Source organism: Rhinolophus hipposideros (assembly GCF_964194185.1).
Source record: "Rhinolophus hipposideros genome assembly, chromosome: 5".
Classification (NCBI taxonomy): Eukaryota; Metazoa; Chordata; class Mammalia; order Chiroptera; family Rhinolophidae; genus Rhinolophus; species Rhinolophus hipposideros.
The window spans coordinates 74,511,833-74,714,880 of NC_138051.1; the positions used below are offsets into that span (position 1 = coordinate 74,511,833).

The 203,048-nt window shown below is 41.5% G+C and overlaps 2 protein-coding genes and 1 pseudogene across 8 annotated transcripts; 2 read left to right on the forward strand and 1 right to left on the reverse strand.

Annotated features, from left to right (window-relative positions):
* Positions 1–46,424: 46,424 nt before the first annotated feature.
* On the reverse strand, positions 46,425–134,064 carry DCAF5 (DDB1 and CUL4 associated factor 5). Of its 2 annotated transcripts, none has more exons than XM_081047495.1 (9): positions 133,671–134,064; positions 107,874–108,017; positions 105,220–105,256; positions 104,053–104,192; positions 102,171–102,300; positions 81,393–81,606; positions 67,694–67,760; positions 55,893–56,020; positions 46,425–50,130 (listed from the first exon to the last, which is right to left on the reverse strand). In XM_081047495.1, the coding sequence occupies exons 1-9, from the start codon at positions 133,882–133,884 to the stop codon at positions 48,364–48,366; spliced, it is 2,841 nt and encodes a 946-aa protein (XP_080903621.1). In that variant the 5' UTR covers positions 133,885–134,064; the 3' UTR covers positions 46,425–48,363. The 2 variants fall into 2 exon arrangements, with proteins under 2 accessions (XP_080903621.1, XP_080903622.1); XM_081047496.1 differs by having other exon boundaries at positions 133,850–133,949.
* Positions 109,985–113,197, forward strand: LOC308497163 (developmental pluripotency-associated protein 2-like; annotated as a pseudogene). The gene has a single exon. The product of its transcript is annotated as a developmental pluripotency-associated protein 2-like (transcript).
* Positions 134,065–134,512: 448 nt separating the features above from the next.
* EXD2 (exonuclease 3'-5' domain containing 2) lies at positions 134,513–189,442 on the forward strand. Of its 5 annotated transcripts, none has more exons than XM_081050173.1 (10): positions 154,167–154,261; positions 163,126–163,505; positions 175,084–175,340; positions 179,549–179,675; positions 182,535–182,866; positions 183,847–183,953; positions 184,211–184,346; positions 185,351–185,707; positions 187,996–188,230; positions 188,515–189,442. In XM_081050173.1, exons 2-9 carry the CDS (start codon positions 163,167–163,169, stop codon positions 188,210–188,212), a joined length of 1,872 nt encoding a protein of 623 aa, XP_080906299.1. In that variant the 5' UTR covers positions 154,167–154,261; positions 163,126–163,166; the 3' UTR covers positions 188,213–188,230; positions 188,515–189,442. The 5 variants fall into 5 exon arrangements, with proteins under 5 accessions (XP_080906298.1, XP_080906299.1, XP_080906296.1 ...); XM_081050171.1 differs by adding an exon at positions 161,904–161,991 and having other exon boundaries at positions 154,172–154,261; positions 187,996–189,442; XM_081050172.1 differs by lacking the exon at positions 154,167–154,261 and adding an exon at positions 134,513–134,601 and having other exon boundaries at positions 187,996–189,442.
* Positions 189,443–203,048: the final 13,606 nt, after the last annotated feature.

The following is a 203,048-nucleotide window of genomic DNA, read 5'->3' on the forward strand; positions in this document are numbered from 1 at the left end:
CTTTCTCAGGGTTCGGAGAGGTCCGCACCCAAGGAAAAAGGCGGGGAATGCGGGAATGGAAAGGAATTTCCTGGGAATTTCCTGACTATGCCGCGCCCCCGCCCCCCCCCAAACCCTCCTGGTTGGATCCCGCCGACCCCTGCCCTCCCCGGGCCAGGTTTCTTGCCAGCCTACAGCGCTCTGAAGCCACAGGTTTCGCGCCCGCCTTCAGGCTCTGGGGACCTCTCAGCGGCCGGGCTTCCCAGGTGGCTGCTTGGCCGTCCAGCTTCCTGGGATCCTCTGCGGGCCTCCGCCGAGTGGCGGGGTCGGAGCTACCCTCACACACACCCAGGCAGCATCCTGAAAACTGGGAGGGAGCCCCTGAGTGAGCTACCTACTACTCCACGTCTTCCCCCTGCACCCGACACACACACCTGACAGATGGGGAGACTGAGGCTCAAAGAGCTGAGCTTGAAAAGGGATTTGGTAGGTTCTCAGGGCTCCACCTGGCGGGTTCCCCTGGGGGGTCCCTGGACTACAGAACAGCAGCCAGCACACAGCCCTCCAATACTGACGCACAGTAGTGCTTACTTTATATTTGGGGCCCCGGGGGATGGCTGAGCCAATTGCAAAAACGCAAGTGTGTGAGTCCAGAGGTGAGTGAAGGAGTTAGAAGAAAAAGTTCACTGACAGGAAGGGCCACGAATTAGGACACTTGAAAGGCCACAGATAGACAAGGTGAAGAAAGTGCCTTTGACTCTCAGAAGAGCCAGCTGATGCTGTGGGAAGCAGATATCCGTGGTGTCGCTCCCTGCATCATCCGTGGACCTCACACGCTTATGCAAGTGTCACCAGTCAGCTCTGCGCCTGCCACAAGTCCCTGGCTGAGGAAGCCCTGCTTCTGAGCCACAGAGACAGCAGATTTATGGACTATTGTATAACCATTTCTAAACTATGGCTCTAAACCTAACCTAGAGGGTAATAGTGGTGCTATATTCATTCGTTCACTCAATAAATATCTGCTGAGCACTGTCTGTGTGCCAGGGGATGTGCTAGATAGATGATACGTACGTAGAGATGAACAAGACACTATCCCTGCCCCCAGGCACCCCAGCAGAGACAGACACGTAGATGACAGGAGGTATACTACAATGAGACAGAGCAAGGAGATAGATATGTCCAAGGAACTCTGGAGGCGCCGTGGAGGAGCACTGATCCCAGCATAAGAAAGGAGGATCCAAGTATAATTTTTTGAAGGACGTGAAATTCGAGTGAGCCTTTAAGAGCAAGAATCAGCCAGGTGAAGAGGAGTGTGGGAAGTTATTCCAGGGAGAAGGAACAGTGTGAGCTGATACAGAGGGTGCCAAACAAAATGTATACACTAGGGTTTCCAGGTGGGAATTCCTGCCCGTTCTCAGGAATTTTTTTCACTTTCCCATTCCCGAATCCCGAGATATAAACTGTTTTCTGTTCTCCAGGATGATTCATTTCCACAAAGTGACGGCCGATACTACCAACCACCTGGGTTCAAGGAGACTATTTTCCCGATTTCCCAACCAACTTTTCTTGGGATTTGGGAATGAAAAAGCGAAAAAAATTCCCAAGAACGGGTGGGAATTCCTGACTGGAAACCCTAGTATGTACATTTTAAGAAAGAAAAACTATCAAAATTACGCTGATGGTAACCACTTTGAGTACCTCTTGTAATTGCAGAAATCAAATATGATTTGTATTCATCTTTTGTTATCGGTATATATTGAGTATTACAATTTTAATGCAGTTTTTTTCCTTGCTTAAAATATGTATGGGGGCCCGCCCTGTGGCTCAGGTGGTTGGAGCACCCTGCTCCTAACAGGTCTCCGGTTCGATTCCCACATGGGCCAGTGAGCTGCGCCCTCTACAGCTAAGATTGTGAACAACGGCTCTCCCTGGAGCTGGGCTGCCATGAGCAGCCAGAGGTCGGTGTGAGCTGCTGTGCTGCCATGAGCTACCGTGTGTTGCCTTGAGTGGCTGGTGGCCAGCATGAGTGGCCAGCAGCCATCGTGAGTGGCCGGCAGCTGGTGAAAGTTCCCGTGAGCTGCTGTGAGCAGCCGACCAACAACTGGCAACTGACTGCCTCAGCTGGGGGGAGCGCAAGGCTCATAATACCAGCATGGGCCAGGGAGCTGTGTTCTACACAACTAGACTGAGAAACAACGGCTTAAACCAGAGTGGCGGGGGTGGCGGAAGAAGGGGGGAAAAAGTGTATGCATTTTTTTGGCATCCTCTGTATATGGGGGCAGAAAACTGCACAGGATAAAAGGAATGCCTCCTATTTCAGTGTGGCTAGATTAGAAATTCAAGGCCAAGAGGGGCAAGAAATGGGGCTGGAGAGGTGGGCAACAGCCAGACCATGAAGGCCTTTTATGTCCTTGTGGGTACAGAGTCCCAGAGAGCAGTTTCCAGGCTCTCGGTCTCACGTGGAAAGTGCTGGCTCAGTTATTAGATGGCCACCAGCTGTAATCAGATGGCCATCCACTGTGGCTGGGTGGCCATCAACTGTTACCAGTTAGCCATTAGCCACTAATATAACTGCCGTGGCTACGCTAGGGGGTGGGTTGGTTGGTTGGTTGGTTGGTTGGTTGGTTGGTTGGTTGACAGAGAAGCATGGATGGCAGGTTGCGGATCATGTTGCTCTTACTTCCTGTGTCTTGCCTGGCCGCCAGCGAGACTGGGGTGCAGGAAGACCCCCTGTTGGGGTACTGGAGGATGTTTGCTTTTCTGTCTCAACCAGCCGCCATCGAGAATACAGCGGTATGACTCCCCTATCCACGACTCCGTTGGTGTTCCTTTTTGGCCTCACCAGATCCTGCGTTCTGGGGTGGGGAGCAGGACCAGAAACCCTGCATGACAGTCCTATAAAGTGTGGATCTGAGGGGAACAAGGCTGGCTGGAAGCTGTGACAATCAGTTGCAAAGCTGTTGCAATAATCCAAACAGGAATGATGTCTTAGTCCATTTGGGTTGCAATAATAGAATACCAGAGACTGGGCAGCTTAAACAACGTTGTTTCTCACAGATCTGGAGGCTGGGAAGTCCAAGATCAGATTCAGTGTCTGGTGAGAGCCTGCTTCCTGGTTTATATGTCCTCATGTGTTATGTCCTCATGTGGCAGAAGGGGCAGGAAGCTCTCTGGAGTCTCTTTTATAGGGATACTAATCCCATTCATGAGGGCTCTGCTCTCATGACCTAATCACTCTCTTAATACCATCACACTGGGGTTTAGGATTTCAACGTGTAAATTCAAGGGGGACATCAACATTGAGTCTGTAACAAATGAAGAAGAATACATAGGCAAGAAATACTTTCAAGATAAAACTGAGTGGCCAAGGAGTTTGTGAAGATGAGAGAAAGGTCTTTGTTGCTCTCAATAAATGTCCAATACGAGATAGAGCATGCATTTCAATATATTATCCTATTTAAGCTCCACATATGAGGCGAGAATTGTTTCCATCTTACAGAGAAAACCAAGTAAGTCTCCAAGATGTAGCTAACTAGTCCAAAAGTCACACAGGTATATGTGACTCCTAAACCCATGCTTTTAATCCAGTGGTTCTCAACCCTAGGATAGTTTAACACCTCCTCCCAGGGGATATATGGAAATGTGTGGAGACATTTTTGGTTGTCTCACTTGGTGGGTTACTATTGGCGCCCATTGGATAGACCCCAGAGATACTGCTGAACATCCTACCATGGACAGAACAATCTCCCCACAACAAAGAAGGTTCCAGCCCAAAATATCAACAGTGCTGAGGTTGAGAATCCCTGCTTTAACCATGGGTTTCTAGTTTGGATGATCTGGTGAATGGTGGAAGTACAACCAGCTGAGACAAAGGATTTCAGGTTTAAGAGTGGAATCACAGATTGAGTTTGAACACTGAACTTGAAGTGCTCTGAGAATATCCAGATTCAGCTGTCCAGCAAGCAGTTGACTGCATAGCCCTGACCTCAGAGGAAACAGAGATTTGAGAGTCATCTGCATGTGGGTAGTACTGACACCACGAGGCCATCCATGAAGAATGACTAAGTTGAGCTGAGAAGAGGGCCAAGGACAGAACCCAGAAAAGCAGCACTTAGAAAGAGAGTGTAAAGAACTCCCTGAACTCTCTCCTGAATGAGACAGAGAGGAAACGGTCAGCAGAACATGGAGAACCTGGGACCATATGGTGTTGTGAAAGTCAGAGGAGTGAAGTTTCAAAGTGAGAGGAATCAGCAACATCAGACTCATCAGAAAAGTCTGGAAAATAAAACCTAAAAAGTGTTCTTTGGATGTGACCGTTGAAAATTTTGTGGTGACTTTTACCCATGGAATTTTAATAACACTGCCAAAGCTGTGAGTTTAAAAGACACTAAGAGCTAAATAAATGAAGACAGTAAACAGAGTAGAAAGGAAAAGAAATACTGGGCAGTAGCTAGAGGGAGAACTCAGGTCAAAGGAGGAATTTTTTTTTTTATTAAACGTTTTTTTGTTGTTGTTGTTTTTTTAGATTTTATTGGGGAAGGGGATCAGGACTCTACTGGGGAACAGTGTGTACTTCAGGACTTTTTTCCAAGTTGTTGTTGTCCTTTCAATCTTAGTTGTGGAGGGCGCAGCTCAGCTCCAGGTCCAGTTTCCGTGACTAGTTGCAGGGGGTACAGCCCACCATCCCTTACGCCGGAGTCGCCGGAGTCGAACCGGCAACCTTGTGGTTGAGAGGACGTGCTCCAACCAACTGAGCCATCCGGGAGCTCAGCGGCAGCTCAGCTCAAGGTGCCGTGTTCAATCTTTAGTTGCAGGGGTTGCTGCCCACCATCCCTTGCGGGATTCGAGGAATTGAACTGGCAGCCTTGTGATTGAGATTGAGAGCCCACTGGCCCATGTGGGAATCGAACCGTCAGCCTTCGGAGTTAGGAGCATGGAGTCCCAACTGCCTGAGCCACTGGGCCGGCCCAGAGGAATTTTTTTTAAGAATAGGAGAAACTTGAGCTGTTTGTAATCTGAGAGGAAGGATTCAGTTGAGAGGAAAAGGTTGAAAATCTAAGTGAAAGAAAGTTAAGGGATGGCACAGAGTTCTTGCAGAGAGGCCCATGTGGGTTCAAGGACACAGGCTAAAGGATGGGACAACGAGAGACAAAAACCCCTCGTGTTCTGAGGGTGGGGGAAATAAAGATGGAGGAGGATGTCCATTAGTATATGGGAAGAGGGTAGAGTGGGTTGAAGCCATAACTGATGTTGTCTTCTTCACACTTTTCCACTGGCCCATGTGGGAATCGAACCGTCAGCCTTCGGAGTTAGGAGCATGGAGCTCCAACCGCCTGAGCCACCGGGCCGGCCCCGATGTTGTCTTCTTAATAGGAAGGAGGCCCTGAGGAATGGACCGGAGGTGATGAATTGGCCAATCTTTCGATCCAGGGCCTCACTCATAGCCATCAATCTGGTGATGCTAGTTCCATTTAAAACCACCTTCTAGAAAACAAAGTTACTAAATGTGTTGATTTTTCAGGGATACTAAGGTGTGTGCATATTTATAACATCCATTCTTTCTTTTTTTTTATATTGGGGTATCACATACCCCAATTAAAATGTAAAATGCATTAATCAAGTACACTAATCTTAAGCATAAAGCTCAGTGAAATTTTACGTGTCTACACCCATATAAAATATTTCCAACACCTCAGGTTTTCTCATGCCCCTTCCCAATCTATAACTCCTACTCCACATAGGAAACCACCATTCTGACCTCTTATCACCAATGATTATTTTTGCTTAATTTTGAATTTCATATAACTGGAATTATATAGTATGCACCCTTTGGTTTCTGGACTTTTTACTCAATTTCACGTCTATGAGATTTATGTTGTGGCTTGTATTAGTAACTAATTTTTTTGTTTTGTTTTGTTTTTTCCCTATGTAGTATTCCACTGATAAGTACACCCTAAGTAATTTATCCACTTCCTGTTGGCAGGCATTTGCATTGTTTCCAGTTTGGAGCTACTATGAATAAAGCTGCCATGAACATTTTTATGTGTGATTTTAGTGAACATATGCATTTATTTCTCTTGAGTATATACCTAGGAATGGAATTGTTAGGTCATATGGTAGGTATGTTTCATTCATATGGTAGATGTTGCCAAACAGTTTTACAAATTTACTGTAACAATTTACTCTCCAAGCAGCAGGGTGTGAGAATTTCAGTTACTTTACATCTTCCCACAACCCCATACTGTTATTATTTTTTTTAATTTTAGCCATTAAGATAGATATCTTTTGAGGGGTTTATCTTTTCATGTGCTTATTGAGCATTTGAGTAAATAAGTCCCATTCCTGTTGCCATTGCTTCTAATAGCAATTGATTCTCAATTTATTAGCTGCTTAAGATGAGGGACAATGGTATGCATGTTTTATTAATTTTCCCAATTTATTTGACAAATATTTATCAAGCAACTGCCCTATGCCCTGAACCAGGATGGAGAGTAAAGCTGCAAGAGTGAAGAAGAGATGTAGTCTTGCCCCTCTTAGAATAGATGGCAGAGATGCTCACTAGATATTCCATGAATGACTGTTTGGGGAGGCTGTTTGGTTTGCTTTGGCAGGAAGCTGGAGCAGGCCTACTTCAAATGACTTCTCAAGAAAACGTTTAAGAAAAAGAGATTTTAAAAAAACCAAAAAAAATCCTTGGGGTCACATGGGCAGCCAAAACAGAATGAGGTGTGATCATGAAGAAAAATGGGAGCCTTCTTCTGGAAACAATGCTGACTCCTTTCTTCCCAGAGGCTCAGCCTTTATTGCCCTTTCTCTATCCATCTTTGGATTTCTCTGGGTGCAATGACAAAGGAACCAAGACTGTGTGTAGAGATCTTGCCATTCTGCTGGCCAGAGGGTGTGAACTGAGACTAAAGCAGTTTGCTCTAGTCAGTGGAACAAAAGAGCATATTGAAGTCTCTTCCACTCACCAGACCTTGCTCTGAAGCTGTTCAAAAAACGTGGAATTCCTGACTCATCAGCAGCAGCTTGGAGACTCTGGCCCAATCCATTAGCAGCACTCCAGACAGCTGCTTCTGCCCCAGTCCAGCCTGAGATGAGTCACCCAAAAAGCCACAGGTGCTTTGAGATTGAAAGAACCCAGCTCTGGGGTAGGTGACCCAACTTCCCTGGGAAAGGAGGAGGAATGAGTATGTCTATGAGTTCTGGGAGTACTTACCGAGCATCTACTCTGGACCAGGCCGAATGCAAGGAGACCCACAGAAGAGCCCCCATCCTCCCAAACCTGCTCTTCCTGCTGGACCAAACCACGGGCTTCCTCTGCTAGAACACATCCATCCCACAGGTAGGTACTGACACACACCATCTAAGGGAATAAAAGTGAGTAGAACTGACATGTGTAATAACATAAAGAATGTAAAATGCCAGCCCACTGCCTGGCATGCCAAAGGCCACTTCAATGCTCATATGTTCCTTTTTCTTACCCTCCTGAGTGTAACTGACCATGTAAGTCCCTTTGGGGAAAGACAAACAAGTAGGATCTGCAGGATTCTGAAAACTAAAAGCACCATGGACATCCTAGCCCAGCGATCTGGGGATTTCCTCCACTGTGTCCTGAACCTCTAACCTTACAGCCTAATGGTAGTTAGGCTCCCTGTGGGCTCTTCCTAAGAGTTCAGTGCAGAACAGCATTTGTACAAGACGAAAAGGACGGAGGGAAAATCACTGAGGTTTTTTGGGTTTCTAGCTCAGAAGGCCAGAGGCCTCAGTTTTGTTCCCAATCTCAACAGCAATCTAATTCATGAACTCACTTTCCCTGGAACTCCTATAGCTTTTATAACTGACAGACTTCTCTGCTTTATTATAGTCCTTTGTCCACATTTTATCTCCTACTGTCCCCATGTGGTCTCACCCATCTTTTCCCCCACACAACCTAACACAGGGCCTGGGACATAATAGGTGCTTCAGTTCAATCTAAGCTGAATAAAAAAATGGCATTAGTAAAATTCCATTTCTGTGCCTCAGTTTCCCTATCAACCCACGGGAGGCCCTGGGAGACCAGTCCTTTGCCATAGTCCATCCACATAAACATTTCCTAAGTCCTCTGACCTCCCAAGAAACCAGTGCTAGAGAAATTGATTTGGCCCTCTCCCTCATATACCCCAGCCAGCAGCTCTCAGCCCTCACCAGGCCTAAGTTCTCAGCCACCAGCACCAGTGAGACTTTGTCTCTGGGCTAGTTCCTGCCCCTCCCACCACGGCTGGTCTGGGGGAGGAGAGACAGCCAGCCGGCCAGCCGGCAGTTTCTCTCTTACAGCGTCTCTAGTAAAACACTGGCCAGGGGAGGCAGAAAAGTGTCATTGGTTCCCCTGCTCTGCCTAGCTCCCAGGTCTTAGGTCTCAGGTGATGGAACGTCTGGCCTGTCTGGTGCCTTCTTTTGCATTTTTTTCCCATACCTCTCTTGCCAGAATTCTAGGGGTCAAATCCAAGCAGAGCCCTCAGAATTCTCCACCTCAGATAGCTGCCTGAGGTCAGTGCTGTGAGCAAGAGAAAGTCATGGCTAAAAGCTACCCAACATAAGCCCTCCAAGGAGGGTGGGGAGCCCCCTCCTACCCCTCCCCCCCCCCTGTCTGCTATCTCTAGTTCCCAGCAAATACCAGAGCAAAACACCAAAATCACAGCTGGGAAATAACGGTTGAGTAGGATAATCCCTTCCCCCACTTCACACACCACACACCCCCACCCACGCTTTGGGAGCTGGCAGGCAGGTTCCAGGCTGGAGGAGTAAATTGCATGGGATTCCAATTAATCCCAAAATCCCCCCTCTTAGCAACTGGGTCCCACTGGTCTTCTACAGGAACCTCAATCCTAGAGGCCTGCCCAGGTCACTTCTATGGACACGATGAGACAGCTTTTGGGAGCAGGTGTCCTTACCTTACACCTGGGTGTGGAGACCTGAGCTCCCTGGGCCCCAGTTTCTTCATCTATAAAATGACAGGGGGCTGGACTCACCAGATGATCTTTAAGCTCTGAGCCCTGTTCTGACATCTTTCTCAGGCTCCTCCTTCTTACCTCCAAAGACAAGAGGGTCTTCTGAAACAGTGTTTCTCAATCTTGAATACTAAGCAAGTTCCTTTAGAAAGGACACAAAGTCTTACAAAGTTACTTAATTTTTGTTTTAATGTTCCTTAAATGGGCACAGACATAAAACTAGGTACAAACTTCTTCGGTTGACAATCAACAACAAAAATCAAAACAAGCTTAACGAGTTCTATCCAAAAGAAACTATAAAACCAGTAAGATTCAAACTAACCATATTAATTTGAATGTGACTGTTGCAATTTACAGAAAGTAAACTGCTACTCCCAGCCTGATTTAAGTTCTGACTGTGATGGAGCAGGTGGCTCTTCTGAGCTCAGGATGCCTGTATTACCACGTGCCAGGCGATGACTCAATTCTCCAACTTTCTCTATTTGAACGACTACACCAGAGCACCATTTAACCTTCATCTGGTGGGAACACATTATAATGCATTCACTTTTCCTCTGCTGTTTTCTCATTGAACAGCTCTCTCTCATAGCACTCAACAGTTAAGTTTTTTTCTTTTTCATCTTTTTGCCAACAGGATGTCTCTCTCGAGTTTCCTTGTCCTTATCTACAACAGGAGAATCACCTTCATCCACCTACTCCACAGGATGGCTGTGAACATTCATTCATTTATCCAACCTTTGTTTATTAAGTACCTACTGTGCGCCAGCCACTGTTCTGGGGACAGATGTACAGCAGTGATGAGAATGGACAAAAATCCCTGCACTGAGGAGCGTGCATTCCAATGGGAGAGACTGATAATAAGATAAATGAAGAAAATAATATGACAGTGTTTAGGGAGAAAATAAACCAGGGAAGGGGAATAGAGGGTATGAGGACCCGACATGCAGGTTTTCTATCACCACTATGTCATTCTCTGATGCCAGCTGGGCATCCAACAACTCAACTCAATTCTGACTCTATCTACCCAGATGTAGCATCAGATTCCACAGATTAAGGGCTCAGTCTCATAAGACTTCAGACGCCAATTGGAAGTCTAGGTTGTTACCTGTGCTTCACACTGACTACCTATGGATAGGAGGTCCCCACTGCCCTCTCCTTGGGTTTGATTAATTTGCTAGCGCAGCTCACAAAACTCAGAGAAACATTTTACTTACTAGATTACTAGTTTATTATAAAAGGAACAGACAGATGGAAGAGATGCAGAGGGCAAGGTGTGGGAAAAGGGTACTACTCTCTTGGAATCTCCACATGTTCATCAGCCTGGAAGCTCTTCGAACCCTGTCCTTTGGGGTTTTTATGGAGCTATCATTACATATGTAGGAATGACTGATTAAATAATTGGCCATTGGCCATTGTTCAAACCTCCAGTCCCTCTTCCCTCCTTGGAGGTCAGGGGGATGAGACTGAAAGTTCCGACCATCTAATCACATAGTTGTCTCCCCTGGCAACCAGCCCCCATCCTTAGGTATTTCCCAAAAGTCACCTCATCACCATAAACTCAGGTGTGATTGCAAGGTGTTTGTTGTGACTCTCAAGACAACTTTATTACTCTCATCGTTTAGGAAATTCCAAGGGTTTTAGGAATTCTGTGTCAGAAACACACACATAGACCACATACATATTTCTTATAAATCATAATATCACAGGGGAGAAATAGAGGGTGGTTACATTTTTAAAATGGGGTATTCAGGGAAGGCTTCCTTGAGAAGGTCACATTTAAGACCTAAATAGATGAAGAAGCACAAACATTAAAGGAACAGCCAGGAGGTCAAGTAGCTAGCGTGGAACAATGCACATGAGACACATGGAAAAATACAATACAAACGTGGGTATAATAGATATCTGTCGTTTCACTGCTCAGCAACCATTTCCTATCCTGGCAATTGTACCTTGATTTTCCTCTGTGGAGGCACCTTCCCTGCCCAGTCCTGGTGCTGCCAGTAGGTTGACTCCACCCCTAACCACGGCTGGGCAAAGGATGGACCTGGCCAATCAGAGCACAACAATTGATTTAGGAATGGGCATGAGACCTAATCAGAATGAATAACACACAATGAGCTGCTTGCTGGCACTCCTGGGAGAGAGGCACATAGTCTTTTCCCCTGGAGATCCCAGTAGTAAGGATGATATGAGCCTGGAGCTTTCAGGAGCCACCATATGGAACCCGAGAAAAAAGCCAGTGCAGAGGAGGGTAGATCTAAAAGATAAAGAGAAATTTAGTCCTGATGGCCTCTTATGACCTTGACCCCCTGCATCGAGTTGTACCACTTCTGGACTTCTCAGTTATGTGCACCAATTAATCCACGCCTTTTTGGCTTAAACTGGTGTATTCGTTATCTATTACTGCATAATAAGTTACTGCAAAACTTAGTGGCTGGAAAAAAACACATTTATTACTCACAGTTTCTGTAGGTCAGGGGTTTAGGAGTGACCTGATGGTTTTGGCTCAGGGTGTCTCATAGGATTTCAGCCTAGATATCAGCAAGGACTCCAAAGGCCTCACTGGCCTGAAAAACGTGCTTTCATGATGGCTTGCCTGTGTGGCTGTTGGCCGGAGGCCTCAGCTCCTTGCCATATGAGCTCTCCAGAGGCTGAGTGTCCTCACAACATGGCAGCTGCCTTCCCCCCGAAATGAGCAATCCAATAGTGAGACACGCTATTTATGACCATTGTCATTTCCATTTACGCTGTTTGTTGGAAGCGAGTTGCTGAGTCCAGCCTACATTCAAGGGGAGGGAATCAGGCTCCACCTCTCAAAGTGAGAAGGAACACAGCATCTGTGGACACATTTTAAAACCACCACCATTAGTCTGAATTTGGTTTTCTGTGACTTGCAACCGAAAGAGTTCTGACAGATATTCCGGAGTTTATAAAGATAGTATTATTGCTGTTGTTACATGATTCTTGGCAAAACAAACAAACAAATTAAACACCAGCAGCCAAAAAAGTGCTAACAAAGCATATCTTCTAACTGCCAATTTGCTAAACTTAAATATCTCCAATGGCCCTCATTGTCCCAAAGCCCAAGTTTCTATATATCGCACATGGCCCATCACAGTTTATTTCTAGAATCCTCTCTACTACTCTCCTACTAAATCCTGCTTCAGAATCTCTAGGCTGCTTGCTCCTCTGTGAACATGCCATATTTCCACATCTCTATGCCTTGGTCCATGCTGTTCTGACTTCTCCCTGTGAAGCTCTGCTCATCTCTCAAAACCCAATTCAAATGTCATCACTGCTGTGAGGGTTTTTCAGACCTCACCCCCAAAAATGATGATACTACTTTATTGCTGCCTACTGAGCACCAGGTACTTCATATTTATTGTGTCCAACGCATAAACCCATAAGCTTGAACATATGGGCTCTTTATATTGTCCCATTTTACAAATAAGGACATTCAGGCTCCTCTAGAATGGTTGGGGAACATGCTTACAGTCCTCCAGCTGGTAAGGGACAGAGCAAATTTTAGTGCACCGTAGTTATTCTTTCCTCTGCTCCTAAACCACCTCGTTTATACACACTGAGTATAGTTATTGATGACTCCGGCTCCCAAGAACCAAACAAAGAACTTCTTGGGGTCCTGGCCCCCATCTTTATAGCCACCTTTCATGGAGAATTCACTATATGTGTTAGCACAGGGATTAATGCTGCCCGTTTTCCAGATGAAATCAAGGCTCAGAGGGACTAAATGATTGAAGCCTGACTCCAAACTCCATGCCTTTATCTATCACCTGCAACAGTGCCTGAGATATACTAAGTGCTCAATACGCATTTGTCAGAAGGCGTGACTAAAGTGAACTGAGTGAATGAGAACTGGGTGGGCCCGCCGAGTCCTCATCCCCCACCAGCCCCAGCTGGGGGCTGTGAAGCTTCTGCTTACCTGCCTATGGTTGGATGCGGCCTACAGACAAGATGGAATGGAAATACTCCAACTAGAAGCCAAAGGTCCCAGCTTCTGGTCTTGGCTCCGCCTCCTGGATGACCATGGGCAGTTCTCGCCCCCTCTCAGGGCCATCTTTTCTAATATAGGATGAAGAAGTAGAGGCGCTAAGATCTCACTAAGCAATGCCTTGTGGGACTTGATGTGACTCCAGACAGAAAGGGACAGGCCAGACCCCCGTGGGTCCAGCCGTTGCTCAGGAATCCAGAGCCCAGGGCCCCTCTACAAATGACAAGCTGCTTGCTCTGACTAAGGAAGGCCTCTGTCCTAAACTGAGTGAGTGCCCACTCTCTGTGGCCGGTTCCAACCTCTTGGGCTCCACACCAGGTTCTGCATCTCACAAAAGAAGCTGCGATGAGCTTTCACTCCATGTGCCTTACCTTGAGTGTGTTCAAGTTAAATTTTAGCTGCCACCCTTGCCTGGGACCCAGAGAAGATTAAGTCCATCTGGAGTTTCTCACAGGCCTCCACTACCTCCGCCAGCTGAGACGTGCTTGGATCAACAACAGATTTCATCAGCTCATTTCCGCCTCCAAATCTTACCTAAATGCATTAGGCAAGAGGAGACCCTGGGTTGACCTTTGCAGCATCTATTGTCATGGCTGTTATTACAGACACAAATAATGGCCAGGGTAATAGTTCATGGTTAAATGGTTCTTTAACCAGAGGGCTGAAGGACTCTGGGATCATTACCTCATGGCCCTCCTGGCACCCTCCACAAGCCTTTTCTTCGAGTCCCTCTTCCACACTCCTGCCTTCTGGAAAGCCCTCTTCCACATTCCCTCTAACTCCATTTTGGCACAGCTTAAGACCATGTTCCTAGGTCCTCTCCTTGGCGAGCAGCCTCACAGAGGACCTTGCTCGGCCTCAAAGTTCTTCTCGTCTCCCACCTTGGCCCGTGATCCTGAGCAAGTCCCTTCATTTACCTGTGCCTCTACATGCTCAGAAGGAAGAATTATTAACAGTAAATGTGTTGAAGTGTTTTCAAGTACTAAGGATGGGGGAAAACAACCTAAGTAAATATAATCTTGTAGTTGGTACATGGCTTGCTGTGGTTGCTGGTGTCTCCTGCTCCTGCTTGGCCTGAGGTGGAGTTATCAGCAAGTACAAGCTGTTCTTGCAGAACTATTACCATGACGTACCTGTAAACTTAGTTGTCAGGCTCTTGGTTTCTTTGTTTCCTTTCCTCTCCTTTGTCCTTTCTTTCTTTCTACCATCTAAAAGTCATAATACGTTGGCTGTCACACCAGAACTACCCAGCCTATGCCAAGCAGAAGCTAACCTACCCCCTAGGTATCTCCAAAACATTTTGGGAACCACAGCAGGTCAAAATGTGTGCGCTAAACACCTTTGCCTGAATTGTTTTGGAAATAAACCTGCAAGCAGGGGGAGATTATCTGGAGTGAGGAAGGAATGTGCAAAGAGGTGGGGAAAGAAATGGAGATTAGAAAGCCAGTCTCCAGGAAATATAGCCTCCTCTCCAAAACAATGATGTGGCTTGACAACCAAACAGAATATGTGTGTTCTGAAAGATTCTCAACTCTTTAAAAGGCAAGTGATTGCTGCACCAGGAAAAGCTACTGAATGTTTTTAATTCCCCCATGAATATTGATTTGCCCAACTCTCTGTCAATGAACAAGGGAAGAATCACAGATCCTGGACCCAGGCACATGCTGTCTCCATGGGGAAAGGAGTGGAGATGAGCTGCCACCTGAACAAGGAGAGCTGCAGAATGCACAAAGACCTGGGCAGAAAGGGAGGAAGGAAAGACCACAAAGCTAGAAGGAGCAAGGTCCAGACAGCACGGCTAGAGAGGGCAGAGCAGTGCACACCAGAATGGGTGGTGCCCGCCTTCACTTTGAGACAGTTTCTCCATCTGCAAAATGGGGATATTAGCAATATCTGTGAGGCAATGGGATTAGTCAGGGTCTTCAGAGAAACAGAACCAATAGGGTGTATATAGAGAAAGAGATTTATTATAAGGAACTGGCTTACCTGATTACAGAGGCAGGCAGGTCCTAAGATCTGCCGGCTAAGTTGGCAAGCTGGAGACTCAGGAGAGCTGATGCTGTAGTTCTATTCTGAGGCTGAAAGCCTGTGAACCAGGAACGCTGATGGTATAGTTCCAAAGGCCGGCAGGCTCAAGACCCAGGCAGGGCCAATGCTTCAGTTCAGTTCAAGTCCAAGTGCAGGAAAAAAGCCAACATACCGGTCTAAAGGCCAACAGGCAGGAAGAGTCATCTCTTACTCAGAGGAGGGTCCGTCCTTTTGTTCTATTTGGGCCTTCAACTGATTGGATGAGGCCCACCCCCATCAAGGAGGGCGTCTGCTTCACTCAGTCTACTGACTGAAATGTTGATCTCATCCAAAAACACCTTCACAGAAACCCCCAGAATAATGTTTGACAAAATATCTGGGCACCTGTGGTCTAGTCAAGAGGACCCATAAAATTAACCATCCCACAAAGGTTATTTTGAGGATGTACCAAATGAACTTGCATGGGCGGAAGCAATTCATTTGTTTTCATGTGTATAGATGGTGGTGGTCAGCTGAATTATCACTACACTTGTACCTTGTTTTTGACCTGAAATCCCCCGCTGTTGTTTCCAAAGGTAAAGTATGTCCTTGAGCTGAGGAAAGGGGGTAGGGACAACCATGAGAAGAAAAGGTAAGGGGAGCAGCAACCAGATAAATGTTTCTGTCAATAGCAGAAAGCTAACAGAGAGCCAAGACCTCAGCATCTGGCGGAACTTTAAAATAAATAAAACAAGACAACAAGAAAGGCTGAAACATAGCGCTACAGAGAGGGGGATGGAGGCGTGGACTCTCCCCTAAGGAGACACAGTGGAGGCAAGCCATGCCTGGGTCCCTTGAGGCCTGTTATTCCTGTCAGTCTCGGTGCCACGGTCAGGTGGCCAGCATATCCTCATGTCCCCAGCTAAAGATTATGGGTGCTGATTCTCAGACACACGTACAATCTCTGTAAAGCTAGATTAGATGAAATCAGAGGATTCAAAATCTTATCATAAGCAAGGCAGCGTCACTCTACCAGCTTCCTTTGGCCCTCGGAGTTCTGAAGGCGGTAGGGAGGGGCTCCTGCCTCAATCCCTGGGAGGCAGGATCTCACTGGAAAGTTGGAATTCTTACCCTACTATCATAAGGTTTATGTCATGGTTCCAAAAGAATGTGCTTCTAACAATCTAAGTGCGAGTCAAGATAATGCTCACAAACATGGCCTCTCTTAGTTCTGGACCGGATGGCACGTCACCAGCACCAGGTCCCCCTGCGGGGGCTGAGCAGACTCAGCTCCCAGGAGTCCTGAGCGTTTCTACACTCAGCTTTCCAGCATTCCAGACAGCACATCTCACGCAGATGCCTTTTGTCACAAGGCATCCACCATTGTTGGGGGTGATCAGCCACACCTTCGGACAGGGCAGACTGCAGAGACTGTGGACCCGTGCTGTCCCTGCTGGTGCCCCATGCTCAGGAACCCCCACTTGGGACAGGAGGGTGGGCGTGTCCATAGGAAGTGAGGGGCAGGTGGATGGTGGCTTGAAGCCCAGCTCTGGGATTAGTTTCCTGTGACACCTTGGGCTAATTACCTAGCCTCTCTGGATTTAAATTCTCCTCCTCTAAACACAGTGTTTCTCAACCCTGGCTAAAGTCACTTGATGAACTTCAGAAACAACCATGCCTAGGCCCCAAGCCACACATATAAAATTAGACTCTCTGGGGTGGTCGGTTAGCTCAGTTGGTCAGAGCATGGTGCTAATAACACCAAGGTTGCCAGTTCGATTCCCGCATTGACCACTGAGAGCTGCGCCCTCCTTAAACAACAACAACAACAAAATTAGAATCTCTGGTGGTAGAACTTGGAAATTGGTACGTTAGAAGTGTCCCAGGTGATTCTAAAGTACATGTCCATCTTTTCTAGTTTGCTGCTTCTAACCTGCTGAAGGGGCAACCAGGTAATGAAGTGTATTAGGATGGAGTGGGGCAGTGATGAGGCCAATTCTACGGGACTCCACAGTTCAAATTGGAGGCACAGGAGCAAATGACAAGGAGGCAGATTTGGGTTCAGACTAGGACGAAAATTCTAACCATGCCTGAAATTCCTCTTTTGGAATTGCCTTCACGACCAGCCTATGAACCACACAAGATGATTTGTCTTGTGTAAATTTATATTTAACATGCCTAATTTTGCCAAGCTGGATGAATTACTTAGTTTAGAAGCCTTTGCTCCAAACAGCTTTGGCTGTTTCCAAAACTTCAGTCCATCCCCAAAGTTGTTGCAGTGCCACTTACTACAGTTTCCTTAACCTCTCTGAGTGCCCTGGCTTCCTCCCTAAGCCAGTGGTGAGGATCACCCACGTGCCTCACTGTGGTGAGATTTCAATGACATAAAGAAGGAATGTGAAAGTTCCTGATTTCCCTGGTTGAACCTGCATGAAGGTGAATCCTCATGCCATCTGTCAGGATCTGATAGGACAACTTTCATTCCAAGGTCTGAAGTCATTCTAACACTGGAGTGGAGAGCTTTGGGCCAGGGTTCGACTCCCAGCTTTATCACCCAGTAGTGACAAGACTCAATCTCCCTGAACCTCAGTTTCCTCATCTATGAATAAGGCTGTGAGCGTCAAATGGGAAATACTTATAAAGCTCTTAGCATAGAGCCTAACGTTTGGCAAATGCTCTATAAATGTTGATACCTTATTATTATCACTCTTGAAGTAAATCTATAGCCTACCTAGGTGACTGTTTTGAAGGAGATAAAGCTTATCTGGATGTGTAAGCCTGGAATGCCTGTTATAAAAGCAGTGGTCACAGCTCATGCATAGGTTTGTTGATTTCCATTCAAGTCCTAGGTCCTTGGCTCAGGAGCTCCACTCCCGTAGAGCATGTCTGGGCATGAGAGCAGAAGCCAAGACAAGTGTTTGCTTTGGAACAAAGAAGAGACAAGGATGGATTTCTGGAGGCACTTGCCATTTCAGAGAAAGAAGTCATCTGTTTCTGTTAAGATGAAGTGCTGGGAGTGGAATCCATTTCCCCGATCTGTCTGGGATAACTGGTTTCTAGCCTGGCCACAGCTTCTGTGGGTCTGGAGAGAGACTGAAACAGGACCAGTCCCCCAACCCCACAGCCAGGCCGAGACTTTGAAAATGGACTTGAATTTCTTTTGAGTCTCCAAAGGTTAGGCTAAAAGCTTTTCTAAGTTCACATCCTCTCCTCCATAACTAGATAAGTGTGTGTGGGTCGGGGAGGGGAGGTGAGGGCGATGGGGAGGGGAAGGTGTCCAGGTGAGCAATCTTGAGTCACTGGCTCTGGAAAATAATGCTATAGCCCTGATTTAAATTTATAAGGGCTCTTTAACATCTTTTGTCTCTCACTGTGGGATTTAAGAAATTGCTTTCCTGATGCAGTGGAAAGTATCAGCTTGGTTGCAGAAGCCCCCATGCAGAACCACATTTTAAACCATCGGAACAAAGCAAAGCTGCTTTTCCGTGGGGGTTTTGTTTCTCCCTATTGAGCTCTCATCATGTTTTGCTTCTAACACCACCACCATTTCATTAAACTTTACTTTTTTTTTTTTTAAAAAAAAGGCACCCACAGCTCAGAGTTTTGTTTATTGTTTTATGTATCTATCTTTTAAATGCTGTTGTTATTTGAGTCAGGGCATGGACTAAGTGAGGTTCAGAGGCCCTACTGAATGCCGCTATTACCAAAAGGTTTTTGTGCTTCTTGGCACCAAGGGGACAGTTCATGGTAAATGAGGCAGGAAGGCTCCCCCTCACCCAAACATTCAGGTCTCCCCCCAGCAGGACAGAGGCCAGTTGGTGGCAGTGGGGTGGGGAAAGTGGAGTTGCCACAGCTCGTTGCAGATGGAAGGGGAATGTCAGGGGCTGTCAGTACCACTTCTCTCAACAGCCTTAAATTATCGCCTCAGGGTTTACGTGGAAAGAATCGGGAAGTGTGGAGAGACAAAACTCATAATACCTGCTGCTTAATAAGGACTGTGGGCCTGCTTCCATCAGGAACTACTGATCTCATTGCTATGCCCCTTCGGTCCATGGGAAGGTTTGGTCAGGAGGCCTTGTCTGCCTTTGCCAAAAATGATTATCTTGCTAGGGGAGGGCAAGAATCGAATGTTTAGTGAGGTCCTTCTGTAAGCCAACATTGAGCTAAGAGCTTGAAGTACATTCTCTCACTAAACCTTCATTGCAACTATATGAAATACATATTATTCTCCCAAAGAAAGGGAGACTGAGACTGAGATTGTGCATTAGCCAGGATAGGCTAGGTAGAGTTGCAGTAACAAATGGCCCCAAGAATCTCAGTGGTTTTATATAATTAGAGTATATTTCCACAAAGGCTCATCATTGCCAAAGCTTTTTAAAGTACATTCGTTCATCAAATCCCTAAAATACCATAAAGAAGGAGTCAGGGAAAATTTTATAGACCCATTTCTTGAACCCCATAGCTCAAGAAACTGAAATCAGGAAGCTGAAGAGATTTGACATGCTCAGAGGTAGTCATTGAAACACCCAAAATGAAACCTAGTTGTTCTGAAGCCTAATTTGAAGCTCTTCCCAACACATTCAACTTCCTGTCATTTTAGTACCTGGAAAGACCATGCTTTCCCCCAAATTATCTCCTCTCCTTTATCTCACTCCCCATGGATGATGACTGTTAATTATACAGACCTATGATCTTATATATATGTTCATTTTAGAAAACAATACACACACACACACAAATTCCTTCCTAATATATATGTATGTGTGTGTGTGTATATATATCAGGAACCATAAAAATGTCTATAACTTTTGGTCCTGTCACCACACTGTGGGAATTTATCCCAGGAAAAGAACTCCTAGGCTTCCCTCCCTTCTTAGAAATAGTCAAGCTCATTCCCACATGAGTCTTCACCCTTGTTTTTTCCTGTCTAGAACCCTCTTCTCCTAGATTTGTTCATGGTTGGATGTCCATTCAAGTCCCAGTTCAAATGTCACCATCTCTGAGAGGTCGCTTATGGTCACCCATCTAAACTCGGTTTCTCTCCCCACAAACTGCCTGGCACACAGTAGGAATGTACATCTCAGCTGAGGGGATACATGTGCATTCATGAAACCACCACCCGGCCTACTAGGAAAGGGATGTTATTCGACTCATCATGGAACCCAGGGGGCTACTTCTGCAAAGAAACAGTTCTTGCTGGCTTTCAGGACCCTAAGGAAAGTCTGTGTGGGAGATCTGGCCAGGTTAGGGCACTCCTGACTGTCATTTCTCCCAGAAGAACGGCTGCCTTTCAGATGTAGGGACAGTATGGCAGGCAATCTAACCTCCCTCTAAACCCTTTTCATTTCTTGGCTGCTAAAACAAAGAAGAGGTAAAGAAAATCCATGGGTGAGAGTATTTGTGAAAATAACACCTAGGCCTTACTTAACTAAGATGAATAATTTAATACTTTCAAGTCAGACAATGGAAACATTAAGAGTTTCCACCAAAACATAACCTTGGCCAAGTGGGCGGGATCACCAGAAGTCTCCATAAACATTCTGAATGGGGGTTGCTTCGTGTAAAGCCTAGGGGTAGGGAGAAGACAGGAGAAAGGAAAAACCTAGATCCCTATCTTACCAAGCTCCACTAGGTTGTTAGGGCTGAGTAACTCTTCATTTTTTCGTTATAGCAAAACAAAACATTTTTGCTGTAGAGGAGTCAAAAGACCGGCCTGCAGGGAATGAGCCCTCCGTCTGCAAAGCTTCCTCCTAGCTTCTCCCACGCCGCACCACCTCTGCCTGCTGGCCCCTGGCCAGGTGCGTCCAAGTGCCGGGCCTACTTGTCCCTCACACTGGTTTCCTCCAAATAGCAGAAATCCTTATACCTGACTATGCAAATAAAATAATGAGAAAAATAAGAAAAAAAGAACAAAAAAGAAAAAAAGAAAGAAACCCCTCAGGAAGGGGTCAAAGGTATAGACTCTGCATCATCTGGTTTGGGGCCTAGGCCTGGAATGTGCATTTTACAAGAACACTCTGGGCTTCTAACACAAAAGACCCTCAAGTGACATTGAAAGAAACTGTGTAGGAAATGCTGGTGCCTGGGCCTCAGCCCCAGAGATCCTGATTTGGCTGGTCTAGGTGTGTTGGGGTCTCAGGATTTAAACCCCCCCTAGCCCCCAGCACTATCCCCCATGGTGTCTCCTGTGCAGCCCAGGCTGAGAACCACTGACTTACCAGTGCTCAGGCACAGCACCGACTGGAATGGTCACTGGGTTAACACGGGCATCTCTCCGGGAGGGGTGAGTCATTTAGCCGCGCTGCCAGCTGTGAACAATTCTGCCTGGTGGGTGTTTCCAAAGGAGCTCAGTGCCAGGCCCTTGCTTGTTGCTGGGGAAATATAAAGAGACGTGGTTACTCTCAGAGTTTCCATTCGCCTTGGAACGCCAGAGCTCGGGAAGTGGTTCGACAGACACGCTGGGCTCTGGTGATGAAGTGCAGGGTAAGGGGAAGAAATGGCTGCCAGTGAGGGGGTGTCTACTCTGTGCCAGGCCGGCTAAGTTGGTTCATTCTTCCCAGCAAACCCAATGTGTTATGGGTGAGGAAGGAAGATGCACAGAATTGAGTTGGGCCTTGAACTCAGGTGTGTCTTAACTGCTATCCTGTCCTCCCTCCATGAGCTGTGTGGGGACAGAAACATGGCCCAGGTAGACAGGCCTAGGTGTTTGCCCATGAAGGCTGGGGGGACCTTAGATGCTTACTGCTCAGGGTTAGCCTCCCTCCATCAGCCAGAGGCTGATGGGGAGCCCCAAACACTCCCTCCCTGGCCTCTGTTTCCATGAGTCCACCCCACATCCATCCAAGGCCCTGGCTCACTCCACCTGCTCTAGGAGCCTGGGTGCTTTTGCCTCACCTCCCCTTTCAGACTATGAGATCCAGTGGGCTTGGGACAGGATTTCCCCACCCACCTTTGTTGTCCACTCCCCCCACTCCCAGTGCAAATCAGGCACGAGGGGCTGGTGGTAGTGGGAGAGTTCTGAGGGGGGCCAGGGACTCCAAAGTTGGAAGTAGCCCTGGATTGGAGGTGGCTTAGAGAAGCCAGGGGTCAAGAATGCAGGCTAACAGCCTGGCTGAGTGGCCTTGAACTGGCCACTGGACCTGTCTGTGCCTCAATGTCCTCATTTGTAAAATGGAGCAAATTCACGACTGCACCAATGTCACCGCATTGCTGTGAGGAACGTTGCTGTGAGGTAAAGCATGTACAGCACCTGGTACAGCACAATACATTGTTACAAAGGAGTATTCTAACCATTGTGTTGTCATTGTCACCATTGTCAGGTTATTATTGGTGCCTCTTTCCCAGTTTGGCTCTGGGTCAGCCCCAGTTAGAGATCTTGGATTTTGAGTCTAAGCTCCTGCTCTGGGCTTCTCTGGCCTTTTCCTTCATTCTGGAAATGGTCAGGCCAAGTGCCCTTTACAGTCAATGGCCTTGGAGGAGTTGGGGCTTGGTACCCACGAAGCCAGTGGCACTCAGCCTTGGCTGCATTTTAGAATCACCTGGGGAGTGCTTAAAAATCCTGATACCACATTTAATGAAAATCTCTGGCAGTAGGAGCCAAGCATCAATATTTTTTAAAACTCCCCAGGAGATTCCAATAAGCAGCCAACGCTGGGAACCTGTGCTTGAAGCTCATTTCTCATGCACAGGACAGGCAGCTTCCCCTGGTGGCCTAAGACTGGGCTTGGGAGTCAGACAAGGTTGACCTGCTAGCTACATGACCTTGGACAAGTTACTGAAGATCCCTCTGCCTCAGTTTCTTCATTTGTAAAGTAGGGGATGGTAACAATCTCACCGTTAGGTTTTGAGGAAGAGCATTAACTTAAATAGGGCTGCTGATATATACTAGGCAATTAATATGTATCATTGTCATGCAGGGCCTCCAGTCCCGCTCTCTGCACAACAACGCAGGAGATGGGGAGGCCAAAGGGGAACACCCACGGAGCCATGGATGGGGGGGTTCATACCACTACAGTCTCGCTGGCCGCTAGGTTGCAGATAAAGGAACCAGGCTCCACACGATGCACAATCCGCCATCTGCTTCTCTGCCAACCAACCAACAACCCCTTGCTAGCTGCAATCCGCGCCTGCTAGCAGTTATATCAGTGGCTAATGGCTCACTGGTTACAGCTGAGGGCCAACTAGTCAGAGCTGACGGCCATCTACTACCCGAGCCAGCACATTTCCATGTGAGGCCGAGAGCCTGGAAACTGCTCTCCTGGCTCTGTCCCCACAATCATGATTTACAGTCCATAGTTCAAACTTCCCCTCATTGGTTGAGTATACCGTCCAACATGCCAAGGAGACGTTAACACACACACATACACACACACACACGCACACACACACACACGCACACACACACCCCATTTTAAATTCTGTTTCCTGAGGCTACATAAATCCATTATAAGCCTTGTTAGTTCCCTTCTTGCCTCTCACAATTGTCAACTAGTCTCTTGGGTCTGTAATGTTTATGAGGTTGCCCCCAAGTGCCACCTTAGAAGCCCCTTTGTGTCCTCCTTGAGTCCAATTTGCAAGGCACTGCTGCTGCGGTGGGTCCCTTCAGGCAGGACATTTTCACTTGAAGTCTTCAGATCCCTGGGTTAGAAATGGGAGCAGGGTGCCACTGCATTCACCCAGAAAAAGCTGCACAGCCGGATTCAAATGTTGTTTCCTTGCTTTGGGCTAAAATTATCTCACCTCAGGCTGATTTGGAAGGCCTGGCCGTGGACGCCTTTGATTAATTAAAATGCAAAACTAAATCAGTGATTGCTTATTAAATGCATTTTTCCTCCCCAGGACCTCTCAAATGTGAGATTTATAGAGAAAAATCCTGGCACTACAAAGCATCACTGGTGACGGCCTGGTCAGGGACCCCTAGACAGGACAGGATCGATTGGAGGGTGGTGGGGGGGCAACTTTAGCCGATGCATAGTCAGGCCTTGGGGTTCAGGTTAAAACCAGGACGCTGCGGCTGACCTTTGTGCTCTGAGGAAGTGTCAGGAGGCCACACTCACAGAAGCTGTCTGCCACCCGAGACCAGGACTAACGTCTGAGGGGAGGGGTGGGAGCTGAATTACAGGGAAGCCATGGTGGTTAAGCTTTGGCCTTAAGAGACATGATCACTATAATACATGCCATCTCTGAGCTCCCACCATATACCAAATTTTTTTTTTCTATCATGAGGAAAAATGTTTTATCATGCTCATTTCATTATGCGCATACTCCATTATTTGGAAAGTCAGGCAGGGCACAGTGGGGAGGGCTTCTTCTTCTGCTTCACAGTGGGCCTTCATCTGGGGTTGCTTGAGCAGTTGGAGATGGCAGGATGACTCAGTGGGGGCCATACATCTGGCTCTGGGCTCTTCTCTGCGTGGTGTCTTTTGGGGCTGGTCAGACATCTCCACGTGGCTCGCCTGGGCTTCCTCGGCATGGTGGGCACAGAGTGCAGGACTTCTTCTGCGCATATACCAAGTAATCAACATACTTTCTCTTGCTAAGTTCTCCCAACAGCCGTATGAATTCGATACTAATGTCCTCAGAGAGACTATCTTCATTAATTTATTCAAAAATATTTATTGAGCTCCCACCATATGTTCAGTCCTCTTTTGGAAGCAAAAGCCAACACAGTCCCTGTCTCATGGAGTTTGCTATCTAGTGGGGGAATTTACTATTACTTGGATAATACACAGATCAGTGGATCAGAACACTTTTGGCAACATGCCAGATTGAGCTATTTCAGAAAACCTTCTCTTGCTACCATACAGAAATCCTGCATAAAAATATCTTTTACTGAAAATACACAGCTGAGCTCAAAAGAAAGGAAAACCCTCACATTTCAGAGACAGTGTTAGAACTCAAAACCAGAAGCCTTCACAGGGTTTTGACTAGGTCAAAGACCTAAAACCTGGAGTCTAGAGTTCTAAGGCCCCTGCAAACATAGCAGGCAGCCCCAGGCTGTTGGAGGCAGGGGAGCTGGAATTTATTCCACTTAAGGCTTGGAGCCTTAAAAAGAGCCCTAATCAAGGAAAAGGTCTGGAAAAAGTCTACCAACCAGGTCTGCATAAGGAGAAACAACTTTCTCACTGCCCTGGGCTTAGGTAGGAGAAAAGTTCCTGTGAAAGATGGAAGGTCTAGGCCTTCCCCACATGGAGGAGAGAGATGGACTTCTTTTACCACACCCCCCTCCCTTGGCATGCCACCAGTCCTAGGACTCTCGTGCTGAAAAGTTAACATAAAAGTTAGTACAGAACTTAGGGCCCTGACAGAAGCAAAACCCAAAGCACTCTGTAAGAACAGTTTTACAACCCAGGGCTCACAGATATCACATAGCAAAACAACCACCAGTCAAAAATTACAAACCACACAGGGAAACAAACAACCATAAGAGATAATCAGTAATCACAAAAACAAAATAAGGCAAAAACCAAATAAAAATAAAACAAAAAAACCACCCAGAAGAATTCACCCCCTAGGGAGTGGAAATAATAGAAAAATCTGAAAACATAAAATAAATATTTTAAGTGATTATAAATAATTTTTAAAGACAACAAATAATAGTAAAGAATAGGATAATACGAGAAAATTGATGGAACACAAGCTAAATAGAAGTTCTAGGAATTAAAATTACTGTTTTAGTAAATTATCTATTAAAATTGACAACTTGAACAGCAGAATAAGACACAGCTAAAGAGACATTTAACAAACTGGATGATACTTCTGAAAAAAATCACTCTGCTAGTAGCACAGTGAGAAAAACAAGAGAAGAAAAATATGGAAGCAACCATGGCTAAGAAACATAGAGGGGAAAAAATGACCAGATCTAGTACATCTTAGCTAGCATACCAGGAGAATAGAAAGAGAATGGGGGAGGAGAGACATCTGAAGAAGTAATGGCTGGGAATTAATCACAATTGAAGAAAAAATGAAAGCTTCAGATTGACTAAGCACCCAGAGTCTTGAGAAAAATAAATAATATATATTCACACCTTAGGCAAATGGTAGAAAGTCTGGAGAACAGCAAAGCTAAGCAGATAATATTTGAAAGCGTCATAGTTCTATGAAGAAGTACACAGTCCTAGACTAGCATGTAGGTAAGGAGTGGAAGAGGGAAGGGGATACTGATCTTCACTAGAGGTCAGGGAAAGTGTGATGGTTAATTTTATGTGTCAGCGTGGCTAGCCTATGGTTCTCAGTTGTTTGGCCAAACACTAGTCTAGTTGTTGCTATGAAGGTACTTCTTAGGTGTGATTAACATTTACAATCGGTGGATTTTAAGTAAAGCAGATGACCCTCCATAGTGTGGGTGGGCCTCGTCCACTCAGTTGAAGGCCTGAAGAGCAAAGGCTGAGGTTTCAAAAGAAGAAATTCTGTCTCAAGACTGCAACATGGAAAACTTGACTGAGTTTCCAAACTTCTGCCCTGTGGATTTTGGGCTCAAGGTTACAATATGAAATCTTACCTGCAATTCCAGACTGCCAGTCTGCCCAATGAATTTTGGACTTGCAGCCCCCACAATCATGTGAGACAATTCCTTAAAATCTCTCTCTCTCTCCATGGATTATAGACATATAGATGATATAGATGTAGATACAGATACAGATGAGATAGATAGAGAATTTCTCTGGAAAACGCTAATACAGGATTCCTCAGCCAGGTGAGGTGAGTTCTGAAGGCCGAGGAAGCATTAACTCGGCAGAAGAGAGAAAGAAGGGAAGGGGGGAGAGCTTTGCAGAGAAGGGATGGCTCAGATCCAGGCCAGATCACAAGAAGGATTTGAAAGGATTTAGGCCTTTTTCCTAGGAGCAGCTGGAAGTCTGTGTGGGGTCCTAAGTGGGGGACATCCACAGTTACAGGGCCAGAAGTGCCAGGGCTGTGGTCATGACCCACAGCGCCCTGGCCCCAGAGTCCATGCTCTTTCCACAGAACATGCTTCCTCCTGCCTGAACCAGCTGGGGTGTTTGCTGATATTCACCTTTCCAGTATATAGTGTCCTCCTTTTGAAAGCAGAACCCAGATTTCACTTTTAGGGGGAATCTCTCCTTGTGGCAGTCTTGGTGGGGTTGTCATTCCAGTTCCCTCCCCCAGGACACTAAGTTCAGAGTGGAGTAACCCAAAGATGGGAACAAGGCTGGAGCCCCTTGTCCCAGCGGTGGGGCCCAGCACTACCCCACAGGATCTGCCATGGAGAGTTCTGTGAAATCCCTAGTTTGATAGATTTCTTGTTGTTCTCCAATTCATATTAAAATAACCCTAACTATCAACCCCCTACAGTGACTTTGTTCACTAAAATGTGAGAACTACTGCATTAGAGGAAGACAGGTCCTTCTGCAGCCATCTGTGTCCTTCCAATAACCCTCCACCCTGAACTGGCCTTGTGTGTGTGTGTAGGACACAGCTCACTGGCCCATGCTGGTATTTTAAGCCTTGCACTCTCCCTGGCTGAGGCAGTCAATCACGGTCATCGGTCAGCCACTCACAGCAGCTCACGGCAGCTCTTGCTGGCGCTGGCTACCAGCCACTCCTGGCAGCATATAGTAGCCCTCGGCAGCACACAGCAGCTCTCGGTAGCCCATGGCAGCTCATGCCAACCTCCAGCTGCTTACAGCAGCCCAGCTCCAGCGAGAGCTGTTGTTCACAATCTTAGCTGTAGAGGGCGCACCCGGCAACCTCGGCGTTAGAAACCAGAAGCTCCAACCACCTGAGCCATGGGGCCAGCACGGTTTATTCCACTTTTCAATGTGAAGCCTCTTTAGTGCAAAGATTTCCTGGAAGGATTTGCCTCTGTGAGGCCTAAATGAGACAGTGGAAGGGCTGAGTTCTAGAGCCGGCCTGAATGAGCTGTGTGCACAACACGTCTACTCAGGACTCCACACAGTAACATGTGACATGGGTCTCAGGCACTCAGGGCACACTGTCTCTCACCAACCTGGCACCTCTGTGACCTAGGATTGGGGCTGGATTCCTGAGAGAATAGCTCTTAGGAGAGTAGGACAAGAGCTACAAGGGTGTAGGCAAGGGTTCAGGTTTTAATATCTTCAGTCTCTACGATTGTGCCTGGCACTAAAGGGCCCAGTCCCTAATGCAAGCGGTTAGGGGACTGAGGAGGGACAGAGAGAGGAACTTCATCTTCTACTCTGAGAAGAGTGAAAACACAGGGATCCTTTTGTACAAGGTTGACGTGCAGCCAGAATGTGCCAGAATTCTTTCAATATTGAAATACTTCCATCCTGGTTGTTAAGTAGTCACAGTCCTGAGTCTCCCCCAAATGCTATCCCTGCCCTTCCCCAAAGACCCTCCTCCACCTCCAGGATGTGCCCCAGCCCCTCAAGCTGAAGTCCATTCTGTTTGGTCAGTGCCCTTGAGTGCCAGTGGGTATGTGGAGTTTCACCCCACTCATTGGTGTTCTGAATCCAAGAGACCAGCTGCTTCCTGGCTGAGGGGTTTGGCGTGGGAATGCGCAAAGGAACTCCATAGCTAAGACTACAGGGGCTGACCCATATACGATAGCAGCCACAATGCAATCAGTGGCCCTTGGCACGCCTGCCGGGGTTCTCAAGTCCAGGGAATGGTTGGCACAGGGCTTTTGGGGGTGATACCTGTGCTATAGTGCAAAAAGCCCTGACCCTAGAGCCAGAAGGCTGGGTCCTGCTCTGGTTCTGAATATCCTAGAGCAATTTACCTGCCCTCTCTGAGCTCCTGAAAAAGATCCCTTGCATCAGGTTGCCAGGGGGATGAACATATTGAAAACTTGGGGTCTCAGTCCCTTGTCTCAAGGTCCTGTGCTAAATCCAGACCTGTAAATATAGCAGCAGAGGACGTGCCCCCGCCTGCTGGCTCCTGCTGTTCCCAGAAGTACTCTCAGTGCCTGCCGATGGTTACTAGGATGCTGGCTGTAACCAGGTGCCCCCTTGGCCAAGGACAGGCTTCCCCCCCCTTCTGAGGGCCTGTGGATAAACAAGTAGGGAAGTGACAGGAGGGGGCTGCTGGCCCACACACCTGTCCTCTGCCCTGCCTGGTTCCTGGTGAGTGGGGCTCATTGCTGGGGGGCAGGTGGAGGTGGCCATCCCCCACCAGGACTCATTATGAGACAGTCCCAACACACACACACTCTACACACTCAGGTACACTCAGGAACACATTCTGACACTCATATTCATCATCACTCACACTCACGTGCATATTCACACTCACATATACTCACTCTCACCCACAGGCACACACATGCACCCCTATGCTCACATACACCATTAGACACACGCAGACACATACATGCTCACACACGTTCATACACATATTCCCAAGCACATGTAAAAAGTGTGGTACATGAAATAATTTTAGGTTGTTCACACATTTAAAAATATTCTTAATAGTCAGGGATTTATTTTAATATATATTGAAGAAAACGACATATCTATCAAACTAGAGATTTCACAGTAATGATTGTTAAAGACAAAGCTAAAGAAGGTAGGACCAGATTTACGCGAAAGGGGGTGAGTTGCTTTAAAGGGAAATGTTGAGTAAATTATGGCAAGAGTTGTGTGAATGATTCCAAAGTCCTGTTTTGGGGAAACATGGTGGTAATGGGAGGGGAGGGCTGGGGGCTCTGCATGGAGCATGTGGGGTGTGTCGGCCCCTCGAGGAGCAGGAGACCCTGGCAGCTGGGGAGGGAGATGCTGGGACTCTCCTAGGAGAGGGAAATTCATCAATTTTTTTCTTTTATTGTTATTGCTTTCTGTGCTCTGTCTAAATAATCTGCCTACTCCAAACTTGTGAAGATAGTCTCCCATGTTTTCTTCCAGAAGCTTTAGAGTTTTAGCATTCATGTTGAAGTTTGTGATAAATTCTGAACTACTTTTCATGTAAGGTATGCATTAGGGGTTGAGGTACATATTTTTCTATATGAGTAACAGCACAATTTGTTGATACAACGTTCCTTTACCCACTGAATTGCCTTGATGTCTTTGTCAAAATCAACTGATAGCATTTTGTGTGGATCTGTTTCTGGACTCTACTGGTCCATTGATGTATTTGTCAACATTTGCCAATACTACACTGTCTCGATTATCATAGTTTTATCGTAAGTCTTAAATCAGGTAGGCTAAGTTCTACAATTTTTTTCTTCTTTTTCAAAATTATTTTGGCTATAATAGGTCCTTTACATTTCTATATAACTTTAGAATCAGCTTATCCTGATGGGATTTTTATTTGAATCTATTACATTGAATTTGAGGAACAGTGACATCTTTACAATATTAATTCTTTCAATCCATGAACATGTATTTCACTCTACTTATTTAGTTCTTTAATTTCTCTCAGCAATGTGCCATCATTGCTAGTATATAGGTCTTAGACGTCTTTCATTTAAATTATTCTTAGGTGTTTTGTGTTATTCTATATTATTTATATTATTCTATATTATTTATATTCTATATTATTTATATTCTATATATATTTGGTGGTGATTATTTATATTTTATATATATATTTGGTGTATATATATTTGATGGTGATAATATATATATATATATATTTGGTGGTGATATTAGCCATGTGATGGTGATATTAGCCATGTGATTTTTCTATGTTGATAATGAAATGTGTCAACTTTTGGAAGATTTGCATACTAAATAAAACAATACTTTCCAATGACTAATACACAAAGTTACAAAATTATGCACAGGTAATAGGCCCACTTAAAGTACAAGATAGACCCATAGATTTTAATGTGACAGAATATGAAAACGTGACTGAGTAGTTTCAGATTTCACATTGCAGTTGATCTTTAAGAAAGTACCACCTGTTGATTTTTGGTGTAATGTCAAACAAGAATATTCACAATAATTTGAAAGGGCTACTAAAATAACTCCTCCCTTTTTCAGATACTTTTTCAGATACTTATCTGCGTGAGGTTGGATTGACTTCATATACTTCAACCAAAATTACATAATCTCGACAGATTGACTGTAGAACAAACATGAGAATCCTGCTATCTTCTGTTAAAAATATTTGTAAAACTGTAAAAGACTATCATTCTTCTCAATGTTTTTGTTTTGGAAAATACAAATAACTTTTAAAATTAGAAGTAACTAACATATAATGGGTTGGCTATTGTTACTTTTCAATGAATGAATAAATATGTTTTAATTTCTCAGTTTTTATTTTTAATATGATAAATATATGGATAACATATAGATATAACCTGCATAAATAAGAGTTCTTTGTGGCCCTTAATCAAGGGGCCTTGAAACCAAAAGTTTGTGAAGTGCTGCATTGGAGGTAAAGTTATTAACTAAAATCTGTGGATGAGGAAACTGAGGTTTAGAGACTAAATCCCTTGTCCATGTTACACAGCCCGTGGTGGGTGACACCACTATCCAAGCTGTGCTCACTCCACCACATGCAACATGTAAGCCAACAAGGGAAAGGCATCCTGCAGCTCAGAAAGATCAAGGAGATTCTGTGGGCCCCAAAGAGACAGCAAGCACATCTAAGGGATGTGAATAGGGAACCAGGGAAAGTCTCTGAGTACAGGTGACACCTGAGCTGGGATTTGAGACAGGTAGGATTTTTGACAGTCCAAAAATTATGGGAGACTCCACAAATCTTTTTGTTTCATCTCGACAAAATCCAGACCTGGGCTCAATGAGGACCACATGATGGACTCTGGTTATTTAAAGGTGTGACATGCTCCAACCAGTCTGATAATTCAATAGTCATGCCCCCGATTCATGTAAACAGTCTCCTTCCATTTGTGTAGGCTCTATAGCTTACTAATGAAGCACTTCCACACATGCTATTTAATTTGATCTCTATAAAGCTTTGGGTGGGAAGCTGGGCAAGTGTCATTGTTCCCATTTTACAGAAGAGGACATTGAGGTTCCAAAAGGTTAAGTAAGAAACTGATCACTATAGTCAACTCCAGTGGGGACTGGTGACTACTGAGACAGGGATGAGAGGATAATTATTTAAATGTTATACATGTACATGGATTAACTATTCAAACAAACATATGAAATGGTTTTTGTAAATGAGGTAAGTAACTTTCTCAAGGTCACAGAGCTAACAAGTGGTGGAACTGGGATGTCAGCTCCAATCGTTGGGTTCCAGAACCACAGTTTACCATCATGCTTTCTGCCGTCCTAGAATATGCCATTTTCCAGCCTTAAAAACTGTGACAGATGGACATAAATGGAAAAAAGTTTTTCGTTATTAATAATAACACTGGATAGAGGACCTTTGGAGAGGCTGAGACTTGAACCCATCAGGAGTTGCTTTTGTCTTAATTAATGGTGGTAAGTCAGGCCTATGAAAAGGGAAGGGGGTACCACTGTGGGGAAAGAGAGCTCCTCTTCACTCCAGTGCTCATCAAGCAAAGAAAGCTCATCCACAGAGAGAGCAGGTAAGAGACAACTGACCCCTGAGACCTATGGCAGGAGGTTTCACCAACTGACTTGCTGGTTCCTAAATCCAGATTCCCTTCTGTCCTATTAACCACCACCTAGACCCAACTATTTTATCTTGAGACAGCATGAATGGGTTTCTGTTCCTGGGAACTAACCCTGTCCTGATGAGTCCACGCGTTAGCTATCGCTTCTCTTTGTTTATTCTCCACACAGCAACAAACACACGGTGATTCTGTTAAAATATCAGTCAGATCATGTCATCCCTTTGCACAAAATGCTTCTGCCTCAGGGCCTTTGCACTTGCTGTTCCCTCTGGCTGGATCTCTCTTACTTCAGAGACCCGTGTGCCTCTCTCTCACCTCCCTACGTCTTTACTAAAGTATCACCACAGTGAGGTCTCCTATAATTACCTTGTTTGAAAACTGAACTCCCTAACATTCTAAATCTCCTTACTTGGTTTATTTTTTAATGTAGCACATAATACCATGGAATATACCACGTTTTGCTTATGTATTATGCTTATTCTGTGTCTTCCTCTACTAACACATAAGCTCTATGAATATGGAGATTTTTGTCTGTTTTGTTCTTTGCTGTATCCTAAGTATCTAGAACAGTTCCTGGTATGTTGTGTGTGCTCAAGAAATATATGTTGAATCAATGTTTTCTTTCCTTTAATCTTCACAACAACCTGGAGACGTAGGTCCTGTCACTTCTAATAACCCATAGTTTAGTGGTTGTGTAGTTGTTGAATTTGCCCAAATAATTTGGTTTATCAGATCGAACAGTTTCCCCAATTGATCATTTCAGGAAGGGGTGGAACTATGTCTTAAATGCAAATATGTCCCTCGGACAAAGCATCATCAACATATCATCAGTCTTCAGCACCTTAGCAAGGATTCACTTAATGAAATATAATTCAGTTTATTGGATTTTTTTGTACTTTTCCCCATATGGATAAGCTAAGAACTATGGGAACCCCCCAAATGAGAAGGATGTAGACCCTACATTCCAGGATATGACAGTTTTTGCAAATTAGACAAGTACGCCCTGTCCGCAGCTGGATGCAAACCCAGTCTCTCTAAACCTAACCCTACACCTACGCCCTTTGCTGCTACCCTGACGTGTCTATGGTAGAATGGAGAAAGGTATCAAGTATGATAGTGTAGCTCCTCAAACATTGGAACCCTGTGTCTCGGAAGATAAGAACACACACCATCTTGGACTTTCTTCTTCCCTGGGTTTGAGCTGGTCAGTCTTTCTAGATATGTCCATTTTGTTCAAAAAACTTTCTCAGAATTCCATTTTTATGAATTCTGAGAGTTAATAAAATATGCTTTATGTTATTATAATCACACTAAGTGAAGTAAATATAGAACATTCTGGAATAAAGTTGGAGTTTTTTTCCTATGGTAGAAGTAACAAAAAGTTTTGCTTCTGTCCAGGAAGGATTAACTGTCACGGGAATTGCTCTCCAACCATAAACAACTACAAAACTGGACAAAATATATGAAGCTACAGTTTACAGAAGCTGGGGGCCCAGCAGTCTCCCCGATTATCTATTGGGAGACAGCACCTTTCACAACATGATGTTTTATACATTCATTCGCTTATTTGTTGTCTGTCTCCATGGGGACAGGGATCCTCAAAGAATAAGCAGGTGCCCCCAGTTTCCATGTGATGAGCAATCTGGCAAAGCTCCTTATATCCCCCCAACCCCGTGAGCACCCCAGGATTCCTGGAGAGAAAGTCAAAGCGGAGGGCCAGGCACAGAGGTGGCTCAGGCTCTGGGAAAATACTTGAGCTGGGCTGAGTCATAATTCACATCCCACACAGTGAAATGGAGACTAGGTTGCATATCCTTTACTTCATTTCATTCTCACACTGCCCTATAAGGTATGCGATTGCCATTTCCTAGATGAGGAAGCCCCAGCTCAGAGCTTAGATAACTTGTCTAAGGTTGCATAGCTAATAGGTGGCAAAGCTGCTTCTCTCCAGGGCCCAGTGTCTTTCCACCCTGCTACATACATTCCAGGATGCTTGGCAAGCTGAGCTTTAGAATGGGGTTAACAGCCATTGGTGGTCACCATGGTGATGGGTGGGATGGTGACCGTGTATCCCAAGTGGAGAGGAGAGGAGACTTAGGTCAGATCCTGCTCTAGAAACACTGATACTCTGAGGATTACAAAGAGCCCCAAGCCCAAGGGCCAGGCCATTCAGAAGGCGGGAGACTCCTGTGACAAAGGGGATCATTAGCTAAGAGTCCTGCTTGGAACACCTGTGAACTCACAAGGGTCACAGCACACCTAGTGAGTCTTCAAATATAAAGCAGCTGGTGCTGTATGTGACACACAGTAGGTGCTCAACCTCTGCTTTCTGTTATTATAATAAAGACAATATCCTTATGCAGAAATTGAATTGGAAGCTGGATTTCCTTCTGGGCTGAGACCTAGAGTGCTCTCCAGGGCCAGGGTTGTGGGAATCAGATGAAATTTGTTTCTAATGGGGGTTCTGTGGAAGCTCAGCAAGTAGTTCTATCAAATTAGCAGGCCCAACAGACACAAGGGAGCGGATTTCTTCCTGAGCCTGGGCCCTGCCATCCCTCGTCCTTTGAAAATCAGATTATGAGGAGGGCAGGGTCAGGGAGGAAACTGAACTAACACAATTACCAGCCTCAGCTTGTCCTCAGCCTGGGAACAGGGCAGGGAGGAGGGGAAGGCAGAGGGGAGTCAGAGGCTCTCTCAGGAAGTTACAAAGCCAAGAAAATGGACAGGATGAGCCCATCCCTGCTGCAGGGCCCTGCCTCCACCATCCCATCCTGGGATTAGTTGTCTCATCTCCATGCTGTTCCCACGGAGCGCCAATAACAGAGGCCTCTGTGCTCCCTTGGGGATCAGTGTGGTAATTCCTTTTATAGCTATGATGCCATTCAGCCTGGCGTGAATCTCCCTGATGATGGATGTTTGTTCAAGGCCTTCTATTCCATTATTGATTCAAAAGCAGCCAACTGTAGCCAAGACCAGTGATATCTGGTCTCAGATTTGCCACGAACTGGATGTAGAGCCTTGGTAGTTCGTTGGCCCCAGTTTCCTCATCGGTCAATGAGATCTGTGGCCCGTGGAGGCATTGTGTTCCTGCTCAGTGTCCTTCCACCCTCTCCCATTGTGAGGCAAGTTGTGCTTTTCCAGGTGGACTCTGATTTATCAACGTGCGTCTCACTACCATGGCCTCAGGAGTCGTCACGGGCGTTGCCCTGGCCATGGCGGTCCAGGCAGAGCCACCCTTTGGACTTTCCTCCAGGGACCGACTGCAGGAAGCTGCTCTTGTCCTTTTCCCAGACGGGAACGAGGCAGTGCGTTGCTCTGACTGATAATGATGGAGGAAGCCAGCAGGAGACAAAGCAGACACACATGGAAGCAGAGCTGGAAGAACTGTAAGGACAGAGATCGAGCCCCGATAAATCCTAAGGCTGCTCTGCCACAGAACCTTTCAGTTATGTTGGGAGCCTATATGATCATCACCATGCTCGTTTGAGCAGTTTGAGCTGCATTTTCTGGCACCAGCCACAACCGGCCTCCTAATGGGCAGAGACCTCTTTAAGACTTAAATGTGCTGGATTCCTGATAGGAAATTGGCTTCACTGTCATTTCCATCCAATGATTGTAGTCCCACCACTGGACATACCCACTCTGCTTCCACAGGAAGGGAGATTAGGAATCTGCTGGAGGATTCTTCTCATCTCCCACCTCGGTCAGTAAGCCAGGGGGGATAGGAATCCAGAGAGCAGAAGCCATAGAGTAGAAGCCCATCCACAGAAAATGATGCAGAGAAGTCCCGATAATTCAGCTCAGTTACTGAATCACTGCATTCCCACCCCACCCCCGCCCTTTTTTTTGCTGCTGCTAGTTTAAGTTTGGTTTCTGTCACGTACACCCAAGATATCTGACTCAAAACCGTTCCATCCATCTTTGTTTCCCAGCACCCAACATGGTGTCTGGCATATAATAGACTCCCAATTGAGATGATGACTTTACTTCCCATGATCTGGACTCTTCTACCAATTTTGCGAAATTCAAGTGTTAGTACTTTTGGTTGTCTGTTTGGAGGAGCATGTTAGATTTTGGAGGGAGGCAGATTCAGCAAACATCTACCAGGGCTGGGTGTTTTGACATAGATTACTTCATTTACTATCCCAAACTGCTCTAGTTAATTTTATGCCCACTTCCCAGAGAGAGAAACTGAGGCTCAGAGAAGTAGCATTTGAAAGTCACATAGCCAGAAAGGAAAGACATATCTTCTCACAGTCCCGCTGTTGACTGATAATAAACTTACGGTTAGTTAACAGAACACCCAAGGCCCTGAATGTCCCTTCCAACTTCCACTATGAGAACACCCACTGTGGCAGTTTGGCAGTGAGCTTCATCAGGCAGGAGGAAGTGGGCAGCCTGTAACCCATCAGTCCTGCCCTGGAGTTAGCTTCGAGGCAGCTCCAGGGAGTCTTTGGCCAGTGCTTAGTTTTAAGCAGGAACGGCCAGAGGCCACTGTGCACCATTGAAGGGCAATGGCACATGGACAGGGTTAAGATAGGTGAACCTCACCCAGTTCCCATATAAAACCAGAAGCACAAGGCGGAAGGACCAGAGGGCAACCATGTGGGCATATGCTCCCCCTTCTGTTTTTCTTTTAAATGTCTTTATTGAGATATAATTCACGTACCATAAAACTCACCCATTTAAAGTCTACAACAATGGTTTTTATTGTATCTACTGAGTTGTACAACCATTACTACAATCTAAGTTTAGAACATTTTCGTGACCCCAAAAAGAATCCCTATACCCAATAGTAGTCACTCCCCATTGATCCCCAACCTCCTCTCTCTCTCCTCAGCCCTAGGCAGCGTTTATCTACTTTCTGTTTCTTTAGATTTGTCTGTTCTGGACATTTCATATAAGTGGAATCACACAATATGTGGTCCTTTGTGACTGGCTTCTTTCACTTAGCATAATGTCTTCAAAGGTTCTTCCATGTAGTATAACAAATGAGGATTTCATTCCTGTTTATGGTCAAATAATACCCCACTGTATGGATAGACCACATTTTCTTTATCCACTTATCCAGTGTGATGGACATTTGAGTCGTTTCCCCCTTCTGTGTATTATGAATAACACTGCCATGAACATTCGTGTACAAGTTTTTGTGTGGTCCTTTCTTCTCTTGGTTTATTTATGTGTTCCCTATTCCCATTCTCCTTCCTACATGGGTAACAGGTGCAGTGTATGTAACGTGTATCCCTGTTTGGTGTGCTTGTGATAAATGTGTATTACTCTTGTGTGTGTGCATTTTTAATGTACTACATGGGATTGTGTTATAGTTGTTCTTCTGTTTTACTTTCTACACTCAGCACTATGTGTTTAGGACGCATCTATGTGGCCATGAGTAGTATACCTGATCCATTACTGGCAAGTGCTGTCTGCCCATCCCCCACCCCAGGGCTGGGCTGCTACCATATTGCACATCCACTCCCACAGGGGTGAATACTTTATTGCCCCCACTTCTCTGGCAGCACCCATAAACCCAGAGTGGGCCTCCTAGTACATGGCCCCTTCAGACCTGGGGAGAATGCTTAGAGCATACGTCCAGGAGTGGATTGCTGGGACATAGAATATCCGCATACTTATTTGAGTAGTGTGGGATTGTGAATGGTCTCCTCTGACCGCGGGCAACAGGACTGGAGACTCAAAGGGGAGACAGAATTGTTGTTTCCATCCATTTGTCCCACATGGAAATAAGAGCCAAAACACACACTCCCCGTGCAGATTTGCAAAGCCTCAGGTCATCAGTGCTGAGATGCGCCCTGGCCACTGAAGGACGGAGATAGATGTTATCTTTTTCTTTCATGTCTTACATCACTGTGCTAAGTTTCTAGAACACTGACGCCATTGAAAAATTCTGGTCTCATAAAGTGAGGTTCTTTATCCGTTGTGGATTAAAATTTTGAAGGAAAACTACTGTTTCCAAAACTTTCCTTTGTTCTTGGGTTGCAAGATCTGTGACCCTATAATGACCACTTTTTTGTTTTGTAACTGAAGAGAAGGTGGCTGGGGGGTCCCTGGCTCCTGAAACCCTCCCCAGCACTCAGGAGCGCCAAGGAACAGGAAGGAAAGGGAGGATTCAGATGATCAGCTGGGAAGTTTTACCTCTGATTTGGGGTGACTTCGAGAGAGAGAGAAAAATCCTTACGGATAGTGGAGCCTGATAAACTGCTTCCCCGGAGGAAGCTCCTGCACTTGGGGCCCATTGACCATCTTGGCAAAGCTCAGGGTTAACATATCACTGCGGGTCTACTGAAGATGAGTGGTTTCATTTTAAGGCCTCACTCCGAGGTTACCCTACATCCCCACACCCAAGGGTGCCTCTCTTTACACACAGATGTGCACCATCAGAACTCTTCTGCAAAGAATCTGTTTGTATGTGATGTGAATCCCTTTGGCCTCATTTTGGTTTCTCCTAAGTTTGGATTTCTCATTATTGGCTTTTCTTAAAGTGAAGGCCATACTCCTGCTGGACAGATCAAAGCTCTGTCTGGAGTCCCAGGAAGTCACTGGAAGCGCCCGGCGGGCAGAGAGGGGACACAGTGGCTGTGACTGCCAAGTGCTCCCTCTACCCATTGCCACTTCTTTCCCCTCACCAGCTTCTGGTTTTCAAATTCTAGCTCTGTGGAGCGGCTTCTGTGGCTGGCTTTATTTGGAAGGATTGAGTATAAAATGAGAAGTCAGTATGTCACAACACTGAGCTTTGTTTCCAGTGCTGATTTCTCGCAAATGCTGAGAGGGAATAGATTAGCAGCAGAAGAGGACATCTCTGGAGAAGTCAGCAGGACTCCCTACTTCCTCTTGTCCTCAACATTTTGCTTAATACCAGCATCGTGGACATGGGGCCAGCGTCCAGCAGGCCACTGGACCTGAGAGAAGACATGATTCTGATGACAATAATAGCAGCTGTCTTCGTGCTGCTGATTTATATGTATTTTCACGAATCCACACAGTAACATTGCAAGGTAAGCCTCACCTCAACTTTGCATATGAAGAAATTCAGGTTCCAAACCTGTCCATGTCACAAAGCAGAGATTTAAGTGCCTGGCTTTCCAGGTTACATTCTTTCTACCACGCCAGTCTACCCATGAATCCCACTTTCCACCCCAGCAAGTGCCTCGTCCCTCCCTGACTCAGTACTGCTGCTATTCTAGGGTGACTGGGGTATTACTCAGCGTGAGGGAAGGAGATTCCTTGATACCAGGAGGGGATGGGGGAAGCAGCAGCAGCAGGAGAGAAGTGCCCAGAAGTGAGCAGGAAGGGGCAAAGGGTCATGAGAAAAGGTCTGGTCATGGGAAGCAGGGGTGGTGCCGAAGCTGCTCCTCACTCTCACCCTGATCCCACTGCCTCTCACAGAGCAGGGCCCATAGCCCCTCCTCGGGGGAGGAGGATACAACAGCAGAAGCAGCCTGGGACCCGGGCGCTGAACCTGTCCTAGGCCTTGAGGTCACGCTGAGGGCTGAGAGGAGGAAAGTCCCAGCGACTGTCGGCTCAGCGTGTATGTATCACGGCAGTGCACTGTGCTCAGGTTTCCCCTCCAGTGCTGACTTTGCAACAAGCTGGGCTTCGGGGCCTGGCTGGTCGTGGCGCTAGTGGGCCGGTCAGAAGAGGGGAAAGGAAGAGTGGGGACAGCCAATAGTGCGCTCAGCATGGGGACAGGGGGAGAATAAAGAAGGAGAACCACGGGGCTCCAATGCCTTCCTTCCTGGACGGGGAGCCCCACTTGATGGAGCTTGCAGGACTGTGGTGTAAAGCCAGCAGGCCGTGCTGCCCACTCTGGGAGGTGCCCTCAAGTAGACCACGGAGTGAATGGCAACCCCCGGGGTGAGGCTCCACAGGCTGCAGGACAGAGTCGTCCTGCCTTGTTATTCTAGGTTTTGAAGGCGGGAACCCTGGAGCTTGAACACTGTCTGTCTAGCAACTGAAGAGGCTGTCATCTGCCACGAGGTCAGCTGCTCCCGGCGAGGGCCGGGCCAGAGGCCTCCCTCCTGGTTGTCAAGGCCTTGCCCCTGGTCCCACAGGCACCCGTGGCTGAAGTGGCAGAGTCCTTGATCGAGCCCTGCATCGACAGGACAAGAGTCACTCCCAATTACAAACAAAGTCTAAGTGAGTTCGCTGGATGCAACAGCGGGTCCTCTTGAAGGAAGACAGCTCGGCCTCGCGGGCCTGCTGTTCTAACACTGCCAGTCTGTCGTGAAGGTGGGACGTCTCCCCAGAGGAGACCCAGAGGCTCGCTCACCAGCGGTCCCCTGCCTTTTTAGGCTGCCATCCTCCTCCTGGCTCCCCATCACCCCTGTGCTCCAGTGCACCAACCAGCCCAGGCAACCCTCCTCTTCCCTCTCTTCTGAGCAGAACTCAAGAACTCGCTTTCCCCTGAATTCTTCATTTCACACGTTAACCTAAGGGATGAAGAGGTAAAAAGTGTAGATGTTTAGCAGACAGGGGGCCCAAACTCCACCCCGCAGGGATACCTCAAGTATACCTGCCAGTCTTAGGAGGAAGTGAGGTTGCAGACTGCACCCCACGTCAGGGGAGACAGAGGAAGTCAGTAGCTGCTGATTGAACTCAACTGGCCTCATGAGGAATTGACAGAGCACCCTGCTTCAGCGGGAGCCCAAGCCTGGGACACCCTCACGGGTTTCTCTGCAGAAGGACAAGCTGGGGGACGTGTAGGGTTTGGACTCCGGTCTGAGGACAAACTTGCCTTTGTGCCAACTCTCTTCCCTACAGTTTGCCAGACCTGGAATGAGGCAGAGTCTCCACCAGCTGTTCTACCTACTGGGGTTCAGCCCAAGGCTGTCACATTGGCGCTGACCAGCCTTCCCAGAAGGCTAAACTTGGCAGCACTTGCCCATGCATTCCAACCCAGGCAGCTGCTTAAGGAACAAAGTGCTCGGAGTTTCCTCAGTTTAAAACTGAGATAAAGAGATCTGAGCTCTAAGCTGCTTCTCACAGCTAGTTTACGAAAAAGACCTTACCAGGACCCAATAGCCAAGAACAGTGATTTGAACCAGTCTTCTTGGGCCAGCAACTAGGAAGATTCCGCTTAAAATTTGTTCCTTCCTCTTCTGGTTCTTGGGTGCTTACAACTTGAAAGTTCCTCTTCCATTCTTGAGCCCCTGCGTCCCTAAAAGCTGACACCTCAGTTCCCACCCTCGTCTCTTTTACCTTTTCTTCCCGTTTCCGAGCATGTTGATTGCTCCTCTCTGAAAATCATTCAGAGAAATTTATTGACACGTTCTCCTGCTGAAACTTCAGGATGGCACTCAGCAACCTGGGAGTGGTCAGAGTTGCTGAGAGGTACAGGGACAAGTCACATGTTAGTCGGCATAATTGGCCCTTATGTTGATTTTTTTGGGGGGTGAGAGTGGTCCAAGCTTAGCTGACCTTTTTTCCCTCTGAACAAGGCTTTTCCTTCCTAACCCTGCCTCCTTTTTCAATCCCCTGCTACTGCTGCACATATTGTAAACAGAAACCCTCCTGGCATCACGCTGGATGAGGGTGGGGAGATCAAGGTAAGCACCTCTCCCCAATCAAAGAACCACATATAGGAAGAGCAAGATGTGAGAAAACCACCAGCCTTACAAGCCAGACCAGGCCGCTATTCAGCTGTGGGCTGTCTCCAAAATGAGGGGGCTGGACTGGATGATGCAGCTAACGACCCCTGCCCACCGCCTTCAGAATAAGGTCAGAAATGCTCAGTTAAGCCTGAACTCTTCCATGACCACCCAGTCTCCCCACCCTGGCTCTGGCTTCTCTTCTGGCAGATGAGTTTTATTTGAAAAGCTTGTTCTCCTGAGTATAATTCCATTGCCTCTTTTCCATCAGCAATTCAAAACCTCCCTCTCACATTTCTCTGCCTGCCCTCCCCAAGTGCCACGAAGGTACTCTGGGATGTCTAGTCCACATCTGTCCTCAGGGCGTAGTGGGCCGAGACTGAACTCGGACCGTTTTCCCCCTTGGCCTGCTCCATCTTCTGTTGGTGTTTGCTTGCTTGTTTTTATGGTTTAGCTTCTTGAATCAGATGTGACAAACTATTTAACACACATACATACCGTTTCCCTAAAAATAAGACCTAGCCAGACAATTAGTTCTAACGCGTCTTTCTGAGCAAAAATTAATGTAAGGCCGAGTATTATATTAAGTTATATAAGACCCGATATTATATTATGCTATATTATATGTTATGTTGTATTATATAAGACCTGGTTTATATTATATTTTATAAGTCCGGGTCTTATATTAATTTTTGCTCCAAAAGACGCATTAGCGCTTAATGTCCGGCTAGGTCTTATTTTCGGGGACACACGGTACACGAAACAATCCTGCATGGAAAACTCTGGTCAAAAGTTTTCTTTGGCATGAACACAGAGCATTTCTATGGCTTGCCACTCTCCGGATTCTTTAGGGCTGGCCCAACGCCACCCTAGAATTTCAGCTCGGAGAGCCAGAGAGTTTTGCTGTCCCGGCTCCTGAGGTCTGGGTCATCTCCAGCACCGCCACGCTGAGACTACAGTTTCAGGAAGTCTGCACTCCTCCCCTACCCACTGCAGACTTGCTGCCATAAGCAGGCATCTGGGCGTGCCTGGCTTCACGCTCCCAGCTCTGAGCCTGTAGATAGTTGGCTGCCCAAGTTGGAGGTGGTATCCTGGGCCCCAAAATCAGCTTCAGTCAAATCCACTATAATGGGGTTACTCTTGTCCTGTGGTTTCAGATTAATAAATTCTTTAACCGAAGAATTTACTTTCTATATTCTTTGGGGGACCCCACCCAAAAGAGCCTTTTATGTGGTGTGCACATTGATATCAATAAGCAATAAGAGCAAAAATGATATGCTAATAAAGCAAACAGTAGCGCTTTCTGTATATCAGGTACTGGTCTAAACTATGTATTATATATATTCATTGTTTTCCCCATTTTACAGATGATCTTGAGCCTCTAAGCACTTATACACTTGCCAAAGATCCTGGCTCACCGACTGGTGCTGGTGGGCACTGCGGAAATGTCTCAGGAATGAGAACTCATCTCGACAGCCCATGGAACAGAAAAAAATCAGATTTTAGAGTTGAGAGGACCTCTGTATTTCAGTTTCCAAGAGTTTGAGTGCTTTGCCCGAGGCTCATGCAACTACTCCACTGAAGAACCAGTATAGAATCCACTTCTTTTGCTCGTGCAATGCCATTTCCATCCCACTCACAGGTCCCTCAGGGGGAAGAGAAAAAAACAGAAGTTAGCCTTAACAATTTAAGGCAGGGTCTTGGAAAGACTAGAAACGTTAGAAAACATTGATTGGTCGGCCCCAAGTAGGCACTAACCAGTCTAGGAAGTCAAGCAGGGAAACATTTGTTCCCCTGCGAAAGCTTGTGCCAGTCCCCACCAACCACGCTCACCTGTTTTAGCTACATGTTTAAGTGTGGCGCTCAGATCATCGTATGATCATTATCCTATGGAGTTGATGCATTCTACAAGAGACTTTCTCCCAAACCAATCCTGCTTTTTAACTGACGTCCATTATTATAAATTAAGGGTTTTACTTGATGACCAAGTGTCACAGAAGTCAATCCAAGGCATGTTCGATGCTAGTTCTGTGGATCTGGAAGGCTGCTGATTCTACCTAGCATTTCATTTCTTCCATTGCAGAGTCTTCCCAGTCTCCTTCCCTCTGAATGTCCTCCCTCCCAGTTTCCCTAAACCACAAGAATATCTCTCACGGATAAGAATCCTGGGTAAGCACCCTGACATCTTAGCATTTTAATGCCTTTCTCTGGCCTTGGTGGGATTATTAACAAAGCCAGATAGAGGGACACTTGCAAGCAGCGTTCTGTACCTCAGCTGGACTATTCCATTAGCTCATGGCTTTGTGTTCCAGAAAGAAGTCATTTCCCAACTCCAGTAATTCAAAAGGCTAGATATCCCATCTCCTCACGATGTGACTGCCTTGTAGGTAAGCACTGCAGGACCCTTGTGTATAGCTCCAGTAAACTGTTAGGTGAAGAAAACTGGGCACCTCCTGCCTGTCCCCGGCCAGGTCAATGATGGTCCCAGTGGTGTCTCTGCCCCCAGGTAGGCCTCCATTCTGAGCGGCACCTTACCACTTTTGTCCTAACAATGAAATGCAATTAAGGTGCAGATGGCTCAGATTTCCTTTTCAGGTCCATTTTCCTTCTGCTGCATGTGGGAAGCACTGAAAAAATTCAAAACTACTTTCAGGCACTTGAATTCATGCTATTTCATTACAGTGTGAGTACTCAAGGACAGATGAGTACTCAGACTGAAATATCCCACCTGAGAGAACCAACCACACGTGTTGTCCGAAGCCATGATCCTGCTGCTACGGGCAAGTCTGGACACACTGAGGCTTGTTTCACCTCAGTATTTCAGCCTGGCGCCTGACCAGTGCCTTGCTCAGGTCGTAAGGGAAGGGCAGTCTTCCTTTGGAGGGTCTCGTTTCCTCACAACAGTCTTGGTTGGCAAGAAATTTTCAGTTAACTGAAGGAGGTAGCTTTACAGGCAGGATAGGTTTTTGTTTTTCTTTTAAGAAAAAAAGTTTGCAATGCATGCCTGAGACAGGGCAGGAAAAACAACAACCTGATATTTGGAAACATCAGGAAATCTAAGTTCTTCGGGTGCTGTTTGTAATGTCGTTTCACTGCATCACTCCCTCAGTTCCAACTAATAAAAGGGTCAATTCCAGAATCTCACTATCCTGAGCTGTCTAAGCCTGGTAAAGGAGACCAAGCAGGTATCTCCCCCTATCCTCCATTTTGTTGTCCAGATGTGACCTTTGTCCCAATACCTAGAAGTGACATGGACCATTGGCATGGATGTGGAGTACCAGTTTTTCTTTTAGTCTTTGGTTGTAGCTTTGAATCAAGTTTCCAACTAGGCGAGAATTAAAACAGGAAAGAAATGAAGGAGAGTTGTCTAAGCAACCAAGGCTTTCCTGGAAGAGAAGAGGAAACAGTGAGAAGTGAATAACAGGTTTATTTGTACATACACAGGAGAAGAGTTAGTGTTGCTGGGACAGAGGTGGGTTTCTGAGGAGATAAGGCTTCAGCAGAGGAAGGCACCTTGACAAACAAGGGACTCCTGGCTTGGTAAATCAAGCACAGTAGCAACCTTTGTTTGCCCCAAGCCAACTACTCTTTTAACTCGTTTACTTGCTGTCCTAGAGACACAGGAATCACTTGCAAAACCACGGGGAAAATAAAGTGGAAAATAAAGTGGACAGTATCTGGACCAGCCACTTAAAATTTTATGTACAGGATGCAGAAAAAAATCCTAAGAGGCACTTTTGAATAGCTCTTAATGTAAGCAGTGCCATCTGTCCTGCCAGTAAAAACACCTATCGTGGAAGAATCTGGAGATTACATGTGCCTCCAAAGTTGGAGCCTCAATTCTGCAAGGGTTTAGGTAAAGGGCCCCTGGCAGGAAGTGGTTCTGGCCAGGTTTCCAGGACCACGATCACGGACAGGAGATTTCTGGAGATGAGAGTGCAGAGGCTACAGAGACCAGCGTGTCTCAGCCGCCACTGGGGGCGGGCACCTGGGGGGCGCCTATCCCCTGACAAGCTAAACTCGGGGTGCTAGGAAGTCTCTATCAAGAATGGACGGCATCCTTACCAAAAAACAATCGAAGTTGAACCAGAATGAACTCTGACTTCTCTTTTGAGTACCCAAATGAGACAAAGCCTTTTAACATGAAAAGGCCAAGTTCTGCATTTGGTAACTACCAACTGGCTAGTTCCCAAGGGAACTTTCCTTTATTCTCCAGGAAGATATGTGGATTGTCCTTAGAGAAGTCAGAAGAGGCTAACCCACTGATTAAATACAACAAAAAGATTGGGTATGCTGACTAGGAAGGGGAAGAGAAACACACACTGAGTGATTATGTCTTTTTTGTATATAAAGGATTAAAAAATTCCAATTTAATAAATTTTGGAAAAGCAAATGTAAAATGACTTGGGCTTATAAAACCAGAATTTACAAATTATCTGTGAATAGTCAAAAGGCAAACCATAGAACCATTTTGATTACAAATCCAAAGTAATTCTAATGGTTACAGCATCGCTTTCCCACTCCCCCAGTGAGATTACAGGTGTTAAATTGTCAGCATCCCCACTGCTACTCAAGCTTCTTCATGGACTCCTCCTAAAACAGTGTTTTCACACCCAAGTCACATCACACATACCAGGCACATCTTTCCTTTCACAAAGCTCAGCAAGATGATACCTCCTTTTGGCTTAGATTAACAACCTTGCTTTTATAAATAACCCCCACCCCACCCCACTCCCCCAGTGCCTAAATCCATCGAAATCCTCATCCTCCAGGATGTTTCCCCTGGGTCCCATTCCAGTAGGACAGGTCTTCTGCTAAAAGGATCAGTGAGGCCACCCCAGTCACACACCCTGTGGGCTGCATCACTCCCTAGTTGTCTAGCACCTTTGTGCTCAAGAAAGTTATAGTGTTCTTCTCTCTTCCTCATTTCTTGTCAGTATGTCCCGCCTTTTCATAACATCTATGCCAACAAGATATTTGGCCATTCCTAGGTCTTCCTGTCTTGTACAACCCTTCAGTGATAACCAAGTGACTGTAACCACATTGCAATGCTGAAAATCTCTTGGTCTTTTCCCCTCTCAATCTTTATCTACCTCAATAAAACGAAGTCTCTTCTGGAGGCCAGGAGTCTTAAACCACTGACTCCTCTCTCCACGCCTTCGGCCTCGTAAGAGACTTAATAAGAATGTTAGATCTCTGCCAGAGATCTAGTCAGAACACCACAGCCTCTGTCAACTGGAAGCCTGATGGAAGATGCCAGGCGCATCAATTCTCACCAATCATTTTGGGTTGAATTAAATTAATATAGAACCACACTCTGCTCTTTACTACACTTTTTAACACAGCGACAACATTCACTTTAGTAGTTTGAGCACAAATCTTGTTAGAGCTGTCTTTTCCCCTCCTTTCAATACGCCTACACGCCATCACATGGGGCCAAGGAAGCGCCTGCAGGCCTTCTGAGTTCCTCTTAGGAACTAAGCACCTAACTGGTTAAAGTGTTACCCACAACTAGTTATATTTTATGGCCTCCGTACAGTATGTGTTGCAGCACTGTTCAATTTGCAACCAGTGAAATTTATCAGGGATCTATGGTCTCTTGAATCTGACCTTAAGTGCTACCCTCTCATTAGCATTAAAAATGCTCCGCTTGTAGAATGTCTATATTAAATGCTCAATGCAGAAGTGCTACAGAGAAAACACGGAAGGTTTCTTTAAGAAAGGAACCATGCTTTCCTTTCCAGCACTGCCAGTGGGCTGAAGGCCTATTTCCATTTTCCTCTCCAGTTTTTCAGCATAAATCCACTACTCACTGGCAGCACAACCTGATTTAGCAGGCACTCATCATTAAGACCAGAACACCAATGGCATGTAAACAAGGTGATATGGCAAAAAGTACAGATCCAGAAGATCTTTTCTGATGGAGAACTGAAAGAAAAGTCTGAGACAATGAGCTCACGCGTGCCAGCGCACACACACAAGAACAAGTAAAACATCTCAACAAGGGTTTACTTGAACAGAATCTGCACAGGTACACTATGCCCAAATTTTACTAGAAAGGAGTCACTTGGATTTTTTCCCTTTCTTAACACAGCACAAGCCAATGGCCAGCTACACATCAGACCCATTGTTGAACAGAAGGGAGCAGCAGCAGACACAATATTTAGGCCCCAGTTGTATGTGCCTTTAATACTTTTTTTTCCTTTCCTCTTTGTTCACTAAAAAGGATTAAAATTTTTTTTTTTGTAAAGCTCCTTTTTGTAGCTTTTTGTTTTCCCTTTGCATTTATCATGTTTTTAATTTCTTCTCTGAGGAGGAATTCTCTGAATCTGTATCTTCCAATTCGACTCGGTGCCTTTTGAGGCCGCTATGGCTGTGAACAGCCCTGCTGTTGTCTGTGCCTGGGGTGTCAGCGGGGTCCTCTCTCGTTCCAGCACTGGGGGTCTCACAGGCCATTTCAGACCCACAACAATCTTTGTGTAGTAGTGTCCCTGTCAGGGACAAGCTATGGTCAGTGTCCGAATGTCCTGGGGAAGAGCAGGCCACTGCCTCCTGCTCCCCAAAGTTTTGTCCATTGTTGTGGGGGTGAGGGAGGCGGGGGTGTAAGCGTCCATTGTTGTGGTTGGCACAGATGGTTTCAAGGCTCCTCTCTTCACTGTCATCAGACTGGGTCCTGGGACAGTTGCCAAACTCGCTACTGAGAGTGGAGCCAGATGCCTTGGGGACAGGAGGAGAGGGCGGCTCCTCAGCCCGGCTGCTTAGGCCCTTGCTCAGGGCCTTTCCATTGAGTTTCTTGGTTTCAAAGGAATATTCTACAGAGCCACCATTGTTAATGTCCTGAGAGGTGTCCTCTGCTGCCTCTGCCCGAGAGTGGCTGCTGTGCTCATGGCCTGGGCCACTGCTGGGATTTCTGGAAGAAGTCCCTTCTTTAAAAGCATCCTTACTGCGGCCTTCGGGGGGCACATCCTGATTCCTCTGGGCCATGGAGGGGCTTAGACAGGCTTCCTTACTGGAAGAAGGGGCTGGGTTGTCTTTGTGGCTGGTTCCTGCTCTCCCTTCATCTGCCTCCCCGGACACCAGGGAGCTCTCTCCATCTTTGTTGTTTGAGTAGGAGATGTAGGAGTAGCGGAGCCATTTGTAAGCTTTGTAAATCTTTCGCTCTACTGACTCTATGTCGGAAGTTGGTGATGCCCGGCTTGGCTGTATTTCCAGAGCAGAAGCGCTCCGCTCAGGCGAGGAGGCGGGGGAGGAGGAGAGGTCATCTACTTTGATCTGGGGATAATCATAGTTGTCTTCGCCAATGTAGGCGTTGGTGGGCTTGGGTGGGGCACTGGGCCTGTCTTCTCGGGGTGTCTTCTGTCGGCGCCGCATGGCATTCCGCTGCCGTGTGGACGCTCGGCGTTCGTTCAGCTCCTCCTCATCCTCGGAGCTGCTGGAGCTGCTGGAGCTGCTGGACTCGTCGTCAGGGCTGGGAGACCGTGGCCGGGGGAAGAGATCCGTGTCCAGTTCAACCTCACAGGCGTTTTCTTCAGAATCGGACTCATTGGAAAGAGCCAGGAGGCGTTTGTCCTGGTAGCGCCGCAGAGCTGACATGCGCTGCTGGCGAGAGGCTGCATCCTCGCGCGTGGGCGGTGGCGGAGTGGCCGCCACTGCGTTTGTGGCGGTGACCCGTAGCGGGCCCAGGTGGAAGGTGCTGTCGGCAGACTCGTCCACCGTGGGCGGAGGGGAGCGCGGCAGCGAGGCTGACGACTCGGAGTCGGTGTAGCCTGAGCGTTCGCTGACGCCTGCGTGCAGCTGGAGGATGGTGCTCTCGCTGAGGTCGCTGTCGGAGTCGGAGCTCCAGCCCTCAATCTCGCGGCGCACCAGGGAGTCAAAGAAGGCCATCATCCGGGGGTCTTCCTGCACAGACTGGTTGGCGTAGTCATGCGACAGCCCACTCCCGCTGTTCAGCACGAGGCTGATGTACTCTTCATGGGTGTAGAGGCAGCGGGAATCGTCCTCAATTCGACCGTCCAGGTCTCCGGTACATCCTGGCTGCTTGTACGGGCTCCAGATCTGCACATGGGGCGAAAACAAGACCAACGAGAGCTGACTGGAAAGTATCTAAAGCAGTGGCTATAAAAACACCAAGGCAGAACTTCCCCAGACCCTCCCTGTCAGTTAGCCAGGACTTGCCAACTAACTTGAAAAATATATTCCTTGTCAGACTGGATTATATAGGGCACACAGGCAAACCCAGGCTTCTAGAGGCAGATGTGGGGGAAACATGGTCTAGGACACAGCATTAGTCAGGAGACCTAAGTAGTGTCTCTAGGGCCCAGGATAATCGTACACCATTTCCCTCACAGCCCCACTTTAGCTTCCTCTATCAGTATGGAAATTACAATCACCCCCTTCACAACCTCAGAGGACTGAGGAGGACCAAAGGTTGGCCGGCGTGATCCACACTCTCAGAAGACTGAAGCTGTGCAGAGGGGCACCACTTGGCTGAAGTGAAAACAGCCCCAGCAGTCAGTCCCCCACCACAGTTACTATTTCAGCCTGTAACTCCACTTCTCCCCAACTGCAACATTTTCTATTTTTAACTTCTGGGAATTGCTTACTGGAGCTTGATGAGAATAGCCAACTGCCTACACTGCAGTTCCCTCTTGGACATGCAGGCATCAGTTACCCAGGAAACTGGGTTCTCTTAACCAGGGAGCTGCTGGCTCCCCAACTGTTCTCTCACTGCAGGAATGGGGAGGACACCCCTGCCCTAAGACAGCGGCCCAATCCCTTAACACCCCTCCACTCCATGGTCTCCTAGCCTAGACATGGGCTCATAGCTGAAGATGGCTGCACTAAGATTCAAACTCGGGTCTATCTGAAGGCAAAGGCTCAATTTTACAAGTTGAATGAGTTATGCAAAAATCAAGTTCAAGGTAATTAAGCTGTCACTGCAAATGAGAACTATTAGCTTCACCTGACTGCCAGACTGGTCCACAGAGCAGCACAAAAAAGCTGGGTTATATCAGCCGGTAGCCATGGCAACTCACATGAAATTCCAGGCGATTTTCTTGCCTGACAGGCTGGTGTCTATCTTTAGATGGCACCCAATCAAGACAACAGTGGCTCCTCATTCCCTAGTCTCTATCAAGACAATGGCTTCATTTCGCCAAAGCTTTCCAAGGATAAATTCGCCTCCCTGTGAGAGTCCTTTCCTCAAGCCTGTTCCCTCTGTGCTTTACGTGACCTTCTAGTAGTAGCACCTCTTTGGAGGATCCCAGTTCAAGGGGGTTGAAGAAACCTTCTAGGTTAGCTCTCTTCCAACTAATTCCCAACTCAGATTCATTCCTTCTTCAACTGTGTTCCCTGCCCACAACTCCTCAAGTGTTTTCCTCTGTCCAGTTTCATAATCTCACCCAGGGCAGTTTTAAGGGAGTGTTCTCAAACTTTGGAATGCACAAGAATCACCTGAAGAATAATTATAGCATTGACTCCTGAGCCCCACCCTTGGAAATTCTGATTCAATATGTCACGAGTAGGTACCAGGGTTCTGAATTTTTAAAAAACTTTTTATTTATGTAAGTGTATTTTTCCAGGACCCATCAGCTCCAAGTCAAGTAGTTGTTTCCATCTAGTTGTGGAGGGCGCAGCTCACAGTGGCCCATGTGGGGATCGAACCGGCAACCTTGTTGTTAAGAGCGCCACACTCTAACCAACTGAGCTAACTGGCTGCCCCAAGGGCTCTGCATTTTTAACAAGCATTCAAAGAATGAGTAAGTGGAGGGGACCAACTTGTGAGAAACACTGGAATATACTTAACATGAAATAAGTAGCAGAAAATAATGCATTTGTCTGAAGAGATTCTCATATTCTTTGTGAGACTCGATGTTTGGGAAACATTTAAACATGTCCTTCCGCAACAAGCTCAAGACTATCTCCGAAAACAGATGTCCAAGGGAATAAAGTTTGGTGACTTACAAAGGAAAATGAAGGGTCCAAAAGGCAAAGCCCTTAGGATGTTTTGGGGTCTTATTGTATATTCTAACTCCTCCAGTTTAAAAATAGTAAAATGTCACTAACCACATGATCTATCATGAAGATAAATCTATATGGACTTCACAGAAACTCAAAATTTGTTAAAAGAATATTAATGGCGAGATGCTGGTCCAACTATGTAACAAGCCAGTTTCTAGGTTCTAATCTACTACCCAGGGCCCCACGTCTTCACTTCAGGAATGAAAATCATAACACTGAAAGCCAGCTTTTATTTGGGCTCTGGAACATATTAAGCTGAGTTAGACTTCCATTCCTGAAGCTTGGAGTAATGGAACAAGAGGCAGGCGACTTGAGTATGGGTTCCCACTCAGGTCCTAGTTAGCTGGGGGTCTTGGATGAAGCTCAGCTCAATCATCTCAGCAATCAATAGATGAGTGTCATCTAATCTTAAGATTCAGGGTAAAACAAAACCCTCATCACAGACAGCCAGTCGTCTGGTTTCAAGGGTCTTGTAGTGTAGAGCTGTGGAAGCAGGTAGAACAGGTAGGAACTGCACTTCACATGGCCCTGAGCAAATGACTTCACCCTTGAAAGTCTCTTTTCTCGTCTGTAGAAATGAGAATCATTTCCATAACCTATACCAAAGCACCAACAAATTGTGGTGATGTCTTTTGCATTTAGCAGCTGAATACCTCAACCAGAAAGTTTTAGACCCATCTTCAAAGAGACTTTTGAACACCAGAAGTACGGATGGTCCCTATTATCTTGGTCCTCATCCATAAAACATCAAATTCAAGCATTTGTGAAAATGTTTATTTCTTTACAGTGAAAATCAACAACTCAAAAGAGAAGCGATGAAAATATAACTTCCTGTGCCATGTTAAATGGAGCTAGACATGCCTCCTCCTAGGGCCAGATTCATGAGTAAAAGGAAGGATGAGCAGCTCTCTCTCCAAGTTCAGTGGAAAGTTTAGTTCAAGAGGAAAAGGATACAGCTCAATTCTTATTCAGGCATCATCAGAATGGAAAGCAATTAAGTAACAAGTGACCATGACATACTTGAGGTAGCAGCTCTAATCCCCTCTTCTCTTTTTGCGCTATTAAACTAAATTTAGAAATGTGTCTATCTACCAAGAAAAATTACACAGATTAGGACCTAAATTGCTACTCCAGGGTTCTCCACACTGCATTCTGGCTTGTAAGGCTGTCTGAGCCTACCTCCAGCCTACCTCCCAGCCTTATATCTTAATCCTCCCTTTTTGTGCTCTTCACTTTGGTCAAACATGATCATTTTCTGAACAGGTCCTACACTTTGCTGTTCCTGAGCGTTTATTCATCAGCACAATGCTTGGAACACAGTAGGTGGTTAATAAATAGTTGTTGATTCGATGAAATAAATATCCATTCCCTCCATTTAGAATGTTCTTCTAATATTACTCCTCTCCTTCCTTTTACAGTCTTTATTCTTCAAAATCTAGTTCAAGTATTACATACACTGAGATTACCCCAGACGGGAAAAAAATCTCCCCCTCCTCCATAGCACTGTTTTTTTTGGTCCCTTATGTACCTGTTGCATTTTCCATTATCTTTATTTCTTGTCTCTACTACCTGGTCATCAATTCCTAGGGGGACCTGCATTACCTATCTTTACTTTTGTGTCCCTCGTAGGGCCTAGCACAAATGGCACACAGGTATTATCACACATATGAGGTTGATGAATGAATATTGGCCTTCGAGGAAAAATGACAGTATTTGCCCCATGTTGCTCCCACTTACGTTTAACTACAAAATGAACTCCCTCTTTTGCTAAGTGCAAGCATTCGGGGGATAGAAGACCTGTTATGGGCGAATAGGGCTAGAGAGGCACCGTAAAGGACAAGACAGTGAGGAGGTGGGGTGAAACGGGGAGAGGTAGAGAGAAAGCAGGTGTCCAGCTGGACGAGAATACGGCAGGATGATGTTCTTTGAGCCATTGAAATAGCAAGCAGGAAAAGGCATTTATCAAAATAGTTCGAAATTGAGAGTCACAGGTAATTCACAAGGCACTCCTGGGTGGCAAGTCATGGTTAATTCCTCACTTGACAGAGGGGAGAGAGGCTCAAAGAGCTGCTCAAGGGCACAAACTGTACTGATTTCAGGTTTCAAATGGCTAAACATGCCCCCCTGGTGGGGCAGGATTCAGACCCCACTGAAACCTGGAAGCAGTAAGCTCCACAGTTCAGTCTGGATAACCTCACAGAGAAAACATTTTCTTCTCTTTCTCCTCTGAGAACTTGGCGAGTTTCCAACCTATGATCTTTAGGGTAAGGACTCCAGTTGACTAAATAGTAATTGGGAAGACTCAGCACAGAAGCATCCCAGAATGCACAGCCAAGCAGGAATCTCTCTTCTAAAGGAGATGCCCAAGCAGAGCTCTCTGAGAAAGAGAATGATGTCAACAGGCCTGGAGAGGACATGGACCGTGCCAACCCATTAGTCATAGGCGAAAGGAGAAGGGAAAGCGATGCAAGGGGCAAGGCCCATTCAGCGCCTGCCCGCGTGCAGGGCTCCTGAGATGCTCAAACCCAGCAGGAGCAGCAGGCTGCCTGCTGCCTTCCCTGAGCACTCTGAGTGTGGCAGTAGACCAGGGAGAACAAAGAACAGGCCTGGCCGGGCTTTACCACTAATTAGCTGTGTAATTAACTCCAGATAGTTCATTAATAACCTAAATATCACCATCTGTAAAAAGAAAAAGTCACTAAATATGGTCTATAAGTTTTGTTCTAGCCCTATGGGGAAATGTGTGCCATCGTGCAAGTCAGCCCTGAACCGCAGGACCAACAAAATCTAATTAAAGGAAGCTGGAACCGGACAAATAAGCATACTGACCATACTCCAACATTACATTTCTGATAGCTTCCCCTGCCTCAGGTACAAGTTGGTTAACTCTGGATAGTTTTGTTTGTTTTTTTGTAAAGAACAAAAGAAAATGAAAACTATCAAATCATCATGAACCACTTTTGCCTTTTTCTCTGAAAGCTCCTTCAGTTCAGTGAAATAATTAAATATCTATTCCCTCCATTTAGAATGTTCTTTTAATGCCATTTTGGGGAGGTCGGGAGGAGTTTTAACTTTTAGGGGGCAGGGGAATATCATCTATCTTTACTTAAAAGTCAAATTATCCAGGGTCCTTAAGAATTCATCATTTACCCTAAACCCTCATTTTCTCAAATGTGGAAAACAGTTACTTGCAAGTGGAATGTGAATGATGGGGAGTGGACATCCTTCTGCGGACACAGGCCCGGCTGGGTCTCTCTGTTGGAGGCTCTAGAAATGCCCCTTGGCAGAGTCAAGTTTATTCAGTCGATGTGCAGCTGCTGCAAGTGTGTAGGCAGCCTAAGGCACGACCACATGCAGTGGTTTTTGGTATGTCCTGAGACAATTTAGCTGTGGTTCTGGCAGTCACTTGTTATCTCTGTGCCATGTTAGGACAGCAATTAATGCAAAGGGCACACTGACTAAGTGAGGGGATGGTGGCTTCCTAACCTCCAGATGAGGTTTGGAAAGTAGAATTCATCAGACTCAAGACCAAAGGCCACTGGGAATGTAGCAACATATAGACAGCGTCTAGTTTCAAAGCCAAGTGACTATTTTTAAAAATGGTCCTGAACGGAGGGTTTGAAATCACTCTTTTTAATATCAATTTTTCAATATTTTGCAATACGTCAAAATAATTGAGAATTTTGATAGACCTTTCATACATTTAGCTATATGAGGTCCTACATGCATTGTTTTGGTTTTTTACAACTGTGAATTACACTATTTCTCTAAAAGGACAGAAGGGGAAGGTACCTCACCTTGATAATCTTTTCTACACCAGACGAGCAGATCATGTAGGTGTGGGGGTTGAATCGGACCTGGTTAACAATAGACCGATGCCCTTTCAGCACCATGAAGGCTCCGTTGACCACCCTACCAATGCCACCTGGGAAGACAGAAGGAAACAAAAATCAAATGATGAAATGCATGAAAGTAAATAGGTTCCAGTAATGACAGGCAAACAGCTCTGAACCGGAGCCGAGATTTTTTATTAACTATACCACCAGCAGAAAGCTTCATCTTACAGATAAAGTTGCTATGGAAAGAGGTAAGATGAAATATCTCTCAGCATATGTGCTCTTACCAAGAGTCTTTATTTAGCCTTTAAGCATTGCCCACGCCTACCCACTGTAATTCCATTGTCAATGAAGTTACAGCCACTTAAAACATTTCTTAAGTTTTTGATCCCCAAGATAGAATCCAAGTATTACCTTAGAAAAGGCCAGTCATGAGCAAAATGAGATTGAACTGCTTGGGAACAGTTAGGCAGCTGAGCCAGGAGCATATAATTACTTAAATGTATAAAAATATCTCTGATCCATTTGCCCTCAATTTCTATGATGCAGATAGCAAACAAAACTAGCAAACATACAAAACCACGGCGACAATAATGGAGAAAAATTATACATAATTTTTCTTACCCTGGTAGCAGAGAGAACTAGGATAAAGAAAGAAGCAGAGCCCAAGTATTGAGAATCTGAATTAGAAAGTGGGGGCCTTAAAGACACCATATATGGATTAAAATGAAGAGGTCACAGATACAGCGAAAATCAACATTTAAAAGGGAATTGCCTTTGGAAGCTAAAAAAAAAAGGGCCAATGATAGGAAGTTGTATTTTAAAGACCATCCTGTAGGCTTTCGTTTTCTTTTTTCTTTTTTTTATTTATTTAAGTGTGTTTTTCCAGGACTCATCAGCTCAAGTCAAGTAGTTGTTTCAATCCAATTGTGGAGGGTGCAGCTCACAGTGGCCCATGTGGGGATCGAAACAGGCAACCTTGTTGGTAAGAGAACAGTGCGCTAACCAACTGAGCTAACCAGCCGCCCCGACTTTCTTCTTTAATTACTGAGAAAAGTACCAGAGGCCTGGAACTTGTAACATAGATAAAGACGTCATTATTTATGAACTTGGGATAATCTCAAAGGTTCAATTTCACTGGTAAGGGCATCACACTCACACAGAATACATGCACCCAAGTTCTGAACAAGGTCACCTCTGAGCAACCATCTGTTAACAGCTCAGTACATGATGGCCAACCTTTGCCCTTGGCCAACTGGCAAATATGATGCATTGAGATATAAACAAATGAGCATTCACTTATTTAAGCAATGAGTACCTTCTTAGTCCCTACCAGGAGCATGGCACCACTAGGGCACAAAGTACAGTCTCAGCTCCACCTGTCTCCATCCCACTCCAACTCCACCTTGTTCAAATATTCATTCCAAACACGTCGTCTCAGTGTTTACAAGGAATATGACTAGAACAAACATCCCTTCTCCAGAAATAATGTGGCTCTAGTTTAGAGAAGCTGTCTTCGCTTTTCGCCTCCTGACACAACTCTTTTGCCTCATGGAAGATATCCCTCTTTACTGCCATGTACATATGTTTTAATAACAGCAAGAGGTTTCAGCCTGCACTGATCTGTGTCTTGGTAGTGCCAACTTAGCTAGCACGACGTGCTTACTCTACCTGGTAAATGACAAAAATGTCCTTTGCTAAATTTCCCCCCATATTTGATATTACTAATATTTGAATTATCCAGGATGGATAATATATTTAAAGCCATTCATATCTCAGCCCAACATCATCAAGTTTGCTAATAAACCATAAAGGAAAAGAGTGTGACTAGGAAATAGAACTGGTGTGTTTTTATGAAGAAAAAGGATCAGGAAAGGTTAAGCACCAAGGTAGAATGTCATGATGGAAACCCCTAGGCACCCTGAGACCCTTGCATTCTTAGGTTGGAGTGGGAGGAGGGAAAGGTAACCTGAGTCTAGTCAAAATAAAAGGGATCCATGAGAATCTAATACCGTTGTCCCAAAACAGTGATCTCACCACCCCGAATGAGTTCCTTTGGGTCTGTTTCTTTTCTATATAAGGTTGATTCAACAAATAGCATTCCTGCTGACAATCTCTTCTGAAGTCTGCATTTCCAACACCCTACTCCTACCCGTACCCACACTGGGGTGGTCACTAGCAAAGAAACTTCAGGTTAAGCCTTGTACCAATCTCTTGTTTAATTCCACTGCCTCCAAGAAAAGGAATTTAAGTGACTCAGAGAATTTAAGGGACTTCTCAAGTCATAGAGCTAGAGTAAATGGCAGAACCTGGATCTGAACCAGAATCTATTTGGCTATAATGCCTAATATCCTTTTCATCATGTTGGTAGACTTTAAGAAATGAAAGAGTTTGAATAGGAATGGAGTTAGAAGCCCACAACTGATTTCTAAATCTTTCTGGCAGTTATCATATAAGTTGGTTTTAAGTCTTAAATGTAGATGGGAGAAAAGGGAGACTGTCCAATAGTATCCTGAGTGCAAGCTCTACAGTAGCACCACAGGACATTTCATCACATTAACACAATGAATAGACCATGAGAGTAGAACTGGATCTCCTGCAGACCTAGAACCTGGGGCACAATGCCTAAACCAAAGCAGGTGCTTAGGAAGCACTTGTTAAATGGATAGTGTTTTAGGAGAGGGCAATTCTAGAATAAGCACCATCAAAGGAAGACAGAGGATCTCATGTCTTAAAGAATCAGCTATCACAGAACTGAAGTTTATTGACCAAACCAAACTTTTTGTCAAAGGTTATTTGGAATACAATTATAGTAACTTTCGGAACTGAAGTATAATTGAAGGGTATCAATGCTTGAAAATTCCAGACCATGGAAAAACTGTTTCTACTTGTTCTTTCATGCACTGTGACCTCATCTGGCTTTTCTTCTTGGCAGTAACTTTAATACGAGGTCTTTTCTCCTTTTCCCCACCCCAACTGGTACCTAGGAAATCTGAAAAGGAGGAGAAAGTCAATGGAGCCAAGACTGATGGTGTAAACAGCTACAGGATGAATTATTGCCACCATTTGTTTAAGGTAACCAGGGCTGTGTCCCCAGAATCAGAGCAATGAAGGGGCTTCAGAGAGGTTCTCTACAGTCCCCTTCCTGGTTTCTAGATCTCAGATGATTGAATACAGCTGTTACTATACAGTTGAGATACAATGATTTTTAGAGACTAAATTTTTATCAGTCCTGGAGATGTGAATAATTCAGAGAAATAGATTTCTTTAGCCTGAAATGGCTAAAGTCAAAATGCCAGTATCAAAAAAAAGAGAAAATGACAGTACCAGTAAGAGCTTGGGGTTACCTCTCCTCCATTACCTACCCAGATCCTGCCCATCAACAGCAGAATCAAGTTGGAAGGAATTTGGCAGGGATTATTTTTTCCAAGAATTATATAACCTACATAATCTCTAAGGTTTCTAAGACTGAGGGTCATTTCTAAGACTGAGGGCCAGGGGCCTGGTGAGGATCAACCTCCCCCCATGGTTACCGAGCAGAGTCATGGCCTAATCACAACGAATAAAATAGCATATACCCAGGAAAAAGGACCTCACTCATCCTTGAACTGTCATTTATTTCTACAATTCTGTACAAACCAATGGTCATTTGGGCCATCTCGTTTGGCTGGCTCAGCCAATTATGTGGCACTACTTTGTGGGTTTCTTTTGTAAGTCAAGGCGAAACTTCCCTTGCCTCCATCTTTCTTTTGGTTCAGAAAGGATGCTGGGAGGTGGGGAAGACTATAAATCACCTCATTTATTCTACTATAAGACCTCAGGGAAGAAAATTATTGGGCGTCTCGTGACATTCCAGCATCAGTGACGCACTCACTACCTTAGGGGTATCCCAGGACACAGAAGGGACTCAGAAAAAACCCTTTGCTTAGAAACCTGAAACAGACCTCCCTAAAATGCCAGGGCCAAATGTCCCCCCTGAGAAGACAAGGAGCTAAGCATACAGGTCCTCATTTCCCTCTCCTTCTTACTTTTGCTCATCTTTTCACAAGAGTCAGCCAGAAATTTGTCCCCTCAGGCCCCTTAAGGGTCAGGACACCACTCTTATTTCTCACCAACTTTTACTTCTGTTTAATTCACTTCAACAAAGTTCTCAAAGAATGACTATGCTTTTGACTCAAAAGCTAAAAGCAAGCTGGTCAAGACTTCTTGATGCCTTAGTCTAAGAGCAACTTTCAATCACACTAGGAATGGCCCTCAATGGCACTTGGGGTTACATAGAATAGGACACCATCACTCCTTAGCTCCCCCCAGGCTAACCTACCAGGAAATCCTCGTGGTTTTTACCATGAAAATATATCAGATTCCAACCCTTATTATCTTGGTCCAAGCCATCATCACCACACACCTGTATTATGTGAGACTCCTACTAGTTCTCATTTCTAGCCTTGGCAGCCCCACTCCCACCATCTATCCTCAACTCAGCAGCTATCGTGAAGTATTAAAATAAGTCAGATCATGTCACTCCTCTGCTCAGAATTCTCTAACGGCTCCCCATTTCACTCTAGTAAGAGCCTATATGACTAGTCACCCCTGTGCCCCACTTACCTCTATGACTTCAACTTCTACTACTTTCCCCCTCCCTCACTGTGCTTCAACATATTGATTTCCTTACTGTTTCTCAAACACACCTGACACATTTTCACTTTAGAACCTTTGTACTGGTTTTACCTGAAATGTTCTTCCCCCAGATATCTGCATGGCTAACTCCCTCACCTCTTTGAGATTTTGCTCAAACGTGACCTCAATGAGGCCTACACTGAACATCCTATCTAAAATTGCATATCCCCATAACACTTCCTATCCCCCTTATTCTGCTCTATTTTTTCTTTTTCCACAGCACTTCTAACCTTTTAAACATATTATATATTCCTCTGCTATACCCCAAGCCTGTAGAACAGTGCCTAGCATAGAGTAGGTTTTCAATAAATAGTTGATGAATGAATGAAAAGATGTGAGTGTATTAGACTGGAATACAAACATGCAGAAAAGAACCCAGTCTCCATTGGTAGGTTCCATCATCCAACATGTTTCCCTTTCTCTATCTTCCTGCTGTCAATTTTGAATGTTTCTTTGGTTTAGCCTTTTTACTAGAGTAAGAGCAGAAAAATAAAGGGGCTAAAATCCTACCTTATCCTTCCGGGTCCTCTGTAATGCTAATTCCATGTAAACTTTACTGATACCCCAAATCTCTTCAAGCCCTCCTTATTTACTCTTTTAATGGGCCTTGGAACCCACTTTTAAATTTAGAGTGTGCACATACACACCCTTTTATCATCCCTTTTAGATTGGAAGTTCTTTGAGGGCAAAAAAGTGTTTACGTTTCAATTGCCCACAGGGCTTTGAATAATGTCTTATCCAAGGATACTCATAAGGAAACAAACTGAAGTAAATCTCATCATTTTCTTTGGAACAAGGTTTGCAGGAGAAGGCTAAAGCTATTATCTACCAAAATGACGTTTCCTAAGTACTTGTTGAGGAAATTAATCTATTTCATTCCTGACTCCATTGGTAGAATTAAGAATTTACTGCTATGAGAGACAAGGGACGACTTCTTTTTGGCTCTATTCTAAGAGTTGCCTAAACAACCTCTTAGCAATTCCAAAAGGCCCGAGTGCGCATTCCCAAGGTTTCCAAGTTTCAGACCATAAAGAGAAAAACAATCACGGTACTGACAAGACCGGAAGAACAGTGGCTGCCTCCTGGGGATCACAAACCACTTAAGAGTTAAGAAAAGCCAGATGGGGACCGCCAGTGCTGTCAGTAAGGCTCAAGAGCTCCACAGACAGCAATGCTTAATTTCACAAAAAAGTCAATTATGCTAAGTTCTTCTTTCATCATCTGTACTTCACATATGTTTGCAACCAACTACTTGTGACCAATTAAAAACAGTTGTTCTTCCAATTACATGGGAGGGAAAAGCAGGTGCCCAGGCCTAACTCTCTGAGAGTGAACACATGTCTAGAAGAAGGAGGGGAGACAGAGAATGCACACATATGCAGGCTCATGAAAATGCATTTACAGCTGTTTCCAGCCTACCTCATCAGCCTACTGGCAGTGGGAGTGGCTACAGGGACTTGGCAAGTGAAATTGCATGTTTTTCCCTCCGTTCAGGGGAAAATTTGTCATACAACTTCCCCCCTCTTAAACTACTGAGTCAAGAGCAATGTTCATACAAAAACAATTAACCGACCATTCAGGAGGGCACCATGTCTTGGTCTCTAAGGAGTTTTTCAGAGCCAAGTTAAAAGGGAGAAAGCTTTCTTAATGAGGAATGACAGTCATGGTGGCTACTGATTATCCCCCAACGTCCTGAAGAAGGTAGATATTACTATTCTTTCTGTATTGTTAATATTCTTACTTTACAGATGAAGAAACAGTCGTTTGGCAAGGTTAAACAATCTTTCCAAAGCCTCCAACCAGAAGACAAATGGATCAGGAATTTAAACCCAGGCCTACCAACTCTATTACATTATGCTTCTTTCCATAAATAGTAAGGTCTTAGTGTGGAGGCATATCTCAGGGGAAGCAACTTAATCTGTGAAAACTCTAAAGCCCTTTTCAACAAAAATTAGGGGAATGGGAAGGAGAAGGCAATGTGAATATTTTCCAGAGACACTACCTCCAACACACATTGCCAAATCCATTACTTCCGTACCTAAGTTACAAGGAAGCAAATGCTTTGGAAATTATGGATCTAGGGGCACTGATCTTTTTATACATAGCAATAACAAAGTCTTACATTTGAAAGCACATAATTTTTCAGAAAACTTCTAAGACTGTTAAATCATCTCATGAGGTGGTGGGGACAGAGGCAATTTTACAGAAGAAAACTGAGGCTCAGACAATTGCTGTTACATAACCTGCTTAGAATGAATCATTCAATCAGCTAGTTAGTGGCAGCACTGGACTTGAAACCAGGTATGATTTTTAAAGCCTAATGCTCCTTTCAATACACCACACTGACTCAATACATAACTGCAGGTCTATTTATTTTATTTTCAGATTTATCACATAAAAACAGATGCTCTTCCTACGTACTTCAGAGGTGTAAAACATATTCTGATGGGCTTTTTCTTCGCCACAGCAAAATTCCCAGTTCTATTCCTTCTTCTAATTTTTGTTTTTTTTAAAGTCATTTTTTAAAAATTTTATTGGGAAACAGCCACGATTATTGGTTACATATTGCTTTCATGCTACAATGGTATTATACTTGACTCTTTTAAGGAGGGCGCAGGTCACAGTAGCCAATGTGGGGATAGAACCGGCAACCTTGGTGTTATCAGCACCACGCTCTAACCAACTGAGCTAACCGGTCACCGCAATCCTTCCTCTAATTTTTAAAGAAGTTTTTAAAAAATGATTTGTTATTTGACATCAATTAAAACCTCAAGCCTAATCTTGCCAGGTAGCAAGTTTTATGGCAGGTTTTAGATTTTATATCTCAAAATGATTTTCTAAGCCCACCGGAAAGCACAATGCGAATAACTTAGCCAATTCAAGTCAGTGCTGTTTATATAATAAATTTCATCTCTGGAGTTTGTGACTGTCCATCTTTTTGAACAGAAGAGTGAAGAAAAAGGTGCTCTTGCATTTAGCTCACACTCAGGACTTCTCTTCATCTAGACTCTCAGCATTTGGCATGCACTGTGAAGCACACAGCAGGCATTCAATAAATGCTGATTGCTTGTCATCTGATTATGCCATTAAGGCAAGCCAGCTTCCTCGTAACGACCTGTCTTACCACGTTCCCCCGAAAAAAAAGACCTCGCCGGACAATCAGCTCTCATGAATCTTTTGGAGCAAAACTTAATATAAGACCCGGTATATATTATATTTATTATATATTATATTATATTAATTATATTATATATTATGTAAGACTATGTCTTATATTATAGTAAAATAAGACCTGGTATATTACATTATATTACATTACATTACATTATGTTATATTATACCCGGTCTTATATTATAGTAAAATAAGACCAGGTCTTATATTAATTTTTGCTCCAAACGATGTATTAGACCTGATTGTCTGGCTAGATCTTATTTTCGGGGAAACATGGTAGTATCTTACATTCAACTGGAAGGCATAGAGGGAGTGAACTCGGCTTCATGTTGTATTTGTTTCAGTCAGAGGCAGTAGATTAGAAATTTCCTGACAGACTTTTTGTCATCTAAGCATTCAAAGCTAGAACCCAAGAATTACATCTCACCCTCATATGTTATGTTTGCATTGCTGAACCTTGCCGAATGTTTTCTGAACTACAAGTTAATTGCCAACATTTGAAAATAGAGAATTACATGTAAAAAGTAAAAAGAGGTGCTATGTATCCCTGAAACAAGGTTGAAGGGTGGGGCTATAAAAAGGATTAGATGAAAGCCTGTATAAAGAGCAATTTCACCATCACACTCCTCCCCCAGTACACACAGCCAGGAAACTACTCCTTCCCACATAAGCGAGGCTTGGGGAATGACAAATGAAAGAAATTTTGGACTAGGGACACCAGACTCAGCTAGGGGTGGGGTTAAATGAAAATCTGTGTATAGATATGAGATCTACAGCTCTAGTCCCTTATCTGGCTCTTATAGCCATAGTTCAACTGCCAGGCAAATACCCTCCTCATAGGAGATCAAAGATTCCTATTCTGGGAAACTAGCTGATTTCGATAGTAGAAAGCCAAAAGAGAATGTCCAAAATGGAAAATTCAAAAATACTATGTGCATGCTATAGGAAGAAAAAGAAACTGTTGGCAGTTTTTGAAAAAATAAGCGTTGTAATATATTTGATTTTAAACTTAGGTACGTGTATTACTTTTATAATAAGAAGTACTTAACTATAAAAATAGTAAAAGAAATGAAAAAAGAGTAAGTAAGGAAGGATAGGAAAAGAAGTATATGAACAAGAAAGAAAAATGTGGGTGGGTTGTCAGAATAGTGCCAGGAAGGCTGAGTCCCCAAATGAGCCAAGGTTTTGCTAAAAATAATCGGAAAAGGTACTGTAGTCCCACGCAGAGTAAGATGATGATCAAAGGGACATATTTGCTGTGACAGACTGGTAATGTAATGTGGAGGGTTAACACAGAGAAAGCAAACCCCTCAACTATCAGTTAGGGATCCAACAAGAGATAATCAGAAGGTCTTGTGCTTGTGTACAAAGAAACCCAAGTAAAGGATGGGGGGATCCAGGACCAACCACAGCCCATGTGGAATCCATGGGGCTTCTAGCCAACCCTAAGCACGAGCAGACCGTGGATTCTGTGGCGTCCAAAAACAGCTTACGTGATCCTGAGTGTACTTTCTGAATGACCACGTAGCACACGTAATATCAGGAAGCCAAAGATTTTCTCTGGTCTAGTCAGACTACATGTGTTGAACTTATTCAGTTAATCTTTAAACAGAGGTGGAACAAATCCCGAGGAGAGAAATCTGTACATCCAAGGAACTGACATCATTTCTTTGAGGTACTGCTAAATAAGCGCAGGTGCTATCTCTGGAGGAGCTCTAGAAGGGGATGTGAGAGCTACCTTCAAATGAGTAAAAGGCTATAAGGAGGAAAAATCATAATAAGGCCCTTCTCATAGCCACCACTCAAAGGACTACAGGGGTAGAGAGTAAAGCTTCTGGAAGGATTTTTTTAATCACTGGCATTACCCTAGGGCAACAAACGCCCTATCATGGTGGGCATCTTAGAGGTTTAAGTTATTCTTCAATAAAAGTGTATTTTAATATATACTTTTTATATGCAAGTTATAACTCAAAAAAAATGATTGTGGGGGTGGGTATGTGAACAGAACACTTTGTAGACCCCTGATTTGGGCCAAATACCCTTGCAGTACTTAAATGCCTTTCTGTCATGTTTTTATTTTTATTCAGGTAAAAAATACTATTTCTATTGTAATTTATTCTTTGACCCATGGTTATAAACTAATTTTTCTTAATTTTTAAATTAAGGAATTTTTAAAAAGATGGAAACCAGCATAAAAACTATAGCTTAACGAAGTTTTATAAGGTGAATACCCTTACAACCAACAACCAGGGCAACAAATGGACTTTTTCTGGCCATTCAGAGGCCCCTATAAGCCTCATTCCAATTACAATCCCGTCTGCCCCCCTAAAGTAACCATTACCGACTTCTGTATTAATCACTTATCTGCATTTTAAAATAATTTTATTTATCCAAGTGTGCATTCCCATATACTTTAGTTTTGCCTGTTTTTTTTAATATGTCTTTCAGTTTTCCTAAACAATAGATTTCTTCTTGTCCATTCTTCCTTTTTCTACTTATAAAGTCAACCTAACAGTGGCCCACACTCCTAAGTCAGTATAGAAATCAACAGGAAGAGGAAAATATCAACAATACTATTGCCAATTCTTTCCCCTTTCTCTGTTCATACAACCATGAAAAAGATTCCAGAGAATAGTCCTGGGGAAAGGGGGATTATCCTCTTTCTATTTTAAAGTCATATTGACTTAATAATTAAAAGCTTTTCAAGATCAGGTAAAAGGTACAGTTAAGCCCAAAGATTATGTCTCTGCTAATTAATCTAAAATGTATGGGGGCAGGAGACTTAATACAGAACTACCTCTAGTGCTAGACCATCATTTTTTATGTTCAGATAGATGCTGCTGTCCTATTTGGTTGTGCTTAAAAGGTAAGCTGTTGTCTCGGGGCCAGTGGCGCAATGGATAAAAGGTAAGCTGCTTCATTCATCATGCTTTCCAACTTCCAGAAGGGGGAAAGGCCTTTTACAACAGGTTTAGTAAGCAGACCACAGCAGTAGGATAGTTACACCAAAGGTGGGCCTCAACAAGTTTCAAAAGGCAGATGTTTGGTAACAATATTGTTAACTCAGCAATAGGCAAGCCAACAACTTCCCTAAATTCTGAGCACTAGACACATGCAAGACATTTGACATAGTCTTCTATAACTTTCCTAATGGCCATTTCCCAGTTTGATGCCATGTATCTATCACCCAGAGCAGATGGCTATATTGAGCTGTCCTGAGAATGAAAAATACACATTTTTCTACCCGTAGGAAGCAACCGGTGTAACACGTAACTGAGCATGTGAGGACACTATTATTAAGAATGAAGAATGATTGAGGCTATTTGAAACCTCAGCTGGCCTAGATCCAAATTTATAGAAAGCTGCAGGCTTTTTTTTCAGAGTATATCTACAGCAAATGCAGAAATATTTCTTCCTAATTTCTTTAATGTCTGAGGTCAGCCAAACCCCAAGGAGTGCATCTGTCCATCAACAAAAAAAGTTCCACTTTATTTCATATCACCAGGGAGGCCAAAGGGAAAAGAGGCCTTAACAACTATCTGTGGAGGAATAAGCAGGAACATGCAGATGGATAATAAAGGAAAACCATGTAAAAGCAAGATAAAAATATTCTAGGTGTGAAATAGGAGAGAGAGAAATGGATATAAAGGAGGTCTATGAAGTCTAAAGAAAAGTTCTTAGGAGAAAAAAAAGCTGAGCATCACTATGTCATATATGGCTATAGATGAGGGTTATAGTTAAATTTGGCTTCTAATTTTTACTTAAAATTTCCTTTGGTCACTTTTCTGATAAACTTATTATGTTGAAAGAGAAATATCTTCCTTATTGTCACCAATCTGTCCTTTCAGGGCACAGCATGCCAGAATCAATGGAGCCAAAATCAGCAGCAGGTTCACACTAGAGGTACACTCACCTGCTTCTGGGTCTGCAGGAATTCTCCACATATACAGGTTGAAGTCATCAGAGCCTGAAAGGATATACTGTTGGGATAAAAAAATACATTATTTATATATTGATAATATATCTATATCTATCTACCTATCTATTTATACAGAGAAAGACTTTTTAAAACTAAACAAGATAAATGGAAATATATTCATAAGGCACCACACAGCAAACACCCTCTTGAAAGGATTTGCAAAACAAAAAACAAAACAAAACAAAACAGTATTTGCAAATCAAAAGGCTAGCTGGCCAAAACTCAGCAACAACCAACCAACCAGCAGGGACTTGACCAGACATTTCTCCAAATAAAATACACAAATGGCAAGGAAGCGGGCTGGTCCGGTGGCTCGGGCGGTTGGAGCTCCATGCTCCTAATGCCAAAGGCTGCCGGATGGATTCCCACATGGGCCAGTGGGCTCTCAACCACAAGGTTGCCGGTTCGACCTCCGCAAGGAATGGTGGGCTGCGTCCCCTGCAACTAGCAATGGCAACTGGACCTGGAGCTGAGCTGCGCCCTCCACAACTAAGACTGAAAGGACAACAACTTGAAGCTGAACGGCACCCTCCACAACTAAGATTGAAGGGACAACAAACAACTTGACTTGGAAAAAAGTCCTGGAAGTACACACTGTTCCCCAATAAAGTCCTGTTGCCCTTCCCCAATAAAATCTTTAAAACAAACAAACGAAAAAACCAAATGGCAAGTAAGCACATGAAAAGATGCTCAACATCAATAATTGCTAGGGAAATAAAAAACAAAACCACAACCACAATGAGATACCACTTCACACCTATTAGGATGGCTATTACCAAAAATAAAAACAAAACAAAACACAAACAAACCCCCCAAACAGAAAAGTATTAGTGAGGATGTGGAGAAATTGGAATACTTGTACATGGCTGATGGGAATATATAATGAGGCACCCACTGTGGAACACAGTATGGCAGTTCCTCACAAAGTTAAGCGCAGAACTAGCGTATGACCCAGCAATTCCATTCTTAGGTACACAAGGTCTGACAATTAAGTTCATGAACTTGTTGCAATGATTTACTAACCTTTTTTTGATATCAGGGGGATTATTCATTATGAGTTTGTACTAAGTGGACAAATAGTTAACCAAGTTTACTATTTGGAAGTGAGGAAAATGCTGCGAGAAAAGGTTAGACGACCTGAACTTTTCGCCAACAATTCATGGCTCTTGCATCACGACAATGCACAAGCTCACAGGGAGTTTTTAGCCAATAAACAAACAACTGTATTGGAAGACTCTCCCTCCTTGCCTAATCTGGCCCCCAACGACTTCTTTATTTACCCGAAGATAAAGGAAATGTTGAAAGGAAGACATTTGGATGACATTTAGGACATCAAGAGTAATACAACAGCTCTGATGGCCATTCCAGAAAAAGAGTTCCAAAATTGCTTTGAAGAGTGGAGTAGGCGCTGGCATCAGTGCATAGCTTCCCAAGGGGAGTACTTAGAAGGTGACCGTAGTGAAGGTGACCATAGCAATGAGGCATGTAGCATATGTAGCATTTTTTCTAGGATGAGTTTGTGAACTTAATTGTCTGATGTTCGTATATCAAATTGAAAGCAGGATCTTGAGCTATCTGTTGTTCACCAATGTTCACAGAAGAATGTTTACAATAGCCAAAAAGTAGAAACAACCCAAATGTCCATCAATGGGTGAATGGATAAACAAAATGTAGTCTATACATACAATGGAATATTATTCAGCCTTAAAAAGCAAATTCTGTTACATGCCACAACATAGATAAACCTTGAAGACATTATGCTAAAGGAAATGAGCCAGATACAGAAAGCCAAATATTGTATGATTCAACTTACATGAGTTACCTAAGTAGTCAAATTCAGAGACAGATGGAAGAATGGTAGTTGCCAAGGATTGGGGGGTAGGAAGAAATGGGGAGCTACTGCTTAATGGGTATGGACTGTCAGCCTGGGAAGATGAAAAGGTTCTGGAGATGGATAATGGTGATGGTTATACAATAATGTGAATATACTTAATGCTACTGAACGGTAAAAATATTCCTTAAAAAGAAAAGAAAAAAGAAAAGATAAATCCTAATTGCCCTGACTTTAGGGTCTATCCAAGTAATTCCCTGCAGTTTATGACACTATACAGGTTCAAGTCAGGAAGTTGGAATGCAGACGCCCAAGGGCTTTCTTCACACCGTAATTTTGGCCAAACTACCTACTAGTTGGCAGGAAAAATTCACTCTAACTAATCAAGCACTGCGTGCCAGGTACTCTGGTGCTTATAAAAATATGTGAAGTAACATCTGGGTTCCCAAAGAGCTTAAATCAAGTAGAAACTATACATGTAGGTACACAACGACCATGCGGTAAAGTAGAAATCACTAGGTGCCATTATGAGAAACAAGGTGCCCAGTGATTCACAAAAAAGGCAAGGCAAGATAGGTTTGAGCAGTGAGCCAGCCTTACGTAAAGAAGTAACACAAAAAGCGAAAAGGCATCAAGATAAAGCGATGGTGCTCTTTTAGACCACTGTTTTAACAGGAACAGGAAGCATGGCTTAGCTCGCTCCTTGATGCTGGCTCAGGTGGTTGGAGCACTATACTCCTAACGTCGAGGTCACCGGTTCGATTCCCACACGGGCCAGTGAGCTGCGCCCTCTACAACTAAGACTGTGACCAACAGCTCTCCCTCGAGCTGGGATGCCGAGAGCAGTTGGAAGGTCGGCATGAGCTGTCCTGGGCTGCTGTGCTGCCATGGGCTACCGTGTGCTGCCAGGAGCAGCCAGTGCCCAGCGTGAGTGGCCGGTAGCCATCATGAGCGGCCAGCAGCCAGCGAGAGCTGCCATGAGCTTCTGTGAGCGGCCGACCAACGACTGGCAACCGACTGCCTCAGCGTGGGGAGCACAAGGCTCCTAATACCAGCCTGGGCCAGGGAGCTGTGTCCTACACAATTAGACTGAGAAACTGCGGCTTGAACCGGAGTGGGGGAGGCAGAAGAAGGGAAAAATAAATAAATAAATATTTAAAAAGAGCGAGCCAAGGCTGGGCTTACAAGAGATTTTACTATTTCATTGTGAAGGATCTATGCTTTCCTAATTTGTTCAGCTATTCACCAGGGAAAGAGCCACGAAAAGGTAAAAGGGGACTCCAGATAGAACGCTGACTCAGAAGATTGCCTTAGAAGGAAGAAAACTCCCACGGAGTTAAGGCCTCTTGGATTTAATATGACAGCCCCTAAAATACATAGAAAATGTGTACAATGAACAGGCTTCCTCTCAGGGATAAGGGCAACTCCTGACCCTCTCTTCCTCTTGGAACCACCACAAGGGAACAGCTCGGGATGATTTCCAAGGAAGGGGTCTTGACCCACTGCCGTCTAGTCAGACCATTTAAGTGTTCACACACACTAGAATCACAAAACTGCCCTGAGGAATTCATTTATGACATTTCGTAGTTGTCTGCTGGGTCCTTTCCAGCATTAAAAGTTGGCTGCCTAGGATACTGCTGACTGTGGGAGACTGAAATAAAAATAAGTCCATCCCTTTATTCATTAAACAAATATTTATCAAATATCGACTATAGGTTGGGCACAGTTCCAAGGAAAGAAACAGAATTGATCAAAAAAGACCCTGTTCTTACCCTCATGGAGCTTACATTTTATTGGGTTGGAAGAATAAAAGAATTATATACATATATAATGTGAGTGGAAAGTGGGTAGAAAAATAATTAAAAAGAATATGTACTTGTATATGTAATGTGTCCAGGGGTGGTAGAGAGAAAAATTAAACAGCACATTAGGGTATATAGGGAGTGCTGGGGTGGTTAATTTCCATTTATATAGGGTAGTCACAGGTCTCGCTGATAAAATGGCATTTTGAGCAGAGCTCTGAAGGAAATGAGAGAGCAAGTTATGTGGATATCTGGGAGATGAGTATTCCAAGAGAGGGGTCAGAGTCTGGGCTATTTTAAAATACAAGGTAGCCAAAAGAGCTCTTTTGTCCTCCTGCCCTCCCTTTCTTCCTTCTTTCTTTTTAAAGCTTTGTGGAAATAAAGATTATTTTTAGTGGGCTGAGTACAGAGGTACATTTAACATCATCAGAGCAGTCAGAAAGATTTCTCTCTTCTAAAGCTGTACTGGAAGGGTTCGTCTTCTGCCAGACTCCAGTTGGAGCCTGTGATTGTGGCCCTGCTAATGATTAGCACTCAAGAGGACAGAGCATTGCAAGTCTTGATTAGCCATCTCAAATATTTAAATATTTGTTACAGGGAGCAAGAAAACAAGGATCAAATAGTGCCAACACTAATCACTACCAAAGGAAACCCAAAGTATTTAATCATATCCAGATTTATGAAACATAATTATTATTTGAATTAACCAGAAAATTGAACTTCACCTCAAGTGGTGAAACCGGAGGTATAAGTTTCTCTCTTTTCCTTTTAATCTTGATATCTAATTTCAAACAGTATCTGCGCATTCTTACCAAGGCAATCTGGTATTGAATTGGAAGCTGACCTAGAGGAAAGGACTTCTGGCCTAGATAACAGAAAGGTTCAGCAGTAGACGGCCCTTTATAAATACCGGGGTGCCAAAATAATGGATACGCATGACTTGTATTCATCTTTTGTTATCGGTATATATTAAGTACCACAATTTAAACTTTTCCTTTCTTAAAGCGTGTATACATTCTTTTGGCACTCTCTGTATGTAAGCTATAGAAACGTAATAGAAAAAAATGGTTGTCAACAATTCCTAGGTTTAACATCTTTATTCCCTTTATGATGTACCCTGTTTCCCCGAAAATAAGACCTAGCCAGACAATCAGCTCTAATACGTCTTTTGGAGCAAAAATTAATATAAGACCTGGTATTATATCTGGTATTATATCATACCTGGTATTATATTATATTAGACCCAGTCTTATAGTAAAATAAAACCGGGTCTTATATTAATTTTTGCTCCAAAAGGCACATTAAAGCTGATTGTCTGACTAGGTCTTATTTTCAGGGAAACACGGTAGGACTTCACAACCAACATTTACATTTAAAACACCCCCATGAAAAAAATGTAAAGATTGCTACTGTTCAGGTTTAGAAAAGCAAAAACTAAATAAGATGGTATTAGGTTTGTAGCCTAGTGGGGACATGAATATGAAGAATTCATTACCTTCTCTTAGGTCTTTTCTTTGATCTCATTCTAAACAGTAAGGGGTAAATGACAAATTAAAAACTCACTTCATATGAGTCTTTTACCTTGTATCTTAACTGAGACGAACAGGGCAGGCCTCCAAAGAAGGAGAAAGAGTATTTTAGGTGTCCACTATCTAGGCAACAGAAGCCCCATTTCCCAAAATGCTCTGGATTAGGCGGGGAGGTAGGAGACCCACAGGCTACTTCAGATCGGAGAGTGGAAGACATACTTAATTTTGATTTGGCTTTGTGGGTAAGAAGAGTGATACCAACGCAAAAATGAGCATAAGCTGCCTGATCACTGCACTGTACACCTGAAGCTGAACAATAATGAATGTCAACTATAATTTTATATATATGTATATATATGTAGGTATATACTTACAAGAAGCGGAGTACAGCATTAGGAATAGGGACAGTGGAAATGTAATGGTTCTGTGCGATGTCAGAGGGATGGTGGATGGGGGAAGGGAGGTTCACACAGCGTGAGGGATATAAATGATAAACGTCTAAGTATTACTTTGTCTTGTGCACTTGAAACTAATAAAAAAAATGAGCATAAGCTATTACATGGATTCACATCATCCATAATCCTCCCCAGGTGGCCACAAAGGTTAAAGGTTGGCCACACTCTGACCCATCTCACTGTTTATTCATTCTGTCTAAGAGCCATCCTGTTTGTTTACTGATCTTGATGCAGCCCAGCCATTTTACGCAGAGTTAACCTGAGGCCAGTGCATTTTAATCTTTTTACCAACCCACTGTCAGTATAGAGACATTAACTTAAGCATAGGGACAGAGCAACAACTCCTCTCAATCGATTTCAAGAAGGAACCATGACAGCGGCCACCACCGCTACCACCAACATAAAAAAAAAAAATTACAGAATTAGCACTTGTCACTGTTTCATTTGCCAACATGTCCTCTGTCAATCCATTCATTAACCATTATGGAAAACAGTCACTCATGTAATATTCCCTACTCTCTGGTAGACTGCTGTAATGTCCAGCACCCCCTCCAAGAACTCATGCCCCTTTCTTCAACTCTTAGCATTTCTCGAATTACACATGCTCTCAAGACCTTTGCTGGCTGAATACCCAGAGGAGACCATGCCTCTAACTATACAAACCATTTTTGTAGAATCACGCAAGTCACAAGATATTTTTAATAACCTGAGGTTCAAAGAAGGATCTAAACGTAGCCTGCCACAGCAAAACTGTTTACTAAACAGCAGCTTACTAGAGAAAAAAAATTGTTAGCCATCTTTAAGCAAAGCAACTATTTCTCCCTCCCTAACACCTTTATTTAACTCTTAATGGTTAAAACAAACCAAAAAAGGGACAATTTTGGAATACAGATAACTGTACATTATATTGTAAGGACTCACTGGGTTTAGAAATATGGATATAAACAAAAAATGTTCCTCATCCCTACACAAAATACACATTAGAAGTTCTAGAAGGCAGGAGAGACAGGCCATCTATCTGATATTCTCTAATAACCCAGAATATGTCTTAACAGAACCTTCCATTTCTCTCTATATATATACGTGTATATGCATATGCATGTGTATGTATATGTGTGCGTGTTTGTACAGCATTTGATATTCTCCAACATCTGTTGATTGAGAAGGAAACATACCAATTAATTACCATTCACTGAGTACTGATCAGCTTACATAGTTCTCTCCGAGGCTCCTTCCATAGTAATTGATTAATTATTCTCCAGTAAATGGTACGCCTGTCTAATTAACTGTACTGCCTAGGACAGAAAAACCAGATGGCTCTCTAGCCTAGATCAGTAACAGCAGAGAGACTGCAATTTAACATTTAAATCAAACACAGCTCTTATTTCTCCCTGACCTTTTGTCAAAAGGGGAAAAAATGTGATTGAACAATTTTGTGATGTGCTTTCTAGAAGACTATTTCCAGAAAAAGGTTTGCCAATTGGTATATAATATACCTTTAATCATATCATTCATAATTCATGCCACAAATACCACCCAATGCAATCAGGGAAATTTTTCTTTGGAAACAGCCAAAGCATAGAATTATTTTATTTGTTGTAGGAGAAAATAGAATTCCACTGGCTTCCAATAAAAGCATGCAAATAGGCATACCCATAAGATTCACACTATTTTTTGCATGTGAAGTTACCTGATTCTTGATTTTGGACCATTTGCCATTTTAGCTCCATTAGGCTCCTGGAATTCTCTAGTTTATTTAAATAACTACCCTTTAGGGGTTCTGAGTAGGAAAAATTCTATTAATAAAGAAATGTTCCATAAAGACAGCCAATAATAGTTAAATAATCAGTAGGGAGGAAATTTTAAAAATGCTCCAAATCTCCAGCAGCTGCTTGTAACAGAGTAGCCTGCATTACTTAAAGATGAATCTTTATTTGGCAAAACTCTTTTGGAAACCTGGGCAAGATGAGAGGGCATCAACCCAAAGGCCTTCAGCAATCAAACGTTCCTCTGTGGGCCTCAGCTTTTATATGTGGGACATGGGGAGATGGCATCACTCATTTCGATCTACCCATCAGTATTTATACTCCTCATTCAAAAAAGGTCTCAACCATTCATAGGAAGGAAAATTACTTTCTTTTTTTTGAAGGCACCCGCAAAAGGGGCAAAGCTACTAAAGTAAAATCTCCAAGGAGGATGGGGCAAGTAGAGCAGGAAAGGTTATACTGTGTTCCCTTCATTAATATCCACCAGGGATTTCTTAGTAGAGCCCAGGCTCCTAGACAGGAACTAGAAATTAAAGGTGAACTCATGTTTTATCACCAGGTCAAATCAATACCATTTGTTCCTAAGAAGAAATCAGGTCCTTAGTGTTCCTTTTCAGCTGAACAATTATAAATCAGACCATATCAAACAGGCCTGCATACACTCCAGAGTGTTTTAAGCTTTCTAAGTTCTAAAACTGTATCAGCAAATGGACTAAAAGATGACATAATCCATGGGTGCAATCTTAATCCAGGTTGCTAATACCTGAAACCCCTGGGTTTCAGGAATTCCATAAACTCCTTAATATCATATGTAAAACTATGTGCACATATACATTTTTCTGAAATGAATGTTCGCAGCTTTTAGATTTTCAAAGGGGTTCAGGATTCAGAGTTATAAATAGTTGATTTAATATACCAGTTATTTTCATGCTACCTTCTGTTTATAAAAATCGTCTCTTAAGATATTTACCTAAATAATACACACAAGGAATCCCTCTGCCACTACATTCTGTATTCAGCTCCTCTTCATCAGAAGATGGAAGATACTATCACCACTTAATCTGTATAATACAGGTGGCAGCATGCCTAAGAGGAAGAGGGTACAATCACAGGCAAGAGACTGAGTCTAATCCTGTTTCTGCTGCCGATTAGATCTGCCATTTCAAACTTCTCTAGGCCTCAGTTTCACGTGGGGATAAAACCTGTCCAAGGAAGCAAACCCAAAGGTCAATGGGAGGATTAATATAAAAGAAAGTGCTTTAGAAGCTAAAGGGCTAAAAATATATGATATAAAAGAAAGAAGAAGAAATTAGCCTGAAGTCATAAAGCAAGTCCTAGGATGGAACCCAAGAGCCGAATCTCCCCCTACTAAAAGTGTGTGCCTTTATTTCAGACAAAGAACACGTGGGTTGCCAGGCTCCCAAGTGAGATTAATTAGGACTACAGGGAGTTATAGAAAAAAGTAAAGTCTAACTTTATAAGGTGCTTCACTGGCCTGGAGTGCACTTACTGGTAAATTCCTGCACCTCTGCTATACCCATATAATGTCAACACAGAAAGGTTGAGTGGTGATGTAATGTCTGAGGCCAGGCCACATATTCAAGGCCATTCTGTTGGATTCACAGGGTACAAGTCAGCTCTTTTCTCCAGGGAATGAGACAGAATGATTTAATTATCAAGATTTCAGAGGCCTTGCCATCTATCAAGTTTAAAACAAAGACCTGTGTAAAACAATCCCAGTGCTCAAACATTCCAGTGCTCAACCCTTGCAAGAAAACTTTATTATGCTTTCTCCTTCCTTCCTCATTCTACTTTCAGCAAGTGTACAGGCATTAGATGAGACTAAAGCAAGAGAAGATTTTAAAATTACCACACTGTCCCTTTGTGGGCAACACATACCTGTTAGCCTGAAAGACTTACTTCCCAGAAGCCTTGGGCTGCTCTGCTGGACTCTCATAATCTACGACGAGAGCCATTTAAGGAATTGTGAAAGAAAGGGAACAAAAGCCGAGTGCTGTTTTACAAGCGTGTGCCAGAAAAGCTAGCAGGTGGAAAACCGGCCTTCTTTTTTAACCCTGTTAAAAGATTAGCTCAGTGAGTAATACGGGGGTAGGGGTGGGGTGTGCGGGGGGGTGGGGGAGTATGAAGCTTGGGAGACAGAATGTACCCAGTCAGGCTTCAAGGAGAAAACGAAAGATAAACAAAAAAATCCAAGTATGACAAGAAAGCAAGGAGGAGAACCCTTGGATTCAGGCAGCCTTGAGAAGAGGAAATGCTGTTTTACTGCAAGATTCCTCACTATACTGTAAGCCTAAAAGGTGGACAGGCTAAAAAAAATAAAAAGGAAAGGAAAAGTTCAAGGCTCTTTGGGGGGGCTATTGTTTCTGTTGATGCCCAGACAATCTGATGTCACTTATGTCACCTTATCAGATGACAGAAGTTACTAAATTTGAAGAATTCAAAGATTATGCTAGAAATAAACAAACCATGTGTTTTTCGCCAAAAGTGGGAAAGACAGATTGTATAGAGGGCTCTGAATGCAAATCTCAGAGAGGGCCCTGTCTGGCAGTCATGTGAATGTGTCTACCACAGCATCTGGCATAAGTAGGTGCTCAGTAAGTATCTGCTTTCTTATTTTAAACAACCGAGGGGAGCGGGGAAAGGCATGTAGTTAGGAAGGGTTTTAGTAGGAGATAGGAAAAAGGAACTCGTCTCTACTGACCTATGAATTAATGACAGACCACGAAATTAAACATGAGAGAAAAACATTCTGCTGCAGACAGGAGGTTTCAAACTAGTGGCTCAAGAGCAGAATAGGTGTGGTGCACAGATTTGTTTTATCCATACAATAAAGTATGAATTTGTTGCAATACTTAAAGATCAAGATACCTCACATATAAATCTTCATTTCTGGTTTTCCTTGAAAAAAACCCGAGGCCCTCAAGGCAACAATGGACTGAAGCTGAGTCAAAGCTTCAGACAGGATTCATTTAGATTTACAAGGGTGGGCTCTCCAGTTGGCCAGTCCCCAGAACTTGCTATTGTTTACTTCCAGCCCAATTCACTCATTTTTGCTGCTTGCCTTTCCACTGTTGGCATTAAGTTATTACAACTGTATAGTGAAAAATGGTCTATACTAAGAGCTCAAAAATCTGGGTTCTAGTCCTGGCTCTGGTACAAACCCAAATATGTCTTGACTTGTGGACCTAACCTCTCTGAGCCTTAGTTTTCCCATCTGTAAAAGGAAGGTTTATACAAAATGATCTCTAGCAGCTCTATAATCAGAATTTATATACAGTGGTGGCAATGAGCATGGGGAACACACACAGTTGGCTCAGCCTATTTCACACTTTATTCCCTGAGTCCAATGTCTTGAAATGTTAATTTCATTTTTAAGCTAATGAATTACCTAGTGAACCTAGGATAGTCTAAAATGAAGTACAGGCTCTCTGGCACACTGTCTGCGTCCATCTGTGTAGACAGACTTATCTCACTATAATTGAAAGCCAGAAGTCTGTCTCAGATAGATGGGTCACTTAGTGCTTTTCTTGACCATGTTCATTCCTATTATGGAAATTCTGGGATGGTTCCCCAGCCTATGACTAAATGAAGAGTTCCAGAACACAGAGCTTCGGGCTGTGGGCGTTCTCAAAGTACACAAGAACAAGATCAAATACAAAGACCGATATAAGGAAAGGGGAGGCTTTGGAATTTGAAGGCAGCAAAAAAGATTCTGTCTGGACTAGTCAAAGACTATACATGTCAGCCCTGCAGATAACACTGTAACCGCAGCAGCTGCTGCTTTAGCCCTGAGTGTGGGAAGTCAGAGCTTATAAATCACATCTGAGAGAGATGTTCCAGGAACGAGGCATGAAGTTTGGCCTCCTGTGCCACACTTCAAAAGTATAAGCTCAGTAGATTAGTTTCACTGAAAATCTATGATTTAATTCATCCCCTGTAAAGCCCTCAGAAGTTGAGCAGGAAAACTGCACTTACCAATCCTGATTTCCAGGTAGAGAAGCTGTAGGCCCCAATAACTAAAACCCACACGTTAACCAATGTACTCAAGATTTACTTCAACAAATATTTATTGTATTCCCACTGTGTGCCAGGCACTGAGACAAGACGATGACAAATCAGTTACATTTCATAGTCCCCAAGGAATGAACAACACAGGCAAACATAAATCTCTGTACTTCCTATTCCCTAGGTTATATACTTTTGATAATCTGTGTGGGAAATATGAATACTTTCAAGGTAATACCTGTCTGTCCCAGTGTATCTGGAGAAAACGGATCTAGGACAGAGGTTCTCAACCAGACGCAATGCCCCCCACCCCCACTCCATCGTCCTGGGGACATGTGGCAATATCTGGAGACATTTTTCATTGTCTGGGGGAGACATCACTGGCGTCTAGTGGGGAGAGGCCAGGGATGCTATAACTATCCTGTGATGCATAGGACAGTCCCACAAAACAAAGAATTACCTGACCGAAATGTTGACAGTGCCAAGGTTAAGAAACCACGGTCTAGGTACTCTACATATTGGCTGGAGGCCTTTACTCTGAGTCTTTTAAGGACTCCATGCAGACACGTTCTGGCTGTAATATAGGAACTGAAAGAAAACACAACATCTATTCTCTTTCACCTCGTTCACCTTTTCCTGAGCCCATGTTTCTGGTAAAAAGCCTAACAAACCATTACATGTAGTGCCTACTCTTTATTGTTCAATGAAATAAGGATCTCATACATACGTAAGATGTTGACAGAAGATGGATGATCAATAAAAGCAAGAAAGAAAGGAAAGAAGGACAAAGGAGGGGCTTGGTTGTTATTTTCACAGCTGAATGGAACTAAACCAAAGATTCTGCAGAGCTGACAATTATCTGTTCTATCAGGAGTCGGACCATCTCTAGAAATTGCTTTTTCCCACCCAAGAAACAAATTGCCTATAAAAAAAAGGTCATTCAGGCATTGTGGCCTCTCTAAGTCTCAATGCTTATATAACTGAGGGCATCTAGTGGTTTCAAGTGTGGATCGCAGCTAAGTAGCTCCTAGGATTCCAACCTGAACATAAATTCTGAATTTGGATATCTATTCTCTATTTACAAAAGGGGGAATCGCTAGCCTGGGCAACTTAAAAGATCTTTCTCGGTTTCTTTCACATTCAACTCAATTCAACAAGGCTTTATTGTGCTCCTATTACATATACTAATCTTTATGCTATGACACGGGGGGCCTCTAGCAACCTCAGTCTAGGAAAAAGAGTCCTAGTTATGCCTTCAAATAGCAGGGACTTTACAAGTTCTCAAAGAACTGTTTCTTATATGCCCTATGGCCCACAAATAACTTTAAAGAGGTGGAGTGCCGCATGTGAGAATTACATGTCAAAATTTGACAGCTGATGGACCCAAAGAGAACACGAAGTATTAGCAGGAGAATTAGGTTTGTCTTTTACCAATCTAAATGTGAAGTAACAATAAGACTTGTGTTTGAGAAGAAAACAAAAATGTTTTTGTTTCTTTGCTCAATCTTTTTGTCTTTGTTCAGCTTGATTACTCAGACAAGTCCAATTGGTCTCCTCACTGCCACCCGCATCAGAACTTCTATGGCCAACCCAGCCAGTCAAGAACACACTATGCTTTTAAACTGCCAGCTCTAAGTCAACATCCATTCCCAATGAGACTGTGGAAAGGCTGGAAACTCACAGCTTGGGTTCTCCTTCCCAGTTGTGCTGCTGGCAATAAAAAGAAAAAGTCAGCATCTGGCTTCCTCTCAAACAAAGTTGCTCAGCCCTTTTCATCCAAGAAAAAGATGCCATCCCAAGGGGCCATTCAGGATATATGTCTCTTGGATGGTACTTAGGGTGTTTCATTCATTATTCAATTTTATTGATACCGAAAAAAATAGAGCCTCTCTTTTGCTGGCAGGCTAATTTTTCATGGACTCCCTCCTTTCTTTTGAAATGACACATTCTTAGAATCTGAAAATCTGTTCACAAACTTGGCAGAGCTGGGCTGCTCAGAACCATCCTGTGGCCAGCCTCGGTTTATGGTGTGTGCCTCACATTACTCAACGGCAGCTCTGAAGAAGTCACTCACTACTAAGCCAGAACGACACCCCCAGACCCTTACTGTTTCCCCTTAATTGTTTCTATCTGACATGATGCTAAGGAAAAATAAAGACCATACAGAAAGAGCAATTTGAGAGAAAAGCATTAGTGTGGGATACAGGAGGCAGAAGGCACTTACCTGGTCACGATCTCCTGCAAAACAGCAGCTTTTCATGGTACAAGAGTTGAAGTAACCCTGATTGTCAAACTGGAACACAGGCAGGCGAGAGTGGATGTCATAGAGCACAGGGGGCAGGCGACGCCTCAGGGCCAGTAGCTGGGTCCCATTGCTATTGAATCGCACACTCATGGCACTTTGAAGGGACAGGTTGCCACCATAACGTAGGAGAGAACTGGAAGGCACAAAGCACAGGGACTGGGCATGAGACAGGCTGGACAAGACTCTGCAAAACACACTGCACTTACTTCTTTACAACATGTGCCAGGACCTCCTGTCAAGCTTGTACATCTGAATCTCGGCAGAAAGGTATTTCTACACAGTAGGCTAGAAGGTAATAATGAAGATAGGAGAGGCTCCTTGATTACATTAAAGCAAGCTATTTAAGCAGTCGGTTCCCTTTTTCAGTCTCCAAAAGGTGAAATCCCAGTACATTTATAGGAAAAGGATAACACAAATGTCTGAAAAGAAGCCATATTAAAATGATTCATTATTTACCTGAGCTCATTACAGAATCAACTAGATACTCCTCAAGACCCTGGGAGGTGAATAGTGTCTGTCCACCTGGCTAATCCTGGGTATCTAGTATATATCCCTAATATATATCCTAGCATATATCCTTAATATATACTTAGGGATATATTTGGCCTTTGTATTAAGAGATTCAAGAACCATTAGGAAGAAAACCAGATACTTTATAGTTTATTCTGAATATTTTTTAAACAATAATCACTTTATTACTTAAGCATTAGTTTTCAATTTTTAAATCTGTTCAGAGAATTTTTATATTCCATATGGCATGACTCAAGAGTAAATATTAAAGAAAAAATTTTAATTAAATGCAGAGCATACAGCTACAACAATTGGAAAAGGAAGATGACGTGTTTCCCTTTACAATTCCCAACAAGTTTATATTTAGCTTTGAAATATAGTTTGGTTAATATATATAATTGCATTTATCCAGCTTCACTAGGGAGTGGTACATTCTGGTTCACCTAATATTGTTCTGTAGTTTTATAATGTTCGTAATATTAAAAAAAAAAAAGTCACAGTGTTGTTCTAAATAATTTATTTTAGTGACTCAGAAGATATTTTCAATTTTAGAGTGATTACGATGGCCATGAACATTCACAGTGATACAGCACTAAGGAACAAAGTGTGTACGTGTATAGTTGTGTTTCATCTGCTAGTAGACAGATCCTCGATTACCTGGACACTATTTTATCATGATGACTGCTCACCATCTGTGTCATAACCAACTTTTCCTTCTTCGATTCTTAGAGCACTGAATTACTGCTAGAAAAGTAAGGTTAAGTATATCAGAGATGCTGCAGAAATGAATGCCACTCACTCTGTCGTATATAGACAATTGTTGTCATGAAACGGAATGCCCTAGTAGTTTTAGGGGAAAAAAGGTTATAAATTCTAGGGAATTGTAGAGCTTAAAGGGGCCTCAAGATCCCTAAATTAGAGTCTAGCAGATTTATCTGGAATATTTTTAAGAAAGAAGTTTTAACAGCATTTTACCAAATGAAAATTTAAAGAGCTATATGCTACCGGAAGAGATTTAATATTGAAAGAAAATAACACATTTTCCTTTTTGGCAAGAGAGTGATGGGGAAGATTGGGGGAATAAGGGAGGGTATATCCCACAGGGAAAAGAGCACCTGAAATCACAGTGCAAAGGAGCTGCCTACCTGGCCTGGTTATAAAAACAGTCTGCACCACCACTGGCCACTCAGCTCTGTGTCACCCAAAAGTCTTCTCACCAGAGGGAAGAATGCTCTGGTACTCCAGTTATGTGTGGAAACCAGTGTTGGGCAAAACAGACTTTAATTCTCTTACTATTAGAATGGCAAGAAAGAGAAGAGACTTGGAAAATTGTCCTTAGAACTCCAAACATCAAGGAGAACGCTGGTACCCCTGCAGACCCCAAGTATTAATAACCCCTACAGAGAATTGTTCTTACAATCGTCCTAAACACAGGTCACACTCACTCACATACAGAGAATGAATGAGTGGGGCTGTTAGAGTCCAGGCATTTCCTTTACAGGGTGCCCTAGCTGCCAAAGGCATGTGGTGTTATCTAAACACTGAGCTCAAAAACAAGGAGAGGCTTTCAATCCAAGATCAGCATGGAGCGTGCAAATAAACCAGCATCTGTAGGACTGAAGAGGAGCTGGGGGTGGAAACAAGACTCAACACAAAGAAATTTGGCTGGCCACACAGCCATAGCAGCAGGGGTTTGCACCAGCTCAGTCCCTGACAGGAAAGCTGGGGCCTCTGGCAAACACCCTTTCCATCTGTGAGGAGGAACTTCCTCGGTCGATTCTGGTCAGGCCGGCAGGGGTCTGCCCAGGACGGGCACCGGGGCCCCTCCCACTCTGGCCACTCTACAGCGGTCTCCCAAGAGTCACTAACACTGGTCTTGCCTATGCTTCTGGGCAGAGAAGGGAACTCCTATCTCTCACACAGAGAAGGTAGGCATGTAGGCTTCTCGCTCCTAGAGTGTTTAGGGGTGCTATCTAAAGAGCAGCAGCTACTAAAACTGAATATTTCATGTTTGAGTACAAAATTCAATTCCTTCCAGAGGGTTGGAATGATACCAGAAACCCAGAAAGTGAGCTATGTGTACAGTAATATCTCAGCAGGGGTTCTCTACAGCTGGTGCCTCCTGATGAGAATGGTAAGCACGGAGGAAGCATCTAGTTCAGTAGGAAAAAAAGGCTTAGAAGCAGTTTGCCTTCACAGTCATAATGTCAAAGATCCTGTAATTTATGGTTCTAAATATAATGTGCATGAGAAATCATCTGGGACTTTCTTTTTAAAAGTCTACCCCCAGATATTCTAATTCAATCTGGGAAGTGGGCCCAGGAATCTGAATTTAACAAGCAACCTAAATTATTATAATTCTGATGCATGTGACTTTTAAACCACTCTGAGAAACACGGTTCCATTTTGGAACTGGGGTGGGGGCGTTGAAGGTGGGGAACCAGGTAGAGAAAGCAGATTACCAGAGGCTCAATGAAAAGCCAACTACACTATAAAAATTTGGCACTTTTTATAGCCCATGTCTATTAGTAGAAACGATTCCAATTTCTTTTAAGATCAGAGTTCCACTCCACCCAAAATGCCTGAAATGGACTTTTTTCTGTCCTCAACACATTCCCTGAAGGAATAGAAGTCTGTCATTTTCACTTGGAGAACTGAGGATACCTGTATGTAACAAGAATGCCTTAATCCTGACTTGCTTTCTGGATTCTGATCTCCATAAGGGAGATGTCACTGTCTCCACCCTTCCAGAGAAACGACCATCATTACACCAAGATGAGATGAACAGTATCTTGAAAGAACTAGCAACAAGTTAAAATGAGTTCAAATCAAAATATACCTATAAAAAAATAAAAGCAATAAATCTATTCCCAACCTATCTTCAAACAAGGGTTTATCACAAAATGAAACATGAATGGGTAGGAGGTGATCCAAAGGTCAGCATACAAAAGACCCAGGGTGAAAAGCATGAGAATCTCAGAACATCAAGAAAATATTCTTCACTGGTGTGGTCTCCTGGTTTTTTGGCCCTCCAGTAATACTCTGTTGGACTTCTTTATTGCTTGAGTGGGGCGAAAAGAACATTTTAAAAAGTATTTAGCCTTGGAATAGAAGAGAAACAAGCTGAGGCTGTTTCCAGAAAAGTGCCTGGGACTATCCTGTCCAGAAGCACAAGACAGAGCTTCGTAAAGGTTCCTAGATCAGGCTCCATAAACCTAGATTTCCATAAATCCATGATTAAGTAATTGACTGGATGGTGCCAACAATATTTTCCAAAGCCCACTGGCATGAATTTCCCCCTCCTTTCTATGTGAACGTTTCATAAGACCTGTGAAATGCTTGGAAACAAGGCAGCACTATTCCAAATCACAGACAGAGCTAGTATCATACGACTTGAGAGGCAAAACCAAAGTCCTATAGGAGGGGGAAAATCTCTCCCCTCCGGTTTCTGCTTTACGACAGGATGATCTGTAAGGAATATGGAACATTTTGTACTTCCCATGACACAACCCATAGACTATGACAAATCCTAGAGGATATTGGAATTACGTACAAAGTAAACAAGTTCTTTGGAGTCTCAGCCTATACCAGTTCCATTTAAGTGGTGTTCAGAGTCCAATAATCCCTCATTTCTTTTATGTGAGTTGGAAGGAGAACCTGGGCTTTCTCTTTTGTTTTTTCTAAAACAATACTCATTTCAAAGATTGATACTTGTCTAGAGGAAACCAGAACTGTTGGACAACCAGCTTGAAAAAGACACGTTGTCATCAAATGGCATAGCCAGTCCCTCTACAAAGCAAACGTGGATGGCACTCATTGCAGTGCTTTTCATCATCCTTTTCCAGAACAGAGACATGCCCAGAGCTAAAGTGATTTAGAGAGCAAGTTTTTGCCTTTGGCCCAAAGATGTCAAAAGCCACACAGAACTAACCAAGACCTCAAAATAAGTTAAAAGGAAGTACCATAACAGATTTGTTCTAGAACACTCATGACTTTTCCACAGGACTAGGGACTCAAAATTTAGTCATCTCAGTTAATCAGATGGCCTGGCTTATTAAAAAAAAAAAAAAAACAAACAAACAAAAAAAAAACCCTTTCACCCCAAGCTACAGAAAATAGAGGGATTTCATAAGGGGCCATTTAATCTTTATCTTCAAACTATTCCTGGTTCTTCCTTCTGAAAAACGTTACTTGGCATCAGCCCTGACCTCACAGTGTATAAAACTGGGGAGGGAGCATTTAATGAATAGTGGTTGGCAGGGGAAAGAAAAAAGCAGGGGGGAAGGAAAGAAATTGAGATGCTGGTTGCTACAGCAACAGTAACAGTGTAGGAGTGGGTGGGTATATATGCAGGTAAACAGGCAGTCCCTGATGGCAGGAGAAGAAACTGGGGTGGGTGTGCTGACTATCAGGGTACAAAACCACAAAGCAAGAGAAATGTTAAAGAGGAAAGAAGCAAACTCTGGGAAAAAGCCTAAGGAAAAGAGGGTCTGAAAATAAAAATTGCAATTTGGTAACTTCTATTAAGAACTCTCATGCAGAAACAAGAGAGGAGGGGAACATAAAGGAATGTTTGGTCGAGAAGACCAAACTGCTGACTGGTAAGACACAACATAGGAAGATAGCCTGTTTCGTGCAGGAGCCACTCTCTGAGAATGTGTCCGAAAATGAAAGTCACCTCTAGTTGGCAGCAATACAAATGTTTTAGAATAATGGCTTTCAAACTTTTCATATAGTAACCCTTTGTAACAAGTACATTTTATACTGCACCCCAGTACACCCACTTACTTAGCATAAATTCATTAAACAACACTTACCACCTACTGTATTCAATGCACTGATTTTCTATTCTATATTTTTATTTAATAAATACTTGTGACATCTAAATTGATGTCTTGACCTACTGGATCACTGAAAGAGCTTCCTACCTCATCTTCTTGCTTCCCCTCTTGGCCCATGCTTCAGTTTATCCTGAGCAGAACAGCCAGGGATGCTGACCTATGAATCAGATGACATCATTCCTCTGCTGAAAATCATCCAGTGGCTTCACGTTTCAACCAGAGTAAAAACCAAATTCCTTCCAATGCCAACAAGGCCCTAGACAATCCCGCCATACCATATATTTGTATGTATTTTATTTAGTTTCTTATTTGTCCCCTCCCATAGATGAATAGCTTTTGTATCTTTTCCCTGCTTATCCCAAGTGCTTAACCAGTGCCAGATACAAAATAGGCATTCAATAAATAGTTGCTGAATACATGATCTAATGGATCATGAGCAGCAGTTTGAAAAACCCTGATTTAGGGAAATAAAAAAAAACACACAAAAAATACAGGCACCGCCAAGGTTCACATGGCTCCTGACGACCCCCAAAAACTAATCTTGAGAGGCAAGCAGCAGAGCAGCATAATGTCAGAGAAACAGGAAAAGGCAAGGACATCATCCAAGTCAAAATCCTTTCACTGTCCCGAAGGTAAAATGATTTGCAGTGACCACCCAGGTCTCCCCCTTTTCATGCGACACTGCCACACATCCTTCAAGTGAGTGAAATTCATCTACCTGCTAATGATCAGCCAACAAGAAGGAAGAGGTTGTTTGTTAATCAGGTATCTTAATTATTTCTTATATGTAATTTACAGAATGAAAGTTCAAAAGGAAAATTAATAATGAAATTTTAGGTCAATTGCAAGTTAAAAAAAAAATTCATCTATCAGGTTTTAAAAAGTGACCAGTGAATTCCAAAGGTTTTAAATACATGCCCTACCTAATTATATTTAAAAACTAATAGTGATAAACATTCAGACTGATGGATGTACTGAGACCAACAAAAAGATACATTAATTAGACTGCAGGATTTAGGTACTTTTTTATACCTTTCATTTTATTTTCCAAGTTTTTCTACAATGAATATGAATTTCTCTTATAAACAGAAGAAAATACATTATTTTAAAATGCCATCTCATACATAATTCCTCTTTAACTAGGGACCGCCAAAGATAGTTTTGAGAAATAAATTAGAGTAGGGAATTTAAAGAGGTTCTTAATGGAAATTTCAAATATCCTGACCCACAGGATTCTGGTACAAGTGCTAAATTTAAAATTAAATTATTACTTTAAATTCACATAATAACAGTCAAATAAAAATTTTCAAAAGATTGAAAATTTCAGTGACCCTCACCATTCTGCTCAACGAAGGCAAATGTCCCTCCTTTGATAGATTTCTAAGTACTAAACAGGCCTTGGTTAGCACTGGACACAGTCACCAGGTTAGGTCTGAAAGTACACTCAGTTTCTTTCTGCAGAGCCAACACCCCACTTCCAAAGCATTCATGCATAAATGGCAAAGTTGTATTATTGCAATAAAAAAAGATTCAAAACAAAGTATTTTATGTAGAATCCAGAAACATTAGTAATGTTCTTGGAAAGTCTTCCATACATAGGTAAATTCATGGGTAAAAGAAGCCAAGATTATTGAGAGTGTAATAAGAAGTCCCTATCTAAAATATGTGACTAACAACAGATAAAATGTAAGTGGTCAAACCAGTGACTGCAAAATAAAAAGTTCAAACTATGAAGAATTCACTGAAAGAATTATATCACAATAGATACCCCTTGGAGAAGCAATAAGTTCTTCATTAAATTTAATATCCAAAATGGTTATGTGTATACAACGTATACCAAAACCTTACAATAATTCTATAAAGTAGGCAGTGGGGGGAACATTATTCTCCTTTCACAACGGAAGAGACCAAGGTCCTAAGTGGTTACGTGACTTAGCCCTGACTGCACAAAAGATTAGCAGCAGAAACAGGACCAGCAAGTATTTTTCTGCTCCTTGGTTCAACAAAATTTGACAGAATACACTCAGAAGATAGATTATTCCACCAGCAAAAAGAATAGCATCAGATGACAGTGCATCAGGGACAGGAGTCTTCACCTGAGCCATTCACTTTGTACCTTTCCTCCCTGTAAGTTCAGTAACTTACTTATGCATGCATTTATTGAATACCTGCTAACTATTCTAGGCACCGTGCTAGGCTCATGGGTTCAAAGGTGAAATAAGAGAAGAAGACAGCCGTAAGCACTAATGAGGGACAAGAAAACCATCAGTTTCCTTCTATAACATGAATAATGTTGTAATCAGGGGAACACGTGCTGTGAGACTGTTTTGGGAGTGGTCACAAAAGACTTCAGAGAAGAAAAATCTCAGGTAACGCTCAACAGAGAGTCAGAGAGCTGACTCAAATTCTTAACTGGCAAAAGAAACAAGATAAATCTGGATATGTTAATATATGGATAAATTCCCAACACATATTGATCAATGAACAAGTCCAATTACAGAATAACTGAGTAACTGTATAGTAATACAATATTTGTGTGAAAAACACATATGCATATAAATACAATGTCTTATTATTTTCTATGGGTACATGTATAAGCATATAAAAGCAAAGAAAAAGTTTTGGAAGCATGTTCTATAAACTCCTAACAGTCATTACCCCCAGAGGAGGGGGCAAGGCACCAGGACGGAAAGACGTAGTCAGAGGGACTTTAGCCTTATTGAAAGTTTTAAAAGGAAAACATTATGTATTATGTGTATTTTTTTAACTTTTTGTTTTGAAATAATTATAGATTCAGAGGAAGTTTCAAAGAAATATACAAGAAGGTCCTCTGCACCTTTACTAAGACTCTCCCAATGTTACCATGTTGCATAATTATTATACAATATCAAAACTAAGAAATTTACATTGATATAATCTATAGAGCTTATTCAAATTTTGTCAGTTATACATGCACTCATTTGTGTGCATATGTGCGTGTATAGCTCCAAACAACCGTATCACATGTATAGCTGCATGTAACCACCACAATTAATACACTTATCTGTACCATCACATCAAGACTCCCTCATACTACCCTTTTATAGTTACATCCACCCCCTTTACTCCCATCTTAACACGTGGCAACCACTGATCTGTTCTCCATCTCTATGTTATTTCATGAATGTTACATAAATGAAACCATGCAGTATCCTTTTGAGATGGGCTTTTTCAGGCAGCATAATTCCCTTAAGGTTCATCCAAATTGTTGCATGTATCAATAGTTCACTGATTTTTAGTGCTAAGTAGTATTCTGTGGTATAAATGTACCACAGTTTTTTAAAACTATTCACCCATTGTAAGACATGTAGGTAGTTTCCAGCTTTTAGCTAGTATGCGTAAAGCTGCTATGAACATTCATACACAAGTTCCTATGTGAAAATAAGTTTTTGTCTCTCTAGGATAAATGAGCAAGAGTGAAACTGCTGGGTCATGTGGTAAGTTCATTTTTAATTTCTAAAGGAACTACCAAACTATTTCCCAGAGTGGCTGTACTATTATACATTCCCACCAGCAAAGTATGAGTGATCTAGTTTCTACCCATCTTCACCAGCATTACCTTTATTTTAAAAAGCTAACCTAAGAAGTTGGTCAATGTATTTTAAAACAAAAGGAGAGACAAAATTAGACATATTTAGCTTCCTTATGGATGGATATACACAACACTATCTATGAAATATTTGTTACCACACACACAAAAAATTCAAACCCGAATCTGTTAGAGCCCTTAAGTCTAATACCAATTTATGAACAAAATCAGAGGGAACACACTAAATGACAGTATAAAACGCAACCAGTATAATCTAAAATGCAAGAAATTCCGTTAAGATAAATAATCCAGTTAGATCCAATTTAACAAATAAATTGCAAGCAAAAAATTGAGACAGGAGTACCTATAGATTAAAAGATACTTAAGAAGCCATTATCAACTAATTGCTTTATATGAACCTTATTTAAATCCTGATTCATAAAAACCGATTAATTCATGAGACAATCGAGGAAATTTAAACACTAATTAAATATGTAATGATTATCTTTTCATGTAAAGGAAATTGGCAGTTCCTCAAAAAGTTTAACATAGGGTTACTACATGATCCAACAATTCCACTCCTACTTATAGACCCAAAAGAACTGAAAACAGGTACTCAAACAAATACTCATTCATGAATATTACTAGAAGCACTGTCCATAATAGGCAAAGGTGGAAACAACTCAAACGTCCATCAGTAGGTGAATAGATAAAATGTGGTATAGTACAGCCATAAAATAGAATTATTACTCAGCCATAGAAAGGAATGAAATACTGCTATAATGTGCATAAATCTTGAAGCCATTATGCTAAGCAAAAGAAGCCAGGCAGAAGTTCATACAATGTATGAAATATCCAGAACACGTAAATCCATAGAGACAGAAAGCAGATCAGTAGTAGCCAGGAGCTTGTGGGGAGTAATTGCTTAATGGGTATGGGTTTATGATGAAAATGTTTTGAAGATAGAGGTGGTAGTTGTACATTGTGAATGTACTAAATGCCACTGAAGTATTCTCTTTAAAAATGGTAAATTTTATGTTATATGAATTTTACCTAAATTTTAAAAAAAGAATTAACTTCCAGAGATACATATTAAAGTATTTACAGAGGAAATGATATAATGTTATATGGAAATTGATTCAAAATAATTGGGAAAGGAGGTCACAGATGAGGAATAAATAAGATTGTCTTGGGGTTAATTATTGAAGCTGGGTGACAGCTATAGTGGAATTCATTTTACTATTCTACTTTTATATGTGAAATTTTTTTTTACCATAAAAAGTTTTTTAAAAAAAGATTTGATTTTAAAATAATAAAGTCTACTTGATTTAGAGATTTGATATCACCTCCTCCTCAATAACAATACTTGGGAGTATTAAAAGAAGGATATGAACTGGTACATACTTGCAGAACTTCCAGGCATTGACCAGACATTTCCCAGCTGCTCTGGTCTGAAGTTAATCTTTTGTTATGTTTGTACTTGGTGAGAAGGAATGGACACAGGGAAGCTCTGGCCTAAAGCCCAAAGACCTTGGGTCCGAATGAGCACAGCAGCAAATTCAACAAGGACCTCTGAATAACCACAGCTTCCATCTTACAAGATAAGCAGAAATGCTAAAACACCTGGGAACCTATTAAAAAATGGCAGATTCCCAACCCAGATCAACAATTCAATCCCCTGGGTCTGTGCTCCGGAAAGGGGCACTTTAACAAGCTCCCCAAATGATTCTGATGCCCTCTCAAGTTTTAGAATCACTGGTTTAGGATACCAGAGCCCTTGTGAATTCCAGAGGACAAAGCTGATTGTAGAGCTCCACCTTGTGGCCTACATGCTAGAAAGCGACTTCACCAGAATCCCCGGTTCCCAGACATACCTAATTGACACTTTCAAAGGCCAGCAAGAGCCATTACGACCTCCTCTAAGGGTTTATTCCTTAGAGACATTTTTTTTATTAGTTTCAGGTACACAAGACAAAGTAATACTTAGACATTTCTCATTTATATCCCTCACACTGTGTGAACTCCCCTCCCCCATCCACTATCCCTCTGACATCGCACAGAGCCATCACATTTCCACTGTCTCTATTCCTAATGCTGTACTCAGCTTCTTGTAAGTATATACCTACATATATATACATATATATATATATATATATATATATATATATATAATTATACTTGGCATTCATTATTGTTCAGCTTCAGGTGTACGGTGCAGTGATCAGGCATCTACATCATCCCTGAGGTGGTCTCCCAAATGGGACACGTGTCCATCGGACACCCTACAAAATCTTTACAACATTATTGATTACATTCCCCAAATTAATTTTCAAAACGCCGTAACCATCTTGTGGCTACCTACTGCTTTCTAATCCCCTCACCTTCCCCCTTATCCCCACCCCCTGCCTATCTAACAACCCTCAGTTTTTCCTCTTTGTCTCCAAAACTGTTTCTGATTAGTTCATTCACTTATTCTTTTCTTTAGATTCCGCATATAAGTGAAATCATATGGTACTTGTCTTTCTCTGTCTGACTTATTTCACTTAACATAATGTTCCCTAGGTCCATCCATGTTGTTGCAAATGGTAAGATTTCTTTCTTCTTTAAGGCTGCGTAATACTCCATTGTATAAATGTACCACAGTTTCTTAATCCAGTCATCTACCGATGGGCATTTCGGTTGTTTCCATGTCTTGGCTACTGTGTATAGTGTTGCAATAAACATAGGAATGCATAAAGATTTTTGAATTGGAGTTTTGGATTTCTCCGGATAGATACCTAGGAGTGGAATTACTGGATCATAGGGTAGTTCCATTTTCAGATTTTTTAGATACCTCCATACTGTTTTCCATAGAGGCTGCACCAATCTGCAATCCCACCAACAGTGCACAAGCGTTGCCTTTTCTCCACATCCGCGCCAGCACTTGTTGTTTGTTGATTTATCGATGATAGCCATTTTGACTGGGGTGAGGTGGTATCTCATTGTGGTTTTTATTTGCATTTCTCTGATGGTTAGTGGGGTTGAGCATTTCTTCATATGTCTGTTTGCCATCTGTGTGTCCCTTTTAGAAAAATGTCTCTTCAAGTCCTCTGCCCATTTTTTAATTGGGTTGTTTGGTTTTTTTGGAGTTGAGTGAGTTTTTTATAGATTTGTGATATTAACCCCTTATCAGATATATCATTGGCAAATATCTTTTTCCATTCAGTAGGATCCCTTTTTGTTTTATTGATGGTTTCCTTTGCTGTGAAAAAACTTTTTAGTTTGATGTAATCCCACGTTTATTTTTTCTCTTACTTCCCTCGCGCGAGGAAATATATCAGTAAAAATCTTACTCCAGGTAATGTTTGTGAAGTTTCTTCCTATGTTTTCTTCAAGGTATTTTATGGTTTTAGATCTTACATTTAAGTCTTTCAGCCATTTTAAATTTATTTTTGTATATGGTGTAAGGAGGTGGTCCAGCTTCATTTTTTTGCATGTGTCTGTCCAGGTTTCCCAGCACCATTTATTGAATAGACTGTCTTTACCCCATCATACATTCTTGCTTCCGTTGTCGTAGATTAAATGGCCATATAGGCATGGATTTATTTCTGGACTCTCTATTCTGTTCCATTGATCTATATGTCTGTTTTTATGCCAGTACCATGCTTGTAGTATAATTTGATGTCAGGTATCATTATACCTCCCACTTTGTTCTTATTTCTCAAGATTGCTGAGGCTATCTGGGGTCTTTTATGGCCCATATAAAATTTAGGATTATATGTTCTATTTCTGTGAAAAACGTTGTTGGTAGTTTGATAGGAATTGCGTTGAATATGTATATTGTCTTAGGCAGTATGGACATTTTAACTATATTAATTCTTCCTATTCATGAACATGGTATGTGTTTCCATCTATTTATATCTTCTTTCATTTCTTTCTTCAGTGTCTTACAATTTTCTGAGTACAGATCTTTTACTTATTTGGTTAAATTTATTCCCAGGTATTTTATAGTCTTTGGAGCAACTGTAAATGGGATTGTTTTTTTAATTTCTCCTTCTGATGTTTTATTATTGGTATATACAAATGCAACTGATTTCTGAATATTAATTTTGTATCCTGCTACTTTACTAAATTCATCTATCAGCCCTTAGAGACATTTTGATCCACGCCATTACACTCAGGGAATTGGCAGGTCCAGAAAACATTACAGATAGAAAGCTAGTTTTCAAAATACAGACTATTTGGGGGTAAAACACTGTGCATTGATTCAATATTTACTGACAGTCTATAACATTCTAAGAACTATACTAGGCACTAGAGATTAAAGATGAATAAAACACGGCCCTTAAAAGTCCACAGAAAAATATAACAATGGTATAATGGTACAGATTAGGCAAGTGCCTCTGTCCTGAGCAGCAATTTCTGGGCACTGGGAAAGAAATCAAGACATAATACCAGTGCTAGCTGGATAATGGGACACAGTCATATTAAAGATAACCAGTGACGGCAAAAGCAGTGACTGAGACATGTGACATGAATGCCACAGACCATAGTACTTTATAGAGACTCTAAATAGAGCAATCCCTTCTTCTATACATGAGGGAAAGCTTCATTCATTCAACACACTCTGTGCCAAAACTGTTAGGTGCGGGAGACACAGTGAATAAAGGAAGCATTAAGAGAATGTAATAAGGAGATTTGGCAAGGATGTCTTTCCTGATGGGTTACCATTTGATCTTGGACCTTGAGGACTAGCTAGGACTTGAATAGGCAAAGAAAAATCAAGAAAAAGGTGTTTTCTTGTGTTTGTGTGTGGAGGAGAGATACAAGAGAAGAAGGGACACTGGCACCAGGGAAGGGGCGGACTGCTGGCTCACGGAGTCTTAGTTTATCCTTAAAGGAGGTCATACAGTCATTCCAGAAAACGTTTTCTTGGAGCATCCCATGTAGTAAGTTCTGGGGATATGGACATGAAAAAAAAATAACGAGAAGCCACTAAAGCTCCTGGGTAGGTAGGATAATGGCAAAAGTGATGGTTAAGGACACGTGCTCTATGCCAGAAGCAAGAGGCAAGTTAAGAAGCCAGTGCAGTAATTACCTTATGGAAAGAGTGACATGGGCCTGAAATGGGGTAGGGGCTTTAAGAACTGAAAATAGTGGCCAGGCACAGAGCAGCTGGTTATAACAGGGATGAAGAGACAAGAGTCAAAAAGGACACCAGGATTTCAGCCAGGATGATTATAAGAGTGACACTAATAAAAACAAAGAAGTTAAGAAAGGAACCCAGTTTTAGGGAGGAAACAAGCTTTTATTACAGGTTTCAGTGGCTGGACACTCGCCTGAGTATTGTGCATGTACGCACAGACAGGAAAGACTGATGAGTGGGAGAAGAGACGGAGGAATGGCTGACCAGAACAGAAGGTATGGCCTCTGATTAGAGCTAATCATTCTGACAAATGCAATGATCCCCAGCTTTCCTCTTGCAGTTTTCTATAATACCATCTAAACTGCTGGGTCCTCCTGACTCTCTTCTCTTTTCTCCCTTCAAGCTGCTCCTTAAAGGGTTGATAGTACTACAACAATTGGAATCGTAGGTAAGGAGGTAAATACCCATTTGAAGCTAACAGTAACCTTGGATTCTTTTTTTAAAAATATACTTTAAAATATAATATATAGCAAAACACATTAATTCTAAGCACATAGCTCAATAAATTTTTACAGAAGCATACACTCATGAAACTACTACCCAGATAAAGATATAGAGCCTCAGAAACTTCCCTCATGCCTTCCTAAGTTAATACTCTACCAAGAGGTAGCCAATATTATGACTTCTATAACCTGTCTGTTTCTTAGCAGCGTACAAATGGAGTAGTCCTATGCTCTTTTGTATCTGGCTTCTTTCATTCAACATTGTGGCTATGAGATTCATCCATGTCAATGTGCATTTTTATAGCCCATTCTTTTTTATGTCTGTTTAATACTCTATTGTATGGCTATTTTGTAGTTTACTTATCCATTCTTCTTTAATGGACATTTGGGTTGTTTCCAGCTTTGAGCTATTATGAATAAAGCATCTGTGAACATTCTTATACATGTCTTTGATGGAAACATGTACTCATTTCTCGTAACTATACCTAAGTGAGACTGCTGGGTCATGGAGTCTTATGTTTAGTTTTACTCGATATTGACAAATAGTTTCCCCAAGTGGTTGTACCAATTTACCCTTATCGAAAACGCATGAGAGTTTCAGTTGCTCCACACCCCGGTCAACTCTTGCTACAATTAGTCTCTTTAATTTTAACCATTCAGGAAGTACAGTTCATTGTGGTTTTAATTTGCATTTCCCTCATGAGTAATGAAGCTGAGTACATTTCAAAAGCTTATTGGCTATTTGGATATCCTCTTTTCTGAAGTGTCTATTCAATATATCTGCTCATTTTAAAAATTGAGTTTTGTGTCTTTTACTTACTGATTTGTATTTCTTTGCACATTATAGAATGAATTCTTGCTCAATACATGTATAAATATTTTTTCCCCAGATTATGGCTCCTTCTTTGGCTCATCTTTTCACTTAGTGGTGTCTTGATGAACAAAAGTTCTTAATTTGAATGAAATCCAATTTACTGATTTTGTTTCTTTCATACATACCTTTCATTTCTACCCCGATAGCCCTGCATTGTGAGAAGAAGAAAGTCAAGGTCCAGAGAGCCTTATTCCTTAAAGTTTCAAAATACATCAGCGCATGAGTGCCTTTTCCAGCCTCTGAAGTTGTACCCCAGGCTCTATTTTCCATATAATAGTATGAGCAACCCTCAGATGCAATGTGGAAAAGATTGTCTGGATTGTTCAGAAGGCAAGGAGTTACACTTAATTTAGTCTCTACAGAAGTTGGAGTGGCGAAGGCCCTGCAGAACAGACATTTAATCTAGAGGCCCCCAAAGCCTGGCATGGTCCTAACAGCAATTTGCACTCATTGCCCATTTTCAGATGTGTCATTTACACAACACATAAAAGCACAATCTTGGAAGGCAAGTCTTTACAAGAATTCCTGGCTTGCCTTCGTTGTGTTAGAGTGGGAAAGAACACTCTTTATTATCATTGTCAAAGCAAGACACTGTTACCTGATACAGAACTAACAATTCCTGACAGAAACTAAAGATATGAAAAGGGAGAGAGGTGGTAAGTGAACAGACAGCAAAACAGGCGATGAAAAGGGAGAGACAAGGAGAGTTAACAGCGGGTAAGCTTCACCTTCCCCGAACACTCTTGATGTGAGAGGATCTCAGTTACTGCACCCGTCCAACCAAGATATAACTGGGATGTTGGCAGTGATAAAGGAGAGGATGGTTTGAAGACATCCGCAGAAATAATCTAAACGAAGTAAGTGCAAACTTGTCCACAAATGCAATGTACACTTACATATGTGAAGTTTTCTCTCTTATCCAGTCACTTACACTCAATTTCCCCACCCTATGGCCAGTGAGTACCCCTAAAATCCCTAAAGCAGACCTTTCAAACTCCAGTGAACATAGGGCCAAGCAAGTAATGCAAATGAAGGAAGCACCCTGGGATTCAACATCAAGGAGTAGTGGGACCCTTAACATACGCGAAAGGTTTAAAGAGGAATTCATGATTCGGCTTCAGCTACCTGCTGTCATATGAAAGTCAAGGTCCAATGATATCAGATCTTTTGACTTTTTAAGAGACGTCAGAAACTGTGATTTTTCTGTATAACTTTCCAAACACTATTACATCATAGAGGCGAAACAAAATATCTCTGTGGGTTAAATCTGGCCTATGGACAACAAGCTTACAATCTCTGTTCTAAAGCTTTGCAGCAAAATAAATAGTACGTGAAGGTTTCCATTATTAGAAGAGCAAGAACTTGGAAAGCCAGCATGTAGACAGGGGCTGGGCCAGGAGACAGTGAAAACTTGTTTAACTTTCAGAGGCAGGAAGTCTAAAGGACTCAGACTTCAGAGTTGGACAGGTCTGTATTAGAAACATCTGAAAGGAATTCTGACAAGTTCTATTGCAAGAAGGCACAAACTAGAATGTACAGGGAACCTGATTAAAAAGGGGAGTGGACATGAAACACACACACATACAAGTTATTTCGCCTCTCTGTGTCTTGATGTCCTGATCCTTAAAATAGGAATAATAGAACCTACTTCATAGGACTATCATAAAGATTAAATAAGGAATTATTCATGTAATTGTTATTATCCCTGGCAAGAAATGCTTAATAAATGTTAGCTATTATTTGTTATTATGAAGCACTGAGAGGCGAAGTAACTTGCTCAAGATCGCGTGGCTATTAAGGTGAACAGCCTGGATTTGTACCCAGGATGCATGGTTTCAGGTCCTACACTCTAAACCATCAAATTCTTCTCCCTCCCCTTTTCTGGACTAGTTCTGTATAAGAAAATCAGATCAGATGATAACTAAAGTCCCTTCTAGAGCTAACATTTTATTCTACCTGCCAGCCCTTTAATCAGCTCATTTCAGGGAACCAGGAGGAAAAATGGGAGCCTGCTCACACGTCTATGGGTTAGCAAGATAAAGTAGGGAAGCACACCTTAGGCTTGGGGTAGGTCAGAGAAACCATCCCAGCATGGAATAACCATAGGTTAAGTCAGGGGGAAAAAGGGTTCGGTATGAGGCCCCCTTATTGATCCATGGTGATTACATCTGTTTCTAGGCGGCCAGTAGGCCTCCCAAATAAGCCCAGAATTCATTCACATGCTCAAGCTATTGTAAGCTGGAAGTCACTTAGCCTGCTAAGGAACCACGGTAAGCTCTAAATGTAGAACCTTTAGCTTTAGAACATCAAGTGACTCATTCTTTTGGGGGGGGGTTGAGGGTCTCTATGAGAACCTAGTAAGCACTCTTCCCCCATCCTGAGGAAAAAAAATGCCATGTGTGCTCATTCAGATACACACGACACACACAATTTTACCTACAATTATAAGGAACAATTTTATATACAATTATGAGGGATTCACAAATTCCCTAAAATCTTTCCCTCGACTTTATCCCTGAAATAGACCCATCCAGTTCCAGGCTTGTCCTCACAGGGGATTCAGTATTGCCCCAAGATCTGGGTTGGGTTTTCTAGGCAGCTGTGTTTAGGAGATAAATCAGTGTACTGCAAATCAGTGTAATTAATCCTTCATGGAGAAGACAAAAGGCCCCCTCACCTCCCCGATACCAACTTGTACTGAGAGAAGTCAAACGAGATCTATAATTTAATCCCAAAACACCAGTGGATAAAGAACTGGACCCCAAGAATATTTCAAGCCCCCTTTCTGCCTCATATTCATAAAACCACATAGAACCTCAGAAGAGTTGAAAGAAACAGGAAAGACATCCTAGCGCCCCCGGCGCTGTGCTCCTTCCTTTGTCAGACAGGAACCAGTCGAGATGCCAATCAGCTTTATTAGATGGCTCTTCTCCCATATGGACTTCGAAAACTACTGATCACCAAAGAAACATAACCTTACCCATAACTGAAGAAGTAATCAGAAAAAGAATATAATATTTTCCCCCATAAAACTAGCAACAGTTTAAGTGCTGGTGAGGGCCTGGAGAAACATGTGGTCTCATACACAGGTCGTGGGTTTGTAAATCAGTGCAGTCCTTGGTGGTAGCAGGATAATTTAACAATTTTTATCAAAAATATAAAAACGTATAACCTTTGATGCAGCAATTCCCTACAAATATTTCTGCAAAGGCAGGCCAAGATAGGTGCGCAACCAGGTTGAATGCAGCATGGTTATTATGGCCTAAACTGATAACAAGAAGTCCTGGTTGTTGGGTACAGCATATAAATGGAATAACATGTAGCCATGAAAAGAATGTGCTAGATCTGTAAGTGTTGATATGAATAAAACTCCAATACATATTATTAATTGAAAAATGAAGTTGAGAAGAGTGGGTACTATTACATGGTTCATTTAGTCGAAAATTTTTAAAGTATACACACACATGTTGTTCTGTGCATTACATTATGTCTGGAAAAATATGTAAGAAGCTGTTCACTATGGTTCTTACCTTTGGAGAGATTGACTAGAGACCAGGAAGGAGAACAACCATCCTGATGAGCAAACATTTAAAAAACATACAAGTAACAGAGAATCTGCAGATGAGACTGTTGCTTTTTTTTTATTACACTTCTCTGGATGTAAGCCCTAAGTCTAATAAATGTTACTTTGAAAAAATAAAACAATAATCTGACTGAGAATTTTTTAAAAAGAAAGAAGCCATATGAAGTGAGGAGACAAGTAGAAAGGGGAGGAGCGCTCAAATACAATGCACAGTGGGAAACTGCTGGGAGAAGACCAGGAGGAGAATTAAAACATTCAACTCCCCTCCTTCTCTCAAGACACTTGACATCATGAACTACTCAGCTTTCCACTGGGGATGAACAGCTCAGTGTCCTGTTCCAGTTGCCAGCTACTCATTACAACTGCATGTATGGGAGATAGATAGGGAAAAGGCTGGCATAATTAGTCCAAATCCTGCCCTTTGAAGCATGGATGAGGCAGAACAGTTGTTCCTAAAGAGCCTGAAATGGCAGAGAATGCTGCAGCTGAACACAGGACAACACGGGCAGAGACGAGCCTCCCCAAGCCACAGCAGGGGTCCTGCACTACATGTATTTCAGCAGTGTGGACAAGCAAGGGCCAGATGTGTATGCAACAGAAACAGCAGGAGAAATCTCTGCTACCCTGTGGAATCTCAGGGAGCCCCCCTCAACACCAGGGACACCCCTCTGGGCTACATAGATCTGTTGCAATGTTCCAACTCCCTCTGATTGCCCCATGGAGAGAATTAGCTAAGACTAAAAATCACCAACGAAGATAATCCTCTGTACTTATTAAATGGCCTCTTTCATCTAAGGCCCATGAAATAAATCATAACCTTACTTACTTTCCATGATATTCTTCTGTAATATTGCTTTAAAAAGTGGGAAGTTACCTCCATGTAGAATTTCCAGAGGAGCTGGCAATGCACATAAGGCTTTCATAAAGCAAGGCCAGTTTTATGTACAGGTGCCATAAAAGGCTGTCCCTCCCTTATGGGATTTAAGGAACAGAAAAGAGCCTCCTACTACCATCACACATTTCCCTAATGATGCCTGAAATTCCCTTTAGTGATTCATACCATCAGTTCAGGATTGTCCTAAGTGTAGTCTTTTAATAATGCAAACAGAAGAGGAAACACATTAGGCTCCTAACACTGTAGGGCAGTGGCTCTTCACCTTTACTGTTTTAGTCACTGGTCCTTTTGAGAAACTGAAAAAAAGCAAACTCCCTTCTCAGAAAAATGCACTTAAATGAATACACAATATAATTCCCATGTGATTTTGAGGTTCCCAGTTTTCCCAAAGCCCATCTAGGGAACCCTTCCAGCCTGGGGTTAAGAATCCCTGGTTCAGCGGCCATGAGTTTGGCATCTCCTCTCCCACCAGCTCCACTCCCCAGCAAATCTCCAGGGCATTGGGGAAACCCGGGCCTGAAGACACAAGGCAGTACTGAAGGGAGGCGCTCACTCTTCATATATCAGCCCGGAATTGGCCTTGTCTGGAGGCCAGACTCCTACTCAGCAAGGAGTGTGGGCTCCTTATACTGCCTGTCCCTTGGGAACAGGGCTCCCCTAGCTTCACTGGTACAAGTCAAGAGATGTCCAATTGAGATCAGCTGCCAAAGAGGTTCTCACAAACCTTGCTGGCTGATCACATTACTTGAGAGTTGAGGCGGGAAAAGTTTTAACACCTTATGAATAAAGGAGACTCACCTCTGCGGTTTTCGAATATCCCAGAGCCCCACTCCTTCCTTTGAATTGGCTGTGGCCAATAACCTGGGCTCCACAGGGTTAAACATGACACTGTGAAAGGCGGAGGGATAGTTTGCCAGGCAGAAGGGCTCTGTGAAGAGAGAACTTACAGTCAGTCGATTTGGGTCATCTCGGGGCCACTAGCAGGCAGACCAGCACAACCGTGAAAGTAGTAGGAGGAGCACGCACTTTAATAATCACCCCAATGGGCTGGAACCCCAGCTTGCTCACAAGGTCCCAACAAGTCCTAGCATACACTTTCTGAACATAGAAAAAAGCAACTTTAACACACACAAACTGTAAGCTGTAACTCAGAAATACAAACATAGCATCTATTCAGACAAAACAGAAATGGGAAGGTAAGCTGTTTTACAGTAAGTAAAACTGAATTCCACATGAGCTGAAAAAAAAATGCATGACCAATTACCAGTAGGATTATTATACCTCAATCCAAATTTATTAGTTTTAGAAATTAGAAATTTTAAAATTGCACAAAGATTTAATGAAGACAAAGCAAAACAATGAGAAAAATGAAGACAAGTAAAAACAATAGTGTAGCTTCCCTTCTCGTCATACTGCTCCCTACATTGAAAAGAAAATGGTCTGTCTAGAATTTTATGATTTAATTCCCAGTATTGCAACACTAAAAAAGGGGGTAACTACTACTTGAACTTCCTGCATCCAGCCAGCTCCTAATCAACTTCATCTAGAAATCCTGCAGCCCTTTGCATATATTAGCTGGCTCCAGGTGAGGAAGAAATTACTTGCTACCTGGGAGGACATACTCCTGTGGAAGTTGTTTAGAACCAACAGCATTCCCTGGTCTGTAATTTCCATGTGTGTGATACTTCACAGGCCCTGGACAGAAGGGGGCTCAGTCATCTCAGCCAGCAGGTAGTTCAAAGGAGAATTTCACCTCAGAAGCACGAGTTGACTGAGCCACAGCCGCGGCTTGCAGCTACCTCATCCGCCTAACCCAAAAAACAAGCTTCTCCTATAGCATGAACCGTAATACTGAGCACGGCGCAGCATGTTAAATGCTCGGAATAATCCAAAAGACCCAGATCCCGCCAGACGAGGCAGGCAGGAAAATAACTCTATGAACACTCTCACAACAAAACTGTACCCCGGGTGGGGGTGGGGTGGGGGTGGCACTGAGGGAAGTGCTGGAGAAAAGAGCTTTTGAAGACAGGCAGAGTTACAAAGAAAAATCTCTACAGGAAATGAGCTGAAAAGATGCATTTCCGGAAGAACTTCAGAGAAATTCAACAAAACAGTTCTTCATTTTACACTTCAGAGATTCAAAGCACATTTGGAGGACAAACTCACCCAGATAATCCCATCCCCCACCCCCCGCCTTGAGTATATCTACCATCATCTTAAATTCATATACACAGTAAAGATGAGGTTCTGTGGTTCTTTCAGCAAAATAACAAGCCTGAAATTAGGATGCAAGAAAATGCCCGCCTCTCTGTAAATAACCAAGAATGTGTGCATGTCAGAACCACGCACTGAGCTGGCCCTTGCCTGCTACCCTCCGAAATGAGGCACCACATCTTCTGTTCCTGGGGGCCACTAAACACCAAGACACTGTGGTGTTACCACAGGAACAAGTGTTGGTGGCGAGTCCCAGGTGGCTGGAGAGGATTGGCAAGGGACCTCACTTCTGAGTACTTATGGGTAAGGTGGGACTTCCAGACACACATCTATACCCCTATGTGAGTGTTTCCTCTCCCTTTACATTCCTCCCACCCAGGTCACTCAGGTTATAAATTGGATCCACAACGAATTTGACATAAAACTCTTCAACACAATCCAACAACCTTTTGCACAGTGACCCTACCTCCATGGGGAGACTCCCGGATGTCCCAAATGAGAACTCGGCCATCATCTGAGGAGCTGGCAAAAATGTTGTCATTCACTGGACTCACTGACAAGCCATATACTGCATCTTCATGAGCAAACACATCCAAGGTCTCACTGCTGAGAGACAGAGCAGAGAGAGGCACACAGGCACACACATCCAAACAAACAGCACAGAGGCCCAACCCTCTAGTTCCTAGGGTAGGATTCCCTTTCACGTCCAGGAGAAAGTCAGCCTAGCTAAACCTGAAGGATATTATATTTCCTTTAAAAGTAGGTATTCAACTTTCAGGTAAAAAAATAAAAGTACTATTGAAGAGACTTTTAATAGATTTCATGGTAAGTTTGCTTTTTGTACTAAATGAGCATATTTAAAAGTGACTTGACAGATAAGTTTTGTGTTTTCAATTACTACAGAATGCATATAATTAAAAAAAAAAAAAGAATGCATATGCTTGTGTATAGCTTTGGGGGTGGTGCTTGAATTCCAAAAAAGCAAGGGAAATCTTTGAAGCAGCCAGGTCTGACGCTAGCTGGGCAGAACAGGGCTCTTCTGACAGCCTGGCATGGCAAGGGCTCTGAGGTCAGGCCGAGTTCAGATCCCAGCACCCCTGACCTGAGGTTTCCTCATCTGTGACTGAGATGGTAACAGTATACCTCATAAAATTATTGTGAGGGTTAAACTGATGAATACATACAAAGCCCTTAGAATGGTGGCTGGCACAGAAACATTAGTTATTGTTATTATTAAGTATTGTTTCCTTCCCTTACCATTCTCCCTTTAAATTTTCACCTGAAAACTATAATTTCATACCAACTTTGCAAATCTTTTTCTTTAATCAAAATTGTATTTCATGGTGATAGAAGGAGAATTGACTCTGGTTGGTGAACACATAATGGGATTTATAAATGATGTCATACAGAATTGTACACCTGAAATCTATGTAACTTTACTAACAATTGTCACCCCAATAAACTTTAATTAAAAAACACACCTTTATTTCAAAACAGTTACAGGAACCTTGTTTCAGCTGGTTTCATGTTATTTTCTTCAAAAAACAAAAACTATCTTGGTCGAAAGCGATATTTGCCCCTTGTCATATGAAAACAGGAGTCAATCACCTTTACATACCAACCATCTATTTACCTTTCAACATCATGGAGGATAACTTGCTCATCATTTCCTGTAAGGGAAACAAGCAGATACCTGATCATTCCTGCAAAGGCATCCTTGTCCATATTATAATGCAGCACCGTGTTTCCCCGAAAAGAAGACTGGGTCTTAGGTTAAGTTTTGCTCTAAAAGATGCACGAGGACTTATGTTCAGAGGATGTCATCCTGAAAAATCATGCTAGGCCTTATTTTCCAGTTAGGCCTTTTATTTGAGGAAACACAGTATTTTAAGATATTCCGGGAAAATTCAATATGAACAAACTAAATGTTAATTCAAATTAGGAGTGTTAGAAAACAGGTTTATAAAAATAATTTAAGAAGGATAGGACATTCTTTTAGACAATTTTAAAAAGCGTAATTGCAACTAGGTATAACATAGTAACAGTTTCCAAAATGTCTTGTCCAGTGGATTATGAAAAAACAAACAAAAAAACCCACAAAACAAAAAAAACAACTATGGCCATTAAGGCAAAGAGTAAATGATTAAGAGCAAATCAATTCAAGCTAACTTTTTATTTTATTTTAAGCAAAACACTCATTAACTGTGAGACCTGGAATAATATCTGTAACTTTTCTATGCCTCGGTATTTTACCTGTAAAATAGGTATAATAATTGTACCTACTTCGTAAGTTTATTGTGAGGATAAAAGCACATTTGTAAAAGCATTTATTATAGGGCTGAGCATTTAATAAGCTCCCAATAAATGTCTGTTACTTTCCACATCTTCATCATCTCCTACAGCATTAAAACACGACGACTGTGTGCTTCTAACTGATGCAAAAGTTTTTATCCACAACTTGCATTTTTCTTTATCCCATCAAGAAATCTAAAAATACTACCTTCATGATATGCCTTCAAATAGTTTATATAGCCAAAAAATAATAAGCTGAATATGAAAATAGAGAAAGTAAAAAATTTCCCACTTGATGCTGAAAGCATAACCCATGGTCATTTAAATAGAAAGTAAAAGCAGCAGCAGCTCAGGTCATCTTAAATCCCTGGCTATGAATTCCATTGTGGGTGCATACCAGGGAAATCAAACCCAGACTAAGGCCTTCTGGGTAACAGGCACAGCCAAGGAGCTGGGGATATGAGAAGAATAAGGTTCTGTCCAGCCTTTGAGGAACTCACAGCCCAACTGCACAAACAACTATAATAATAATGACGCAACAGGTTATCTTGTTCTACTGATATGCTTAAAATGGGGACACATACAGGAGCAACTATTTTCTTCATGAGCAGGGTGAAAGCACATGGCAGAAGGGGAGAATGTTTTTACGGGGAAGGAGGCATTTGAACAGAAACTCAAATAACTCAAAACTCTTACCAATGGCAGACTTAGGAGGATTGGTGGGGACAGGACAACTAATCATGACCCATGGAGGAATAGCATGAGCAAAAAGCAGAAGGGCACCTAACAAGACAAGTGGTTTATGGCTGGAGTACAAGATGCAGGGGAAGGGAGAGGGGGCCAGCGAGGTAAACGGGTTTAGACTTTATCCTGTGGACACTATAGGGTCAAAGGTTCACATGGGTAAAACCTGATTATTAAAAGAAAACTTGGATATGAAATAAATTAGAAGGAGGGTTAGAGACCGGGAGCAGAAATGACAGGACACTGCAATAGTCTAGGCCAAAAATGAGAGCCTGAGTCAGGGCAGTGGGTATAAAAAGAGAACAGAGACCTAAAAGGTGAATGGGAGGCTCTCGAGTCCAGCTGGTGACTAACAGGATGTGGAAATGAAAGAAAGGCAGGTGTGGGGATGACTTCCAGATTTCTATTAGGCTGAACCATGTGAAAGCGTCATTTTTGTAAGTTGAAAATGCTTTAGTGTCAGCAGTTTCTTAAACCTAATAGCTTAAATAATTGGGTAAATGGTGCTAATAACCGAGAAAGGGAATTTAGGGAATAAGAGGAAATATTTGTGCAGGGGAGGACGACTAATCATCTTGGTTTTAGAGCTGTTGCGTTTCAATTGCTTTTGGAACACACAGTTAGAGATACAGTGGGGAAATCTGCAGTACAGAAGAGAGGCCAGGGCCAGAACTTTGGTGGTCAGAAAGGAGTATGGTGGATGGAAGCCATCATCAAGAAGCTGGCTTGAGCACAGGCCTTCCAATTGTACCCTAACACAATGTTTTGCAGACAGGAGCCATCCATGGGTCATGACATCACTTTGAGTCACAACCTTTAAAATCTTTAAAAATGAAACCGAATAGGAAAAAAAAAAATCAGACTGTATCACACATAGTAAGTTAAAGTACAGCTTCAAATACGTGTTTCTGTGTACCAGATTGCAATGTAAAAAGTTTTCTACAAACAAAGAGAAACAGAATGACAGCAAAATGAAGGAAGGGAGAGAGGGAGGGAGCAAGAAAGAGAGGGAGAAAGAGAGAAAGGGCGGGGGAGGAGGAACACAGAGGGAAGTGAAGGGAAGGGAGAGAAAGATGGATGACATTAATACATGTATCTAAATTGCTGTGATGCAGAGAAGACAAGCTATGGAAAACTAGTATTTCCACAGCTCAATGAAATAAAGGAAGAAAAATAAGGAGTTATTTTAGCACTCCTTTATGTAAAATCAATTCACAGTGAATTTCCCAATGTGGAAATCTCCCTTCTCACCTCCAGAGAATACTTTGGTGTTCCCACTGTTGAAAGCCAGGCAAAAAATGTTGGAATGATGCTCTCCTTTCAGCTGTATGGGCTTGACTCTAGAGTGGATAGCTTGTTCCATGTGCCACAGCAGAACGCGGCGATCGTCTCCTCCTTGAGAGGGGAGTAAGAATCTAGGGTTAAAACAGCTGACATTTCAATGCTGACACTTGATTTTGCCAGCCTTGATTCCCATCCTTCCTAAAATTGCATCTCCCAACCTCAGTGAGATTCTGATGGGGCACAAAAACCTAGGATTCTACCCCCTTAACCATCAGTAGGCACATGGCCTCCAGGCCACTCACTTTTCCCCAGGAATTAAATCTTAAACATACATACGGAAGTGCAAAGGGATAAGCACTGATACTGACACCCTCAAAGCCACCCTGTTTCTGACTTTCCAGAAACCTAGTTGTTTAAATATTTCTTGACTTGCTACCCAAAATCCTTCCACTAATGTCTTCTTGGGCGGGATCTAACAGAACCTGAATTGGTTTCTAGTGCTTACAACCAAAGAAATTAAAGCAACATTTGTAGCACACTAGTTCTTGATGTGATCTCACGACTCTGGGACACCATACACATGACAACTAAGGAACTGCCTGTCTGGCACCACAGCAGGACCTAACAGAACCTGGCTCTCATAAATCTCAGTCCAGCTCTTTCCTCTGCGTAACCCTCAACAGTCTGAATTAAATGAGCAACATCACACTGCCTGACCAGCTCCAAGAGAATGAGAATATGTTCTATATATTCTTTATATTTGCAGATACATTAGAAACGTCTGGAAGGATGAATAACAGACAGTTAACAGTGGTTACTACTTCCAGGAAATAAGATGAAAAGAGATATAGGGAACATATTGGAAGGTTTTAACTTTTACTTTATATATTTGGCACTGTTTCACTTTTTAAAACAAGCCTATAGTACATGCCTAGTAAAAATTTGTTATAACAGGAGTAAACCCGGGCAGCAAACCACAGCAGCTCTACACCCCTGTCTTGCCTCCTCCATTCAATACAACAGCCGCAAATTACAGCACATCCACACAAGGCACACCATGCACCATTAAACCAGTAGGTCTATGAGACCTGACTGGTAAAGGCGTCCAAAGGTCTTTGTTAAGGGGAACAGGAGCTGTAAATCAGTTTGCATACCAACATCCACTCACGGAAAACAATTTGTTTAAAAGCTCCATGACAACAGGAACCTTGTCAGTTTTGTTCTCTGCAGGGTCTCCAGTACCTTAATGAGTGCCCCAAAGTGCAGACACTGAATGAAATTATGCTTATACTTGCACATCTGTGCTTTTATTTGTATATCTGGATGGCTACAAAAGAAGCTGTTTATAATGGACACCATTATATATATATATCTGTATGCATATGTCATATTATATATAACAAAATTTACCACTTTAACCATCTTTAAGTGTACAGTTCAGTGGCATTACATATATTTGCACTGTTGTACAACCATCACCACTATCCATCTCCAGAACTTTTACATCATTCTAAACCAAAACTCTGTACCCAGTAAACAGCAACCTCCCCTTGTCCCCGGGAACTACCATTCTATTTTCTGCTTCTATGAATCTGACTGCTGCATAAAGAGTCCAGCAATGCACAAAACTGATAATGGCTTATTATCTAGAATGTACAAACAATTCCCACAAATTAATTTTGAAAAAGGGCAAAGATGACAACTCACAGAAGAGGAAACCTAAATAGTCAATAGCTACAGAGGATCTCAACCTCTGTAATAATCAGGGAATGTAAATTATAATTTAGATACGTTCTTACAAAGTAGCATGAGAAAATGTACAAGACTGTTCACTGCATCATTGCTCATAGTAGCCAAAAGGGACCGCATATAAGTGGAATCATATAATATTTGTCCTTTTGTGTCTGGCTTATTCTCTGAGCATAATGTCTTCCAGGTTTAACCACATATCAGAATTTCACTCCTTTTTAAGGCTGAATACTATTCCATTATATATGTAAACACAAATACACTCACACACCATATTTTGTTTATTCATCCATCGATGGACATTTGGGTCTTTTCCACTTTTTGGTTCTGTGAATAATGTTGCTAAGAACATGGGTATACAAATATCCAAGTTAAATTCTTTTGGGTATATACTGCAGAGAAATTTTTATGTGTTAATTTATGCCTTCCTGTACTACTTGACTTTTTGCCATAAACACAGTTCCTTTAATGACTATGTGTGTGTGTGTGTGTGTGTATATATGTATATATGTGTGTGTGTGTGTGTGTGTGTGTGTGTGTGTGTGTGTGTGTGTGTGTGTATATATATGATAAAGTAGCCAAATCATTCTTATTTGCCCTCCCCTAGGAAAAAGCTGCCTTTGCTCCTCAAGTTCCTTTGTTTCTTGAGTTCCTTCTTCCTTCCATTATTGGTCAAAATCAAGTTCTGTATCCTCCCCCAAAGTATTTCATTGTTTACTAGACGATCCCTTAAGTGTAGCTCACAATGCTCTGTGTTTATGATTTGCCTATTTCAACTATGAGTACTCTGACCTGGGATAAGATTCTCTAAATTCTATATAAGTTAAGGTCATGAAAATAAAGATTTGGGTTTTGTTGTTTTATTTGAATGAAAAATGCCACAAAGGACCTTTTTACCCTATTAATAGATTTAGACAAGCACTGGGCACTTTAGTTCTCCAGAGTCTCTTCTCTTACTGTTTTTCCCCAACACTGAGGCCACAGGTTAGGGACCTGGCACTGCTTTTGCTGCCGTGAATCTCATATTAGAGAAATATTTCTTTGTGCCCATGTTTCTATCAAAAGTGGAAAGTTAAAAAATAAAGAGGCCCCCCTGGGCTTCTTCTACTTACTCGTATTTCCAATCTAATCTCCTTGAGTTGAGTTTCATCAAAAATAAAATGGGGATCATAACAGCTCTACTCTCACGGGTTTTATAGATTATAAAGCCAAGTACGAGAGAGTTAAGTAACTTACCAAAGTCATACAGTAAGTAAAGTGGTTGTTTTAAGATTCGAAAGCAAGTAGTGAAGATTCCATACCACCCCCACTCTTAACCACTATTCTAGATTGCCTTATAGAACAAAAAATGAACCATAACTGAGAAAGCAAATTCACCTGATAGACAACTGAAGGGATTCTCTGCCGTGGTAACAAACTAAAAAATGTGTAGGTAGGAATAAAACAAAAGACCACAGGAATAAAAAGAGAAGCCAACTTAACTGGAATAAACTGAAGGACCAGGGATAGGTACCAGGAAAAGACTGCCTGAAACTATAAAGATTCCAACCATGCACAAAACTGATAATGGCTTATTATCTAGAATATACAAAGAATTCCTACAAATTAATTTTGAAAACCACTAGAAAAAGGGCAAAGATGACAATTCACAAAAGAGGAAACCCAAGTAGTCAATAGCTACAGAGGATCTCAACCTCTGTAATAATCAGGAAATGTAAATAATTTAGATCCATTCTTACAAAGTGGCATGAGAAAATATACAAGAATGTTCACTGCATCATTGCTCCTAATAGCAAAAAAATGTAGACAAATAAATATCCATCAATATATAACTGATAAATTCCATTGGAATACAAATGAAATCTAAACCCAATGGCACACCATGTACAATTAAAATGAACTAGAGATACATGTACCAACATTAATATATCTTAAAAACCTAATGGTAAGCAATAAAAGCACATTTCATAAGGACATATAAGGGATAACATTAAGTATCTATTTTTAAATATACAAAAAATACATATATTATTTATGGATAAACACACATATAATACATAAAAGGAGACTTCAATTGTTAACTGTAAAGTTTTGTTTCTTTAAAAAAATAATGGACTGGAAAGTAAATTTAACAAATAGTCAACATTTTGTCAAATCTGATTAATATCTACCTTTATGTTTAAATACTTCATGATATTAAGGAAATATTGTTATATCTCTTAAGTATAGTAACAGCATCATGGTTATATTAAAAAGGAAAAGGTCTTTATCAATTAGGAATGCATATTAAAGTGGATGTCTGGAATTTCCTTTATACTATTGCAGAAAAAAAGGTAGTGGGGAAAGGTGATTAATACAATATTATTGTAGATGAGTACGCTACCACAATTGTTGTAGATGGGTATAATTTGGTGTATGCTTGAACATCTCCATAAAATAAAATATATTGATTTTTTTTTTAACATTCATGATAGAAAGAGAAAACACGACTCTCCAGGATGTGCTAGGACATTCATGGCACATACATATAACCGAGGGCACCTCTATATTTATTCACTAAGACCTATGCCAGGCAGCACCTCCTTGAACTGGAACAGCTTTAAAAAAAGTTTAATAAAAAGGTTATCTAGAGGTTAAAAGGAGTAAACTGCAGGGATCCTTAACTGTGCTGGCTTTGCTGTTCTCTGAGTGTTCCTGGGAATGGCGAATTCAAGTTTTGATGGCAGCGAAAAGGATTACTTTGAGGTTGAATTAGAGGAAGAAAGTGTGATTCTCACATTGGTTTTGGTTAGTGAGGAACCTAATGAAGAACATCAAATGGAACCAAGCATTTCTTCAATCTCAGAAGACAAGCTGAAGATTCCTAGGACAGATGATGAAGTTTATCTTCCTCAAATGAGTAAACAGTTCAAAGCTTGTCCAAAACCAATGCTCCCCTTGACAACCATTTTGGTTTCAATTAATAAAGTGCTTTGGGACCCTTTGCGGATTTGGTGCCAACAATTTGAGTACCGATGGCAAGAAAATAGACGTTTATCTGAGGCTCAAGGAACTTGTTTACTCTGAAGAAAAACAAAACATTCCTGAAATACTACAGGAGGCCACACTGCAGTCAAGTTCAAACAAATGCAAGATGGTGACCAAGAAAGCAAGGAGTAAGAAAAGTTGTAAGATGAGTGAGAGAGAGAAAATGACCAATAGCATTGAAGTGATAACTTCAGCTCAGGAAGCCACGTTGGCAGCATGGGCAAGACTTGCTGCAAGAGCGGTTCAACCTAAGGCTATGAATTCATGTCCCACTCCTACTTCTGCTGAGAACTTTGTGCTGCAAACCTCTGGTGTCAGGTGGTGTGTGGTCCATGGCAGACCTCTCTTGGCAGACAGAGAGGGTTGGGTTCGCCTGCAGTTCTATGCAGGTCAGGCGTGGGTGCCTGACTCTCCTAAGAAGATGATCTCTCTCTTCCTGTTATCGGCCTGCACTTTCCCATACATACGCAGACCTAGAAGATAATATATTATGCCCCGATTGTGTGAAGAGGTGATGGGCAGATTACTCAGGAACTTCAGAAGTGGATTTCTTATTTTATTGGAATAAGAGGATGATGGAAAGATTAACTACAATGAAGAAGCAGAAGCAACCTGGTTTGAACACACCCACATCATTCCTTTTGGATAGGCCATGTCTTAATAAAGAATAAATGGTGGATAGATAGCTCACACACACACACAAAGGTTATCTGTACCTATGCACTCGAAGTCATAACCATCCTCAACCAAAGGGTATTGCCCATCACCCAGACAGCATTATATTTAATATTCATTCTAGGCATTTATAGGATGATTTAATTTTGCCAAATAAATAGTTATTAATTGAAAATGCATGGTCATTGTAGAGTGCCTTGAATGCCTTGGGATCATTTAAATGAAGTGTCTTTAGCAACTAACATGATGATGACAGCCCCTATCCATGGAGACTGGAATCACCGAGGCAGAAATGATCACTGTGGCAAGGCCTGCTTCTACTTTGCCCTCAGGATTAGTGTCAGAAGATATAAGGTGCATATCTCTCCCACATTTCCTTAGGCAAGGTATTAAGAGCCCTGTACAAAGACAATGGTTTTCAACCACGTGTTGGCAAAAAACACAATGGGTGCAAACTGAGGCATAATCTGAAATTGTTGGGCTTGGGTTGCTTTGAAACCAATATGGGGAACAGAACAGCTGTGTCCAAATCTCTGATCTCACAAAGCAAAGGAGGGCAGGTGAAGCAAGGATAAATCATTCAGAACGTGAAAAAAGCTCTGTAGCTCTGTCTCTGTGAATCACTGGGTCAGTTCAATAAAAGCAGAGATTTATTGCATAGTTCCACATACAGACTGCCTGACTGGCAAATAATACCAGCGAAGAGTAAGATTCTTTAAGCCAGCTCGGTGAACCTGGTAGGTACGTGCTTGTGGGGTCGGGCCCAGCCTCTTGGGCACCTCAAGGGAAGCACAGGGACCTCCTAGGAAAGCAAGGCCTTTCTCCTCAGTACCAGTGCCAAGTAAGGGACAAGCCTGGTTTCCTCACAAACAACTTAGCTTCATCCCATCTGAGAACCCCAAGAGAACACAGCTATTCTGATGCTGGTCATTTAGGGTTGATTTAATTCTGCACCAAACTCACCAATTCATCCTAAAACATACTATCACCACAGTGTGGCAGCAGCTTTGTGGTTACAGAAAACTTTTATATTTAAAGAGTACTCTTTTCGAATGCATTCATGAGTTATAAGCAGAAACTAGGCAGGTCCTCACTCCACTGTAACAAAAGTAATTACTATTTAACATTCTTCTTATTTCATAGCCCAGAAAAGCTGAAGCACGGAAGGAAAGAATTTGCCATGGATTTCCTCAGAAAGTCAGCCAAGCACCGGACAGAACTGAGAGAACAATCTGAAATCAAATGCTCCAGCAGCACAACATTGTTTGAAGAGCAAAAACTACAACATTTAAATGTGCATCAATAGAAGTCTGGTTAAAATGATTGTTCAGTGAAATAAGCGACACAAAAAAACAAATACTGTATGATTACGCTTATAAGGTACCTAGAGTAGTCAAGTTCCTAGTGACAGAAAGTAGAATGGTGGCTGCCAGGGCCTGGGGACAGGGACAATGGGGAGTTGTTTAATGGGTGCAGTGTTTCAGTTTTGCAAGATGAAAAGTTCTGGAGATGGATGGTGGTGATGGTTGTACACAGTGTGAATGTACTTAATGCCCCTGAACTGTACACTTTAACATGGTTAAAATGGCAAATTTTTTATGTATATTTTACGACAATAAAAAATGCAAAAAACATATTGTTCATAGATGTAATATTATGCAGTCTCCTCTCCCCCCAAAAAAGCATGAGGCAGTTCTGTCTGTACTGACATGGAATTATCACAAAGATATAAAATGTTAGTGACTGTGTCAACTATTCAGAACATTATTTTATTTTAAAAAATGGGACAACGGGATTAGGTCCATTGTGGATTTCATCTCTGACAGGCAGCCAGGGCGGTACTCCATAAAGGTACAGGAAGGGAAGCTCTGTAATAAGTGTCTGGATTCAAATCCTGGTTTTACCATCCCTGTGTCCTTGAGTGAGTTATTCTAGTTCTCTAGTCTCAATTGCATGGCTGTAAAATGAAGAAACACCAACCATCTCCCAGGGTTGTTGTGTGTATTAAGCAAGATAACACATATAAAAGCACTTAGCCCAGTATGTATACGAGTTCACACGCCCTTCAAAACACCTTAGTTTCTCTTACGTATCATTTGTCCTAATCTTTCAAACTCTTATTTTAGGTAGCATAAAAGTATGAATAGCATGATGTATTTTAATAAAACAAAAATATACACAAATCGATACATGGGAGGATAGATGAAAAGTGGTTAACAGGTTACCCTCTTGGAACAGCAATTTTCCTTAATACCCTTTTTATGTTGCTAGTGCTGTTTTCTTTTAACCTGCCTAGACTAAAGGAAAATCATTCAGCCTTGCTTTCTTCTCAGGCCATTTATTCCCTCTTCTCCGTGTGTGTAATCATCACCTGTGAAGTCAAACCTCCTTTTGTGTGGACACACCTCTCCTGAGCCTAAGAGGGAAGCATCGAGATACAGAGGCAGAGCCTGTGCTGCGCAGCCCAGCTATAGCAGTGAATGAGAAATAAGTCTGTTTTGTTATTTTTCCAAAGGTGAAAATAATTAACATTTGTCTAGAACTTCATTCATATCCATCTTTGCTTGGGAGGAGAGTATATAGACCCCTTTTCCAGATAAGTATCAGAGAGTCACCATGACTTGCTAATAATCCAAGGAGCTAGGCCTGGAAACGAACACCAAGTTGTACCCCTCTGGCAAAGTGCAGAGGCCAGAATACTCCTTACGATTCCAAGTGAGAATGTTCCATAGCTTTACACAAGGAAGAAAAGCATTTTCCATTTCGTCTCCAATTTTAATTCCTGGAGATGACCAGCACTTTGTTGGCTTTTTATTTATTTAACTGCAGAGTGTTACGGCAGTAAGTACATTCACATCTTCACATGGTTGTGCAACCACCATCATTCATCTCCAAAACTTTTTCACCTTCCCAAACTGAAATTCTGTACTCATTAAATAACAATTCTCCATTCCCACCTTCCTCCCCTTCTTGGCAACCACCATTCTACCATAGAGACACCATTTCTGTCTCTACGAATCTGGCTACTCTAGCAACTTCAATTGAATGGACTCACACAATGTGTCCATTTATGACCGGCATATTTCATTTAGCATAATATATTCAAGGTTCATCCATGCTGTAGTATGTGCCAGAATTTCATTCCTTTTAAGATTGAACAGTATTCTATTGCACGTATAGACCACATTTTGTTTAGCTACTCATCTGTTGATGGACACTTAGGTTGCTCCCACCTTTTAGCTATTGTGAATAATGCTATTATGAATGTGGGTGTACAAAGATCAGTTCAAGCCTTGCTTTCAATTCCTTTGGGTATTTACCCAAAAATGGAATTCCTGGATCATATGTTAATTCTACGTCTAATTTTCTTAGGAACTGCCACATTGTTTTCCACAGTGGCTGTGCCATTTTACATTCTCATCAGCAATGTAGAAAGGTTCCAATTTCTCTACATCCTCACCAACACTCGTTATTATTATTTTTTATAATAGCTATCCTAATGGGCATGAAAGGTTTGCTGGCCTTTTTGTCCTTCAAATAACCTAAAATGACTCTCAAGTCCTTGGAGCACATCACTCAACAAGCAGTCTGTTCTTTTTCTTTATTATTTTATACTTAGCTACTCTGAAATTCAGTTACCACTTTTCTACTCACTTCACCCAGACAAAAACAGCTGCCTGCAGTTTACCCCCATTGGTTTGACATTTCACTACCAGAAGGAACTAATGTCATACATAAATTTGGGATATTTATATGCATTCTCTCCTCAAATGACTTACAAAAACATTAAGAGAACTAATCTCTATTTGCCCATGCCTGCCACTTCTGCAATTAGATTTTAGAGGCAGATGTAGCATGAGGTAGCATTCAAAACCACAGGCTTAGGACACAGGGGTTTAGGTTCAACCCTCATACTAGCTGTGCACCTTTAAGCATGTTACTTAACCTCTCTAAATTGTATCCTCTCATCTGCAAAACGGAAAAAATAACTCTACCTATTTTATCGTGTTATGTTAGGATTCATGAGATAGATCTGTGTGAAGGCCTGGCCCATCACCTGTTACACAGTAGAGCTAAATAAATGTTAGCTAATTATTATGCTATTTGAACTCTAACAATAGCTAACATCAGCTAAATTTACTCTGGGCCAGGGACTATCCTAAGGGTTTTACATGCACTGGGCTCTTCTGACCATTTTAACCACCTATGAAGAAGGTATTGTTATCCTTATTATCCAGATGAAACTACAGAAAATCTAAATAACCTGAAGGTACACAGTGACAGGAGTGCAAATTGGCATCCAAATCCAGGTAATCTGGCTCCAGAGACTGCTCCTTACCATCACATAACCCAGATTCTCAAATACAACAGGGACTAAGCAGCAAAGCAAATGAGTGAAAGCTGCCAGATTAAATGGCAGACTGAAGAATACACAACCCTTTATAAAGGGCAAGACACTACTCAGTTCTAGCCAGTTATTGCCATAAAGGAATGCATGTTTGATGTCAATTTTTCCAATTTTTCAAGAGAAGACAGACAGCAACTTGATTTTTGTAGGCTGAATGCAGGCTTCAGTAAAGGCTATGTTTGGCCCACGGATAAGTTAAGGGTGGGTGATTTGCCCAAGGTCACAAAACTGGGGTCCAATGGCACTCACTAAATCAGGGAAGTGCAGGCAAGCACAGAGAGATACGATGAGGTTGTTATAGGAATTTTGTTCTTCACTACAGAAGTAGCCCCAGGAAGGATAATACCTACAGGCATTAACTTCTGCTGATACCCTGCCCTTACCTATTACTCTTGTTCTGAAAGCTGAATACACTTATATATCTGTTATCTCATTTTTCCACACCTTTAATAAGGTAAGCAGGGCATAAACATTGTCTCCATTTTAAAGATGTGAAAAGTGAGGCACTGGCTTGCCTCAATGCTGGAAGCCTTGACTCCTAACTTTAAAAACTTTACATTAAGTGGGAAGTAGGAATTAAAGTAGCAGCAACACCCTAATTAGACAGCTAGGACCCCATGAAATAAAATGGTTTCTCTAAAATCAGGTGACTGGTCGCAGTGAAATTTAACAGAGCTAAGGTTTTTAAATCCTAAACTAGCACACCAATACCTACACAATGTCTAATTCCTGAGCAGAAATAGAGAAAGGAATCCACAAATACCTTACACCAGAATCACAGAGTTGAGTTGGAAGACGCCCAAGAGAAGAAACTGAGGCACAAAAAGGTAAACTCACCCATCTAAGAGCACATCACCAGTTGGAGGCAAAGTGGAATTCAAATCCAAGAAGTCTGATTCTAAAGCTCCTGCTCTTCCTGAAGTGTGGTAAGCAAGAGACCACTGGATGATTTCAGACAACAGAGCAGTGGTTTTAACAATTATGTATTTTAATGTGTATTAGGGGGGGAAAACTAGGACATAAAACCCATGATTTGGGGGTGGAGAACAGGAGGAAAAGGTAAAGGGGAATAAGAGTTTCAAACTTCTAGTCATAAAATAAATAAGCCATAGAGATGTAGTGTACAGCACAGGGAGTATAGTCAGTAATATTGTGATAAGTTTACATGGTGACGGATGGTTACTAGACTTCGTGTGGTGATCACATTGTAAAGTACATAAAGGTCAAATCACTATGTTGTACACTGGAAACTAATATTATATGTCGACTATACTTCAACAAAAAAATTTAAAAACTATTATTTCAAACATTATATAATATTGTTTCCTTTCAAACTAGAAAAAATGTTAATAGCAAAGGTGCTACCCCTTAAATATGACAAAAGTCAAATAGGTGGGGCTCAAACTTGTGAAATTTAGAGAACAGTTTACTAGGAACCTTTACTACCTAGCACTCTAAGGGAGGACCTCTAAATCTGAGGCGGATATTTGATACATATCCAAATGTAAACAAGGTAACCAGGAATTAATCTCAAAAAGATATTATCTAGGAGAATGTGACAATATTAACAAAGAAAGTTACAACCTAAGCAGCTGTGCGTGATCAGCCTGAAGAAAAACTACAAAATGACCAAAACTAAGGTAAAAATATTCAGACTCACTAACAATCAAGGCCAGTTACATGTGAGTTGAAGCAATAATGAATTGTTTAATGATACCATTTTTCACATACTGACTGAACTGGCAAAGATTAAATGATGTCCAGCAACAGCCATGACACAGTCTCATAATAAACTGTCCAAGTAGAAATTAGTTAATTCAACCATCTTGAAAGGCAAACACCGGGGGTGCCAAAAAAACGTAGGCACATTTTAAGAGATGTTATCTATGTATTACTTTTCAAAGTTGAATTTAATTATGGTAGCAATGTGTAGTATGACGTTCACTCAAAAGATGTCAGTTAAATGAATGAGAACACCACCACGCAATGGGCAGGTCAGTTAAAGAAAATGGCGGAAGCACGGTGGGCGTTTGAGGAGCGCAAGACCATTTTGGGGTGATATTTGAAATCGAGAACCTTGTGGAAGTACAACCACCACGGAGGCGTGAGTGTGGAGAACCTCCAACACGCCTAACCACTGCACGCATCCGTGGTAAGTCTGAGACGCATGGTGCTGTGTGCAATGTGCACAAGGGAAGACCGGGGAGGCCTCGCTCAGCTACGAGTCCTGCTGCTTCTGCTGTGGTGCTGGGACGTCTACACGCTCGCCACAGAAGTCTACCAAACAGTGTTCGCAGTAATCGGAAGTGTCTGGACGCTGATGGTAACCACTTTGAGCCCTCTTGTAACTGCAGAAGTCAAACGTCACTTGTATTCATCTTTTGTTATCGGTATATACTGAGTATTACAATTTTAATAGTTTTCCTTTCTTAAAATGTGTATACATTTTTGGGGCACCCTCTGTATATACCAAATATATTTTATAAATAGTATAAAAAAACATTTATGCTTTTGACCCAGAATCCCATTCCTACAATTCTATTCTAAGGTAAAAAAACAAATTTTCATTAAGGTTTAGCTACGAGAATTGTGATAAAAGCAAAAAATAAATAGAATAAGGGAACTGGTTAAATTCTGATATAGGCCCTTGACAGGGGGCTTTGGAACAGTTGTTCTCAAAGGATGTCCCATGAACCCAAGGAGAGCTGCAAGGTCGAAACTGTTTTCACAATAACACTATAATGTTATTTGCTTTCTTCACTGCGTTCATATTGCACTGATGGTGCAAAAGCAATGGTGGTTTGTAAAACTACTGGTGTCATAGGGCTAATCAGAGCAGTACAACAAACTATACTAGTCTTTAGTGTATCCTAACTGCCACTTGCTGGTAGTAAAAAACAAACGTCAGTTTAACTTAGGAATGTCCTGAATGAAGCTGTAAAAATAATTTCATCAAATTTCAACCAACTGGAGTACACATCTTAATACTCTGTATGATGAAATGGGAAGTACACATAAAACACTTCCACTGAACAGCAAAGAACAACTGTTATTTTGTGGAGCACGTGTGTGACGGTTTGCATTGTGAGCTAAACTGGCTGCTCTTTTCATGGAATAATATTTTTACTTGAAACAACTGACAAACTATCGCTATTCAGAGTTGGGTATTTGGTGCATAGTTTCTCAAAAACAAATAGGATGAACCTGTCACTTCAAGGAAAACAACTGGCAGTATTTGTAGCCAATGATACAAAATTCAAGCTCTCAAGTGAAAACAAGAATTTTGAAAAATTTGTATTCACCACAGTGAGAGTGGTCATTTCCCAATACTTAACAACTTTTCTGATGACATTGGTGGTGATATTAACAAATATGATTCCTTAAAATATATAATAAAACACGTTAAGATTTGTAAAATCTGCGTCAGTGAACCAATATTTCCAAATGATCAATGCGTGATGTTATTAAACAATGCATGGGGCTCTTCTAACCGTTTTAACAACCCCATGAAGCAGGTATTGTTATCCTTATTATCCAGATGAAACTAAACAAAAGCTAAACAACCTGAAGGTACACAGTGACCAAAAGCACAAACTGGGATCCAAATCCAAGTAATCTGGCTCCAGAGACTGCTCCTTACCACCACATAACCCAGCTTCTCAAATACAATGGGGACTAAACAGCAAAGCAAATGAGTGAAAGCTGCCAGATTAAATGGAAGACTGAAGAATACACAACTCCCACTCTCCCCTCTCCTAAAAAAAGGAATACACAGCCCTTTATAAAGGACAAGCCACTTCTCAGCTCCAGCCAGTTATTGCCATAGAGAAATGCAGGCTCCAAGTTGCCCAATGTTCCCATTTTTTCAAGAGAAACCAGCAAACCGAGGGGAAAGCTTTAAAGGCAGACTAATGGATTTTAATGAAACAGACTATAAAAAGTTATCTGATATGATTTCAGATTCTACACTGCAATTATTCTTTAAGAAACTCCTACTTGTTGAATTTTGATAGGGTATCAAAGAAGAATATACACAGTTATTGAATAAGGCACTAAAGTACTCCTCCCCTTTTCTAACTGCATATCTGTGTGAGGCTTACTTTTCTTCGTATACCTCAGCTAAACCAGTATTTCACAACAGATTAAACGTAAACGTCTTCCTAATGTGTACTATGACATTGAAGAAATTTGGAAAAACATAACAATGCTACTCTTCTCACTATGTTTTTATTCTGGAAAAGTTATTTCTAATTAAAATATTATGTTAATATAAAGACTATTGCTATTCTTCAATAAATCAATTTAACTTTCTCAGATTTAAATTCTAATACAATAAAAATCAATAAATATGACCTACAAAAACTGAAATTCTTTGAGGTTCTCAGTGATTTTTAAAGAATGTAAAGAGGTCCCGAGACTAGAGTTTTGAGAAGTTTTGCTTTAGAACAGTGGTTCTCAATGAGGATGATTTTGCCCCCTAGGGTAATGTCCAGAGAAATTTTTGGTTGTCACAACTGGCAAGATGCTTCTGGCATATTCTGGTTAGAGGCCAGAAATGCTAACATCCTACAATGCACAGGACAGCCCCCATAGCAAATTATCCAGCCCCAAATGTAAATACTGTTGAGGTTGAGAAACCCTGCTTTTCAATGACATATGAAAAACTGTTAATATTATGTAAGAAAAAGTTACAGAACAGCAGAGATGTCCTAATTCCAATTTTATTTTTGAAATATGTACATACGCATATGAAAAGGCTAAAATATGTCCCAGGTGTCCAAAATGGTCATCCTGAGTAGGTGGAATACTTTTTAAAATATGTCTTCATTTTCCAAGTTTCCTATAACTAATACATGTTTTTAAAATTTATGAATAAGGGGGAAGCCTGTCTTGTAAGTGCTATGTGCTGATGATTTGTATGATTCAACAGTGAATTCTCAGCAGTAGAGTATGGAATTAGTGAAATGTCAAAGAACAAAAAAAGCTCCTCATGTAGAGCTCGAGGAAGGCAGATTCTTAGGGCCTCCACGTCAGGAAGGCTTTACAGGGAACTCACTGAGGCAGTGGATGATAAACGCCCAGACCACGGCGTGTCTCTGTGCCCAGTCCCTCTTCCTTTGCCTAGACAACTGACCTGGACAATATACTCCCTGATTATACCACACATGCGCTTCACTCATTCCGAGTAGTTTCTGATTTGTTAGTGGTTTTCAGTAAGAACACTGCCTGCCGGACTTTCGCAACATTCCTTGCATAAGGAACATTAACAACACAATAAAGCCTTCTTTCCTCTTTTTGGGCAATTCTAGAAAGGTTGAACCTATGTGGACCCCAATGCTTTCCTGGTCCTTCTAGGAAGGCACACAACAATACCCACCCTCGAGCAGGTATAAGCAGAGATGCCGACTCTGAAACTAAATCAAAGGCTGCTTGAAGCTGCTTGCCAAACTTCAGTTGTCTCTTGCCAGTACGTCTAAGGCAAAACACATGCCTCAGCCATCTATGGCAGCAACTGATAAGATATCTGCACTAGACCATCAAACATGGTTCAAGCAGCTACAAAAAAAGAAACATTACAATCTTCTGAGGCTCCAATTAGTCACTTGGCCTTAAGTAGTAACACAAAAGATACAACTGGAATTTAGATACAAGACTTGAATGGAAATTCAGCATGAGGGAAATTGTGTAACAAGGCTTTGACAGGCATCTGGATTTGCAAAAAATTCCTCCTCCTGAGTAATGTTCTTGGAAGGAAACAGACTTTCCAAAGTAAGGAAGTATAGGCAGGCTAAGAATTACAACTGGAGACCCAGCCAGAGTGCCCGTCTGCCTCGACCCTGGAAAATCTCTACTTACTCATCTGTAACATAATGGGGCACCACCAACTTAATCAAAACAACCATGTTCAGAGATAATGAAACCGCCTATAGAATGTACTGTCCTGGCAAAGTAAGCCACCTACAGAGTTTAACACTTCTGAGTAATTCGTTTACAAATGCTGAACCTCATGACTTTCCCTACTGGGGGACCAGGTCAGAAGACCCTATTTTAATCCTGATTGTACTACTTACAAGTAGTGAGCTGCTGGGCAAATCACTTTACCTCTTTGCTCCTTGCGTCCTTTTATGTAAAATTAATGGCTTCAGTTAGATGATCATTGGTCATCTCGCAATAAAAGTCTATGACTCTACAGAGACAGAACATCAGCAGCGTAAGATCACAAGTGAGAATGGTGAAATCAGGACTCTATCCAGATCTCTTAAACGTCTTTATTGATGACATTCCACAACATGAAAGATATTCTAGAGCCAACTGGTCATATACCTGAAAAACTACAATTCCTGGAAACCATTCTCAGGGCCAATCTATACACTTGAGGGGTCCAACTTTTACTCCAATGTACTCTAGTGCTGAACAGATACTCCACAAAATTAAGCCTGTAGGACGGTTTTAATATGAATATTATACCCACTTTTGGTTAAAAACACCTCAGGAAAAAAAAGTCCTAACTCAATGGAGAATCATTCCTCAAAAAGCCTTTCCTCAAAATCAATTCTGCAAACACCAGTACCCCACAGGAAAACTTAAGGAAATAAAAAAGAATGTACAAGTGAATAGTAGAACAACAGCAATAAGAGGAGGTACGTAGAAAGGAAGGGGTAATTAGCCTTTGGACTTAACATTTTCTATCAGTCTTAGCCTTCCCTCCCCAACCCCCCTACTCCCCCACCCCGCCACTTCTAATAAGAAGACAAGGAGGGGACAAATAACTAACCAATCGCTTGCCTCTCAGGCTCAATCCAGTACCTCAAAGGTGGCAGCTAAAAGCCTGGACACAGGGAGCACGGAAGTTGGAGGCTTTTCCACCAGGGGCATTCAGTGGTGAATGGGAGGAGTGAAGAGACTAGGGCTTTGGTCTCACCTGAGCACCAGACAGCTCTGATGATTAGGAGTAAGTGGCCATAGAACTAATCATTCACACTAGGACCTTTTCAAGAATTGAAAGGAGCACTAATAATTGTACTCGGACAATGGGGAAATTGGGACAGTCCCAAGTACACCAGGATATATAGTCACTTTACTGATAAAGGACCCCAGCAGGCAGCAAGGCAGGCAGAAGACCTACAGAGTTACCTTATCAACCATGTAAAGTAATCTTACCTCACCTTATCAACTGGCAGGAGGCCCAGCAGAGGTAACAGGCAAGATGGGAATCTGCCTTTCCACCACCATCATCCCTGCTACTGGGATCTATTATAAACCTGTCAATGTCCTCAAATGCCACTTTCTCATTGATTCCTACATGCCTCAGCCCTGGAATACAACTTCTATTTTAAAATTGGCCCCAATAGGAAAAATGGTCCTCAGAGCACATACACTTCTCTTCATTTCCAGCGCATATCAACTCTGTATCCTGACAGGTACATGATAGAATCTTGTATCCAACACTGCAAAGTGCCAAGGAGTGAGGAAGGCGGCAAGGAAAGTGTGAACATGAAGACATGGGAAGAGCAGACAACTAAAGTGACAAACTACTATTGTCACATCTTTCCCTAAATCCTTGACTTAGGAAAATTGCTGTAAAGAGAAAGTGGAATCCAAGACCGGAACATACAGAGCAACTCTCCTTGTTCACCCAATCAGTGAATAACCTTGGGAATGACATGCCTTCATTTTCACAAGCAGAGTTAAAGATGCTGGTGACAGAAGTAAATTTTACTTGCAAGAATACAAGTTCATTAAGGATTAAACAGGCTTATCATCTGGTCTAGGAGTCATACTTTCCTTTATGATACTGTGTCTGTGGAAAAGTGCTTACAAATTACTTAGCAGTGAGTGCTCTCTGGGTAAATAATCCCATGTTATGCTGTTTAAACCTTGTTCCAAAAAGCACTTTATTCTGAACCACATTATTCATCTGTGCCCTAGGCATAGATATTTTTTCCCCATGTATAATTAGGAAGAAACATACATATTTCTGTTGGCTGAAATTCAGCCAAACGTATTCAATCAGCAAGCTTTTGGCAAATACCGAACTCAACTACAGGCTCAGTAAATACATATATATTGTTTGTACTTTTAGTTGGGCGAATGGACAAGAGGAACCAACCTGGTAACCAGAATATATTTACCCCTACTTAGATTAAAGCAGGTGACTTCAACCAGTGGAAAGTTAGTCACATAGTTTATATAAGCAAGCATGGAACATACCAAGTGTAAAAGGGAGACTTTAAATGACTGCCAAGACCAAAATACAGGTGAAGTGATTCCTAGCACCGAGAGAGGTCTGCTTGAGGGGTGAGTATCATAGCTATGACCTGAACAGCACCCACTGGCTCCAAGCCATTGAGCCTTCCCCCCAGCCTCACCCCATTCCTCTGTTTACACATAAAGGGGTAAAAAGCAGTTAGCAAAGTATCAGTGATGGCATCAAGAGATGAGAATGTAGGAAAAAAGTCAAGTCCTTTTGAAACGTACATAACATTCTAAACATTTCAGAGCAAATAGCAGCATGCCTTAGAGCTTCTGCGAACCAGGCGATAATCCAGCTCCACCAAACTATAGGAGCTTTCACATCGCACAGAACTTCTCTGGCCTCAGTTTCCTCATACATAAAATAAAAATGGTACTATCCCTATCTTAGGAAAGACGCTTTTAAGTATCAGATGTGGTCATGTCTGTAAATGCACCTGACATACATGAAACTCCCCCAAATAGTATTTGATAACTGAATAACATGATCAAATATTAGCTATTTTACTGTTAAACACTTCTTTTTATAAAAGCAATCTCTCAGTTGAATGTCAGGTAAGGTATTCCTACTTAATTTGGTAGACACTGGGGAGCACTGTAGATTTTTGAGGGATCAGCGGGGAACGTGAGAAAATGAGAGTTAGGTTTTAGGAAACTTACAGTATGTTGGCAGTGGTGAGTAGTAAGTATTAAAATTGAAAAGAACAAAACCTTGGGAACCAAATTTTCTACAAAGACCAAGGTAATAGGCCAAGATAATACAAATCTTGTTTTAATCCCTAGAATTATTTCACTTCATTTTAACCAGAAACCATGTATTGTAATATCTATTTTTTTCCACTAGTGCCCTACCTGTTCTCTGCATTTATAGAACCCTCGGCAGTCATTTATCAATGTCCTTTCTTGATTCTTTGGCACTTACTTATGACAATTAATATAAAACCTTCAAATCCCTTTCTAGATTACAGACTACATGACTATTTTCCAAGTGGCAAATAAAACATACAAAGTGCTTAGCAGAGGGCCTGGTACACATTACATGCTAAATAAATGTTAAAAATAATTCTTCTAGTAATTATTAAGATTAAAGAGGCATACATAGTATGTTCTCATTAAATATTTTTAATGAATAAAATAAACATAAGATACTTCTGTGAAACAAGTTAACGTTGCAGCAAAACACAGAAACACAATTTATTATCTACAAGGAGCAACTAGAGTTGTATATGTGCTCAGAAACCGCTTTTAATTCTTTAGAAAAGATCCAGGAAAACTTGGCATGCCCTATAAGAAAAGGGAAAGAAAAATATAAAAAGGCAACTTAAAGAGCACCTCCCTGGGAGCAGTAAACCATATTGCCAAAGACTAACTGGGCAGCTCTGGACAACTCACTTTTCTTTTTCTCCACTTCAATGAGGAAGAAAAGATTTAAAAAAAAAAAAAAGGATTACCAAATGCAATATTTTCCACACTTCAGTCTTGATCACCTTTTGATTTTTGCTTTATACACATAGTATATTCATCATTATTTTTATTTAAATTGACTTTTTAAAATTTAACCTACCTTTAAGCAATACATCTATTAAAAATAATATTTTATACATGCTAGTTAACTTTTCTAACGCTATAAAAAATGTACCGTGTTTCCCCTGAAAATAAGACCTAGCCGGACCATCAGCTCTAATGCGTCTTTTGGAGCAAAACTTAATATAAGTCCCGGTCTTATATTATATAAGACCTGGTATTATATTACATTATATTATATTACCTGGTATTATATTACATTATATTATATTACCTGGTCTTATATTATATTAACATAAGACCAGGTCTTATGTTAATTTTTGCTCCAAAAGATGCATTAGAGCTGATGGTCTGGGTAGGTCTTATTTTCAGGGAAACACGGTAACTACTAAAATTTAAATATTCATTCAAAGATCACCTAAAATCAGCTTACATGTCCACACTTTGGCAAATAATAACCTAACCCTTACAACTTAAAAAAAATTTAAAGGACAGAGAATTAAGTATAAAAGAAATGTAATTTCATATTCTCACAATAACCTAAGGGTTAATCCTAACAGATTAACATTCAGTTCTTTAATTATAAGAAACAATATAATGTGGGGCACCAAAAATTGAAAACAGAATTGATTCCTTCTTAACCTACATAATCTTCATTTGAATTAGGATTTTAGTTCCTTTAACCTTAAAAGTCTTTAATTCCACCCTTGAGTTTATAAATTCAGACTTAAACAATAAAAAAGCAATTACTTCTTTCTTGAAACCATGAAAAAGAAAGATTAAAATTAGACACTGTTTATTAGCAATGTTAAGTGCTTAATGCAGGAGAAAATAAATGCATCCACTTCTTAAATCAGAATTCAGAAAGCAATATCCATTTGTGTCTCGGGTTTTACTGGTCAATAAAGTTTCCCTGATCTAAATGATTCCAACTGTACTTGACAACCATACCTATCAATTATCAGTGAATGAGCACTCTTCCAAGTGGGCTGACACATCTTTTCAATACGGTAACTGAGGGCCTCAGCTCTTAGGAACTCTTAGTAATCAAAAACGCATTGGTTAAGTCAAGTCAGTGATGATCCTTTGAACAATACTAATACAAAGACAACTTTTGCATATGCTAATAATGTCTAAGAAACTGGTGGTCATCAATTAAATCTTACTAGGTTATTTTAAAGTAGAAATGACAAACCCAAGCATAATTCTAAATTTGCCAATCTTTGATAGATATCATTTAGCTGACTGAAGAACAAGTGGGAAAAATAATGTGTATCTATAAATATCCATGTTACCTTACCCTTATCACATGATCTCTATAATTTATCATAGCAAGGTCCTCAAAGGCCATCTCTGTGAGCCTTCTTTCTTACCCACTAAAGCGCACAGCCAAGAGGATTAATCTGTAAACCTGGGGAAAAGCAAGTATCTATTAGAGTATCATAAAGCAGAGGGGGGAAATTAAAAAGGGCCATGCACTGTTAAGAATGAGAAGTAAATGCCCCTAAAATGCAAGCTTCCTGAGAGTATGATTATACCTGATTCATCATCTTTGGTCTTCTCATAGCTCCTGTCTTTTGTTGAACTAATAAATAGACCAAAGAATAAAACTTAACACCTTCAAAGCAATGAATTGTCAGTAAAGAGCAAAACCCAAAAGAAAATCCAAGAATTGATTCCCTAATCACCTTATCAAAATGTATGTACTATGAAAACTTTTCAAAGTGAAATCTGTCCTACCACTGGCCATATTTCTCCTGATAAACTCACCACTGGATCAAGAAATTCATTCTAATTAAACACATGAGACGTTTTAATACAGTCAGACTTTATTTAACTGGTTACAGCCAAACACTTTACCTATAGATAATATGCTCTTGGATAAATTTATTTACAAAAAACAGATTCCATAAAAAGGGATATAACTAGTGATTGGGCAGCAGAAAATGGCCATGGATTAATGTGTTCAAATAAAGCATATAGTTATTATCATAGCTATTATTTGATACTTAAAAATATGCTTTGATGACAATACTTATTCACAAAGCATTTGAACCGTTCACCTCATTGAGATCTTTCTCAATTTTTCACATTGTACTTTGCCATGTGCAATAAATGTTAAATATTTATGGCAGGTGTCAATCTCTAAAAGTTTCTTGTGAGTTTCAAATTAAACAATAATAAAGTTGGAGCAGCAGTAGCAACCAGAGCAACAGTGTGGACTAGGCCCTTGTGCTAAGAACTTTACAAATGTTATTTCATTCAGTAATACCTGTGAGGTATTACTGTCCTTATTATATGGATGAGGAAACAGACAGAGAGGATAACTGACTTGGTTAAAGGTAACCCAGTTAGCAGATAGTTGAGTGGATATTCACCCCCAGGCAGCCAGACTCCAGGGTTCACGCTCTTAATCTCTATATACAACCTTGGATACTTACAATGATCAATAAAGTCACAGACTCATGTGAAATAGAAATAGGACTAGTTATCCCAGTTATAAATAGAAGGCAGAGTTACAATCCAAGTCAGATACACACAGAGCCTACATTCTGATTGGGCTCCCAATCAGATCCCAAGATGTTCATCTTCTTCCCAAAGGAAAAAAAAAAAGACTTTTAAGTAAACATATAAAGGACTCCAATCTAGAGAAAAGGAGAAGCATAAGAGAAGAGGAGGCAATGGAAAGACGGAAACGGTAAACCCAGTATACTATATATACGTATGTGTATTAACATTAACCTCAATGTTGTTGGGATCTCGTGTAAATAGCATTTCAACATACATTGTTCCTCATCTCTCAAAGAACAAACATGCATAAATATTCTAAGAAGAGACTGCAAGCATCAAGTATAAGCTGTTCTTTATATATAATGTTCACTCAAACCCATGTAGTTTACAACAGCCATTGAGGTAGGTGTTGGCATTCCCATTGCACAGATCAGGAAACATTCAGAAGGCTCAGCAACTTGACTAACGTCACACATTAAATGACACAGCAGTGATTTTAACCTCGTGTATGCTATACCACACTGCCTTACATGGTATCACAGTAATGCCCTTTTCGGAGCAAAGAAAAATACTTCTTAGGTTAAAATGTTTTAATGTTTTAAAATGTCAAAAAACCATCTGCCACTTGTTGCTATTACAATCTCATTTCCCCAGCAGCGCATGTTTTCTCCTTCCTAATTTTCTCTGGTTTACTCTTAATATCTGCTGGCCTAATTGTGCCCTGGAAAAGGGGCTAGCTGTTAACAATGAAAAAGCAATGCTGTATCCTTAACAAAGAGCATGTCTTTTAAGGCCACAGGCACCATGCAAGTATTATTTTTGCCCTAGGTCTAAGTTAATTCTATCAAATAGTATGTGTCAGTTACAAGAAATGTGAGCCTACCCAAACAATTAGGAAATGAAAACAGTGAACAAACTATGAACAATCATTTTAATCATTTAATCTGAAGGCTTTAACCAATCCAGACAAGATACAAGAACGACAACAAAATGCATAAAAGTAATTTCATTACCACCCTAGATTCTGGCCTCCTACCACCTTACTGTGAAGCATTAGGGACAGACAGCATTAATCTCAAAATACTATGTGCTCCTCCCCTCAGGTGTTAACTGCTAAAGAAGGACAATGATAGATAAAATGTAAACATGATACTTTAAACCATTTTAAACATGTAAAGATTATTGAAAGACTCCCCAGAACAAAATTTAATTAGCTTTAACAAGGTAAGCTATATTTATGATTCCCAGAGGGGGCTTCCTTATCGGAAGCAAACAGAAGGAACTTTCTGTTAGCATAAGTTGTACTCATAATGGAAGATGAAGAGCTAAAAAGTCTTTTAACCAAAACTCTATGATCGGGAACAAATAAGGAAAGCTAAGTCTATCTAACCTAACAGGAGAGGTGGGTGGAAAAGCCAGCTGGAAGGACTAGGGACATGGGCAGGAATAGGTAAGGAAACAAGAAAAAGTGAGCTAGAGGAAGTGTTAGGGGAAGAAGGAGGAAAAGGGGGCAACTCACACTGGAACCCAGAAACTACTGATGGAGAGGGGCAACTCAGACCTAGAAAAGTAAGGATACCAGTGCCGAGACCCAAAAGGTTTGCCAGCGCCTGCCCGGTGGAAAGGACCTCGGCTTCTACAAACTAAAATCAGGATAAAGGAAATAAACTAGCCAAGACTAGAGAAAGTGGGGTTCGTTTAAGACAGGGGAAGTGCCTGAACAAGGATAACTGGCAAAGCATGGAGGCAACTTTTTTAGTGTTTTTTTAAAAGTGTTGACTTTGAATGGGTGCGTTGCATGGCATGAGAATTATATCTTAATAAATCTAGTATTTATTAAAAATGTGGTAAACTGGGCAGTGTATGGCTGTATGTATGATTAGTTCAGTCTATAAAAGAGTGTCCCCCCCCCGCCCCCCCCCCGAATTCCCTCGCCCACTAGGGTGAGTTTACTTGTATGGGAAGAAGACAGAAGCAGGAGGAGGAACAACCAGGGGCTTTTAAAGAGACCATTCCCCATCTTGCCTTTGGAATCTTTGGGCGGTGTGGGGGAAGGAAGCTTTTGTTTGGGGCCTGCCTCGAAGTGGAATATCAGGTTTCTTCAGGGGATGATCTGGGGCCAAAATCTACCTAATCAAAGAGAAAACGATCTGGGGTGGAAAAGTCAAGTCAGTTGTGGAGAAACCCCAGAAGGTCGATCGCGACACCATCACACAGGGCTTATCTCTGCTGGCCCTAAATGGGACTGCACGCCCCGTGTCGCTTCCGAGTGTTACTTGGGAAGAAGACCGAGGCTTCGCCGCGATCCCAGAAGTTTCTGGCGAGCTGCCTACGGACGTAAATTAGAAAAGCCTTCGGGGCCCGGCGGGGCGAAGCGGAGCGCCACGTCCAGCACTGGGCTCCCCCTGCTCCCTCTCAAGGCCGGCAAAGGGACGCAGGAGGGCAGAAGGCGAGAGGGAGCAGAAGGCGGATCACCCACCTTCGCCCTCCTCCCCTTAGCCAGGTTTCGGGGAACCGCCCCCCAGCGCACCCCCATCCCCACTCGCCAGCCTCGGGCCCGCGACCCCCGAGAGGAAGGCGGCGGCGGCGAGCACCCCCTTGGGCAGCAGACGCAGCTCCCCCGGGGCAGCGGTCGCCGCCCGCCCGGCCCGAGCCTCCCGGGGAGCAATAGGCTATCGATTCAGCGGCCTGTCGCTAGGAGCCCCGGGGAGAGCGAGGCCTACACCGCCCGGCCGGAGCCCCGGCCTCGATTTCGCCACTTGCCCCACACTGGTGGGGGAGCCCGGGGGCAACCAAGCCCAGCTGGGCGAGAGGGAGGAGGCGCGGAGACCACCTCGCAAGGGCAGCCGCGGGGACGGGGGGTGCGGGAGCCAGGCTCCCGCCAACAAGTCTCCGGGGTCGCCCACCCGCCAACCCCTGCCACACAAGTTGCGCATTCAAGTTCAGGCCGGGGCCTCTTAGCCCCCAGAGCCGTCTGCACTCCTGGACCATAATGAAAACAAAACGGAAGGAGATGGAGCTGGGCCCTGAAGGGCGCGGAGGGGGGCGGCCAACAGCCACCGCCCGCCCGTCACCTCCCCTCCGCCCGCCGGACAGCCCCCGAGTCGCAGCCCCCGACGCTCCGGAGGCCAGCGCTGTCCCCGCCCGGCCGCCGACCCCGAGGCCCTGTGCCGGGACGCCGGCGACGGGGGCCCGACCCCCCCGGCCTCGGGCGCGCCTCGGCCTCCTCCCCCTCCAACCCCCAAATGCCCCCCGCACCTTTTAAAGTACGCGGAGGCAGAGTTTCCCATCAAACTTTGTCGGGCGGTAACCTCGCCCCCCTCCCGACCCACACTTTCGGGGCAGTCAGCAGGAGAGATCACTTTACACTTGGGATAAAGCGAGTTAAGGACCTGTCAACCATTTTGGGTCTCTTTTTTTTAGAAGACATCCTCTCCTTCCCCTCCCGCCCTCCCCCTGCAAGGGTTTTAATTTGACACCAAACCTTCCCACCGCAGAAGGGGGGTTGAGGAGGAAGGGGGTGGGGACGGAGGGTAGGAGGAGGGCGGCGAGGGAGAGCACAGGGGGAGGTTGGAGAGGGGCCGGGAGGCGCGGGGAGGGGAAGGGGGTTGATTTACCTGAGACCAGCCACTGGCCTCCATTGTTGGAGAATTCAATGGCATTGACACAGCCGAAGTGGCCGAGGAGGTCCTTCTTGTAGAGGTTTCTGCAGCCCCGCAGGCGTCTCCTCTGAAAGTCCTGAGTGAGCAGGGGGTCCCCATGCAAGCCCCGCTGGGACAAGAAGCCCACCACTGACCTCATGCTGCCCCCCAGGCCAGCTCTCCTCTTCATCCTGGAACCGCCGCCGCCGCCGCTCGCGCCGCCGCCCCGCCCTCGGCCTCACGCGCGGCTGCCGCGCTCCCCCCACCAGCCCTCCCCCCGCGCAGCGATCCGGATGGTGCTTTAACCAGCCATGGCAGACGGAGCGAGGTGTGCAGACACTCGGTGGCGTTCGCGGCTTCCTGATGGTCCCCTCCCTCCCCTTCCCCCGTACGCTCCTCCCTTCTTTCTCCGCCTCCTCCAGCAGCTGATCCCCAGCTGCGGCCGGGCTTCCGCGATGCGCGGCCCTTCCGCCCGCCGCGGGCGCTGGGAGAACGCGGGCGGCGGCGGCCCCTCCCCCGCCGCGGGCGGCCGGCCTGGAGACCGCGGGCGGCGGCGGCTCGGCTTTTCTGCCGCAGCTCCTCCCGGCGCGAGGTCCGGCTGCACCCCCTGCACGCTGCGCTCTGTTAAGTTGCATGCGCGTAACAATCAAAGTGGCCACGGGGCTGTGGGCGCGTCTTCCTCCCCCAGCGACCGGCCGTCCATCGCCGCTTGGAGGCCCCACGCCGGGACGAGTTCGGCTCCCCGCCCTTTTCTTCCGTGGGGAGAATGCAGCTCGAGGGGGCAAAGAAGTGAGGGAGGACGGCGGGCAGAGGCGCCGGTCCCCTTCCCTCAGTTCGCCTCATCCTGGGGCCGCCCCAGCCCTGTCCAAGGGAAGGGAACAGCAGGAGTTAGGACTGGACACTTGGGGTAAGGTTGCCTGGGGATTTTGTTGGTGCACCTCGTCAAATAAATTTTTAACACTGCCCCTCCCCCCCGCCCCATTCAGTGCTGTATCCTTCCAGCCGTTCAGTAAAAAGACTAAATTGTTCCGTCTGGTGGATAATAGAGTAGTATGTGGGGAAAAGAGGGTGGGGTGAGGAATTATTAAGAAACGAGACGAAAATCGCCAACACCGAATTGAGAAAACTCAGAGAAGCAGAAAGCACTTGTGTCCATTAGTTCCAGGTACATTTGCAAGGCACAAGCAGCATTATTCGAAAATAGAAATATATGCTCTTTAATTGGGTGCGGTGAGCTTCCCTTCAGGATCTTGAGTGGAGTGTGGGGCTCGAAGGCTGAACAGCTGCTAACCAGCAGCGGGATCCAGGCCAGAAGTAGCTGCAGGTCAATAGGCTGGGGACCTCAGCCTTGACCCCGGTCAGGTGACTGACTGGGTGCTAAGTGCTTTGGAATTCTACCAGATACACTAAAAGGCCCCCTTTTCAGTGTATTGTAGTCCTTGTCCTAGAGGCTATCTTCTGTCATTCATCGGTAATAAGTTACTAGAATAGGCAGGTGTCAGTTTTGCTCATTCTATTTCACAGGAATTACATCCTCTGTACTAGAGAGGGCATAGTCAGTGGAGTACACTGCCATAGAAGATGGGCAGAAAGCGGAAGACGTTCATCCATCAAGAAAAATCCCCTACTTCTACTTTTGTACAATGACAATGATAAGATTAATTGTACTAATAAATAAGCAAGTAAGTGTTTAATTTAAAAGTCAACATTATCACAAATATTGTTGAAGTGAACAAATTCACTAGACTCCAGAAACTATGGTTTAAATGGAATATTGGTTCCCTAAATAGGAAGACAGATAGTGCTTTTTTAAGAAGGATTTTATTTTCAGGATGCTTCATAGTGTTTATTCATTATAATCACCCCATAAAGATGAGTAGTAGTATACCAGCTTAATTAGAGATTTATAACACCCAACATCGTTTCTTCACAGCAATATCATAATATGTAATTAATCATTTAGTTTTCTGATTATATCAGAGTGTCCCCCACTCTGTTGTAAGCTGTCTGAGAATAGGGACCATGTCTGTTCTGCTCATGCATCAGAGCCAGCGCATGCTGGAACTTAGTGGCCACTGAGTACATGAATGAACTTGAGTGGGGAGGAATTTGGAGAGGAAGGTAATGACTTCAGTTGTGGATGTGTTGAGTTTGAGGGATCTGTGCTTCATTCCAGTGGAGACAATTTCAAGGCCAGTTTCCCATCTCACTGTTTTTTTGCTTGATGTACTCAATCCACACATTAAAAAATGGAGCCCTCTGGCTCCTTTCAATTAATAGGGCATCCTTTATACCTACCTTATTTGCATGGACTGGGGGAGATGGGCATAGTAATGGTGTGGTTGAAGTGACCTTTAATGTGTCAATATATAAGACACACCTTCCTCTCCCCTCTTAAGCACATATCTCTTCTCCATAACTTTCAAGGAGACTTGCTTTTCCCCAATCTCTGGCATAACTGCCCCATTTACCTCTCCCTAAAAATAGACCAGTATCTGGTCACATGCCAGCCAGCCCAATTCTAAGATTTTGCTGGAAAGTTCCTTAACTTGCTCTGACCAGCCAGGACAGAAACGTAGGACTACTCAGTCTGCTTACATCCTACAGCTAGTCTGGGCAGCTTTTTGTAAGGAGGGTGCATAAAACCTCTCTCTTTTTATTTCCATAATTAGGTTGCCAGATAAAAATATAAGATGCCCAGTTCAATATGAATTTTAGATTCATATTAAACTGGGCATTTTATGTGAAATTTATATTGAACTACACATCCTGTATTTTTATTTGTTAAATCTGGCAATCCTACCTATAATATAACCCAATTTAAGGAGATTAAGCCCCATGGTATCTATTTGTTCTTATTAAGAATTTAATATACTCCCTTAGGTCATTTATTGCAAACTAATAATATTGTACATAACTATATAACACAAGCATTTAATCAACTTCAATGACCATATATATGCGCATGGCCTTTCAGATACAGGCATTTATACTAAAAAGGCCAGTGTACTTAGCTTAAAAATAGCAAATGGAATTGGACTCCTGAGTAATCTCTTCACTGCATAGAATATATGGAGGAAGAGGGAGAAGAGTGAAAAATTCCTATTTTTCTTACCTAGGCCCAGAAACATCTGTATATTAACATTTATACTCTGGAAGGCTTGTAACACTGTTTTGAAAATTCATTTTGGACAAAACCAAGATACAGAAATTACTTAACATGGGAACCCTTACTTAATTGCTCCACCAAGGGTTGCATACTGATCAGATGTAGAGTTCCCAGAAATTCATTTATTCTTCAACTTCTATTTTGCTTGGCCCTGATATCACTGGAGAAGGAGTAAAGAATCTTTAAAAACTGACTAGATGCTAAGGAAATGCTCAAACATTAGAAATTGTTTGTTTAAAAAAACAACCCTAAGAAACTAGTAAGTCCCTTCTCAAACATTTCTCAAATTTTAGCATATTAAGAGCTACATACGAATATGAACATGCTTAGACATTTCATTTTTTACTTAAAAATAGTTTCAACTTTGAAATAAACTGCTACTCATAGATAAGAGATATTAATTCAAACAAATAATACATATTATATACATATAATTTAACTGTAACATCATTTGAATTTTAAAAGATGAGTTATGTATTGGTCATTTCAAATGGACAGCAGTCAATCTTAATTTGGGGGAAAAACATCTATTGAAAGAGATTTCTCTAACAAGATCTATAGGACATATGTCCTTTCATTTTTTATAATAATTTTATCAGATATAATTGACGTACCCTAAAATTCACCTATGGAAAGTCACAGTTCAGTGCAACTGTCACCACTATCTAATCCCAAAACACTTTCATCACCCCAAAGAGAAACCCCATTTACATTAGCAGTCATTCGCCATTCCTTCTTCCCTTTAGCCCCTGACAATCACTTATCCACTTACTGTCTCTATAGATTTGCCTGTTCTGGATATTTTCATACTGGAATCATACAATATATGGTCCTGTGCCTGGCTTCTTTCATTTAGCATACTGTGTGCAAGATTCATTCTTATTGTAGCATGTATCAGTACTTCAGACCAAATTATATTCCATTGTATGGATATACCACATTTTGTTTATTTATTCATCAGTTGATGGACATTTGGACTGTTTCCATTTTTTGGCTATTGTGAATAATGCTACTATGAACATTTGTGTGCAAGTTTTTGTTTGGACATATGTTTTCATGTCTCTTGGGTATGTATATACCTACCATGTTTCCTTGAAAATAAGATTGGGTCTTTTATTAATTTTTTCTCCAAAAGATGCATTAAGGGCTTATGTTCAGGGCATGTCATCCTGAAAAACCATGCTAGGGCTTATTTTCCAGTTGTCTTATTTTCAGGAAAACATGGTAATAGTGGAATTGCTGGATTATATGATAACTCTGTTTAACTTTGTGAGGAACTTCCAGCTGTTTTGCCAAGCAGCTGACCATTTTATATTATTACCAGCAATGTAATTTTTCCATATCCTCACCAATCCCTATTATTGTCTGTCCTTTTTCTTATAACCATACAAGTGGGTGAATGGTTTCTCATCATGGTTTTGATTTGCAATTTCCTGATGGCTTATTGATGTTGAGTATATTTCCATATCCTTATTGGCTATTTGTATATCTTCTTTGGAGAAATGTCTCTCCAGATCCATTTCATCTTAAGGTGTTTTCTAATTTTCCTTGTGAATTCTTCCATGAACAATTGGTTATTTAAGAGTGTATTGTTTAATTCCCACATATTTTTGAAGTCCCCAAATTTCCTTCTGTTGTTGATTTCTAATTCATTTTTTTTAAAGGGAGCGTTTTTCTCAGATCTTGAAGTGAATACCCAGGCTGTGAAGCAATTGAATTCAGTAATCATATGGAATTCAGAATATTATATTCAGAATTTTCAAATTACATTCCAACTTACTTTCCAGACATTTGGTTCAAGTTTGCTATGCATAATTCTTCATGATGAGTGAAGAAATCTAGTTTGAAATAATCTTTATAGAGTGGAAGTGGACAGAAATTCTCAATGGCCAGGATTATTCATTTGATACGAGGTGTGATTAAAGAATACAGTGAATGTTTAAAAAAAATTTATTACAGTAAAACACACATTGCCATTAATCCCCCTCAAAAAATTCGCTGTTGCTTCAAACATACTTTTCCTATCGTTCTTGCCACTTTCTGAAGCAGTTCTAGAAGTCTTCTTTCATGAGTGTCTTTAGTTGCGCTGTCATGGCTGCCCCAATGTCCTGAATCATTTTGACTTTGGGGAGGAGCCAGAAGTCACATGGTGCCAGATCTGATGAATAAGGTAGATGAGGACACACCGTCATGTTTTTATTTGACAGAAATTGCCATATACCAGAAGCAATGTGTGACACAGAGCATTGTCATGATGGAGGATGATTTACTGCACACTTTAAAACACATCTCTCAACCACAGGTCAACTGCACCAAACAAGTTGAAACTTGTCACACGGTTATTAAGGTTGGAAGCGACACTTCCCATATTGAAGATCCCTGCCTTTCCTTTGGATGGCACTCAGCAGCCGCATTCACTGTATTTTGTGATCACAACGGAAAGGCTCTGTGTCACACACATATTCTAGTACGGCAATTTCTGTCAAATAAAAACAGTGTGTCCTCATCCATGGTATTCACCGGATCTGGCACCGTACAACTTCTGGCTCTTCCCCAAAGTCAAAATGACCATGAAAGGTAAACGTTTTGAATCAATTCAGGACATTGAAGCAGCCACAACAGTGCAGCTACTAAAGATACTCACGAAAGAGGACTTCCAGAACTGCTTCAGAAAGTGGCAAGAACAATGGGATAAATGTGTTCAAAGCAAGAGGGAGTATTTTCAGGGGGATTAATGGCAATGTGTCTTTTACTATAATAATTTTTTTATTCAAACATTCACTGTATTGTATGATGACACCTGGTACAATAGCTTTCAAAAAGCAGTTTTCTCACTCATTACACTATTAACTTTATCTTGAAGAAACAGTTTTAAAACACTGTTTTTTAGTATCTATAAAGTAGCATACTACTGACAGCCACCTTATTATCATTATTGAAAAAGGCAGCAAAGATCAAATGCTTGTCTTTTTGTAAAAGTACAAGTTATTTATAGGTTCTGACAACTATTTTAATACTGACAGGAAACGCCTAGCAAATCTCTGAGTGAAGCCAAAAATCTCTGTCATCGATCCCCATTTCATCATAGGCCACTGTATTATAAAGATTCTGCTTCATAAATTTCTTGTTTCTACAAAAATGAACACGTTGACAACATCCCTTAAGCACAAAAAATATAATATTAGCAAGCACCATTACAATCCACGCGCAGAATTCCTATGTCTCCCTCAAGATATCAAAATGACTCCTAACTAGCTGGCGTCCAGACCAAATAAGGATTCCGATGTCCATTTGTTTAATTTGTTTAGATTTAAAAAACAGAAATCTAACATTTTCTTTTAACATTCCAATGGACCATCATGCACACCCTGGATGTGCCCATCCAGTAAATTGGGTTAGATAGTGCTTCCCAGAATGGCTCCATCATTCATCAGCCTGTGCAGTCTTGTGCAAATTACATAATCTCTGTGCTTCTGTCTCTACATTTGTAAAATGGAATAATATATGAAAGTGGAGATAATAATACCTGTAGGACTGATGTGAGGATTAAATAATTTTGTTAACATAACCGTGATACCATTCCTAAACCCTCACACATTGAGCACAGTCCGCAAACCCTTGCCTCTAGCTTCCCCATCTGCTTCACTAAGATCATGAAGTCCAGCAGTTGAGAACTCCCTCAATTTCAAGTCTCCCCACGCAAAACTCTTGTCCAAGGACAGTGCTTTCACTGTGCTCTAGAACATGTTATCTCCTCATGGATGTTGTTCCACCAATTACCCCCCCTTTCTCCTATATATTAATCCACTCCAATGCTACTGGCCTTTTCTCCTAAGTTGGCAAATATATTCAAGTGTCTCCCAACATTGAAAAAAAAATTTTTTTAACTTGGGTAATAAGTTAAAATCCATATTTACACTCTCCCCCAATTTCTGAGAGGAGAACATGAATAAAAATTTGTTTAGTATTTATAGATCTACCTCATTATCTTAAACTCCTGCATGACATAGTGTTCCATAGTCAAGAAATATTTTTTGAATGTCTACATTTTTCTATGCACTGGGGACGTAGCAGTGAACAAGCTGGATAATATTCCATGCCCTTAAGGAGCTTATCTTCCAAAGGGAGTGGGGCACAGAAAGTCAATAAGGTAAACAAGTAAAATATACAATAAATTAGATGGTGATAAGTGTATTGAGGTTTAAATAGGGTGGTCAGAGAAAGCATCACCAAAAACAGTGACATTTAAATAAAGATTAAAAGGAGGCGAAGGAGAAGCCTTCATGGATATCTAGGGGAAGGTCATTCCAAGCAGGAAATAGCAAGTGCAAATGCCCTGAGTCAGGAGAATGCTTGCCACTGAGTTACAGGTACAGTATCCATATATGGGCCATGTCAGTTACTTCTCACATGCAGTCAAGATCCTTTGTGAATATATTGAAACCAAAAGACTAAATCATAAAATTAACCAACACCAGCAATCCTTATATGAAATAACAAGGGGAGTCAAGAGAGAGATTCTTTTGATGTACACACATAAAAGCTAAAAGAAAATATGCATAGCTGTTACTGTGCTCATTTCTGTAAGTGGTCACCAGATCATAGTTGACATTTATAACTTGTCTTCCACTACCCATTTATTATTTCCTTTGCCCTCTGCTAGAATCTCTTTTTCTGGTCTGGGTACTTTGCTTGGTGGGGTGAACCAAATTTTCATTCCTATAGGTTTCCTTCAGGGTCCTGCTTTTTTCTGGTTGCTTTAATTTTCCACTAATCTTTTCTATTCGATATAGAAGTGCTCAGAGGCTTTCCAGAGAATCTCTTGGCTTCCAAAGAAACTCTTGGGTACCTGTCCCTGTTGTGTAAGAGACTCAATTCTCCCTTGGTAATTAGGCTCAATCACCTCACCCAGCTGAATATTCCTTTCTATGACATAAGGAGCCCAAAATGACTAAGTGGCATCTCAACTTCCCATTCAATAGAAAAATTGTTATGTTTCAATACAAAAATGTTATGAAACATTTTTCTGTAGAGAACTAAGACCTCCAAACCATCAGAACTTAAAGTTGCAGGGATGGGAAGTAAAAATTCTTGAAGTGCATTATTAGGTGTAAGAAAGAGAAAAGCCACTTCAATTTCCAACCCCTGATTCATGGATCGATTTATTCTGGCTGTAGAAGAAACAGCACTATATATTGAATAATATATTGAAATTTGTAAGACAATCTCAATCTTTCAAGATGCTATCTCCTCACTGACGATGGCATTAAAACCCAGCCATCAGTACGCTATTCCAGCATTCCATCAGGCCAGCTGCTTCTAAATAATGAGGTACATGGAAACATCAATGACTTCCACAGACATGAGCCCATTGCCACACTTCTTTTACAGTGAAACACGTTTTTCGATTACAAGCAATACTGTATGGAACAACATTACAGTAGATAAGTCCATAGATGATGGGGCTGGCAGAAGCACCATACGAGCAGGAAAGAGAAATCCATACCCATAATACATGTCTATTCCAGTAAGGACAAATAGCTATTACCTCTGTGATATAAGGTGTCCAGTGTAAGCAACTTGCTACCAAATGGCTGACTGCTTCCCCCACAGAATGTCATTTTGAGGGTCCAGTCTGTCTGTATTATAGGTATGTTAGGTTCACTGAGAGACTTACTTACCCAGGTCAGACTTATTGAAGGGATATTAATATCGAGTCTGTGCATAGTCTTTATCCCTGCAAGATGGCCACATTGTACTTGAGCTTATTGAGCAAACACTGTTGTGTCTGGATTCAAGAGGTAAAGGTGACATTCATACTACATGTCATCTTGTCAACCTAACTGAGAACCTCCTCTGCTGTGGATGCCATTTTGTGAGCGTTTTTATTGGAATGTCACAAAATGACGTTCCGCCCATTTGAGAGGTCCATCCACATGTCTCTTCCCCGTACCTTCTTTCTTTTTATCTTCCAATGCCACTATTCTTTCCAAGTCCTAACCATACAATGAAACTGTTAGCAACTGCCCATTAATCAGCGTTGATCTATGTTTCTGGCTATTTCTCAGTCCAGCTAAAGTGGACAACCAAATGTATTTCTTGAACATCTACCCACTGAGAGGATTTTGCTTCACCACTGTCTTTGAAGGATACTCCCGTTGGAGGCTATGATGCTACAGCAATGTTTTCTGTTTGGTGCAGAATCATCTGTAGAGCAAGCATGATATAGGTGAATTATACTGGTTCATTTTCAAATGTTAAGCCAACTTTCAATTCCTGAGATAATTTTTGTCTTCTTTCTTTTTTTCTTGATCAATCTGGCTAGAGGCTTGTGGATTTTATTGATCAATTCAAAGAAATAGCTCTTATTTTTCATTGATTATTGCTATTTTTGCCCATTTCATATTTTGTTGATTTCTGCTCCTATCTTGATTATTTCCTTTTGTTTTCCTTAGGCTTATTTGTGCTTGTTTTTCTAATTTTAGGTCTTTCTTCTTTCCTATTATAAATGTCTTTAAAGCTATAAATTTTCCTCTAAGCATTGCTCTGTGTATTCCACAAATATCAAAATGCTTTGTTTTCATTATGATTCATTAAAAAAAATTTTTCTTGACTTTTTGACTTGTGGATTATTTAAAAGTGTGTAGGTTGATTTCCAGATATTTTGAGTTTTCTTAGAATCTTATTGTTATTTATAATTTAATTCCATTGTCAGAGATGTTTAAAACTTTGTCAATATTTGTTTTATGGCTTAACATGTATGGTCTATCCTGGTGTTCATATCATTTGCACTCGAAAAGCATGCAGTTGTTGGGCAGAGAGTTATGAATATCAATTAGGACAAAGTATATTATTGTTCAGTTCTTATGTGTTTTTGATGATTTGCTACCTGATTGGACTGTTGATTGCCTAGAGAAGGATGTTAAAATCTCCAACTATGATAGTGGAATTGTCCATTTCCCTTTCAGTTCTGTAATTTTTGCCTGATATATTTATTGGGAAGCTTTATTTATTAGGTATATGCACATTTATGATTGTTATGTCTTCTGATATATTTACTCTTTTATTATTATAAAATGCCCCTTTTTATCTCCTGTGGTACAGTTTATCTTGAAATCTGCTTTATCTGATATTAATACAGGCACTCTACTTTCTTAGGCTTACTGTTGGCATATCTTTCTCTATTTACTTTCAAACTATCTGTGTCTTTGTATTTTATTTATTTAAAGCGTGTATTTGATAGGTAGTAAGCGCTGCTATCTTACAATGCACAGGACATCTCACAACAAAGAATTACCCACCGCCCAACATGGTGAGAAACCCTGATCTACAGGTTACAATGAGTGGTTGGAGTGAAACTTGAGGAAAATAGACATCCTTCAGGTCATTTTATTTTTACAGGGTTTTTAAGCAAGGGATCGAGGGCTGTTTCCACTGATATTGAAGATTTGGAGAGATTTGGGCATTCTAGAATCTTAACTTTGTTTCAGTGAACCCACATGTCCCCATTCCAAGTTTCAGTGTCACACCCTTCCCAATCAATGCCCTATGTCACCAAAGAGTTTGGCAAGGTGATGAAATCAACTTATGTTGTAATTCTGAAACAAGCACTATTAAATTTTGTGTTTGATTTTCAGCAAGATTAGTTTGCAGATACAAAAAAAAGGGGGATTCTCATAGAAGCTTTTGTTCTCTGTGCCTTTAACTGAATGTTTAATGACTGAAACTTTCCATTTCTTTATGTAAGTTTTTCAGTGAATTCAAATGCAGCCATTCCCAACCTGCAATTATGATAGTCAGCAGTACTGTCAAATATGGCTCCAAAGCACTCGGTTTAGTGAGCACTTCAACACAAATGACTAAAGGTGATAAGCTGACAATTTATGATGCCCCTACCTCCCATTTCCCATTGACAAGTTGCTCAACATTGAATTTGAGTTTAAGGATATGACCGAATCAACCCAAAACCCTATATCTGAGAGTCTGTTTCCTAGAGACTCTCTTAGGACCATTTCTATAGTAATCAGGATTCAATAAAGAAACAGAAAGGTTCCAGCAGTTGTCTTAACTGAGAAAATTAATATAAAGAGTCAGTGGAGCTATGACAGGTACTGGAGAATTGAAAAGGGAAAGTGGAACAAAGAAGTATAAACTGAAAGTGGATGGGGAAGTGAAGGGTCAAGGTTGGGATTATTGGGACCAAATGCTTGGAGGGGTCCTAGAGAGCTGGAACCCTGACCTAGAGGAGGAATGCTGCTGACTTACTCGGGCGCCTCAGTAGCTCAGAGGGGGCCCTGCAGTGTTAGGACTCAGACCTGTCAGGAGGGTTGCTGGCTGGCTGGGATTGGTATCTCTGAGGAATGTGATGAGGCTCATTCTGGGAATATGTAAAGAAGTCCAAAGCTGGAACCAACTGCTGCTGCTGGCATGAAGAACTGTTGCCTGGGTGACACTGATAGAAACAGGAAGCAAACAGGAAAGAGCAAGTCCCTCTCCCTCCTTTCTGCCTCTGATCTCTCACTATTTGCAGATCCTAACAAAGAACCAGCCTTGTAAAGGAAACCTGGGAATTGCAGAAAACCAGCCCTCAGCACTACAAAACAGAGAATATAGATGGCTGGGTTTGAAACTGAGGAACAATGTCTTTATAACCAGCTGAGTTAGTCATTGTTCAGAGTACATCCAAAAGGATGAGGGAGAGGCAGGAGTCTGGGGCATTTCAAAGGTTTCTAGAATTGGTAACTAAATTAATAGTGGAGAAAGAAGTAGAATATATATGGAATGGGGAGTAGAGAGGAGCGAGTTTATAGCATGTGAAAAGATCTGTTGGGGTTGATAAATTTAATTTGAGAAGCCTGGAGTCTAATATACTACAATTCAAAGCTCAGTCTCTGGACTAGCCAGTCTGCAATTTTAAAAAATTGTGGCAAATATACATAACATAAAATTTATCATTTTAATCATTTTCTCAATTGTGGTAAAATATATATGTATAACTTAAAATGTACCATTTTAACCATTTTTAAGTGTACAGTCTGTAGCATTAAGTACATTCAGATTGTTTTGCAACTATCATCACTATCTATCTCTAGAACTTTCTATCCCCCCAAACTGAAACTGCACCATTGAATGATAGTTCCCCATCCCTCCCTTCCACCAGCCCCAGGCCCCATGAGTCTAGTACAGTCTTTATGAATTGGACTTCTCTAGCTAACTCATATAAGTGGAATCATACATTATTTGTCCTTTTGTGTCTGGCTGATTTCACTTGGTATAAATCTTCAAGGTTCATCCATGTTGTGCATATATTATCATTTCATTCCTTTTTAAGGATGAATAATATTCCATTTTAGGTACAAGCCACATTTTGCGCAAACTGTTTTTGTCAGCCCTCAACAAAATAAAAGCTTGTGCCAGAACATAAAGAATCTGTGTCAGCTAGCACCAAGTTTTCGTTCCTTTGACATTTTTATAGGAAGATTTTTTCAACAAAGGAAGCAGAATGCCGATTTACATTCTAGAGCAAGATCCTTTTCTCCTCTCAGCCCAGAACTTCAAGTAGCATTGGTATAGTTGGTATTTAGAGACACTGCTTTGGACTAGATATTTGGGAACCAAAATCCTGTAAAAGAAAAAAATCCAAACTAGGAATGGGATGCAATCTTTCTGCATGATGTAATTTACAGCTCTGAAGAAATTAGAATTTCTGATAAAAAGCCTATACAAAATTCTAAAAAACTAATGGGGTTAAAACTTCTAGAAACCAGTTATTCCCCCACTCCCCTTTTAGTTAAGAGTGTAGTGACTTTTACTAAATATTCTTTCCTTTTTTGTATCTAATCTAAAATGATTGTCTAACCAATCTCTTTTCCTCCCAAATATCCCCACCAAAAGTAATTTTCGAACTGGATTTCTTAAAGAATGATAGTTTTAAAAACAAGGAAAATCATGACTCAGATGCAGATATGAAATGAATACATGTGAAAGATTTAATTCAACTCATTAATTAATGAGGGAAGTGGGAAAGACATTCCAATCAGTTCAAAGGAAAATCCGAAGACTAGACAAATATCTAAGTCTATCAGAAATGTTAAAATCAATATTCTTAACAGATGTAAAGCTAGCTTATGGGGAAGGGGTGAGGAGGGATGCCAATAGGAACTTTACCTGATATAATTTATTTATTTGCATGTTGAAAGACAATCATTAAAATATTTGCATTAGTATCATTTTTCTACAAACTAGCTTATATTTCTTCAGTGTTATAAAACAGTTCAAAGACAATAAAAGGTTCTGACAATGATAGACTCTGAAAAGAGGGAAGGGTATGTTTCCATTTCCCAATCACACTTTCTCCTATGTTCTACAATAGCCCTTCTTCCTTGTTGCAAGATAGTAACAAAATGTTGATATATGCTCATAACGGAATTATCTGAAAATTTTTCTTTAACATTTAGCTTCTAACATTGGTTGCTGATGTGAGAGAGTAAGGCAGGAGTCTCAAAAGTAAATAATTTTCACTGAATCCTCATGTTTTTAGTCTGGTATCCCTATCCTTAACTGACAAGGTACACTCTACTCTATCCTTTCCAGGGAATCAGTCTTAAGCCGTCTGCAAGGGAGGAGGAACTGGGGAGGAAATCTGGTGGTCTAACTGCTTCTGAAATAGATTTTTAATCAATTACTCTGCATTTAGTCCCAAATTTACTCCTGCTTCTTGTAGTACCTGGTTCTGCCCATTCTTGAGCCTTTTGGTGGTGTTCTGGGACCTTTCAGGCTTGAGAGGACTGTCCGTTGATAGATGATGAGTCTGCTAAGTCAGTTCCCACTATCTTGCTTTGCAGTTTCCAAAGTGTGAGTGATTTTTATCTCCTCTACTGTTTTCTGAGAGACAGAAAATGGCCAGATCGTATGTGACAGTAGAACTCTGACTCATGACCTCTGCAGCAACCAGCTTGGGAAGCCAAACCACAACCTCTAAGACAATCAGTCCAGAACAGTCTGACCTTGTCAATAAATCAGTTTCCTTATATTTTGCTCCCACTTTTAACACAGGACCAATCAGAGAAAGCCAATCAAATCACATAAGAAGCCTGGCTTCTAGTTAGCCCATCTCTGGTTTCCCCACTGCAATGACCTCCAATCACAGCATACCTAAGATTTTACCCCCTGCACCCCCACCCCCGCCACCCACCCCGCTATAAAGCTTTTCCACTGTTCTGAGTCCTTTGAATCTTTGCCAAACACGAGTGATGGTGGGTGACTCCCTACTATAGCAAGCTCTGAATAAATAGCTTGTTTCTTCTCATTTGGGTGGTCTTTTTTCTATATCTTTTCTACATTGAACTTTTGTGGTTTTCCCATTTTTTTAGAGGAATTTCAGGAGGAAGTGGAGTTGCATGTAGTTCAGTTCATCATCTTTAACTGGTAGTCTCTTCCTGTGCTCTTTTCTCTGTGACTTAGACATCAACAATCCACCCTTTCCCCTCTAGCTCTAGAAAGCCTAGATATAACCTTTTGTCTTTTCCTCTAGCAAACCTGGATGCAAAATTTAACACCTATTCGTATTCTTCCAAAGAATCTATTAGAACAAAAGTACTAGAGAATGATGTAGAATTTGCTGAACTTTACCTAATAGATGAGGTTCCGTGACACACATAACCCACAGCAGAGAACTTCAACTCAACTCCCCAAACGCTTTGAACATGTCTTTCTCCGCCAAAGTGTCTCCTCTGAGCCGACTTTCTCTTTCTCCCAGGAAGTTTGGAGCTTTGCTGACTCCTCTACCTCTGATTGATTCCCCTAAATCTTTTAAATCCTCACCCCTTTACCCTACAAAGCAATTCAGCTGAGCCCCCAATCACACCACTCACTGCAGAACAAAAGGAATGCTGATTCACCAGCCTTCCAACCCCTATTGTTAGGTAAACTTGTCCCACTGGGGATGTATGAGTCTCACCCTCATTCTAAGGAGCCTAAATGAATTTCTTCTAAATGCATACAGACATCTGTTCCTAAGATGTAGTCTCATTCCAGCTCCTGAAGAGAAAAAAGAAAGTTCCCTATATCTCTAAACCACCAAAAAAAAAAAAAAAATACCTTTTCTCACTTGTTAACAGTCTTTTTTGTGTTTCCAACTAGTGCAAACTTCTTGAGTGCATAGCTGTGTTTTTATAATCTGTAGAGTACCTAATATTTAGAAAGTTTATAGAAGAGATCAGTGGGCAGAAAAGATGGATAGCATTTCAATGGAAAGAAACAGGTTTTTCAGAAAGAGCCTATTTAGTGGTTCCTCTAAATTTTAACCTTTTTTTCCACACACTAAACAAATCCAATAAGGGGTGCCATATTAAAAATATTGTCTATCTTCAATGTTGGATACTCTGCTCAACAGGTCTTAGTTGACCTACGTGGCATGCATTTATTAGTAATATCTTTCATTTCCTGTATCAGTTAGGGACTGGGTTCCACTGCTAGTAACAGACTTCACTGAAGTGGCCAAAAAATTAGTTTATGTTCTTATGTAAAAGAAGTCCAGAGATAGGCAGTTCAGGGTTAGCATGGAAACTACAGAAGGCATAGAGGATGCAGGCTCCTTACCGCTCCACTCCACCTTCCTAAGCACCAGGCTTCCATCTTCAAGGTGCCACTGCAGTGCCGGAGAGCTGTTTGAACTCCAGCCATCAAGCCCTAGTCTTAGAAAGAAATAAGTGGAAGGGCAACGACAAAAAGGCAAAAAAAAGGCCTGTGGCAGTTGTCTGCACCCTTTTTTGGAACTTTACCAAAAGTGTAATGCAAAAAACTTTGTTTATACAAGTTTTGTTTACACCTCATTGGCCAGTTGCATGGTCATATATATTTCCAATGGAGAAGAAAAAAAGTATTTTTAAGTGCAATTTTTAATTGCCCCCTGCGCAGAAGGAGAGAATGGCTACTAGCATCTCCTGCCACCTCTTGAATTTTCTGTACATGATGTCCCAGTGCTTGGCATTAAGTTGTCTTATTTTGCTATAAGACCAGGTATACAATATAATAATAATATCATAATATAAATATAAATATAATATTAATACTGGGTCTTATATTAATTTTTGCTCCAAAAGACGCATTAGAGCTGATTGTTTGGCTAGGTCTTATTTTTGGGAAAACACTATAGTTTCCCTTTTTATTAACATCTTGCATTGGTGTGGTACCTTTGTGACAAGTGATGAACCAATATAGATACGTTGTTACTAACTAAAGTCCATAGTTTATTTTAGGGTTTTTCTCTGTGTTGCACAGTTCTGTGGGTTTTGACACATGCATAATGTCATGTGTCCACCACTACAGTATCATACAGAATAGTTTTACTGCCCTAAAAATCTCCTGTGGCCCACCTATGCATTCCTCTTTTCCTCTCTAGGAACCCCTGGCAACTACTGATCTTTTCATTGTCACCAGTTTTTCCGTTTCCAGAACGTCATATAGTTGGAATCATACAATATGTATCCTTCTCAGACTGGTTTCTTTTACTTAGCAATACACATTTAAGGTCCCTCCATGTCTTTTTGTGGCTTGATAGCTCATGTCTTTTTATTGCTGAGTAATAGTCCATTATATGAATGTACTAGCATTTGGTTATCCATTCACCTATTGAAGGACATCTTGGTTGCTTTCAGTGTATGACTAAAGCTGCTATAAACATTTGTGTACAAGTTTTTGTGTGGACTTAAGTTTTCAATTCATTTGGATAAATACCTAGGAATATGATTGCTGGATTGTATAGTAAAACTATGTTTAGCTTTGTAAGAACTGACAAAATGTTTCAACAACTGACTATTTTGCATTCCCACCGGCGATGAATGAAAGTTCTTGTTGCCCCACATCCTCGTTAGCATTTGGTATTGTCAGTATTTGGATTTTAGCCGTTCTAATAGGATTTAGCCATTCAATGAGATACTGGTGTCTTGTTTTAATTTACAATCCCCTAATAACATGTAATGTTGAACATCTTTTCATATGCTTATTTGGATATCATACATCTTTTTTGGTGAAGCGTCTATTCAGATCTTTTGTTCACTTTTTAATTATGTTGCTGAATTTCAAAAGTTCTTTGTATAGTCTAGGTAACAAATCTTTATTGAATATGTGTTTTACAGATATTTCCTCCCAGTCTGTGGCTTATCTTTTCATTCTCTTGTCTCATCAAATTTTTTGGCATAAAATTGTTCATCATTATTTTCTTGTTTCTTAAATCTCTGCTGTATTTTGTGATGTCCCCCTTTTTAGCCCTAATATTTATTTGTTGCTGTTTCTCTTTTATCTCGATCAATCTCACAGGACTTTGTTTCTTTATTACTCTTTTCAAACATCTAACCTTAGTTTTGTCCATTTATATTGCATCTTTTTCTATTTAAATTTATTCTGTGATCTTTATCTTCTATTATTTTGGATTTATTCTTTTTTTCTAATATATTAAGCTGATCACTTATATAATTAACTTTTAGTCTTTCTTATTTATTAGTTTAAGAGAATATGAGGTTATTAATTTACCTTTATATCATAAATTTTCATGTACAGTATTTTTATTGCCTCTTAAATCTAATATAAATTTCCATTGGGATTTTTCTTTGATCTTTGTTATTAAGATGTTATTTATTTATTTATTTATTTATTCATATATTTTTTTAAGGAGGGCGCAGCTCACAGTGGCCCACACGGAGATCGAACTGGCAACCCTGGTGCCATTAGCACCGTGCTCCAACCAACTGAGCTAACCAGCTAACCCCCAATTTTTTTTTTATTTTATGTTTTTTAAGGAGGGTGCAGCTCACAGTGGCCCATGCGGGGATTGAACCAGCAACCTTGGTGTTATTAGCACCACGCTCTAACCAACTGAGCTAACTGGCCACCCCCATTAAGATGTTTTTTAAATCTCCAAACATATGGAGTTTTTTTAAAGAATCATTTTATTATTGATTTCTAACTTAATTATAATATGTTCAGAAAATGAGACATGTATGAGAGCAACTTTATGCAATTTGTAGAAAGTTGCTCAATGGCCTAAATCAAAATAATTTTCTTGAGTTTTCCTTGTATGTTTGAAAAGTATGTGTTCTCAAAATGCTGGGCGCAAAGTTCTACACACGTTCCTTAGAGAATATTAACGGTATTGAAGACGTTCCTGCAATGACTAGTGATTCTTGGATATCTTTTCATATTTAAGAGTGCTATAGACTGAAGGTTTTGTGTCCTCTTAAAATTGCTATGTTGAAAACTAACTCCCAATATAATGTTATCAGGATGTGGGGGCTTTGGTGGGTGATGAGGTTATGAGGGTGGAGCCATCATGAATGGGGTTAGTGCTTTATAAAAGAGCCCAAGAGAGCTCTTTATCCATTTGGCCTAGTGAGGACAGTGAAAAGACAGCTGTCTATAAACCAGGAGGCAGCCACTTACCAGACAATAAATCTGTCAACACCTTGATCATGGACTTCCCAGCCTCCAGAACTACAAGAAATAAACTTCTGTTGTTTATAAGACACCAAGTCAATGGTATTTTGTTATAAACAGCCAGAATGGACTAAGACAAAGAGTGAGGTGCTAACAAGCTGACTGGAAAATCTTCATGCACAGATGGGGCTTGTTGACTGGGCTTCAGTGTAGGGTGACTGCTTATGGACCCAGGCAGTTCATTATTGATTGGATCCCTCAATTGTCAATATTCTGCCATTTTAACCTAGTTTGTCTTCTAAAATTATATTGACATTTGTTTGTCTGCTATTATCTTCTCGCCTGTTCTTTTTTCTTCTTTGGGTTTCTAAATGTTTCACTCCTTTACTTTCATAAAAATTTTTTTTATTGAAATATATATGCCCGCAGATGTGCAACCTGGACACACATGTAAACCAGGTTAAAAAATAGACCATTATCAGCACTTCATGAGCCTTCCATGTTCTCTTCCAGAGTCATTACTCCACAAAGAGTAATGATTACATTGACTTCCAACAGCATGAGTATTTGGGTAGTTTCCAGTTTAGGGCTAGGACAAAGTATGGGTATGCACTTTTTTATACGTGTCCTTTGAGTGAACATATATACATATTTCTGTTGGGTATACAACTAGAAGTGAAATTGTTAGGACAAAGGCTATGCATATATTCAGCTTTAGCTGATACTGCCAAACAGTTTAACAAAGTGATGTACCATGTTCGTTTCAGTAACATATTAGAGTTCTGGTTGCTCCACAATCTTGCCAATACTTGGTATTGTTTGTCTTTTTCATTTTAGCCTTTTTGGTGAGTATGTAATAGTATCTCATTTGCATTTACTCTTTACTTTTTTATTTATGTCTTTCAGAACGGAACAGATTAAAATGCAGGGGTTAATCCCCTACATCTGGCAGAAATTTCCCTTATGGGTACTAGTCTAATGTAATTTACAACCTTTTTCCTGTATTGGAGGCAATATAGAGGATGAGGGTAACAAGCTTTGCAATCTGACATACTGAGGTTTGATTCCCAGCTCCAGTGCTTACTTGCTTTGCTACCTTGAGAAATTTAACTTTTCTCATTAGTGCCATTTCATGTAAAATGGCACAAGTGATAGTACTGTCTTACTTAGTTATTATGAAGATGAAATCAGATAAAATATGTAAAATGCTTTGCAAAGTTCCCAGTACACTGTGATCACACAGTCAACAAATGGCAGCTATTATTATACCTTATATTGTTTATGCACATCTCATTTCCTTCTCTGATTTACATTCTATGGCAAAGCAATAGCACATAGCACACATTTGCTGCCTCACATATAAGAGTTGTTGATAAAGACTGTTTGAAAGAATGATTTTAAATATAAACGGAAGGTACTGTGGTTATTGTTATAAAAGATGGCAAATTATTATAACGGCTATAGTATAAAATGCACTGCTAATGAGTAATACATTATTTCAACAAGTCTCTCTCCTATTTACCTTTATCATTTAGCAGTTAAGAAAATTAATGCAATATTGAAACACTACTGGAGCTAATTAGTAATGACAATTAGATGTCCCATATTGCATTTGTGAGGGTTCCAGAGGTTTCTCCGTTTAAATCCAAAACCAAAAGAAACAAAAACACCACCGCAGAAACAAATATAAAAACAAAAACACCACTTTTCTGAAGAGACGTTAAGCCTTTCAAATTTTAACAAACCCTTTGTTCAGCAGTGGAGAAACTGGGGAGGCAACATCTTCCGTACAAGATGGCGCCACCCATTTGTACACCCCAGCTAGGATTACGTCCTCTTAGCCCGTCGCAGGACCGGAAGTTGTATCGGCCCTAGTGGATCCGGGTGGATGCGAGCAGGTGGCCGCAGAGGTTCCAGTTCTTCTGTGTGAGGTGCTGCAGGTGTTCGGGTGGGAACGGGGCCGCAGGTAAGTAAGGATCAGGAGCTGCGGAGCCTTTCGCCTGGCTTGTGCAATGGGCAGAGGGGGTTTCCAGCGCAGACTGAGGAGAGGGGTAGTGTAGATGGTGATGTCACCGTGTGCGGGGGCGACTGCGAGAACCCCGCAGTCCCAGAGCGGCTTGGCCCTGCCCCTCTCCCCGCCCCTCGGCGGGGCCTCCTGGCCCCCCTCGCCCACGGCGGGGGCGGTTCAGCATCCAGGTGCGCGACCCCGCACGCCGGCCCCCAGGTAACCCCTTGAACCTACACCCTTCTCCTCTCTTAAGGAGCATCTACCGACCTCATGGCTTCTTGACCCAGTGAAAAGAAGCGCCGGCCGCAGCACCCGGACGTGTCCCACGCGTCCAGTTACAGTCCCCTCCCCTGATTCGTGTGGGCCTACCCCCGCCTCCCACTGTCGCCACCCCTTTCCTCCCAGGCCACACCCGCTGTTTCGGGCCTTGCTGGGAGCCACCTCTTTATTTTTCGCATCATTGGGCTAGATCAAAACTAGAACGTTAATGATTATTTATTGCAAAATCGATACCTGCTCATTAAAATAAACCTTTACAAGCTTTTGATGTATTGGACGCAAACGATCTCGCTTAGACACCCACTGCTTTGAAATACCAAATTGTACCGTATTTTGTTGTTGTTGTATTTCAAGGCTAGAAGGAACCGCACTGAAAGGTTTTGTTAATTATCAGAATTGCGAAGTGCGGGAGAAAAGAGGTTTAACGGGGAAGGAACGATTCATTTTCGTCAGTTTGAGCTTGTTTTAAAAATGCGTTTATTCTTCTATATTAATTTTAGTTGTAGTCCATGCATAAAATCGTGTAAAACATTCATGTAAAAAATTTTAAACAAAATAGATCATCTTGGACCTATGTCTTTACCTCTCCATTTTTTTCCCCTTTTATTTCTTGCCGCAAAGAACTGTTACCTCTTTGGGAAACAGTTTTTCTATTTCTTTTTCTTTACATTTATTGACATGTGTTTATACGTATAAGATACAATCGTGTTAAACTTTTACAAATGCGTATTTTACAAATACGGCAAATTGTACCTATTCAGCAACTCGACTTTTTGTATTTAAAAATGGGTCTTGGAACTTTTTCTTTGTCAATATGTAGAGATCTACCTGTCGATCCATAGTATACTGAGATTCCATAGTACCTGAGATCCCATAGATTGCTTCCAGGTTTTCACTGTTAGACACAATGTGGCATAGAAAAATCCTTCCACATGCGTCAGTCCCTGTGCGCATGTCTCAAGAACAGAAACCTGCAGATGGAATTGCTGCGTGGGAGGAGGATGTGGACATTTTAATATGAAACTAGTTACTAGTGAGACTGTCTTTTCTTGATTGTTGGCTATTTGTATTTCCTCTTTTGAGAAATGTCTCATTTCTATTGGGTTGTCTTTGTATATATAGTAGTGTTTTATATATTCTGGATATCAATCTTTTGTCACTTATATAAGTTTTAAATATTCATTCCCAACTTAGTGCTTTTTCAAGTTGTTGCTTGTCTTTTAGCCATATGGCATCTTTGTTAAACCAAAATTTTAAATGTTATGGTTAAATACATCAATCTTTTACGTATGTATTTTGTTATCTTCTAGCTATCATTTCCTACCCCAATGGTTCTCAAATGGGAGGTAGTTTGACCTAGGGGCCATTTGGCAATGTCAGGAGACATTTTTTGGTTGTCCATTGGGGTGGTGGTGTACTGGCATCTGGTGGGTGCTGCTGAACGTCCTGCATGGTACAGGAGAGCTCTCCACAACAAGGAATTTTTCTGGACTAAAATGTGAATAGTGCTGAGGTTGAAAAACCCTCCTCTACCCTGAGACAGGGCAGGGTTTTCTCTTATAACTGTATTTCCTCCTATAAATTCTTACATGTTTGAGTTTTTCTTCAGTTCCTGTGTGTGTGTGATGTGTGTGTGTAATTATTTTCCAAACAGTGTCACTCTGAATAATAGTCGATTCTTGACCCATGTGTCTCAAATGCCACATTTATCATGTACCGATTTTTCACACACAAAAAGTCTGTTTCTGGACTCTCTTCTGTCCTCTGGCCTAATTTATTGTCTTTCTTCCTCCTTCCTTCCCTTCCTTTTTCTTTCTTCCCTTTTTTCCTTTCCCTTCCTTTCAAAGCTTTCCTTCTTTGCCTCCTCTCTCCCATCCTCCTTTTCTTCCTCCCTTTGTTCTTTTGCTCTTTCTTTCTTTTAGAGAATTTTTATAAGCGCTTATTTGAGACAAACTGATAACATATGCTTGGGAGCAAGATCTCAAATGCTCCGCAGGATAACAGTTTTGCAATTTCTTTTATGCATTTGAGATTAAGGAGGGAAATAAGGAAGATTACATGAAGGTGTGAGAAAGAAAAGTGGGTTACCTCTTGCAGGCTTTAGAAGGAGGGGTCTGAAAGGGGGCATCAAAGGTGAGTTAGTTAACCTACATGCACAGAAACAATGGATTGGGTTTACTTAAGGCAAAGATAATCCTTTTAGTAAAACTGGGGGTGTGACTATCCACCATGACCTCACACAGTAATCTGATCCCAAATTCCAAGTTAGGAATTTGGGATCAGATTACTGTGTGAGGTTACTTTCCATGGAACCCCTTTCTTTGTCCACACAACAAAGATAACAAAGATAACAAAGAATTTATTTGACTAATAATTCCAAGTAAAATAAAAGTATTATTTAATGCTGATGATTCTAAAGATATGCCAATTTATCCAAACCAAACTCAAACCAGCTTTAATATCAAATATTTCCCCAGATCATGTGATTCTGAAAAAGCTTTTGGGTTAGTTTCTGTTATATTTTTGATAATTCTCATGTAAGCACTTGTTTGTTTAAGCCAATTTAATAGAGCTCATTTTTATAAATGATAGGGTGGAACAGTAGTAGTCAAGAATGTCTTACGGTCTTTTGTCTTAGGTACCTTTTATCTTTTTAATTAATCATTAGACCTTTTAAATAAATCTTTTAGTGAAGCTACTTAGAAATTTTAAAACCTTTGTGATCTTCTGCATGCCAATTAAAATAGGTATCTCATTCTGTTTGCTGAATTTGGGAACTCATACTTTCAAGTAAACTTTTACAGTGATTTTTATTTTCTCTATTGGAACATTCCTCATAACAGCCATTTTAATTTTAGAGTATAATTTCCTTGGGGGCTGGCAGCCGTTTGGTAGGACCCTAGCTGTAAATGGCATTGGGCCCACGCTCCTATCTGACCGTATTTTGGACCTTCTAACCTGACAGTTACCAAGCTGAATTCTTAGGACATAAGATTTTTAGGTTGATTTTTAGTAAGTTTTTACGGCCTATCCAATATAAGATGATGGAAAGAGAACTGACTCTGGGTGGTGAACACACAATGTGATACATAGATGATGTAATACAGAATCGTACACCTGAAATCTATGTAACCATTGTCACCCCAATCAACTTGAATTAAAAAAAAAAGATTTTATGGCCTAATTTTCTATTTTGCCAGACCAATACCACAACATTCTGTACTAAATATATATTGTACTTTGATGTCTAGTAGGGGAAATACTTCCTTATGATTATTATTACCGTTATTTCATTGGAAATCATATACTTAACAGCTCATGTACTCATTATTTAAAAAACAGTATTTTGGTGGTAGTCTTACAGTTTCTTTTCCAGATTAATTTTAGAATCAGCTTGTCAAATAGTTTTTTTTAAGTGGCTTTGTTGAGCTGTAGTTCTCTCAGTTCGGTGTTTACAGTGTACTGTTCAGTGATTGTTGGTATATTCACAGTTGTGCAGTCATCACCACAATCTAATTTTAGAACATTTTTCTCAGCCCCAAAGGAAACCCGTACCTTTTGGCAGTCAGTCACTCCCGATTACCTGGCCCTAGGCAGCCACTAATCTCTCTGCCTTTTTAGATCTGAATATTTCATATAAATGGAATCATACAATTTGTGATATTTTGTGACTAGCTCTTTCGCATAGCATGTTTTCAAGGTTTATCCATGTTGAAGCATGTATGAGGACTCATTCCTTTTTATTGCTGAATAAAATTCCATCCTATGGTGTATTTGTTTCCTAGGGCTACAGTAACGCAATCTGGGTGGCTTAAAATAACAGAACTGTATTCTCTCACAGTTCTGGAGCCTTAAAGTCCAAAATCAAGGTGTCAGCAGGACAGTGGTCTCTCTGAAGGAATTAGAGGAGAATGCTTTTTCCTCTTCCTAAGACTGGTGGTTGCCGGTAATCCTTGGCCTTTTTTGGCTTGCAGCTGCTTCACTCCAAATCTCTGCCTCTGTCTCCACATGGCCATCTTCCCTGAGTGTTTATCTTCATATTGTAATTCTCTCTGTGGGAATCTGTCTCTGAGTCTCCTCTCTCCTTCATGTAGGGTACCGGTTATATTGGAGTCAAGGCCCGTGCTACTCCAGGATGACCTCATTTTAACTTGATTACTTGTGCAAAGACCTTATTTCCAAATGACGTCACATTCACAGGTACTAGGGACTAGGATTGCAACATATCTTTTTGGGGGACACATTACAACCCATGACATTATGGATATGCTATTATTTTTTCCACTCCTCAGCTGATAGACATTTGGGTTGTTTCTACTTTTTGGCTATTATGAATAATGCTGCTATGAACTTTTGTGTGGACATATGTTTTCATTCCTCTTGGGTATATACCTAAGAGTATAATTGTTGGGTCATATGGCAACTCTATGTTTAGTCATCTGGGGAATTGCCAGAGTGTTTTCCAATGCAGTTGCATCATTATACATTTCCACCAGCAATGTATGAGAGTTCTAATTTCTCTCTATTATTGCCAGCACTTATTATCTGCCTTTTTGATTAGAGCCATCCTAGAGGGTGTGAAGTGATATCTCATTGTGGTTTTGACTGCATTTCCCTAATAGCTAATGATGTTGAACATTTTTTCATGTGCTTATTGGCGATTTGTATGTCTTCTTTGAAGATATATCTGTTCAGATCCTTGCCCATTTTTAACTGGTTTATTTACCTTTTTATTATTGAGTTGTAATAGTTATTTATATATGCTAGATACATGTCCTTACCAGATATATGATTTGCACATATTTTTTCCCGTCCTGTGGATTGTCTTTTCACTTTCTTGGTCAATTCAGTTTTTAAAAATTAAGTTTGCATTAAATTTATGTATTATTTTGAGTAATTCTGTAAAACAATCTTCTCTTTATTAAAAAATAGGGTAATTATAGTACCTTCTGCAGAGGGTTGTTTAAAGGATTAAATAAATAATGTATACATGAGTATATATACATGTAAAGTGCCTGGCACATGATATGTGCTCTGTAAGTGATAGCTGCTATAATATATTGCTGCTCTTCCAGTCTTCTATATCTTCAATCAAGTTTTCTATTTTTCTTCATATTGATTTTGCATATTTCTTGTTGAGATTATACCTAGGTGTGTATGTGGTTGTGGTTTTGTGTAGTTTTGAAATACTAACTAGCCATTCTGTTAGGATCTGTGGTTCTTTTCCATTCTGCCTTCTTTTGCCCTGATTTGGATCTTTTTCCCCTCTTGGCTCTACTATTCTGAGTTTTCTAACAGGTCTCCTGCCTCTAGCCTTGCCCTCCTCCATTCTAGCACCCACACTGACATGATGGTGTTCTTTGAAATATGAGTCTGATCCTGTTACTTCCTCTATCAGTCTGCTAATGGCTCTATTACCTAGAACGTTTTACCTTAAGGGTAATGGAGGGCCCCTCATGACTTGACCTGTCTCTCCTCTTTCTGGCGTCATCTTACTTGCACACTATACTCTAGCATAGCACTGTCCAATAGAAATATGGGAGCCCCATAAATAACTTAAAGTCTTCTAGTAGCCACATTAAAAATATAAAAAGAAACAAGGTGAACTTAATTTTAATAACATGTTTTATTTAACCCTTATATCCAAAATATCATTTCAACATAGATATAAAAAATGAATATGGAATTCACAGAGATAGAAAGTATAATGCAGGTTACCAGGGGTTTGGAGGAGGGGACAGTGGGAGATTGCTGTTTACTGGGTACAGAGTTTCTGTTTGGGATGGTGAACAAGTTCTGGAGATGGATAATGGTGATAGTTGCACAACATTATGAATATAGTTAATGCCACTGAAATTATACTTAAAAATGGTTAAAATAGTAGATTTTGTGTTCTGTATGTTTTAGTACAATAAGAAAAGGTCACCTTAAAAAATCAACATGGAAATTACTAATGAGACATTTTTACGTTTTTTCTTAATAAGTCTTCAAAATTCGTTAAGTATTTTACTCTTACAGTACGTGTACATGTTCAATTTGCTTGAGCTTTGTCACCTATACCGTGATGCTTCATGCTTTTTGTATCCTTGCACATATGTTTCTCTCCCTGGGATGCCCTTCTCCTATCTGCCCTGTGTACCTGGAGAACTTTTGCTCATTTTTCACTACCAGTATCAATCTCAGGTATCATTTCTCTCAGCAAGTGTTGCTTTTAATAATACCCCCACTCTTTCCTCTTTGCCATCCCTGTACTTGTGTGTGCTTCTGTTGTTGGTTTTATCTCCCTCTATTGTAACTTGTTCGTTACACATATTTCTCCTGTTCTAAATTCTAAATTTTTTAAAGCAGATTGTGCCTTTTAACTCTTTTTAGCCAGAATCTAGTGTAATGTCTGGCTTATTGAAAGTGCTACTTACATGTTTGCTGAATCAATCCTTTGGCTGGGAGAAAACCCACACAAAACCTCTCCAAATAAAAAATGAATTACACTTTTTAAATATTGCCAGTAATTCCTTCATATGGAGGTACCCCGATTGCTCCTTCAATTTTTCTGAAGACCTTTCTTTTACACAGGCCACACACAATAAAGAATAAATCGGGGACCTGACTGTGTGCCTGGAAACTTTGTATCTGAAGGAACCCTTCTCAATGGAAGCAAATCAATACTTTGGGGCTTTTTAAAGTTATTTAATTTAACCTTATTTTAATATTATTAAATGTGGAGACAGTATGAAATGCAAAAAGAAATTTTAAAATTATTTAATAAAAACGAGTTAGAATATGTTACTTTCTTTGAAAACAAAATTTCACTTTCTATACAACATGATGTTTAAATTGAGAAGGAAGACACAAGGTGCAAATTGGTCTCAAAGAATGCAACATTTGTCTGAAATAAATTAGATGAAACTTAGAAGAAAGAAAAGTTTTAGATTTAAGTGCAAAATATATATTTCACATCTGTAAAATGGGGAACTTGGTTTGGTATCAGTGAACTCACACGTTTTCTATGACCCATCAGTGTGATTCTACTACTCAAAAACGTATTTCATAAAGCAGTCATAAAGTATAGGTAAAATAAGTAATAGTATCAATGTAGCCCACACCCATTATACCGTGTCTCTAGTACTGAATACAGACCTGAGTGTCACAGTTTAAGAGATGCATTAACAAACTTGGGGCTGTTCAGAAAGACGTCGGCAATGGTGAGTGGTCTATAAACTAGGTCACAGGAAGACCGGTTGCGTTAAGTAGAATGTACTAAGAGCTATCTTCACATATTTCACAAGCTCTCCGGAAGGAGTAAACACTTTTTTTATTTCAGAGACCAGACTGAACATCAAAGAGAGCGATTTCTATGTAGCGAACTTTTACACAGTGCAAGAACTTTTCAGCAAAAGCTGTCTCTTAAGGTAATGAACTCTGTCCCTAGTTGTATTCAGGTAGAGACCAACCATGTCAGAAACCAGATAGAGAGGTCTGTCAGGATGACCATGGAAAGGGCCCTTGAATTGTACGCTCTAAAATAACAATAAAAAGTATAACATAGTAAATACATAAACCAGTAACTTAGTTGTTTATTATCATTATCAAGTATTATATCCTGTACATGGCTGTATGTGCTATACTTTTATTCAACTGGTATTGCAGTAGGTTTGTTTACACCAGCATCACCACAAATAACGTGAGTAATGACATTACGACAGCTACAACGTCACTAAGTGATAGGGATTTTTCAGTTCCATTGTAATGGACTGTGTATGGGACCACTGTTGTATATGCAGTTTGTCATTGCCTGAAACCATTATGTAACACATCTGTATTTAATAGGGCGTCTGTGTCCCTTTTCTTTTGCTTGGCTTGCTTCACTTTTTTATGTTATCCTGTCTTGACCTTATATAGACATTTCGATATTCAACCTCCTGCTGGCATCTTGGATCTCCGTTTAGGTTCTGTTCTTTCCTTTTTCTTTTCCAGTCCTATCTTTCCTTTTGTACTGCCCTAGGTTGACCCTAAATATCTGGGTCTGTTTTTATGGAGAACTACTGAGACTTCTGGAGCAAGAAAATCCATGTTTACGCAAGCCTGTTTGCTTTGTCCCCCACAGCCCACGACTTCCAGAAAAGTAAAAAAAAAAAAAAAAAAGTCCCCACCAATTTGCTGATGATTAGATTTTTATTGAAAAGTGGAAGTTTCCATTCAGCTGTTAGAGATTGAAGGTTTAAAGTGCAAACACCTTGAAGAAGAGCCATTAACTAAAATTTACTCACTAATATATCAATAAGTGGAAGTGAGAGTCTAGTTTATTCTGTTATCATTGATACAACCTTATATGATTAAGAGAGCCCTGAATGGAAGTGGAGATGGAGTATAGAATGTACAAAAGTGAAAAAATTAAAACATCATTGTTTCATGTGGCATTTTATAGCCATTATTTTTTAGTTTATAGGAACATGGATATAAATGGAACTCTTTTTAGGGCAAACTTTGTTTCCATATAGGTTTAAATTTTGTATATAAATATGTTGTTGCCATTTGTTTTGCAGATTGTAATGATATGCGTTCCTAAACAGCAGCAGAGTTGAAGATGTCCAGACACTTAGTGGCTTTGACAGTGACCACCCTTCTTGGTGTGGCTGTGGGGGGGTTTGTCCTATGGAAAGGCATCCAGCGCCGGAGGAGTAAAACGAGCCACAGGACCCAGCAGCAGCAGCGGCAGCAGCAGCAGCAAGCTCCAGGCAGGAGAGAGCTGCCCCTTCCAGAAGAAGACCAGCTACACTCCAGTGTTTCCAGAGCCTCATGGCAGGAGAGGATCCGTGACGCAAAGGTGGTGATTGTGTCTCAGGAGGCAGAGTGGGATCAAATCGAGCCCTTACTTAGGAGTCAGTTAGAAGATTTTCCAGTACTTGGAATTGACTGTGAGTGGGTAAGTTAACAAGCAAACATAAAACAAATATTTTCTGCTTTTCCAGCTAGGGACCTTGACGAGTCAGATAGAGGCTGAGGTTAAAGGAGAAGTAGCTTGTTCTCAACTTGCTTGTAAGTAGATTTTAGCTGGAGAAGCTGCTTCTCTTCTCAGGATAGGGGAGTGCTTGTAATCAATCATAGCTTCTGGAGTCAGATCTATATGAGTTTTATTTTCGCCACATCATTCTGTGAACTTGGACAAGCTACTTGAGTAATTTGAACCTCAGTGTACTTGTTTATGATAGGGGGAATGGTATCTTCCTCAGGGCTTTGAAGGATTCAGATAGCCTCTCTAAAGGCTTCAGCACAATTTTAACATGTAGCAAGTGCTCATTAAATACTACCTACTGTTTATATTTTAAATAATATTTTCATAAGGATGCTGTGGAGAAAATAGTTAAGAAAGGCTATTTTTATCCAGACACAAGTTTGGATTAAAAAAAAAATAAGAGTTAAAATTTGAAACTTTGTTTACTCCAAGCCAGGTACTGTGATGTTTCATCTGCATTATTTCATTTAGTTTAGATCCTCCTAATAATTCTGTGTAGGGAGATACTATTATTTTCACTTTTATAGATAGGAAATGGAAGCATAAAAAGGGTTAGTTCCTTGCCCGAGGCCACGAAGCTGTTAACCAGCGTTTGAGCAGAGGGCTCTCTTAACCCATCTGGTTAATTTTTCTAATGACTGTTGCTTGGGGTAGTTGTTGCCTAGTGGTGATGACGAGAAGATGGCACACCTGCTCTTCTGTCATTCCGATTCAGAGGGTGAACTTTAATCTCCTTGAAACAAGATATTCCAAAAATATGAATAAATCAGTGGTATCTCGTTTATTAATTCAGCATACTATAATACCTTGCCAAGAATCTCTGATACTTGTCTTGTGGATATCTAGAATATTCTAGATAGCCAAGAATCAGGAAATCCGATGAAAAGAGGTCCGAAGCATAATAGCTGCCATAAAATCGGATCGAGGTTGGTAGGAGGGACTACTAGATGCCAATACAATGATGACCAAGAAGAAAACACCTGACAGTGTGGGAAAAGTTTCATAGTCACACAAGGCCTTACACCTTAGCTACGGAGGGAATTTCCTTATATCAGCAATAGTAGTTGTTTATACCAATGACCTTGAGCCGTCAGGCAAAGACTGGGCACCTTTACTTTATTCTACATAAGAAATTATATCATTTTAGAAATATTTACATATTTCTATATCATTTTAGAAGTATTTACACCAACAATAATAGAAAACATTCGTAAACAATGAGCTTTAGTAGATTAGGAAAATTCACATTTGCCAAATACTTTGATTGTTTCAACTAAATGAAATATAATTTGCAGCAACAACAGGGTGTTTTGAAGTGACCAGTTCGTAACAGCAGTTGCCTTCATAATAATATGTTTAATTACTATAGCGGAGGCATGGAACATTTGAAGTAGCAAATAATCCAAAACCCACTTCATTTTGGCTTTTGATGTGTATTGAATTCATGCTGGATGCCACATCTCCCTTCAGGAGTGATTGCATTTCTCCGATTGCTGCCACAGAGAAACTTGATAAAAAAGTCATCCATCCTTATTTTCACTGTTCTTCCATTTCTGTTTCCCTTTCTCTTTCATTTACTTTTGTGTGTTTGTTTAGTTATTTTGTTTGCTCTTGTTTTATAGCCAATATTTGTTTACATTTACCAAAGTGTTACCTTTTTCTTTGTTTGTCTTTCTTTATATCTCAGACCCTTTGGGATCGTTTTCTTTAAGGTCACACTTTATAAGATCATTTCTTGAGGGCTCATTGATAATAAACATTGTTATTGTTTTGAAAGTGTCCTTATTTTGCTCTTGATCTTGAAAGATTTTTACTGGATGTGAAATTCTAGTTTGACAACTTATCATTTTCAAGGTAGTTTTTCATTGTCTTCTGTTGCTGTTGAAAATCATTCTAAATGTTGATTGATTATACCGTATTTCCCCGAAAATAAGACCTAGCCTGACAATCAGCTCTAATGCGTCTTTTGGAGCAAAAATTAATATAAAGATCTTATAAAAATTAATATAAAGGTCTTATATTAATTTTTGCTCCAAAAGACGCATTGGAGCTGATTGTCCAGCTGGTCTTATTTTCGGGAAAACAAATTAGATTTAATTTTTTGCAGCTCCTTTTAAGATCTTCTCTTTGAGTTTGTGGTTCTAAAATTCACCATGATGAAACCAGGCTTTGTCTTCTTTCTGTATTTCCAGCTTGGGATTCAGAGAGATATCTGCATATGAGGGTATGAGTATCTTTTATCAATTTTAAAATTCTCTTTCAAGATTGTCTTTGCCTTGTGTTTTCTTCTTTTGTTTCTTCTCCTTCCCTACCTCTTCTTCCTCCTTCTGTTCTTCCTCCTCCTCCTTCTTTCTTGCTGGAATTTGATCAGCTGTACTCCCAAGCTTTTATGCTATTCTACATGTCTGGTAAGCTCTTTTATATTTAACACATCTTAGTCTCTCTGGATTTATTCTGCATAATTTCTTCAGGTCTCTTTATAGTTCCATTTTTCTTTCTTTAGCTTTGTCTAATCTGCTTAACTTGCCCTTTGAGTCTTTTTTTAAAATCATTTTTATTGTGAAATAAAACACATGTAGAAAAGTGCCTGAAACAAAAACAGCGAAATGATTTATCTAAAGAGAACAGCTGTGTATCTAGAAACTAGATCAAGAAACAGAAGATTGCTAGTGCCCCAGAAGGTCCCCTTGTGGTCCCTTGTAATCATTGTCTCCCCCCCACCAAAGGTTGCCATTATCCTGATTTCACGGTATTTACTTTCTTGTTTTTCTCTATACTTTTACTACTACTCACATATGTACTATAATTTACTTTTGCCTGCTTTTAAAATTTAATGTAAATGAAAAATCATCAAGTATGCATTCTTTTTATGATTCATTGCCATGTCCGTTGTATAAATACTTGTATAGCCCAATTTATTCATCTCTTCTAATATTGATGGACATTTGGGTTGTTTACAGTTTGGGGCTCTTACAAAGAATGCTGCAATGAACATGTGCACTCATTATTATTGGGCATGTGTATCTATGAGTGGAATCCTGGGTCAAGTTTGTATATGTATATATATATATATATATCTTTAATTTCAGCTATTTCCAAGGTGATTTTAACCAATTTACCCTCTCATCAGTAGTGTATGAGTATGCATACTCATTGTTTCTACCTGTTTTCAGAAGTGCTTCTACTAATTTAACCTCCCACCAAGACTAGATGAAAATTGCCTTTCCCTTGCATATTCATCAATACTGTTAGATTTTTAAATTTTAGTCATTCTGATGGGTGTGTAGTAATTTTTCATTGTAGTTTTAATTTGCATATTCCTGATTACTAATGAGATGAGCATCTTTTTTATATTTTCTTGGTAATTTATACATGTTCTTTTATGGAGTACCTATTTAAGTCTCTTGCCTCTTTTTCTATTGAATTGTCTTTTTCTTACTGATTTGTAGGAGTTCTTTATATATGGTGGATATGAACCGTTTGTGAGTTAAATGTATATCATATATGTCTTATCCTATTCTGTGAATTGCCTTTACATTCTTTTAAGGTTATCTTTTGATGATCAGAAGATCAATATAGTGTAGTTTAACAAGTCTTATCCTATCCCTAGTCATGAAGATATTTTCCTATATTATTTTCTTGGAGTTTTGTGGTTTTAACCTTGTACATTAGATTTACAGTTCTCCTGGAAATGTGTGCGTTTGTGTGTGTGTGTGTGTGTGTGTGTGTGATGTGAGGTAGGGTTAAGTTTCATTTTTTTCTCCCAATTATCCTAGCACCATGAATTGAAAAGATAAACCTTTTCTCCTCGCTTTGCAATGCTGCTTTACAATAGCACAAGAGTCTGTATATGAGTAGATCTGTTTCTGGACTCTGCCGTGGTCTATTTTTCTATTCTTACACCAATGATTACAAACTGTCTTAGTTACTGTTGCTTTATAATGACTGTTGATATCTGGGACAGCAAGATTTACCATCTTGTTCTTTTTCTAGAATGTCTTGAATATTCTTGGTCCTTTGCATTTCCTTATACATTTTAGAATCAGGAATTTTAGAATCTACAAAAAAAAAATATTGATGTTTGATTAATATTGCATGGAATCAATAAATCAGTTTGTTGATTGACTTCTTTACAATATTGCGTTTTCTAATCTAAGAATATTTATTTAGATCTTTAATTATTCTTAATGGATTTATAGTTTCTGTGATTTTTTTATTCTATTATAAATGAAATCTTAAAAATATTTGTGTTTCTAATATATAGAAATGCAATTGGTTTTTGTATATTTCTCTTATGTTAAGAAGCCTTACTAAACTCACTTATTAATTCTAATTACTTGTAGATTCTTTTGGATATCTATGTACACTATTGTATCATCTGTGAAATAACAATTTTATTTCTTTCCGGTCTTGTAGATCCCTTTACCAGATTAAATGCATTCAGTTCTATTCTTGGTTTGTTAAGAGATTTTTTAAAAAATCATAAATGGTTGTTGAATTTTATCAAGTGCTTTTTCTGCATTTCTTGAGGTGACTATGTAGTTTTTCTCCTTTATTCTATTGTGAAATACGTTGATTTTTTAAAATTTATTTTTTATTGGGGAATATTGGGGAACAGTGTGTTTCTCCAGGGCCCCTCTGCTCCAAGTCATCGTCCCTCAGTCTAGTTGTGGAGGGCGCAGCTCAGCTCCAAGTCCAGTTGCCGTTTTCAATCTTTAGTTGCAGGGGGCACAGCCCACACCCCATGCGGGAATTGAACCAGCAACCTTGTTGCTGGGAGCTCGTGCTCTAACCAACTGAGCCATCCAACCACCCCTCCAAAAGCTCAGCGTCAGTTTGTTGTCTTCACACTAGTTGTGGAGGGCACAGCTCTTTGGCCCATGTGGAAATCAAACCGGCAACCCTGTTGTTCAGAGCTTGAGCTCTAACCAACTGAGCCATCCGGCTGCCCCGAAATACACTGATTTTTGAATTCCTAGAATAAATCCAAGTTTGTCATGATGTTTTATTCTTTTTATACATTGCTGAATTCATTTTCCTAATGATTTTAGAAGACTTAAAAAAAATCTGTGTTTGTGAGTGATATTGGCTCATCATTTTCCTTTCTAAAAATCACCTTGTCAGATTTTGATTAAAAAGTTATTGCTGGCCTCATGAGTTCGAGCTGTTCCTTATTTTTGTGTTCTCTGGAAGAGTTTATGTAAGATTGTCATTCTTTTTTCCTTAAATGTTTGATTAGAATCTCCTAGTGAAGCCATCTGGAGTGTTCTTTTAAGGGAAGTTTTGAATTGTGGATACAAAATACAGTTTCTGGGCTATTCATATTTTATGTTTCTTCATGTCTGTTTTGATAAATTACATTTTTCATCTTAATCTGGTTTCTCAAAATTTTAAATTATAGGCATAAACTTATTTATGATATCCTCCAGTTTTCCCCCCCCGTCTGATGAATATGTAGGGGTGGCTTCTTTTTCATTCTTGACATTCTTGCTTATTTGTGCTTCTCTCTTTTTTTCTTGATTACTCTTTCCATGGGTTTATCAATTTTATTAGTCTTTTCAAAGAACCAACGTCTGGCTTTGTTGATCTTCTTTATTGTGTAGGCTCTATTTCATTGATTTCTGCTCTTTCTCTATTATTTATTTTCTTCTAGTTCCCTGGGTATAATTTGCTGTTCTCTATTTATTCTTTAACCTATTTTAATCTGATGTCCTACCATACTACTCCACTAAAACTAATCAAGTTAATGGCTTCCTTGTTTTCTGATCCAGTGGACACTTATTTGGACTCATTCTAACTCTCAAAAGCGTCTGCCTAGTCCCTACACAAGACATTCTCTTCTTGGCTTTCATGCCCTCACACTCTCCTATCTCCTATCTTAACGTTCTTTCCTCTTTTTCCCTTTCTGATCCCCATTTTACTTGCCATCTAAATATTGGCATGGCTCAGGGTGGGTTTCTTCTCTGTCTACTTCGGGGATTGCAAACTACGATGCCTGCAAAGTCCAGACAGGAAATGTAAGTGAATGATGTAGAATGATTACATTTTTGAATGCACAGAAATATTCTTAAGTTTCATAAAGAAATACGCTTCCTCCCTTTTATTCTTTAAACATAGGCCTCTATGGTCTATCTTTCATTTCCCTAGTTTTGATAGAGACATGGATCCTGATAAATACTTCTTTGTACTAGAAAAATAGTGGTGTACAAATACAGTGATACATGGAAAACGATAGTTGGCTTCAGTGTTGAGAAGATGTTACGGTGAATTAGAGAATTCATACCTTATATAAGTGGGGAAGCTGCTATACAGTTCAAGCCAGGTATTGCCAGATTGTTCAGTTCTTCAGGGAGCACTTGGAATATAGACTTTTTAAAATGTGAATTCCACTAATTTTAAAATTCTGGCACAGGTTTTTAAATATGTGGAGACAAAAAAACAAATATTGAACATTTCAGTGGGTCAGCAGATGGGTCCATGGACCACTAATTTATATCCTCTAATCTACATTCTTTTTTCTAAGTGATCTCATTTAATTTTTTTGGAGAACCAGTTCAAAAAATTTTTTTTAATTAAAGTATAATTGGTCTACAACATTATATGAGTTTCAGGTGTGCAACATAATGACTCAATATTTATGTGCCTTATGATGTCATCATGCACAGTTATGATATTACTGACTATATTCCCTGTGCTGTACCTTACATCTCTGTGGCTTATTTATTTTATAAGTGGATTTGTACCTCTTATTCCCCGTCACATTTTTCACCCATCCCCCAACTCCTTCCCCCCCTTTTGGCAACCATCACTTTATTCTCTGTATCTGTAAGTCTGTTTATATTTTATCTTTTTTTGTTTGTTGTTGTTTTTTAGATTCCACATATAAGTGAAATCATACAGTATTTGTCTTTCTCTGTCTGACTTATTTCACTTAGCATAATACTCTTTAGGTTCATCCCTGTTGGCGCAAACGGCAAGATTTCATTCTTGTTTATTGTTGACTAATATTCCCTTGTGTGTGTGTATGTGTGTGTGTGTGTTGTGACATCTTCTTTATCTATTCATCTTCTAATGGACAATCCATATCTTGGCTATTGTAAATAATGCTGCAATGAACATAGGGGTGCATATGTCTTTTCGAATTAGTGTTTTCATTTTCTTTGGATAAATACCCAGAAATGGAATTGCTGCATTGTCTGGTAGTTCTATTTTTAATTTTTGTGATGTCATCTAATTTTAAGTTTTAAATATAATTGATATGCTGATGACTCTCAAAAGTAGAACTTCAGCCTTTAATATCCACAGGCCTGCTTGACATGTCCCCTTGAATGTCCAATAGTCATCTCAGATGTAACATGTTCTTAACAGAACTCTTGATTTTTCTTCCCAAACCTGTATTACCCGTAGTCTTCTCCACCTTTAAGATTTAAATCAGGGAGATATCCTCCCACCTAAGGGTTTTCAAGCAGAAGTGATATAATTGAAAGTCTAGACACAAATAGGTATTATGTTGGTGCAAAAGTAGTTGCGGTTTTGAAGATTAAAAATAATTGCAAAAACCTCAATTACTCTTGCACCAACCTAATAGTTATAGTATCTTAAGTGTCTTTAACGGCAAAATATATGGAAATTCAAAGAAGTGGTTATAGAAACCAGGAAATAACACAGCATGCTACCAGAAAGAGGTATGCATCTGGAAATTCCCAGATGCTCCTGAGTTACCTATGATGATATACAACTATGGGTAAGTCACCTGTACAAAGTGAGAATACTGACACTTTTTTTTAGAAGCTATTATTTTGCCTTTCTCCTGGGGATGTAGGGATGGATGTTAAATGTGTTTCTGGCCCCTGACTAACGCCTGATTTTTTTTCTGGAGTTTCTGGCTGTGGACGGCCTTGCTTAACAGGTGCAAATAATTGGTGCAATAAATATTGAATGAAATGAAGGTCGTTTTCCCAAGAGTATCCTTCTGCAGGCCCAGGCTTCAGGATTATCTGTGGCCCCCTCGCTCTCCCTTCCTGTTTCCACTGCCCTTCCCACTGAGGAAGTATGACCGGTGCTGTCTCTAAACTAGAATTGCATCCATGTACTTCTCTGCGTCTCTACTTCCTCCCCAGTCCACGCCTCAAGTGTCTCTCATCTGGACCTTTGCAACAGCCTCCTGACTTTGCTTGGACCCTTGTGCTCCCACAATCCCTTCTTCATATAGTAACCAAAGTGATCTTTCAAAAATGCAAATCAGGTCATGTCAGTCCTCTGCTTAAAACCCTTCCATTGCTTCAAATAAAACCGTGATGTCTTAATTACTTACCTGTTCTTAAGGACTTACATGCTTTGGCCTCTCTCAATACCTGTTGTGTCCATCTGTTCTCCTCCCATTCTTCCTAGTACTTTCCAGCCTCATTGGGCCTTCCTTTTGTCACTTGGATAGGACAAGCTAATTCCTGTCTCAAAGCCACGGGCTAAATTTCACTGATATACAAACACCACAGACTAGAGATGCTCACTAGTTACCCTGTTCGAGCCCAGAGCATGGTACCAGTCATTCTTTACTCTTCACTGCCATCGTGGGGTTAAAGAATCAGTTGCTTTTCCAGAAAATTTTATCAGCTCTGGACTTTTAGGAATCCTACATAAAGATTAATTTCACAGGTGTTCGTTATATTATTTATGCTTTGTAAATTACATGCAAGTCATATCACTTTTATGTATCACATACAGAAAACATAATAGAGAAAATAAAATATAAAAATTAAAATATACTACATAGCATATAATCCCAAATAGGTAAAAATACAAATATTTTTAAATATAAAGAAATAAAATCTGGAAGAAAAAATGTGGAATGTTAACAGTGGTCATTTCTGGGTTGTGGAGTTTTGATATGTTTTTTCTTTTTGTATAATTGTGTGTTTTCTACAATAAATATGCAATGCTCTATTTAAAAAAAAGAGAGAGTTCTGAAGTTAAAATGGATTTTCCACCGGCCCTCAGAAGATCTCTAAAACAATGTTCTCTAAGTAAATCACTGAAATATGGAAAAAAGTGTTAGAAATTTTGTCTAGAATGATTGATGGCATCATTCATTTAAAATTTTTACTTTTGTGTATATTTAATAATGTGTATAACCCATTGGTATAGTACTACATGTATATAATTTATAAACACATGTGCATATATATTGTGTATGTCCCAAACATTTTTTATATGAGTTGACTGATCAAAAAAAAAATCAGAAACTACTGGATTAAATAATGCTAATGAAATTAAAACATCCTTTTTTTTCCCCCTATTACACATAACATTGGTAAGCCAAGTGTTCCATTGTTTTCCATAAACAGTAAATGATATCAAGGGAAACAAACATTAGAAAGCAAAAGGGGAAAATATGAGAAATAAAGACTAGATATCTATTATTTTATTTTTTTTAAGGAAGGCGCAGCTCACAGTAGCCCATAGCGGGGATCGAACTGGCAACCTTGGTGTTATTAGCGCCACGCTCTAACCACCTGAGCTAACTGACCACCCCTAAGCCAAAACCTTAATTATAATACATTTGGCCTTAAGCACAATCCAGAAACAGTATTAAAAAGACAACTTACTATATCTGTCCACCTATGTATTTACTTAATGTATTTTATACAGTGGAACCTGATTGAAAAGATGTACAAAGATCCAGCCTTAGGTATTTGCAGTATTATGTCAAATTAGCAGTGCTAAATATTAGAAGTGGAGATTTATAGCTTTTTCCTAGAGAGAGCTGGTATTACAGAGGGAGGGAATTACTCATTAATAAAAAAGGCAATTTGGCCACAATTGGATGAATTATAGAAGAGGACCCAGTATTCAGTTTCTTTTAGGTTTTTTTGACCTTGGCCGAGCCCCAAGAAATAGACACATTAGAGATTAAGCTGGCATACTTCAATTTGAGGATATGGAAATAGCCCTCACTGAGGATAAAGCAGTGCCTGAGAAGGGAAGTCCTAAGGCTTTTGTGAATCCCACCATGGTTTTTACCTAGCACTGAAGGTGAAGTCGAGGGCAAAGGGCCCTGCTGAATTTTGTCTTTAACAGCAATTCTTTGTGATCCTGACTATTTCCTCTCTGTGATTTTACTCACTCCATAATGAAGTATCTCTCCCCTAATGACTTGTAACACTTTGTTTGGACCACTCCTTTGGTATTTACCACGCGATTTCTGCGGATGTGAGTTTGTGTGCGCTGTACTCCACTTGTACGGCTGTAATCCTAAGGCATGTTCCACCTCTTGTATAACTTTATGTTCCCGGTGGCACGGAGTGCAATGCCTAGCATGCTGATACCATGGTAGTGAGAGAACCGCACTGCCTAGAACAGGCAGGGTGCCCACTGTTCACGTTGTGGACAGATGATTCTTTGTTGTGAGGGGCCATCCTGTACCTTGAGGCTGTTTAGCAGCAGCCTGGCGTCTGACTCCTAGATACCAGTGCACTCTTCCCCAAGGTGTGACAACCAAAACTTTCTCCTGGCATGGCCAAATATCCTGGGGGGTGAGGTACAAACATCTTGGTTGAGAACTACTGTTCTAAAGATTGGGAAATGTAGGTTCTGGTCCTGATTTTGCCATTATCTCTTCATGTTGAGGCAAACTGCTTCACCTGTAGACCTTAAATTTCCTCTCCTGAAAAATAGGAGGATTGGAATTTGTCGCATACTTAGTCTGGTGTCCATGGATAGCTTTACGGAGCCTTTAATTCATGTGAATTTTGTGTTAATTTTTCTGGGGATAACTTCCTTAGTTTTTAGCATTTTTTACAACTTATCTATTACCTCAAAAAGATTAAAGCTAGAACAGTTAATATATAAAGTTATTTTCAATCCTTAAGATATAAGGATCCTAGCTTATGCTCAGTATACATTTTTCTTTTTCATTAATAAACGACCATAAAATGCTGAGAAAGCACTTTGTGCTACCAGGATTTATTACATCGGCAGGTACCACTTATTTATAATGGTATTGTATTTCCTACCTCTTTTTAAAAATCGGATCTTGAGGCAGTGACGATAAGGTAAATGAGTCAAGTCAATGGCATGTACATTAGAGTCTGGATAATAAAAGAGTATGTTTATCATTTGGCACTCTGCTCCTTAGTGTTTTTGGGGTTTTTTGTTTGTTTTTTTCCTTAGCCTTTTAGAACCAGTATGTTTTACATGAGTCTGCCAACATGTGTCCCAGTGCTCCTCTGTGTCAGCTGGTCACTATTTATGGACTGCTCATATTTCAAGCCCTGGAGGTTTCGGCCCTCAGTTACCTTTGTTTAAGTTGCTGCTTCAGAGTACATTGCATTTGTTAGCACAGGCTGATCCTTAGATTTGAACCAAAATCCGGTCAGCTGCTCCCTGTGGGAAGGTGAGGGTGTACTTCTGAAACTTTTTTTTTTTTGCCAGTTTCATGTTGTCCTTAGTGCTGTGCTGGGGTGTTAATTGTTTTTTCCCTCTGTTGCAGGTGAATTTGGAAGGGAAAGCCAGTCCTCTGTCACTCCTTCAAATGGCCTCCCCAAGTGGCTTCTGTGTCTTGGTTCGCTTGCCCAAGCTGATCTGTGGGGGAAAAACACTACCAAAAACGTTATTGAACATTTTGGCAGATGGCACTATTTTAAAAGTTGGAGTAGGATGTTCAGAAGATGCCAGCAAGCTTCTGCAGGATTATGGCCTTGTAGTTAAGGGCTGCCTGGACCTCCGCTACCTAGCCATGAGGCAGAGGTATGGTTGGTATGAGTGCTGGGATTCCTGTTAGCTGTCGGGCAAATATTTTAGCAAGATTTGTAGATTAATGAAAACCAATAGTGAAGCATCTGAAATTCTTTACAAGCCTAGAGGCTTCTGAGATGCACATTGAATTTGTGAGGAAATATTTCAACTTCTGAGAAAACTGTAGTTAGTTGGAATTGGTCTTTTTAGATGAAACATTAATAAGGTGCCTCTATAAGCTATGGATTGTAGACTGATGGCCCCAGTGGCTAAATTAGGGCTGCAAATGTTTTTTGGTTTTGTTTTTTAATACGATATTTTTGGGAAATTTTAGTTTAAATCCAGAAGATTTAATGTAAAAATCTGTATTTCTGGCTTCTCTTGAAAAATTAGATGATTTGATTATACTAGGTCAATAGTTCTAGATGGCAATAGTTGGCTGGGTAGCACTGTCCTCTTTACATGAGCATGTCCTGACTCCTGGTAAGTATTTGAAATTGCAAACTCTGCTTTAGGTTAAAAATGATGGTAACTCTAATCCTTACTGAGAGGAAGAGAGATGTGCCTTTCACTTGGAATTCTGCTTCTATGGAAATGATATTCTAACTTTTTTTTTTTTAAGGAATCTCAATTAATTTCTCATGTATATACCTACAAGCCCTCGGTTTAATAATGTGAACTGACGCCGCTTTTCTCCTTGCCTCAGATGATACTGACATTAAAAGTTTGAAGGTTTTGATAAACAAAGGAAAGGCCTGATTAAAATCTATGCTTATTGTAATTTTTTTAGTATAAAATGAAATTTTATTTTAGCTTAATAATTTGGCTTATGTAAATAAAACTCGTAAGTAAACTATCAAATTTTTTTTCAAGTAATACAGGGAAATACTAAAAAATGTTGAACTCTGTAAAAGTGTTTGGAGTATAAAAGCAGAAGCCGCCTTTCGTTAGGCTCTTCATCCTTTGGCACTGCCTCCTCACAGGTGCCCACTGTTACTCTGTTGCTAGAGGTGGCGAAGAGTTGACTCTGGAGCTGACTGTGTGGGCGGGAATCCCAGCGCATCCCAGCGCTGCCCCATTCTAGCTGTGTGACCCTTCGCAAATTACCAAGCCTCACTATTCTTAGTTTCCTCATCTGCAGAGATAATAATGTTCCCACCTCATAGGATTGGTGTGAGGATTAAATGAGTTAAACTATGTCAAGAACTTGGAAATAGTGTTTGACATAGAGAGTGCTGTGTCAATTTCACCTGTTAACCATCATCTTCACTGTCACCTTCCACACCATCATCACCTGATTGGTTTGGCCTTCCAGGTCTCTTTCCATGTAATTACAGTCCTCTCCAGGAATATATCGAAATTGTGCCCTGAATTTTCTGGCTAGATGCAGAATGGCCAAGTGTCAAAATAAGAATTTGGCCAAAGCTGAATATTATCATGAACTTTTAAAAAAATAAGAATGAAACATTTATCAGGCCTTTTTTTAAATGAAATTTTATTAAAATTAAAAAATTATTATTTTATTATTGAACACCACAGTAGTGAAAATAAATATTTTTGACATTATAGTGTAAGAAATTTAGCATTCTAGTGCAAGAATTGTACTTAGCCCTGTTAGTTAATTATGGGTTGTTCCTGACGTTGATCAAAAGTAGTTGCTACTTTCAATTTACTTTGGGGGGGTGGGGGGCCGGGGGGGGGGGACACAGTTTTTTTGTTGTTGTTTGGGGTTTTTTTTTTTGTAATTCTGTCTTCTTTTCTTCATGCTCTTTATATTTTTATTATGTTAACTGAAAATGATTTATTATAGAGATTGTTATATATGATTTTTGAATCTTTCCTAATGAAACTTTGAAGTGGCAAAAGTGGCATCTTGTTTTTAAATCATCCTCAAGCAATGTGAAACCTTCTCAAATATGACATTTTAAAAAAGACTAATGACCTAAATGGAATCAAATAACTAAAAATTAAGTATTGTCTCCTTCAATGAGGGTATTGATTTCAAGAATTATGGAATATCCATGCTTGCATAATGAAACAGCTGTTAAAAAGTTTGAAATAAGTACATTTGTATTTACTGACATGGAAGGAGGTGTCTGATACATTGAGTGATAGAGCAAGTAGCAGAACAAAAAAAAACAACAAAAGCCAGAAAACGGTATCTACTCCTCCATCGAACCATTTGTTATTTGTGCGGGGAAAAGTCTGGAGGGTCATATTCCTGAGGAGTGGAAGTGTGGGGCGGAGGGCTTTCACTTCTCACGCATTATACTGCTCTCTTGTCTGAATTTTTAATAATAAGCACTCATTACTTTTATACTTTCTAATAAACAAAAGAAAGTTTTATGTCTCACCCAAATCCTTAATTTCCATTAATTGAACCAAGACCTTATGTATTTTATCTAAGTGTGTCTGGACCTATTTTTACTTTTTAGTCAGTGCTCCTTTTGGGGGTGATGAAATCTATCAATTTATTGCTTGTTCTTGTAAGGAAAGACTTCCTTTTCATCATCATTATAATGATTTCACTTCCTACAGTAACCTGAGGAATCCTACATTTTGTAACACTGACATGAACCTCCACCTCCAAGTTTCCTGCTCTAAAACTTCTAGTATCTCACTTGGTAACCAGCAAGCCAGCTCCACTTGTGAAGATGAATAATGTTCTTAATTTCACATTTATCTCTTGTTTGGAATCTCCCATCCTCGGACATTGTAATTTCTTTTTCACCACCCTGCAGCTATTTTAATCAAAAAGTGTTTGAAGAGCAGAAAGGTTATTTAGTTTTATTTTACCTTCACACCCTCAATGAAAATAGCCTTACCATTTTTTTCAAATTTGAAAAGTAATACACCAACAGTAGCTGACTCAAATATAGAAAAATATAAAGAAAATATCAAATCACCTCAAGGCCCACACCCAGAGATAATACCGTGTTTCTCCTAAAATAAGACCTAGCTGGACCATCAACTCTAATGTGTCTTTTGGAGCAAAAATTAATATAAGACCCGGTCTTATTTTACTATATCATATTATGTAAGACCCGGTCTTATATTATAGTAAAATAAGACCGGATCTTATATTAATTTTAGCTCCAAAAGACGCATTAGAGCTGATGGTCCAGCTAGGTCTTATTTTCAGAGAAACACAGTATCACTAACATTTGATTAATATCTTTCTAATTATCTCTGTGCTTCTCCCTCACATACCTAGAATTGCATACACAAATGTATTGTGTAATATATATACCATGTTTCCCCAAAAATAAGACCTTATATTATATAAGACCTGGTATTATATTATATTATATTATATTATATTGTATTATATTATATTATATTAATCTGATCTTATAGTAAAATAAGACCGGGTCTTATATTAATTTTTGCTCCAAAAGATGCATTAGAGCTGATTGTCTGGATAGGTCTTATTTTCGGGAAACACGGTATTAACATAAAGGAACCATAACATATGTTTTCTCTTTTTTTTATTTAATTTATTGGGATGACAATTGTTAGTGAAATTACATAGATTTCAGGTGTACAATTCTGTATTACATCATCTATAAATCCCACTGTGTGTTCACCACCCAGAGTCAGTTCTCCTTCCATCACCATATATTTGATCCCCTTTACCCTCATCTCCCACACTCCACCCCCCTACATATGTTTTCTTTCACAGTCTCTTTCTACTTAACTAACATGTCACGGACACCTTTTTACATCAATGTAAATCCATATCCTTATTTTTAATAGCTGTATGGAATTTAATTGCATGGATATTTAACCAGTTTTATAGTGATGGACATTTAGGTTGTTCTCAATGTTTTGCTACTATAAATAGCACTACTGAAAATTGTTTTATGTCCATGTGTCCTTAGGATGAATTCCTAGAAGGGGAATTGCTGAATCAGAATATTTTGTTCAAAATTTTAATTTTGCTATTCATTGTTAAACTTTTAAATCAAGGTTATAAAGATATACAGTTCACAAATTTTAGATTAGACTGATTCTTCAGGCTCCACGAATACTAGATGTAGTTATTTTAAAAATATAATCTAATAGATTAAAAAATTGTGTATAATTTTTATTTTATCTTATTTGATGTCTAGTGAGATTATCTGTCATCTGCTTATTGGCCGTTTATATGTTTTTTTTTTTATTTGTCTGTTCTTGTTCTTTTCCCACTTTTGATACATGATTTTATTTATTTCTTGTAGAAACAACTTGCTCTGTAATGGGCTTAGCCTGAAGTCACTCGCGGAGACTATCTTGAACTTTCCCCTCGACAAGTCCCTTGTACTTCGTTGCAGCAACTGGGATGCTGAGAATCTTACTGAGGACCAGGTACTTCTTATCAGAGTAGTGAAGGATGGAAGAGTCATTGCTTGTGAAGTACAACCGTTTTTACATTTTTAATCCTCAAATATGATATAAGCATTGGGCAGACATGCCTTAAAAAAGACACATTGTCCGATGATACCCAAGATGACTGGTCTATAATAACGCTTAATGAGATTTTAGAAACTGCAGAAAATAATGTTTAAATTTGACATGAAAAAAATGGATTGAGAGTACGGCACACATGGCCAAGCTTTTGGACTAGTAGTGGGTTTTATTATCAGTAACTACAGATGACAATCAAATGTCAGTAACTATAAGTTTTTTCTCAGGCTATTCAGTTTCTCCAGGGATGGATCTTCTAGTCTTGTGCCCAAGAGGTAGAAGCCCCACAGCCTATATTTTGGTAGCTGAGTTGGGGAAAGGTACTAGCAATCTCACCGTTTAGTCCGTAGACTTTCCCATAATCCCCCTTTTTTTCAGGTGACACTTTGCCTCCAACCTTCACTGTGCTTGGTGTTACTAGGTCCTGATCCTCTGTGATTTAACCATTTGTATGACCTAAACATGTCAAAAAACAAATCCTGTACATTGAGTAAAACAAAGCAAAGCAGAAAGAAGAGTTTATTGCAAGGGTTTCGACCTGCAAGGTGGGAAACTCAAGGCTACAGGGAGCAATGAGTCCCTACTTGCTCACAAACTAAAGAGTTTTTATGGGGTATATGTAAAGGTTACTTGGCTATTTCAGCTGATTGGTTGCCTAGTGGTCTTCTTCCTTATTTGAATCAGGGTAGCTGAGAGAGGGAACAAAGAAGTCCAAACATGGTGTGAAGACTTGGCATTTGGGGATTGGCTGGCTACCTCTGCTGATTTCTGAAGAGAACTGTAAATTCCTGCAATTTATGTTAAGTTTTTGTTTTCTTCAATGTGCCTGCATTGGCCAGCTCCGTTTTTTTCCTGACATAAATTGATATCATTTTAGTTTCGGTTCTTTAAACGTTTACTCTTTTGCCTGAGGGAAGGAGTAATTATCTGGCTCTGTGGTATAAAAGAGGATATCTGGAGTTGTAAGGGTTCTTTATGAAGAGTCTCACCTTATCCTCCTGTTTTCACTCCTGTTTGTATCCTTGCTTTCACAGATACCTGCTGACTCCCATTCCTTATGCTTTACCAATGTTTGTGGCTCAAATTAATTTGATTTTTGGATTTTGAGCTTACCAGCCCCTATAGGCCTAGGTTTTAGCCTTCTCTTGCTTGCTGAGTCGGTTACCACTTATTCATCCTTCCAAAACATTGTTAATGGAAAGAGATACCAATAGTTAGTATCTTAAGGTTAGTATCCTGTGAAGAGAGTTCTAGTAATGAAATATCTGAATTTGTTTCTACAGCTATTTCTGCTTTGCTGTGACCCTAAGTAAGTTACTTCCTTGTGCCTTGGTTCATTTGTTCATTCCTTCTTTCCTTTCTTCTTTTTAATAGTTTTACTGAAATACAATTTATATACAATAAAATCCACCTATTTAAAGTGTACAAGTCAATGGATTTTAGTGTATTTACAGAGTTGTGCAGCCATCCTCACAATCGAATTTTAGAACATTTTCATCACCCAAAAGGAAACACCATCCCCATTAGCAGCCACTTCTCATCCCACCCCACCACCCCAACATCTGGGTTTGGTGTGGTCGTTTGAAGCACAGAAATTTTTAATTTTGATGAGATCTACTTATCTATTTTTTTTCTCTTATTGCTCATGCTTTTGGTGTCACATCTAAGAAATCATTGCCTAACCCAACTCATTTACTCTATGTTTTCTTCTAAGAAAGAATCTTATGTTTTAGCTCTTACACTTAGGTTTATGATCCATTTGGAGTTAATTTTTAAATGTGGTGTGAGGTAGGGGTCCAATTTCATTCTTTTGTATGTAGACATCCAGTTGTTCAGTACCATTTGTTGAAAAGGCCTTGGTTTCCTTATCATTTGAAAATAATTTGCTAAACAGCACTCTGAACTCTTCACATTCAAGTACTTTTCCCATGGGAGACAGCTTGCTGCTAGATATGTATTATAGATTGTTGGGTCTAGGTGGAAAACATTATCCAAACTTGTTTTATTCTAAAAGCATTAAAAAATCCTTACTAATAGTATTGTTTACCAGGCTGGGTTATTAGGAATGAATTAAAGAAATCAAAGTCTTTATAGCCTTTGTTGAGAAAAGCTATTAATTACAGTTTTGACTACCTTTATTTATGACCAGCTTCCCTGTGACCAGTTGCTTGGGAGAATGACTTACCATTATAAAATAAATAAATTCCAGAAACTGGCCCTTGTGACTTTTGATTTGAGGTCCATGTTTGAAACTGTTTGTTTTCCTTGTTTTCAATATCTTATTAATAGGTATGGCAGTGAACTTCACTGTAGGGCCTCTTAATGAATCTTGGTGTCAGCTGTTCTAGGTGATGAGCACCCCCAACGTGAAGTTTGTATACTAATTGTCAGACCTGTGGTAACTACCCTATCCCAAACTGGAGAAAAAAAAATCTGTCTAGCAGTTTTGGCAGTAGATAGAAAGAAACTTCACTGATTTATATAGGTTAGGATTTTTGAGCATTGTAGAGTAAGTCATTATTTTAACTATTTTAGTTGAAAACATAGGGAACCTGAGGATTCCTCATACTATTTGGTTTACCTTTGTATAGTTTGAAATTTTTCATAACCACAAGTTTTTAAGAAGTACGTGATACCTAGGTTATTGTACTATACGACTTGGATTAGAACTAAAATTGTTTATATCTTTGTGCTTGACTTTGCGGTTGCTCTCTCTGGTTTGCCTTCCAGATTCCACTGATCTCTGACTTTTCTCTTCAGGTAATTTATGCTGCCAGGGATGCCCAGATTTCAGTGGCTCTCTTTCTCCATCTGCTTGGATACCCTTTCTCTAGGAATTCAACTTTAGAAGAAAATGATGACCTCATCGGCTGGAGAAAAGTCTTGGAGAAATGCCAGGATGTGGTAGACATCCCGTTCCGAAGCAAAGACATTAGCAGATTGGGAGAAGAGGTTAATGGGGAAGCAACAGAATCTTTGCAGAAGCCAAGAAATAAGAAGTCTAAGATTGATGTAACGGTGCCAGGCAACCACCAAGGGAGAGACCCCAGAAAACATAAAAGAAAGCCCCTGGGGGTGGGCTATTCTGCCAGGTAACTGAGTTGTTCCCTGTCTAGTAAAGAGTCAGAGGCCCAGCCTCCAGCAAGGCGCATGCGATGCCTCACCTTGGGTCTGGGGAGAAGGCTTATATGGTAAGGCAGCAGAGGCTCGCCAGGGATTAATTTTGTTTTTCCTTTACTTCAAGGACATGTGGAGCTATCCTTTGATTTATTTGTGTGTTTTTCTCTTTTTCCCCTTCTTTTACTTTTTTATGGTTGGAGTCGAAATGAGGAGAGCTTAACCTAGCTTTGTCACTGATCTTGATTTGACCTTAGACCGGTCCTTTCTCCAATTATAAATGAGGGTATAATTATTATTCCTGCTTGCTTCAGAATAGCTGTGAAAATTAATAACATGAAGTACATCATACTTTTCAGGAGAAGTGCATCATCTTGTTCATTTTGTATTTGACTATTTAAAATAGCATCCAGTTCTAAGCCAATATTGCACAGCTTATGTGTCCAGTGCAGAAAGATGACTGATAAGTGCTTTGGAGTGGAAGTTTGGTCCCTGTAGCAAAGTGCCTTTAGGAATTGGATGATTAAATTGAAGCAAGTATTGCTTATGATCCAGAAATAAATGCACGCGGCCCTCATCCCTTTAGACTGAAGTTCTTTAATTTTAATTTACTTTGTATAATCCAACGATTACTCCATAGGGCAGTTTTCTTGGTGCTGTGTTCCTGTTTGCTTTCATAATAGAACTGTGTAACACTACCCAACTCAGTCCTCAAAGTCCCAATCCATAAATATAAAAACTAGAAGTATAAACTAATTCATTTTTATTTCTGTTTCCTAGCCCAATGCAGATGGAGGAATTAACATGGTTTTTTGCCTTTTCCCCCCATAAATGTAACGTTTGCCCCTAGTTTTGAGAATAACTTGGGTCGCTCAGAAGAGAACGATGGGAGGCAACTGATTCTTGGACCAATAGTTAGCTTTCGGCTTTAGATTTCTCTCTCCCTTCCCTGCAGAAAATCACCCCTCTATGATAACTGCTTTCTCCATGCTCCTGATGGACAGCCCCTATGCACTTGTGATCGAAGAAAAGCTCAGTGGTACCTGGACAAAGGCATTGGAGGTTTGAGATTCAGCTGTCGTATTTTATCTATAATTAGGTGCGTGTGGGCTCTGGCAGGAGTGGGGAGTGAGATAAGAGAGAGGGATGGATGCTTAGAAGAAGGCAGAGAGAGGTCTGGAGTCGCATGCGATGGGGCTATTCAAAATCCAGAAATAGTAATGTCTGCCAGGACAGAGCTGAGAACAATGAAGGTGGTACTTCTTTCCCGGAGGAGAGGTGAGTAGTCACACCTAATGAAAACTTATTTTTTCTGTAAGAGCTGGTGAGTGAAGAGCCTTTTGTGGTGAAGCTACAGTTTGAACCTGCGGGAAGACCTGAATCCCCAGGAGACTACTACTTGATGATTAAAGAGAACCTGTGTGTAGTGTGTGGCAAGAAAGACTCGTACATTAGGTGAGTGTGGGGTTGCCTGCCCCGATTGTCTGCCTCCATGGAAATTGCCTGGGTAGCCACATGCAGAGCCCTAAGGGGCCTTGCTGGAATCTGCCCACTTTGGCTGAGAGACTTGTCCCTATGGGACATTTCCATTTCCCTGAGAGCTTTGACATTCTGCCTGGCCTTGTGTTAGTGGCGCCCACCTCTCCTGAGCCCAGTTCTTACTTTCTGGTCTGCAACACTCTTCTCAGTAACAGTTTGCCATAAAGAGAGTGGTTCCCTTTTGCTCATGAAAGAACTGAGACCAGTTCCTTCAGAAGCTGCCTTTCTGTCCTTATAAGCCTCCCTTGAGTGGCTCACAAGCTTTCTGATCTTTGGTACTGTTCATGAAGTGTCCATACGATGAGGCTTCCTCCTTGACTTCTGTAAAGTAACTCACTTTCCTCCTTTCTCCCCTTGCAAAGTGAGATAAGTAGTTGTGGTTACCAGGAGTTTTTCCTGAGAGCTTAGTTCTCCTTAGAAAATAATGATGGACTCTGATGAACCAGGGAAATAATCATAGAGTAAGGGATTATTCAAGCTGAGGAAATTGGCTTTTTCAGGTCACCAGGCTCCCAGAATTTCAGGAGTAGAGGTTACCTGCAACATGCTTTGAGAGAGTTGTTTTCCGAATGTTAAAGGCCATTTGACTTTCTTTTCATTTCTCTGATACTTTTCCTTCTGGAGCACAAACTTCTCAAAGGTTATTAGGCTTTTGCTACTCCTGACCTTCCCCTGAAGCCTGATAACCGGTAGTCTGTTCTTACTTTAAGAAGAGAGGATCCTAAGGCGTAGGTAGGTAGGTAGGTGGGCCCATAGTGGAATAGGTAGTATTGTTTTTATGTACTCTCTGTTGGGTTGTGAGGCCCAAGGCTTTGCGGTCACATTGAGGTGCAGATCAGAATCCCAGTAGCCCTCCTGCTAGCTCCATGTATGTTGTGTCATATGCTAATGAGCACTGCCTTCTGGGTGGGCTTACTCAGGAAGAACGTGGTTCCACATGAGTACCGGAAGCACTTTCCCATTGAGATGAAGGACCACAACTCCCATGATGTGCTGCTGCTCTGCACCTCCTGCCATGCCATCTCCAACCACCACGACAACCATTTGAAGCAGCAGCTGGCCAAGGAGTTCCAGGCCCCCATTGGCTCTGAGGAGGGCTTACGCCTACTGGAAGACCCTGAGCGCCGGCAGGTGCGTTCTGGGGCCAGGGCCCTGCTCAACGCGGAGAGCCTGCCTGCTCATCGGGAGGAGGAGCTGCTGCAAGGACTCAGGGAGTTTTATAACACAGACATGGTCACGGATGAGATGCTTCAAGAGGCTGCCAGCCTGGAGACCAGGTACGATGGACAGTTGTGGTCAGAGAAGGGATTGAGGAGTAACAGTGACATTAATCCTGACTACTTAGCGAGAATGCTTGCCAGGGAGGGGCTGTTAGTCGCTCAGGTGCCGTGCATAACCTCGTACTTCTCCCATAAGTATCTAATGGCTTAAAATACCACGGGCGTGGGATAGAACCATGTATTTGAGAATTGCCTTTCCATAGGAGACTTGCCTCTACCCTTGACCCTTTCAGGTCCTATACTTATGTCCAGTCATTTTCATGACTAGCAGGAGAGTGCAGATGCAGTGGAGTTGTGCCATATATATTCGGTGCAGAAATAAATCCTTAAGTCAGCGCATAAGATGAAAATAATAGTCAAAACATACCCTCAAATCTCTCAAGTTGCCCATGAAGTACAGTATATGTGGTTTTATGTCTCTTACCTTAGCCAGGTCTGTGGGAATTGAGACCAGTGGATTCATGTCTCCTATCTCACCTGCATTCCAGAATACTACCCACTGAATGGAATATTGGCCAGAATCGCTGTTACTATTTAAATGACTTTTCTCCTTTTTCTTCCCTTCCTTGCTTTCTCCCTCCTTCTCTATGAGTACACAGTTGAGTTCATGTGACTTATATCAGTGTTCCTAAATGAGAAGTTTATGATCTGGAGAAATGAATGGGTCCATGGCTCAGATGATAAAAACCAACCTTTCTGCTATAGTTTTGTTTCCCAACTCTCACTTTTTTCAGTAGTCCTAGGGGTTGAAATAATTGAAGTGATAAATTCACAAAACCCTGATAGTGATGCTGGTTGCCTACAATATTTTTGTTATCAAAAAACCAAAGCACCTTAATTAATAGCAGTAAATATTTATTGAACAAATATTCATAGATATACTAATCTAACCAAGCTAATAAACTTGATCTTGATTATTTCTTGTAACAACCCTCTGAAGTAGGATTTAGATTTCTAACTGGTAACTGCTAACATTATATCTTACATTTTTAAAAAAATCTTTCAGTTTAAAAAAAATTGTTACTATATTTTATCCTTATAACCATTCTGCGAGGTTGTAGATACCCCGAGGTTAAAGTTAAGTAACTTACCAAGGTCATCTTAGAAATGAATGACACTGGCTCCTTTAACCAGTTCCCAAATGTATTTCCTAAAAGAGCCAATCTTCCCCTTTCAGCCACTGACCTTCCTAATAAATCCCTCTTGCTGACTTGGATAGAAGGATGCTGGACTTGGATGTCTAAAACCGAGAACAGCTGGTTGGGGAAAGATAGACAAGTTAGTGGGATGTGCAGGAGCTAAATAATAAAATGTCTGAAGATACCCAGAGGGCACTGACACTGCTAGACTGCTGGGGGTCTTGGGAGGGAGGACTGAGTGAGGTGGGGCTTCAAGGAGAGGAACTGAGCCCGCAGGGCAGGGAGCTTCCTTGAGCAAGGTAATCTGTATTCATGGCAGGTGAGAACCCCGTTCGCTTGGTATCAGAGCAGTTGTTAAGGCCTCTGCGTAGCTGGGAAGGAGGCAAGGGTTCTTCTTCCTTTTCCCCAGCACCAGCTGCACAACGAGCAACCATGGCAGCATTTCTTTGTGACCGAAACACTTCTCATGGATGTGGTTTGGCATTCTTTTTGAGAGAAGGAAGACACTAAAGAGATGTCCCACCTTTCATTTTACATTCAGATATTATACTGCTATGAAAAACTGGCACATGTGGGCTGATTTAACAGCCTCATATAAGTACTGAGTATGGTTCAGGATGAATAACTTAAAAAGAGCGTGAGCTGGTAACTGAGCACCCGGGAGTAAATGCAGGACCAGCGTTCTGCACCCCCCACCAGCCAGACAGTAGGGCCCCTGCAGCAGGGGCTGAGCATGATGCAGTGGTTTTCCCACAAGTATAACTCAGAATCCCCAAATGCCTTCTGTCGGATTATAGGCAATAGAGCCAAACAATGTTTTTGTTTTTCTGTTTTTATTTTTTTGTTTTTATCTTTTAAGGAGGGCGCAGCTCGCAGTGGCCCATGCGGAAAATGGACCGGCAACCTTGGTGTTAGCAGCACCACACTCTAACCAACTGAACTAACCGGCCACCCCCCAAAATGTTTTCTAAAAGGCAGATATGGGAAAGAGGATGTTTTAAAAATGTTAAAATAACCAACCGGTTAAGAGTCTAACAACCTCCCATGTGCCCTTATGGAAGCCCCAGGGCCCACAGCACTTGGAGCCCATGGTGAGACCATCCTGTATCGTTTCCCTCAGACCCTTTGCATTTTGTGTCTTGGCAGGATTTCCAATGACAACTATGTTCCTCACGGGCTGAAGGTGGTGCAGTGTCATAGTCAGGGCGGGCTGCGCTCCCTCATGCAGCTGGAGAGCCGCTGGCGTCAGCACTTCCTGGACTCCATGCAGCCCAAGCACCTGCCCCAGCAGTGGTCAGTGGACCACAACCATCAGAAGCTGCTCCGGAAATACGGGGAAGACCTTCCTGTCAAGCTGTGGTGATAGCTGCTCCCCTCCCAGGTTCGGACAGCTGGGAAGCTGAAATCAAGGTTGAAAAGTCACCTCTTCCTGTTTTAATACATCGATAATTGTCAAAGCCTGGTGACACATCTCAGAATACTAACTCATCCTGATCCCAGGATGCTTCTCGTGCAGCAAGGCTATTGTTTTAAGGAGAGCTTATAGTTTTGAATCTGGGTTGGGCAGGGTGAAATGTCTTTTTTCCTCCCTTTTATTTTTATTTCTGTGGACAGGGTGGGCCGTGGCCTTTATTTCACTCTTTCTCTTTTGCTTTCCCTGTGCAGATGGTAAATGAAGGATTCTCCCTGAAGTGACTTGTCAAGACTGTCAGGTTTTTAATACATTTGTTCCCTGTCCAGTATGTCGGTTTATATCAAATTGGTTGTCAGGTATTTCCCATCAGGTTAGGGGGGGAGTAAGTTCTCCCAGGGGGTTGGAGAGGTGAGCAACGGTTCAGATTCGTTTTTCCAGTTCAACCTTATAATTATAATTCTTTTGGCTTAGTGCCCTTAATCCCCATAACTTACCTGCCTGGGATCCATCCCATCTGGATCATGTCAGTTTACTTCACGTACACTTGACAATGCTTCCCTTTACAGGTCCAGGACCAAAGCAGCAACTTCCTGCCCTACACGTCCACCCGAACACTGGGGGGATCCTTTTCTGGAAATAGGCCTTCAATCTGGGTGGGACAATGAGAAGCATAAGCACCATCTCCCAAGAGAATTTGGGTAATTTGCTCAACTTTCCCTTTCATACTGTTTATTGTCTGCTTGTTACAATTCTCCTGCCCAGAGTGGCAAAGTTGTTTTTAGCTTAATCCCTTTCAAAAGGAAGATTTTCTTCTCAGAATCAGTATCAGGTCCCTTCAGCTTTGCATACTGACCTCTCTGGAGCACTTCATTCTCTCCAAGTCATTTGGTCAAATTGTAATATGAGGGGACACCAAGATGAATTAATATGTTTAGATATTCAAAACAGTGGTGTTTTATCTTTGAAAATGTGAGGTCACCACTTTGAGCATGAAATCAACTTATTGGTGATTAGTAGTTTTTCTAAAGTATTAGGAAAACTTTCTTATTTTATAAGATCTTAAAAAACTAAAAAAGAATTTTATGGCCAGAATCCAGTAAGTGTTCTGCATTGGAATTGTGCCCAAGTCGGTGATGATTGCTCTAACATTGATAAATAAAACTTCTAAGCACAAAACTCACTGATTGTAAATGTAAAAATTTTTTCTTTATAACTTTATAAAATTGGTAAATATTTTTCGGGGAGGAGATAGTTATCCTACAGGTCCCTGCCACATGGTATGTGTACACAGATGGATATGTGGTACTCAGACAGTGCAGCTTTGGCCCATCAACAGCAGCCCACAAATACATATGTACATCCTACATTTTGTTTCTTTGCCCCTTTATTCCCACTTTCCTCAAACAGGCATTTCTGGGATCTAAAGTAGAAATCCTTGAAAATGAATAGTACCGGTCACTTTGGGGACTGTATGTTCAATGCAGTAGGTTATTAGGAGCCTGTGTCTCGGAGGTCATGCTGATGGAGCCCAGTGATGGAGAACCATGGAGATGGGATAGGTGGTCGTGTAGTAGGCTGGCCACAAGGTGGCACTCAGAGATTTTTGTTTTATATTCATTCTTGAGAAGTAAGAGGCTTTTAAAATTCATGGTTTCTGAACATAACTCATGACTTATGGTTCACATTTTGTGTAGTTTATTTGGGGTTATTTTGATAGCTTTACAAGAAAAACTTCTTCCTCTGACACAGGGAGTAAGGCTGTTTTGTTCTCTTTCCTTATGAGCCTCGAGCTAGGAGGTAAGAAACACAGACAAAAATCTTTTAAGGTCCAGTGATTGCTGTGGAAAGAAGGAATGGGTTCTCCAACAGAGCTTCCTGCAAAACCCAGTAACAGAGCCAGCAGCCATGATAGAAAAACATGTTAGACTGTGGCACACGAGCTTTCTCATCCTTTCCAGAAGAGTTACTGTGGAGAGTTGAGTCTTTTTGTTCTCTGAGTCAACCTTGGACGTTAGCAGCCTTTCCCTAAGACTGACAATTACTGTTTCAAAAGAGGTATTTTAAAGTAGGCATATTATAAAATAAATATTTATTGGGTTTTTTTTCTGATACAAAAGTGAGGTGTGCTTATTAGAGATGAGTCTAAAAAAAGAATCAAAATCATCCATCTTCCATCTAGAATGGAGCTGACTTTTGCTGGTATGTTTATGAATTTCCTTTCAGAATTTAAAAAGCATATAAAATATATAACATTTAATCAAAATTGAGAGTCATACATATATACAACTTGGTATCTTATTTTTCCCCTCACTTAATATGGTATCACAGTAATTTATTTCCTATGTGTTTAATTCTTTGAAAGTAGATTCATAGTGGCTTTACCTTGCTTTAATTATCTATTCCTGCACTTGAAAATTTTGGTTATTTCAGGTCCTTTGTTAATATCAGTGACACTGTGGTAAACTTCCTTGTGTATAAATCTTTGACTATATCTTTAATCATTTTACTAGGTGAGCAGGGAACTCCCATTACTGGAATGAGTACAAACTGGTGCACCTTTAGGAGTGCATCTCAGGGTAATGCTTCTCGTTGACCCTGTGGCCCGTGTCGGGTGCATTTGCTGAGTTTCCATGTGAGTGGCAATGAGAAGACAGTGTCATAGCAAGGACCTCTTGGAATGTGCCCTGATCGTTATGTTTGCAGGCTCAGAGTCTTTTCTCGGCTTCCCTTTTATGTCCTACCCTTTATTGCCTCATTTTCCCCTTACAGTCAATGTTTTTTGTAGAAAAACTTTATTTTAAAATAAAAATGTAAAAAAATTTTAATTAAAAATAACATTTTTTATTTCAAAATAGAAGTTACAGACAGATCTTTTTTTTTTTTCCTAATGGACAAGCAATTAGTGATTTGCCATTCTGAAGTGAACAAAGCACAATAGTCAGGGATTTGTTTGCTTCTTACGAGTGCAGCCATAAGTTACTTATTAATACCCATGTCGCAGATAGAGATCAGATGACAAAATGTGTTCTGTTGAAATAAAGCCATTTTAATTCCTCCTTTTAGACTCTTAGGAACCCAGCAGGCAGAAAGAGCTTTTGTTCAGCTTCCTATTCTGCCTGTTCGTTTGGGACCCTAACATTTGACTATAATTTAAATTCTTAGTTTACCTTGTCTCTCTGAGTTTTTCATTCATTCATTAATCCTTTCTTCCTTTTTTCTTCATTATGTCTCATCTTCATGAGAGGTATCACTTTTTTACTTTTAAAGGAGATGGTTTCTCAGTTTGCTAGTTTATAGGTTTTAAAAGAATTCCTCTTTCCGATCATTTGTCTTTTCTGTTGTTTAGGTGGTCATTTTTAAAGTGCCTAACCCTCAGGAATACAGTGAGAATAAGTTTTGGGGGGATGATGGGAGCTAAAAGAGGGTATAAGAATGATTCTCATTATGATTAACTCTTGATCTGAATAACAAAATAATACGTAATCCTCCAAATATTTTCATTTTAGAATTCAGTTAGACTTTGCAGGTATTCACCGAGTTGCCTCCTCATGCTGGAGCCTAACACCTTCTGCTTGTCCCCAGTCCTGGAACCGTTTCACATCAGGCGACGGAGCAGGGCTGACGTGCAGCCAAATGTCCTGCTTGTGCAAAAGTCCCTGTTCCACCAGCTACTAGGAGACGCATTAGCCACTGCCTTTGCTTGAGGCACCAAGGCCGTTGCTTAAATGCTAGCATTTTATTTGGAAAGGTGGGAAGTAGATTAGACCATTGTTTCCTTCTAACTGGCTCTGTCTGTGGCTGACTCTCGTTGGAGGTCCCTAGACGCTGTGGGTCACGGGACCAAAGGAGTAGTCACGGGGCATAATGATAACCAAGAACTGACTTCCTTTGCACTGGGGTGGGGAGTGTCAAAGAACCTAGTTCACGTGCCCTGGCTTGTACCCTCTTCTAATGTGGTGCGCACTGCCTAAAACGGTGCTTCTCTGCCCGGACTGAATGGAGCTAGTTAATCGCATACTCTCCAGATTGAATTCAGAGCATTTGAGCTTTGAGCTCCAGCTTCCTTATTCGTTATTAGTTTTGAATTTTTCTGTCTTGCTAAATGGGTATCCTGTTGCCTTTGTGTCAGCATAAGCCTCAAAAGCTGCTGAGTTTCAAGTCAGTATTCCTGTAAGTATGATGTGTGGTCCAGAAAATTTCTGCATTGAAGAGGCTACTTATATTCTACTCCTGCTTCCCAAGGACCTCACTTCTCAGGCTGCGATGTTCTGGGGCACAGGTGGGATTCTGACTGTTCAGGCCACCAGGGTCTCTATAAGTCCTGGATAAGAATCAGAAATTTGAGCTCAGTAAGCTAATGGGGCTGAAAAGAAATGAAAGATTGAGACATGGGTAGTTTTAAAAGAGGTACGTTTATTTGGTTGGTGCGGGTGAGGGGGTGCAGTCCATAGACTTTATATTTTGCTTTTTCCTATACTTAGTTCTGTCGTGAATTGGAGGATTAGAGGAATAGGCTGGTGACTAGCGTTCTGGTTCTGGCCATTAGCTGTGTGTCTTTTGGACCAATCACTGGGCTCCTTTATTTATCAAGAAAATGATGAGTTGGAATTAGATACGCTGTAAGAGCAGTTCTAGTGGTAGCATTCTGTAATACATCCCACCATTTCTTGATGTGGTACTTTCCCTCGGGTGCTGTGTACCTTCTGCCTCATTGCACACTCTCCTCCCTGGGGAGGGAGACTGTGCAAGGAATGGAGGGGAATGGGGGAAGCAGGCTGCCACACCATGTCCTCCTGGCCTCATCGACTAGGGAGAAGCCTGCCCCTTCCATCTGGTACTGCACCTGGGGTCAAAATACTCTTCTCACCAGAGATGTGCTGAGTGAGTGTCGCCTTAGGGAACTCAATATTTCTACTCAGGTCACTATTTAACTGTAAAGAAGGAAGAGAAATCTTTATCTTCAGCTCCACTGCTAGTGCTGTAAGGTATGTGAGAGATAAGCATAGAGTGGAAATTAGGCAAGTTTGCCAAGTCTTGTGGACAGGAGGATATTGAGCAAAAAAAGCCTGACTGCTTCTCATTTTAAGGATAGTCAGAATTAAGGCTATGCTATATAGAGAGAATTGAATAGAATTGGGTCTTTCAAAAACACACCATTAAACCAGTAAGTTAAAAATACTTTTTTTTTTAATGTTTCATGACTGCCTAAGACAATTTGCGGGGTCCACCGTGTTAACACATTATTATCCATCTGTGAGCCTGACGACATGACTACCTCAGGGCCTGCATTTTGCACGACCGTGACCTGCCCTGGACTTTGCCCTGCTCACCTTTGCCTGGCCAGCAGTGACACAGACATGTGCCAAACGGAAAGATTGCACTTTATAAGCTGCTGAAAGACAGTTCTCTCTCTGTGTATCCATTCCCTATGACGTGGCAGAAAATACACTTTCCAGTCCATCCTGGTGCTTCTTTTCAGTCCCAAAGAGGGTGTGGTGTATTGGTTTTTCTTTATGTAGCATAGATTCGTACCAAGTATCCTAAACTGAAAGCTCTATTTACAGTAATTACCTAGACATAGACGTGAGCCCCCATTTTCTACCAAATTGTTATTCCAGAATAGGTGACCAGATAGCCAAAATGGAGGCTAAAGTAGTTTTCTCTGCCCTCTCCTAGGTGGACCCCAACCTGATCTAAAATTCTGACGTCTGTTGTTACATCCCACAGGGCTGACTAGAGCTCCAGTCAGCTAGCTTAGTTTCTTCTTAATCGAGATATGTGTGTGTGGCCCTGGAGGTCTGGCCCTGGAGGCTGGAGCACATATGGCTTCCTCTGAATTCTTGGATACAATGAGCAGGACTGAAGTTGGCTCAGAAAAGGAACAGAAGATGACTCGGGGTTAGTTTTTCTTTTTTAAATGTTATACAAGTGCAGAGCAGTTGGCTGCCATCCCCCTCTCAAACCATCAGCAGAGCTTGACCTTGGCCAATACTTTGCCTCATCCTCTCGGCATTTCAGCAGAGTTGCGTTTCAGCCGAGGAATGCTTAACCAAAAGCACATGCTGCAGTGGAGGTTCCCAAAGAGCGAGTTTTTGCAAAAAGGCCGCACCGTGTTATATTCTCAAAACAACAGCTTTCTCTGAACCATCAACCCAATAACCCCCCAAATGGTGATTCTTTTGACTTATTCACAGACAGCGGCTCGGGTTTTTGTTGTAGTGGCTGCTGATAATACTTTATTGAAGTGCAGTCAACATTAAAGTCTGGGTTTTTATGTCAGATGAAGCACCTCTCCTGATGATGTACAGCTTGGGATTGGAAGGTAGTACATTCAGCTAGTGGAGCAAATTACTAAAAAACAGCACATCCAGGTCAAAATGTGATGGAGATTTGGGGGTCTGAGTCCAGTTTGCCCTTCTGTCACAGCTAGTGGACTTGGTTACTGCAAAGCTTCATGATGTTTGTTTTTAACAAGTTACTTTCAGAATAACTAGGATGTGTACATAGTACGAAATTTTTAAAAACATATGAAGTGAAAAGGGAAATCTCTTCACCAGTTCTTCCCTTTCTTCAAGGAAACCACTGTTACTATTCCTTGTGCATAGTACCGCCTTCAGAGAGGGGTGGGGGGAGGAGAGAGAGAGAGACAGAGAGAGTTTTGTTTTTTAAGTCCCAGGTTTCTTCTTTGGTTGTTAACCAGAAGTATGTTTCCCCACCCTTCTCTTCATACTCTGGGCTCTAGTGTAGGGCATTTATGCAGAAACTTGGACCCTGCAGCCTCAGTAGGACCAATCCTATTTGCCCTGTACTGTAAAGTTTATTCTCTCTGTCATCCGGCTCAAAAGTCCATCTTTCTCCCAGAAGTGGCCATGAATTAATTGTTGAAGCTGGATTTTTTAAAATTAGGCTTGCTACTTTTTAATATATTGGAAATTTTCCATAATGAACTTTTAAAAAAATCGTTATTTCTCCCCTCCCCCCCCCCCCCCCCCCCGCCTTTCTTCTGCCTCTCCCTCCCCCACTCTGGTTCAAGCCGTTGTTTCTCAGTCTAGTTGTGTAGGACACAGCTCCCTGGCCCAGGCTGGTATTAGGAGTCTTGCTCTTCCTCTGGCTGAGGCAGTTGGTCACTGGTTGTGGGTTGGCCACCCACGGCAGCTCTTGCTGCGCTCACGATGGCTGCCGGCCGCTCCTGGCAGCACGTGGTAGCCCGTGGCAGCTCACAGCAGTACACAGCAGCCCATGGCCACTCACGCTGGCTGCTGGCTGCTCACGGCAGCCCAGCTCCAGGGAGAGCCGTTGTTCACAATCTTAGCTGTAGGGGCGCAGTTCACTGGCCCATGTGGGAATTGAACCGGTGACCTTGGCGTTAGGAGCACGGCGCTCCAACCACCTGAGCCATTGGGCTGGTCCCCAAAATCATATTTCTTTAGCAGTAGCTCCTGCAATACATCTATCTGCTTAAGTGCTTTGTTTGTTTTAAAGTACTGCTTGATTGCAACCTAAAAGCAAACTATAGGGGATCTCTAGACAGTCCCCCCCCTCGCCCCCACATCCACCCAAAACATACAACGTGGACTGGGATGATTATTCACCTTCACAAACCATCCTTCTCTTTAAACATAGAATCAACCTCAAATTTGTTTTGAAAAGCCAACTTCTCTGGCAGGCAAAATTTAATTTGATCATCAATCAATAAATCACTCATAACTCTCATGTAGAGCAGTATTTTACACAACTTACGGGCTAAAGAGCCAGGGAAGGAAGAACCTCTCGTTCCCATCCCTCAGTGAAAGCTTGCATGGATGTTTTTCCTTGGCCACTTCTCTTAGCTCCCAGCCTTATTTTGTATCCTCTGTGGCAGGTGCAGGAGGAGTCAGGTCTCCTCCAGATTAGAGGTTCCCAAAGGTACACAGTCCAGGGAAAGGGTGAGGCTCTTGGTGTTTTCCAGTTCAAGTCCCATATGGTTTCCCTAGGACCATTTTATCCTTGGCGTCCTTTCATGCTCTCTTCTTTGTCTTGCTGTAATCGAATCACCCAGGGACTCACCAGTCATCATTAAGAGTATTCCCATAGGTTTCAGCATCCCTTTAGAGCAGATGTCACAGTTGAGCTGCGTCTGCTTTCTGACAAGCTTGACGACAGAATGAAGGGGCTCATTGAGTCTTTCCCAGTGGAAGTGGGTAACACCAACAACCTTTGAGCCTGGTCAATACGTTGTGAGTTTAGTGGCAGCTTGTGAGCGGACTGGCGAGGTGGGTGATTCCCAGATGGGGCAGGGAGCTTCAGGGTCTCAGCCCTGTGGCCTGTGCAGGGTCCTAACGCTGGAATGGCTCCCTAAGCCTTTGGCTCCAGCCCCTTCCGGGCAGGGAAACAGAATGAGGCAAAATGCCTGGTGCGTTTTAAATAGATTCTGCGTGCTGCAGCCAATAAGCTCAGCAGCTTGGGAGGTGAGTGACCCTTTCTGAGAGATTTCTGTGCACCATTCCTCCGGCCTCCGACCCCTCAAATACCACCCCCGCCCTCCTGCTCCCTTTTGACCTAACTCCACTGATGTCCTCTCTGTGTTCTGTGGATGGTTTCTCCTCAGGCTCTTCTGGTTTGAGTATCTATTACACTTTTATTGGTTTTTCACTCTTTGCTTTTTGTTTCGCTGAGGCTGTTTTTCCTCATGCTCTGTATCTTTACATCTGTGGGAGTCTCTTTGTGTCCACTCTACCATATGCACATTTCTGTCTGCTGCTCCTTGTCTGTGTCATGGCTTCTCAATTGTCCTCTTGCTTCCACCTTCCCATGTCCAGTGGGGGGCAACCCGTACCCACCTGGAAAGAAATTGGGTGCAGGGAATGGGAATGGAAAGTGGAGGAACCTACCTTGAGCAAACCCAACTGCTGGCTGGGAAATGTCCCTTAAAGATGGCAGCTGTTTCTGGGCAGTGACAGTGCATAGATGAGCCAAATAAGTAAGTCCGAGGAGGAAGAATCAGAGAAATCAGAGGCATAGGGGACTCAGAAGTGATGGGCCAGTAGCCATCCAAAGTGATGTTAAGAAAATAAGGCAGAAAAGGAAGGCCAGGAAGAAGCTAGATGTCACAAGGGAAAGCTGAGGAGGAGCGGGTACTGGGGGTGCAAACCAGGGGAGTGTGACCCTGCCAAAGAGACTGTAGCCGAGCTCTGCCAAGTGGAGGCAAGTAGCGTGAGGGTGGGGACAGGAGAAAAGGAACCTTAAAGACCCTTTCCCCCACTCATCTCTGGCCCTTTTGTTCTTTTTTCTTTCATGTTCCTGTCCTCATGTTATATTAGCAGAAAACAAAACAATGGGGGCCGGCCTGGTGGTTCAGGCGGTTAGAGCTCCATGCTCCTAACTCCGAAGGCTGCTGGTTCGATTCCCAAATGGGCCAGTGGGCTCTCAACCACAAGGTTGCCAGTTCGATTCCTGAAGTCCCGCAAGGGATGGTGGGCTCCGCCCCCTGCAACTAAGATTGAACACGGCACCTTGAGCTGAGCTGCCGCTGACCAGATGGCTCAGTTGGTTGGAGCGCGTCCTCTCAACCACAAGGTTGCTGGTTCAACTCCCGCAAGGGATAGTGGGCTGTGCCCCCTGCAACTAGAAATGGCAAGTGGACCTGGAGCTGAGTTGCGCCCTCCACAACTAAGATTAAAAGGACAATAACTTGACTTGGAAAAAAGTCCTGGAAGTACACACTGTTCCCCAATAAAGTCCTGTTCCCCTTCCCCAATAAAATCTAAAAAACAAAACAAAACAAAAGGCAGCCTCTTTGAAAGGGAATGGCAAGATCTGGAGAGTTTAAGTCTGGATGTACGTCTCCCTTTGCTGAACTCTTAGGCCCTTTTGCCCATCTGGCTGCTGGAGCCATGAGAGCCAGCCCCTTACTGGAATACCTCGAATGGGGTCCCTTTACTAGCTTGACAGCCCAGCCGTAGTGTCAGCGGCAAGAGCAGCCAGCAGCAGTGAGCACTCAGAACCCCTCTGGGCATGTGGGGCAGCCAAGGGAGCAGGGCTGCTGGCCAACCCAGCTGGAGGGCTGGAGCTGGTCTTAGGTAGGGCCTGGGCTAAGGGGTGGCTTGGAGCATGTGATGCCAGCCCCACCATAAGCTTCTCCTTTCCTAGGAACTGAGCTGCAGAGAGGCCTGTGATAGGAGAAAGAAAGGAGAAAACTCTTCTCTTAAGAAAATTTTAATTGAAGAAGTAATAAATGCATGTGGCAAAAAAATTCAAAAGGTACAAAATATACAGTGAAAAGTCTCCCAATCCTGTTCTGAAGTTCTCCTCAGAGGTATCCCTGGATGTGCCAGTTTCTTGTACGTTCTTCCACTTTCTCCTTTTAGGTCTGCGGTAATCCAGAAGTTCTCAGATTCTTGATCCAGTGGGATATTTTAAATAGCTTGGATTATATATATGTGTGTATATATATATATGTATGCAATATGTGCAGGGGGACCAAATAATAACAAATAAATTTGTATCTTGGTTTATTGCCAATAATTCTTGCTGGGGCAGGGAATGGTTAAAATATTAACGTAAGTAAATAGAATCCTAAAATGCTAGCACTCGAAAGGACTTTCCAAGTCCTTTTGTACCAAAGCCTTCATTGTAAATGTGACAGAGAGGCCCTGGTGACTTCCAGGGTCACCAAGCTAGCTAATAACATACCTGGGACTCATACCCAGGTTTCCCACCTCCTGGCCATCCCAGCTGTCCAAAAACACACTAAAGGCGCGTCTTCAGGACTGGCCTTTGTAAAGATAGGTGATTCAGAAACAGAAGGAAAGACAAATGATTAGACATAGATTTACAAATGTCTTCCATTGGCACCAATATAGGGGAAGAAATCAGTAATTTCAGGAAAAACTTGAAGTCACATTCCAATTGGAAAATAACACAACGCACGTGCACACACACGCATTGACAGAAGACAAGATGAAAGTCAATAACGCCTATTGTCTGTCTATCCTGCTGAGCCAGACAGAGGCCGTGAGAGGTGGCACACCACCACCATTCTGCTGAAGAGCCTGCACCCCTCAGACCTACTGTCCAGGGCAGAGGCAGAAGCAGGCAGGAGGGAGAGATGCCCACCTCCGGTAAGAGGACAACCTGTGCGAGGAAGCCATGGGAGAGGGGAGGATGTGCCTGGCTGTGCCAGCCACGTGGATCTCTGCCATCACTGGCTCCATGAGCACTGACAGCCCCAACTGTTTACACTACTTAACAGGAGGAAACACCCCAAAATGTATATGCTGACAAAACCAGCAGGATCATTTCTTAAAATTCTGTCTGCTTTGATATCAGCTCCAGATATGAAACAATTTCAGTATCCAAGCCAGATTGATGGCTTCAGAGGGTGGCTCAGGAAGAGGGACACGTCTGACTATAAACACTGGCTGTAAAAACCCTCAGTTGCTTTACAGTGGTAAATTTCCAGGCAATATGCATCTGATGTTACATGCATACTGCATTAACAGCTTTTTCTTCCTGTTCAATTATTTTGGCTGGTAAGGGAGTGGAAATTACACTTCAAAATATATCGATGGATATTTTCAGCCTTGCTGAGAGCTTCAAAATATATACCAATCCTGGGAACATTTTCTTAATTTCTGCTTCCCAGTTTCTCAAGAAAAATGGAAGTATCGATTTTAGGTACTGTGAAGACAGAAGGAAATACAGAACCAGGAACATGGGTCTTTTTTCAAATCAAATGCTCTCTGGTCTTATGGTCTGACCTCTTTTTGAGCCAAATTTTGTTCAGCCCTAGGTGTAGTTCTATCCTGATATGTACCAGATGATAAAGAAATGAGTATTCTTAAGAGCCTGGGTTCAGGGCCTTGAATCAGGGCATCTGATGGAGGCAGAAAAAACAAACAAAACCCAGTTGTTTCTTCATCTTCACATGAGGGATCCAGGAGTCCAGCCCTCTGATACACGTGGCCTCTCCCCCAAGCCCAGCTGCTCGGTACATGGGCAGCCTCCCAGCAGCATCTCTGCCCCAGCTGTATTCTGGTTTTTTCTCTACCTGAGCGGGCTCTTCCACCCCTCTTCCTGAGCACCAGACCCCCATGTACACCTGCCTTTCTGCATGGACCACAGAGAACTCAATTTCAGTTGAATGTGCCTCCCAAATCTGCACCTCCTCCTGCATCCCCCATTTCTGTTAATGGTTTAAACCAAAGCACTTGTCTCCTACTCAAGAAATGCACATGTTATTCTCAAGTCCTTTTTCTCACCTCCACCTCCACTGAGCGCCAAATCCTTTGAGTCTACCTTCTTTCTCATCTGTTCTAGTGTTTCTGCCCTAACCCAGGCCCACAGAATTGCTTGCTTGGACTATTACAATATCTCTGTGATCCCTGCCACTAGTCTCCAGCCTCCTCACTAACATTTATAACTGATCCTGTCACTCCCTGTTTCAAAATCTTGGATGTTTCTCCTTGGCTTACCAGAATAAATCCAAACTTCTTACAAAGGCATAGAAGGCGTCTGTTAACTGGTCCACACCTGTCTCTCTAACCTCATTACTGTACCGCCCCCAACACCATACACTCCAAACCACTCCTCATTCCTGGGCTCCCATACACGTCCACATCTTAATTCCTTTGTTTGCCTCTTCTTCTTTCCAGAATTCCCTTCCACATCTTACCCACCTGCTTATCCTTTAAGAACTCAGCTCTCAGATGACTTCTTCCTTGTGAAGAAGCCCCCGTTAGGCTTCTGTGGGGCTCCATTAAATAATCTTGTGACCATTTATTTATATTCCCCATTATCAGTCACTGGGCTCCTCAGAAGCTGGGATCAGATTTTGTTCATTTTTGTATCCCTGGAACCTAGAAGTACTTGGCATGGTAGGCATTCAAGAAGGAAAACAAAGGGACTGGAAATACGCCCCCGCAATGGGAAAACAGGCATTGGCTTTACCATCTGACTGGGCTATGTGGCATTTTCATGGGCTAGAATGGGGAGTGGCAGCAGCCTACGACCTTAGATACTTATTCATTCATTTACTCATTGCACAAATATTTAGTGAGTGCTGCCATGATGCCTAATACTGTGCTAGAAACTAGTGATACACAAAAGAAGGCTGCCAGGCCCTCCTCAGAGCAACTGTCATTCAGGGGCGAGAGACAGGCATGTGACAGGCAGTGGCCTAGAATTTTGAGCCATCTGAGGACCTCTGCCACTCAGCTCCACAGAGGCTGCGGAGGAGGGGAAGGGACCAAGCAGAAGGCTGTGGACATGGGGAGGTGAGGGCAGCCTTGGCCAGAGCTCTGCCTCTGGGACCAATTCTGCTGGCCAGCTGGCTTTATGCACAGATTTCTCCTTTGTAGGAATTCCTTGCTGTTAAGAAAAAGCATCTCACACATTTCTAATTAGTCCTGAGACTCTGTAATTCTATTATTCCCAAATGCAACAGCTGGGTTGTTTCATGATCAGTAATAACATTTGTACTCTCTGGAGTTATCCACCAAATCAAGGTCATTCCTCCCCTGCCTTCTGATGGGGCCAGAGAGGGCTTTCTCACCTCCCGATCCGGAGGCAGCAAGGTTAGTCCCCTGGCCCGTGTTTGGGGGAGGGAGCCAACTGCTTCCGAGGAAGAGCCACGTTAGGGGACCTGGGTTACTTATTATATTGGCCCACACTGACCCTACATCCATCCCTCCCTTGCTCTGGGCTCTAGTCCTACCCCCAACTCTCAAGTGCTTGACTTAAGAGAGAAGTGCATGTTCCTCAGAGCTACTCAACCCTTTTTCTTACCTCTGCCTGCCTCTTTCCCTCCCTCCCTTCCATCACCAAATATTTAATGAGCATGTACTATGTGCCACTATATGCCAAGCTCTGTTCTAAGCACTGCGGAGACGGTGGTGAACGAAACATACCAGAACTCCTGCCTTCATGGAGCTTACACTCCAGTGGCAGAAACGGATATAAAGAGCCATGGTTATCAGGCAAATAGAATGATGATTAATAAGAAGACTCTTTGAGTTCTTTCAAAGAGCCAGGTCTTCTCCTCCATCTATCATGGTTTATAGAAACTAAACTTACAAGCAACTTCTCCTTAGATACACTGGTGCACTAAGTGCGGTCATCTGGCAGTGGGTAGTAGATGCATCGCTTGATGGCTGCCTTACCTCTGCAGATATCAGCTTCATCTGTGAAGTGGAGATGGTTGCACCTTCCTTGCAGGGTCGTGGGGAGTATTCTGAGAGTGCCTATCGGCGCAATGCCTGTTGCATGGTAACACTGTTCACCATCCCTTCCTCCTTTTCTGCTTAGAGCAGACGTGGAGGTATAATCTGTTCCCCTCCTCTACCTTCTCGGGCCCCGCTGCAGCTGCAGACAGGGCAAGAGCCTTCTGGGGGGCCTGTCCAGGGTCTGAAGGGCAATGGGTATGCTAGCAAGGACAGACACCAGCAGAGGCTGGGGCCCTGTATTCCCCGCACCCCCTGCCCCGCCTCCAGTCCACTCAGCAGAAACTGTGGAAGAGGCAGCCACCCACCTTCTGGGGAGGCAGTTGTCCTTGGGTGTGGCTGAAGAGACCTGCCTGGGGTCTGTACTCTTTCTCAGCACTGGTGAGCAATCCTGTGCGTGTGCCCTGGGCAGGCCCTTCGGGAGTCTCCCCTCACCCCAGCAGCCAGCAGCAGAGCCTGTGAGCGTGGGCCTCCACGGCCTCCGGGGCCTGGGCTGGTTACCAGGCACGAGATCTTGCATGCTTTATTTCATCCTATTTTTCCCAACAATACTGCAAGTTATGGGCTGTCATGTTCCATTTCACAGT

What these genes read in the sequence shown, in the direction of transcription:
- DCAF5 (XM_081047495.1), bottom strand. Translation starts at nt 133,884, where the DNA reads ATGAAGAGGAGAGCTGGCCTGGGGGGCAGCATGAGGTCAGTGGTGGGC. An exon ending in ATCCTCCATGATGTTGAAAG is followed by an intron (nt 104,193 to 105,219) that starts GTAAATAGATGG and finishes TCTGTCTCTCAG; the next exon opens with CAGTGAGACCTTGGATGTGT. An exon ending in TTGCAGGAGATCGTGACCAG is followed by an intron (nt 67,761 to 81,392) that starts GTAAGTGCCTTC and finishes TTATCCCAACAG; the next exon opens with TATATCCTTTCAGGCTCTGA.
- EXD2 (XM_081050172.1), top strand. Translation starts at nt 163,167, where the DNA reads ATGTCCAGACACTTAGTGGCTTTGACAGTGACCACCCTTCTTGGTGTG. An exon ending in CCTGGACAAAGGCATTGGAG is followed by an intron (nt 183,954 to 184,210) that starts GTTTGAGATTCA and finishes TTTTTCTGTAAG; the next exon opens with AGCTGGTGAGTGAAGAGCCT. An exon ending in GCTGCCAGCCTGGAGACCAG is followed by an intron (nt 185,708 to 187,995) that starts GTACGATGGACA and finishes GTGTCTTGGCAG; the next exon opens with GATTTCCAATGACAACTATG.